Source organism: Syngnathus acus, chromosome 10 (assembly GCF_901709675.1).
Source record: "Syngnathus acus chromosome 10, fSynAcu1.2, whole genome shotgun sequence".
Taxonomy (NCBI): domain Eukaryota; kingdom Metazoa; phylum Chordata; class Actinopteri; order Syngnathiformes; family Syngnathidae; genus Syngnathus; species Syngnathus acus.
Window position 1 is genome coordinate 12057236 of NC_051095.1, and position 242383 is coordinate 12299618.

At 41.2% G+C, this 242383-nt stretch overlaps 8 protein-coding genes and 1 long non-coding RNA gene across 24 annotated transcripts; 5 read left to right on the top strand and 4 right to left on the bottom strand.

The window, feature by feature from the left end:
• The first annotated feature begins 7702 nt into the window (after positions 1-7702).
• On the top strand, positions 7703-138022 carry unc5a (unc-5 netrin receptor A). Of its 4 annotated transcripts, none has more exons than XM_037262044.1 (16): positions 7703-8298; positions 71328-71537; positions 92246-92389; positions 95050-95153; positions 96615-96795; positions 100398-100565; positions 108267-108431; positions 113740-113970; positions 115901-116200; positions 118776-118863; positions 120093-120261; positions 122337-122570; positions 131626-131775; positions 133998-134162; positions 134248-134426; positions 137217-138022. In XM_037262044.1, the coding sequence occupies exons 1-16, from the start codon at positions 8208-8210 to the stop codon at positions 137380-137382; spliced, it is 2745 nt and encodes a 914-aa protein (XP_037117939.1). In that variant the 5' UTR covers positions 7703-8207; the 3' UTR covers positions 137383-138022. The 4 variants fall into 4 exon arrangements, with proteins under 4 accessions (XP_037117939.1, XP_037117940.1, XP_037117941.1 ...); XM_037262045.1 differs by having other exon boundaries at positions 113740-113928; XM_037262046.1 differs by lacking the exon at positions 100398-100565 and having other exon boundaries at positions 7704-8298.
• Positions 138023-141725: 3703 nt separating this feature from the next.
• Positions 141726-172584, bottom strand: pdlim7 (PDZ and LIM domain 7). 2 transcript variants are annotated; one of them, XM_037262049.1, is made up of 11 exons: positions 172426-172584; positions 168319-168417; positions 160828-160979; positions 158244-158271; positions 157271-157461; positions 144507-144559; positions 143988-144231; positions 143448-143628; positions 143196-143316; positions 142513-142628; positions 141726-142353 (listed from the first exon to the last, which is right to left on the bottom strand). In XM_037262049.1, the coding sequence occupies exons 2-11, from the start codon at positions 168412-168414 to the stop codon at positions 142267-142269; spliced, it is 1269 nt and encodes a 422-aa protein (XP_037117944.1). In that variant the 5' UTR covers positions 168415-168417; positions 172426-172584; the 3' UTR covers positions 141726-142266. The 2 variants fall into 2 exon arrangements, with proteins under 2 accessions (XP_037117944.1, XP_037117943.1); XM_037262048.1 differs by lacking the exon at positions 172426-172584 and adding an exon at positions 169458-169633 and having other exon boundaries at positions 141730-142353.
• A 572-nt stretch (positions 172585-173156) lies between these two features.
• Positions 173157-177071, top strand: cltb (clathrin, light chain B). Of its 4 annotated transcripts, none has more exons than XM_037262496.1 (6): positions 173157-173556; positions 174081-174127; positions 174557-174677; positions 174769-174880; positions 175946-175999; positions 176282-177071. In XM_037262496.1, exons 1-6 carry the CDS (start codon positions 173391-173393, stop codon positions 176451-176453), a joined length of 672 nt encoding a protein of 223 aa, XP_037118391.1. In that variant the 5' UTR covers positions 173157-173390; the 3' UTR covers positions 176454-177071. The 4 variants fall into 4 exon arrangements, with proteins under 4 accessions (XP_037118391.1, XP_037118392.1, XP_037118393.1 ...); XM_037262497.1 differs by having other exon boundaries at positions 173158-173556; positions 174560-174677; XM_037262498.1 differs by lacking the exon at positions 175946-175999 and having other exon boundaries at positions 173160-173556.
• A 111-nt stretch (positions 177072-177182) lies between these two features.
• higd2a (HIG1 hypoxia inducible domain family, member 2A) lies at positions 177183-179338 on the bottom strand. The gene is made up of 2 exons (XM_037262501.1): positions 179098-179338; positions 177183-177563 (listed from the first exon to the last, which is right to left on the bottom strand). The coding sequence occupies exons 1-2, from the start codon at positions 179288-179290 to the stop codon at positions 177397-177399; spliced, it is 360 nt and encodes a 119-aa protein (XP_037118396.1). The 5' UTR covers positions 179291-179338; the 3' UTR covers positions 177183-177396.
• Positions 179339-181018: 1680 nt separating this feature from the next.
• Positions 181019-207741, bottom strand: ankhd1 (ankyrin repeat and KH domain containing 1). 6 transcript variants are annotated; one of them, XM_037262495.1, is made up of 39 exons: positions 207427-207741; positions 204597-204750; positions 196673-196829; positions 195571-195718; positions 195250-195397; positions 194911-195144; positions 194737-194831; positions 194280-194441; positions 193822-193903; positions 193349-193540; positions 193126-193235; positions 192934-193021; positions 192585-192712; positions 192357-192500; positions 192173-192275; positions 191475-191737; positions 191052-191321; positions 190412-190889; positions 190109-190248; positions 189903-190014; positions 189540-189685; positions 189314-189456; positions 188776-188989; positions 188451-188626; positions 187844-188006; positions 187665-187760; positions 187443-187559; positions 187182-187353; positions 186693-186889; positions 186260-186606; positions 185947-186099; positions 185716-185865; positions 183762-185298; positions 183418-183601; positions 183097-183222; positions 182731-182982; positions 182365-182549; positions 181679-181846; positions 181019-181614 (listed from the first exon to the last, which is right to left on the bottom strand). In XM_037262495.1, exons 1-39 carry the CDS (start codon positions 207568-207570, stop codon positions 181555-181557), a joined length of 7938 nt encoding a protein of 2645 aa, XP_037118390.1. In that variant the 5' UTR covers positions 207571-207741; the 3' UTR covers positions 181019-181554. The 6 variants fall into 6 exon arrangements, with proteins under 6 accessions (XP_037118390.1, XP_037118389.1, XP_037118388.1 ...); XM_037262494.1 differs by having other exon boundaries at positions 194280-194435; positions 196673-196796; positions 207292-207741; XM_037262493.1 differs by having other exon boundaries at positions 196673-196796; positions 207292-207741.
• Positions 197498-199350, top strand: LOC119129335. The gene is made up of 3 exons (XR_005099169.1): positions 197498-197574; positions 197863-197868; positions 199269-199350. It is a non-coding gene; the product is annotated as an uncharacterized LOC119129335 (long non-coding RNA).
• A 3721-nt stretch (positions 207742-211462) lies between the features above and the next one.
• Positions 211463-217339, top strand: LOC119128825 (heterogeneous nuclear ribonucleoprotein H-like). Its single transcript, XM_037261627.1, is given in 13 exon segments — positions 211463-211692; positions 212851-212946; positions 213029-213184; positions 213429-213572; positions 214832-214941; positions 214943-214971; positions 215521-215635; positions 215638-215737; positions 215843-215958; positions 216060-216195; positions 216284-216393; positions 216462-216534; positions 216637-217339. Coding segments are annotated over 12 exon segments (1278 nt in total). The 5' UTR covers positions 211463-211692; positions 212851-212864; the 3' UTR covers positions 216744-217339.
• rufy1 (RUN and FYVE domain containing 1) lies at positions 216764-222712 on the bottom strand. 3 transcript variants are annotated; one of them, XM_037261626.1, is made up of 17 exons: positions 222345-222711; positions 221745-221924; positions 221565-221682; positions 220964-221065; positions 220766-220889; positions 220633-220694; positions 220315-220450; positions 220036-220137; positions 219835-219951; positions 219486-219653; positions 219326-219423; positions 219150-219269; positions 218518-218647; positions 218324-218418; positions 218200-218248; positions 218054-218131; positions 216764-217299 (listed from the first exon to the last, which is right to left on the bottom strand). In XM_037261626.1, exons 1-17 carry the CDS (start codon positions 222652-222654, stop codon positions 217243-217245), a joined length of 2046 nt encoding a protein of 681 aa, XP_037117521.1. In that variant the 5' UTR covers positions 222655-222711; the 3' UTR covers positions 216764-217242. The 3 variants fall into 3 exon arrangements, with proteins under 3 accessions (XP_037117521.1, XP_037117519.1, XP_037117518.1); XM_037261624.1 differs by lacking the exon at positions 216764-217299 and adding an exon at positions 217329-217972 and having other exon boundaries at positions 218324-218409; positions 222345-222712; XM_037261623.1 differs by lacking the exon at positions 216764-217299 and adding an exon at positions 217329-217972 and having other exon boundaries at positions 222345-222710.
• A 2625-nt stretch (positions 222713-225337) lies between these two features.
• On the top strand, positions 225338-229374 carry hbegfa (heparin-binding EGF-like growth factor a). 2 transcript variants are annotated; one of them, XM_037262183.1, is made up of 6 exons: positions 225339-225581; positions 226141-226383; positions 226457-226655; positions 227169-227324; positions 227454-227537; positions 228249-229374. In XM_037262183.1, the coding sequence occupies exons 1-5, from the start codon at positions 225539-225541 to the stop codon at positions 227524-227526; spliced, it is 714 nt and encodes a 237-aa protein (XP_037118078.1). In that variant the 5' UTR covers positions 225339-225538; the 3' UTR covers positions 227527-227537; positions 228249-229374. The 2 variants fall into 2 exon arrangements, with proteins under 2 accessions (XP_037118079.1, XP_037118078.1); XM_037262184.1 differs by lacking the exon at positions 227454-227537 and having other exon boundaries at positions 225338-225581.
• Positions 229375-242383: the final 13009 nt, after the last annotated feature.

The window sequence follows — 242383 nt, forward strand, 5'->3', positions numbered from 1 at the left end:
GCAAGTTTCATTTGTGCTTGTTACATGACACTTTAACCCACAAAACAGTGTAAGAGTGGCTCGCATTTAATCAGAAGATCATTACATTGGTTTAGAGTCGATTGTATTTTAAATAAATTCTATTTGTAATATAATAATGAATCATAGCATTTCACTAATGCTTTATAAGAATGTTGCATTAAATTTACTTCCAATTCAATAAGCATGTAGAAATTGGCAAACATCTTCAGGCCTTCATTCCATACAAATCCAATCTCCCAATTAATATTTAGGGTCAAAATAACTAATCCAACCTTGGGTAAAAGTAACTCAATCTTCTGGAAATTCAGGAATTAGGAAACCAACCCAGCGTTGTTTTTTTTTAGTGCATGAATGATGGGCAAAAGAGGTCCTCTAATGTAGCCTACATATCCCTGTTCGGTACGGCACTCTGCACTTTAATATATCACTTGAAAGAATGCTAATTTGCACAAAGGAGAATTTGCACTTGATTTTTTTTAAAATCATTTCCTACAACTTGTGATCCACAGGTTTGGTGAGGGTGGCATAACAAATGAGGAACGTGCAATATTTGTGCTTTGTTTAAGTTGGGTATTCTTTGAAATGTGTGCAATTCAGGCAAGATTTTAAGCATTGGGTGTTGGTGAGTGCGTGTTTTACACAGTGTTCAGGGTAACCGTGTCTGGGCAAAAGATAACCTATGGGCCAGATGTTAAGAGATTTTCGACCTGAACCAAGTGGTTGAATGTGTGGGGGTGCTCACTGGGGATTTCACAAAATTTGAGTATTGGTGTTGACTTGGAGCAGGAAGTACTGAGGCAACCTTCTGCAATGAGAAACATGAATTGATTTGATTTTGTTTTATGACTTAAGTGCCAACAACCTTGGCTTATGAATGAAATGTTCAGAGCAGATGATTGACAGTGAATGTCTCCTTGGCCAAATGTGATGTGTATTGCACAATTGAACTAAACATTTGGATTACTTTAAATGAAATGGAATTACAGTGCTTTTGTCTATTTACCTTGCTACATGCAATTGTTACATGCTGAGAGGAACATTAATGACTCATGTTGGCTTCGTTCTAGAGAGCCATGAACAAGTAGTATTTTGGTTACGCTACCGTTAGAAAGGTAAGGCCATAATGGACACTAAATTCATGAGAGATTGAAAAAATACTACTAAGAAATAAAAATGGACTGAAAATCAGCTAATGAAAATCTGATTTTTTTTTTTCCATAATCGAGGCTGTGGCTTAGATCAAGCAGTCTGGGTAGCACATTTGACTTCCGAATGCCTATTTTGCAATTTCTTCGTTTTCATGCACAAACTGAAGATAACCCGGTGTCAGCCACAGAACATTAAGAAGCTTCCTCGGGTTATCCTAGTGTGCCCCACTGTTTTTTTTTCTTTGTTCGCACAGCAACGGAATAACAGCTTACTCTTGCGTTCAAGAAAAAAAAAAAACCCAAAATGCATATTGACAAGCCACAAAGCTTCTGGGACAATGTTCTTTGATGTTGAGACAGAACGGGAACTTTTGGCAGGTCACATCAGCTTTGCTTTTCCATGTTCCAAATGAAGCATTCAAGTACCAACTGTGACACATTTGCTATATCTGTCCCTTAAATCTGTATGGGATGGAATGGAGTCATTCGAGAAATCCTGGCGAAAAGAAGCTTGTGCCATAAACCTTGGTCTCAGTCCCAGGCCATTAGCCACCAACATGAAGTTTGTCTAGTACAAAAAAATCAAAAGGTACATTTTATCCCAATAAACTTTGCTCATTGTGTATTATTTCTATTGAAAATAGATGATATATATATATATATATAGTATATATATATATATATATATATATATATATACGTATATGAATAAGTTTTCATCAGACAGCCACAGAGTCAGCCTTAGCAACAACAACAACAAAAATGCATTGATATACTTTGTAAGAAATTAACCAAAAATAACATTTTAGTGAGCATTCTCCCACAGATGGTTTTCCGGTAGCCAGGAAGGGGAAGTTTAGCGGTTTTCTCCCGATGTAAGTCTCAGCGCAGTAATCACAAAGAGTGGCACAAAAGCAGGGAGTCATAAAACATTCAACATCATTCAAATTCTCCGCTCCCAATCTGACATTCAAAACTACAAGACAATGTCGGTCCAGGAAACATATTGAAGGAAGTCTCTTTTTTTTTTTCCATTCGGCGAGAATAACGACATCTTGAGGGAATACAGCTAGTGGGGAAAAAATATTTTGGCTACACTCTATTTTTCACCATCATCCTGTTGGAGAGTCATATAAAATAAGACTGTGACCCTATTACTCTTTTGTCAAATAAACATGGGCGAATTCTTGGAATTTCAATTCCGAATGCTTGATGGATGGTATCACTTATCCGTCATTTTAACCTGCCAATTTTGTTGACTTATCATTACATCCCTGATGAACTTCTTTGTTGTTTTGGCATTCTGTTTGGGATCATTACCCTACTCCATCATGAAGTTTTGTTGCATCTTTCTTTAAATTGGCAGCCAAAGGTTTTTTGGAAGACCAAGCTAAGCTATTCCCTCCATTGATTTTCACAGATGAGTTTGTATGTTTGAATTGGAATTTCTTTCTGAAAACTTCCATCACTTTGTTAAATATCCATCTCATCGCTCTCTTTTCTGTACTTTTTTGACCCCCAAATTCTTTGTCTTCTGGTTTAGCCTTTGCAAAGAGAGATTGTGATACAGTCGCTCCTGCCCTCTGGAGGGCAGATGACACCAACCGTTGTTTTCGGGCCTTCTCAGAAGCGCTCACACTTTAATCAGCTGCTGCTGTTGGTCTTGATCTTTTCCTTTGACACCAGTTGTTTTTCTTGGAACACTTTGTCATTCACATGTACCAATATTTTTGCAGGCATGACAAATGCTGGGTTAATTATACCAAACGCATTGGGTTGAGGATTAGACCCAGCATATTGGGTCATGGTAAAGAGGTAAAAATTACACATATTGATGATGTAAAGCCACCAAGGAATCAGGTTATCAGTGTAGCTGTGGTAATGCTCATTTTAAAACCAACATTTTCCAACCAAGAAGGTGTAAATAGCATTGCTCTGTCTGGGGAAAGCAAGTCACTTGCATGATATGATTTGTTTTTTCAGTGTGAAAGGTGTTCATCTCACTCCTGTCGTACTTTGTACTTCTGGAGGATGATGTTTATGGTTTCATTCAACCATTTAGACCTTTAATGTCTCGAATTTTTATAACATGTCATTGAAGACAAATCTCAATTCAGGATTACGTTAGAGTGGTAAAATCAAGACACATCACATCCTTGGACAAAAAATGAAGTGTCTGCTTTTGATTTATAGAAATGCAATCAAGTGGCCAATTTCCCATGATATTGTGCTTGTACTATTTTACATTTTCATCAAACCACATTCTGCGGCCTTATCTGCAAAATTGAGAAATCATAATGGCAGGGAGATTGGAGGTTCAGCTTCATCAGCAGTCTATGCCGCTGAAGTGAGAGACCTTCATTGGGCTCTTTCATCTGCCTTCCCCCACCATCATTTTCTACTTCTGTTTCTTTACCTCTCCACCACACAATCTCATTTTTGCGTTGGCATCCCTCAAAAGTGTGGGGAGGTGACACAGAGGCTAAATGATCTCCCATTGTGTGAAGCAATTATGAAACACATCCATATTTACATTCCACCGGTGAAGTGAGCACCAGCCCTTCTTGGCACACGCCCCGCCTGTTTGCTGTGTGTTCATGAGGATGCCATAATACAAAATCTCCCCTACGTGCTCCTTTTGGCTTGAGGTGTAGTGAGTGTGAAGGCTATATGATCCACTTCATTTCTCATTAAAGCATCCAGTGATCCATATAAACGGGGGCACTGTCATCGCGTCTTCGCCCCGTTTTCTTCAAAGTGGCACTGACAGCGCCATTGCTCGGAAACAGTCGCAAGTATAAGTTAGCCAGAGAAAGATTGAAGGACCCATGAGGGTCACTACGACGTTAATGTAACACTCGACCTCGAAGAGGATTGTAATTGTTTATCTTCTAATTAATCTTCCAATGGCCATATCAACAATATCTAATTACACCGATGCACTATTGATCCTCATGCAGTCATTGGGTATGGTAATTATGAACAAAATGCTGTTGCGTGCAAATCTGAACCTCAATTTCACTCTCACTGGACTGCATCCTCATAAGTGGTTTGCAATGTAATATGCAATCCGCTGATGGCTTATTAAGATCTTTACAGTCATTTAATCTGAGACTGTGGTCAATTATAACTCTCTGGAGAAGCATTGCTGTTTAATTTGATATAAACAAAACAATAGGCTGTGAAGCTGTGGTCACGATGGAAGCTGATACACCAAGTCTGCTCGACTGCACCCTCCTCAAGGGACAGCTGTGTCTTTTTTTTGTACAAACAATAAATAATATTAATTTCATGGCAGACACCTTCATTGGATCAATACTCATCGACTGCATCGCTTGTCTCTGTTAGTGCGTCGTGAGAGTAATTATGTAGTTTATGGAGGGAGTCGGGAACACAAACACATTAGTAACATACAAATGAGACTCATGTTTTCTTAATATCTATTAGTCAAGACGTCTCTTTGGGGGCACAGCGGCTCTAAATAATTCAACATATTACAAGGAAAAAGGTGCCTCTGTCTCGGCATATTGTGATCGCTCGCATGCTTTTCAACTCTCGAGATATTGTAACTCCGGCCAGTGACGGCAAGAAAATTAATTACAACGGTGCAAATCGATGAACCACTGAAGGTGTCAACTCCCCAAAGAGCTGTGATTGTTCATAGCCGCCTGATGGATGAGGAAGAAGGCCAGCGTTTTGAACCCAAGGAGCCATGCACACAAACGGACGCTGACCACATCACAATGAGAAATCACACTTTAATCGTGGAGCTAAAATTCTACCATGGCGCAATGTTACCTCACAGTTTGGGGAATAATTTGTACAAATAGCTCTGAGGTGGAATATTTCAGACTTCTTTTTATTCTGCATCTGAAACGAAGCCACTGTGGGTTGAACAAGTACTCAAACTCAAATCAACATTGCAATGTAGCAAATGGAAATGGAAAACAACTGAGACCACCATGTTTTTTTTTTCAATTTCTTATTCGTTTTAAGGGATTAAAAAGTGCAATGTTTTACAAATCATTGTTTCATGAAAGATAAAAAAAATTGAAACGACAAAGCCACAGATTTGTTAGCATTATTGTTTAAATCTAATTTGGGACTAACTGAGGTACTGGGTTACTTTTTTACGCCACGCTTCTTTGGTAGGATTTTGTGACGTTTGTTGTCGTGAACGCTTAAATCACAGGTGCCTAGGGGCCAGATTCGACCCATCTTATCATTTTTTGTGACCGCAAAAGCAAATGATGTGTCAACTCAATGTTTCTCGTTAAAATATCAAAACGGTAAATTGTCTTCCTTTAAAAAACAGTGAGATATTGCAACAAAGTTTTGTTACAATCCCACCTTCAAAATTAATTAGAAAATTATTCAACTTTCATACTGTACTCTGTCCCGTGTCTGTGATATGAGGGGTCATCCATTTCTATTTAAGTCATTAATTGCCCCACAAGTGAAACCATAACTACGATGAGGCCCGCAACAAAAATGAGTTTGACACCCCTGGTTAAATAAATGGCCAAATGGTCCCTTTAAAGGAAAAATATCACAGATTATTTTTTTAAATTGTTCATGCCTGCTACTTTCCTTGAAAGAGAGAGAGAGGGGTAAAAGCCCATGACTGAAGGTGACAATCCAGCAGCTTGCACGAACTAATAAGCCACAGAGCGAATTAGCAGAATGAGAGAAACCATGAAGAGCAGCCTCATAAGTATCTAAGGCTGAGCCATTCTCTTATTTTTCTGCACAATCGGACGGGGAGCTCCACAGCTGAAGGCTTGTGCTTTTACACTGTCAGTCTGCCACTGACTTCGACCCTTAGAAAGGAATGCTAGATGGAGAGAAGGCTTAATGAGTTTGTATAATAGCTGCGCTCTAGCTTAGGAATCATTCATCTACATGAGGGCCATAATTAGCCGGTAAGTCCAGTTCTGTGCTTCCACTTATTATTCTGCTGACTTGTATGCAGGCAGTGGAGGAAAAACATAAACAAAAAGACAAAAACCCTTCTGAAGCATATTAATAATCAGCTCTGCGACGCTGTCGAAAGCACGCCCGAACAGTCCGATAATCACTCGACCGACACCCTCGGAAAATAAGAAAAGCTATCTGGAGCATAAGTCATAGCCTGGTGTGAGTATGCTGACAGGTGTAGACTCTCGCGGGAGCGCTAATCCTCATGCTTCTTCATCTGTTTGTCCGACAGCAGTGGGAAGCGGCAGACACATCCGCTCTCGAGACAAAAAAAACTAAGAAAAAAAAAAGCCATGCTCAAGTGAGATGTGTGTATATGTAGTATGTAAAGCACTAATATGCTTATTTTCATTGACGAAAACAAATCGTATCCATCAAACATTCACGAGCCACAACATGAGGATACACCTACAATGAGAGTGCTTGTGTCGGAAATTCTGCCCTTAGAAATGTAACATTGATTGACACTGTTGGACAGATCTAAATTGCACACTCAAAATTGCGTTTGCTGGGCACCTGTGAATGTTGAACAAATTAGGTCATTTTTACCCAAGGTTGGGTTCATCATTTTTGACCCAGTAGATTAGGTAGAAGATTAGATTTAAATAGCGTCATTTATGACAGTTTTGTTGTGTACTGGAGTTGAAGTAAATTTCATGTAACACTCTTAGTATTACCACAGCTATTTTGATAACCTGGTAACTCACTCCCTAGTAGCTTTGACTCATCAGTTTGGGTATTTTTTTTTGCCTGTAGTGCAAAGAAAATCTTGGCTGGGTCAAGTTCTCAACCCATTGTGCTGACGATAGCCCAGCATTGTCTCTGTCCCTTTTGGACGCAGCTCTGGGATACTGCATCGATATTGTATTTCACCCAAATTGTGTTACTTTCGATCCAGCAGTTTTAAGAGCGTGTGTCTTTGTTTTTGTTTGTTGTGGATGTAGTAGAACAGAATAAATAACACATCCCATGTAGGTATCTCAAAATATGACTGATATGACAAAAGGTTTGGGGAGGGTGCGAATATTTCCTCATTTCTGGGGTTCAAAAACAAAACAAAGTGGACTCGTGATTTTTTTTCAAACAATATTATGTCACACCATAATGTGTAATGTTGCTCATTGCAGCCTGAACATCCTGGACGGGGGATTCCTCCATCCTTGTCAAGGTTTTTCCCTTTTCCCACCGATGATTTTTTTGTGTGATATTGCCGATCTTTGAAGGCCTTTAAAACGCTTTTGTATCTCACGCCTATACAAATAAATGTGACGTATCGGTACAAATTTTGCATGGGTTGAAATATGAGGGTACTGTGGGGCTGCAAACTGATTGAAATCTGAATGATCAAGCGTCCCCCCAACACACACTTTAGTGCGGTTGTGTATGCATATGCACTCTTATGGGATGCTTAATAAACTGTCGCAGTAGTAAAAGAACAAAGTAAAATATTATTTGGAATTGACGACATTATCCTTAAACGTTGACTCCTCACTTTATCCCCTCCGATTGATTGGGCGTGTTTAGGTCGCTCCGTGGCCACGTTCGCAGTTATCCGCTCCTGGTTTTGCCGCTCCTCTCTCAGCCTTGACGGTCTTACTACCTTCTCTGTCTCTCAGCACTCCAGCATTGCTGCGCAAGCAGATGTTGTCTCGCCGAGGCCAATTATTACCATTTCTCGCATTTTGGCCGCATCGCTCACTTTCTCGCTCGACCACTGTCAAGTGGGGAGAAAAGTGCGTCCCTTCCCCTCTCAGCAAGTGCGGGGGGAGCGGCTTTTTTTTTTTTTTTTCTCGGAGTGAAGGAGATGACAGCGTCAGTTTTGGGACAAAACAAGGCAGATTTCTGCGGGTGCAGGAAGACATCATTTCATGTACCACACCTGAGATTCGTTGTTGCGAGCAACCGGAGACGCGCGAGGATGGGCGCACAGGACATGTGCTGAGGGACACACTTCAGCGTCGTCGTAAAAGTGCTTCTCATCACACCCTCCGGACGTTATCTCAGCTTTTGTCTCTTGTCTTGTGAAACTTGATTAAAAAAAAAAAAAAAAAAAGCACGAATATGCCCTTTCTTGTGGGCCGCTTTGTCCGTTGTGGACTCAGCGCAAAGCTTCTTGTGCTTTGGCTCAGCTTCACCGGCGTCACCTGCAGCGGTAAGTTCCTCTCTCTGTGTTTTTTTTTTTTTCTTCTTCTTTTCTACGTTTGCTAAAGTGCATGCCGGTGTCAACTTCATTATGTCTTTGCGTGTGGAAGCGGCGGCGCGTAACGGATCATGAGGGTCGTTTTATTGTTTCATCGTCACCCTCAAGGTTATAAGATGCTCTCACGTGGTGACGCGGTTCAAACTTGATCCACGACTCACGCACGCAAAGGCAATGTTCAAATGTGATTAATTCCAATCACGTTTCATGCTTAATTCCAATTACATTGCACGTTTCATTTCCTTTCACAAATTGGAGCTGAACTGTGTCAAAACTGCCCAATGAAGCTTTGACCAGATGGCTCTTGTATGTATAATGAATGACAATGCACAGTGACACGGTGCTCCTTTACTGTCACATAAACAATCTTTACCCCAGTAAATGTGCAGTAGCAGCTGGGTAATAAGGGGAGACATTCTGAGCCTGTTTCCCTCTATCCAGTGGCTGCAGCACGGATGTCCCACAAAGCATGCACGACTCCATCCTGCTGCATTTGCAGCACGTTGACAGCTTTACGGAGTTGGAAGAACATCGACTTGCGCTGATGAATTGCGTTTTATGGGCTTGCCTCTTAGCCAAGCGCTGCCAGTCGCATGCAAATATGCTTTCATGTACAAAACTGTTCGGTTGCTCTAACCTGACTGGGCGTCTTTGTGGTCATTAAAACACGACGAACTTAAATTTGACTGAAAACTCAAAGCAAACTTGTTTATTTTTTTTTTTTTAATTCCTTTGAAAATGCCTTTTTCACCAATGCACACTTTTCCTGAAAACCGAGCAGGGGTGTTATATCAAATGTGCTCACAATGCAGAAGGCCACAAAATTAAAAATGACAAAAGAATAGAGGCATTCAATTTTTCTATTGTTTTTATTTGTATTTTACTTCCTCGTTGACAGCTAAGAATGTGTCTGTGATCTACATTTGCCTTGAGATTCACTACTTCAGTGGTTTTTACAAACAATACATTGGGATCCTTTTTTGTAAGTGTATTCAAACATCTTGAGTTGACAAAGGACTCATTATTATGCCTATCTGTTCACCATGGCAATATATTATAATAAGTCTCATTCAGTTTTCTGTGGCCTGTGACAATACAATTCTACTCACGACTTGTTTTTACAATTCAATCAAAAGCCGCTGGCGTGTGTCCCAAAAACAAGGAGATTTCACTTGTTCCCAACTCTTAACCTTGCTTTGGGCCGAAGACAAAGATGTTCAAGTTGTGTGATTGCCTTGCTTTGGGGCACAGAGATGATGAATTAGGCTGGCGTTTCCTCTTGCATCAATTAGTGTTTGATTAGGAATATAGTGGGGCTAAATAAACAGGCATGTCCCAGGGACCACGTCTACCAATCTCAGGAGCAGTTTGGATGCATTTGATTCAAATATGGGTGGCATGATCCTGTTTGCTCACTGTGATTCCTCGTTGGCTCATTTTCACGTGATTCTTCTTTTTTTTTTTTTCTCTCTCCCCCACTGTGAGCTTTTGCCACAGTCCAAAGACTTGAAGCTTAAGGTCAGGTTGAGTCTCTAAAATCCCACAGGAGTGACATGATACTCTTTGTTTGCGCTGTGATCGACTCACAAGCCTGTTCAGGATGTTTCTTTTTCCTTCCCCTCGACGCATGCAAGTGTTTCATGTGGAGGAAAACGGGGAGTTTAACGTCAGATATAGTGCCCGTCACCTGGATCAGATTTCTAGGCTCACTATCCTGAGCATCTGTCAATCTCTGTCACATATTAGGTCAATGCGAGCGTGCTTACTCCCAACAGGCTTCTTTTATAGCACAGGGCGTGAGCCAGAAATGGATCGCAGGTAATATGGTAGCCAATTCTTCCTACATCAGGACAGGGACGGCGGTCTCCACTAAGATCAGTCAAACGATCCTCTGAGAGACAAGGCTGCTGACTCGGCGCTTGCCCGTATCAAAAGCAGACTTGTCTTTTTTCTTTTGCCGAGAAAAATAAGTCAGTCACTAATAAAGGTAGGCCTGTCAGTCTAGATTTTAGCTAGCCCAGCACTTTTACTTTGGCACTGTTGTGAGGAAGGGGTATACTTTGAGCTTCAGGAACAAAGTATTGCGCTGCTTTACTTGTGTGTGAACAGCATTTGATGCCTTCAGTATGCAAAGTGTATGTGTTTTAAAGTTTCTCCATGCATGATTGCCTGCATGCATGTTCCGTACTTTCATGGAGTGGCCAACCATAATCCATGATGCTCTTGGATCTCAGATTTGGTCAAATAGACTTTATAATTGCTCAGCGTAATTCCAGTTTGACTTTCAAAGAAAAAAATCAGATTGAACTGAATGACACAGTGCAACCTCAGTTCATGATCGGTCACCGATCGGTAACCCCCCCCCCCCCCCCACGAAATCTTGCAAGTCGCTTTTTTGAACTTTCCTCATGCCTGTCCATTCACATAAAAATAGCCCAGAAATCCAAGTTGAGAGAAAAAGATGGGATTTTTCGTTTTTTTTTTTTTTTTTTTTTTTTTTTTTTTTCTCCTCCTATTGCACCCCATGAGAGTGTTGCCAAGTAATTGTTGTCTGGAAGGAGCAAGGGAATTGGATGCAATTTCCACAGGGTGTACTTTTTGTGATGATGCAAGTGTGTGGCGATCCAGTGACACCAGGCAGACATCTATTGCATAATTCTGTCTCCACTCATGAAAGATAAAATTAACACAATTTATTGGGAGGAAATGCTTCTGGTCAGTGTGTGTGTGTGTGTGTGTGTGTGTGTGTGTGTGTGTGTGTGTGTGTGTGTGTGTGTGCGCGCGTGTGCGCGTGTGCACCGTAAGTTTCGGACTATAAGTCGCTCCGGAGTACAAGTCGCATCAGCCATAAAATGCCCACAAAAGTGAAATAAAACACATATAAGTCGCTCCGGAGTATAAGTCGCATTTTGGGGGCAATTTATTCGACAAAATCCAACACCAAGAACAGTCATGAACGAGCAACAACAGGCTAAACGATAAGTATGCTAACGTGACATAAACACAAACGAAGAGCTGAGAACGGCCCTGACATAACATTCAGAGTTATTCAAAAAACTATTACATAAATAACACGTTAATAAAACCATCTGTGTCACTCCAATTCATTAAATCCATCGATCGTCCTTTGTCAACAATGCGTGCGCGCCGCTGACGGCGCTTGCACTTCAAAATATTCCACAGGCCCATATAACGATATATAAATTATATATCAAATAACTATTATATAAGCAATAATGTTATCAAACCATCTGTGTCACTCCAAATCATTAAATCCATCGATCGTCCTTTGTCAACAATGGGTGCGTGCAGCTGACGGCGCTTGCACTTCAAAATATTCCGCAGGCCCATATAACGATATATAAATTAGATATCAAATAACTATTACATAAGCAATAGTATTATCAAACCATCTGTGCACTCTCAATCATTAAATCCATCGATCAAATTCCTCATCCTTTGTCAACAACGCCGCGCGTGCGCCCTGACGTCAGCCTCGTCGTTATTCACAGATCTAGTATATAACTAGATTGTAGCGTTAACAAAGTACAAGGAAAGACGTGGGTTTGGTAAACGGCTCTTTATTTAACAAAACAAACTTCCAGGCGTGTGGTGGCATGGACTTCCAGCCACGGAGGTGGAAGAGAGATCCATAGAATAGGACCGGGCGTGCGTAAAAGCCATGACCGAGCCCCATCCACCGTCCCCGGACAGCCACCCGGCCGAGCGCCGGCCCTCGATTTCCATCCACGGAGGTGAAAGAGAGCTCCCGAGAGTAGGACCGGGCGTGCGTAAAAGCCATGTCCGAGCCCCATCCACCGTCCCTGGACAGCCACCCGCCCGAGCGCCGGCCCCAGACTTCCATCCACGGAGGTGAAAGAGAGCTCCATAGAATAGGACCGGCCGTGCGTAAAAGCCGTAATAGTTTTTCAAACCTTCTGTGTCACTCCAAATCCTTAAATCCTTCGAACTCTTCGTCCGCCGTGTCACTTAGAAAGAAAGCCGCTAATGATGCCGGTAGTACGTGGGGTCCTTCGTCATCTTCGTCATCCCGTGATCAATCTTTGTCCTTTATGTAAACAACCGCCACGTCGCGCTGCTGACGTCACTTGAAATTCTAATTACAGTATTCCCTTGCTTCATCGCGGTTCGTTTATCGCGGTTTCACTTTTTTTTGGGGGGGGGGAAATTTTTGAAAAAAACACATAAGTCGCTCCTTATTATAAGTCGCCCCCCCCACCCAAACTATGAAAAAAAACGCGACTTATAGTCCGAAAATTACGGTATATATATGTATATATATATATATATATACGTACTTTGTGTGTGTGTGTGTGTGTGTGTGTGTGTACATATATATTCATTTGTCCTTCTGCATAGTTTGGTTTTCGAAGGTCTTTCTACAGCTTTCTACAGCTCTCTCTTGGCAGTGCTATCCTCATTATCCTTCTCCAAATATATTTACTATCTGTTGTCGTAGCATTTTCAAACCATCTAAGTTAAAGATAAAATAATTTACTCACCAATGTACTGAACAGTATTCATTAATTTATTGCCCTCCAGTCATTGGAAATGAATTCAAATGAGACATGCATCCAAAAGAGTGATGCACTGAGGCGGGGATTATTTCTCTTTAACTGCCAGATTTGACTAAATAAATTGGTATGTACATGTGCAGAATATTTCAGCGTTCGAAAATTACACTTTGGAAGTGTTGTGTTAAAATGTTCCCCTTTCTCAGGAGTACACATTTTCTTTAATTGCATTTTCATGCTGTTTACAGAATTAGACATTAGAAACCAATATTTTAGTGAAAGGAGTATGGGGTTGAAGATGATCAAATTGGTTGTGTTTATATATTCAACTTCATGTTAATTTAGTTTGTGGCTAACGCTGATGTAAATGTTTCCGCTTCCTGACAGTGAAACGTGCAAAAATGTAAGTTATTGTGTGTGGATTTGCTGTGATGAATGAGTGCTAAGATGATAGTCCACCACAAATGAATAGGCGGTAAACAGCGCGTGTCAGCACAGGTCAGCTTGAAACAATAGAGAAACACGCTCCATTTGGTGACAAATACCCAGGTACCTTATCTTTCAGCGAGCACTGTCTCTTTGCTTATCATTGCCAAATAGCAGTTTTAAGGAGGTCATAAAGGACATGGAGGACAAATCTTGCAGAGGGCTGGTGTTGTTTTCTGCCTTCTATGCAGATGCCTTGCCCACATGCTTCATTTGTCAAACTCTCCCCTTTTGTTTCAGTTACCACATTGGTGTGATCCAAAGCCATGTGAGAAAGCTTAGGTACTGACTTTTGATTTGTTCTCCTCCTAAAAATTCAGCGCATCATTACATGTGTGTGTGCGTGTTTCTGGCTGGTATAGCAGTGACCCCTAACCTCTGATGTGAGATGAATCGAACCTCTGCAAGTTAATGAAATAGAGGGCCATGTTGACATTTTAGGAGGTCTCATTGTGTGTGCTCCTGTTAAAGTGTACTTGATAACATCATTCAGGAAGGGTGGCAAACAAAAGTAGCTCATCTCCTTGGTGAAAATAGCCCTCAATGGAAAATGTTGTCAATTAGGACTGAACAATTCATACAATTCAAATCAGAATTGCAGTTAAGTAGAATACAATTTTCAAATTGCAAAGGCTGCAATTATAAAAAGCAAGCACTCAACCACAACAAGCACTCTGCTTCATTTCAGTTGATTGGTCGGCTTTGTTGTATATTTTATTAATTTATATAATCTCTAGATTGGTGGTGTCACTCACACACAACCCATTTTTATATAAATCAAGAAAAATAATGGAAATTCACTGTTAAAAAATGGCCTTTGAAAATGTGTATCAAATTTTAAACATCCACAGTTCTAAAACCAGTCAATTCAGTATTTCTATTTTGGGGGGGGAAAAAACCTGACTATAAAACAATTAAATACAAAGCAGTGAGTCCGAGGTCAGTGCCGTCATAAACCAAGGACTGCTATTTATTTGTTTCTTCTTTGTCCTGACCCCTAAATGGACAATCACTGGTATAGCTAAGGTCATTGCTTAATAAGTGAAGTCTACATATTTACATGACATTGTTTTATGAAACATGAAAATGTGAAGTGGTGAAACCACAAATTTGTTTGCATTATTGTTTTATGATTTTGACTTTAGTAGAATTTTGGGCAGTTGAAACAATTGACTTAATTGAAATACTTAGACTGAAAAAGTTATGATAATTTTTTGCTGTAATATATTAATTCATTTACTGTTTGTGGAAAAAGTATGTGAGAAGAGAGCGTACCTTGAGAAAAAGGTCACATTAAATTTGAAATAGTAATATCAAGGGGGGGGGGAAAAATCACAATTAATTATTTTTCAGAATTGTTCATAAATTGTGATGGCTATAAACGATCATTTTGTCATGTTATAGTTTTCACAATGACTAGGTCTCGCAACTTTAACTCAAAATTTTTGGACTCGTGTTATAAAACACTTTGCTGCTGATCTTGGTAATACAGATTAAACTCATCTATACGTTAAGAACTACAAGGTTCTATTTTTATATTCAGAGATTAAATAAAGAAAGATCCCCGTTCAATTGTGTCTCCAAAGATATTTCCCAATATCGCAAACGTGGTCCTTCGGTTGAACGTAAGTTCATATTTGCTGACAGAGGCCACTTTGCACAACATTCACTGTTTGTATTGTTTAGCCTTTGTTGGATTCCTGACAAACCATTTCCACCTAACTGTGTTGTATAGAATGAATGGTTATAGAACAGAATGGTTGTGCGTTTGTGGTTGCACAGCATGCAGTGGACAGGAGTGGTGGGTTAGATGTTCCAAATGCTGGGACTCTCCAAGTGATCAATAGTCTTCTACAAATGCTTAATTGGCCATCAGTCACTGTCTGCAGAAGTGCTTAGGAACCCAAAGGTGTCTCGGTGCAGCTCATCATAACAACGTGTCTGCTCCTTTGGGTTCTCTTCTGGCCTTTACTTCGGGCCACGCGGCGGACAGGGGAAAGCAAATCTGAATGCAATATGGAGCGCCATAGATTAATAGTTCTTTAGTGAGGCCACCAGGGAGCGATATGAAAGCCTCTTCCACTTCATCATCCAGTGTAGGGAATGTTCTGAAGGTCAATTGATTCCAACTGGCAGTTATCAGTGTTGTCGTTGTTTTTATTTTGATGCATCCGAGATGGTTTTTGTTGAGCTATTAACTCTCTGCTAGTGTATATCATACACATAAGATGAATCTCTTTGGAAGATATTAGACATCATTTTAACAAAGCAAGTTAATGTATCGAGAAAATGGCAGAGACAGCAATTATGCTGCTACCTCAACCTTGACGAAAAACACCTTCTTCCAATTGTATAGCTCATTGATATGATGCCCCTTAATTAGCAGGACAAAAGGTAAAAAAAACAAAAAAACAATCACATATCAGTCTGCTGAGACAGTTGCATCTTGCTGGGCCTCGATCAGGAAGGGTATCTGAGGGAGATCTGGTGCTGCCTGACCCTGAATTTGTCATATTGAAGTGATTTTGTTGACAAGACAGAGGAGGCGCAATGACCTTTTCTAATTATGTCGATGTGTCCAGGCACAGATGCCTTAGGGAAGCCAATTCAACTGAGTCAACAGAGCACTGACTTGAAGAGCACATTATAGCCTATGCAGCAGGTTTTGCTATGCAGGGGTAGAAACAGTTGGTTAAAGACCATATAAAGTGACAAAAAATATGCCTTGTAAATTTGACACACCACAGATAAGAGTCTTAACAAGCCTACCAAATTCAAATGAATACCAAATTGCATAAGGCTCCAAAATCATAACAAATTGGAGCAGGACTATGTGACCTTCAGCTGTCAATCAAGTGCATTCCCGCTCTAGGTCGCTCCTGCTGAGCAATGAGCTCGCTCTCACTGGCCCTAGAGACAATTGAGACAATTTCCCCCTCCTTTACGTTGGTGGAATCGTGGCCAACCGAGGTGACCACAGCAGTGTGTTGCACAGATTCCCCTTGAAGATCTTTATTTTTTTCACCTTCGCCGTGCTTCGTGACATCATCCTCTGCAGGAAACTGGACGTTCTGCTGCCTCGCGTGGACGTGGCAAAGAAACTATAGCCAAAATAACACCCAGAAACACTTCGGGAGGGCTTGTAGGCAAGCTTTAGTGGCAACTGCAAGCTGTCATGGCAGAAATGGACCAAGGAAGTGGGACTTGGCTGAATAGCCCCGGATGGAATGAAGGCACCCAGTACTGACTTAAGTCCGTTACTGGGCCCAGTTTCAGCCACGGCCAAAATTCTTAGACAACTGAGATGGTGAAAAAGAGTTAAATGTTATAGCTCAGCAAATCGGTACTTAATTGTAGATATGTACCAATAACGGCAATTTGTGATATTACAATATTAAAACTGCCACAATATCATCGGCTTTAAAAGCAGCACATCTCTGTCAACAAAACAAAACAAAATATTACTATTTGCCTGGTTCAGCTGAACACAGCATTGTGAACTACTATTTTGTTTTCAATATTGAGTTGTTTTTTTACAATATCATTTTTATATCGTATCGTGATATTTTCTGTCTTGTATTGCCAACTTACCCAGAATATAGTGATCAATATTGTTCTGAGGGTCATATGGTGATATTTTATCATGACATTTGGATGTTGCATCCCTAATAAATTGTCATTCTTTGCACATTTTCAACTCATCTTCAAACATATGTCCTGTTCAGATTTGTCTTCCATGAAACAAACATTTTATCATTTATCCTAGATGTGTGAGGAAGCAGCGTCTCTGATCACCGAAGGTCTTCTGATACCATTTTCCCCAAACATACTGTATCCCTTTCCAGTTTTCAGTTGTGAAACTAGCTTTTAACATTACAGATTAAAAGTTTGGCTGCATATTTTTTTGCCAAGGCCATCAGGAACATTGGGCTTAGAAATAAAAATGTTGAATGCATTGCAATGAATGATGGCAACATCCTGTTGCTGTTGGGAGTGGACCCATCTAGCTATCTGCAAAGTGCCTTGCACTTGATTGAGGCCCCCTGCTTTTAAATCCACACTGGCAATGCATTTATGTTGAATCAAAGTGTAGAATTTGCATCCATCCATTATCCAAAGCGCTTCATTCTCATGAGGGTCGCGGGTGTGCTTCCTTGCATGCTTAAAATTCACCGCATCTGTACATTAGCCTTGCTTTTGATAATTACCTGCTGATGTTTGAGCATTCATTTCAGGTAGAATGAAGAATTGAGAAATGGACTCTTACAATGTGAGCCAATCAATTATAGGGCCTAATTATATCATTTCTGTAGCTACATGAAAGTAGTGTACCTCTATGTAGATTTGTGTGTGCGCGTGTGTGTGTGTGCGCGCACGTGTGCGTGTGTGTGTGTGCGCGCACGTGTGCGTGTGTGTGTGTGCGCGCACGTGTGCGTGTGTGTGTGTGTGTGTGTGTGTGTGTGTGTGTGTGTGTGTGCGTGTGTGTGTGTGTGTGTGTACTTGTGGGTCGATGTACTTACAGCGTATGTATATATTAGGGCTGAATGCTATATCATTATTTTGATATTCAGATATGAGCATTCAAGATAATTTCACAAAGGTTCAGGCCCTTGCAAACATGTTTACAACCCTCGATTCATGTCAGCCAGCCAATGACAAACACGAGGGAGGGAATGAAGCAGCAACGAGGGAGAATACGGAAGGTAAGGCCGGAACAGTATCTGCATATGTGACAAATATCGTGACAATAAGCAGTCCGGAAGATAGATGAATGAATTAAGTCATCCTCCATTGTTAGGAAGTATTTTAGATTTAAAAATGAGGTTCTAAACTGGAGTGAGTTGTTTTGGTCATGCTTCCTCACAAATATTGCGACAAAGCAGGATAGTTCCATCAAGTGAAACAATCTGACGCTGATGTTTTTAATACAATAAGAAACATTGCAAATTGTGAGAGGTCTTTTCTGAAGACAGACATGATTACCAAGCTAGTATTCCATAGAAAACAATACCCCTATCTGTATAGATTTTCTAGAAATGATATTGGCCTTGGGCATATGACAACTCTCCTTAGGTATCCATGTGTTAATGCCTTTCTTGAGTGAACGCACTTCTTGGTTTGGGTCTGCTGGGGGCAGTCAGTTTTTAAAGTGAGATCAGCATGACATGCAATACTAATGAGGCAAAAAAGACACACTGGTGCTTTTAACAAAAAGACAGCATGATGTCACCAGCACCACTGTCGTGGTTATTGATATTTTTTTCCTAATTGGACACCTTCCTAGAGTCCTGCCTTGAGGGAGCTTTCTACTCAGCAGTTTTGTCGTTTTTTTTATGCTCAAATAATTAAGAGGTCTGATTTTGTTCACTGTTAGTTTTTGAAATGCACCAAAGACAGCAAATGTCTCGTAAACAACAATCTAACAGAAAACAATCTAATTGTTCTGTGTGGGAGTCATTTAATGAATGTGTGTTGGTGTCCACTTTCAAGCAGTGATTTAATGTACTTCGGCCTCCCACTGAGCTCAGGTCATACGATATTGTTATCGGCTCCTCTAATGATTTCATTCATCCTTTTATACTGCACTGGTCCGGCACATTTAAACTCAATTCTGAGCATCCCGTCACTCATGGATGATACAATAGAGGATTTTTCACTTCCATTTTTCCACATGAATGTTAAATGGGTGTCATTTACATAGAGCTTTTCTAGTTTCATGGTGCTCAGTACTTGTTACACCAATGCCTCTCCCGAAATTCAGAGAAGGTAAGGAGTGATTGAGGAATGAGTGATCACAAACTATTTGTATTGTTAGACAAACAAATAAAAAGTCCACCTTAAGGAGGATTTTGTTTAAGTGTATATACGGTATATGAATTCTCTATTACCCATACTGCCCTTGCTTTGTTCATGTAACCTGCCCTTGCAGACTGCTCTTGGCTACTCTATCAGACAATTCATGTTTCTTTTTTTTTTTTTAAATGGCATCTGCCCTTTTCCAGAACAAGTTCAGTGGGCTGTAGGGATCTCAAATTAATCCCAAAATCTCGGTCGTAAATGTCGTCAAAGGTTGATTTTCATGAATACTGAGCAGCATATTCAATTGTGTTTAGCCTAAGGAGTTAACAGTGAAGTGTGGAGTCAACAGTTTGTAGTCGAATAATCTTAACTATATTATCAAGAAAAGGCTTACTGGATGCTGCTAATATTACTACAAGAGACAGTAGTTTCCATTGTGTCGCTTAAGCTTTGTGAGATTTTGCTCTGCTTGTAAAAATGATGATGCAATCTTATTTCTGACTGACAGATCTGACTTCCAAAGGTTGACTCTCCTCAAAAACTGTAATCGACAATGAAATATTTATGTATTAGGACCTTTGTTTCTTTGAATATTTCTGAGAGACTCAGGGAAACTGTTTCCTGTAACATTATTCCTTCTCCTCTTTCCATTTTGCCTTTCAAATGACGAATTTCAGTAAACAAAGCTAAAGAAGCAAATACAAGGAGACTGGGAACATTTTAAGTGATGCTATCCTTAATTTACCTCCACAGTCTGACCGCTATTTTTTTTGTTGTTTTGATTTGCAGCACATCCTCACATAAATGCGCATCAACTCCCACACTAACTAGTAAGTCGATCAGCTTGATGTCTCATAAACTAAGCCCCACGCTGCCACAAACAACACTAAACTGCAGCTGATACCTCTAATATACGTATTGCCTGTGTCTTTTGTCTTTGACCTGCTGGTCTAGACTAGAGAAAAGGAGATCCATATCCAAGGTTGTTCTGGAGAAACATTTATAGCCTTGTCCCTCCCACCACCACTTGTTTAGAATAATTTTTTGGTTGAAAAGTTGGGCGGATTTGTCATCACAAACCTAATTTCGTGGTCTGCCACATATGCTGCTTATGGCTTTGCTTTGACATTTCCACTAAAGGGATGATTACATAACTCATCAGGCTAAGGCTGATTGCTGTTGTAAATGTCATTGTTGAAAGTGCCTTTGTTATACTTTTCCATCACATTTCTGTCATTTCCTACACTGGGAAATCCATCACTTTTTGATCAGAATTCAGACAAGTGATCGTTTTCAGATCATTGGCATATTTTATCTCAGTACACTTAGCTGTGGAAGTCTCCCAGTCCCTGTCCAGTTTGCAAGAAAGGATTTGTCCCACTCGTGTTCATAGGCAGAAGATTAAATTCAGTCCCATGTAGATATAAAAGACTCTTTAACTTGGATAACGATTCTAATATCTACAAAAGGTGCTTTTAGCTCAGCACCCTTCAGCTCTTTTATCAGGCTTGTCTTACCTTTCACATTCCATTTACATTAATCAGTCGATTCCCTCAGCCCTCCACACTCATTAAAGGCGAGCGGGATGCGGAAACGTGATTTTTTTTTGTAGTCTTCTCCATTACGGCCATCAGTGTTCATTTGATAATCTTGACTTGAAAAAGTTCTCTCAAACACACTTCCAGCAATGAGCGCAATGGTGTGTCATAACGTTCTGTATTCAGTGGAACCTCAATTTAACGGAGTAGTTGAAGAAAGGGGTCACCCGATAGAACCAATTGTCCTTTACATCAAACTACTTTTTTGTGACCCTAAAAATGGCCCGTACACAACACAATTATTATGAACATAAACAAAATCCTTAAAACTGGTTGGAAAATTGGAAAGTATCTCCTTGAACTTGTTGGTGCTTGGGGGTGGGGGGGTTAATGGCACGCATCTGGTCAGAATGTTAACGGTTCTTTTATACACCTCCCTTTTGAAAAAAAAATACATAAAACAACCGGGTATTGTACCAAAAATAGCATTGCCATGTCAACTCAGAGGTGAAAGCCACATTCACTCAAACAGGCACTCAGGAACAGGCAACTTGCAATCAGCTCCAAACCTCCCAACCGGCAGGGGGCAGAGAAAAATTAAACTGTCAGACAAAAACAGTCCAACTCTTGAGCCCTGGAACTACCTATATACTTCCTGTAGCCTGCATGGCATGGACAGCAATTAACAAAGGAGAAATGTTTGGTAGCACTGGAACAAACAACAAAACATCACTCAGCTCACGGTCAAGACGCAACTAACTGGTATGAAAATGGACATTTGTATTGATTGTTGAGTAACTATCGATTTGAATGGTCAAATTAAGTTGAAATGTGAAGTTTGATTACTTGTTTCAAAGTTTAAGTATGTCAATTTAGACAAATATTTATTTTGAATTATAGGAATAGACAAGTGTTTGTTTTGAATTATAAGGACAGACAAATGTTTATTTTGAATTACAATAACAGACAAATGTTTAGTTTGAATTACAATGAGACAAATGTTTAGTTTATGTAATACTTTCTTTATTTTCTTTACTTGTTTAAAGGCTATCAACGTGAAGTACAATCTGCATTACAACCTTAATTGCAGACATCAACTCATCTTCCCTTTGCATTCTTCAGACCAGGCTTTTTTCAAGTTTAAGCAAGAACTGGGGTAAATATTGACATAGCTTGACAAGCATGTACATGACGAGTACCTGAGTTAAAACAGCCTTAGATATGAATAAGTAGGTACGACTTTGAGCTGCGTGCTTACGGTTATGTGAAGCTAAGTCCATGCTTCCTGTTATCGTTGATGGGACAGTCGCCACCACCAACCTGGCCACCACTTTTTAGCCTGCCATTGGTCTAGTGTCATTCTGTTTTATCTATGACGGGAGCAGTGTGAGCTGGAAACATCAGTGCCATTTTTCGGCATTGTGGCGAATTGCATCTAATTCTGGAACTGGTGCTGTCCAAATGGGGGTTTTGAGTCAGTCCGTCCGTTAAATCCCCAAAGTTCCCCTGTACATCTCTAGCTGGGTGCCATTTTGTGTTAAGCTATTGTTAATGCATGGAGCCTCCACAGCCTGATGGTTCTAAAGCAAACAGCTGCCCCCCAAGTCCCATAAGCATGAGGCAGCCAAGCAAAGCTATTAAGTGCCTATAGAGTGGTCTATGGTATTGTCTGCACACTGTCTTCTTATCATTCCACAAATGAACCACAAGTTGATTTACTCTGTTTTGGCCAATGTTAAAAATAGCCCCAGGAGAAAGAAAACAACATGCCATTAAATGTATTTCAGTACCGAGATAAAAAAAATGGTGCACACCATTTGGCATCTGGAAATGAGGTAGTTATAAACCTTACAGTTGTGGCCAATTTGCAGTGGTGAAACTCACTTGTTTCGAATAACGTCTTTAAAAAGTAATGAGAAACAGCACGAGTCATTCATTGGGAAGATATAATTTGACATGTCTGCACATTTCATTTGGGATGGGTGATACATTCTTGCTCTGATTTCTTGTACCCCCTCTCAAACATATGATGCCCAACTACAAATTATTTGAATGGCCTGAAGGTGTTTGATTTATGCTGAGTCTGAGTTATCAGCCCCAAACAGGCCATGTAGTGCCTTCGTTATCATTCCTCCCAGCCGCCTGCTGAATTTCTAGATGTTTTTGAGCTTGGGCCATAAATGTCAGGACAGTCGTCACAAGCGTAATGCAAAGACAAAAAGTGCCTCTTGCGGCAAAATCAGAGACGCGTTTCTGTGCTAATTTTCCCCATTGTGTTGTCCTGCAGCATGTTTGACAAGCAGGGCTGTCAGCTTTGTGCGGTGGCACAACCGGGCTTGTGGCTCATGATGCCCACCTGACGCCACCCCCTCACAGAGTTAGTTTCCTGTCCGCAGATAGCAAGAACAAAGGTGGACTCAGCTTGGGCCATGTGTATTCTGGCTGTGTGTGTGTGACACTCTGATGACTTCAGGGCACTTTCTTTACCAGAAGAGTCGTTGCCTGTCACTAAACATCACTGTCTCCCTCTCCACTAATGGCATCTCCAGATTGTGCTATAAGGAACAAACGCTGGTTGTGAGAGCTACTGAAAAGAAAAGGGTGACCCCCATGAAGGCCGCAGGCTTTAGTTTGTGACAGTGGCCGCAGATCTATAGAAGTGTCATGACAAATACAAACCAAAGAAAAATTATACTAGGGCCCCGTGCTTAAAGCCAGCCCCTGCTGTAATAAGGAGGAATTAAACGGTTCAAATGCTCACGCACTGTTTGTAGAATTACACACATGAGCTGTAGTTGCATTTGGCTGACCAGTTAGACACAGAATATTTTTTTTCTTTTATAGAATTTTCACCAATTGTTTTTAATTAAAACATTTTGTGATGTGGTCCTCACTTATGATGAGCATTGTGAACAACCAAAACAAAAGGTTTGGCATCATTGCAGTTCATTGGACAAAATCTCAATCGAAAGTCGAGCCCCAAGCTACCAGGAGCAAAATGATTGACAGCTGTGCACCATCCCAGATGTCACTCTGTTCCGAAACTAGTCAAACTTGCACTTCTTTGACAGTACCACTCTCTTCTCCCAACATTGAATCATAAAACAAAATGTGCGTCTGGTGTTACTCCTCTTTGAGGAAGACCAACTCACTGAACCTTTGGCCCTATTTTGTGTACTAATTGTGTGTTCGACATCGTCTTGGAGCGTGCCAGGCGCTTGACTGTGCCATCTTTTTGCGAAGCGTTGCGCTGCAAAAGTTGGCAGCAGCGATGTCACACTAAATCTTTGTTTCCATAACACTCCGAGTCAAAACACGAGCAGAAAAACATGAGCACTCTCAGGGTCATGAAATGCTGGAGTGCTCTGAGCCCTAGCATGAAAATATTTCTGACAGTTTAAAGGAGACGTATCATGGAAAATCCACTTTTTTTGTTTTGTATTCATTTTTATTGTGTACTTGGAGTCTCCAGGATTGTAGAGAAGTGTAATCTATCCCTCCAGGTGCTGCAGAGATACTTTTATGATCTGTTTGGGGGCTATTTTTTTTACTCTTTTCAGTTTTCTCTGTTTTCTATTACATATTTTTATTTATTACATCACATCCGTTGGGGCGGAACTACCAAACAAGGTAATGAGCGTGACCAAACAGTTTCGCAAATCCGCCATCTTTATTAATCAGAGAGACTTTTGTAGTCCAAACAACTCAAGGATGCCAAAGTGGAGATCAAAATGTTCTGTTGTTGGAAGCATTAATCCACACAAGTCATTCCACCGTCCTCCAGCATCAGAACCTCAAAGAAGTGTCTGGTCAAATTTCATTTCAAGCAGTGTTCCCACATCTGTGGTCAAAGTCCTGCTTGGTCAAAGACGAGTGTTTCAGAAATCTTGTGTCTGTATAGAGAAGGATTCGCCGAAAGACTTTGTTTCGTTGATGGTTCAGTTCCTCGGCTGAAAAACTACAAATATGTCAACCGGAAAGGGAGGCGCACCTCTTGTGGCCTGGATGGCGTGGGGTGTAAAGTAGCTCATTTGCATTTAAAGAGACCGCACCAAAACGGCTTGCTCTGAGCCGCATCTCAGAGCAAGTACAAAAGAGGGACCTGTGATGCTATCAAAACGAGGAATTCAGACAAAAGCATCGCTGTTTCACTTTATATAGACCACAACTGAATGAGTAAAATGTAAAACAGAAGAATGTCACTTGCACCCCCCCCCCCCCCCTCCCACCATCACCTCACTACCAGATGCCTCATTATTATTCTAAAGGCTATCTTGAATTTTCTACACTTTCCAACGTTGTGTAGTTTTGCAATCAAGGAATAGCATAGTTAGACTGAATGTTCTGAACTTCTACTTTCGTACCAGTGTTGAGCAATTCGGCTACAGTAGAGATTTTTGTGTAGCTCAGCTTGTGCCAAATGCCAAACATGAGACCCAGCAGCATCTTTTCTGGTTCCAGCCAAGTCAATTTTTTAAGTCATTAATCACCATTAGGTTTCACACTCACCACAAAATTCTTAATGATTAATTAACCAGATAATTGATCATTCTGCCCATCCATGTAGAAAGTAGTGGTCAAGCTGAGGTGTGAGGAGCAAGGTAAAGGTCTATACTAAATATAGTAGTATAGAGGTATATCACAGCTGATGCTTCCAAAAAGGTGATAAGAGATAATGAAAAAGAAACCATTGACCTTTGGGAGGCTTGTTGTATCCATTTCCTTGACTTTAGGAAATCATTGGGCGTTCCCACACTGTGGATGGGGCTCTGCTATCTCGCTATCTTTAATTTAGAAATGCAGGAAGACTGCACACGTGTGAGATGGTTATCCTAGCTCACTGTCTAGCGTGTCTTTTCATGCATGTTCGCAGTCTCCCATGGGTCCATATCACGGTGTGTGCGTTCCAGTACTTGAGGCTACTTTTCTTTCTTATTGGTCTACTGACCACCGATCATCTCTTAAGATTTTTAGTTTTGATGGATTTATCTCACTGAGACAAGGCACTTAAGGGCTAACTCAAAGATTCAGACTTGAAAATGTGTGGGGGGTTTTGTAATGTATGGGATTTATTTTGTCAGGGACTGTTTTCTTGCCAGCAAGGCTTGAATGCAAGTCCCTTGCAGTTGCAGTAATTCTGCCAGAAGATCAAAGCAAAGATGGTCGATCGTGGTACGAAAACTCAAATGGCTACAAAATCATTGAGGGTTAATTTGGGGGGAGGGTCACGCCTCATTCTCCATGCGAGTGAAGAGTTAGCTTGAACTGACTAAATATTATTGGGAAAACATTTTTCACTCTTTACCAATCAAGCCTGTGTACATTGGCGTACATTCACATTGGCGTTTCTTTGTTCTAAATGAAAACAGCACTTCATTAGCTTCAGGTAGCACTGTTATTGTGGTGTATTGCTCAAGAGGATTCCTTTTAACGCTTTACATTTTCATTCCAAACTGCAGAGGGGAAAAGGCAAACGGCATAATTTCTCTGAGAGGAAGTGACCATGATCAATAGCATTTTCATTGTGGTATAATCACGGTGGGTGCAGCACTCTACATTAATGTTTCCTCAATCTTTCCCACCTGTGTCACTCCTCTTTCACTTCACAGATGAGTTTGTACATCTTGGACCTTCCCGTTCCACATCCACCCCCACCGCCCTGCCCTCCTATTGCAACAATCCCAGTATACAGCTGTCTGATTTGTCATTATAGATTTCAGGCAGTGTCACTGCTTTGCGGGATGCAATGTTACTGAGAGTGGACTTTATTGAATTATTCCTCTCGCTCTCGTCCAACTTTGAAAGGAGAAGTTAAGCAGCTTACCTGTGCATACAAATATTTGTGGTGTTCCTGCTCCAAAAGGAAAGCCAAATGGCTTTGTCACACTATTTACTGTTTAAACTATAATTGTCATGGACTTTCATCTGTTGTCACGACTTGAGTGCATGCCTGAACGTAGGAATGAAGGCAGCCTTAACACACCTGAATGTACGTTTGGCTGGTGACTAGTTCAGTATGTCCCCTGCCGACTGCCCAAAGTCAGCTGGGCTGGGCTCCAGCAAGCCCGTCGCCCTCGTGAGAAGAAGTGGGTATGGATGGATGGATAAACGGATGGACGGACAAACGAATGGAAGGATTTTGAGCTTTTGCTTTGCCACATATTGTGTTGCTATGGCTTGTGAGAACAGGAAAAATGTATCTTCTGTCCAACTGGGCACAAGGGGTCTATTTTTAAAATTGTGATTGATTTTGGCCCAAAATGTGCAAAACTCTGCAGAAAAATAAAGATACTATGCTGGTACCAAATATAATCCGCTTGCTCAGAAACAGTCTATCTTTAGAGACTGCATTTGCAGCTACAGCCTGCGTCGTGCTGTCTTCTTAGCCTTTTTGATATGGATAGACCAGGGTCCAATGTTAAGCTTTTTTTTTTTTTTTATGTCCTGTGGGTCCACTATGACCCAAGTTGTGGTGCCCCTGCCACAAATGTCACTAGCCTTGATTTTATTACAATACCTAATAAAATGCATAATTATATGTAGTATATGGAGACCTATCAGTGGCCACTATGCACTCAAGTATGACTATCATTTCCACTCCCTATTATTTAAATATTGTTTAAAAACACTTTTTGACAAAATTCATAATTACATAGACATACAACTAACTACCTGTTAACAATTCAAATACATACACGCATGAAAAAATACATTTTCGTCCAACTGCATGATTCTCCTTTTTTTCTGATTAACCATCCATCCATTTTCTACACTGCTTATTCTCCCATTGTCCCTTTTTCATTGAAATCTTCAGTTATGATCAGCTAAAAGGTCTATTTTGGGAATTTATATCACCACCTATTTACTTGGCATGTCATTAACTCTCTGCAAATGTGTTTTTAGTAATAATATTTTGAGTACCATACACAGTTTGACACATTCTTTTTTTTCCTCGTGGGATTCCCAGTCATCACTGAAGTTATTTTGCTAACATCATCATCCCTTTAGTATTCATCAGTTCCACCTGGCATTTTAAAATGAGGTCACAGGGAGGGCAGCATGGCATCACGGGAAATTCCGGTCAGCGCCCTTGATAGGAGTGGACGTAGATGTGACCACAGTGTCGAAATCCAATAAAGCTGCGGCTATACGGAGGTGACAGGACAGCTAGCTAATGTGACACAAAACAAAATAAATCAGGCTCACTCCCACCGGGTGCCTGGCTTCTCATTATGCCCCTGGCAATTGCAAAACAAATGTCCTGCAGGTGCAAACAATACACCTGGTTGTCATATAGACAGTTGCATTATTATCAATTTATCAATTGTGTTATGTGTCAGCCTAATTGGACGCCGTTTGGTTTGTGTGTTATGCATAGCTCAAAACATTTCCCTTCTCTAGATGGGTCACGGTCAGTTAGCCGCCGTTTTTATAAATAGTTAAACATCCAAGTTGGTTCTCTTGACTTGGACTTGTCCACTCCAATAGGTCATCCTTTGTTGCCACAAGCTTCACCATAAAAGTATTTTTGCGATTCAAAAGCGTTGTGTGTAGGGGCGTCACAAGTTTTTAAATTATTATTCTGTTGATTAATCAGATACAATTTAGTTTGCCTTAAAGTGTATTTAAAATACAACTTTCCCTGATTAGTTTATTAACCCATTATATTTGTTTATTTGGTGTTATGAGTCCCTACTCGTGAAGGACAGTATTTGCCCTCATGGACAGAATATATTCAAAAGCATTCCTTATACTTTAATTGACATCATTTGACGCATTGTGAAATTGTATTTCTGTGCCTGCCTTTTGTGTTGTGTTGCCGACATCATGCTTTATTGCCACATACTATATGTACATGCTCTAGCAATAAAATGTTTCCAACTCGCCAACTGTTCACAAGGACAGGCAGTGGGTTGCAAAACAAAATAGACAATCGAATAAGGCTTAGGCTGACAACAACCTTCAAGCTCGAGGATCAAAAATGTGCAAATGCCAAAAGCATTAAAATGATCTCCTCCCACTCCTGCGCTCCATTTCTGAGTCTTTCGGGCAGACTGGTGTTTTCCTGACATGGTGGTGACAAGTGACTGATAAGACCCAATCAAGAAGTGAAGGCAGGTGTCTGGATCAAGTCTCGGCTGTAGCCGTCTCGGTATAAATGTCACACAGAGGTTTTGAAAAAACAAAATGGCACCAGCAGTTTTTCCAAAGCTTTACATTTTCAACAAGAACCACCACTGTCCTTCCCTCTTGAAAGAACTCCAGGACTCCAGTACCAATTCTGAGACTTTCCTCTGTGGCTGGACTTGAACCAATCACTGTCAAGTCCCCAAGACGGGTCCTTACAGAAATTAATTGGTGAGGGTGGTCTTTTTTTTTTTTTTTGTTTTTTTTTTTTTTTTTTTAAATGATACCTCTTTGTAAATGTGAACATGCATCTGTAACACCCAATCAGCTGCCACTGGCAAATCTTAATCCCACTTTTGACGTGTTAAATTGCACTTTCACATATTTACAATATGAGCTGACAAAAGCAGCACTGAATGTTGAATGATGGCAACTGGTTCTCTGCCGTGCATGCCTGCAAACAGTATTTGGAAGATAACTCACAAGTTATTATTTTTTTGGGCCTCAACAACACTATTGTTCCTCCATATCTACTATCCTCCTACTGACTGGTTAAAAGCACTTTCATTCCTTTCCTGTCACATGACAGTCACGCTGAATGGTAGCAATTTTGACACAGTAGAGGAGTTTTCCAAACGTTGCTTCAGAACATGACTTCTATCAAGCTTCGGGGTCTCTGAGAACTACTAGGGATGAACAATTATTATAATGCAAGTTTTTTCCCCTGTCTCATTATGTGATTGTATTGTGATTTTTTTTTCAAGGTCTTCTTCCCATGTATTTTTAAACAAATAAGCAATAAATGAATCTGTATTGAAAATTTGGAAAGAAACTGAGATTCTTTTTTATTGTGCTACATATACACAGATTTATGCTTTGTCTTCAATTGAAGCCTGTTTTTCTTATTAATGCCTAATGCTTTCCTTTTATTGCCCTTATCAGTTATTTATTCTACCTTTATATGATGGTGACTTTTATGTCCCCGCAATTGGAGGTAAATTACAATTAAGGGCATAACCACATCTACAAAGATCCCGTGTGTGACTCATTTCTCGACCGAATGCAGGGTATTTTTTTTTTCTTTTCTCTAAGATATTATCTCTATGTCTGCGACTGTTTTCTCTTTTGACCTTATTTGAATTTTGAGATAAGCATCCCTTCAGCAAAACCTGACCAAATTAGCCTTATCTGGTGTGTTTTAAGGGAATTATTTGTCACAGGGGCTCACAGAGGAATACACTTTGAAAGAAAATAGAGGTGCTCTGCTGCAGGTTGATTAGACTGCATTTGTTTATTCTCGTTCAGGTCCCAAATTTGAACACCCTTCAGTCTGAGGTTTTCATATTTAGTCAAATTTAGGAACACCAGCAAGCCCTTTTTCAATACGTTGATTGGTTGCAATGTCAGTACAGCTCTGTTGGTAAAGAGTAAAAGCAACACATTTTGTTTAAGTTGCACACCTTAATCTCAAGGGAATTGTTTACGTATGTAAACATATGAAAGTGGATTGAAATGGTAATTATTGTTGATTCCACTAATAGTACATTATCACATCCAGGTTTCAGTTACATAACTGTTGACGTGTTGGCTTGTCTTAAAAAAACAAAAAACATTTTTTCAAATAATTTACTTGCTGCTAATTGATCTAGGAATTGTGATTTGTGTGAAATTGATCCTTTCAATGCAACAGAGACACAATTAAGCTGACAACTCATCTGCAACCTGATGAGTTGCTGTTGATTCCACAGGTTTGTGGCCAAAAGAACAACAATTTAGTATCAGCTGTGGGAAGTAAGATGTACATTGTTGCCGACCCTCCGCTATGATGACTCATCTGGGCTAAATTGTTTGAATCTCCAATTCTAATAAAAATATGTGATGTAATATTAAGGAACTGGTTCTGTGCTCCCAGGGTCTTTTTGCAATTTATTTCTGTAATAAATAGAAATTGGCAGCAGGCAACTATTTAAACCTCTTGTCATTTTTACACAATACTACAAAATGTCAAGCCAGTTAATGTAATATGTAGTTACAGCACGATTCTGAGATGTGTTTGACCTGGACCACCAATTTAAAATATAATGAAAAAATACAATACATTGCTAGTTAGTGACCATTAATATTTTAAAGCTACCATTAAAAGTGCAGTAGAGTGCATTGCATCGGTCATGTTCACACGGTAAATACCAGTGATTACACGTTGTTGATGTCCGCATTCCAAATGGTATTTGCATTCCTGAATGTTTTGAGCTAATTCTGATCTCTTTTTTTTTTTCCCCCTCTGATAAATCAAATATCAATAATAGTTAAAAGAATAAAAATATTAAGAAGTATATGTAATGTAGTAACTATTAATATTTCATGAATTAAGCGCAACATGCATTTTGTTTCCCTGGTCAATACTGATTGTTTACAGAACAAGTAGCAAGCTCCTCTCCTTCAACCCTTTCAAGAATATCATCCCTTTGAGTTTCCATGCTTAAAGGCACAGATTCCTGTTGAATGTCTGTGCCTTGTGGGTCAGTCACCACAGAAGATATTTTCAAAATCAGCATAAAAAAATACATGTCAGGACAAATGAAGCCATCTATGATTAAAATTTGCTGTTGGCCAGTGTTATTAATAGATTTACCTAGGTTAGGTACATTCATGGTGCCAAAATTGGCACTAAGCCTGAAAAGCACGGGACAAGACCTCACCTCATATCTCGCGCTCTTTTAGTTATCTACCGCCGTGGTGCGCTATGAGCAGATAAAACAATTCTAAAGGGGAAACCATCCTGTCCGTAATCATATTTGTTTTCATGGCGCACTAAGAAAGATTGATGTCTTATCTGTGGCTGTTGATTTCAATTCTCCACGCTTTGATGCAGATAAACAATGGTTCTGCTCTCTCAGGAGCATTTTAATTGTCTCTGTGTGTACATGCTGATGTGCAGCCGCTTGTGCCTATTAAGCACGTTTTTGACAACGGAGACAGACGAAAGCCTTTGCCGAGCACCCTCCTTGACTACTTTCGTAGCTGTTAAATGTCAGACGTATGCTCCCTTACATCTTTGGGACTTGCAATTGAAAAAGTGGAACTCAAGCAGAGATCAAAACGCTGCTGTTGCTCCTGTCTGGCTAGAAGACATGTTCTCGCTTTTCATGTGTGTCATGCGTGTATGAGTGGTTGATTTCAACTCATGTCAAAATTCCACGGTGTACTATTTTTAACGATTTAAAAAAAAAAAAGAAGTAAGTATTGCATGCGTCTGAGTGCATATCATTTTGGTAGAAATGTAAAATGCATCTACAGCCTGTGCTGTGACGAAACGATCTCATAAATGAGTTTGTCAGTAAACAACAGCAGAGCATAACATATCTGTTTACCAAGGAAGGAAGGGCTCATTATTTGTACACAGGCCTGTTGTTCATCTATTGCACTCTTTTAATGATTTAGTCTTCCATGTTGTTTTGGCCACTCTGCTAAATATTGTATACAATTTTTCATGGTCGTCACAACTCCAAGGTCCAATACACTGCATTCTGTGTAAAGCTAGTTTTTAGAGTTTCAAAACAAATTTCCCTGTAACAAGTAAAGAAAATAAAAATAACCATTCCTGTGTCAATCTCACCATTCTATTTAAGTAACACAAATCATCCTGAACTTTTATAACCATCAATGATTAAAGCCATACTGATTTATGGCAAGAGTACTAGGTAACCATACTTGGTCTAAAAAAAAAACAACTGGTATCCGTGCTTCGTTTGTGTAATGTAAAGTCATCGTGAGTCTATCACGATGCATATTCATCCCTGCGGAATAAAATACATCCCAGTCCTAAATGAGAAGTGAGAGATTGCTTCCCCACACCTCACTGTGACAAACTGACACTTTTGCTCATCTCCCAAAAAGGCAAAGTTAGTCGGTCGACGAGCGAATGTTAGCATTTTACCTTAAGCCCAGTTGCCCTAACAGGGAAACAGAGCCACTGAAGCATCATCACATTCTGACAGGAACAAACGTTCTCTTGTGCATTACTTTTAGACGATATGTATGGAAATAATTGGGGCGGCTTGCAACCGAGGTTGCCCCTGGCATTAATAACATTTACGAGAGGGATTTAAGATGAGCTCCTGAGCGGCTTGAGATGTTTTTTTGTCAGTCAGCCCACGTTTGGAATAAATCTATCACTTGTATGCTTTCTGCAGCCACCTTGACAGCAGAATGCAGGCATTGCACAAGCGACTGTTGGCTGTAGTGGTCCCATTGTCTTGACCTGTAAAATCAGTTTGGTCCCATCTGAATGAACAGGTCAGTGAATGTATTGATTCGGTTCTTGTAATTGTCAGATTGTATAATACATTTTTTTTTTACATTTATTATTTATCACCTGTCAAAAATGTAGCACTTTGATTTGACCTCATTAGCATTCATTGGGTGTTGGTGATGAATTGAGCCGCTTTCCTTAGCACGTTAGGTAGGCTATATGCCAGTTAATAGGAGGGCGTTTTTCCAGGTGAAATCATTCCCGTCTGTCTTACTTTGATTCATGAATGGTGCTCTCAAGCTCTTATGAGCAGCAAATTTCAATCAGCCGAAGGATCAGAAACACAGCCCCCTCATCCGGCCACTGCTTTTCATGGTAATGGGAATGATCAAGAAGTTGCCTTCTTCACAGAGACACTTTTTCAACTGTGGAAGAATTATTTTGTCTAATTCTTGCTCACTAAGGATGGAGATTTATCTGTATTTATTTTAATGAAATGGTAGAGTTGGTCTCGAATTGTTCTGACCTAATGAACTGAACTAATCCACGCCAATATTGTGCTGAGTCAAATAATGCTGCACAGCGGAGTTTCTCGATGTCTGCGTCCCAATGTTGTTGGGAGGAAATCAACAGTGCCTCTGCTGGATGCAGTCAGGTACTGCTCTCCATTTAAACAAAAATAATTTCCCTAGTGAATCATGGGTCACAATTAAAGCATAAAGCAACAAGTGATAGCTTTATCGTACACCTAGCATGTAAACCGAAAAACAACATTGTCATTAGCTACAATTCTATTACAGGGTTGGACAATGAAATTCGTGGAAAAACATAGAAAAGTATTGATGTATTAACACTGGCAGGGGTTAAGTTTTCACTTGAATCTCATGCACAAGCCAAATCTCTTTATGAACTCCCTGCATGATAGAATCAACAACTGAATTACATATATGTTTGTAATGACAGATTTCCTCATTGTAGGTCTAATAAAGGTCATCTTATCTTATCTCAATAACATGATAGCCACGAGGTTTGATCCACAGCTAGCAATGACTGCTACTTGGGCTTTGTTTGTATAATCGCTGTAACCCCCGACCATTCTAAATCACTTATTTGCCTCTGTTTGCACAAACATTGTGCCGGTGATGGTTCCGTCCCACAGAGATCTAGCAGAAATCATGGTGGTCTTTGGGCTTCCTCTATGCTGCTCAAAATCCTGTGTGGCATAAATCTATTATTAGCAGTTATGCTTCTTGGATTTGGTTTACATTTGCCCTCAAGCAAGCAACCACTTAGGCCTAGTAATTTCAGTCATTAGTTCTATTCTTTTTAATAGGCTAAGTGAGAGAAAATGTGGCTTTTACATATTGGCAGGATGTAATAATTTGAAACTATATGTTCATTCAAGATGGTAAATATGCATGTATTTTACCAGCATATGATGGTGATACAAGTTCCTATGTTGATTTGTATCCATTTAGTTTAACAGATTGCTGAAGTCAGAGACAGTTCACCAAAGTAGCAAATACAACTTTTTTCAAGGATAAATATATGTCTGAGACATTTTTTGAAATTCGTAAAATAGGACAGAGACACTGTACTGTGCTTAGGTTGTGCATAATGTAAATGTTGCATGTATCAAATACATCGAAATAATGAATCCCGTTTCTCTGTATAGCCTAGGAGCCATACTATCCCTCATTGTCGTGTTAGTCCATGAGCCATATTGTTCTTCATTATTGTGTTTGTCAGTTAACATTATGCATGAGCTTTACGGGTCCATTTTAAATGTTTTTATTTTGGTATTCCTGTAGGTCTGCACAGAAGAAGAAAGGTCACACATTTGAGAAACGTAATTCTTTTTTCTTTGCACCCAGCAAAAACAGTCTTCAAAAACAACTCAAATTAAAAGTATAAACCAAGTCTTTGCGGTATCAGAAGCATCATAATAGAAATGTAATTATTGGGTCAGGCAATGTAAATGAACAAACCTGCTCTAAAAACTAATTAAAACAAACTGAATTTTAAAAAAAAATCAAGACTAAATGAAAACAAAGTACAATGAAAGCTCAAACTCTTAGAACCCTGGTGTGTAGACATCAACTTTGCTAATGTGTAAAGCGTAATGATGTGTAAAACTCTGATTTATGCTCATGCATTGCATTCCTATCGGAGCTGTAAGTATTTCGAATTTGAAATTCCTTCAAAGTCAGCAGGTAAATGCTGTCATGGTTCTGTGGAATCGAGGGACAGACCCCTGAATTCTCTAGAGCACAAGAAATAACGAGGTTTTCAAAAGGTCAAATTTGGTTGCACTGCTCCAGGTTATCAAGCAGCTTTTCTAATAGTGCACGCACTTCATTTAATAAATCGAGTATGTCCCAAAGGCCATTGAGAATCTGTTTATTTAATCTGTCTGTTAAATAAGGTAATCTGTATAACTCACGAGTTGAATATAAGATTATCTTATTCCTGACAGAGGTCACAGATGTTTTTCAATGTATGAAATAACATGAAAATATGATACAAGTGTGTCTAGTATTAACACGGATGATGGAAAAGCAACATATTTTTGGAATACATAAAAACATGAGAGAAGGCAGTCAGTCCTGTTTGTCATGAAGGTTGGAATACACGTAATTCACTGAATTGAAACTCCCACTATTTGGACTGATTTGGTTAGAAAACCTTCCACCTATCTGTCTAACAAATGTACATTCTGAATTGGTTTATAGATTTGTGATTTGCCAGGCAGCCGTCATCTAAAATATCAAGAGCAGACATAACCAACAGGTAGCCACCAAGGACCACATGAATAGCCTGTACGCCAGTTCTAAAAATTGCTCACCAGAAAGGGGATGTTTTCATTTTGTAGAAATGTAGAAGTTGTTATTTTTCATAAATGAATATGAACATTTATAATAATTAAATGGTCAAAAAGGATTTGAGCTAATTTGTTTCAGTTAAACCCTTCACGTTAATCAGTACCCAAGAAGTTGCAGTAGAAATAGACGGGCACACATGCATTATTACGTCATGTATTAGTGCCTAATATGATTTATTTTGTTTATCACATTTAATATGTCTCTTTGAGCTTCTTACTGTCAGAGTAAATACTTGGAACAGTGTACCAGGCTGGTGGAGTCACCTAACAGTAACAAAAAACAAAACTGCAAAATACATTAATCAACCTGCATTTGGCCATAGACTTTACTTGCCAGCAAAGTGCAATCAAGAAAGTGGTGTAATTATCTTGATGGTGGCTTAACGCTTGCATGGGAAGGTGGTGTCTAGAAATGTCTTTACTTATTGAATCTGAAAAAAGGCCTCTTGGCAAAAAAAACACTGCATAAAACCTAGTTTCCATTAGCTGAATAAAATGATGCTGCTTACATCGTCAAGTGTACAGTGTACCCTCAAAACTTGAATAATTGTTCTCTTTATTCAAAGATGTACTTGAATCCCTTTCTGGTGGAAAAACAGGGCAAGTGTATTTGTGTAAATTCTTACATCGGTGTATCAGTGATGAGGGTTATATATAAAGATTATTTCAATAGTCAATTTATCTATTGATTATTTTTGCTCCGCAAATTTGTACTGTTTATTTAAAATCAAAGATGCAAGCAATCTTTTCTAGATTAAATTATTGTGCTTATTCTGTATCTACCCTCTTTTTTTCTTAAACGATAACAGTAATATGTACAATATGAATTAAGGGTTAGGTTCAGTGACAGTTGAATTGTTTTCTGAAACATCATAGCTATAAATTTTAATGTATGGTAAAAACCATATTGTGCAAACATCAGCATCAAAACCATCTCTGGTTAAAATTTGGTGCTGACCAGTTTTAGTTTTTGATTAATCAACAAATCAAATTAAAATAAAAACATGTTTTAATTATTTTATTCAGAAACATCTTAGGCTTTCCAATTCACAATAAAGAGAATGTAGAAACTAATTAATCATTCACTTAGTGGTTTGGGCTATGTGTCAGAAAATATGAAACAATGTTCATCAAAAGAAAAACAGATGTTTACAAATACCTTTGATTAAACGCAATGATAATCAGTGTTCTCACGTGGAAGGCTGCAGAATCTGATAATAGTATAATATTTCCTGTTGTTACACAAGGGCTCTAGACAATTAATCGATTATCAAAATAGTTACAGATTAATTTGATAATCGATTAGTTGACCATTAATTGTTACAGCTCTGGATGATGTCCTGAAAAAAAATGTTGTTGATGTCAATTGAATTTATGAAAGGACTTGCAAACGAAACTGGATCCTATCACGGGTAAGGTTCAAAGGTTTAATTGATGGCCAGTATCCCGCCTTTCACCAAAGGTCAGCTTGGTTAGGCTCCTGTTAGTTTGAGGATAAGCAGTATAGAAAAGTAATGTCAACACTCAACGCCGTGCAGTCAGTTGGAATGTAAGTAAGAATGTACAATTTGACATTGATTCTTTTTTTATTTGATTTGATTTGATTTTGTTAGCCTCGGTAAAGGTTTGAACTCTCCCCTACTACCATTCTAGCTCATTTTTGCTCTAAGGAGAAGAGTAATTATTCTATACTTTCACATCAGGATTACTTCCAGCCTCCTTGCTAAGCTGATGTGGATCAGAAACACAAGCCCAAAGGCAGCCTGCCCTGACTATTGTAATGTGCTGCTGCATATTCCGGTCCGCTTTAATACCCCAGGGTTGTGTCTTATTACTGTGATGTTGATAGCTGAACATTGGAGCTGTAGATAGAGCGGGTGCTTTTTTGATGTCCAAACATCTCTGAAATGTCTACATTTAGAAGTGGAGGAAACCTTTTTTTTCTTATTTAAGGTGCTGTATTTGTGGCACAGAGCACCCAAGGTGGAATTCAAGGAGGGCCAAGCCACAGAGCTAAGTACACACATTATCAGCCTATGAGAATGCTGAGCCAGCACGACATTTTCAAAATAAATATTACTTGCTGGGCAAAAAAAAAAAAAAATGCATTCCTCAGACATTTGTCACACCGAATGTTTTTGTAGTGACATTTATGTCAAAAGATCGTTCAGCATCAACATGCTGACACGTCTTGTCCTTTTTCTGGAATAGCATACCTTTACAGTATTGTAGTAGGGGATTTTGATTTCCAATTTAATGCCAAAGAGTACTTTTCTCAGTTATACTCTGCTCTGATATTTGCGCACTTTGTGCATTTCGGAAGCTGTCATCCTGTATTTCGTAGATTCACTTCCCGTTGGTGTTCAGAGGCTCGATTTACTCAACTGCAGAGGGGTCAGACATTTATATGCATGTGTTGTGATGTTCTGTGTCATAAAGGAAATGACAAGTACTGCCTAAAATATGAGCTACTATTTGACTGATTTCTTTTTTTTGGGGGGGGGGGGGTAGCTAGACAGGAGCACCGTATGGTAGAAATTTTAGGTGGAACAACATTTGGATATAGACAAAATAAATACAGGTGTAAATTTGTGTGAAATCCGATTAACTGATCCTCGTTTCAAACTTAGAAGAATCTTGAACATTTGTTTGGACTTGACAGTGACTTATTTTCCATAATGATGTGAGAATGGAATAAAGGAAATGGAATAACATTTATTAAAGCCACACTGTAAAGATGAAACGCATGTCTGATTTTGGTGAAACAAACGATGCCTTTTATACTACTGCACCGCCTTTGTTGTCGGGAGACAGGTGCTTGTCGTTCCTCATGGATGTGCATAGCCAAAGTGGAAGCCAGCTGAGGGCTTCCATCAAATATCAAGCTCCTCTGGTGTTAAGTGTGCTCATCAGCTATCGCCAACTGTGTGTGTTAGCTGAGGGCTGAGCAGGTGGCTTACTGAGGATCCCTTTTCGCTTTTTCCCAGAAAACAGCTGCCTACTGCGGCCAGAAACAACGCGGTGAGAGAGGTGAAAGTCAATCAAAACAGTGAAGTCTGAGGGCCTAGAAGCTAATTGCTGCGGTTTAAGTGCACTAAACTTTAGGACTTTGTATAGACTCTTTGTAGGTTTATCACAAAGAGCAAAGTGTCTGACTCTGCACATTAGCTTCTAATACATTACAATAGGAAGAGTGGCTTGAACGTTTGAGCTATTTTGATGAGGAGAAAAGGCTATTTAGTAGTTTAAAAAAAGGTAAAAGTTCTCACTTGCATTTAAGTGTGCCATTACCTACTGTGTGTCATTAAGTGGACTGTCAACAAGTGACCTCGGCCACCATCCAGCTACTCAGCGGTCCAATCTGAATTGGAAGCATGCCAGCCTATTTTGCTCCCTGTTCAATCGCAACCAAGCACAGTAATGTGGGCTGATCCCAATGCAAGGTTTTGCTGCTGACAGGTTATGCTAATGTCCATCTGGTCACGGATTTCTTCAGATGTGTCTTTCAGCAGCAGTCAGAATATATCAGAGCCCTTCGGGACTTGGGTAAAAGCCTGCTCACCTTGCCAATTTAGATGTGAAACTCGAAAGTAATTTAAAGCTAATGCTTAAATGATGTAATATTTGTTCTTTGGCTGACTTAGCAGTGGTATCTAGGAACTACTGTATGATTTAAGACCATTTATTACAGCAGTGTCTTGAACAAAAATGTGGAGTAGAACCTTAAGAGTTGAACTAAGTGCATTCGAGGACCCTGATATGATTGGATTTATTTTTTAGGGGGGACAAAATTGACAAAAGCATTTTTTCCCCACAGGAAATAACAGAGATTGAATTAATCTCATACAAGTTCATAAAGTTTCACAAAAATAAAATTGTGGCCAGCCTTGAAACGGTGAATCTTGTCACTCTAGGCCACCAAAAGTGGAGTTTATGCTTTGAAGGCTTAACAGAGCTCTCTTGAGGTACATTCTAATAGCCAAAGTCTCCGACAATATGTCTGATGTCTCGCATTGCAGCCTGATGACATTTTTTTGTGACTATGGAGTTAAAAATGTGTGTATCAAATGAAAAGTGGATTGACATTTTGTTCAGGCAAGTGTCTCCTCTAAACCAATTTGGTAACATTGAATACAAATATTCTTCACTCATATAAAGGAAGCAAAATGAAGTCGCAACAGCAGTTTTTGTGTGATTTGTTGTTAGAAAAAGATGTAAGATCTCTAGGGGCTTAATTTCTGTTTATACTGCCAAGGATGAGAAGGAAAGCAGAGCATCTGTGTAAACAAACCTACTCAATTAAACAATGTTAGCTGTAAATTCAAGGTAGCAGCAACAAACAACACACCCACTTCAACATGCGAGCTTCAGTATACTATAGTGTTTAGAAGAAATCAAGGGCCTGCAAAACTTGAAAACGTATAGAAACAACAACAAAAGATTTCATTTATGGCTGAGCTATGCACAATGATGATGATGAAAACAGACATTTGCTTTGTTAGACTGGATCTCTTTCTATTTGTATGCTGCTGTTGTCCATGAGGGCAACCATAAAGCTTACAGCCACCCACCCACCTTGCCTATGCTATAGCTTTAAAAGATCTAGCATTGATCTGTCGCAACGCATGATCAAGATGATTCCTCAATCGTTTTTTCTTGCTACAGCAGCCGTATGCTTGGTGCTGCTTGGTACCACCTGTCATGGTGCTAACCAGGTAGGGTTGAGGGGAGACTGGCAGCAATAAATATCTCTGCTTGCTTCCATGCTTCATTGCAACCAAATTCTTATCCCTCTCCAAACCGTTGCGTCCTGCAATGCGAGCTCAATCAATAGCGCAGGCAAGTTGGCTGTCACTCAAAGGACAATATCATTTTCGTTACATTAGTGCGTGTCAACTCCTTGGTGGGTTATCAGTATTATATTGACAAATCATATCTGAAACAACATTACTAAATGTCAAATCATGGAGGCTTTCTGTTCGTAAACACTTTCCTGTTGTCAACGTGATGAGCTCCCTCATCAACTCGTGTGCCATTTGAGCCACACAATCTCATTTTGTTAATGTTCAATGACATGGGCCAGCATCTGGAATCTTATTGCCGCAGATGTGTGTTTCACAGGACAATGTGTGGTACTCAGCGGCAGAAATTAACAGGAGATTTCTGGCCTGCTAATTGTGCGCATGGCTCATCGGCTAGAGGTTTAATTGAGCATCGCCATTAAGACAAGCGTGAGGCTGCGGTTAGTTCTTTTTGCTTAAATTCTATCGTTAGCAGTCCTGACCCTTTTGTTGGTGCCACAAATGACCATGTATTCAGGTCACTGTTAGATATGCTGTTTTTTCCCTTTAGTTGAGTAAGTGCCTTCAGATGCTGCTAATCAAGTTGTTTTCCTCCCTTCTTGAATGTGTTATGAGTGATGCAGAAATTATAGATGGAGGGGTTGAAAGTGCTGTCCTACGCACATCATGTTCTCACTGAGAAATGATCCTCTCAGTAGCAACCACACAACTGTTCATGGACCATTACACCATCCTGGAAATCACAATAACACATGAACGCGGGGGGGGGGGGGGGGGGGATGTTAGGAGCTCAGTTAATGTGCAACCAAAACAAAGAAATGCTATAGTGGTTTTTCTCTTGGTCGCGCTTGAGCAAACATGCAATACGCCATACTGCCGTGTGTCTGTCGTCCCATCCAGACGCATTTTGTGTCCTTGGAAGAAGTTGCGCTTGCACCACACATACAGTAATGCTGTATTGATTGGTGCTTAAATTGGTTTGATAACAGCTTTGTCAAATCAGCTCTTTTAACAATCAGATTAGAGCTTTTAGAAGAATCGATTCTAGAGCGGGTGGCTTCAAATCTACCAGATGATTTTAAAGAGAGGGGCACAACGCTGACGGAGACTAGCGTCATATATACATAAAGTATCTAAGGCAGATTTGACTGTTAGCAATTCCGGCTCGAAAAAATGTCCAAATTCATAGCTTGCTGCAATGTCTTTGAGACATGGTGGATTAGTGTGGGTTGCCAGTGCCGGTAGTGAGTCAAGTATTTCATCCTCCTAAAACCTGGATCCAACATGCATGTTTCTTTCACCATTCTAGTACTGAGCCTTTTGCCAAGGAATGGCCAAGCTAATCGATTCTTTAACAGTAAAAAAAAAAGGTTGCCGTTTATGTGGAATCAATTGATTAATCGTATCTTGAAGCAGTTGAAGCAAAATGAAATGCACTACCTGGCCCCAAGTAGCAGAGACACTGTTGATTTAGTATACCGCCAGCATGATGACATCACTTTACCGAAACTCTTGATACTGTATACAAAGGGAGCAATGCAGCCAAAAGAAACACAACACATTGTGGAAAAAATGATTTTAGAAATGCTTTAGAAGACCTTAATCATAGGTATAGTGAATAAAGACATAGTTTCTAAATCTAGATTTAAAAGCTTTTAGATTTGGCCTGACATGACATCACTTGGTGCAAATTGAAATTGAACAAAGGCACTGTTGACCGATTCATATTGTTCTGAACTGACTTCTTTGCAAGAGTCGCCAAAGCCGGCATCTGTAACGTCTCTCTTATGGGGGCATACTGATTCAAACATGTCAGGTTGGCTATCTTTTTAGCCATAATATAATTTCCTAATTATTATAATTATCTTTATTTGCATTCCCATTGCTTGCCTGCCACTATTATTCCTTGCCTTATGTTTGTCATTAGCATTGTTGAATTGGCTAATATCAGACTACTAAAAGTGCATAACTCAAAAATTCAAACTTACTACAGTTTCAACTAAGACAGTATATTTCATTTGTCCATTTGTTATAATAGCATCTGTGCATTCCGTATATATACAGTATTTTTTATCCCACCTCTCCAACCACGCCTGCCCCACTACTACTCCACCACTCCACGTGATAGTGCTTCTCATAGCTGAATTAGAATGAACTTCATCCACTTTCAAAGGCGCACAGATCAACAATTGACAGATTATTAAAGTCAAGTACACTCTGCTCAGATTACTGCCATTTATTCTTAAAATGTGAGGTAGGTAATATTCTGTTATGCATCCATTACGTCCGTGCGCCACAGTCGTGTGCATCTAAGATAAATTGGAGTTTGCCTTGGTGAGTCACCACATCAGTTAGAGAAATGGAGCCACAGATTGGAGGTGTTCACTGATAATTGCTTGAATTCTCCCAATGTTGAACGGTGTGCTCTCTAGAGCTTTCAGTCTGGTTGCCAAGTCAGCGAGAGTCGACGATGAGACAGTGCTAGCGTCTCTCCTGGGCTTCTTAATTGGCTTTGTTATTGCCTACGAGCGCAGGGCGAAGGCAGCGAGCGAGAATCTCGGCTTTTGTATAGAACATACACGGCTTTCCACTCTGACCCAACATCTCCCAGGGGCAGAGCGCAGCTGCTCTCTCTAGCGAAGGTGACCTGAGTTCGAATCCCATCTTTGTGCCGCTCTCGGTGGATCTCACCCCCACCCCGAGCAGAGAAACCCACCGCCTATCATTTCACCCGCTTGTGGTCCACTTTCCCTCCCCTCTGAGATAATTTTCGACACAATCATAGAGTTGTCTCCTCCGTTCCCATTTTTCTGCACCCATTCGTTTAGCTCCACAGGAATGTACTGATTCTTTACAATCTGCAGGTTTTCGACATTTCCATGCGGTGTCACTTTAGTGCGTCAGCTTGCAGTTACAGTCTTTGCTTACGTCCCACACTTAGACAGCGCAATTCTCAAAAATGTCTTGTCTAAAGACAGTGGGGGACACAATTGACACCCCACAAAATTGCCTTTTATTTTGGGTCCCACGTCCGAAGCGTTCAGTGTGTTTGTCATGTGACCACTCATCAGGACAAACACACAGAAAAGCTTTCAGTAAGTGTGTGTGAGCTGTTGGCATTCTGTTTGTGAAAACACTCAAAGCCTCATCTTGGGTTTAATTGTTTGATTGCTTTTTTTTGACCAAACACAATATTATTAAAGAAAGCAACAATGAATGTCATTATTCAGTGTAGCTAGTTAGTGTGTGTGTGCTCTTTTTCTCTGTTTATTCTGTTTTATTTCTTTTCTGACACACCTTGTACATGTGCTTCTGGAAATCTTCCTAAAATACAATATCATGCATACTACTTGACTATGCAGCACGAGTGTATTCATAACCAGAAAACTGCTTTTGAGCTGTCATATCAAAGGCTGTTTTAGCGATCTGCTTTGAAATTAACGCAACAAATTAATGTTCTAAGAACAGAGAGGATGTCGCAAACAACATAATTTCAGCATGTACTTCTTGTTTCTCAAAGTATGTTTTAGTGATGTAGATTATTTATTCATTTTCCACTCTCTTTAATAATAATCTATTACAATTCTGCACGATTAGACTGACAATCGTACACATTTGCAACAAAAACATTTGAACATATTTGTATAAGATCCATTGTTATAATTATAGTTTGGCCTTTGGCCGATAACCAGATCTATCAGTGTTTGACACGCACGTCATTTTGGACCCCATTTCTGCCCAATTGTAGGCCAGTGCTGGTCAAGTGCAGACAGAAGTGAGTCAGACTATATTGAGTCAAAGGCTTGCTATTTGTCCTTTTATTTTGTCCATCGATTTTGTTGAAATTTTAAATATTTTAGAAAATGTTCACAAAGTATTATTTCAAGTTTGTTTTTATGCTTTCAAATGTGATTCATGCATGTGGAAAGTATGGTCTAAGGTCCACTGAAGTAATATGTACTATGAACTTCCCCAAATGACCATTGCACTGCCAAACCTCCCATTTGCAAATTGTTAGTCATTCATTCATTCATTGTGTGAGTCTTATTGAATGAATAAATGGTGTTGTGGAATAGCTTTGCAGCTGCTGTTTAGGTCCCTTGTTGAATCAAAGAAAGCTTCAGGAGCCACAGTCCCTTTTTTTAGTACACATCTCAACAATCCTCTCCTCCATCCACTGATCAAACCAGCCACAGAGGTGAAAGCAGCCATCTTAAAAGCACTCAGTCAAGCTGGAAATGTTGTCACATTTCCAACTGGAGTCATTCATTACAGATGCAGCCTAAATCTTCATTAATGAGCTATAAAATGACAAGTGATCAAATATCTGCAACCTAAGGAGAGATGAGCCAAGGTAGGCTGGATCAGCATGGAATTTAGGACACGGGGGGGGGGGGAGCGCGACCGTCCTGGACAAAAAGACGACTAAGCCTTCTTGTATTAATCGTGGTCCTCACATTAGCACGTCCTTGTTCACTTGAAGCTGCTCCATTAGATGTTCTAGCCACATCAGGAATAATGGGTCTTGGCTGCCACAGAAAGCCTTTTAATTTCTGCATTATTGACCTAAGGGCTGATTGAATGCAGTTCTCCTGTCCTTAGAAAAGCCTTTGTGCCTTGTCTTGTATGATTGCAGCCGACATTTCGAGTCAGACAGACGAAAAATCAATATCCACGTCGCCAAAAAACCAAAGTGCTTTATTTGCAGCTTGAAGAAACCGCTTGATTCTGTTTTTGTAAATGCCCATTGAACTGCATATTACAATCTAATGTGTTGTTAACTGTACAAGCTTTCCACATGATTACAATCAAATCAAGGCTTAGCCGAGCTTTAATCTAACCACATTTTGTTGATCCCATAGATATAGCTGCAGTCCGTGAAATATCATTTGAACTTATTTAGATGTAAATCAATGACAGTGGCTTCCTTCCAGATCAAGCAATCACATCAAAATGAAATTAATTTTAAGTTTTAGGCAAAAACACTACAGGCATAAATCAATAAAAGTTGCTTTGCAGATGGTCTACTCAAGCAGCGCTACCCTCAATATGAGTAATTGCGTCCCTTTTAAAACAATTTGTGCTCGGCCAATGGGCATTGCAGTCATCCTCAGAATCTCTTGCACATATTCATGCACAAAGTAAGGGAGCATGTTAACCCCCAGCTGTGTTCTGCGTGTTTCTTCAGAGATACCCAAGCAGGAGTCCACACCATCTTACTAATTTGACCGATGCTGGTTGTTTGCATGTATTGAACTGACACAAGGCACATTTTAATTTGGCAAACATCTTACTATGATTCCAAATTTTCTCAGTTATGACAGATTGGGCGATATCAATATGTAAATATGTCACACAGCTTGTAAACGTATTGGCTGACGGCAGGTACGAGTGCTCTAGCCTGCACTAATAATGTCTTTAGGGGAGCTTAGTATGCAGACTGATTGCATTCTCTTGCAGTGAAGGACATTAGCCAACCTTTGCCACCCTCCCCCGAAACCCTTCATGTCCCACTTTTCATCATTAAAATTGTCAGGCTTTTGTTTTTCCACATAGATGGGGTTGTTTTCTTTCAATGATATTCAATATTTCGTCCCACTCAAGGCACAAAGCCACAAATCCTCAAGGCACCACCATAACCCCCTTTAATCTTTTGTGGGTGTATCCAGTTTTTTGCCACCCTGTATCTTGCTCTCTGTCTCTGCCTGTCAGTGCTCTGCATATTTTGGCAGTAATTTGTCCTCTGGAATGGGACTTCAGAAGCTGTGCTTGAAAAGTAAAATAATAATGTGACATCCATTTTGTGGCTCAATACTTTTGTACTTCAATGAAAGTCTAGATAAAAATAAAGATCAAAGTTGTTTTTTTTAATGATGCGTGGTAGTGTTGTGTAGTCAAAGAGGAGCAGAAGAACTCATCTTGTGAACTCTTAAACAACTAACTGGTCCTCCCTGACACTACACGGTCATTGTTCTTAATACGCGACAGTGTGCACTGTGCAGGAAGGTCGTTTGCCCAAACTTTGTTGCAAAAACAAACAAACAACAATTGGTTGTGGCTCACTGGGAGTGTAAATTGTTTTATGATGTAAATTAGATGCTAATGAATCAGTACTCATTACTCACATAGTTACAGTATTTAAATAAGTAAAAAAAATATTTTTCCTCACTGCGAGTGTGAGTTTCTGGCATCAATTTCTTTTTTAAACCGTGAATAACATGCATACCATGTCTTCTTTAATATTTGGTGCAGAGAAACCTTTGTAAAAATAAAAAACTCAAAATACAATTCATAATTTGACTTGTGTGTTTGGGTACAGATTTGAAAAGTTGTGGTTTGCAAACAATCAGATGCACTGGAAATGCATCACATTCATCAAAACAGTTAAAAAAAAGATACATTTTGCTCTCTTTTTTTTGTACAAACTGAACAATTATGTGTCATTCAGTTGTATGACTGCTAATTCTGAAAACTGCTTTACGCCTCTGCTCCATAGGTTCTGGCACCTGTGAAATGGTTTTCTATCACCTGCTAAAAAATATTAACAGTGTATTAATGCTCTAATCTTTTTGCAATCGAGATGTTAATGAGGCTAAATAGGGATTTAACAAAAAATGATTTTGAATTGGAAAATCCGTTTTTATTTAAAAGATGTGTGCGCATCATTTGAACTGAATCGTATCGTTTTACTTCAAAATTCATCGATATACGTATGCACTGAATCTTTTTATTGGAGAGATATAGCTTTGAAGGAAATTAAGCAAGTTGATAAATTCATTCATATGTAAGTAAAATGACAATGACCATCTCAATGCATCAGACCCGCTTGAACACTGCCATACCGAATCAAATTTTAATCCCATTGAATCGAACCAAATCCAATCGTTACACTTGAAAACAACCACCCTTTCATTGTGATGCACCACATGGATTGAGATTGTTTGGAATCATCTTTTGTTGAAGAAGTAAACAGCCCTATTATTAAATATATATATATACATAAATATCTAAATATATATATATATATAAATATATAAATATATATATATAAATATCTAAATATATATATATATATATATATATATATATATATATATATATATATATATATGTATATATATACAATTGTAATGTATTAAAACTTTGTACAGTTAATGCTTGGTGATTGATCCCAAAAGTCACCTTTTCTGTTTTCATCTGGAAAAAGGTTCTTAAATAATTTTAACGAACTGGAGGTGAACCGTTGTCCTGGAAGAAAATGATTTTCCCTAACAAGGTCTTACTGCAGTTTGTATAAAAACTGGTGACAGATATTTTTAACAGTTCACGCTGACACTTGCAGAAGTGGAAATGTCAAGCGCTTATTGAGTCAATTAAACATCTCATCCGGAGCCTTTCAATAGGACTGCGGCTGCTCACCTCTGATTCACTGAATGTTCTCAATCATGTTCCATTCATCAAAGTAGTGACGCATCTACTTCAGTAGAAGCCAGCGCTATACGTTCCATGACAAGGGCAAGAGAAGTGCGGCCGAGCATGTCGAGGGCCAGTTGCCGGTTCTGTTTAGTGCATTGAAATTGTAGCGGAAATTCCACCTGGTCAGCTCTGAGTGATAACTTTCAGTTGGATCTGTACACTGATGGCTTGGTAGAGCTGTTGCAGAGCAGCGTGGGTGACTAATACACCATGCTTGTTCTCATTGCAGGCGATTACTTATCTATTGATCGGAGCCTGCGTTGTTCAGATGGATGCATTTGGAGTGTGACAAGTGCTTTAACAACCCTTGAACTTAATGATCCTTAACATTCGAGGTCCATGTTAAATAATGTCCCATCTCTCAGGCAGCGGGATTCCCCTTCCTGTCGACCCTAGCAGCGGAAGAGGGGTCCAACTTGATTGGTTGTCTCCACAGCAGAAGACCTATGGCCACAATTATATGTAACCACTTCTGACTGCTGCAGGTGACATGTTATAAATACTATTAAGGGCTGCCGAGATCCTTTGAATACATCCTGGCCCTTCTCTTCCTGCTTGACAGTGAAAGAGCAATGAATTCCCAGAGATAGCAGCACACTGCTCCTACTGCTTTTTTACTTAAGCTGCTCAGGGGATTCACTTGCACACTCTGTGTGTACACACACCCACACATCACACCCCGTAACACAGTGCCAGCCTTTTTATTGTTCATGCCAGGCAGGGGATAAACCACAGCCGAATGTTGCAGCCGGCTCCTCCATGTGAAAATCCGGCATACCTCGAGACGACGGTTTGCCCCTCTCTCTCTCTCTCTCTCTCTCTCTCTCTCTCTCTCTCTCTCTCTCTCTCTCTCTCTCTCTCTCTCTCTCTCTCTCTCTCTCTCTCTCTCTCTCTCTCTCTCTCTCTCTCTCTCTCTCTCTCTCTCTCTCTCTCTCTCTCTCTCTCTCTCTCTCTCTCTCTCTCTCTCTCTCTCTCTCTCTCTCTCTCTCTCAGTAAGCCTTTGAACAGTCCAACCACATACTCCTCTGACTTATTTTTTTTGGGTGTAACTAACAACAGATGCTTCTCTTCACTTGTAGCCTCTGGCCAGCTAAGTCAGTCAATTTCCATATGTCACTAGCAGGAGAAGCCTGAAGCCTGATATCTTTTTTTTACTTCAATCTGTAAGCCAGTTTGAGATGTCGCGACTATTGTAGAGATCTTCTTGCTGATGCTCATCAATCATACATTGAACACAGACTTGCTGCTGTTCATGTTAAAACCTTGAAAATGTAATCATGCTAATTGCCGTGCATGAGTTCAATGTCCTGAGAATAATTTTCTATTAGAACATGGAAATTTGGTGTATGCGTACATAAAGTATACAAAAGTTCCATGTATAAAAAGCAGTCTATATAAACATTCTATAAAAATACATTTGATTTCAAAATGTGACAAAATGCAATTATGACATTGTTTAAAGAAATTCATTATTTTTGGGTCACAACTTCAAATAGTTCCAAGGTTTTCTAATAACGTCAGTAAAATGTGGCCAAATAAATAATGGCACACCTTTCACCCTTATTAGTCCCGCTGACTCTGCCTTTTCAGCTGTCCTGTCCCATGTACATGAGCCACCACTTACCACATCCTCCTCTAATGCAGAACTAGACTAGTCATCAATGGAATACATCCACAGTGAGCAGTATTCTCTGAATTAGCCAAAATATTTTTTCTATCACGATTCATCAAAATTCAGAAGAGCGTGCTCAGTGACACATTTTTAGAAATAGGCAGTAATTTGTCACTTGGGTCAGTAGCCCTTCTAGAAACCCAAGCGTTTGTATATAAGCAATTAAAAACAAAATGACCCATAATTTCTTCCTCTCAAAGGGAACAAGCTATTTTCAATTCTGAGAAACACACCAGCTTGCTTGGAATTTTCCAAACGTTTTGTTTTCAGCCTTGGAGATCACTGTTCTCCTTGAAGTAGTACACCCCATTTTTCTTAATTGCATCATGATTGGCAATCCATTCCACTCAGTCGTCATAATTCTTGATGATTAACTAATCAATTGTCATGTCTATCTCTCGTTCTCATTTCATCTTCCCTTCGTTTTGATGTTGATGACGCCCTGAAAATATTCATTCATCAAGATTTTCATATGCGGAGCAAAGACACTTAAAATAAAAAACATTTGTCATTATTTCACCATCACATCCACATGGTATAATTACAAGATCCCACCACTTATTTATAAACTGAGAGTTGTCAGAAATGTTTGGCAAATGGAACACTGTAACACCCCCCCGCCCTACACACACACACACACACACACACACACACACACACACACACACACACACACACACACACACACACACACACACACACTTCGACAGCCCATTTAGCCTTGGAGTAATACTGCTGTGATATCAAATTGCATTGCATGCACTGTTATTATAGGACTAATGTTGGTTTACTGAGAGTGTTTTTTCTTTAAATTTGTGAAAAGCTATTTCTGCCACTTTGAAGAGCGTTAACACAATGCTGTGAACTGAGTTTATCCTATCTTTCATTTCGGGCCACTAACACCAGACTTATTAATTTTTGTCGCGTTCTTAGAAGAGATGCAAAGAGAATATTTTTTAATCAAACATCAAAGAGGCTCATTTCCACAGTGCAACACGTTGAATCCACAGCAGGATTTCTGTGTTGCTTCTGTTACATCGTTCTTGTCTCATTTTTTTATTTTTGGAAAGCTTCTTTCAAACGCTACGCCATACAATTTGGTTCACTCGAGGGTGCTTTCCATTTGCACTTTACAAGAGCAAACTCCCTCTGCGAGTGACTAGTCCCCTAATAGGCAAAAGCTTGGAGGTATATGGACACTGCGCCATGTCTATGAAAGAATACAGTGATAACTGAATCTCCTGCTGAACAAGTCCATTTGCCTTCTGCGCTCTCATTTGCCGTGATGATTTCCTGCTGAAAATCAATGATTCTCTCACTTTCTCAAAACCACCTCCTTGGAGTTGGTTGTATTGGTTCTGCCTCTGGCAGTGATTTCAATCAAGAGGTGTTTTAAGGCTGTTTTTTCCCAATTGGGGGGTACATGAGATTAAATTGGGGGAGAGGGGGCTGCATTTTTCATCAGGTAGTGAAATGGATAAAAATTGACTCATGTTGGAAAGTAGCCACTCGGGTGCATTCTTGCCGCTATTGGTTGATCAGATGTAATCACGGGTAGCGTTTGACCTTTACTTTAACGTGGGTTCAAATTACTGCAGTGTTGAGAACCCAAGTAGTGTAATACTGAGCTGATCCGTGCACATACAGCCAGCAACTCTTGTTGACCTTCACCAAATGCAGCCATGCATTTGCAGTGCTTGCACATTCTAGTGTTGGGAGATGAATGAGGGTTGGGAGGAGAAACAACAACTTTCAGGCAACACTGCAGCAAAAAGCTGATTTAGAACTGCTTACTAGCACATTGATCTCCAAGTCCCAAACCAAAAAGTACTTTAAATTGGAATTAACCACTACGCCATCAGTAACTTAAATTGAATTTGAAAAAAACACCATCACGGGGATGGTCAAAGGATGAAGAACAGCTGGTTGGGTAGCAGCTTCACTGAGTAGCTCCTTGAATAATTAAACACACACCACACACGTACACACACACACACAAGAAAAATAACAAGTACACAAAAAAATCATATGGCAAAAAAATATATAAAATATCCCTACCCACTCCTCCCCAAAAAAATGCTGAAATAAAATCTGCCAATATGCAAATCTACGGGTGCTGAATGCAGGGGTACACTGTAGTTTTATGTTGTAATATCACAGTTCACCATTAGATAGCAGACATGACTAGACCTAATGACTTTTTTTTGTGGATTTGGAATGTTATATGGCAGATTGTCAACCGGTGGTCCGCAGCCCTCTAGTGGTCCGTGGCAGTATTGCAGGTGGTCCGCAAAATTGGAACTGAAAATATATATTTTTTTAAATAAAATGAATTTATTATTTAGAATTGTTTTATTTTCCAGCTAATTTTGTGAATCATTTACCCATCCAAATTATGTCAAATGTAGCCGAGATTCCCAAAATAGATATACAGATAATGCAAATAAATAGCCTTTATAGGTCTATCCTTCTTTGATGCAAACTAAAATAATATTCCGCCAAAGCAGTGGTCCCCGAGTTGCTTCTTGGTTGAAATGACATTTACATTGACCAGCCCTGGGTAAGAGGTCTGTGTTCCACAGAAAAAAAAAGTGAATTGCTACGGTTTTGCAAATGGTGAACCATAAATGAATATTATTTGGCCCATGTGCCACCCCTTTATGTTTTAGTGATGAGGATTTGTATGGGTCCTAATATTTACTGTTCTGTGTCAAAATGGTTTCTGTGGAAAAAAGGTCATTAAAACAACAAAGCGATGCTTTTGCATAGCTCGCAAGGGCAGTATGTAAAGTACCCCGCCGTACTGAATAAAGCTGTTCAGTGTTATCGGCTATGCCCATATTTATTCAAATATGAGTCCCTCAGGATTCAGGACTAATCTTTAGCATATCCTGCATGTCTGCTCGTGAAAGTTTGACGTGTCTTTATAGTTTGTTACATTGCCTCTTCGCTGAGTTGACAGCAGCCATGAAATACAGCTTGCAAGGATGCATTTGGACAAGGATTAGCAACTGTTGAACTTGCTAAGAGCCAGACTTGGTTTTGATGATAAATGGGGTGCATTTATAGGGTGACTTGCTGTTATGTTCTCTAAGGCTGGATTTGGTCACTTTTGATGTATTTCCAAGTGACTCATCTGTTTACATTTATAGAACAAAGCAAAATCTGAGTTAAGCCATGTCGTGTAAATCCAGACCGCGTGGTTTAACATTACTGACTTATTCATACACTGTTCGACACAATGTTTATTATGAGCATGACAATAGAATAATTCATTACTAGACTGCTGTAAATTCTGATTGTGGAAACTTTACTGATTAATGGTGTTTTGAGGCAAGGAGGGTGAGAGACAGAGCTTTTCTTAGCTGACTAGAGAGGCTCATTTGATTTAGCCGCAAGACGTAATCTCTGGAAAGTTAAACTACAAACGTGTAGATCTCTGCTGTGGCTTTGAAACAGGAATTCATAACAAGGTCAAATGACCATCGCTAATATTTTTAAGAAGCTTCATACTGACAACCGGCGTACTATGTAGTATTATGGTTGAGTTGCTTTCTTTTTCCACAGGTCTTCAGGATCAAGCAAACAAAATTCTAATTGCTCGACGTCCTCTACCACCTGATCCAGGCTGACCCTCTATTGGCAAATTTGAGCTGCCCATGACTCCACTTTTAGCAATTAGGCCATTCTGTCTTTTACAGAAGATCTAATCACATAGTCTTTGGCTGTCCTGTTGCAGCCCTTTCTTTATTAATGGACGGCTTGCTGCTCCCAGCCAGGTGGAAGTGGAGCAGTAATAAATGTGGTTCAATATATCATCCAAAGCACATTACAGGAAAGCTAGGGGTGATTATTCATGCCAGCAGGGGCAGGAACAGACCTTTGTGGGGTTCATGGGCTCAAACTTTGAAAAGGGCGTCTCCCTCATCTTTCTCAACAGAATGAAAAAAATCTCTGCGTCTCTGATGCTGCTGCTCCCATTTACATAAGAAATCTTGCTAATAAGCCCCAGTACTATGACAAATGTTTTTTAATACAAATGTGGGTAATTTTGCCAATGAATTTTATAATCGTTGTCGATTGCCCCACTCATCCATCACCACTAATCATTGGTGAACATGAAATCAACAGAGTTTATGCCACATTAAGATCCTCTGCTTCAGCCTCTCTGAAAACTTGAATCCAAGTATCTCCAACAGGTGTATTCAATGCATCATTCTTTCATTTTCCCCATCATAATCCGCATTCTTCCGTTGGCACTGGGGCAGGAAGTTGATCATTTTCCCAAAAATGATGGGCTTGTGTGCAGCAGGAAAGAAGGTTAGGTTTACGGCAATCAGAGCGCATGCCCGCGCGACAGATGAGTCGCAACAGCTGGCCCTTGTGCTTGTTGGGGAGGCTCAGCCCGGCCTAGTCGCGGCGCATCAGCAGATCCATACGTTAGCTGACTGGCAGAGAATTGAAATGTGATCTCTGTGCAGGCGTCACAGCACAGGTGATGAAAATGTTTACCCTGCTATTGAATCTCACATGAAGGGGCAGCAAACGGGCGTTTGACTGACAACTACCCAACCAGGGACAAGTTGTCATGACTAGTTGGGCATTTTGACTCTTGAAACTATGCAGACAAAAGTGAGCGCCCTATTAGGCTGCGATCGATGGAGACACTGTTTATTGAATCCCAACTAGTCTGTAGCATGCCAGAAGAGAAATAACACATCTTTTAAAGCCAAACAGAAATCTTCTCTGGCACAACTGCTTCAGGCAGCAAATGCTCAGGATGACATTGAATTGCTTCATGAGTTCAATAGATTCTGAGAGTCCTGTTCTGTCGTCCTTCAATTGTAAATTGGATAAAATGGGTTTAGCATGTATAAAGTGTGTCAGAAGATTTCAGGAATGATGTCAGAAAAGATAGATTTCATACCCATACTGCAACTTTTGGGCCCTCTGTCTATCGGGTCCCTTTTTAACGTAGTATGTACTAGTAATATAATGCAGGTCCTTGAACAATTAATGACAGAACTATTAAGGATTCATTAATTAGGTGTTTTTTTTTACCCCCTAGTAGAACAGCCTAGGTTGAGTATGCTTTAAAAACCAGGTTGTGGTTTTAGTGCATCTACATACAGCAGGGGTCACCAACCTGGTTCCCACCAGGTATCCCATAAGGACCACATGAGTACGGTAGCCCGTGGGCCTGTTCTATGAATAGATAACCGGCGTTTGAACATTGTGATTTCCCAGGATTGTTGTGTGACCATTTGAAAAGAGAAATTATAATCATTGTCTTGATACAAATGCAAATTCTTAATTATACTTAACATCCAATAATATTATGAAAGATAATTAGAGGAAATGTGATATGATATTTCAGAATTGTGTAGCTGTTAGCCTGTCGCAGTATGGGATGAGGAGCTCTCAGCTTCAGAAAGGTGACCGCTGAAATACAATTTACAATACGATTTGTTCCTCGGATTTGACCTTGTATGCTTTGTGCAAAAGACTGTTCTTATTTGATTTAATGGAAATTTAAACATTTTGGTTCTGAACAAGATTTGAATAGGGTATACTGTATGTTAACTACAATATGTTAGTCTCCTTGTCTTGTCCTGGAATGACCAACTTCTCCTTGGTTTCTGACCTTTCTTTTTAATAACAACTAATATCCTAATATACGTATGTTTCTTTTATGCTAACGGTTATGAACTCTTCACAGTGAATCTTTCGGTTTGACTGTTTGATTACGATCCTTGATGATAACCTAATAACAGTCTCCACTTGCACTGCTTTTTGTGCTGTACGACGTGCCACTTAGCTTCGGAATCGGATTGTGTGTCAGACAGGATCAGAGTGCTTTTTCGAAATGTGGATTCATTATAGAACTAAGACAGCGACACATTAAATAGTTCAAATTGTACATTTTAAACAGATCTTAGTTAAGTCAATCTTCACAATCTCAAGGGCAATAAAGATATCATAATACCAATGTGCACAACAGAGGCTTTTTGTCACTAAAGGTTTTTGTTAAAATGGAAAATGAAAACTGTCCTTGAGCCACCTCCATTCATATCTTTGATAGGAATATTGATTAATCATGTCTCGAAGCGACAGTAAAAACAGAGTGCATTACTTGGCTCCAAACCACAGTCTAAGTGCGATGTCCCCCAGATTATGATCTAACAGTGAAGCAAATTTACATTATACTGCCCTCACACAGTTTCTTTACCTCTCCGTCATTGTTTAAAAAAAAAAAAAAAAAGACAGTACAAGGGCGGGGAGAGCAGTGGCCCATTTGCATGACAGACTGTGAGATGCCTGGAAATTGTTTTCAATTGTAGCGAAAGAAAAACATCCTTTATCTTTCCATACTGTAGATTTACTACGTTATTTTCTACACTTGATGACAATTATCACAAATGGAAATACCTCACCAAAGTTCACATTTCAGCAATCTGTACACAAGCAATCTGAAAACTCAAGTATTCATTCAAGTGCTTTCAAAGGAAACATTTTGCCTGGTAGTTTTACGTTCCAAAAAGCCCAGCTTGACGTTTGTCGCCATTCCTTTCTTTACCGCACAACAGAATTGCTTTTATGCACTTGAGACGGCAAGTGACTGCCGTTCCCTTTTTTCTAACTACAGATTTGACAGCCCTCATGCAGTCTCTCCATTGGACTCAGAGCTAGCCTCTATTGCCGGTCTCAAGTTATTTATTTCTTGTCACCTAATGCTTTGTGGTTATTCAAGCGGGTGGGTATGCTGCGGAAGCCATTTCTACCGAGTAATGTGGAGCGTGGCCATCACAGCTCTAAATGGTTTGGAAAAGCAGCAAAGGAAAAGGAACCCCATACTAACTATTGTTGCTTTTCTTTGTGGAGAATTCAAGAGTCTAGCAAGCTCATGTACGCTACAGTAACAAAACAATCATGCTGACTTTCTTGTTTGTCTTTTATAGTTGCAATTGGCGTGGTGACATATTGAATGGGCTGAGTCACAAAGAGAGGATTTCAAGGACAACTTGAGGAGTTTGTGTATTGTGAAAAAGGCCATAACCCTTTTGCTAAAGTGAGAGAAAAGCTATACAAGCTTACCATTGTGCTGCTAAATTCAATTTCTCTCAGCATCAGTTCTGGACACTCCAGCTTGGTCTTTTGTTGCAACTCAATGTGAGATAGTGAGAAGACGGCAGATGAAATAAATGCACAATGCCTTTTGAGGATGTTGAGAAATCAGTATTTATTGGTTGTGTTGGCAGTCACAACTCAATTCAATTGGTTTTGTACGTTCACTTATGGGAATGCACACACGCTGAACAAACATTACCATCAATTCAAAATGATGTCCCTATCTGAGAGTTTGAGATAAATAACCTAAGAGCTGTTCCAACTTTTAACATGTTTTGGGCCTCCACAAGCCCTATAGGGTGGTGACTGGTAAAAGCTATATCCTATACATCACCACTCCTAATGCATTGTAATAGCACTGAGGAGCCATTTCTCCATTCTGCAGGTGTAACGCGTCCAGGAGCAGGCTAGTGTGTTAGATTCGATATCATTTTCTAGAGGAAGACTACTTGATTGAATCCATAATCTTTCACAGTGATTTGTGGAAATATCTAAGGACCATCAAGAGTGCTTCAAACAATATTGTATCAATATTGAATACAATGTAGCACCATTTATTAGGATGATTCCGATATCTGGTAGCATAGTATCATATACATACGTGTGTGTGTGTGTATCCCATGTAAAAGTATTTGGTAAGTATTTTTAGTATTTTTTAAAGTAAGTATTGCTTTTTGAGTCCCTTAAACCTTAGTGCGATAAACAAATGTAACGGTTTTACAACACGTTGTCCATTGTTTAACTTAACAGAAAAAAAATCGTCAGTTTTCGTACATTTTTTTTAACTTTTTTTGGTGGAAAGATGGAACGCTGCAATGTAGTAATTATCCTTGTGTTATGTGTTTAAAAACAAAAACAAATGTCTGATTCTCAAAAAGCTAATATCAGCCTGGCCCTATAAATCAGTAATAATTTTGTGTGTAACTAGGACACAGAATGTTTGTTTTCTTATTACTTTCTGTAATTAATCAAATATCTAGATTTACGCCTTGTCATAGAATTTTAAATTTAAAGGTTCCATGCTTAACTGTTGGAAATCACTAATATAAATATTATTACAGGTACAACAGAAGATGTATTGCTGAATTGCAGTGCAGTAGGAAATAATGTCCATTCATCCATTTTGTTCTTCTGCTTACCTGATTCAGGGTCACAAGTGAGTTTGAGTTCATTCTGGCAGAATTTTGACAACTGGCAGAGCACACCTATGTCATCCGTACGTTGTGAGCTCATGCAATCTCCAAAGTTTGGTGTCATATTAGAAGTTATTTTTCCATATTCAATGCCTCTATTTAAAGAGCCTTCAGTCAGTCCGCCAAAGAGTTGTAGTGATGCTGTAATGGCAGGTTTGAGGTTTTCCGTTATGTCGGCATCAGCAGACAGTGCCTAAAGCAACTTGAAGCCTCAAACATTACATCTGATCTGCTGGGTTAAAAAAGAACAAGTGCTGTGCTCAAGTGCATCATCCTCTGTCATCTTCTGCTTCTTTTTGTACATCAGTCTAGTCACGTTGCTGCAAAAGACAAATTAGCGTGTCAGTGAGAAAAGCAGAAGCTGGGATTTTTTTAACATGTTCCCTTTCATTTTCACTTTACTGATGTGTGCTCTGTGTGAGAGCAACTCCTGATTAAAGACAAAGTGAAGATGTTGGTTTTTAGTTTCTGATTAGTAGTAAATTAGTTTAGTTTGCCCGTCCCTTCGGCCCCACTCTTTGTAACTCGGTATTTTGGAGTGAGTCTAATCATTTTCATTCTTACTATTTGCCCAAATGTTATGAGCATTTACAGGAGAACATGTCAAGGTGAAAAAAGTTAAATTGTTGATATTGCTATGGCTTGCTTTTCTTCTATATACCGTATTTTACGGACTATAAGTCAGTTATTTTCATAGTTTGGCCGGGGGTGCGACTTATACTCAGGAGCGACTTATGTGTGAAATTATTAACACATTATTATATCATTTCACATGTTATTCTCACACTAAACCGCAAGAGGGCGCTCTAGGCCTGTGGAATAATTGGAACTGCAACTGACGATGAGTCTGACGTAAGCCACGTAGAAGAGGAAGCGCCGTATCTTCTAGTTAGCGGAGTTGTTTAAAAGTGACACAGAGGATGAAGTTTACATTGGATTTAGTGATTTGGAGTGACACGGATGGTTTGGTAAACTTGTTAGCATGTCATCTATGCTATAGTTATCTGAATAACTCTTAATATGTTACGTCAGGCACGTTCTCAGTTCGTTGTTTATGTGTCATGTAACGTGAGCCTACCGTACAATTATTCGGCCTGTTGTTGCTTCTATTCTATTTTTATTTTAAATTGCCTTTCAAGATGACCTGTCTGTTCTTAGTGTTAGATTTTATAAAATAAATTTCCTCCAAATGCAACTTATATAGCACGTCTTTTTCTTCTTTATTATGCACTTTATGGCTGGTGCGACTTGTACTCCGGAGCGACTTGTAGTCCGGAAAATGCGGTATGCAGAAATAGTGTGTATCAGGACTGATGCTAACTCTAAAACAGTAACAGTATGTTTGCTTGCATGCTATCTCCAGTATTTTCTCAAAATAAACCCAATGTGTGCACAATGCTTTGCAAATATCTACAGTATTTTTTTAACATTCATGCTGCAATACAAAGAGCTCGTGGGCGTTGCACATTTCCTCTTGAGTATTTCTAAAGCGGTGTTTCATTGCAGTACGTATATAAAATCCATAATTTGGAATGTGTAAAAAGTAAATGGTCTGATTTAATGTTAATATTTTCTCCTTCATTGTTGTATTTCAATATGTTCAATGTTTTTGTAGCTTTTGTATCTTGACTACACTTTATTGTTCAACCATGCTGAAAGTTAACAAGTAATCAATTCTCTATCAAAGGTGATATTCTCGGAACAGTGTACTGTCCTAAATTTGGCCTCAATTGATAAACACAATGACAACGAAGTCCTCGCAATTGACCTAAGTAACAATCAATTAAATACTCGATGATAACACCCATTACTATACAGCTTACAGACAGCTTTTAAAACTGTGAGAGAACACTAGCTGCATTTGACCTGTTATTTTGAATTTGACTGGTGTGAAGTGTTTTCACACGCTTGAGGCTTATTTTTATTCACCTAATGTTTGTCTTTTTGTGTCTGGATGAAACATTTTGCACACTCATGTAATTGAACTTTCCAAGCAATTAGGAAGAGGGGCTAAGTTTTATTCAAAAGTTACGTATTTGTGTGTACGTTTGGCTCTTTCCCTCTGTCAGTACTTTTAGTTGTAGTGAAACAAAAGGGAATAAATTCTAACCTGTTCACTTTGAAATGATGTTTTTCTCTTCTGAACACTATACCCTATGATACCCTATGTGCGGAAACGTTTCAGATATGCTTTAGTTTGCTGTTATATCAGATAACCAGCCTTGTCTTTCATTCATAGGCAGGTAGACACACGTATTGATAATTCTTTGTTGTGGTTCTCGTTCTGGTCCAAAGCCTCGCAATCATAATGCTAAACGCGCTTCTTTGATATTGGCGCTGCGGCATATCTGCATCTTCTGTTCTTGTGGCTCTTGTTATTTTCCTCCTGCTTAGATTATAGTTGGAATGCGATATAAAAGGACTGCATGTAACATTGAGACATTGGATCTGACTTCATATTAGCCCCTGCGTTTTGCATGAATTATGTAACAGGGGAGAGCATTAACTAAGCAAGGTACTATTTGTCAGGTTTGCTGGGTAGATTGTTTTCGGTTTGATTAAAAATATGCAGTAGGTACTAGATGATTGAGTTTCTCTCTATTCTGGCCTTGAAAACCTTCAAACCACGGTACCCAGAGGAAGAATCACATTGATTATGAGCGCCATCATCCGTTTTTAACTACATGGCTGAAGATTAGCTAATAACGTTCTCATCATCCTTTGCTGCTTTATGTTCATCAGCGCTTGTCAGGCTGCTAACGAAGATTGTTTATGCACTAATCTGTTCACCTGGATTCCGCATTAACATTTGACCTGAGCATGTTATTTCGGTGCGCTATCTGGATAATAACTTTGGACCTATGAACCTATTCATTTGCTCCTGTAATTAGGGGTTACTAAGTAAATCTTGATGTGGACCCTGCATTTATTTTTATTTTTTGCTCTACTCATTTGAATGGTATCTGTTGTCTGCGAAGCTTGTTTCGAATTAATGTAGAGCTTCTCAGAACACTCAAAGATGCTGAAGACAACCGAAATGTTAAAAAAAAAGTTGATTTTCTGTAACTTAACACGACTTTTAAGGAGCAGCAATAAAATTGTGCGTGTTGTGAGTCACCCTTTAGGTTGATCTAGCGTATTGTTCTTATGTCGGCACTCAGCTTAAGTCAAGACATTATTTTAAATTGACAACATAAACAGATACGAAGCTTGTGTCTTAGTTTACAGTGTACTGTGTGTGTGTTTGCTGAGCAGGTGTTATTTTGTAACACAGCTTCTGCCATTATTTAACCAGGTGACACTTGCTATGGATCATCTCTTTGCGTTACATTCGGATGCACCGTGCGACACCGAGGAAGCCCCCCACGATCCATCACTCTGATTGTGACTAATCTTCCAATTTGGTCCGACCCGGGTCTTTATTGAGCGAAGGCTAACTGATGAGATGAGCTGGAGCAAGTAGTCACAGGGACATGCTACTCGGAAAGTGTCGCTGGGTTCCCCATGTTTACATCGGTTTGTGTCAAATGTCTGACAGAAGCATTTTGTCACCAAATGTGTGTACTCTCTGACCTTGTGAATGTTGGTCATTTCGCTAAATTAAACCTCATTTTGGCAGAGCCTTTGAATCAATATACTGTGGTGGCGGGGGGGTAAATATTCTAAAATTTTAATACAGTGATCCCTCGCCACTTTGCGCTTCACTTTTCGCGAATGCGCTACTTTATAAGTGACGGGAGAACAGCGTTTAAATACACACTGATAGCGCGGGGCGTGCCTCTGAGCAATGTGCGTCACTGCGAACGTGACTGAGTTCAAGAGCAGGAGGTGGCATTAAATTGCAATATTGTGGGGGACGGGGGCACAATTTAAAATCTTTCAACCCTAATGGCAATTTTCTGAACTCCCACTGTAATACCCGTGTTGTACTCTTACGAATAATATGTAGAAGGGTTGTGCTGTAATGATAGTGTGCATGGAGCTGACAGTTTTTTCTTTCAGCTGCAAAGTAATTGAGACTACATCAACAGACAGTACTTTTCTCTATTTTGCGTTTTTGTTTTTCCCCCGCAAGACACGATTAACATTAACGATCAACAATGACAATCGACTCAGTTCTTGAGCATCAATTAAATCATTATGCCCACCCAAGTACTTAAAGCATGCTTTAGCCAGCCCTTTGACTTTATTTCGATTTGTAATGTTTACAAGCCAAATTGCAAAGCACTCATTTGAAGTCCAAAGCTCCTGCCGTTTCTGGCAGTCTACCTCACATGCTGCAAAGGAAATAGTTCCACAGTTGTGAAATACAATATGCAAAACCTCTCATTTTAGCTGTAGGCATATCCGGTAATTAAAGGATTAACTTGATAACATAATAGTTTCTTGGCTTTGCCTTCCTTTTTCCTCCCATTATTTTTTACAATGTCAACGATTTAAGAATGCCTCATTCCCCCGCCTGTCTGTTTCTTCTGTAATCAACTTGCTTCGAGTTTAACCTCATTTCCGACTGAGCGCAAGGAGTCTTCAAATCCAAAGGCTGGTGCGTGCCTGGGATGGCAAAGACTACGACTCTGTCTGTCCCTCCTAACAGCCTTACTTCTTCTAAGGATTGTATCCGCTTATGTCAGGAAATGTTAAAATCTCTGTGGCTGAAATGCATCAAGCTCAAGCAGGTGACTCCTTTAAGCTTTGCATTTATATTTGGAGTCAAGCCATGAGGAATCCTCCTCCTAAAAATGTGTCTTGCAGAATGGGCTTCGTTGGACTACATGTAGAAATGCCATCCTTACATTTTATTTTATCAAAGACAAAGAACATTTTAAGCCTGGAACTCTGGGCATTTCTGTCACAATAGCGATTATGTATTGCTGAACATAGTCAACAGACTTGACTTATAGGCTCCCCTGTGCTCTTGTCACTTTTATAGGTATCCTTTTCCGCCATTGTGCATGTTCAGCTAGGTCAGGGGTGGGCAAACTTTTTGACTTGCGGGCCGAATTGGGTTTTAAATTTTGACCGGGGGGCCGAACCAGGAGCAGATGGATGTAGTGTTTGTGTGAAGTAATATAAATCGCATAGAAGGTTTTTACTTTTAGTAGATACTAAAGCATGGATATTAAAAAAAAGCTTTTTGAAAACAAATGCATTTATTAACAGCATTAAAAAAATATTTCACCAAAAAACTACTATCAGTGATTCTTATTAAATACGACACTGTTATGATGAATAACATTTTCCATCACTTCAGCGCCTGCAGGTCAGATTTATGAAATATGTTTATCTAATGAGGCGAAATCACATCCAACGGCAAACATTCTGACCAAATACATCATCTTGAAGAATCAGTGAAAGAATACATCTAAATAAAGTAATAAAGAAATCAATAGTATTGTTGGTTTCCCTTTTTGGCTAGTGCATCATAGTCTGGAGTAAAATTTGTTGTGGTAATTTTTAGGATAGAGCCGAAGTGTCGGTCCGTTAACCTAGATCTGTGACGGGCTTTGTTGACGTTCATGTGGCTGAACGTCTTCTCACACACGTAGGTCGAGCCAAATTGTCCACTCTTTTTTAACATTCGGCACTCACTGTCCACCTTTCTTTTCTTCGGGCCACTCATTTTAATGGAAGGATTCCAGGGGAAGGTTTGTGGGTGGCATTAGCGTAAAACTGTATCTGAAAACTCAGCGCGCGAATTACGAGAATATTGACGTCACAGCCTACACTCGAAATTCGGCACTGATAGATGAAATTACTACGTACTACTGAGTACGCACGCACACGCACTTGTGAGTGTGCACCGAGCTTTCTGACACGGCTCCCGGGAGTAAATGCGCGGGCGGGCGCTTCCCCATCTACTGGGGAAACATAGTAATTGCAGGGAAAATGACCCCCAAAAAAATTAATACAATTTATTCAAGTTTGGATTAAACGGCCCCATGGGCCGGATGTGGCCTGCGGGCCGTAGTTTGCACACCCCTGAGCTAGGTTCTGGCATGTAGTGCTTCCTTTTGAGATGGTCGAGATGGATTATGTGGCCATGTTGAAATTTCACCCTGTATGGGAAAAACTGTAGTGTGTGTTGAAGTCGCACTATATGAACCACTTGTCGTGCTTGTGACTAAATTGTTTTACAAGATCAAAGCTCCTGTTACATTTTCACAGCTGATCAAGTGAAATAGTACTTGTGAGAAGGACCCAGATGTTATTATAATAACTCACAAACCCATTAGTGAAATTGGCATTTTTTTCTCAGAATGACGAGAAAAGTCTTACGTGAGCACGAGAAAAACATTCTCATCTAAACATTTGGTTTGTTCCAGAGAACCTAATGGACTTCATTAAGCTTTTGAAGCATGTTGTTTATTTCATTTAAATTTGCATTACACAAGTAAATCACCAATGTCATAAAGTCAAAGCTAACGAGCGACGTGCTCTCAGCGTATGAAGTTGTTGGCTCATTTTCCGCTCGTCGTTATTCCACTGAAGTCCTCTAACTGTCCTCGCGTCAAAAGAACACCAAAATTACGAGAAGGCGTTTCCGCCGCCGGTGGACTTGGAAGGGTAATGCTATAAAGACACCACTAAGACCAAAGCAGCATGCGTCCCAAATGTGGTGCCTTGATCTGTGCGGAAAACGGGCCCAGACACACTATAGCGACCCTTCCTAATATGATTTGGACAGTCCACACTGTTCAGAGGGAGGGAAAAGAAGGGATTGAATTTCCGAATGACTGAATTTCCACACGGAACATCTCGCGTTAACATGTTCTTTCATTTTGCTCAGGCACAGTGAGAAGAAAAGGTACAAGTTTTACTGATCTAATCGTAACTCTATTTCAACAGTGAGGTAATCCTCACTGCTGACCAAATTCATCCAATGGAATCCAAGCTGGCAAATATTGAATTTGTCCTTTGCTCTGCATGACGAGTTGGAGTAGACCAACTCTGAGTCCATCTTGGAAAGGCATCATTTCCACCCCCCACACACCCACACACCCAGCCACACTCACACTAATTGAACTCACTGCACTTTAATAAGGACCAAGGAATGAGAATGCAAGCGAATGCATTGTAATTGGAATATTTATAGCAGGGTTTATTCTGAGCCACAGCCTGTGAATAAACCTTGGTTTAAGTACACTGATGGCAATAGGACTGCGGAAACATGTTTAACTGTGCTCGGCCAAATGTCTTCTCTTCTATTATATGCCACTTTGAACTGTGCTTCTAGATTACATTCCATTTGCAGTATGCTTGCTTTTTTTTCCATACAAATCTGTGTTTTAGTATTTCAATAGAAACAATATAGATACTGGAACGGAGCTAGGGGACTTTTGGCCTGACTTCTGAAACAGTACCCGGTAGCTTTTGCACAATTTGGACGGACAAACAAACAACACGTTGAGAAAAAATACGCCGCCAAGAGGATGCAACGACCGGGGATAGTCTCATCTTTGGCACCGCATGGATGTCACTCATATCAGTGGAAATTTCATTCAGTCAAAGGACTCGCAAAAGTAATGACGCTTCTTAGAGGAGTAAGACAGTTGTCGCATCGGAAAGAATCAATCCCTCTCGTGTTAGTGTGCTTGCTGTTATGTACTGTACACAAATATAGACTCCCAGCTGTTCTCTCTCTTTCTCTCTCCCACACATGCACGCACACGCATTTAAACAATCAAATGCAAAAGCTGCCTTCTAAACAGGCGCCTCAAAATGCCATCTCTTGTACATCAGCACAAACCTGAAAGGGTCTTGCAGGTTTCAAGAAAAATGAGTATTTTAAGACGACGTCAAGTGGGGCAGTCGGGGGCCTGCGACACCACGCTGAGATGTTCCTTCACATCGATGACAGCATGTATTAAATAAACATCAACGAGCTCCAATAAGCAGCAGTGAGTGCTCCTGTTCAAAAGCTACGACGCTTATTAATCGTGTCGCTATTGTGCACTTTATTTACAAAACTAACAGCTCAGTTCTTTTCCGTTGGACACACTATTTGACACGGCCCGAAACGCTATTTAATCACCGAAAACGCCGCCCCGCAAGGTGATTTATGCGAGAAGCTTTTGAAGGCAATTCTCAAAGTTGATGATGTGACCCAGGCCTCTGGAGCACATCTGTCATGGAAATACTGTCATCGTGCTTCGGCGTCTGCAGCGCATCATTAGTATCCGGAATTAATGTATGCGCACAGATGTACAGGCCCGCATCAATGTAAATGCTTAGCAGCCAATTTTCTCTTCATTTGAATGGAGGGAAATTGCAATAATGAGTTCCAATCATTTATATTCTGCTCCCCCGCCCAGTCCCGTTCTTCTGTCCTTCCAGTTGCCACCTTTATATCACGTCTGAGGTCTCCATCTCCTTCCACTGGTCACACCAACGTGATGTGATTTGGTTGCTGTGCTACATGTTTATTTAATGTTTTGCAAAGGCGCGTTATCTCACTGTGTGCCTGCCGGTGATTGATTATTTCCACGCTGAGCATAACGGCACAAACGTGTACATCTTTTAGCTTTTCTGTTCAAGCCTATGTCCTTATGTACATACATAATTCTTCATCTCCCACTGTCTGATAGGAGAGCAGTTTGGTTCAGTCATCTGAATCTATGTTTCCTCATTCCAAGTTGTTTGCACAAAATCGTTTTTTCCCCTCAGCTCTCGTGATGCATGTTTCCTATCGCGGAATGTTTATTTGGATTTGTGACATGTGAAGGTAAATATTTGTCATCCGTCAACTGTGAACTCTATTATATCTGGCTTTTTTTTTAACATCCCATTTTTGTTTCTCTTCCTGCGTTTGATCACTTGCATTGTTTACTCTGTCAACTGCTTATTTATACTATTTTTAACTTAACATAAGCAACATTCTTGTTCCCCTCATTCTCAATATTCAGGGCGATTGCTCAGTAAATATATGAAGCCATTGCAGAGCCAATTCATCTAACCACGAACGGTTACAGAAGCTTTGTATTTCATGACAGCCTAACATGAAATGGTTGATTATTCTGGATAGTAACTGGAATTGCATTATTTCCAGATGAGATTATAAGGTTGTCATAAAACATGTTATGGCTGCCGGTCATCACATGATCACGCTCTCCTTGCTCAGTGATGCCTTCCTTTAGGCACATGACACCATATTAATATATGTAAATAAAAATCCATAAACCCTGCTGCAATGACTCTAACGTGCTCGAGTAGAGGTTGCACAATTGTTTATTAGTTAAGAAATCTATGCCGTAAATATATTTCCATATTTCACAAGGTGTGACTATGCATTAACAATTAAATTATTTATAGTTGCCAGCAGAATGAGAATGGCAGGTTATTAAAAACACAAGCAGCACACCCACGACTCTGCATGTCTTACTTGATTTATTTGTGTTTGTTTGTAAAATGTTTCAGAATAATCACGGACAATTGGCTGGGTAAAGAGTCAAAATAGACTATGTTTTTTTAAGGCTGCTACAAATACAGATTATTGGCATTCAAGGAAGCCGATAACCGATATCTGAGGCCAAAATTATAATTAAATCAAATAAAAGTTCATGTTTTGTTCTAAGAATATTGATCAAATGGTGGATTTTGGTATATATACTTAAAAAATAGAAGGGTGCTTTTTTCTGTCATTTTTTTTCATGCTGCTTTACATTAAGAAATTTTGTGCTCCAGTTCGAGAGTAAAAGTAGTGATAAAACATGATGATTTGTGGATCTGTGTTGGCAAATAATTGAGAATATAACAAACCCAGTTCAACATGACTTTGGATTTTTTTTTAGATTTTTCCTTTAGAGTGCAACGTCCTTGAGGATTTTTTTTTCATCATCTCTTGTGCATGTCGTCAGTGCCTCACTGGGGAGTTGACATGGTCAGCTGGACCGAGGAGATGTTGTGGCCCATGTGCAGAGGGAAAATCTGCCACGGACAGGATGGCTCGGAACATTGGCAGCTGGTGCACCCTTGTTGGGATTGTGTGTGGGCTGTTTTGTGTATTTTAGGTCAGTCAAATTGTCTCTTGAGGGAAGAGCAGCTGCAGACAAATATCAAATCTGTATGTTGCATTTGTTTTTTATTGGTTAGCATTCAATGTTTCTATTAAAAAATGGGTAATGTAAAGGTGTACAAAATTGGATGGTGTCATTTAGCACCCTTTGCTATGCTTGGCTAATATAATATTGATTTAAATTGTGGTTTCAGCCAATCACACTCAGCGGAAACTGATGCAGTGCTGCTGGATGTCTATTTGATTTCTGCATTGACCTGCAAGGACTCTGTTAAGTGGCTGATACTCCCTCTGTGTTGAGTGTGTGTGTATGTGTGTGTGTGTGCGTGTGCGTGTGCGCGTGCGCGCGTGCACCTGTTTGTGTGTGCACATTGACTTTGAAGTACACTGTGTCATGACAATAATCTAAGCCAATTTACTACACATCAGCCCTTCATTATGGGTTTGATATAAAACAGCGCGTGACCAGAATGTCCTCCCATAAAATGACAATTTCCTTTTCAAAAGATATTACGTGTTTGACCTCATTAACCCAAAGTGTGGGTAGTTAAATGCAAGACTAACCCCCAACACACGAGTGGGCTCACACGAAAACACCAAGTGGGGGAGCATCCAAGTGCAGTTAAGTGCTCAATGTGACCCTCGAATGAAAAGCCGGCGATGAGTTCACGCTGTCACATGTTCATCAGCCCTTCATCATGTCAGTGTGTCAGAGTTTAGAGCTTACTGAGAAGCAGAGATGCTGTTGATTGAGAATAATGAGCTGCATCCTTGAAAACTTTTGCTATGGCAACTCTGAGTGGCATAATTCATCTTGACAGACATCACTAGGACTGCAAAGGGAATTCATAGCAGTCTTAATACTTATAGAACAGTTCAATTCAGAAAAAAAGACATGTACCACTCAAAATTAAGTCCAAAATGGAACAAGTCAGATAATGGTCATACGTCATCTGAGTAGTGTCTTCATCGGCAGTTTGGTAAGACATGATGGCTGCAGACTTTACGACATCTGTTGGTACTGTGACTTTCAGAAGTGCACCCCTGATCAGCGTCTCCCAAGCTATACTGTCGAACGGAACAGTACTGGTGGCTTATGAGCATTTTCATTTAAATGATGGCTTTTCTTTAAAGTAATTGTCTCACCAAAACATCCCTCACCACTTTGACACATCCAGTTGATGCAAATACTGTACTTCATACTGAGCTGTCATGTTAATTTTCCTCCCCCAATCCTAAAATGGGCTCAGAAAATAGGAAAAAGGCAATGTGTCAGCAAGTGATGCATGTCCTTCATCGGACACAGCACATTTAGTTTTCATTAAGAGTTAAACGTGTACACGCAACATTAATGGAGTTCAGCGGCAATGGTGTGCGTCACTGTATCTCAGCCTGATAGATTAGCGAGTCAGCACATGAGGGTGCTTCCGAAAGGAGAGGTATTAATGTGTTGTGGGGGAGGAACTGATGGAAAATGTCTTCATCCAAGGATTGGTGTTTACGATACTATCTAATATCTGTGACATGAACATCAGTGGGCCGCACGTAGGAGGCCGGGAGGGGAGGAAGAATTGAGCGAAAGGTCATCACAAGCGCTGCCGTTTCATTAGGAGAGATGAGGCTTTCTCCTGCTGCATGGGGAGTGATGGAGAAGGTTGTTAATGCCTCCTCTGTCAGCCATATTGGATTCAAGGCAGTAAATTAATATCTATTCTTAAAAGGGTTTTATTTGGCGATTTACTGGCCTCCCTTGAGTGTCTGTGGCATAAAGTGGTTATTTCCTTCTTTTCACGCCTGTGTCCTGTCCCTCCCGCTTCAACTTCAAAATCTCGGGAGGGAGTCGGCGTTTGTGCTGTGCCGCAGGCTTCCGACTTGCATTCAGCGTTTCTCTTCAGCGTTTGTCGGCAAGTACAGAACTCAGCTGTCAATTGTACTGTCGTGCTCCTAAAGGACAGCTTCTGCATGTATGGACACTGCCGATGTCGTTCTCCTCCTTCACAGCAGGCCTCAAGGTGCCATATAGTGTATCAGGGAAAAAAAATGTATCGTGTGTTTCCCATGAGGTTCTATGTACCCTGGCTGAGCTTGCTTGCTTATTTATTTATTTATTAAATTTTATTTTAATAGGTTCATGGGAAGAGTTAGGGTCCTCGTTGAAGTCTGTGAAGTGGCCTAGTCGCTGACAGGATTTATGGCCAACAGTCCATCAACAGTGATTTTTAATGTCTCACGATTAAGAGCTGAGGTGAAAACATGGACTGATCCCACCAAGAGCACACAAGGCTAAGCTCTGTCATTGCCAACTGTGCTCCACGTCACACACTCTCTCACCATCACTGTCCATCTGTCATTAGCCTTTTAAATTGGACAGGGTGTGACAAGATATATACGTAATTCTCATATCATATCTATTGCAATGCATTGTCAGATATCAATTTTATGGCAGCTCAACGTTTAAGTAATTTATCTTTACTATTAATACGATGCGGATGTCGGTCGTCTCCTTTGAAACCTGACTGTGTTGGACCCCTGCTCAGCTCTATTTTTGAGTTCCGGCGATATTCAATACCGTATCCGCTGCCACAACACACACATTTGACCCATTAGTAGCACAACCTGACCACACTCGCTCAAAGATCCGCAGTGCCACCAAAATAAAAATAAAAAAAGACCACTTGCACCTAATATAATGATATGAAGCTGTTGAAATTTTTGGGGGGAAATTTTGCTAATTTGGTTTTATTGTGTGTGAAAGAAAGTTTTCCCATCTTTAGTCAAAAATGAAGTAACCGCAAACATGACAAAAAATAGAAGCGCTAGCCATTCTAGAATTTGATGGTCAGGCCCCCTTACTCATGGAGGTTTTCCAGAGCCCTGTAGCAAATCTTCCCAGTAGAATGGAAGCAGTTACATCTGCGAAGTGGGTAATCAATTCCATATTTTGTGGGGCCAATATTTTGTCTGCTTTTTTTGTTTCCTTCTCGAATGAAGTGATCACAATTGGTGGCTCTCTCTCGAGTTCAGGGATAAAGAATATTATAGTTGGCATTCTTTTAAAACCTTCTTGTTTTTCCTCTAAGGTTCTGAGCATGCTGCCACAGCAACACAACCTGCATCTGACCTGTTACCTCACTTCTTGGTGGAACCAGAGGACGAGTTCATCGTGAAGAACAAACCAGTGATGCTCACCTGCCGCTCCACGCCGGCGACGCAGATCTACTTCAAGTGCAACGGCGAGTGGGTTCACCAAGATGACCACTTGATTGTGCGGACGGTGGATCCAGCTACAGGTACATGCACGACATTTTATAGTCATTCTAAAAGTAACTCCCATCTGAAACAAATCAACGTATTTTTTGTTACATTTTTATGGATGTGGTACCTTGTACAGCTCTTTTGATTAGAATACAAGGCGAGGGAGGGAGGTGAAGGAAAGTTTGCAATTTGCTCTTGATTAATGCGTTCCATCAGTCCCTCAGCTTGTCCACTGGCCTATTCAGCTTGTCGGGATCGTAATAAGCACATTGGTCTCGGACTCAGAAATTGCCATGATCACCTTGGAGACCTGTTTGTTTTTTTATCCGTTATGCTGCAGTCCCCCGCCTCTGCCATCAGTGCCGTAAACATGCACGACGCTGATGTGTGATTATGCGGGGATCTGCCAATGCAAGCCACCCATTCGCAGCCTGACATGTGACAGGAACATGATAATGACAGGTTTTCAAATGTGAGCACATGCAAATGTCCACAATAACTAAGCAAATGATTCACATAAATCTGTGCACAGATACGTACGTGTACATCTAGGAACCTTTATTGGTCTTGTATTACAGTTCAAACATTTAGCTGGTATTTAGGACTACATAGGTTTCATCTTACAATATGAGACAAAATGTTAGGGCATAACAGAATTAATTCTGCCTTACTTCAGCAGTCTGACTCAAATGAGTAAAACTGTTTTACCGCACTGAGCCTTTGATTTGTTTGTGCTGACTTCTCCCCTCCTGTGCCAGAATATTTTCATGCTCCCCAATGAAATCAAATTCAGGATTTCTTTTTTTTAAATTCTCTGCCGTGTGAATGACTTTGAGTTATGATTTCAGCTTTAGTTCTCTGCAGTATTGGAGCTTATTTGTCTTGTCGCCAAACTGCACAGCAGAAATTGCGTCAGAAAAATAAGACATTTCCATCTACTAGTACAGGCCACTGCTGTATCACGACACTGTTTAAAAGAAAGGAAGAGGAATAGAATAACATATTCAGTGGTCACCACCCCTTCAGATGTTATAAAATTATAATTTTCCTTTTTCATTCATACTGTACCAAAATATTCTTTTGTGAATTTATTTATTTGGTCACTGAGCACAAAAATTTTGTTTTCCAACAAATTAATGTTGCTAAAATGAAAATGCATTAGGCAAATGTCAAGCTAATTTTAGATCCGATTCAATATGCATCTCAATATGATGTGATAGAATTTTACATGATGCGATATGGTACAGTAAAATAGAGTATGGCTTTACTGGTCTTTAGTTTATTTTGAACACATCCATATACTCAACAAAGTCGAAATGTGCACGTATCAAGTTATTTAAAAAAGAATCCCTAACTTTCTTCATTCGCCGGCACCGCTATGCTCCCTAGCGTCTGGGAGGAGTATCAATACTCAGAACTAGAATATCGATACAGTATTGTTTGTTTTTTTTCATTGTTTTTTTAATATTGGTACATATATAGTGGTCTGGTGTGTATAATAACTAAACTGCAGAGTTTGAGTGAGGTGGGTTTTTGGTGCCTGGAGCAACCATATTTGTACAAGTGCTTTTGTATCGATAGATCTTCCTGAACAACATTTCTCAAGAATCCAAGCACCCACAAAAACAATCCAATGGTTTTTTTTTCCCCACAATTGGTTGTCATTTCAGAGTAAGTCATGTGTGGAGTTTTCAGACGGATGACATTGAATTACTGAGCCGACTGATTAATTATTAATTGATCGTCTTACGATATGAGAGAATGGAATGATTAAGTAATTGCTAAATTAAATCAGGTTTGATTGATTATGAGCACAAATAACTTGGTTTTGGGATGAAGGGAGTTGATAATTTGTTTGATATGAAGCAGTTACATGAGCGCGACTCATTTGGCTTCATTTCATCAGGACGCCGTTTCAGTTGCCAAGCCTCGCTGTCGTCACAATGTGCATATACGACAGCTACATCGTTTGCATCTCTTGCAAAGTCGTGTCATAAACCACATTGTTTCTGTAAAAAAAGTGGTACGTATATGAAACCATTAACTCTCCTTTTTTGTGTTTTCAACCTTTATAAATGAGGCCCTTAGCAGCACCCAATTCTTCTTTGGGGCATGTGAATGATTTGGTAGAGTTGATTGCATTCAAACATCACAGCAACAACTAATTGATGCACATCTATTAGAATGCTCTGCACTATTTAAGGACTTGGTATGTAAAAAGTGACAAGCCATGAATAAGGAGCCTCTGTGGCCTGGGTAAACAGTAATCTTGACCAAATATGTGCTCTTCCTTTGTCTCTTGTATATGCACAAGAATTACACTGAAGGCCTTTAATTGGTCTGGACCCTGTAATGAATGGCTCACTGAATATGGCTGCTTTTCTTCTCAATGGACCAATGGCTTGAGTACCATAGTGTCACTCGGTCAACAGGTTCAAATATTCAACGCCAGTGTTTGAATCCAAGTATAGACGCTACTGCCCTAATTCTCCCTTTGTCGATATTCAATACCTGGGAGGGAGGCTCTTAAGTGAATATTAAGTACTCTATTGGCTTTTCCCCTGTTGTGACCTTGCAGAGTTAGCTGCTCAACTTTGATAAGAAGATCATGAATCGTATTGTCGCGGTGTTGCCATAAACTACACTTTGAAGGGAACATCATATTACCAAAGCAGCGTTACTCTGCCAGCCATTAATGACAACGGACCAATTCATCATAAAGTTATGAGCCCTTATAGTCAGCATTTATTTTTCTTTGAAATAAATCTGTCTTGCCTGGTCTTCACACTCTGTGAAGTTCCATCTCGCAGCAGCGGCCGTCACTCTGTGCTCCCACGATCTTTGATGTATGTATGTCTCATGTGGGGTTGTGTAGATGTGAAGGACACGTGACTGTCTAAAGGTATGACTGCTCCAAAGCACCCACATCGATCTAGCAAACACCTAGGATGTTTAATGTCAGTGCCGCCCCGAGGAGTTTACGGATGGGTCTCTCTAGTTCCCCTTCAAGCCAGAAGATGAGACGAGCTCACATCAGTATGTGTGTGTTGTGTGTTCGTGTGTGTGTGTGTGTGTGTTATTTACCGATCCACCCTAAAGGGGATATTGAAAGGTTACGATTGGGGAGCATAGTTATATAGATATGGAAAAATCCCCGCGCCCATGTTCAGTACAGACTTGCCAGGCTGTCCTCACACCCCGGTCATCACGCTAAACTCCAAACTTAGATTTGTTGCTAGGCAACAAGACTTCTGTCACAGCGGAAGCTGGCCGATATCACGTCGGGCCATGATGAGGGAGACTTGATGAGTTGGATGTAGACCCGAGTTTATTGACAATTTACACGGTAGAAAAGAGTGCACCATCACCTTCTGAAAATAGCCCGAGAGGAACTTTGTGATTAGTTCCACCTGAATTAATTGTGTTCCCTGCCCACACTCTGCACAGAACTGGAGAACGAAATAGGAACAAAGAAAAACATGTTCAGTAAATTCCTTAGCTTTTGCAGCTTGGTGTATCAGCCTTTGTTTCATTGGTTGGTTGCCGTGTGGTCACATGGGAGTCAAAACAATGCTAGAGGTGGTAGCCTATGTTCGATATGAAAATCTTTCTTTTCACTATTTGATGGATGAGTGGCCCAGCAATGATCAATCATAGAGTTTGGTTTTGCAATAGAGCTAGAAGTATAATACCCAAAACTATTAATATTATATTTTGATGTATGGTAAGCTGCCCCACAGTCACAGTGGACCGAGGTTTGCCACGGTAAATTCTCATGCTGAACCAACAAATAGTGAAGAAATATTACTGCTGCTAGCCCAAGTGAGTCTGATTGGGTGGCGAAGAATTTGCAAGCCCTGGGGCATTACTTTAATACAGGTGCATGTTAAACATAAATTAGAACATGTTCCAGTGAATTGAAATTGACATTTTGAATGTCACAGCTATAAACTGGCTGTAATAACGCAGCATGCTGTGACAATAACATGTGCTACATATTAGAAAATAACGTTGACACACAATGTTGTGAATGGTTGCCAGATGCCTAGCATAACATTGTGGGCGGTTTTCTTGGTAAGATTTTTTTAGGTGTGTACGATAATATCTTTATGGTTTGAAACCAGATTTAGCAGTTAACTCAATATGAATATAGTGAAAGCTGACTACAAAGATCAAGCTTTTGCATCACATCTAAAACAAGGACTCACCGTTTTAAATTCAGAGACTTGCCATTGATCTGGGTGCAGAAGATACCGAAGACAGTGAGTGCAGTAAAATGGCTACGGTGTCTGAGATGAAGATAAATCGCAGCCCCAGATAGGAGCAGAATAGGGTTTCATTTGAAAGGTACTTGTGGTAGTCTTTAATAGGGTTACATTTGTCATTGATTCAAATAGGGTAATGTAGGATACAATGAGATATTCCAGGCAAGGTTAATGCAGAGTGATTCCTCTCTTTCTTATAATCTTCTCAATTAAGTGAATTAAATCATTCAGTCTAATAACGCATACTCAATTAAATGTATTGTGTTAGATTTATTCATGTACAGTATGTTAGACTTGTTGACGTCAGTGCTCAACATTTGATGACGTTTCCTCAACCGAGTGTAGGGAGGATGAAAGGAATGATGGAAAGGTTGAGAGGGTACATGCCATGGCGGAGTTCTGTGTGGATACTTTCTCATATATAACTTCTTGATGCCTTTAAGACTGCGATCTTCAGGCTGAATACTTAATCCCTATTCTGGTCGCCGGCATGCGGTGCAGCCCATCTTGCCACAATTCCCGCAGGACGCGATTAATCAACAACCAATTCAACTCAAATGACATTCCCTATTCTGTATATCAATCCATCAATATTCCTGTGAAGAAAACTGACAAATAGATTGATATGTTTGTTGAATGAATAATGGAATCCACAAATTGTAATTCTTTCGGTTTTGTTTTTGTGTAAATCTAACCCGACGTGTCAGTGAGACTGATGATTCCGTCATCCTCACACAGCAGAGCGGCGAGATGATGATGATGATACCCAAAAGGCAGGTGTTTCAGCGATGTAACAGTGTGGCCCAACACTGCGGAGGCAATATTCAACTAACCCCCATCTCCGTTGGCTCCCCGCGGAATCAAATGTCAGTGTATCTGCCGGTTTAAATTAATACCTGAATCACCTGTGACGTGGAGATGGGTTTGTTTCAAACACAGGCTCAGGTGGTAGCCAATGTGACATGTGGATAACTATCTGTGGCAGACATAACCTCTGCCCTCATCAGGTGACTTTGTTTACTGAAACGGATCCAATCCCGCAACCAGAGACGGAGCGCACCAGCTGTGGAATGTCCATTTCCAGTAATACCTTTCAAACTTTGACTCAACCAGTCTGTATTGCACGAATTCTGTATGATAGGGTCAACCCCTCGCAGGTAAGGGATGACTTGAGTTTGACATTGCATCCATGTTGCTAATGTGAACAAAGGTCAGGACAGTCATTCTCAGTGGTTACAAGCGCCTTGCAAATGCTTCCAAATGCATAGGTACAGTATTTTACAGTGACTATATTTTGTGGTCGTACTTGTGAATACACAACGTTCTCTCCCAAATGTTGTCCTGACTTCTAAGTTGTGATCGCCCGTATCAGGAGCAACTGGGGGTTCTGTAACAATGTGTTTGAGACAGACACCGCCACATTTCTTCACATGCAGAGGGACGGTTGACTTAAGGAGCTCCTTCGAACATGAAAGAGATGTCACAATTTGTCCTTCCTCTCCTGGTATCAATGTCTGTTATTGATCCATCCTCGAGTCTATCAGTTCCTATTACCTGCCCTCAGTAACTTATCTCAATTGTTGTGGCTGTGACGGTTTCCAAAGCCTCGGCTGGCTCTGTGCCTTTCTCAGGTTGTCCTTTATGGAAGAGGAGGACCGGGGGATGTCTGGTGAGTCCTAATAAAGATATATCTCATCTGAACAAATCAATAGTGACAGTGTGTTTGCCGAGATTAGGGAATTCTCCCACTCTATGATTTCTCATCAGACACATGATGAGGAGAAGGGAGATAGGCATTTGAGCAGGGGATGTGTCTATGGGCCAGACTGATTTGATTGTGTTTGCATTTCATCTGCCAGCATTGATGGAAATGATTTTGATCCTTGTGCAGTATTGTCAACCCTGCAGAAAAGCCTCTCAGGTGGAAAATTCATGCATTTCATATTCCTATTTCAATAAACCTCCGCCACTGCTTTATAAAGGCCCAGGCCGTTGAGGTGTTCTTTGTTGATTGAACTGGTTGTCAACAAGCCATAGCAGATGCAGAAAATCATAAAGTGGCACGGGTTAGCTGTGTGCCTTATGAAAGAAGAATTTTGGGGACCAAAATGTTCATAACATGCTGTGTAACGTATTCACTTTTGAATTACTTTGCACCTCTGTAAGCATGCCCTATAACCTTAGGGTTTATTGGAACCAGCCCTCATCAATCCTTCTTAAGCTAAATACCACCGATGACGTGGTCAGTAAATCTTTTAAAGCCATCCATCACTTTCTCATTAAAACTAATAATGTTTTCATGGCACCACAGAGGTAACCCTTACGTATACAAGAGGGCCAGGATTAATCTATATAAAAGATGTCTTTTGTGATTGACTCGATCCTGAACTGTAACGTGATGACATATTTAATTTATCATCCAAAGGGAAGATAATCTTGGCTTATCCCAAACAATCGCTGACCTTTCTTTTAATATCTGCCAGCTCCCACCCACCTTTGTTTCTCACACCCACACGGATGCTGCTATTGAATTTCCAGAAGATTCCTTTTGTAAGATCACTGTTTCTCGTTTGAAGCCTACTAGGTCGGAACCACCCTAATGGTTGTGGGGGCACACAGCAGTGATTAAACATGATCTTTAATAGCAGGTTGAGTAGAAGGCGTGCTGCAATTTAACCAAAATCTGATAATGAACTGGAGGAAATAAGGCAATCACAGTGAAGGGGGCAATATAGTCCTAAATGAACAAAATGGCCTTTTACCACCTGCTAAGCATCGATCAGTAGCAGAGAGACTAATTGATAATGCATTATTCGTCGCTGCCTCATAATGAGACTTGTATTTCATCCTGTCCTTGACTGTGGGATGGCACAGGAAGGTATTTGGCGATGAATCGCTCAAAACAGATGGTTAGGTGAATTGTTCTCATCACACATCTGCCAATGTGTTCCATTAGGCTTCTCAGACAGGTCAGCTCAGTGTGTACGTGTGTGTCCGCATGTGTGTATGTGCAAGCGAACGGAGAGTCACTTAGCGTGTGAGTGCGTTAGAACTCTTGATTTTGATTGATAGATTCGCATAACAAACTGGTCCCTTGGAAATTTAGCAGGAAAAAATCCAAACACCTCAGTGCCATGTGTGCTTTTCATTTGGGAATATTTTCCTTGACAACATGGCAAAACATCATAAGACCACTCATCCAAAAAATGCTGGACATGCTCTGCTAAAATTGTTTTTCCACTTAGACAGTTTGCAAACTTTGAAGAAATATATGGTCCCAAAATCAAAGGAGAATTCAGAAATGCGGAAATGGAGTAAGACAAATGGGGTTAACAATTAAAGAAATGTTCTCCATGAAAACGTAGCCAGTGAAGTGTGATGCACAAAATCTACATTACATTTAGATCTAACTCCAAGCAGGCCCTCTTCAAAGTTTGTACAGCGCAACAGCCAAAGTAGTCAACAATTTGCCCGGGTCGGCGCACAATATTGTAAAGATTCCAAATATATATATTTTTTGTATTTTATCCTGAGGCGTATTTTTCCAAGTAATGTAGAACCTGTACAACAATTCCACTTGATATCTATTTTTGTTGTGATTTCATTGTGTCTGGGTCATCTCTTTTTGAAGTTATTCTCTGGATGCAGGCATAATGAACTGAACATTAGCTGCGATTAGTGGAACAAAGTGAAAGAGTGATAATTCCACTTTGCCAAATAACAACAAAGGCATTCCATTCTTCCACGCGTGGAGTCTTTGTCCTCCCACCAAAAGTAAGCTAGTGTCAGTCCCTCGCTTCTATTTCTCTCGAGCAATTTCACATTTTTTAGCTGGTATTACCTGTAATTTTATGTACTCTTCAGCAGACATGCATTCATAGTTTCTGTGAAAAACATCAGTGTGCAATAAATGAATTGCAGCTCCTGTTCACGTACTTACAATTTTAAAAGTTACCAGCCTCAAACAGAGTAAAAGTCATGTCGATATTTGAACTTTTCTTTCTCGAAGCCTCTGAAGCTTTAATGCAAAGGAGCTTCAGCAACCTTAAAAGAAATGCTCCATGACCTACCCCAATTGTCTGGAAGAAGTAGTGGTTTGTGTGCAGAACATGTACTGTATTATCCAGTCCAACTGCACTACACTGTACTTGTGCTGAGAAAATAGGGGCCAAAGTTGACGATGTGCTCTGAATTGACAACACTATCGCTGCGTCAAGAGGATGGACAAAGCTAAAAAAAAAAGATGATAAACTTCCTGCCCGTCTTGCTATGATTATTTTGTGCAATTAAGCTACATTTTCTCCTTTTTATATTCTAACCTTATTGCAACTTCGTCTTTCAAGCTCCATCCACATGGCAACGAAATGAAAGCTGTGACTGTTAGGCTGACAGGCGCGCACCGCGTGGGGCTTTGTGATGTCAATCAGCACCTGTTCTGTTCAAATTGGTTTAGTAATAGTGGAGCTGGGGCGGGGGGATCGGAAGGAGGGGTGCGCCAGCTGACAGCTAAATAGTCCGTGGAGATTTTTGATAGGCAGAGGAACTGAGTTGGCTGACACTTAATGCTTTGTGTGTTTGGCCCCAAGGAGACTTTTAAAGCATTTGTATTTTACACACTCCTGGAACAAACATCAACTTGCCGGTCGCCTCCTTTTAAACTAGAAGCTGCAGGGTGTCCTGGGTATGGGACATGGTGCAGAAGGGAAAAGTCTATTTGATGCAGCAAGCGGAAGAAAAAAAGCTTCAGTGTCCTTGTGGAGTGCTCTATGAAACACAAAAAGGAGCTCAGACATTTTACTCCAGAAGTGTGCGTGAAACAATGCTTTCATCATGGTAAAAATTGAGAAGATCCACTGTCGAGTTGCTGCTATAAATACACAATTCAGATGCACTGTATTTGTATCTCATGTCGTATATAAAATCCAAGTGTTGCTATGTTACAGGTCAAATCGAAATACAATCTAGCTACTGCTAGTATGTGTAGCTACCTACTGCCTCAGTCTTCTGTAAAGGAAGTCAAAGCAAAATACTAGGCAACATAGGCACGTGTTTCGGGGACTCTCTCCATCAGAGCGCATGTTCAATGAGGCATGCTGACAGCAAAACGAACAGCAGCGTACTGGTCTGGGACCCATCAGGAAGCATTACCGAGGTTTTTATGCAATCTGCTTCAATAATTAACCACTTCACATCATCTCAGACCATGGATTTGTTTCTGTAAATTATTTTGCCTTCTGTACCTTTGGTAAAACCTCAATAAGCTGTCTTGGGAGATGTGACTATACAAACAGTTTTTATATTTTGGAACTTATGCAGCACATGATCCTCTTTCACTCCTTGTGTCTCTCATGAGAATGTGTCATGTGTAATGTCAAAAGTGGTACAATCATCTCTGTTCTGACTGCCTTGCACAATATGGTGACAGTATAAGTAGTAAATAACAGAAAATGAGCCCCAGTAACTTGGATTTTAGGGCAGCAATTAATCGTTTTATCCATCCATTCATCCATTTTCAATACTGCTTAGTAATGGTGCAAAACAGACAAAATGATTATGGTTCAGTTCCTGGTTTGGTCTGTAACATGTCAGAAAAGAGCTACAAATGTTGAGCATTGTTTTCCAAAGTAAAAGCAAATGATTACCAATGTCTTTTTTTTTTTAAACACAAAGGTAACACTGGTCAACAGATTCTTAAAAACCTTTTTAATCATGGATGCTAGTCAACTTTTCTAAGTTTATTCTTCACTGATTACACATTGTTTTTCTCTAGCACGTCAGGTTTTTATTAAAAAAAAAAATAATAATAGCATGCTGTTGACCAGTGTAATCACTTTGCTTTTATGTAAGGACCACAGCAATTGGTTATTTATTCTTGAAAGGCTCAAGTTACTCAAACAAATCGTGAGTCTAAATGATTTATCGATTCTCAAAATAGTCGATTAGGGGTAGATTCATCTCTCAATCATTGCACTTCTACTTGCTTCCATGGTAAATTGTCATCTTCCTCTGCTCTGATAATTGTGACAGTTCGACTTGTTTAAAAGGATTGTTTCAATATTATTCATAACAAATATATATTTATAACAAATCAAAGTTCGACAAATGCCCTGGAACGGATTGTACATTGAATAGCGTCAAATGCGCCATTTTAGGTTGTGCCATATTGGTTCCAAGGTCACCTCAAGTTCAAGCAGACTCCTGACCAATTTCAAAGGTCCACTCTCCTCTTTCACTGCCTCACCTCAAGTTTCTGCGTCAGCTTATTTATAAAACACACATCCCCTCCGTCTTGCATCTACTTGATAAATAATTTACACAGTTGCATTTGAACAAAGAAATTAATAATTAAAGGGCCCAATGTGTGTTCGGTCTACAGCACTTCATCCCCTTATGTCATTATGGTAGATTCAGGCGCAAAGCATGTTGACTCGGGCATATGAACACTGGGGCATTAGGTGCTATAAATGGACCATGCGTTGTTGTTTTTTTCCTCAAGTATCTTCTTTGTACCCAGTTCTGCTGCAGAGAATCTTTCTCAGTTGGTAAAATGCTTACTTTCGTTTTGCGAGGCAAATAACGTGTCACAAGCTAACGAGCTATTGTCATATCCATCCGTCCGTCCGTCCATCCATCCATCCATCCATCCATCCATCCATCCATCCATCCATCCATCCATCCATCCATCCATCCATCTGAACTGCTTAGCCTCATCTTTAACACGAAAAAGATGGGGCGTAGAGAGACTATATGAAAATATCAAGTGTGCTTTTCAACTCGGTCATAGCCTCTTGGCTAAAATTTTAAACGGAATACACGAATCAAATAATGTTGTTGATACTTGTTGTCACTTCAAAGGTGACGGCTGCTGAGTAGTTGACTGTGCAACCCTTCAATAATTGCCTTTTTTAATGTTTGCAAAGTCAGAAGGACGGGAGCAATTGGCACCTGGTCTATTCAGTGTTTTTGTTTTTAATTTTGAATGAAAATAGTGTTAATGACACTTTGGATTTTCGCCCGAGTATTTTGTTTCCCCAAATGATGCCAGGTGTTTGAAAGGACGTGAATTTGACAGTGTCACTAGCTTCTGCTTAATTACAATGCACAGTATAAGGAGATTTCCAGGCGTCTTTTAGACATTGACTGGGCGATGAAAAAAAGTATTGTCTATTTGCATCATACACAAAGCATGTATATTAGACATCACCGTTGCTTTTAGCATTAGCGTTTGTAATCTATAGACTGCTTGAACATTTTCATTGTCTGTATATTTCTTCTATTCACCAACCTGCAATACCGACTTCTAGAACAGCAATGGTCTAAGTGTTCAGTGTATGCAGTCAAGTCGTGGCATAGTCGTGTGGTGAGCAAAGCTTTCACATCCGCTTACAGTGTGTTAGAACATTTTCTAATGACTGTGCGACACTCAGATACTATGTTGTCCTGTGTCAGAATCACTTAATTTTGAGTATCTGCCTATAAATAAGTAATGCATTAAGAATGCCTCAAAATTGTCTCTTTTTTACTTTTTTACTGTGCAACACTCAGATACTATGTTGTCCTGGGTCAGACTCACTTAATTTTGAGTATCTGCCTATAAATAATGCATTCAGAATTAAAGAGTGCCTCAAAATTGTCGTTTGTTTGTTTGTTTGTTTGTTTGTTTGTTTGTTTGTTTGTTTGTTTGTTTGTGTTAAATAATAGTCTCCTAATATGATGTCTCTTTACAATGCACACAAATTAAGTTTAAATATTCTTTGTTGAAAGAACTACAATCCATGAAAAACATTGCAAATGCCACTTTGTGCTGTAGTTAAAAAAGATGGTCAATAAATCAATTTCACATATGTAGCCCATGTTCAAGTAAAACTAAGGTAAAACAAAATCCCATTTGCGAAGTATTGCAGAAGCTAATCTGGCATTGAAGTAAACAACAGAAATTCAAAAGAAAGTTATTGAAAACCCTCTGTACCTTATCAAATACAAACTGTATTGAGGTGTAACGTGGACAGTGAAATTGCGAGAGCAAATATTTTTGTGTGGAAGGAAGCATCTCTCTCCTTTTTATTGAGTCATGGTTTATATTGTTCCTCACCTTATTTAGCGTGTTCCTGAAAAAGCCTCCACCTTTGCGCACCGCCAATCCAAAGGCCCAAGAGAATCCAACCAACAGTGAGTAGGAAGGGGAAAAAAACTAATGCAATTTGTATGGCGCAGAGCACTCTGCTGCCAGATGGGAGCCTGCTTGACTTACCTCAAGCCTTCCTTATTTACTTCAGAGCCCGGTGCCATGTCAGACAAGGGGGAGAAAAACATGTTGGACAGAGCAAATTATCACAGCTTTCATGTGGCCAACATTCTTTCAGATATCCTACTCAGCCAAATGAAATAGAAGCGGAGGCAAAGTGCTCAGGGCCCTCACCTCGAACGTGTTTTCATTTGAGGTAGGACAAGGTGTGTTTAGGAGATAAAGGAGCGAGTCCCAGTCACTGGCAACGTGAAGACTGTTGCCGGGCTTTCTGGTGTTGCCAGTCATCAGTCGGTTATTGGATGAGAGTAATGACAATGAAGACTTGCAGCACTCATGGTATGGGTGTGTTATTCCGAAAATGTCAGATGAACTTATTAGGGAAGGACAGTAATAATTGAAAAATCAATTTGCATTTAACAAGCAAGGCAAGCCTTTTGAGTTGTCACAGTAACTTGAAGTCTCATACACATTTTTTTATTCTAACTTGAGCTGACATGTCTTTAGGTGACTGGCTAAGAAATTTGGTGGTGATTCTGGACTGCTTAATCATTCATATACAACTTGGAGCTTATGCGCTCCCACATCAAATCATTCCAACAGGCAATCATACTTTGTAGACTGATCTACCTTTTCCATTGGACATCGCAATTTGCCTGGACAGCAGCTGTAATGTAAACAGTAAGGAGCCTCTCCATCTACCATGTGGTTCTTAACACTTACAAAGACAGCAATGTACAATGTTGCATTTTTCATCCAGGCGTTGATGTTGCTTGGCCCCTAAATATAGTAACTTAGATGTGAGCATTCTGTGACAAAAAAAAAAAGCTGCTCTTGAGGTTTAAGCAGCAATTCATTAGCACTTATTCATTAGCAAACCTGAGAACACTTGTACTATTCCACTAGTTTTTCAGTCATTGTATTCTGCATTGTTGTTAAATCCTGTGTTAAATGCAGTTGAACAAATACTGTATGGAAGCGGAAGTTGAGCTTAACTGCTTGCAATGGTGTTCATTCAGACTCGCCTATTTTCAGCTTCCGGGACTTTGACAATAGGGTTTTAACTGCATGATCCACTCTCATCAAGCTGAATCTCCTTGGAGTGGCATTGGACTGAACTCAAAAAGACTGATTGGACCACTACCTGCTCTCCTGTTTGTCAGCTATGAATAATCTGTAATGACATCGGCAGGAGCCTCGCAACATGCATTCATTGTGGGAAACGGACAGCTCAATCAAAAGACGCTCTTGAAAAGCTGGTTGTAACCGGAGGCACTGCCTTGACCCAGAATACTGTCCCACTGACTTGAGTCACAACCTCACCAACACCCCTGAATGGGCGTGCCTTTTCGGCTCGCGACCTTGCTGCCTCTGCTCAGCTCCTCTTGCAGTTTAATCAAAGCAATGCGTCACTCAGAAGGCCACATCATACTGTACTTTTTAAAGAGCAGACACTTGTGTATGGCACTACCTGCCAACTCATCATCATGCCGCTTTAGGAAGTAACTCAACTTTTCAGACCTAATAAGATTGCAGTAATAGCCTTGGCTGTGTGAAGTGGCATGGACTTTAATCATGAAGAGGTTTTGGAGTGTTGTATACTATTGTGTACATTGGGTCCCTGGGTTTACAATCATCTGGACATACATTTGACATTTGTAGCATAAGAATGATTGTTGCAGTTGCACTTGATGTTTTTCATGTCATCACCAGACGTATTTTTCATCCAAGTATTTACTGGATTTTTTTTATTTAACTTCTGTTAGTGATGAACGTTGCAGTTTCTGACTAACGAACAAATCTATGTATGTTGCAGCTGTAGGAACAGAACACTATCATACACCAAGAACTCTTTGTGATTACATATCATGGTTATTGAAAACTAACAAGATCTGAACTAAAATTGAAAAAATTATAATTTTCATCAACAAAATTGAATAAGAACCAAATTACTTTTAAAAAACAAAAACTTACTGATCTGTATATTATGTTTATAAAAGTAACTAAAACTAACTCTGATTTGACATATGTGTCGAAATGTGTTTTGTTTTCATCTTTGTCAATTAATATCTAACATGAGTTTAAATATATTTATTTTGGTATTGCTCTGTCTGTACAGAAGAAGCAACAGTCATTTGAGAATTTTGCTTATTACACTACTTTTTTCTAATCTTGCACTCAACAAATACCCCATATTGAAAAACTAAAAGTCATGTTAAAACGAATAAAAACTGAAACACCATCCCCAATAAAACAACTAGCAAACCTTGCAACAAACTAAACTTGCTGGAAAAGAAAAGAAAACTGAATTTAAAGTGCAAACGAAATGAAAACTATAATGAAAAATCCGAAACTACTTTAACCCTTGGCCAAACTGAAAATAGATTTCACTTTTCAAAAAAAGCCCAAGATTGCTAAAATTTTGTTGAAATTCCAAACTAAATCGTTCTCAGAATAGTGAACTGTAATGTATTTTTGTCCAATACAAGTACATCTTTGTTACAAACACTTTCTCATACATGACAGCGCAAACGAGGCGATTTCAGTCCATATTTCTCGGGAACAAACAAATGTTTTTATTAGCACATAAAATTTATAAAGATGGTGATCCGCAAAAACGTTTTCTCAAGGACTTTTAGCATTTATTTTTCTTTTCCGTTGTTCTTTTATTGTATACCCTGAGGTTCAAGACAAAGTACCTCCATTTTTTTTTTTTGGGAATCTCCTAACTGGTTCTATCTGGCTTTTGGTCTGGGTTTATTTCATGTTAGACAGGTCGTAATTAGTCTGAAGAGGGCTTTTTTTGTTGCGCTCTTGAAAAGAAGCGGCGAGCGCCCAGTGCTTGGGTTGATATTGATGCCACCCTATACAAAGAGGAAGCACAGTAGGAAATGAAACACTTGGAAACATGCTTTTCATTGGTGGCTAGGATCCCTTAAAAGCTTCATCTGTCATGTCCCCTCTCAGCCATTGTGTACGCTTTCTCTTGAAATGGTGCATTGGCCTGATGTAAAGTCACCCAACCCTAATCCCCTTATATCTTCTGATGAATCCCAGGCAGCCACACACAGCAGGCATGGCACCTAATTGAATTTCCTTGTGTTCACGATGAACACACACCCAGGACCTGTAAGTTCCAGTCCGTGCCTTTGATAAGCAAATGACCCCTATGGAATTGAGGTCAGCGCCTGCGAAAACAAGAGTGTGGGAAGGAAAGCTAAAATTCTGCACTCGGCCACGCTCACAATCGACTCGCCGAAGATTGAGTCCGGTGAGGCTTTGTTGAGCCCTTCTTGACTTAAGGTGAGATTACCTGCAGACAAATATTTCTCGTGTGGTGTTTCCATGTGCACGTTTTCCGTTGATGCGTGAGCTGCCAAATATGCCAGTGGCTCAAAAGCAAAGTTGGATTGTACTCTTTTGGCTGAAGACAGTGCAACATGTAAGGTCAGTGAATTGGAAAACCTCCTTCACTTCCTTTTTATTCCTCCTTCTTAATTTGCTGAAACTCTGCTGACTCTTGAGCCTTCAAGTCTGCCGCCAGGATGGAGGTTTTTGATAGCTTCTTTTAGGTTATTGATTACAAGACATTTTTTTCTATCTCAAAGTGCCCACAGCCTCATTCTCTGAGTGCCTCTCCTGAGTATTCATTGTTGCCTGGTTACGAAATCTATTTTCTTGCTCTTCCATATTTCCTCCTTGCAAACTTACAAATCAAGGAAGGCCGGAAAACTGACCGTGACAACACACTCAACGGACAGAAATGGCAACATCCCCGCTTCGCGTACGCCTCCAGTCGCAGCGGGCTCGCAGATGACGGGTTTCTCCTCCAGCGCTGACAGCGCTGATATCCTAAGGCCCTTCCTGTTTTTGACTTTGATTGCCTGTTGAAAGAGAAGTGACATTGATGAATGTGCCGGTGTTCCCAAAGTTGAACGAGAAGTTGAACTCCCAAATGAGTGCCCTGTGAGCGGAGCAGGTGGAGGAAGCGGAAAAAAAACAGCACTGAGGAGATTTACCACTGCCAGTGCTGAATTTATGGATATGTGATGTGTTTGGATAATACATGCTGTCAAATGGATGAAAATATTCAAATCAACATTTTACTTTGGAGTTGAACTCTGAAGTGCATAACGTGACGACTTTTTGTGCTCTGATGTCCGATCCATATAATATTTGGCCTCTTTGTTGGTTATCAAATTTGGACAAAAATTTGCAGAGGGTTGTGGCCTGAGCCAGCAAAAACCCTATATAGTTTTGGTACGAAATCCCCAAAAATATTAGCTGTGTCCTAAGGCTGAGTTTGTGAAACATGATGTAACTTCAACATCACGTGTCCAAATGTTCTTCCAATCCAGCCTTCAAATCTGGCCTTGGGAGCCTTCATTGCAACGCAATAGTGCAATGTAGCATGCTAGTAATGTAACAGCCATGGCTTAGATCGGCTTGTTTCTCATTCACTTATATACAAAGCACGTCACATGCTCACTCATGTTATTGAGGGACATGGTTTTGGTCATTGGCTCGAGGGGGGGATAAGATGAGGATACATTTAAATCTTGCAAATTGCCCCTCAATAACAGATGGTGCGTTTGACTTCATTTCATTGGGAAAACTAGTACATGAAACCTATTGAGCAAATGTAGGCCAAGCTTTTTGCTATTTGTCAACATGAAAATGGTGGTGAACTCCACTTGTGAAATCTTTGATCCGTGTTTTATATTGTTGCTTTATTGGCCTATTTTCTTTTATTTTGTCAGTGGTCTATGGTATTGTGCCCATTTTAAAGTTACTTTGTGGACATTTTGCATATAAAAAGAGATATCTGGTTTTAAGAAGTTTTGGCCTGTTTTTAACTTGAGGCCTTTTTGCACCATTTTGCTCTTTCACATATGTAACGAATGGCATCAGTTTAATAAGACCAGGCCTTAATGCTCCAGATAGGACTATCAAGCACGAGGATTTTTATGCTGCAAGCAGAAAAATCAACAAGCAATGTCACCGTTAGAATCGTTTATGGTCTGAATCTGCATCAAGATAGAATCGTTCATGTCCGTTTGTCGATGCATCAATGATCTGATTCCTTTCAACGCCCTTACCTTGAAGTATCTAGACGTGTCGGGATGCCCATTCAAGGTTTCGTTTTTAGGAATCTGCTTGCTGAAATGCTGGATGGATCTAATTTTTCTTGGGAGGGGGGCATGTCTTTTTACAAAAACATGTTTGCAATGATCACTTATGCAGAGATTTGGCATCTTCTGCTAAATCACTCGGAATTTTTTTAAATAATTCTCAGCATAAGATTCTCTGAGGTTTCAATTCATAGCTAATTTATGAATTCAGCTCCGGGCAGAGATCATGGAAAATGTCACATTTTTAATTCTCACTTTACAGGAATGCCTAGTGAATGCTTTGTAATTGGAGGACATGCAAATTACTGCTTATGTGTTCCATTTTAATAACAAGTTGGCGGTAGCTGATTATACAATGCATTTGAAAAAAGTATATTGGGGTTATTATTCAAATTACAAGATATTGAGCTAGTGTCAGTATTAATCGCTATGAACGTGCATTGCTGTTTTCCTCACCAATATTGTGATTATTCTGTGCTATGACTTAATTGGGGAGAAATTGGATGGATTGGCTCACAGCAGTGTTTCTTTAAGGTGTCAGACAGTAAGCATGAGGTAATTATGGAGACGGGAAGAGATAAGGAAACAGAACGCAATTACATTGGCAAGCAGAGCTTCAAATTGCTCCTTTTAGAATTTCTCACCTCAGGTTGCTATTGTTCATGCATTGCATCTCCTTTCTGATCTTTTATTCTTTTCACCCTCTGGCTGAAAGACAAGGAGAAGTTTGCATTAATCAGATACATTTTTCCAGCCTTGCTAGGCACTGAATGTGTGCTGTTAGTGAGCATCGGATATACTGTATGTCTTTTGATATATGGCAAAAGATATGCATATACAGTATAAACTGCCCTGCGCTCAGTCTGACTCGGAGCCATTGCATTTTTTTAATGCTGCACTATATTTCATCTATGCAGCTTTACTGCATCATCTGAATTTGTATTTTACTTTACATGCAGCTTTGATGGGAAAGCTATAGTCGAGATTGATTGTAGCAGTTTTTGTTTTTGCCATGGAGTGTTATTTAGCAGTGTTGCATACCAGATATTTGTTTTTCGTAATTTGAGTGGCATGAATGTTTTTTTTTTTTCTTGTTTTTCAAAAGCATTGAAAAATGACTTGGGCAATTATGCTATGTCGCCGATGATATGTAAAATATGTGGAATAACTTTGTTTGTTTCTCAGTTTTGTTTGTTTGTTTGTTTGTTTGTTTGTTTGTTTGTTTGTTTGTTTGTTTGTTTGTTTGTTTGTTTGTTTGTTTGTTTGTTTGTTTGTAAAGGCTTAAATAAGTATTTGACTGTTAACATTTGAATGTTTCATAATACTTTGTTCTCATGTATTTATTTAACCAAAAAAATAGACAAAAAGCATAATTTTATTCATCCCGGTCTTGAGAGATTATATCGGCCTATTAAATCGTTTGAGCAATTAATATGAATTAGCAGCACAATTAATATGAATTAGCAACACTATTATTTTAATAGCACAAAATTTAGACCTTTCCAGTTATAGCTAACAAAACAAATTCCAGGTTGTTTAATTTTTCAATTGGTGGGTGGACAGGTACTCCAGAGACCCAACTATTTGTACAAGCAATTAAATGTGTTTTTACGTTGTCGTTGTTTTAATCGTTTCTTGCACTTTAATGAACATTTAGCATGTTAAAAGCTTACTTAAATGTGTCTGTAAGGGTAATAAAAGTTTTGTTTGTAGCTTACTGCTATTTCCAAAACCCTCAGCGTTCTGTAATTAATTATGTTTGACCTGTATTTTATAGTTTGTCCAGACCTACAGTATGTGTATGACACGAGCAGTTTTATATTTCCTATGTACTGTACCAATATATATTGAGTTTGCATTTAATTTGATATTTTAAGAGGTATAATTGCTGATTTGAGGGGAGGGCGGTTTGCTCTGCTTCATTTCTTCGCTCCAGGTAATGTCCATTTTGTTACCTAGGTATGTTTTAACTTTAATTGGCTGTCAGTCAGCCACATAGAGGCAGGCAAAAGTACTGAGCTCAAATTACCAGTATTAATTGCTAAGAAACTTCCTGAAATGTACACATCTGGTTGTATGAAGGTTTCTTTAACGTGGATGCCTGTCAGAAGATAAATCCTGTCATCAAGGCCAATGCATTGCTTCCATTTGTTTGCGGAACACAACAAAATTTCTCGAACCCACGCAAGTGCTTGACATAATTGCTATATAGATTTGATGGTCTGATAGCTGCCACTTAGACAAGATCCCACCAACTTGTGTCTGGAGCTGAAAACGATCACTGCAGACAGCTCAAGTGTGTGCGAAATGCAGGAGTGTCACTAAGTGCTTTTATGCAAATGGCAATTGAAGAGCAACACTCCATTGAGACTTAAATATCCAGCCGGTGTATATGCACTGCTTCACCGGTCTGGCAGATGTGTCCTCTGAGGCTGCCCGGAATGCTTTGTGTTCATATGAAAGGTTGAAAACCTCTCTGGAAAAGACCCCAGAGAGGAGAGATCAGATGGAGTGAACGGGAAACTAAAGGGAAAATGGGGATATCTCTTCATCAAATGGCGAAAAAGTAGGACACGAGGGCGCCGCTCAAGATGAAGAAAATAGGTCCTGATTGGATTATCAATACAAGGTTAAAGGAAAATGAAAGCTTGTCTCTCCAATATGGACTCAGCACTCTTGACAAGATGGAATTCTATTACAGAGAAGATTTGTTTCAATATTGTTTGGTGTCCACCGTGATTGTCTTCTAGCAATGAAGTTAAAAGCTAGATTTAATTACCAGCATTGTAACTTTAGTGAAGCTGGATAGGCAGTTATTTATCTGCTTTTTTTCCCTCCTGCATCTCTGTGTTCCATCCCAACTATTGCGGTTTTATCCGCCTTTCAAATAGCACCAGTGATGCCTACAGGCTCTTCTCATTTTCCTCAGTTAACAAGCACTCTGTTTATATCAAATTTTTGCTGCTGCTTTTTTTTTCTGCACTGATTTCCAAATAACATGACTAAAATTGTGCAAAATGCATACAGCGTACTATAAGTTACCTGCTTAAGATTTCATTCTGGCTCGTCTGTTCACCATGTTTTTGTTTTATGCTTTGCAGCTCTGCCTGTCATGGAAGTGACAATAGAAATCACCAGACAGCAGGTGGAGAAGATCTTCGGCCTCGATGAGTACTGGTGTCAGTGTGTCGCCTGGAGCACCACAGGAACCCAGAAAAGCCAAAAAGCATACATCAGGATTGCTTGTGAGTGCACTCAAAAGTTATTACAGCAAAAGTCCAACACAATCTGTTCCGTGGTGTGGGTTGACTTCATAGTTGGTTCAGTTTCAATACACAACCCCATAGGAAAATAATCATCTATTCCATAAGTCAGCGGTGTTAAACAATTTTTTTCTGCAGGCTGCATCGCAGTCATAGGTTCCTTTGGAGGGCCATTATGACTGTCAACGCCTTATATAATATACAGTATAGGCTACAAAACAAACTGATGAATAACTAGTTTTGAAATCAGAAACTAGTAAAAATTGTTCAAATATTTTAAAAAGTTGAATGCTAATAAAAATTGCTCGCAAAGACAATTTGTAATTTTATTATTGACACATGAAGTTGATGCATAGTTCGTCTTCACGGGCCACATAAAATAATATGGAGGGCCTATCTGACCCCCGGAGCTTGAGTTTGACACTCATGCCATAAGTGAATTCATTTGTTTAAAAAAAAAAACGTTAGCCACTGCATAATCAAAATAGAATAAAAATAATCACCCTTTGAAGAAGTACAAGAGAAGTGGCAAGCGCATGTTTGTTAAAATAATAGTGATTGACACAGACAGTATTGATGGTTGTGAAATAAAATCCACATTTTTAGCTGAGTAAAAATGTGTTTGTTGACAAGCTTCTCTGGGCATCAAATGCTGATCATTAAGCATTATGATTTCAGCTGCAGGCTCTTCATGTTAGCCTCTACTTGGCAAACTTGTAATTGCTATTCAACCATTTTTGTCGCGTACTCATCAGGACCCTTCTGTGGAAGCATCCACAAATCAAAGGAACTCAGTTGAAATCCGGCAAGGCAGCATTTGCTGTTCTTTTGCGTGATAGTGTGTGGTCCCTGTTTGATTCTTGAGACCGATTTGATCAGCAATCTTTGGCTGGACTCCAACTTGTGTAACTTTTGGGGCGTTTGACTTTGGAGGTTCCAATGTACCATGAGATTATGCATGAAAATCTGCAGAAGAGGACACTGCATATAACTTAATGGGATGGAATAAGAGCATAATAATCCACATTGTGTTATTAGTGACCTTTATTTCCTCATGCTTCTCCTTGCAGTGATTCTTCCACCTTGCAGGGAGAGGCGTTTGAAAAAGTGGCACACTAAATTTGCGCATTCATGACCATATTTTTCACGAGACAGACTGTATCAGCGATGATCCAGATGAAAGTAGCTGAGTAAAAACAGATTCCAAATTTATTGCAATGTACCAACCATAAATCTGTCTGGGGAACAGAGGCGCATCCTCTGCTACAGCCTCAAAGCTTGTTCGAGGAAGCCCTTTTCCGTTTGACTATTTTAAAGCACTCTGTCTGTTAATTGCCACATAAATATGCATTGTTCTAGACTCAACCCCCCAAGAGGACCTTGAGAAAGCATGCTTCTTCATCAAACCTTGTTCGAGGTTTCAGGCAATCATTCGGGCTGGATGATTTTGAAAAATAATGTAATTGGGATTCCCTCTCCACCTCAATATTGCGATTGGGATTGAGTATATTATTTATTACAAGGTCGCCTTCTCCTATACCTTATTAACAAATACAAACAATACATAAATTATTGTATTCCAATAAGTAATTTATTATTTATTCTATCAGATGTTTTCGTCTTAGGCTATGCTGTTTTAGTCTTAGGCTAAACATAAGGCAAATGAACCATAAAATATGACTTTTCACATATATATATATATATATATATATATATATAGAGGCCCTAAATTACACTGCTCTCACAGTGTGATATCTATTTAATTCAATGGATTTTCCAGCCCTAATTTTTACGTAAGGCGATGAATGACGCGTTCTCATAAACTCAGTGTTCATATCGTTTATGTCTCCTATGGGTGCTTATATCTCGCGTCTTGTGTACGGGCTTCATTTCATTTGCGAAAACACTCCATCTTAACGCTCCTCTGAGGACAGGCTCTCCCATTAGTTAAAAGGAATTCACCAGCAGCTCGCAGCCGCGCCCTCTGCCCCTCGCGACACGGCAACACATCGATTCACTCTGAGTGCAAACATGGGGCGGACGCATCAAATTAGTGCCAAGCTGCTAGCTATCAGTGCCCTGTCTGGCTCATCGGATGCAACCATCCCAACCACCCATAAAAGAATGAGCGGTGCCAGCCATACCTGTGTAACGCTCAGCGTGACTCCTGGGCAAATACTGCATATAGCAAGGCTGAGTGCAAGAGTGAAAGTATTCAACGAGATGAAATGTGAAGCCTCATGCAGTCAGCCAAGCTTGCAGGAGCTCTTGTCCAGGTGCCTCGGGGCTTTGTTTTCGTGTGGCTGCTCCAAGCCCTCTTACAGATGGAGGCTGCGGGCAGGCGGCTGCCGGAGAGAGTGGGTGGCGCGCGAGGGAGGAAGGAAAGAGTGAGCGGTAATGCAATTGCTTTTGCTTGATGTCGGGCCCCTCTGGCAGCAAGACAAGCATCTCTGAAGCAGCCAGGCAGGCTGTAATAAGCAACATGGTTGGTGCCACCAATCCCTGCGTGGCTTCGGGGGCCAACTGGAGTGCGACGCGCCCGTGAACATTTTCGAGATTTAGCTTGGCGGAGCTTTCATTTACACTCCACATGCAGTTACAAATAGCCTAATTGGTTGCCTTTCTTTGTGTTCTCTCATCAGACTTGAGAAAGAACTTTGAAGAGGAGCCTCAGGCGAAAGAGGTGGCATTGGACCAGGAGGTGTCACTGCTCTGCCATCCCCCCGAGGGAGTGCCACAACCCGAGGTGAAAATATATGGACGGTATTTATAGGCCCGCGCCTCGCATCCATTTAGTCTTTCGTCACCAAGAGGACAAAGGGCAAATGGAGGCTCAGTGTTCATCTCCCTGGCATCTCTCCGGCTTTCACCGGGGAACAGACATCCCATATGGATAAATTACACCCCTAATTACCCCCTTTTATTGATTTATTATCCCTCCCACATCTCCAAGTCGCCATATATCACATGGGCTCGTCATATCACCCAGGATAAGCTGGGAGGCCTCAACCTGCATTTGGCGTCTCAAAAGACCCATCTATTATAAATGGCTCAGTTCGCCTCACTTTTTATCGGTCTCTTTGCTATCTTTCGTATATGGTCTGGTCCAGTTTATCACGTGGTCAAGCTAACAGTAGTGACACATTCTAAACTATTATCACACTGTTCTAAACAAAAACAAAAATCAAACAATATTCTCTACATGTGTTTCCTTGGGGGGGGTGTAAGAATGAAATCATTGTGCTTAAAAATGTAACATTTGAAATGTTCAACTGTTTCACATATACATGCTTGGCTGGTCCATTTGTATCAGTTATCCTGCAGTCCCAGCAATTGGCGTGTTATCAAACATACTACATATGTCGTCATTATTTACAATTTTTACTCATTTTCAGCCTGTTTCAGCCATTTGGCCCCAGATTTTTTTAAATATCCAGAACAATAAGTTTTGAGGTCATAACGAGTTAGTAGTGCTCAGCGATTTCCAAAACAATTATGGACATTTGGCAAATCTATACATGGTGAACTGAACTGCAGTTTGGTGACTTTCCTCACGTTCAACAAAGGGAATGTCCAAAATTGATTCCCGAACCATACAGCTTGGTGGACACGCAGCTTTGTAGACAGTGGATGCCCTAATGACACAAACAACATAGGTTGTGCGAGCCATTCAGACAGCCCAGGGACCGCAAACAGCCGAGTCAATCACAGTTGGACAGTGTGGGGACAGCTTGCAGAGAAATAGGAAGGGAAGTGCCAGCCCGGTGCTTGACAAAAAAGAGCATCAGAGCAGAAGTTACCACGGGAGAAAATAAGGGGCCTGCAGAAGAAAAAGAAAGGCCAATTATGTGCATCACATGGGGCAATAATACCAACAACAATGCCGCAGCGCCCGCAAGAAGGCAAAAGGTCAAGTGAGACCAAGAAAACAAAAAACAAGGAAACCAGAGAGTGCAAAAACAAAATGAAAAAGGCATTCAGTGTTTTTACATTGCCGCGCTGATCTCCAGCTGTTACAAAATGAGAACACAAACTACTTTTATCAGTCAGGTGTATGAATAGATTAATTTTATCCAAATTACTTTTTGGACCACAGCAGGACAAAAGTACCTTGCTGTGCCTCCCATTTACGGCTCTGTGGCTGTTAGTGTGCATAGCTGCTGCTACGACATCTGTTGCGCTTTGGACCAATCAAACTCTCTTTTAGGTGGAGTGGCAGAGGAACGAGGATGTCATCGACCCACAGAGCGACCCCAATTTTTTCATCACGGCCGACCATAATCTCGTCATCAAGAAGGCCCGGCTGGCCGACACGGGCAACTACACGTGTGTGGCCAAGAACATCGTCGCTCGCCGCAAAAGCAACTCTGCCACGGTCTTAATCTATGGTAGGTGAACGCTTCTTTTAAAACAACAGACTGCATTTGTGTACTGGGCCAGATAATACTGTACAATTATTGAGTGCACTGGTAGAAAACCTACAGCCTTCATAAAAAAATGTTGCAGCGTTTTGTCTGAATGATCCGATAATAACAATATGCAGTCATATGTGCATGCGATACTGTTAATGCTTTACTACTACGTACTTTCAAGTATACTGTGTGGTCTGAAGGGTTGCAAACCGCAGTAAATTTTAAACATTGAAAATTTTCCGTGGTAATTAAATCTACCATTGTGTATAAATTGCCCGTCTTTTTATTAATGCAAAGGTTTCTGCACTTCCACAATAGACTTTTCAGTAGATTGGGAGGCATCACTACTAATTGATGGTATGTATGCATTATGTGAACTAACTGCTTATCTTAGCTCTTCTGGATCTTTTGTTTATAGATAAGGCAGTAGTGTCCACATGACCTTTTAGTGGGGTTCATATAGTGATGGGATCAAGTAAATGGCAAATTCCTAATATTTATGCCAGCCATGCTGTGAACGCAGAGCGCTTTTGCAAAGCTTGCAGGCCCAAAATGGTTGAAGAAATTAAATTAAATTTTAAGTATGTCATGTCTGTTTAGCTGACTGACCTTGTTGTTAAAAAACAGTAAAGTTCCGTTTTTTCTGCACAGTGCTGTCTGAAAATATATGGAATTTTCTTGCATTACAGTTTAGTTTGAACTGTGACTCATTATAGTGAATCATTTTTGCATATAGAATAAACAGGTTTCTTCTTTGCATTGTACATGATGTGCTGCAAATAAAGTAGTTTAGTGGGGAATAGATCAATTTTCTTGGAGCCTTTGATCTGCTATAAAATGCTTCAAATGATTATCTCCGGCTTCCACAATATTTGACTGCTGCCATGAGTTTATTTTTGTAAATATGTTTTGGGGGGAAAAAAAGCAGCTACCTTGTTAGTAGTCACATCCCCAGTGAAATAAAGGTGTTGGTGGGAATTTACTCGGCAAAATTGAATATGTTATGCGGTTCTCATACTCGAGTTGTTGAGAATGGAATATCAATTACCATTCACCATTGTGGCTCTGATGCCTTTTTATGCCAGCAATCTCAGTAGATTGAAGGTTGTTGATATAAAATGGAGGGAAAAAATGTGGGAAGCAGAAAAGGTGTGGGGTATATAGAACCCAGTGAGCTTAGATGGGATAAAAATGTTGGAGTTGAGATTTTGTACAAACACTCGTGAGGATAAGCGCTTAAAATAATGGATGGATAGTTTATTATGTGCATGACACAGTTTGTGTCCAAATGTATATAGAATGCAAAAAACGTGGAAACGTGTACAAAATACACAACATGACTTTTTGACTTAAGCCCCCAAAACAAAGCCTCAATCTTGGACATGTACTGTAGCTGTATTGTGTATCTGTGTATGCTCAAGTGTACTGTCAGTCAAAGCGCTGAAGAAATGCTCAGCACTCAGCTAAATGAAACTTTGCGTATCCACTGTTTACATATGAAAAGTGTGGTAAAGGTGTACCTGGAGATCCATTTCCAAACAATAATTCTCACTTAATGAGCTGCAAAATTGTGAACTGATTGTTTTGTTGCTTGCACATTTCTTCCCACTATTCAGCGTACTTGAAAAGATGACAAATTAATCACTGGTCGTGTATTGAATAGAGGCTAAATCGGAACAAAAGCGCTCTTGTTTATTTCCGCTGCTCACCTACTGTGCTTTAGAAGAATAAACTGTACGTCCGCCATGCTAGTTGATCTAGCTAGCTGCAGTGGGTCATAATAACGGCTACTTTTCAAAGGGTTCAACAGGGGGCCAGAAATGCATTATCACAGCCTGGCTGGTGAGGCTGCTTTCTGTGCTAAGAGGTAATCAGGGCTTGTGTTGCCTGGCAATTTACCTCGCTGTGGCGGGCAATCAATCGCATAGAGAGGGCAAGGAAATGATTCAGTCACGACAAGCCCGGGCAAAAGTAAGAGGGGAAATTGGGGGCGGGGTGGGTGGCCAGAGAGGGGAAAAACTGCCCTGTTCAAGTCAATAAATCAGGAATCACAGTATCATGTAAGATGAGACAAGCACGGTTAGATGCAAGGAGGTGCAGATTTGAATCTCGTCAAGATGCTTTGATGTAATTACGTGCTGTCAGCGCCGGAGTACCGGCGACTGGTGCACCGGCGGCTTCAGAACATGGCCGCTCACTGGTTCATCAGGATGAGCTGTAATAACTTGAGCTTGATTGTGCTGCGCTTTGCAGTTGCAATTGGGGGTAAAAAATTATGGGGCTGCACTCTATAATTCACACAACATAATGCGTGACGTGAAATGGTGCAATCAGAGATTGGATGTGTGATGGGCACAATCCTAATGACTTTCAGTGCCATGACGTATGCTGGGTCCGTTTGCGAGTTGCCAGTTTCCTGGTTTTTTTAGGCGTCTGCTAAAGAGCCCGCAGTTACTTTGAAAATGTAACTGATGAGTTGATTTCAAAAGTGACTTACTTTCCTCATTAGTTGATTTTTAAAAGTGACTTACTTTACTGACTCCTTGATTTTAAAACTATGTTTGATTATAAGTAAATAATAGTTACATTCAGCATTGGAAGTAATGTATTTTTTAACAATTATCAAGAAATTTTGTTCCTACAATTTAAAATAAAGGCAGCCTTTTTTTATTTTTAAAAATGAGTTTTTCTGGGTTTCACTTAACATAAATGGGATACTTGTGAAAAACAAATGAATTACACGTAAAAAGAGAAATAAAGTGAAAAGACAAATCAAATGTTTCAGATAAATATTAACAATAAAATATCAAATAAAGGGAACCTTTTTTCAGTTTTTTTTTTCCATTTGACTTATTGTTTTGGGAACTAATTTTACAGACAGCACAATAACCTTTAATATTTTTAACTTGAACTGACTGGCAAAAAAATAGTGACTGTATTTCCAGCTTCAAACCTTGACTCTCGCGCCTTCTTCCACTGTTTCTGTGGTATGGTATTGACATGTGAGTTGTCCACATGCGGAAAATGTGACATGGTGCATCCCGGATGCGACAGACGGGAATTGGGAGTTGCAGGCTCCCACAATGCCTCAGTCTGTTTAAGATATAAATACTAGAGTTGCCCTTTTTTACATGTTTCATGAGTGCAGTTGTTTGTTGAGTGCCTTTTAGTGAGTAATTGGGTCTGTTTAAATACTCACAGTAAGGTGGTAACTGTAGTCTGATTGTATGACTGGGATAAGTATCGAGTTATATTAGTTTTTAAAAACCTTGCGTATGTTGGAACATTATATCGTTTCTCGTATCCTTTTGGTTAAACAGGTTTGGGTATGGTCACCTTAATGTTGCCGTTGTGTCTGCGCTTCAGGCGGCCATAATTGCTGCTCAAATGCAGAAAGCAGCCCCCCACTCTCAAGCTTGCAGCAGTATTTAGGATTATTCTCGGAACGCAACACGTCTTCTCCTTAGTGCATGTCGGGTAATCCTGGCTGCTCTGTCCCCTCATTCCATCCTCCCTTCCAACCTTCTCCCAACCCCTAACCCCACCAACCCATCCCCTTCCTTGCGCCGGTCTGACAGTCAACGGCGGCTGGTCCACGTGGACCACCTGGTCGTCCTGCAGTGCAGTGTGCGGGCGAGGCTGGCAGAAGAGGACTCGGAGCTGTACCAACCCCACGCCACTGAATGGAGGCACGTCCTGTGAGGGGCAGAACGTCCAGAAAAGTGCCTGTGTGGCCACCTGTCCAGGTAACTCCCAGGCAACCCCCCTGCTTGTCCTGTGGCACTTGGCTTTCCGTGGCTTTCTTTTTGCATTTCTTTGCATCCAGAAGTCATCTGCTCGTCTTTACTTTGGCCTGCAGCCCTTGCCTCGGATGTTTCCGTTTCTGTTGTATTCCGCAATTAAACCTACGTTGTCATTTTCCATACCTATTAGTCCTCACAGCCTTGAAAGTGATTTATCACCCCACTTTGTTCACATATCTCATTATCTTTTATGAAGACCCTGCTCTTATTTCATAGACCTCTCTGATTTAGGAGACATAGTTCCAGCAAGTCTTGCTGCTGTGTCAGACCAGCTACTACATTTGTTATTGTTTGCAGCTAAAGCTGTGTAGTAAATATGGGCAGTAAAAGGGTGAATTATGGCAGCCTGTGTGCTATGTTTACGTCGTAAGTCGGGGGCGTTTCATTTCACTGCCGAGTCTCTCGTGAGAGAATCCAAGAGGCAGGGAGTGCCTTGCCTTGATACTGAGCTACGTATATCGATCCTTTGTAGCCTGAGGTGCAGCCCGCTGCATTTGCAGTCCTGCATTAGCCCCGTGACGAAGGGCCAGATATAGCATGACAGCAAGAGCGCTGCATATGAAAAGGAGGTTAAAGGTGAAGGAAGCGAGATGGAAGTGCATACGAGAACAAAACACTGAGTGAACGTGTAGAGTAAGATGTCTGATTAGGTACAAATCAGCAATGGCTGTTGTGCTGCCTGTGGATCAAACAGCAGACTGCAGGAGAAATCCTTCATGCTTAAAAAGCACTGAGGGAAATCCTACACCTCTGTTGGCAGCAGCCTCTCCCATGCTAAAACAGAGGTTATTTTCCACCGCGAATCCAGGTATTATGTTACGCATCGCTCATGTAAAGACATCACCAGATGTCAAGCTTGAGTGGAAGTAACCTAAGCCAGCATGTGGATGGAGGCAAACTCTGCTCGTTCACGTTGCTATCTGGATGGATCTGGTCCTATTAGCTCTCAAGCAAAATGTAATTAAATTAAATTCAATTGAATGGGTTGTACGGGGATGCTTGACATTCCCCTCTAGCAAAAGCACAAATTCTGACCTCTATGAACATGAAGAGATTAATGTCAGTCCTGCTATTGTTAGACCAAACCCTGCTCTCGTCTTGCTCCATCAGGAAAACGTGTGTAATTTCAGCTTTACAGAGTTGCAGCAGAAAATGCATTCTACTCCATGAATGTAGTTTATGGAGAAAAACACTTTTTTAGTTGTCAGTGGAATCTCAGAAGTCAAACAAGCCATTTTGGGGCTCTAGTTGACTTTCTAATACTTTATTTTGAAATAATTTTGGCAAGGGTGCAGTTTTAAGCTTTGCCTTCTTGGCTTGAATCACACAAAAACAAACAACAAATACATTCAAAAGAAAAATCAAAACATTCGAGTTAAACCTTTAAAAGCTCACTGAATCGAGTGAGCCGTTTTATGTTTGACCTTTGGAGCTTCCACCGTATTGGGAGAAAACAACAAGGTTCGCTGTCACGTCCCTGTCAATCCTGTGGTCTTGCAACAGCAGGTGACCTAGGTGTCCTCCCCACTTCCCATGTTACCTGTCTCAGAAGCTCAGACAAGTCCAGCTGTCAGCACCCGACGCAGGTTCCCCTCAAGGCCAAAGTCCAACACGGCAGAGCCGTGGACATGATGAATTTGTTCTTTTCAATCACAAGTGGCACGGCTGCTCGGCTGCGTACTCACGAACGTGCCTCCAGAGTCGGCCGGGATGAAGTGACTACTCCGTCGTTTGTCAGCAAGCTCACGCACAGCCTGGCGGCAAGGAAACCAAATACATCTGAATCCTCACTTTTGATTCATCAAACACGACCAAGGCAAATATGTGAATCGCCTGCCTCAAAGGAGGCATTTCAGAGTCACGTTCAACGACATGGACAGCATGCAAACATCCTTGTATATACTTGGAGAAGGACTTTTTACCATTCTTATAGCTTTCACCTTAAAGTCCTCACACAGGAGTGCAGTTTTACAAGAAAGGTCAACATTTTCCAACACATGCACATTGTCATTAATTTCTACTTAAATGCTCTCTTTTCTCTTGCGCCACTTGAGCGGCATATTCGGGGCCTTCGATTTTGGGTTGGGCTTTTATGCTGTTGTGACTTATTGTCAAGCAGAACGCTATAGCATAAATATTGCTGCTTGTTCTGGCCAATGGGTGGTTACAACTTGCATCTGCAACTAATATATATATTAGTTGTGGTCAGCACGTCCGCCTCGCAGTGCGGTTGGTTGTGGAGTTTGCATGTTCTCCCCGTGCCTGCATAGGTTTCGTCTGGGTACTCTGGTTTCCTCCCACATCACATTCCAAAAACATACATGATTGATTGAACTGGAATTGTCTGTAGGTGTGATTGTGAGTGTGAATGTTTGTCTGTCTCTGTGTGCCCTTCGATTGGCCGGTGACCAGTTCGGGGTGTACCACGCCTACCGCCTGAAGACTGCTGGGACAAGCTCCAGCACGCCCGCGACCTTTGTGAAACTAAGCGGGCCGAATGAGGATGAATATATATTTGTGTTCATTAGGAGGAATGGTGGCGTCTTAGGGATGACATCTTCTACAACAGCTTGTTCTGTGACTCTTCCTTGCGAAAGCACGATAACACTTCTCTCCTTGTGAAGCTCGAAAGGTCCAAGTCCCCAAAGTGTTAGAGAGTAGGCGGAGGGGAGGCCAGTCTGTCAGATCAGATGGGCTCCATGCTGGGAGGGGCCCACTGTGCTCACGGAGGAGGAGCACAGAGCACAATTGGATCAACACTTGAGGCTAACCAGACAAGAGTTTACCTCCATCTTTGTTTTTTCATCTTTCCACCAAACCTACAATAGAAATGTGCAGTAAATGACATTCTCACTGACTCCATTCTCGTGCTATTTTTCTCGTCGGGGCCAACAATCGGGACAAAATGTCACATCCGGGCAAGTATGCCGTACCAGAGGCAACTGTAAATATTTGGAGCCAAGTTATACAAACATGGTGAGGGACACCTGACCCATACAAATGAATCAAGCTGTGAGAGAGGAACGCAAACAACATGAAAAGATTGCTAACTTGGGTGAATTATTCAAATATTGTACAGATCCCTCAGGCTTGCCAGCGGAGTCATGAGAATTCCACTAGATGGAAAATAAACAGACTCGGAGCTAGTGTATTTGTGCGTTTGTTTGCAAGCGCGTGCACGTCCGCACGTGCATCTCGGCACCCATATGCTTGCTTTTTCGGCACTGCAGGCGAGTGTCTAGTTCTTCTTAGCAAGTAAGCTTGATCTGGGGATTTCATTTATGTCCAGAGAAAAAATACAAGATGTTGCTAATAGCACAGAAAACGTATTAGTTTGCATCGAAAGGAGCGCGGCCATCTGGTGACAGACTCGGAGCGACGCTGTTTCAATCATTCGGTGCCATTTGCCTTGGCTCCCTCTCGTCATCTCACATTCAGTCACCCGTTTTGGCTCATTCCGCTGAATTAGTTAACATAAGGCAGACATGTCTGCTTTATTCAGTTATCCATTAAAACTTGCATTCATCCAGCAATAGGAAGAGTAGCTTTGAAATGTGCAAAGGTTTTCGAAAATACAGCCCACCTCCATGTGGGATCGGAGGGGGGGGGGGGGGGGGGTGTTATTGTGCGCATGTGTGGTGACAGAACTGAGGGATTACCCTCTGCTCTCATGTTCCCCTCAAGGACACGGCAAACCGCAGGTGTTGGATGAACTCGGACGATGACCGTCAGCGGCCGTTGTCATTATGAGGAGCAAAAGCCTCAAACAGACCCTGCTTTGACCTGTAAAGAATGACGGGGGTCTTTCTTTTCCTTTCCCCCTTGACAACATGTTCAAATTGAGGCGTGCCACTGGGCTATTGTATTGCTGTCCCTCTTCGGTCGCCAGCCTGACCTCAAACCTGTGGTGCAGCGTGATTGAAAATCAGTTGCACAGCCTTTCACTCTTGTGCTAACAATCTCTTCCTGGGGGTTTTATAGGGAAACCTCTGTGTGGATAATCCAATTTATGAGTTACTCTGTGGAAGTAATAAGAACAGGCCAGGTTTTGATTTCAAAGTTACATTTTTAAAGGGGAAATGAACTTTTCTAGTGTTTATTGATCATATCTCTTTAATTAGTAACGTCTTAAACACAAATTGTTGGAGCCAATTTAGTTTCCTTAGCTTAAATTCTTATTTTTGTTTAAGATTCGCTGGCCTTGGGCCATGGACTTGAATCTTGAATCAGCTTAGTGGCCTAGTGGTAGAGTGTCCTCCCTGAGACTGGAAGGTTGTGGGTTCAAACCCCGGCCGGGTCACACCAAAGACTATAAAAATGGGACCCATTGCCTCCCTGCTTGGCACTCAGCATTAAGGGTTGGAATTGGGGGGTTAGATCACCAACTGATTCCCGAGCGTGGCACCGCTGCTGCTCACTGCTCCCCTCTCCCCCAGGGGATGGATTAAAATCACACGGGGATGGGTTGAATGCAGAGGACAAATTTCACCACACCCAGATGTGTGTGTGACGATCATTGGGACTTTAACTTTGAATTTGACAAAGCCTTTGGTCACCTGATCAGGGAAATAGGCTGCTCCCACTTGGTAGTTAGTCTCAGTTAGACAAAGAAGAAAGATAGTAGTGACATCGTTTTTTTTACCGCTAAAAGGCCGTTTTAAGCTACTTCTAGTCTGCTCCAAGCTTGTAATTTTTGGAACTTGGAATTTAGAAAACAAACTTTAGTTTACTTCTTGCAACCCTTTATGTTGAAACCTTAGTTGGATTACAAACAATTTGGATTTGTACCTGTGTGCCACCTGTTTGCCTGCCTGCCATTCCCCCTACCCCCTTTCCTTGCTTGGGTTACCACCTTTGCCTGCCTGCCATTGCCTCGCTCCTTCGGCCTGCATGCCTGCTTGCCTGCTTGCCTCCATTTTGGACATTCTACCTACACCTTCAAAAGGGTATGAGCAACAGCTGTACACAGTGTTTTAAGATAAGCGTGTGACAAGAACTCTACAACATCTAACCTTTGAAATTTAAACTAAACTGACACTCACACAAATAGTGGCTTGCTTTTGGTCCTTGAGTAAAATACAGATGTTAGACATGATCAAGCTAAATACTACACCTATTTGAACTTTATTGCTCATTCTATTGCTACCTAAAACAGCAGGACCTACAGTAGGTAGGCACATAAGCTCTTCCCCCAAATGAATTAGTGTGGAATTGTAAATGTAAACTCCAACCTTGTTTGGTTCTTGCAGTTTCTGGATGTTTCTTGTTAATGCCGTCGTCCTTTTATTTCATTTTTCTTTATTATTTTACTTGTTATATGATGTTTATAGGAATGGTTGTAACTCGCATAGTTTGGTATTTCAGTGTGCCATGCGCATACACTGACCCACCAAGCAATTTAAATCCCAATAAATACACTCTTTAAAAAATGAATTTACTTGGCAGGGTTAGGCCGAGTGCATATTTTGTATAATATTTTATGACTTCTGCTTGGTAATCCTACTAAAAAAAACATCTATTGATGTTCTGAGTGTCATGCTATTTTCATTCTCATGAGTGTCATGCTATTTCCACTCCAGTTTCTTTGTTTGAAAATATCATTAGCATGTCCAATATTGTGGTTTTGTTCTGGAAAAAAAGAGAAATTCATTGGCTCATCAGGTCAAATTGTGATTCCATCATTTTATTTCTCAGTGGCATGGATAAACTGAGGGGCGACACTGCGCATTCATTAGGATCTAATTTGCTATTCAATCATTTTCAATCCCAGCTCGGATAATCAGCCCACTGGCCCACGGATGGGTCCACTCAATGCCAAACAAGGACAATTATCTGATTGGTTCCGCTCTCTCTGCCAAACAGATCTGACTGCATAGAGACCCGAGCTGCGTCAGCATCCTGTCGCACACACACTGTGGACACACAGACCAATTTATTGCGTTGAAAAGGCTTAATTCACACACCTGTGACTCTTCTTTTAGCCACTTTGCAATCTGTGCCAAACCCAAATAACATTATCAGTCAGGGTAGTTATGCTATATTAGTTCCATCCCACCCCGAGTAGCACTCTTGCTTCATAAACCAAGGCCTTTGACCCAATCTAGGTCAGCCTCGTACTCTGGGGTTCAAGCCCCCTGCACTCTTTATTGCCAAGATTAATGAGTGCTACCGTTTCCTTACCCCGGGGTCAGTCTGGAAGAGGGTTGTTGCTGTCATAGAGGTGTGTGTGTGTGTTGTGGTAGTAATTTCGCCAGGTCCTCTCCACCGATACAAGCGGGACATGGAAGAACAAGACGGTGGTGTTGCTCCCCCCACGAGAGCTCATTACGTCTCTTTTTCCTATTAGCCCTGTGGTAACCTTCCCCAGGCTGGGTGCTGTGTCACTCTCAATATCACTCCAAGCCACCAGCACCACACCTTAGTTCCAAAATGGCTGCTCTCTCTACTTTGTGGTAAAACGGATGTACTGTATCGCACAGCAGTGTACTCTTTTTGTACTAAATATTTGGATGTACTCTGTGTTGAAATGTACTGTATTTAGCAGTATGTTCACAGTAATACCATTGCTTCAGGTTCTACAGTGGCGCCTTGAGAAGAGTGTAATTTGTGACCATTTCAAATCATTTTTGTCCCATTGAAATGATAGCTGGTAGTAATATTTTCCAGCCCAGCGGATTTTTTTTTTAATACACTGTGCAGTATTGAATGGAAAGAATTAAATAGTGTGTGCAAACACCTTGGCCTCTGTTTCGAATAATTCACGTTTTTGCCAAACTGCTACTTGTTGGTAAAATTCACTAAAATTAGACACAGGTTGGGCCACTGATCATTGTACTGTTAATGTTTTTGGCAGTCCAAACATGCATGTCAAGTCATCAGCTGCATACAAAGCTTTATTTTTACTTTTTAACCCAGTCTCTGGGCTCCCGTCAGAAATTAATGAAGCACACTATTCAATTAAACTGCTAACACTATATATTTCTTGTCAGGAATCCGAGAAAATTACAATTTTGACATCTTAAGTTTTCTAGAAACTATTTTTATTCCGATGCTGTTGAATTAGGGCGGATGTGATTCTTACAGTGGTGGTGTCACACATGTGCTGTACATTGAATAGCTATGAGGAAGACATTCCCCTCAAAGTGTTGTACAGATTTGGTTAAACAAGTCACCGAGCAGTAAGGTTTCGCTTGGTTACATCTGATTTCCATGCGCTAAATAAACAGAAAGAGAAAAAGGTAATGGAAAAACAGTCTTCGGCTTCCCTCTACATCTGCTTGGATTTGAGCATTTGCAAGTGGATTTGCATGTCTTTGTACATTCCCAACAGGTTTACATTTTAGAGTCTAGATTTGCACAGGATGGCAACAAAGTTTTCTGCCAGTTGTTCAGGTCGTGCATGCAAATGAACCCGCTACTTTTGCATAAGTGCTACAATGTATATGGTAAATATGTAGAGAGAGAGCGAGAGAGAGAGAGAGAGAGCGAGAGAGCAAGATTGCATTGAATTTGTTCAGCATGTTTTTCAATCAATAGCCTTTTTTAAAAAGCCTTTTTTAAAAATATGTTTTGATTCAGAAGTGAAATTAAATGCATGTCAGTTTCTTCTCACCTCTCTGTGTTTACCTTTTCTTGAATTCACAGTCGATGGAGGTTGGAGCGAATGGAGCAAGTGGTCGCCGTGCGGCGCCGACTGCGCGATGTGGAGGAGCAGGGAGTGCACCCAGCCATCACCTGGCATCGGGGGCAAGAACTGCCAGGGGCTCGACCTCCAGTCTCTTAACTGCACCAGCGAGCAGTGCCCACAGAGTGAGTGTACACCCACCCACATACTTCAACCTGCACTCTCATTCCGCCACTTGGTGAGTTACTGGGAAATGATAGAATGTAACACAATTGGTAGGCTAAAGACGTTTGCCAAGGCTACTAAGTGCTAAATGAACTTTGGCCACAACATTGTCAGAATTTTCATGGCCAAAGCTTTGGCTAAAAACTAAAGTCAGGTTTGAAGCATGCGGAGGCTAAAAGCCCACTCTCTTTTAATATATGCTCATAATTACCTAAAACATTCATGGAAATATGCTCACTTGAAAGTCAAGTCACTAGTAAACATGTAGTAATTTATTTAATTAGATACACTCATACAGTTTAATGTGATACAACAAATCAAATTCCTCCTTTACAGGAGGTAATGTTTTGTTCAACATTGTTATGAAGGTTTTAAAGTGCACCCAAATGCGAGGTGTTGCTAATGTTTATATATTTGTGATCAAAGCTTTCCATCGATCTGTGCAATCACAATGCAATGGCAGGTAAACTAGGAATGAGATGTGAGATACCTCAATGCATGTGGCACATGCGTTGAAGAGGCCAACTGCTAACCGAAGTAATTAACACTGGCGCAGTGCTCTCCTCTGCAATGATAAGTTTTCACCCACACTGATGTGATGCCTTCCGACCTAAAAATAGAGCTGAAAATTAAATCATCTCTCTTCAATCAAACACTACCTCGCAAAAGAGTTGCTGCTCTTGGATCCTTCCATGCGTATGTAATTATTTTGTACATATTTGGGATTTACATAAATGTTGTCATATTGGAAGACATGTTTAAGAAGTAAAAAGAAAGACCAAATAACTTGAAATATTTCGGGCGCAAACTCAGTGCTGAGTAAATTGCTGTACTTGCCTGCATGATAAGCATTATTCGCAACCTATTTTCTTTAATAGACGTAGCTCAGTTTAAAGGACCTACTATTTGTGCAAAAGCATTTTTATACACACAGAAGTTTCATAAGCTTTCATAAGCTTCGCATTGTGCGCTCCTTTCATTGGCTTTTTGACCTATTTGACGACTCCAGCAGATCCCTGTCGAAGTACAGGTGGATATACTTTATCAATCCTGTGAGAGAAATTAAAGAAATGGCATGTCTCTCAATATCAGTGTACCGACTTGCCAAAATCTACACTGCGCATTTTGGCCGTTATTTCATTTCATATATTTCAATCGTAAAACTGTCCGGAAGGCTATAGTGCAGTTTCCCATCCAGTCAGGCGTCTCAAGGCGCAGAGAGAAATGGTTATAAATTGTCTTTGTTGTTGCTTGGTAAACACTGTCTTTTAATGGGGATTTAATTGACACGGGCCAGCGAATGAGTGCTCTGAATAATTTATCTCCTGCTGATTGGCACCTTCGGATACATGGAAGGCGTTTGTAGGTGGCCACACACTTGCGGACGTGTGCCGCATATGCATAAGCCGCCTGTTTGTGAGTCTTTGCGCATGCATGTGCACGTCTTAACCATGGCCAAGTCTGGCGCAGTGAACCAGAAAGCATCAGTCAGCCCATCATCAAAGGTCAGCTGCTCTTCCCAGGAGAGGCAAAGACGGCCAGTCATTGTTCCTAACACATGCGTGCGGAGTCTTTCCACTGGCCTCTGAAGAAGGCCAATCTGTTCCCAGCATGTGTTGCCATAGACAATAGGAGTATGAAGTGTGATAATCAGCAAAATAGCAAGATGGTTTTGGTTAGTCAGCAATTCCCATACTCGAACCGTGTCTGCGCTATTAGCTGAGCTGGAGAACTTGCCCCTGAAACAAAAGGCATCCTTCTGGTTTTGTGTACGGCAACAATATAACTGCAGACCCAACAAAGGCTCTCCTATGCCAAAGGACCTTGCCTACTTCACTAATCTAGGATAGAAAAGGCATATGTTACATGTTATAGACAATGTGCTTTAATCACTTGTGTGGCATCTTTCAAAAGCAGATTGACCTCACCGAAGCAGCATACTTTTCATAAACCAAGGGCAAGAAGAACCTTTTAGCACACTCTGCATGATGAAAACATCAGCGCTTGGCGAAATCGCAGACAGGTGGTGAAGGGCACACAAAGGATAGTGGGAGAAGTGCAGAAGATTAGGAAGCCGTTGAAAAAAAATCAGCTGCATGATTGTGATGACAGTAACAAACTTGATTTGCCGCAGGATCTTGTTTTGGTCGCTAACATCAAACTCAGAATATCCCTTTGCTTTGAGGGTTGATTTGCTGGAGCAACTGATGTTTTTGTCATAATTTTGTTTGTCACTGTGGGGTCAGAGGTGGCATGAAAAATGGATGACCATTTTTTTAGGTCTATACTTCACCAGGGCCTCGCTGAGAGATAAGATGACTGTATTGTGACGAAAGTAATGGTCACATTCACTTTGAGACTTTTACTAGCCACATATCCCTGACCCGAAGAACTCCAGTGTGATTCATCTTCAGGCGGGTGACTGGGAATGGCCATGGGATGAAATATATTCCCAGGGCTCATGATAAATACCCTGGGAAGAGGTGCAGCGGGCTGCAAAGTTTTTTATGTAGCAGGCCTTACAGGTGCGACTGCCAATGCCACAAGAGTCCAAAACTTCAACTTTGTGGCCACTGACTAGATGAATCATGCGCCTATCTCAAAAAGGAATCTCTAAGCAGCCTGTCTGAGTCACTGAATTTAAAGTACAATGATTGGCCTGAGGTCTTTTGACACTCCTCGTGGATGGGCATCCATCATAAAGTGAGGTCAGGCACACTGAATCAAAAGTTCTATAGCAGCAATTAGATGAAGTAGCAATGAACGATGGAGTGACATGGACTGTAAAATGGGTAAAAGGAAGATTGGGGCGGGGTATGTGTTTGTGTGAGCATCAAGCCCATTCAATTATATATCCTGATTAATTATGTCAATTAAAGTGTGATAAATGCCTCGTCTGTTATTGACCGGCATCAGCGAAATCAATGCCCGAGGCCGAGCAGCTGAGAGCGGATGCCGGTCGGGAATGTAAGTGAGCATCGGGATCATTTGGCGGTGACGCCTGGCACGACAGATAAAACTTTGCTCTGTGATGCTCCGATAAGGGCCCGGAATACTGACGGAATGTGAAAAGAGGACCAGGGAGCCTCACCTGATTGACATACTTTGTTTGGCTTTGAGAACGGTACGTGCGGGACATGCTGGATCTATATGTCGCACATTTACTCTGTGCCTTTGGTTTGCCCTTAAAAAGTAAACAGCCAAGCAGCCAGTTCAAGGATGTGTTTTTCCAATTAGTCGTTAGCTGACAAGCCTTGTATTGTGTCCGCCCGTTTCTCAGTGGTCTGCTGCATCACAAGCCCAAATACCCCGTAGGGCATTGCCCCTTGCCTGGCCTTTGACTCACCCAGACTATTGAATTTGGAGGGTTTGACGAGAGGTCTCGTCTATTTGCTCTTTTTGGACACCTCGCTGTAGGAGGTGAGAGGTTTATCTACCTTTGTTTCGCTTAAAGCGCATTGCTTATTTCCTGAAGGATTATGGAGGCGGGGTGTAATACTGTTGCGACCAGAGATAAGGTATGGGGACAGGATAAGCTAACATGGCATCCATGTTTGTGTTTGTCATTCTAAGCTTTGTATCTTCAAATTAGCCTTATCACTCCAAAATGCTATATCGCCTATTGTTTGTGTATGTTTTGAAACGTGAAGGATTTGTTCGGATTGTCTGTCTGAATATGAGCATGTACATAATAGTGCTTCAATATCAGCGTTTAGCATCTTCCTCATCAATCTTCCTCCTATGATGAATGGATACTGATGAAACATTTATCTTTCCCTCGGTTTGTCTTGATTAGCCGCAAGCTCATGTAATTTATTTGCAAATGGCTCATGATGCTATTTAAAATCAGCACAATTCATACAATCAATTAATCAATTAGATTCAGTTGAACAAAAATCAACTTGGAACATGCACAAAACATTATTCATCATCCAAATTGTCTGCACTTGGATCATTTGAATAAAAATGATTGGCATCTTCACAGTCGAGAGTAAATGTTTTCAAGGGCAGTTCTGTTGGTGACATGCTATTATAAAACATCTTCAGTTTTAGCCACAAACTGGAGATGCGAGAGAGCAGGAAGAATTTCATTATGTCACAAATGTCAAAATTACCACAGAGAGGATATATATAGTACACGATGTGTACTATACAGGAGATTGGTACAAGTCCCCTAACGTCCAGACTTTCATGTCTCAGATTTACACACACCAATTAAAATGTGTCAAATTTGTGTTTCCAGCATGCAGCTTCTAGTTCCTGAGAAACAGTAGGCAAGTACAGTAGTGGAAAAAAAACCACTGTGTCCTTAAAATGTGTCATAATATTTAATGATGATCTCGTTTGTTCTTACCCCAATTCTTTCAGATCTTTTGGAAAGTAAGTCACGCTATTTATTGTTACATGCCATCTTGTTTTGTTGCCCTTTTATTCTTCTAGTTTTCTTATCTGCTCTGGTTTGAGTTGTCCTCCTTCCTCTGTCCTTGTCCTTTAGCTGTCAACTCGACACACACACCAACTAGCCGTGCTTTAACCTTTGCCGATGTTCTCTGTACTTGAAAAGATTCGGCCTCGGCTGAATGTGTCCCCTTTTTGACTGTGTTCACGTGACTGTAGTACGCCCCCGTGGATCCCTGGGACAATGGCCTCCACAAAGGCCCAGGGAACATCTTCTTCCCCCGCCATGAAAATCCTCCAGCTGTCGAAAGACAACCATAGCAAATCCCATTCAAATATATGAATGTTTGTCTGGGTGCAGTTATCATTCCCACACTGTATGCAGTTACCATGCTTTTGAGAGACAAGTATATTTGATAAGAAAGACTTGAATCACATAGACAAATCCACTTGCTCTCTTTCAGTGGTTTTGTGTTCCGGGAGAAAAAGACAAAGGGAGAAGGAAAACATGTATGAATATTCATCCAGGGTAGAAACGGGGGGGAAGAAGAAAGGGAGAACCCATATTCTTTTGAATTGGCAACAAATTCAAATAGAAGCCGATCCATTTATATCAGGATAGTGGTGTAATATTTGCTAATGGATTCTCTTAACTCTGTGTGAAACCTTCGAGGATGTCAAGCAGCGTTTAAGTACCAAATGTCATAACTGATTTTATTCCATTAAAAAATATAGATGTTTACACAGCAAGTAATAAAAATCCTTGCAGGAGCCCACAGGTACTTCCTTGCTACACCTCAGGGAGCCTTTTTTTGCTTGTAAATATTTCCCGTGCTTTTATTTATTTTCTTTTTTTTCTTTTTCTTGTAGCTGTGAGCGGAGCGGAGGACGTGGCTCTCTATGTGGGCATGGTGGCGGTCGCTCTGTGTCTGACCCTGCTTCTCATAATTGTGGTCCTGGTGTACCGGCGCAGGAAGGCAGGCCTGGATGCCGACGTGGCCGACTCGTCCATTCTCACTACTGGCTTCCAGCCGATGGGCATCAAGCCCAGCAAGCCAGGTGTGTGGGCACCGCGGCCTCGCAGGCCCCTCACCCACAGCAGTAGGACACCATTCTTTGTTTTACTCTCCTCTCTGCGTCCATCGGTCTGTCTGCAACGCTGTGGCAATGCCGCATTCATCGATATGTATCGTTAGCCCACGTTTCCGCCAAGGGATATTATTCAGTTCTGGGTTGTGAATAATAGAACAGCGACTTTATGGACTAATGGGGAGTGAGGGCTCGTCTGTAAAGCCGATAATGTATTGAATCTAAGTACTTTTTTCGTGGCCTAAAAACACCCAGTGTAGAATTAATGTATTGTAAATTAATCCCAAAAGGCTCGATCCAGCCTTGGATATTGGCGTGTATCTGGTCACGTATATGAGCCACAATGTTAGCACTTCCACAAGTTTTAAAACGTTAACCTTTGATACTTGTTTTTGATTCCCTGGTGTACAAACCAGTGATGCAGAACGGATCTTGACACACTGTTGACTGGTTGACAGAAAATTTAGTCACTAGAAACAAGAAGAATGGAAATAACACAAAACATGCCCTTTTATAAAGGTCTGTGGATAAAGACTTTGCTGCCTTTCTCTTGATGAATTCAAAATAGGGATTGCGGCATGCATGTTTTCCCGCTTGTTCCTTTTTAGCTTTCCAAATGAGCAGATGATGACTCATTGTTGTCTTAGTGAATTTGTGAACCCGCCAAAGGAATGTCTTCGGAGAGCTCGCAGAATTAGTTAGAGCCATCATTTAACCTGTGCAACATAAATAAATATCTTGCTTTGAGGCTCCATCATTGCACAATCACGATGAAGTGCTTCAATCCGATACGTATTTCTAGATCTACTTTCAAGTGGCCCCCATCTAATATCACGTATTGACTGAACACTTCAAACAACCAGCATGCACGCACACCCAAAATGCAGGTAAACAATAACATGGTCATAATTTGGCCATTGTTCTCTCTATTTTGGTTCACTGTAGGTTCGATTTGCCACCGTACATCATTGATATTCCAAGGACATCCAGTTTGCAATCATGCGTGCACTTCTGTGACTTACCTCGTGTATACAGTATGATAAACACCTGCTTTGAATCTGAGGATATCTGATTCCATGCAGCTATTTATTGATTACGCTGATTATTGTGAGTGGGGGGGGGTGGCGGTGTCATTTGAAACATGTAATATTGATGCAGCCTCAAGGCAAAGAATTCAGTTTGTCCATGAATAATTGATTGGATGATGTCACTTTTTATTTCACTCATGCAGCTATCGCCATCCTATCCTCACACCCTTAAAATAGATTAGGATTTACCTTGCCAACTGGTAAAGCCACAAACTGACCAACGGTATTGCTTGTTGGAAACGTGGCTTTAGTACTCTGTGTCTTCCCCAGGTGTGTGCGTGGGCGTGCGTGTGTGGGCTTGCGTGCGTGCGCGTGCGCGCGCGCGCGTGTGTGTGTGTGCGCGCGTGCGTGTGCGTGCGTGCGTGCGCGCGTGTGTGTGCGCGCGTATGTGCGCGTGTGCGTGTGCGCCTGCGCGCGTGCGTGTGCGTGTTTATCAGATTGCCTGACACTGCTTGCGTCTACGTTTTCTCACTGCTTGTGTGTGCCCGTTGTTCACAAGTAGTTGAAATATGACTGTCTGATTTGGATGGAGATGCAGTAGTGGGGAGCTGTGTTTGTGATTCACTAGTAAGAAAAAAAAAGATATAACAAGCTGTATGAGAGTTGTTTGATATTAATTCTGTGGTTGTTAAAGAGACAGAGAGGGGAACGGGAGGGCTGTCAACTGGGTGCCGTGTTTGTGCATTGTCGACAATGTGTGAGTGTCTTTGTCGGTGCCATGTGTCTTTCCTGTTTTTCTGTCACTTTTCTTGGTGTTGTGACAGCATTGGAGTGTGTGAGGTCTGTCTGCGTGAGCAATCAGCTCCCCCCTCGCCACTCATTGTCTCTCCCTTCATGTTTTATCATCCAAACAGAGAATTCTCATTTGCTCACCATCCAGCCCGATCTAACCACCACCACCACCAGTTACCAGGGCACCCTGCGGGCCCGACACGACGCCACCGGCAAGTTTTCCATGACCAACGGGCCTCTGCTGGACCCGCTTCCCAAGGGTTCGCACACACTCCACAATGGAAAGCTCAATTCGGACCCCTCCGACTTTGTGAGCAGGCTGTCCACTCAGAGCTATTTTAAAACGCTGTCCCGCGACATGGCCAACACTTCCTACGGGACCTTCAACTTCTTAGGCGGCAGGCTGACCATACCCAACACTGGTGAGTTTTATTTTTCTCTGGCTGTATCATGCTTCAGATCATAGATCATAAGTGAGATGCACCTAATCTTGGGGATGTACTTTAATAAGTATATGTCAAAGGTCAGTATTGTAGCTCATGACCAAAACTTTACTAAAACGGACTAGCAGGCGATGATGAGATAATTTCACCCCAAATATTTTTGAACAAATGTGCTGTGCAGCCTCCGTGATGACTCCTTAATTGTACTCATCACAACACTAGCATTTAATCAGGCATTCAGAACATTCAATTAGCATCGCCCATCACATTAAGGTTTTTGAAAATGACTATGAATCAATCAAGGGAGTGTAGACAAATGTCTGCTGACTAATACATTGAAAAAGTGTAGTAACTGACATCCATTTGGTGGGGCTTGTGGTTGCACAATTGCAACACTCATGTGGTCTGAGTCCTCTCGCCACCTGGTAACCATGGTGACTTCAATGCACATTAGCAGATGACGTGTCGCCACAGCAACCCCTTTTTCTTCTTGTCTACCCGGAAAATTTCCATCTCACCATTTTCATATCCTTATTGAAGTACATTTTTGCTTTTTGCATTTTTCCCTTTGTAACAGGGCCTTATTCTTGGGCTTGATTCAAGTCTAAAGGAGAATGCTATGAAGTGTTTGTCTATTTTGCAAATGACTATTGACCAGTCCAGGGTGTGTCTCGCCTAATGTCAGCTGGTATAATTTTTCTCTCACAGTTGTACTTTTCTAGCCTCTTTTCTCATTTGCTGCAAAAAACCAAAGGGAGCCAAGAGAGACAACTAAATGGAGCTAATCTTTCCGTATGTGCGTTGCTCACTAGAAAACTACAGTTGCTTCGGTTCAAATGTAGCAAATGTAAGTGCGGTTATGCACACTGTGGCCACGTCGTTTATGATCCTGCCGCCCTCATACTGGTCTTTTCAGATTTCCGTCTTTGTCCTCTCTCAGCTTCAAGCAATGCAACAAAAAGGAATGAAACTGTACCTCCTGTATGCAAAGTGCCAGAGTGAAGGGAGTTGTGGTGTGTTTTGAATGGAAATCATTGCTTGGCCATTTTTTACTGTATGATTATTACTATTCTATTTTTCTATGGACATTTTTGTGTATTTTTTGTTCATCGTGTACTATGCTTTCATACAGCTCTATATAATTAAAAGTTGAGCTGAGGTGGATAATTGTTTATTTATCTGGTGTTGAAGTTTAAAGGCTGCTGCACTTATTCCTTTTGATATTCCGGCATTTCTTTATCAATCCCAATTGCAACCCTTAAAGGTTTAAGACCACTTTGCAGGCCATGATAGAGTCTGGAGTGAAATTCCACATTAACAGTTGAATGAATACGTTGTACCAAATGATGAAATGTACTCAGAGAGATTCCAACAATAAAACCGAGAACAAATTATTCCAGTTAGGGTTTTCTGTCATGATGACGCTCGGTGAATTACGTGCTGGTGTCTAAGGGTGCACTAAACACAGGCTAGATCCACCAAAAAGTTGTCTGAAAATATAATAATATAATGAAAAATATCCACTTTGCTTTCTTTTTATTATTATTATTATTATCATTATTATATTATTACTATTTTTTTCTACTTTGTGAAAGCTAGGGCTATTTGAATCACTTTTGGTATTTAGCATCAACTTTCATTTTAGCATGGATGATTCCATCACTCCACATTTCTATTGCTTGTAAATAAACTTCTGCCCTTATAGTCCCTTGTATGAAATAACCCGCTCTTCGCTATGAGGATCTTTACTCATTGGTTTAACAGGTGACAAATCTTTAAGCCTCTGTGGACGATTGTGCTCAGAGTGCTCTTGTTTTCACTCGATGTTTTATGCATGGGTTAACTTAGAGCTACGTGAGCTACACAATGCATCATCTATCTCCTTGGGACACAAAAATACAATTTGTACTCGCATGCATTGCGTTGGCGCACAGGCATATGATTTTTTTTTTTTTGCCTGGAGCTCATTTAGTTGAGGCGCATGGGAGATAGAGTTTATAGATCCTAACAGGGGCTGTGAGTTTTTCAAGCAGACTCACCTGATTCAACAGATAAGACTTTTTGCAACCCTCACACTTGTCAGACTTTTTGTACAACGCCTTAAGTAGAATTCCAAGTGTGTAATTGAGGCTTCGCAATGCCACAATGCTCAAACGACCTCACCGGCTCTTTCCTTTTCCTCTAAGGTGCATTTCTGCTCTCATGGGGGAGTGAGGATTTTCCCAGAGTTTTATGTTCCTTGGTCTCAATTATCTACTTTGAGGCAGGCATAGCGCATTAAAACTGCAATGCAGCGCACGCTTTTGTCTCTGCTAATTGTCAACCACATGAGACGCGCGTCACCTCGGTTGCCGGTGCAGAGATTTGCATCTACTGTACTCTGCCGGCTCAGGCTGCTCGTGACCTTCACGGTAGATTTGTTTTGCTGTTTGCGAAGCCATACAGTTTTGTCAAGCCCCAGCTGTCTTTGTGCGATGACAAAAGCGCTGTTCAGTCTGAACTAATGAGCCTGCTTCTTCTCTCCGCCACTCTCTCTACCTTTTATTTGCATTAGGAATCAGTCTGCTGATTCCTCCTGAGGCCATCCCCAGAGGCAAGATCTATGAGATTTACCTCACCGTTCAGAAAAAGGAGGATTTAAGGTGGGTCTCTTAACCACTGCCTGTTTGTTTTCATGTGCTACTGTTCTATTAAGCAAGTCTTTAGAGTCCTTGCCAGTGCTGTATAAGAGGGATGTCAAAAAACGAATTGTTGGTTAACGCTGCTACTCATCTGTCCTATGGCATATAGTCACGAGGGCATGTAGATTACATGCTGAATATAAACCGAGTAGGGCTTTGAGGTCTGCAGACTCAGTTCTCCGTAGAGGCCAGAGTTCAAAGCAAACATTGTGAAGCAGCATTTAGCTGTTATGCCGCGCGCAAACAGAACAAGCTGGCGACACAAGTCAAGCCAACGTGTGAATGTGAAAGTTAAACACTATCCTCTTTTCTCATACACCAGTATGGTCTTTCAAAGCATTTTGTAAAAGTATGTTCTCCAAAGTTTGCACGTTTTTGTGAGCTACTTTTGTTTCTATAGCGTTTAACTGTCTTTAACTCTTTTTTTTTTTTCTGAAAATGCTTTTAGGTGTTTCCTAAAAGAAAGACATTAATGCATAATAAATTTAATTTTTACAGCAGTGGTTCTTAACCTGGGTACGATCGAACCCTAGGGGTTCGGTGAGTCGGTCTCAGGGGTTTGGCAGAGCCTCCACTGCGGAGGTCCGAACACACCTGATTTATTGTGTAAATTCGTGATGACGCAAAGGCAACAGCAGAAGTCACACTGATTTGCAGTTGTGTAATTTGTTGTGAGTTCAGCCATTATGTCGGTTTTGTTCTTCGAACAAGGTGATGTTCATGTACGGCTCATTTTGTGCACCGGTAAAAAACATCTATGTCTTGAATTTGAAAGAAAAAAAAAGAAAAAAATTTAACTAAAGAGTGGTTCGGTGAATGCGCATATGAAACTGATGGAGTTCGGTACCTCCAACATGGTTAAGAACCACTGGTTTACAGAATTATTAAATACTTGGCAAGAGAAACCTTGAAAAAAACAATAGCCTGTTAAATAGCAATCGTGAGGTGAAAAAAATACAATTGAATTATTTTTCCAAATCGTTCAACCCTAGTCACGGGCTTTGCTTGTGCGACATTGTCTGGTATTCCTCTCAACCTGTGATGCGGGCCTTCATTATGCAGCCAGCTCATTTGCAGAGGTGACAGTGTCACATGCTTCCTTGAAGAGAACCCAATATTCACACTAATAACTCCAGTAAAAGCTCTTCACTATGCTTCATGCCACCCTTTCTGCTGACGGATGGCTGTAGGTTACCCCTGGCTGGCTGCCAGACCCTGCTCAGCCCGGTTGTGAGCTGCGGGCCTCCGGGGGTGGTCCTGAGCCGGCCCGTCATCCTGAGCATGGACCAGTGCTCTGACGCATGCCTCGATAACTGGGCCGTCCGCCTCAAGAAGCAGACCTACGAGAGCGCTTGGGAGGTGAGATGGCACAACAGCGCCAACCGTTGATCCTTCGAAGAACTACACGGCGCTCTTTAATCTGCTGTGGCGGCGTTGGCTGTCCAATCAGGACTAACACTTGACCGCAAGAAAGTTTTCTTGTTGTACCAGAACAAAAGCCTGTAAGCGCTGCTTCTTTCCAGTCCAGTAGTTGCCTAGCAACGTGATTCTCAGAAATGACTTACTCCAAAGTACTTTTCGAGCTTCTTGGCCATTTATGCTTGTAATTACAGTTGGAGGTAGAGTTCCCTCTTGTTTCTGGCCATGAAATTGGAAATTAGAGGATGTACTTTTAAAAATCGACAAACATGCTTTGTCTTCTGGTTCAAGGCAACACATGGAAAGACTGCCCGTGGGCTTTAGGACATTAGCAGGTCGTCTCTCGCGTTCAATATTGCGCATAAATAATTCACCCTCACTGCGTGTGGTGGCAGTGGGCTGTCTACGGAATGGATTGGTCTATCCGAGGCAGGAGTTTGACCTGCTCTTTTCATCATCAATCCGACCAAATTTAGCCCAACCGCATGACCACCATCTGAGAACGTGGAAGGAGAAAGGAGAATGTCGTGTCAGCGTTTTGAAGGAGACATAGAGGAGATGAATCCAGGAGCAGGCGGAAGGGAAATGAATTGCTCCTAGAGTGAGCACTCAGTGGCGTAATTGAGCCGTCCCACACCTCCAGGAAATATTAAGATGATGAAAAAGTGAGACTCTGTTGTGGTTGCATAGCAAATGAACTGTGTCAATACAGATTCCTTTGATGTAGATGGTGTGCGGTCCCATAGATCAGATCGTTTGGCAGCCATAATGCTCGCCTCTGCCTGATGTGGCCAATGGGAAGCGACAGTCAACTGGCATGATGGAGTTCCCACAGAAAACATTGTCACCTCGAGTCCAATTTGTCCCCATCAAATTAGCATAGAAAGCAATGTTGTCTCATAAAGCTAGTACTGATCTCTGGTAGTTTTTTTTTTTTTTTTTTTTTTTTTTTAAAGTTTCCCATCATTATTACTGATGATGCTCTTGTGCCACAGCTGCCGCTCTGACGTTTTAAAATCTGTCCTCTTTCTCATTGGAAAATAAGTAGCAGTTAATTCTTGTACAGATGGGGTTTTTTTTTCTATATTGTTCGCCTGTTATGTTGTCCGTGAAATTGAAAAGTGTTTTTTATCTCACTTAAACTCCAAACTGAGAAGAGGTCCCAAATTGTCAGTAATCCAATATTTACCAAACCTCCTCTTGCTAGATCCATCTATTCTTACAAGGAATCCATTACACTCTAATACACGTAAAACATGCTGCATTGTTTTCCCGATAACCTGCTAACCTATTCCTCCTATTCCATGGTAGCTTTAATTCATCAGTAGGGGAAGCTTTTACTCGGGATGGCTGAGTACTGATACCAGGTATTGATATTGGGCCTCATTTTAAGATATAAAGTATGCGTTGAGGCTGCCGATATCAGACACGGATACTTGAGACAAACAAATGAGTCATTCCTCCTCTGCAGTAGTTGGCACTATACTGTTTAACACATTAGATGATCTGTGACAAATAGAGGTCATTCACATTTTTTTGCCATTGTATTTGTGTTGAAATTTTAGATGAAGGACGAGAGGTATCGGTACTCGGTATGGATGAGTACTCAAAGAGTGAACACTTGTCCAGTATCATCTGGAAAAAAAAAGTGGTGTCGAACATCACTAGTTTTTAACCATCTTGGATCAAAATCCTAACCCAACTTGCTCGGTCAACTCCCCAACCCAGCAAATAGCCCAACGTTGGGTTGATCAGTGCTTTAGTACTAAGTCAATGGTGTTCTAAAACGTACTATGATTCTGTGTAAAAGCTCCGCAAGAGGCATTTGAGGAAACCCAATGCAGAACAAACTATTGTGTGTCGACTTTTGTATTAATATCAACCCAAAGACTTTAAGTTCAGGTCTTTCTATATAACCATCCTCCCTGCCCCCTAACAAAATGCCCGCCAGTTATGTAAAGTGGCTGCTTATCCTTTCATTCCCAACTTACTTTTGTACTCCTGGCCTCCTACAGGACGTCCTGCTGATGGGTGAAGAGCTGGCGTCTGATCCTTATTACTGCCAGCTGGAAGCCGAGACGTGCCAGCTATTTTCCGAGCAGCTGGGCACCTTCGCCCTGGTGGGAGAGTCTCTGCACATGGGTGCCGCCAAGCGCTTGAGGCTGGTGCTCTTCTCCGACGCCTACTGCTCCACGCTGGAGTACAACATCAGGGTCTACTGCATGGACGACACGCAGGACGTCTTCAAGGTACATTGTGATGTCACTTGTTTGGTGTTTTTTTTTTTTTCAACGTAAGAGCAGATGATGGAATTTTTTCAGACTTTGTTTTCATTACATTCTGTAAGGTGAAGGGAGGTTTGAAGGTTTTCAAAGCGATACAGTCACCCAGTGACGTATATAGATGGAATTGTGGAATTATTATTGAAACACAAGTGTACCTAATGGTGTGGCCGGTTTGTGTGTATGTAAGGAAAAAAAATCAAATCAGTCATGCGAGAATCAATAGAAAGTGTTGCTGTCCTTATTAATGGAACCAGATTGATTTTCGGTTCATAGCACACAGAGAATCATAAACTATTGCCCGTCGGGATACATTGTGATTGTCTATGACCGTGCACTTCTAGTTATGATAGCCTTTTCTTTTAGCTTGCTTGGACTGACTGCATTAGACATAGCCAGGGGGAATGGAGCAACACGATTAAAGAATAAAGTGTTGCCAGTGTGTGAATTGTGGATGCGGACCAATGCCAAGTCCTGCTTGATGACAGCATACAGTCATCGGTGGCGTGCACACTTGGTGCCACTCAGCTGCCGCAGGCCATGGCGTTTCCCCTCGCTTTGTTCACTGCCGTATTTCCCCTCTCTCTTCTGCCCTCCACGTGGGCATGGTATAATCAAGTGCTAATGCCTTCCTCCCTCCCCAGGGGCTGCCTCTGAGTAGTCGGTTAAGATTTCATTTGCATGGTTAATTAGTAAATTAAAAGGAGAGCCTGTCCCGGTGTTCTCCCAGCAAGCCCCATGCTCGCTCTCACGCCGACCCACTCCTCTTCATCTGACACCACCCACAGTCACAAGTACCATTTCCCACTCAAGTCCTCTTCTGCCGGCTGTAATGGTCAACCTCGTTGTCCAGCAAAATCTATGGGCATCAGTGGGGCATAAACGAGAGAGAAGGGGAGGGAGGGCTCCCTGTGCTAAAGCTGATGAAAGTCTTCAAAATAAAAGTATACCACCTGTTGCTCTGCCTCTTGCATGAGCCAAAAATAGGTAATGACAAACCAACGGCACTCTTTAAACGTGGCCACTGGCTGCTGCTCTGTTCCACTGTAAAATGCATGTTAATGGACAGCCCCGATTACTGAAAAGTTGGGATGATGTGGAATATATTAATAAAAAATGGCATTCAAGTCATTTGCTAGTCCTTTTCATTTGAACACTGCAAAAAAATCTACACACTTAAACCTCTACCGTAGAGTGCTAGTTTTTATTTCATTACAATTTCAGCCAAAAAATATCATGCAAAAATCATCTAAAAACAATATATAAAAACATATAATCTCAAAAAAAACATTGAGATGCACAGGTCATGTTATAGTCTTGTTTCCATTCTGACTCAGTGTAAAATTGTAAAACATACATCAAGTGCACACACACACTATGAGGGTAGAAGACTCACATATTTTACGCAGTTAGTTTTCAAATAATTGTTGACTTGTTTTATTGAGCAACCAGCACATAATCTATCATTCATTTTCCCCTCATGATCCATGTGTGTCCATTTATTATATATTGCCCAGAAAAAGAAAGAAAACATGATCCATGCTCAATTCCCTGGAAGGTGCTTGACGTTCATGAGTTGACAATGAGGCCGTCACATGGTGAGAATGTTGTCCTATGAGGCCGAGAGTATGACACATATATTGAAATCTGGTCTCATCAGACCACAGCACAATAGTTGTACTTTGTTCAGGTCAGAGAAATGATGCCATTTCCAAATGCAGTTGATGTTGTCTCCCCATTTCACACGATGGGATTCAAACCACGTACCAAACATTTATGAATGCTGTAACAAAATATGTTTGCTGACATTTTCTAAAGCATTTCTGTGCTCGACTAGTTTGCCGGCTGCAGTGCCGCCACCTGAAATATTGAAGGTCACGGACATTCGAGATATTTTTCGTAGTGTAGTCAAAAGTGAATGGATTGTTATCATGCTCCATTTTCGTTTAGGACAAAGCAACTTTTTGGTGAGTCTGTGTTGCCGCAGGCGCTGCCCCTCACAGAGCTTGTTTTGACTTTGCAGACTACTGTATCAAAGCAGCAGTAATGATAAACGTCTTCTTACACATTCAGCTCACCACTCTGCCTACAGTCTGACTGTGTGGGAAAAGTGAAGCTGCGCGGAAACTTTTCCCATCTTTTGGTCTCACCGTCCGCACATCTCTCGCTCGCCATCTCCTCTGCTCTCACTCGCCGGGAAAAGGACATGGGAGCTTGTTGACTAGGGCACTTGTGCTGCCATACTCTGCAGCTCCCCCGACGCCTTTGAGTGCATTAGCCTGCCGTCTCGCACACAACCTGGCCCTGTGGTAAGCCACAGCATCTCCAGGGTTCTGTACTTTTTAGTGAGTGATTTAGAATGTGGCCCACACTGTTGAGTAATCTCGACTTCACACCGCTTTTGATGCTATTATGGAAGGAGCAGTTCATTTAGCAAGTACATTAACCACTTTGAGTGGAGATTAAAACTTCCCTGGAGAGTTCAGCCTAATCACTAATCACTGTCTTTAAAATGCACCATTTATGATTACACTTCCACCACGGCTGCTGTTAATTGTTGCGTATATCGGCGCTAGACAAGCAGGGATTCGGTAGGAGCGGCAGGGCAGCCGTTGTGCCGAGGGGGTGTAACGTGCCATCAAAACGGGAGTAAAATTGCAGCCTTTGCCATCTGCTGAAGCTGCGCACCTTGTTTTCCAGACAGGGATGTAACTTCCCAGCCACTAAACAGCGCATACTTGCGATGGCGGATGAGAGCATGTGAGTCTGCTCTGCCTTTCCTGCTGCCTACTCTGTGACAGGAAGAGCTATAGAATGACAAGAGAAGCTGACATTTCTTCTCATCACTGACTGGTCTGACAAGCCTGAATCGATGAAACACATGAGCATCCAAACATACCCTACACACAGGCTCCGTGCTATCTCGTATCTCCCAATTACAGCATATTAAAAGCGATGTTTGATCGTAAGTGTATGTGGACTCGGGGGGACGCGGTGACATTTGCGACTGATGCGCGACGTATGTTAGCGGAGCTCTGCTCAGGCCAATTGAGTTAATATTTAATGTGCATCCCACTCTTGATGGGGCTGGCCAAGGCTGGCACGACAGCGTGAGTGGCGTTTGGGCCCTGCCCTCAGAGCACACTCGGCAGATCCCCGCTCGCCCGGTGGGAGAGCATCACTGATGTCGTGCCAGCCCACCACGCGTTGAACACCTGCAGTGCACCTCCTACCTGTGCGCTACAGAGCTAGACCTCTGACTAGCTGCTAATTAGACTGCCACCTGTTTTTTTTTATATATTTAGCTCTGATATTTAGAGCTTGACAGCTATTGTTTTGACGGAAATAACATGAAAACAGTTTGCCCAGGAAATTAGCAGTTCAATGATTTGAACCTGATGGACTTGGATTGGGGTCAAGTTGGGTGGTGGCCGGGGGATTTTCAGTCATGACTTTTTTATTTTATTTCTAAAAAAAAATTTATCCGAGTTTGAAAGCGGGTTTGTTTTTAGTTTTTGTTTTTTCAGAAAACAAGGTTTGTTTTGATCAGTTTTACTTTCCTTTTTTATTTTTGTATTTCTGGTGTGATTTCAAATACGTGATAGTACTGTGACATCGTAGCATAAACATTATTTTCGAACAAAATTCAAAATAACCATCTGCAACTTAAATACAGGTACTGTATAACAGTCCACAGACTGAGTGTAAAGTAATTGCAGTGCAGAATACCGCTTTGAACGTTAGATACATCACACCTTAACGTCTAAACTAAAGTTTGAATGGTCTCACTTTCTATATCCCGTATTTGCTAAGTTAAGTTGACAACTTGGTGGATTTGTGGTTTGAATTCCTGTTAAGTGACAAAAGCACGGAAGCCATGCAGGTCGCAAGCACGGCTGTTGCCGTAGAGCGATACCATGTGTTGCTGCCGCGAGATGATGTCACTTCTTGGCGACATTCAGTAAAAGACCACAACTCCCAGATGACAGTTTTAAATTATTTGTCAAAGACGAAAACTATTTTCGAGTAGTCTTTTTTTTTTTAGTTTGCTATTGTAAAATGTATTTTCACCTAGTTTTGATTATTTTATTTTTTTTATGAAGCATTTTTTATTTTAGTTTAGTTTTCGTTAAAGTTCTACGCGTAGGCTCTATGCGTAGCAGTTAATTGGACAGCTGCCATGTAGTGTTGTACAGCTAAATTGATCCTCAAGAGGAATATTTGCAAACACATTGCGTAATCTGACCTCAGCAAAGAAGAGTTGGAGAAACATAAAAATGAATTAAGTCTTGAAAACACGGTGCTAGTGTTCCCTGATGTGTGTTCACATTAAACCATACCGTTAAGCTTTATTTTTTAGAATTTTGCTTACTTGCAGTGTACTGTGCATTTCTTTTTTTTTTTTCCCAACATCATATTTATGCATCCAACTACACAGAACGGTGTGGTGTGTTATTACCTTCCATTTGATTATGTTTGTAGTAATTATTGCCATAATACGTGAACAGTATCCACACTGGCCTACCAAAATCATTCAAGCTCACAATGGCAAAGAGAGCATTAGCCACTCACCAGTGTATCTTCCAGATGATTTGAATGGATGATTTGAATGGATGAAAATTGTGCTGTGTCTTTTGGTATCCTCATTGTAGCTACTGAAGTGATGCATGCTGATAAATGGCCACCAGGCTAGCATCTTTCAGTACCGTAAAAGCTCAGCAGTGGATTCCATTGATTTGATTTAATTATAATCATTATTGAATGAAAAACTTTTCTTTTTTTTTTTAATTCTTGCTGGCAATATTGCTCAGAAGATAAATGTAGTGTTTTTAGAATAAGCACAGCTCTTAATCTGAATGTGTTCTCACGTAGTATTTGCGGGAACTTTCTTTTGTATTAGTGCCCAGAATTTACACTTTTATCAATATTCATGTAATGAGTTTAATGTGCTCAGTTCATTGTCTCGTTGTCTTTAGATCGTAAAAATTTAGTGTGCAATGGTTGTTGAACAGATGTCCTCAACCGGCTCTTCTGTACACAGTTTGACCTCCAGCAACGTTTTTCAATTTAGCAATAATTCACTCGCTATCTTGGGCATTAATACGTGCCCCCCCCCCCCCCCCCGTGTTAGAGACGTGCAATTTCTTCAATAGAAATCTATTGGCAAGAAGGTAAAATAAGAACAGCTGAGATATTGTTTTCACGTAATCTTTTAGCGTTCACGCATGCTGTGATTTATCAGGCCGAACGCATGACTCTTTGTGAGCGGAACATTTATAAGCGAGCAGACAAGTCCCTTGTATTTGCAGTTATTAGTCAGAGTTGACTGTGGCGTGCTCGGCCAGCCACTGGAGCTCAGAGTGATGAGAGGAAAAGCCTGTCACATCCCGCTGACAAACGCACAGATTTATGGGGCCCACATCAGGCTTTTTTTTGTAGCAACAAATGCATTTGCTATGAAAACTATGAAAATGGATCACCGCGAGGAGTCGGAGAGAGGGGAGGGGCCAGCATTTAAAGTTGAAAGCGTGACTATTTGTCCCCCCCATCTCTGATGTGTAAGCTTTGCAAACCAACTGATCAAACGCTGCTTCTAATCCGTCTGAGTTTGTTAGGTTAATCACTTTATTACGCGCAACAATACAGACAACATTTAAAAATGCTTGCTGTGAGTAGAGTGCCATATTTTAATCCCGAGCTTTCAACCGTTCTCATATATATCGCTTTGATTTGTTTAGAGTTGGCCTTTCCGCATGTGTGCCGCGAGAGCGAGTTTGCCGCAGCCGCTAACCTCTTTCTGTCAGCACCAGCCTGAAGAGATTAGCTGTATGAGTGTCTCTTGTTCCCCAATGGAGGCAGGCCCCAGTCCATCTCAGTCCCGGCTCTGGTCCGAGCCAAGAGGATGAGGGGGAGACTGAGCGTTAGATGAAGGAAAGGGGGGGAGGGGGGTTGAAGTCATAGAAAACTGTGGCCATGATTGCAGTAATCCCGTTATCTCTCCTGCTAAAGCTGGCCACTCCAGTGACCCGGAGACACAAATGTTAAGCCGCCTGTGTCTCTCTTCTCTTTTCACTCCATCTCCCTCCTTAGCCAACCTCATTGAATGTCAGATGGTGGTCCGGCCTCCGTCGGATTCCAAAATTGGCAGTTCTCGCACATAGTCCGACCCTATCTCCGATTCCGTTAGAACAAAAGGCGGGTTCTCCTGCAGTATATGAACTGGCTGTCCATCTCACGCATCTTAATGTTGTCAAAGTTGTACGGGGTCAGGCGACTTAACCGTGCCCGCCCGGCTTATCTTTGGCGTATTCGAGCTCTATTTGGCTCTGCCTTTGTGATTAATGCATGATTTGATAATCTAATTAAAAACCTTGCATTGTTTTCTTCCCCTGTAGAATGAGCTAATAATACGGTCAAATTTAGCTTCTCATTTATTCGCTCGCTCACACTGTCATTTGTTAACAGGATAATGGGGCGTAAAGAGGGCCATTATTCTCTCAGTCCAGAGCATATGCACACAACATACTAGCCCAGCAGGGTTGTTTTAAACCAAGGACACAGTCACGCATGTAAAGGACGGACGGGGTTGTCCTTCAAAGGGATCACGGTTCAGGGTGCCGTGTTACGGGCCTTGTTTGATCCTAATCCTGCCGCATCAGTCGCGCACCTGACACACACGCTTAGACAGGTGAGTTAGTATGCATCCTGTGAGCAAGATAACGCCGTCATTGGCATTCCACGCCCTCCTTTTGTTGTTAACAGGCCGATAGATCTCCTACTGTAGGTCAGAGACCTGATCAAAGTCCGCCAGCCGCGATTTGCAATGCTAATTTGGCGCAACAAATAATAGTGCTTAAGAATTAGACTCCTGGTGAAGCCCTCATAATGCGCCTTTTGTCTGTGTAAGACCCATAATAGCAGAGGGCTTTCAATTCTTAGGGGGATATCTGTGCCCCTGCTATTACGCCATTAGACGTCTTAGTCATCGTTTGACACCCTCTGTCTGCAACTGTCCGAGTTCATAAAGGCGCACCTACATATTTTGGTGTTGTGTGAGAAGAATATCCTGGTAGAGATCCTTGTAGGGAATACAATCCGTGCTAACAAGGCGATTGAGTACAAGGCAAACAGTGAAATTAGAAATGCACAAAGCAAACAAGAAAATTCCCCACTCAGGCCGAGCTGAAAAGCGCTTATTCAGAGAGAACACGCATGCAATCACAAAGGCAGGTAGACATTCAGAAAATATAATTAACAGCTTCCTTATTATGATTGCAACGAGGGCAGTTCATCCTGGGGAAAGAGGGCAGCAAATTGAATCAGTGTTCTTCGGAGAGAAATTATTCTCATTCCCCACTTTAATGAAGTCGTTCCCGTCATCGTGGCAGTAGACGACTAAAGGTGGTAAGTACAAGGGCTAAGCGATTTTGAAAAATCATCTAATTGCATTTTTTTTTTCATATGCTCTTATTGTTTTTCAAGGTCCTCTTCCCACTGCTTTCTTTATCAAACACAAGCAATAAGGTAATTCGTATGATAATTCACAGTATCAGATGGTACATGAATGTTTTGGCCTTATAGGTTAGTAGTTATATGCTAAAATAAAGGGAAATGAATTCATATCAAAGACAGTTTTTCTCTACTTCAATTTGAGTGTGACTCGTTCACGACTACTACACAAAGATAAAATGTACTCTTCTGAAAAGCCATGACATTGTCCAATATATTGTCAGTCGAGGGGCAAAAAAAACCTGACTGATACCTTATCGTGTAATTGCGGTTAAAAATAACCTAACGCTGCTTAGATAGCGGATGTCACGATGTCAGAGCTTTCAGACATCACCGGGGGTGACTCAAAATTAGGTAGAGGTGACCACCTCTGAAGTTAAAATTCAATTCTCGTGATACAGCAGTCTCAACATGCTAATCGGATACAAGAGAGACACAAATAAAATATGCCGCTGCACTGTCCAAGTGTAAGATTCTGCTCACTTTTCATAATAGAATCCAATGAAAAAGTATTGGATGCAAAGGTTCTGGCTTTGATGAATGAGTCGTAAAAGTCGCAAATTTCATCACCCCGTTGCAGATAATCACTTGGATGGCCTCCCCCCCAAAAAAAGAAATCCCACCGAGATTAAAAGCATGTCTTTACAAATCTCTCTCTGCACACAAACAAAAATTAAATGAAGATGATTTGCCAGAGAAAACAATGAGCAATTGACTAACGGCTTGTACGCTTCCTTCATCACAACCCAGGTATCTCACAATACTGCATGACTGCGGTGTGAGCATGCTAATGCCGGAAAACATCCCCCACACACATAGCGTATGCACACACTGAGGTGTGGGGGGGAGATCAACCTTGTGGTGACATTAAAGCTTTGTGGAGACAAGTGGGTGTTGCCTGCTGTGGCTACCTGCGGAGCTGCGATCTTCCCGTGTTAGGATGTGCTGCGGGCCTTCTTCCCGCTTTGCTTGGGCATGTCTCTGTGGGAACAAAGAGCAGAGACACATCTACGGTGCAGGGTGTCTACTAACTACGTGTGCTTTAGTCAAAAGGTACTCTGTGATCCAAAATCTATTGACACACTTCCTCGCTTGTTTTCATAGCCCTCTCGCTGTTTCGTGGTGGATAGGGATCACATTGGGTTACTTTTACCCGAGGTTGGGTTCAGCATACATACGAATCTGTCTGAAGGCACTGAGCTCTACTTAAATGTAAATGCAGCTTAGTGAAGAGCAAGAAGAGGCTGAGAAGGTCCCCTACGAAGCTGCAGTAATAGTTGTTCCTCCAGTGCAGAGAGACGTTACCATGGACTACGAAAGAATACATCAAAAGCTTCCTGACTAAGTCAAAATGCTTTTAATTCATGTGGAGGGGGGAAACGTTTTATTTGAATGATATGGTCTGGATCGCAGTCACATCATGGTGGGGTCCGGGACATATCCCCCGTCATGAACGTGGATTGTTCTTCCTCTGTGTTAATGAAAATGTTCCCTCTCATCTTTGTCCCATCAGGAGGTGATGCAGATGGAGCGGCAGCTCGGGGGTCGGCTGATTGACGAGCCTCACATCCTGCTCTTCAAAGACAGCTACCACAACCTGCGCCTGTCCATCCATGACATGCCTCAGGCCCACTGGAGGAGCAAGCTGCTCGCCGGCTACCAGGTGCGTATCATGGCGAGCCAGTGGGGACGAGACGAGGCAGGGGGTGGGGTGGGATGGATTTGCTCAGAATCCCAGCACGAGCAAGGACATGTAATACAAATCTATCCATTGGTTCTTCCAAGGTCAACTCATAAATATTATGTTTTTCCTGTGTCTGTAGAGAAATGAAAGAGAAACAACAAAAGCTCATCAGAGCCCTTTTGTGATTGTTAATGAGGGCTCACGGTCAACTTGTTTGTCTGGACTTATACATGAATAAAACAAACATAGTATAAAGCAACATCCGTGGAATGCATGTAATTGTTTTAATGGTCTCTTTGGAGGCTCAAACTTGAGCTCCTGCTGGATTCAATGCCTTGTACTGAGATATTGTTCGAAAAATGTTGAATTAAATCACCTCTAAATGGTTATTCTTATGAGCGGCGCACAAGATTCATGGTTAGCACAAATTCAGCCGAGACAGGCTCCAGCGCACTCGTGACCTTAAAGAGACTAGACACAGTACTTTAAAGAAAATAAAAAAATAAATAAAAAATAACCCAATTTAGATTCATTCAACCCAACTTCCTGGATTGTTTTGCACAAAAAAAACTAAATTGGGTCAGACACAGACAAATATGTGATTGTCCACAGACTCGTCATTATACATACATTACATTATAGCTCAGTCAGTGCAGTAACCCAGAGGCGCAAGTCGATCGATCATCTCACAACCTGGAAGCTGCGAGCCGTCCACATGCGCTGGCCACACTGTGGCCCGGTGAGGGTAGTTCAAAGAGGACTGGAAAATGGTCTGGCTGCAAGTTGAAGCTGCACAAGGTCCCTGTAGAGAAAAGGCCAGGTTGTGCCAAGCAAGCACAGCGGTAACATTGTACCCTGCACAAAATCTTCCTCAGGACTGAGCCTGCTTATTTGGAAGTGCTTCCCTCACAGCAGTGCGGTGGGGGGAAAAAGGTCTTTAGTCCCCCCTGGGGCCCCAACAGGACTTTTGTGTTTTTCACCTGTCTTGCTGCAACATCTGTCCGCTTGGGTAACAGTGCCCCTCGTTGGTCACTTGCATTTACTGCGGCCCCTCTCAAACACAGTTCTTGACAGTTGTTAAAGGGAGGGTGAAGGAATGAGTTAGTATGCCCTGCTTTTTCCCCCCCTCTTTCTTTCTCTTCATTCCCCGTGATCTCCGGGGATATGCGGATGAGGCATGAATACTGAGCAACAGAGAGAAAGATGTCGGAATCATCAGCTTTGAATACATTCCAGGAAGCGCATCCTTTTTTTTTTCGACAATAGCAAGGACTTACTTTGCATGCATACACTAGAGGGGAGTCTTGGGAGACACCTCTTGATCGAACGATTAATTATTGTCCCGGGTATGAGGTTTTGTGCCAAATTGAAAATTAATGTTTAAGAGAGGCATTTAGATGAATCTCCTATAGGTTACATTGTATGAGCCCATTTAAGGTCTTCCTGGTAAAAACTGCATTCACACCGTTTTTATAAAGTGTGTCTTAATTAAGACGCATAATGACTCAATGCAGTTGGTGGCCGAGTGCTTGACTCTGTTAATCTAATAACAACACTACTGATTAATTGACTCCTCAAATGCAACCAGTGGGGCACAAATTTGCATGTCATAGAATAATTCATAGTGGTTAGACTTCTATTTGAAGGTGCTGGATGGAAGTTTGTTCCCTCTGGTTTGTGCTTTGCAGACTTTTGCTTTACCTTGAGAAGCTGTGCAAGCAAAATGTAGCCACATCTCCGTGTCTCCTTTGTGATCTCCGTACTGCGGATGGGTGCAAAACCTTGAGGCCATTTCTTTTCCACTCGAAATACACTCTGTAGGAAGTGATGCTTTTTGGGAGGCGTGGTTCACTATATTGCTGCCTGATCCTTGCCGTATTCCCAATTAAAACAAAAATGACTAAAAAACAAATGGTATCGTTTGTTTAACAGCATGGTATCGCAGTACTTTTGTAATACTTGCGAAATTCACAACCCGTTGAATTTCAAATGAACACTAGAACAACATCCCTAGAAAATCACAATGTGCAGAATGCACTCCTGCTTTTCTTTGGAATAAATACGATTCAATACAGTACATCTTTATTTACTGTATATAGTGCTTTCAAAATGTTGCGGTATCCTATCAGAACTGGAAAAGTCGACACACCCCTAGTAAATACTCGCTTTCCATGAGTCTGAATCATTGTTGCTTGCTACAGGAGATCCCATTCTACCACATCTGGAACGGTTCCCAACGGTACCTGCACTGCACCTTCACTCTGGAGCGCCTCAGCCTCAGCACCTGCGAGCTCACCTGCCAGCTGTGCGTGTGGCAGGTGGAGGGAGAAGGGCAGAGCTTCAGCCTTGACTTTAACATCGCCAAGGTAACATTGAACCGCTTATCCTCGCCCGTTTTGGATGCCTTTTGAAGTTGGACAGTTTTTCACGAGGCCTCGTCGTCACAAACAGGACACCCGAGCCGTGGACTCCGAGTTCCTGTTAATGGACACTAACGCCACCGCCCTCGCAGGGCCCAGCGCCTTTCAGATCCCATACCTCATAAGGCAAAAGATCTGCAGCAGCCTGGACGCCCCGTGTCCCAACGGAGCCGACTGGAGAATGCTGGCACAAAGACTCAAGCTCGAGAGGTAAAGAGCGAGCCAGAACAAATTGTTAGCTGATCAATCATCAGGACTGCGCATTGGAACAAGCAGTCTAGCAAATAATGCCGTGCAGCCCCTATTATACTCGGTGAGTGGAGCAAACATCGCAGTCATCGCGCCCTCTACACTAACTAAATACAATAAGTAACTGAAAGTGAACCCAAACACACGGAAGTAAAGAATACAATTACAAATTAGACAAAACAATTAACATCGCACTTCATTTATTTTGAAATCTCAAACGCCACTGCTGGTCAGTAACTTGGCAATCAATACAAACTAACGGCAAGTAAAGTAGAATAACCCTAACTGCTCGCTTATTTTATCGTAACTTCTATTTAGCAAACTCTTCTCCTTGTGTGACAGGTTAGATAAACACGCAACACATTTCATGTCGCATTCCACAACTGGTCACGATCACGGAGTGCTTGGCTCAGGCCTACTCTGCAAATAGGACAATTTACAGATTTACGATTGTCGACCCCAACCGTTTTCCAAGCCAATCGGGAAGAAACTCACTCTTAACAAGCTTAGAGACATCAATGTTACCACATTCCATTTTTCAAAATTCATGGAGCTCTATAGCCAACCTTATCGTAATGGGTTGTACTGTAATAATTTGTGCCATGAATTTTTCGGAAAATGCAATCAAACAGAAGGTTTTTCCGTATGTGTGCCTTGCATCGTGGTACAGGTTTGGTTTTCTTGTGACCACCATTGCATGCTACTTTTCAAGATTGAGGAGACCACCTCGGAAATAAGCTCCACTTACTACAGTTGAACAGCACTGCAAAATAGCAACACATAGGGAATGATTCCAAACACAGCCCAAGCTACTCGATAACTTGATTTGAGCAGTTTAAACATTAAAGACTTGTTTTCTTCAGGTAAACTCTCAAATGTATACAGCTTTTCTCTGTCAGTTTGGCATTCCCTTTTAGTAGGAATGGAAAGGTAACGCGCAAAGAATCCATCAGCAGCAAATCTTGAAACTAGTGGCTCGGAGCCTCTTTGTTTTTTTTAAAGTGACACAACTGGCGTATTTCAAAATAGTTGCAGCCATTGATCCATTTTACACAAATTTAATTTCTACCTGGCTCATGAAGCCGAATAAGTAAAGTTAATTTGTCTGATCAACTTTATTTGCCCCGATTAATCACCCGGCGAATTGATGCAGTACAGGTTTAATTAGCAATGCTGTGCTCAGCAGAATCAATTCTCAATTAGGCCTGAAGATCGCACAACAATAACTTCTCGCTTTGTTTGATGCATCCTCAACGACACGTGTTACTGAGGAATAAAATACAGCAGATTATTTGCTTCTTTGCCATTCTCTCACTGTATATTTCATTTATTTACTACCACATTTCTGATCATTATCTCTGGTAGTATCCATTAAAACTGAGCATTATTATTTTTGTAAAGGAAGAAATTCTGGTCCTGTGTTAGATATCATTTTGCAGCTGCTGTAGGCTATATGTCATGTGTTTGTTTGATATTATTATGTTACCATTGGCGATTAAAATGAATCAACGTAACAAAAGGTTTGAAAAAGTAGCTTAATTGCCCTTCAAAATTCATCACTGTGCTCTCTATTCTACACTACAGCAAACGCTGCAAAGTAATACACCGGCTGTGACCCTTGTCAAGGTGAAAAGTATTTGGTGGTGTGTTCAAGTCCCAGCGCAGTGCCTCAGAGGTGCTCAAGCGTTTCTACTGCGTTGTGTGTTCTCCTCCAGAGTTAAGGTTGTATCGACGCAAGGCGAACACAAAATGAGCATTAAATCTAATCAGTGTGTGCAAGTACATTGGCAAGCGGGCAACACTCAACATCAAATATACAGCCGACCGGGACGGCCGCTTTGTTGTCATTGATTGGGCTTGATGGCCAAAGGTTGTGCACCTAAAATGGGGAAAAGTCACTTCCGACTGTGTGAACTGCGAGAAGTCCGTGGAGGCTTTCCTAAGTGGGATTTAGGACCTGCTTCAACATCAAATAGAGACGAATGAGGCTTTTGCTTTTAAGCCTCTGTTGGGCTTCAAATGAAAATTGCTTTTTAGTGGTGTTTTATGGCCGTTGCGAGAGCCTGATCTAACTTGTCTGTAAACAATGTGCTGCACGCCAAGACTGAAAGTTGGTGGAATACATGACAAAAGTCAAGTATGGAAAAGCTCCGGTGTGTCAAGGGGCAGTCATGAATTGAATTCATGAACCCTCATTTGACTTTTTAGTCAATTGTATTTGGCCAAACTTTTAGGAGACTTTTTTTTGTCCCCCTTGCACAAAGGCATGATTGGGTGTGGCAAAACGTCAGTTCTGACCTCAACCCAAACACCTTTAAAATGAGCCAAAACAAACCCAAAGATATGCACATACATCTTGTATTGTCATATCATGCACACATATCTATTTCATAAAACAAATAGACTTAGAATATTACACTTTATAAAACCATAGAGTAAAAATAATAATTTGTGAAACATGATTGAATGTAATATATTTTTAATATGTTACCAATTTATTTTCTTTTTTATCAATCAAAAGCTATTGTGTATATCAGTCAAAAAAATTGTGATTCATATTTTTATTTGCTCTATGATAGCATCACTTACTGCATCACTTTTTTTTACCTAATAACTTGTCAATTAGTTTAGGGGAATCGTGTATGCACAACATCCACTGAACAAACATAACATGTGTCCAGAATATAAATAACATTTTGGAATCTGAAACTAATTCATTGCAACTGTTTTTTTGTAATCGCTGTTGTGCAGACACATGAGCTTCTTTGCGTCCAAAGCGAGCCCAACCTCGGCCATCCTGGACCTGTGGGAGGCGCAACATTTCCACAGCGGCAACATCAACCAGCTGGCCGCCGTCATGGCGGACATCGGCAAGCAGGAAGCCATGATCTTCCTGGTGTCGGACGGCGAGTGCTAACAGGCTGAACTCAGAAGACAAGCGGAGTGGAAGAGTACAATAGACCATCGGAGCTGTCTGATTTTCGTCAATCAATGTAGGAGGATGCAGTTTTAACTCGTTACACTGAGAGAATCACATTCAAGCGGCACAGTTGAAAACGCCGCTGCAAAGATGATATGCCCCACCCCCTCCCGCGCCCAACTTTACTCATACATAATTCCAGGCCTTCTGCAGCACTTAATGTAATCCGATCAATAACGGCCAGTCATTTAATTCCATTGAAAACTAACATCTGGAAAGTCCTTTGAGCTGTCATTCAATATCCTTGATATCTATTTTAAGGTCCATGTACTCGTACATTCTTTGTCCTCCAACTGAGTCCACTAGTAAAACAACTTACATTTTTCCCTGCTACTGTTATTTCTGCACACGAGGAGGACAGTTTTGGCATAGTAGTGAAGTGACATTTGAGTACGTCTATGAAAACGCTAGATGTTAACTAGTTGAATTTTATAATGTACTAGTGCGTGACGATAATAGTAGAACGTTTCCGTAACGCGTATGACATTTCTGTTACTAGTTAGGTGAAGCAGCCCGGTTCCAAATGTACCATTTGGATGGTACTAGTTGCGGACCATTGCACTAGTTGACAGCCGCACACTACAAAGTCAAAGTCAAAGTCTGCTTTATTGTCAATTTCTTCACATGCCAAGACACACAAAGAAATCGAAATTACGTTCCCACTACTCGAGTTATTATGAAATTGTACCAGTTAACGTCTACCAGTTCACTAGTTGTGGAAAAAGACATTACTAGTGAGTTTGTTTATTTGATAAAATTTATTCTTAATCAATCTTTTAGAGGCTTATGTTGCTAGCTGCAGCGTGCCAGCAGTGAGTTTACTCAAGAGTCACAGTTTAATTTTAAGGACAAAAAGCACCACTTTTTTTCTCATATTTTTTCAGTGACAATTTTGTTGTTGCAAATTATCCCTAAAAGAGATTTTTTTTTAACATTTTCACGTAGCAATTATTTACATTTTAAATGTTCTTAAAAATGTATTAAGGGTTTTTCAAGTGCCACTTTCTCCAAATTTTGGATGCCATCGTTGTCATTTGCGTTTTTCTTTTGATTGAAGGGGATAAAATGGGAAATTTTGGGAAAGAAATCTAGAGCTAGTAAGGACAAAAACCTGAAGCGGATATCAAGGTTATCAGCTATTTAAAGCAAGCACTTTCTGCAATTAGGATGGAAGGTTCATCTGAGGACCACAACCCCCCCCCCCCCCACCACCACCACCACACACACACACACACACACACTTTGTTTCAATGTTCCATGTGTGTTTTGTTCAGGGAGGACTCGTTCATTTCTTCACTTTAGCTCACACGCCATTGCTAATGAAGACCCCGCGGGGCCTGGAAACACTTGGGAAGCAACACGTCGTCACTACCCTAAGTGACGTGTCCTCTAATTGTTGTAATGGCGGGGCACACGTGATGTTTGTCGACCAAATAACGTCCAGTGGCTTGCGTCCACTTAAGGGCCCGTTTTTTTTTTTTGGGCTGTTTCTGAAGCCACATTTGTTGCTGTTTTTTTGAGTAGCACATTCGCGCAACTGCCGTGTACTCAAAGAGAACATCCGCAGGTTTGATTCCCAGTTCAGCCATAGTGTATGTGTGCGCGCGAGCGAGTATGGTCCTCCTCAGGGTAGCATGTGATGTCTATAAAGTTGTCAGGAGAGGCCCCCCGCCCTCCCTCCCTCATTAAAGACACACTCAGTCAAACAGCTGGCGTATGCTCCGAAGCCCCTTGACACACCGGAGCTTCTTTTTTACGATTGTCACGATTTTTGGAATGTACTTTTATGTTTCTGCGGACTTTGCAAAGAGGACGCTTTGTTTTAAATGGGGCATCTTAACACTATTCTGACAAAGCTACAGCAGCAGCTCCTTCTACCGACGACAGTACTGGCCACACTGCATAGAAAACAAAATATTTCCAAAGTGACGCAACCAGAATATTGCTGGAATACTTTTAAAGAAAAAGTATTATGTCCTAATGGGCCGAGAATATTTTTCAGACTGTTACGTAGAGTGATGTTGAAAATGTAATATTATATTGTGAGAAAATTTACATCACTACAAAATTAATAAAAAGTCAAATGTGACTTTTCCCCCATAAAAACATAAAAAAGGGCATTGCTGCCAAAGCGGGGGGGCTTCTCATTTGCACCTAATAAATTTCACATTTTAATGTGATAGCTTTCATGTTAAAACTTGACATTCGTGTTCGGCAAAACAAATCATCCTTATAATAGTTCCAATTCTTGTCACTTGCAGAGTCCGTTTTGTGTCTTGTAAATCAAAGTTACTCACTATCTTAGTTTATAACACTTGAAAAAAATAACAAAATAAAAAACATAAGGCCAAGCGTTTGAAAAGATTTAAGATTTTAAGTTAAGACGCGCATGCCTATATACATATAGGGCTTAGCCACTGACTCAAACTGGAATGAACTGTTTTGGTTTGTTTTGCCAAATGCAAACGTCAAACATGTCACGTTTTAATGACTTCATAATGTTAAAACATGAAATGTAACATGTTATAAGGTGAAACTTATCTCTTCATAAATTGCAACGTACAATGTTTGTATGGCAAACATATCTCCCACATAATGTGAAATTTATCACATTAAAATGTGAAATTTATCACAATATATTTCATGTTTAAAGATGAAAGATTTTTCAAGTGGACATGTGCCCAGTAAAAGTGTAAAATTGTAACTTTTTCATGGAGTTCCCATAAGTGCAATGTTCTCATAACTAGAACTTTTTATATGATTGTGAAGTAATGCATATTTTTTCCCTAATACCTCTTCATTCTTTTCCCACTTGAGCTTTTTTTCCCCTCCAAGGGCCAGCGAGCATTTGGTGCAAAAATGCCCCAACAAATTTGTCCTTTAGTTTCAATCCCTTCTGACACAAAATGTTGAGCCCACCAAATATATCTTGTTAAAAAGGATTACATCCACGTCATGTAATATAATGCTTTTTCTATCGCAGTCGAGTGTTGTCAATTTGCATACAGTTAAGTGCGTGTGTGTGCGCGAGCTAAATTGGTAACCAAAGTTTTCATCCTTTTCATTCCGATGTTTTTTTTTCTGTGCGGCGAGCATTCACATCTGTTTTTTAAGTCGTAATGTTGACTGTGTGTGTTTGTGCTATCACTTTGTAAAGAAATGTAAATTATATTTTAATATGAAGCCAAATGATAATAACAAATTAAAAAAAAGACGATTAAGTTGCGCGGCATTTGTCAAGTCTAAACCGTGACGTGTTTGCCTATTTAACTGTTGTTTGGCGATCTAGCAGTGGAGAATTTCTGCAGTGTTATAAGGCTTTAGAGAGGCTCTTTACGAGAAGCTTCAGTGTTTGTGGTTTGTTTCTCATCACTTCCGTGCGTACGTACGACTGTCGGCATTTAAACACGAGCTACAACGAGTCAATCACCAAGTTGGGGCGGCTGGAGGAAGACGTGGCCTTGTTGGATAAGCCATGCCAGTTGTTCAGGGTGTGTGTGTGTGTGGTAGTTTTGATCGTGTGATAATGTGTGTGCGTGTTGCTCGTGATGTGTGCGTACATCCCACTAATGTAATTCACGGGATGTCGGCATATCCAAAGTTTGCTTACATCACAACTGTACATTTTGTATCACTCATTCCTATTTGAAGTCATGTTGCGCGTGTGCGCGTTACATGCCATGTTGCTCTTGTTTTCTCCAAATAGACTTCTGTACTTGTGAACTGTTTCTGTTCTTGAGTCAATGTTTCTTGCCTTTCTGCATTCAAAAATGCTGTACTTGCTACATATGCCACTGCGCTTATGCAATTGTATAATCCCAATTTTGAGTTGTTTTTAGTTGGGTTTTCATCTTTTGCGTTTTTACTGTCGATGTAAATTGTCGTGGAGATTTTTTTGTGGCAAAGGAAAAAGTTCGGCAAAGGGAGATTTTCTGTACTTTTTGGACAATGATGGATTTGTTGGTAGAATTTTGGAAATTCGTTTCTAAGTGCTTTCAAGTATTTACTTGGCCTTATGTACATATATATAAATATATATATCTCGAACTATGACATTTCAGAAAGGTATGTATAGGAATTGAACCTAAAATCTCTGTAAATAAATTATATATTGTTAATTCAAGGACTAGGTGTTTTACTTGCAATTGGCATATTTGTTGTTAGTTACATTTTAGTGCAGATCTGGATAGACAAAGTTCAGGAAGTAGACAATAACTGATCGCAAAATGAGATCTGATTAATCCCATTGGGTCCCATTAAATGTTACTGAGCACATAGTGTTGCAACATCACAAGAAAGATGTTTATTGAATCAATCCAGCAGTAACCTAAAAAAAAAAAGATTTTCTGAAGCAATATAAAAACATTCAGCAAAAGTCTAAATTTAAACAAAAAGTAACTGCAGGTTGAGAGTAACATTTGCTTTTGTTATAAATTGTACTATCTTTGGGGATATAAAATATAGGTTTTTAAAAACATCGTCATCTATGGAAAAAAAACGAAATCGTTATTTTTTTTGTCTGTAATACAGTTAAAGGGTTAAATAACATTTACAGGTTATTTTCCATACATCTGCACCAATTCTAAAACAAAGTTCCAAAAACATTTCTGTAAATTAAAATGAGTCCAAATGTTCTCCACTGTCATTGAACTGAAGGTAAACAATGTAATGGTGTGGTTGAACGTGTCGACCCGACCCGATCCGTTTGAGTGACACGCTGGCTATTTGGTACGAGAGGCAGTAGCGAAGCTTCTGACATCCGAATGAACATGGGCTTGCCTGTGACTCGAGCCAGAGACGAAGTTTTCGGACGTGGGCAACTCACACAGGGGCAAAGGCGTGGCCTTTGCACAAGGGCTTGTCCTTCTTGGAGTAGAACGTCTTCCCCTCCAGGTTGATCTGGCACAGCTTTGCACAGGCAGGACAAAAAACAAAAACTTGTTTAGAGCAAGCGAAAAGGAAAATTGTTCAGCCCTTGTACCTCATTGAATTGAATGTGTTACAACATGGGAAATCACAGAGGAAAATTAGCAGCGAGAGGAGAAGACGTGAGAAAGGGACACTCACAGCACAGACGAAGCACGTATCGTGCCAGCTGTAGCCCAGCGCCTCCAGGAAGCGATCCCCGGCGTCGATCTTAAAGTCGCAGCCGTGACATTTGGTACCAAACATTTTCTCGTAATCTGAGAAAACAGAGATCTTAAAAACCGTGTTCTCTGAAGGGGACATATTGAAGAAAAATGTGACTTTTAATGTCTACTAGGGCTCCTGGTGGTGAGAGATTAAATCTGGCCAAGCACCTGGTTGACCGGCATCCAGAGTTATACCAGCCGTTTTATATGCACTACATTAAATTTCCTCCAAAATAGAGTTGAATTTGTTTTGTTTCAAATTTGTAGAATTTGACGGGGCGAGTAAAATGAGCAAAATCTTCAACAGCCCGAGCTTACAATATGATTGACCTAAAATGGCTTTAGGCTAATGTAAAAATTGCACTTGCAGCTTTCTTTTGTCTAACCCATTCGACTCAAATAGTGAAGATTTTTATTTTCAGCGTGGCCCTTCACATTGTGGTTTAATAAAGGTAATGTCATGTATTATCTCTCTACTTGGGATGATAAATCCGAATGGAGTGTGCATTTGCCAGTGTGGTCACGTTTCCAGACATCCTACGAACAAATGAAACGCTCATGGCAAGCCTTCCCATAGCGTCTGTCGACTTTGTTGCTTTAATGAGTGTGAGTTGTCACCTCTCTCGCAGTAAGGCTCTCCCTCCTCCATGTAAAAGGCTTGATTCCTGATAGGAGTCTTGCAGGCTGCACACTTAAAACACTGTACGTGGTAGGTCATCTTCAGGGCATGCATGATTTCCTGATGAAACGAGAAAAGCTTGTAAATGTTTTATTTTCACCTCGGCTACAGCATGCATTTACATCCATTAAGTCCTGTTTAAAACAGCAGACGAGCTCGGATGTTTACTCTCGTCAGAGTCATCCTCTTACCCCAGTGATCTTCTTTTTGCACTTTGCACAGTTGGGTGCGTAGCGGTTATCGTGGCACTTGGTACAGAAGACGGCACCTCTCTCCTCAAAGAAGCCCCCCTCCTCCAGGACAACCTTGCACTGTGAACACGTGAACTCCTCGGGGTGCCACGAGCGTCCCAGCGCAACTAGGTAGCGACCCCTGAAGAACACAGCATGGCGCAGCAGTCACTTCAACTGGGTGGATATTTCACAAGTGCATTTTACAGCATTTGATTGCACACAAATAAATGTATAGCCAATGAGAGAGAATACACGCGTTAGTGAGCCTTTAACAATTCTATCACAAATCTAAAAAAAAAATAATAATTTGCCAGGCCTGATGTGTGTGAAAAATGTGTTAGTTTTCAAGGCAAACAGCGTTCAATGAAGTAAAAACCTTTGTGTGTTTTCATTCATTCACGTAAAATTTATGAAAGGAACATGAAAAATCGATGTACCTCTCACCTTTTGGAACATTTACCCCGAGTTCAGATATTTATGGTTTGCTCACATTCTCACCTGATGATTTTGTTGCAGGCGCCGCACACCGGGGTCCTCTCGCTGTTTTGGGGCGCCTGCTGCGCCGCCTGCAGGATGGAGCTGCGGTTCTCCATTGGCGTGGGCTGAACTGGCTGCTGGTGGTGCGTCACCACCGTGCTCGTTTTGTCCGGACGAAAACGATCGGCGAAATTAGGGTCGGTGACCCACGGAGGTCGCGAGGAAGGAGCAGAGACGCCCGCGGCCGCTGATGCCGTCTTGGATCCTGCGTTTGGGGAAAACAAGCAATCGGTGTCATTTGTTTAGGGCAAAGAACTACAATACGCTGTGACTTTGGATAGTTCCTCCAAATTTGAAGTCGGGGGGGGGGGGGGGGGGGGTATATAAGCTCGCTCTCCAGATGTCTGTTGACAGACAGACAGAGAGGGAGAGCCTTGAATGCTGTTGTTGATCGTTTATAGATTGACATTTAATAAAAATGTATTAGCACATCCTACATGTTGCTTTAATGCATCGGCAAGAGCAGGAGGACAAACTCACCATCTGGTTTATTGGCTGTCTGGGGCTTGGCAGGTGATGGAGTTGGCTCAACGCTGTAGAGAGAAAATGACTAATTAGAGGAAGAAAGTACACAGCTCGCAATAACACAACATGTCATGTTTGTGTTGATAGCAGCAGGCACAGTTGCCTCATATTACCTTTCGAGTGTATGATCTAAATGTTAAATATGAACAATCCGATGGCTCCGCAGTGCGGGAACTTGACTGAAAAGCAAAACGAGTGCTGTGGGCAGCAAGTATGTACATCCAAGCTAAAAATGGACAAAAATAATGCAGTCTACCATCTAGTGTTAAGCAAGTGTTTTATTTCCTTTGTGTAATTTTGTAAACTTTGTCATCAGATCCTGGGATCAATCAAACTGATAGTTTATTGTGAGTCATGTGCTGTATTTACTGTAGAGTTCAAGTACATATACGATTACGTTCACATTCACATTTGTCTTATTTTACAATGTGTTTCCACTGCATCGCCACGGTGCATACATTTGCTAACCCTTTTGTCAAATCAATTTAAAATTAACACAGTTTTTAATCTGACGAATGTGATTTGGAGGGAAGTTGAGTTTTATTTGGATCACTTTTACAAATGGAAGTAAACCAATGAGTTGATGTTTTACTCTCCCTCTGGCAAATACATGAAGGGACTCAGAAGCCAAATCAAAGTTGACATTACACATTACACGGTATGTAGGGTAAAGCATAACACCAATACCTTTCAAACACCTCAAATGCTTTCCGTAACTCAAAGTTCACAAACGAGAAACTCATCAGACATGTTTGGTGCTGTTTTGTCAGATTTAGAATTCAGATGAATTTGGCTTCCAGCCCGCGTGTGCAGAGCTGAGGAAATGAGGACTTGTTTCTGCATCTAAAAGTTTTTTTACCCACAGCGAGCCCCACTATATTCAGAAAATGTTCAAACTAAATCTCACAAAACAAGTTGTAAGTGCTCTGGAGATGCGTCATACTTGCGGAAAATTGTAAAACATCGCCTTAAGCAACGATCGTGTTTACAACATCAACAGTGCCATCCACAATCAGCCGCTGTGAGATGATGAAATCGCAGCTCATTTGCAAAGAAAAGAATCTGGCAAATGATTACCATGCATCAACTTTGCTCTTCAACCTCGATCGCCATCGGCATGGTGTCTCAGTGTGCCCGACAATTAATTGTATCCAAAACAACACGGAATAAAAATGAATCCCTCTGCTATTGCAAGCACATGACTAGCAGGTCTGTTGTCGGAATGGAAAGTAAATGGAACACAGCGAAGACGATGGAGTGGAACTCGGGGTCAAATAAAAGAAAGCATCTAAAATGGGTTTGACTGGCTGACCCAGAATCAGCTCCCCTCCGCTCTCACTGAACCTAACGAAAGTCTGATTCTTCCATCAGCAGACGAGCAGCGGCGGCTCCTCTGAGATGTGTTGTTGTTGTTTGCCTGCTCCTCACGCTACTGAAGCGTACAGGTGCATCCTCAACCATGTTTATTCCCAGCTGGATTGGCCTGGAGCGTGTTTTCTTGACATTTTCACCGCTTTCAACATAGGGACCAAGGGGGCTGCAGCTGCAGAGTAACAAGCCATGGACACCTTGACATTTGCAGTTCATTTTTTACACCTGTGATTTTCTTATTGAGCTCAGTTGTTCTTATTTTGGGGCCCGTCCCCAAAGGGAATTGTGACTCCAGCGCAGACATGTTTGAATATACAGGAGAGAACAGAAAGGCTTTCCATTTTCTTTTTCCACAGAGAAAGACTGCGCGTGTCATCTTCCTGGCAAAAAGTGAAGTCGGTTGACAAACAAACGTGACAACACTTTCCGAAATAGACCGCATGTTTAATGGCTGCTTCACTCATTCTGCATATTTCTATTCATACAAATACATTTTCGAAGTGGAATTGAGAAAATTGGACCAATTTTGTTCAATTTCAACAGCATCGTTCTTTGTTATCAATGTTGAATAATGCAAATCTCGTCTGCAGAAGGATCGAGTCAGGAGGTCCATGCCCTGCTGATGTTTGACGAAGGTAAAGTTGCCGCTACACTATCAAATAAACAGATTTGACTCTTTAACTCATGATGGCTCACAAATATGCTCCTTATAATTTGGTGCGGTTTACGTATAAAAATGTAGCTGTTCAAAGATATTGTGCCTTATAATTTGGTGTACTTTACAGTCCCAAAATATAGTATTTTATTTAGCTGGTTAGCGAATACTTTCAACTGAACAAATTAAACGGATTTAAATAGATTTGGAGCATTACCAGCTTTTATATTCCACTTCTTTATTTATGTCTCGAAAGTTAATGTTAGACCACAAGTTGCGGTTTCTTACCAAGACGTTGTTCAATGACGCATGTTCTTGCATGTTTGTTTGAGTTTTCATGAGTAATTGCACAACTATTTTCTCAATGAGGCAATAAAAGTGTAAAGTGTGAACAGACGCCCTATCAAGTCAAGCCTGGACAAGGTGAGCTCACCGTGAGGCTGCGCTCAACGCCAACAAATGAGATGCAAAGATGTCAGTTTGCATAAAGAAAGATGGAAACTTGAAAGAAAGGCAAAGCAAGAAATAAGAGAACTGCAAGATGATGTTTTTGTTAGATGTTTTGTATTTCTTATGACAGCAAAGGGGGGGGAAGGAGTCAGATACAGCTTTGTGGTTTTGTTCTTAATGTTTAGAGACACATACAAGATGAGATGATCAGAAATGAAAACTCAGTGAGAAGTAACGAGAGTGAATGCGGGAGAATCAAACAGGTACGCTACTTCCCACTCAAAGACCCCCCCGCTCCACAAGTTCCTCCCAGCTAGCTCAGTCAGATTGACTGATCTTCACACTTGGCTCAGTTTGCAACGCTCCACTTAAAACTTTATGCTGGCTAAGTTATGTCTAGTTATGGACCCCCCCGTCACTCACCAAAAACCACCCTGTCTGTGTCTTAAAGTTATCTGCCACCGATGGTTGGCTATCTTTGTCGTCTTCGTCGTCTTGAAGGTGCAGCTATGTCTAGCAAGCTCGGCATGCCGTGTCGTTCAGGATTTGATATTTAGGGCGCGAGCCGACCTGTCGTGGTGACAATCTCTCAGACGGGTATAGCGGGGGCTCTGAATCTCAGAGAGGAACTTTTCCCTGGCCGCAAGGAAGAGAGGAACAAATGGACAGAAGCAGATATCTTATATGAGAAGAACCAAGAGACAAGATGGGTGAAATGCACAAACACACTAGATGGGCTGCAGTCTCATGCACAATCAATTACAAATTGATGCTGTTGGTCCAACAAAAAGGTCAAACTAAAAGCCTGCACACATGCAGAAAGGTGCTTACTAAACTAGTCTACAATCAAAGAAACGCTCAACCACTATGAACCACACCCAGGCTTTACCTGGCCCTCTTCATGGTTTCATCATCCGGGTCCTGCACTGCGAGATCCAAGAAACACACACACACACACTTTAGTAAAAGTGACACACACCTACTATAAAAAAAAATGGATGAGTCAATAGTAAATAAGATGGTGGTGTTCTTGGAAATTACTAGGTTCCTCATGTCAAGTGTTTGATATGATAGCTTGCATTGTGCTTAGGACTTGGGCCACTTAGATTGGGGTTTGCTATGTTTATAAAGAACCCAAATCAAGAGAATGTCACTCAGTGAGGTACAGAAGTGCACCAAATTTGAATGGCCTCTCTTAATTGTCTCATGCAGGAGTGTATCTGTCCAAACAGTTGCTGTTTATATTACAATGACTACTGTGACAAAAATCATTAAAAGAACAAAGGTAGTGCTGTGCACACTTTCAGTATCAATGCAACAATTAGTTAGACAATTTGCATGGAATGCGTTCAAAGTTAACCGGTCAGAAAGGCTTAATTCTTCCTATGGTGCCAGTCAAAGACAAAGCTTAGCCAACAGAACAAAATGTAGACAACTTAGTGCAAGTCTGAAAAGAACTCAGAGTGCACTCTACATCGATGAGAAACAAGAAGTCTACTTTACTTGTTTTATTACAAGCTTAGGTTCAAGAGAATGCAGGGTGTCCTTACACTCTCTAAAGGCAAATTGATGTACTGTGGGATGAAATGATCTTTCAAGGTTGGCCAGATCCTTAGGAATGTGAAAAAAAAATCTATTTTGGATTAGCTTTTAAAGAGACTTTTTTTTATGCTGTAAAAAAATAAAATCTTCCTTTGCAAAAACAGACAAGATCACAATAGTGTGTCTACAAATAGCGACAGACAGTGGAAGTTTAGATAAAAATGAATTTCAAAACATTTTCAAAGTTTCAAGCATTATACCAATTATTGGAATACTTGAGTATTTCAGTACTAGACTATTTGACAGTAATATGGGGGACAATCCTAGAGTGACAATATCAAAACGCAGTGTGCGTAGCTGTTATTTGGCTCCTGTTTTCCAGGCATGGAATCAAATCTATTGTTCCTTTTTAGTTTGCTCTCACTGAGTGCCAACACAATCTAATCACAATGTACTCAGTTAAACGCTCAAACGAGTAGTCCATCACTATTCAATGTAGACATGCCAGGCCTGCTCCCGGACTTACTGAAGTCAGTGCCAGTGAGCTGGGCCAGGATGCGGAAGGAGCGTGACTGGGTGGTACCAGTGCGAGGCTGCCAATCCTCGGTGTCCTGGATCAACCTCTTTTTGCTGCGGTCGTTGGGGATAAAACAGGGCACGTTCTCCATCCTGAGGTCGTGCCTAACGTAAGCATAACCGGCGGCACACAGCGGGCATCGTTAAACAAACCCCCCAAAACTACGAACCGCCTATTCACAAATACCACAAAATCAGGTCATCTTGAACCAAGGTCATCCAGCACCGATCATGCGTCAACTCATGGGAATGTTAGGAATGTGGGCCAAAAGGCTTTTAATTCAAACATATCTGACCCGACTAACTGCCTTAAATATAAATCTAGCCTGGTTTAAAGCCACACTTACACTAACAAAACAATTGGCATGCACAGGCCCCTTACTTGGATGACTGGCACATATCAAAGAAGTTAGGTTCAACCCTACAGAACAAACCAAAACAAAAGAAATTGATTAACAGTGAGTGGACAGATGGCAATTATGATAGCAGAATATGGTGTTGAGAAACAATTCTCACAGTCTCCGAGAGCACATTGGGACTTTAAAACAGTGTTTCCCAACCAGTGTGCCGCGGCACACTGGTGTGCCGTGAGAGATGTTCAGCTGTGCCGTGGGAAATTGTCCAACATTAAATAACGAGTGCATTGTAAACAGGATCGCCAAACCACAGGTCAGTTAGCGCAAGGCCTGGTCAGCCACTTGCTAATCGTGCATGCGTGGCAAATCGGAGAATCTTGAGATTTCATGTTGTGGCATCGGCACATACTCAACGGATCTGTGAGTGAACGAGTCAGTGAGTGAGTGATTTGCATTTCCAGTTCATCGCGTGAACGGATCAGTGAGGGAACGAATCCTGACTTTCCCGTTCGCGAACGAGTTAATGGGTGAACTGCCTTCCCGTGCATCAACGGATCAGTCAGTGTTGCGTCTCCTGGCGTGTAAGCCAGAATGTAGATTTACGATTTGCCAAGGAAAGAAAGAACCACTCACTGAAACACCCCTTCTTTTATGCACGTTTTCTCCAAGCTAACGGCTAACTTTATTGCATGAAGGGATGCGCCGTTATGCAACAACGGGGAGATTATGCTTCTCTTTGGGTAATCTTGATTTTATAACACTTGTAGTAGTTTTTAAATAACGTGTATGCATATATACGCCTAAATATAGTTATCCAATATATCTAGTGCAATTTCACATTAGATTGCTGGTTTGAAATTTACTTTTAATATTATTATTATTTTCAAATAAACATTTATGTTAAAACTTGTCTGGTGTTTTATTCCTTGTTTTTTTATTCGCCAATTAAAACATAAAAATCAGACATTTGGTTAACTGCTTTGTATGACAATATGTGTAGGTACACCTCATGGACACTTCAATAGGTACACTACACGAGGTTAAAAAAAAAGAATAAATAATTAAAGGGTTAATTGCACAATAACAGCACATTTGTGCACATTCTCTCACCTGGGATCGAACCAAGGTCTTACCGAGCAAGAGCCCATGTCATTGTCCAGTCAGCTACTTCGACCTGGAAGCTTGCGGTCGTCTACACTGTTTTGTACTAGTGATGTGCATTCCAGTTAAGTGAAAATCTTTAGAATCGGTTCACTCAAAATATTTGTTCAAAAGAATCGAAATGAATTGATCTGTGACGTCACTTGGACACTCCATTAGGTACACCGCCATTTTCAAGTGTACCTAATAACAGGCCACTTTATTAGGGAAATATCATGGTCAAAGGTCACAGGTGTCAAGCTCTAGTCCTCGGTGCCGCGTTCCAATATGTTTTCAAAGTGACCCTCGTTAAGCGCACCTGCGTGAAAAGTTTTTGGTCACTTTCACGTTCCGCAGGAGCTAAAACTTTTCACGCAGGTGCACTTAACGAGGGAATCACACGGACACTCCATTAGGTACACCGCCATTTTCAAGTGTACCTAATAACAGGCCACTTTATTAGGGAAATATCATGGTCAAAGGTCACAGGTGTCAAGCTTTAGTCCTCGGGGCCGCGTACCAACATGTTTTCCAAGTGACCCTCGTTAAGCGCACCTGCGTGAAAAGTTTTTGGTCACTTTCACGTTCCGCAGGAGCTAAAACTTTTCACGCAGGTGCACTTAACGAGGGAATCACACGGACACTCCATTAGGTACACCGCCATTTTCAAGTGTACCTAATAACAGTGGTAATCAAGCGGTCAAAGGTCTTGGAAAACATGTTGGAATGCAGCCCCCGAGGACTAGAGCTTGACACCTGTGACCTTTGACCATGATATTTCCCTAATAAAGTGGCCTGTTATTAGGTACACTTGAAAATGGCGGTGTACCTAATGGAGTGTCCGTGTGATTCCCTCGTTAAGTGCACCTGCGTGAAAAGTTTTAGCTCCTGCGGAACGTGAAAGTGACCAAAAACTTTTCACGCAGGTGCGCTTAACGAGGGTCACTTGGAAAACATGTTGGAACGCGGCCCTGAGGACTAGAGCTTGACACCTGTGACCTCTGACTATGATATTGCCCTAATAAAGTGGCCTGTTATTAGGTACACTTGAAAATGGCGGTGTACCTAATGGAGTGTCCGTGTGATTCCCTTGTTAAGTGCACCTGCGTGAAAAGTTTTAGCTCCTGCGGAACGTGAAAGTGACCAAAAACTTTTCACGCAGGTGCGCTTAACGAGGGTCACTTGGAAAACTTGTTGGAACGCGGCCCCGAGGACTAGAGCTTGACACCTGTGACCTTTGACCATGATATTTCCCTAATAAAGTGGCCTGTTATTAGGTACACTTGAAAATGGCGGTGTACCTAATGGAGTGTCCGTGTGATTCCCTCGTTAAGTGCACCTGCGTGAAAAGTTTTAGCTCCTGCGGAACGTGAAAGTGACCAAAAACTTTTCACGCAGGTGCGCTTAACGAGGGTCACTTTGAAAACATATTGGAACGCGGCCCCGAGGACTAGAGCTTGACACCTGTGACCTTTGACCATGATATTTCCCTAATAAAGTGGCCTGTTATTAGGTACACTTGAAAATGGCGGTGTACCTAATGGAGTGTCCGTGTGATTCCCTCGTTAAGTGCACCTGCGTGAAAAGTTTTAGCTCCTGCGGAACGTGAAAGTGACCAAAAACTTTTCACGCAGGTGCGCTTAACGAGGGTCACTTTGAAAACATATTGGAACGCGGCCCCGAGGACTAGAGCTTGACACCTGTGACCTTTGACCATGATATTTCCCTAATAAAGTGGCCTGTTATTAGGTACACTTGAAAATGGCGGTGTACCTAATGGAGTGTCCGTGTGATTCCCTCGTTAAGTGCACCTGCGTGAAAAGTTTTAGCTCCTGCGGAACGTGAAAGTGACCAAAAACTTTTCACGCAGATGCGCTTAACGAGGGTCACTTTGAAAACATATTGGAACGCGGCCCCGAGGACTAGAGCTTGACACCTGTGACCTTTGACCATGATATTTCCCTAATAAAGTGGCCTGGAATAATAAACTGGAATGCACATCACTCGTACAAAACAGTGTAGACGACCGCAGTCTTCCAGGTCGAAATAGCTGACTGGGTAATGACATGGGCTCTTGCGTGGTAAGACCTTGGTTCGATCCCAGGTGAGGGAATGTGCACAAATGTGCTGTTATTGTGCAATTACCCCTTTAATTATTTATTCTTTTTTTTTTAACCTCGTGTAGTGTACCTATTGAAGTGTCCATGAGGTGTACCTACACATATTGTCATACAAAGCAGTTAACCAAATGTCTGATTTTTATGTTTTAATTGGCGAATAAAAAAACAAGGAATAAAACACCAGACAAGTTTTAACATAAATGTTTATTTGAAAATAATAATAATATTAAAAGTAAATTTCAAACCAGCAATCTAATGTGAAATTGCACTAGATATATTGGATAACAATATTTAGGCGTATATATGCATACACGTTATTTAAAAACTACTACAAGTGTTATAAAATCAAGATTACCCAAAGAGAAGCATAATCTCCCCGTTGTTGCATAACGGCGCATCCCTTCATGCAATAAAGTTAGCCGTTAGCTTGGAGAAAACGTGCATAAAAGAAGGGGTGTTTCAGTGAGTGGTTCTTTCTTTCCTTGGCAAATCGTAAATCTACATTCTGGCTTACACGCCAGGAGACGCAACACTGACTGATCCGTTGATGCACGGGAAGGCAGTTCACCCATTAACTCGTTCGCGAACGGGAAAGTCAGGATTCGTTCCCTCACTGATCCGTTCACGCGATGAACTGGAAATGCAAATCACTCACTCACTGACTCGTTCACTCACAGATCCGTTCAGTTAGTGAACGGGAAATGCAATTCACAACTCGTTCTTGAACGGGATGTTACGTCATTTTCTTCTTCGTTACGGCGAGGTGGCACCAGCTTCGATGCGCATTACCGACCCCTACCGGTTGAAGTCATATGAACTGAAAAAAGAACGAAACACATTCGGAATAATAACACCATCAACCATAACCCAACAAATACAAAATGAAAACATCAATGTCGGCATAACGTGTGTTGGCTGGTATAGCAGCAATGCTGTCTGTCACTCACTCGTGAATCTTCGCGAACGACTAATCAGCAGCGAGCGATAGATGAAGGAGGGATTTACTACTCAGTGACGTAATTTCCCGTTCACGAACGAGACGAGTCAGTGACGCAACTTCCTGTTCAGTGTGTGCGTGTGTGGGGGGGACGATTCGTTGAACGATCCGTTTGAACGACTCTTTTGAATGAACTGATTCTAAAGATTCAATTCACTTAATAGAACTGGAATGCACATCACTAGTTGCTGTGTGCTTTTACTAACAGTGACACTATGACGGCTGTGGTGCGTTTTCGGTCCGATGGAAATCAGAGTAGTTCAACGGGAGAACCTGGATTGTTCATTTTTCACCAACGTAAAATACACAGTCAAGTCGAGACACCTCGACCGTGATAGCCACTCAGCCGCTGTCAGAACAGCAGAGCGTCTTTAAAAGTGACTTTGTTCTTAATGTTGCAATATTATATAGAGCTAGTCTAAAACAGTAAACAAAGCCATATTGATTCTTTTGGATTTTGATCACAATCACTTTCAATAGTTTATTCCTTTACACTGTCTAAAACCTTTTTTCAAAAACTGTCACTTTCATTTACAAAAGAAATACAATTTAAAGATTATTTAGTATTTATTTTTATTCAATTATTCGACTCTCCATACATATATAGGAATAGAACTTTATGTCTTTTGTTGTAATATAACTGATTTTAATATAGAAGCTGGTGTAACAATTAACAGATTTTTGTTGGTGGTGTGCCTCGAGATTTTTTCCAATGAAAAGGTGTGCCGTGAATGAAAAAAGGTTGGGAAACACTGCTTTAAAAACCAGCTGTACATATGTACGTTAATCGGGAAGAGCACCTCACTTTTAGTTTCAGTTTTTATACTTTGGGTGCCTTGGCTCACTAGAGGTTGGGAAACGCTGCGATGATGAATCAGCGGGAAAAAACACCGGGATGTATGTATATATTCTTGTTGAAGACTGAAAATCTATAATAACTCAGTCAGCAATAGCATTAGGGACACCTACACAATTGTAATGATCTTTAGTAAAATTACTTCTGCCATTTCAAAGGATTATAGAGATTAGAAGATTAGTTTGGTAGCTACACTGTTGAAGAAACATTATTTTATCAATATGCTCATTGTTGTAGTTGCCCTGAAAAATTTGTATTACAAATATTTAAAAGCAAAAATAAACCAAAAAAATCTGCAATAAAATCTGTGTTACAAAAGCATTTACGAGCATGGGAATTAGAAGCATAATGTAAAAAATAATGGTGAGTAAAGTTATAATTTTATAAAATAATGCTGTAATTTAATAAAGGGACATGAAGGGAATCTAGTTGGGTACAGACTGCTGCATTTATGTCAGTGTGAGAATATTTGACACACTTGATAATTCTCATAATATGCTATTAAATATTTTTCTTATTATACATTGCATACATTACAACATTATTCTCAGAACATTATGACTATTACTAATTTAGTCTCATAAGAATGTGATATTTTTTCGGTTTTGGTATTGCACAATACTGAGCACAATCTTAATATTTCATCAAACAGCAAAAATTGCCACATTAATAAACATATTTTTTAAAGTAATACCTCTTAGACAGCAGCAAAACTCAGCATTTTTATATTTGAAATGGCAGAAGTTTTGTATTGGAGGTCATGCACACCTAATATTGTGGCCAATGTGTATATGTCATGATTTTAAACAAGGAAGAGAGAAAGAAGAAAATGCACTAACTTTTCAAGAATCTCCAGCTGCACAGTCAAGGGAAATGAGGAAAAAACAAAAAGAGAAAAGAAATTGTCATCAGAGTGGCATTTTGAGGGAGTGGGGTAAAGAGAGTTTGTGCATACCATCATCAGAAAGCAGCAAACATGCAAAGAGTTAAGCAGAGGCATGCTTTTATTGTCAGTGGGCTCTGTGAGAGAAAGACGGCATTGTGCGGCTGTCAGGCCTACCTATTGTTACACTGAGCCTTAATGATTTGGCACAAAAACAGTCGTCATTCCGATCCACTCAGCCACGTAGGCAAATGCTTTTCCAGAGTTATGTAAATGGCTTTGGCGCTGGCTCAAACACAGGATTTCTGCAGTGTCGCAGTCACTCTCATGTTGTCATCTTGTGCTGTGATTCTGTCTGGAACAGCAATTGAGTGCTCTATACACAAAGTGAACATGTTTGAATAACAGGACGGTTCGACATTAGGCAGAACCGGTGACGTCTTCATCAAAACTAGTCACGTTGTTATCGTTATGCGCCAATGCCGCAGGAATGCAATTCCGCCACACTTCAACTATGAGGAGCAATCCAGTGAGACAGACTACTTAAATAATCCAGCACCAAAGTTCTAAAGTGGTGTATGGCTGCTAACACGGAGCGTCACGGCACATCTGCCACTGGTGGCTGAAGTCGCATTACTGTGACCCAAATTATTCCAACTAGTTAGGGGTCACCAAGGACACGCTATGATGATTTATAGCCCTGTTCCACGTGATTAAAAATTAAAGGGACATTGTGTAGAATTTTGTAATTTGTCTATGTTCATTTTAAACCCCCACTATAAATTTCAATAATGTGCAAATCAAATTGTATGTTCTATGACATAAATGTACATGTTTTTTGTATAATTGTAGGTCTAGTAATTGCACTTTAAACTTAGGCCGTTCATTCTATTACTTCACAACTAGATGGGGAAAAACTCTACACACTGTCCCTTTAAGGGTGGCCATGAAAACTGATTCACCGATTGCTGAGAAGCATTGTGATTGTGTGGAACTGACTGATGATTCATTTCATCTTGAAGCAGTTCAGGCAAAATGAGAGCGCTACTTAGCTGCAGCAACTACAGTTGATAGTGGTGTAAAGAAAATCACCGTCCATACAGCCCTGGATGAACTTCTCTTGGCAGCATTATTCTACTTAATACAAAACTAACATTGAAAAGGGAGTTCAGAACACACAAAGGAGATTCACCCATATCATCATTGATTGATGAGATTCATCCATCTCATCATTGATTGATTGATTGATTGATTGATTGATTGATTGATTGATTGATTGATTGAGTTTGTCCACAGTATCAAAAAAGTATAGTTAAATGTCCATTCTATTTAAAGACATGACTGGATCCAGTGCCTCTCTATTATTTTGACTTGGCTGCGGTTGGATGACATAATTTCAGTTGTACCAAAGTTATTTAGTACATATCCATAAGTTTATGACTTTAAAAAAAATGTAAAGAAAGTATTTAAAAAGCCTGACAGAATGGAAACTTTTGATAATGTCACACTTGAGTTGAGATCTATGTGAAGAGAGGATACTTAAAATTCAAAGACACATCAGAGGCCCATAAAAGTGGTTTATGTTACATTTCTTTACCGATTCCTGGACATAAGTTCCATGTAAAGCCAGGACAGGCAAACCCTAACTGAGATAAAAGTTGCCTTAGATCAAAGTCTGCAGCAATTGGGTGTGAGGTTAGAGGGGAAAAATAAGTACTTGATGTGGTCATTTTGACGAGAACTGCAAGATGGTTAGTTGTTTACTGCACCTACCCGTTCTGTGGTTGCAGCACACCGGCGCGGCCCTGAGAGCGAGGCGTATTAAGTTTAGGTGAGTAGGCCACGGGCTTTATGACAGGTCCTGCGCTAGCGCCCCCTGCTGAGAAAGGCCTCGCCATCTTGTTAATGGTGGTGCTCGGGGCAAAGGAGTACGTTGGCAGTACGCTAGCCTTGGCGCGTGGGTCCTACGTAGTGGTAAGAGAGGAAGACAATGCAGCACAGCACACAACATGCAGTTAGACGTTTGAGGCACACAAAAATGTCATTTCTTTGACTGAACTTTAATCGAAGCCTCATAGCTTCTCCACACAAATGACTAACTTACACAAAGCCTGCAGCCGTTTTCCTGCACAACGAACACGTGCTCAAGAGCCATGCAATTTATTTGTGTAGTACAAATGATAAAATGAAAGTGTTCAACATGAGAAATTGTCACACATAAAATAGATTTTGCAATTACTGTTCTACACGAACTGAAAAGGATAGCCGCTAAAATGCAGCATTGACTTTGTGGTATCACGTCCCAGCTGCTGCTCTAATAACAGAGCACAGCACAAGGTAGTTCACGACACCACTGTGCTTTTCAAACTGCAATCAGGAAGCCAAGTGGCTCTTAAGAGACGTGAGAGCAAAACTAAATGTGTCACAGTCACTTTTAGTCTGGTATCAGGGAGGCATGTAAGGCATTGCGCAACAAATAAAAGACAGAAAATTCCAAAGCATCAATCATGCCGCTCCGTCCGGCGAAGTGATTCAGTCGCGCGCTGATGCTTTGCTAATCTGCAGCCTCTGGACGCTGTCAGAACCTGACAGGTGACTCGGGCGAATCACATTAGTTTAAAGCCAAAGTGACACCAGGTCAAATGTGAGCACCAATTACAGAAAGTCTCAATCAAGGCCGTTTAGTATGTAACAAACTGCTTCCGCACATGTGGTGAGTAGAAACGACGGACAAATAAAGGCTTACCTTCTGCTCGCTGTCGACTTTAACATTTCTGTGGAGAAACCATGGGAACATAAATTAGGTCCAACCTCCGTGCCGTGCGCCAACATAAAACACATCAATTGTGTTCATTGTGAAAAGAAATACAAAGAAATTATGACACAAAGTTTTAAAATTAAATATATATCGATAAAGTCAAAATGATTAATGGTATGAAGATAATAACACATCCTATAGTGACTAAATAGACCAACAGATAGAATCAAGGGTGCAGTGATTAATCGATAACTAATCAATAGTCAAATCTTGATAATCAATTCAATGTTTAAAGACCTGGTTTAACTACTTAAAACTGTTGAAATTCCCAGAATTTCAGCCTTTCAAAAGTAGATATTTTTGATTCCTGTAGTCCTCCATTAAATCCATTAAACAACTTTTTCACTTCTGATACAATGCCAATATTGCATCCTAGCGTACACTCCAATACCAAGGTCGATATCTGCAGGAGTGATACGTAGACATTTTTATTTATTTTCTACGATGAAATGTTAAACATTGCTGTCAGCATCATCACCCACTCAACTCAAATGCGCCACAAGTTTTAACTTTAACCCCAGGCTGCATATTTCTGCCTTGCCTTCACCGAGTGGCGTGCCAAAGTTCATCTAAACGTCTTATCTCATACCAAAGCACCACTGACACAAAGCTATAAAAGGTTACAATGTGAATCACCTTGCATGTTGCAACATTGTGAGGGGCTGCAAATGCAAACAATGGCTTCTTCCTGTAGGAAGGAGGGATGAATAACCGCTTATGTTAGGCCTGTTCCAAGCCCTGATTAGAAGGTGCTAAAGACTGGATGACAGCAGATACAGTGAGCAGCCAGCAGAGCATAGCCACATGTCGACATATCAACGTGACGTTCACAATGCTGGAGCACCCCGGCTGTCCTAGAACTGAACCAAAATTTGATGAGCCACGCGTTATTTGTGGAAAAAATGTGTCATCACTGTCTTGAGATTTTTATTCAACACAGGTGAGGAAAATATGTGGAGATGATTTGTGTTTTTTAGGGGGGAATGACTTTGCTTGGGTTGAGTTTGACCCATGAGACTGAAAAAAAGGAGTTTGAGCTCCATGAGATCATTTGACCTCATTTCACGAATCAATTAATGGCTTAGCTCATGGAAAACTTGGATGTTTTTAAAATGAGACCACCACTGTTACAAGTATATAATTTTCACAATCATACTGCGTTTACTGTTACACATAGATACTATACAAACTAACAGCACCGTGATTTTATTTGGATCCATTCATGAAAAGATGTTAACGGAATAAATATTTATTATTCAAATAAAAATTGGGGATTGACCCAAAACCACAAAAAAGGTCATCAGTGACATTAAACAAAGAAAATAGAGGCTACCGTCACTCATCGGGTGGCCTCCTCTCCAAGCACAAAAGATCGGATGTATTTGTGAGCAAACACAACTGGCAACTATTTCTCTCTGGGAAGTGTTTGCCTGTCTTCCTCTTTAATAATGACAATAGTGGAGGGCAACATGTTGATTTAAAAGCCAGTGTTGTTGAATTCTTTTGGTCCTCCATAAACTTCCATTACCCTAAAACCTTTTAGGCAGGAGTTATTCTGACCCTCAGATGGATTTGTTCAATTTTTGCTGTTGATCCTTTGGGGGAATAGATTCTATGTTTGAATTGTATGCACGAGAATGGAAGACTGAAACTATTTGAAGTTCTGGCTCCGCTATCTAGAAAATCAAAGGGAATCATAGTGAAAGATTTGTCAGTACATATCAGCCCCAGTGTGTTGGCAGACAAACCCAAAGAGAGATTGGGAGGAGGAGGTGAGGGGTAGGGGCAGAGCAACAGCTGTGATCACAGCTTCTGAACTTTTAGGGGATCACAAAATCTAAATGAGTCTCCTGACAGTACGCCAGCTCATGTTTATGACTTGACAAGTCAATACTTTCTCATTTTATCCAGACCTCAAAACACTCTGTTTTCCTTTGGGCGGTCTTGTGTTTTTCCCTTTTTAATGAAGCAGCCTGTGAATCTTTTTTGCTTAGCACTCTGAAGACATAATCTTTCAGTCAGTAATTCTTGGCAGAATCTAGATGGGCAATTCTTAAGTGCTGCTCGTATGAAGGTCAACTACTTTTCATTAAAACAACTGAAAACAAAAACATTTTCTGGCTCGGGCTCTTCAACAAAGTGCATTAATCTATATACTGTGTACTTTTACGAATCAGGACTCAGTGGGACAACTGCCACTGCATGCACTTGGCGATGACTTGCGAACTATATTGTTAAATGAATACCTCTCTATTAATTGCAATTCCAACCAAACACTTATACTTTGTAAAACAAAATTTTTGGTGTACCCTTGACTTGTATCACACTATCATCTGTGGGTTTAATGCTGCAATTGGTGAGTTTATCTTACATACTACTACACATTTTAAGGGCATAGTGATATCCAGAAGAGTATAAAGTGGATATGAATGTGTAGTAGTGAGGTGCGATGTACTTGATGTAGAAAGAGTCAAATTAATTCCTTGTTGCATCTCTTTGCAAACTGACTTGCCTGTTGAGAGTGAGAGTGAGTGAATTGGATGCTGCTCTGATCTTGTTTTGGGCCTCCACATGGGTCAAGTCCTCGGCATTGAGGTCATCAATAGAGACGACCGCGTCTCCGACCCCGACACCAGCCTGAGCTGCCTTCCCGCCTGGGGTCAGCTGGAAGAGAGAATACAGGACAGAAAAGGTTTTGAGCAATGTCAACATCACTTATTTAACTCAACTAACTAACTAGCTAACTAACTAACTAACTAACTAACTAAGGGACTGCGCACTATACATTCACTTCACTCCAATAGTAAGCGGCATTGTGTGGCTTTAGATTTGAAGTCCATGACTCAGTGGAATCCATTAATATTGTACAAAGTGTATATTTTACAGAAAAATAAAAAAAACACGACAAAAGCCCTGCTGTTTTGCTTGTGACATCCCCCCACAGTCCTGTCTTGAATACTCCTGTATTCACAGACACATTTCTGGAAGAAAATAAGCCTGCTGCTTGAAAAAAAAATCTACATCCAGATCCAAGCATCTCAATGAGTGTTTTGATTTTCATCTGAAAATAGCATACACAACCCCTAAATTACAAACCATTATCTCATTTCTTTATGACAGGCTCAATGTGGGGGGATGCCAAAAACAAAAAATATGAATCCAAAAGTCATGTTGGGCTGACAGTGATTTCCTGTTTGTTAATGACACCTAATAAGCAACTCAGGGAGCGTGTATGTACAGTCAGACAAGGCAGGAGAGATATTTCTTTCACTCAGCACAATGAGGGGAAAACCGTGATGTCATCAGTCATCCCATGATTCAGCGCAGATGTGACAACCGATGATGAAAGCAGCCCTTGAAAGCCTCAGACAGCCACCACATGCCTCATGTGATGGCATAATTTACTGGAATAGCCATGTCGTTATTTCCATGCAGACAGGTAAGTCTCTGACCAGTTTCACTGACAAAACGGTGACATCATCCTCTCGGGGCAGACGTTTTGTCAACGAGGTCTCATTACAAACAGGAAGAAAAGACACAATCTATAATCCCGGCCTGCCTGCCGTCTCCACTGAAACGGCGGCTACAAAGGGGAGAGACGTCAAATCAGGTTTAGTAAGGCCCCTGTCAGCTTGGCCGTGTGGCTTAATGAAACACGATCCCTGTGTCAAATGCACTGATAAGTGAAGTACAAAGTGGCATCAGATAAGAGAGCCTGCACCAGGATTTAAGGCAAAACCCCATTAGGATTACTCGCTGGTGTCACGGATCCCTGCAGATGTTGGCTCGTCGGGAGCTCAGAGGACTCAGCAGTTCAATCAATAGTTTTCTGCCATGTTCAGCTAAGCTATCACGCTCGCTGCTTTGATTCTGCACATTAAACATAAACACTTGTGCGAGCAAGGAGGTAATGCCGTCAGTAAACCCATGACAGCTCCACAGTGCGCCCCGCAAAGACTGCCTGACTTAAATCAAAGCATGATAAGGCTAAAAATAAGAAGGAATGCTTTCCTCTGAGGCAATTCTTCTTTTACAATTAAGTTAAAACATCACTTTAATTGCCTTTGATTGGCCTCGTCTGGAAGTCATGAGCTAGACTAAAAAAAGAAACTGCTTGTCGAGTTTTTAATCAAACATTTATGAATCGTCTATGGTAAAAAATAACAATGACTGACAGTTGTGACATATTCTGAAAGGAGGCACCGTCTTTTGAAGCACTGAGGTTCCCTGCTGACAGACACAGTCTGGCCTCCCCGTTTACTGCCACAATAGCTCGTAAAAGTAATTTGATGTAAATTAAATCATTAGCAACATATTCTGTAAGCCCTGGTCGGAACTGTTACAGATGCAAACCTCTTGACTGAGCCCATAAAAACTCCCCGCATCAAAACCACATTACTGCAATTTTCCCTCACCAGCCCGTGCATTCCTGAGCACCTATTAGACTACAATGTGCTGGTACCACCTGCATAATGTCATGAGAGCAAGTACAGGTACTTTTTGTATTATTTTGCCTTAACAGCTTAATTTGTACTAACAGGGCATGTTGCCTTTATTATTGTGGTTACAGCAGTCTGGAACTGCACTGCACTATGCTGAGAAGTGCTTGCAAAAGTCACATTTGTGCTACAGTGCCCTCCATGTGATCTCATTGCATCACCTAAAATTGTGCCCAATGTGTGTATAATGTGCCTAAATTAAGTAGCAACTGGCCCAAAAAGCATAAAAGTCTGAAGTGGATATTTGGGATATTACAGGTAAAAAATACTAAATAGTTGTACATTTCAAAAGATTCATGTTTATCATCTTATTTTGCATATTGGTCATTTTCATTAACAGTAAGGACATTGTCAGTGACACAGAAGGATCAATTATTTATTTCATTTGTTTATTTGACAGGGGGAGTATACATCAATGAACATTTCTGTAGATGCATCAGAATTAGCCAAGGGGCTAGTTTTCATCTGTAGTCCCTGAGGCAAGGTGTGTAAAGTGTCTTGCTCAAGGACACAATAACACGTGGCACGGACAGAGGTGGGTTCCAATTGCCAACCCTCTGGTTTCTGAATGACCTGCTTTACTGCCTGAGCTACAGCTGCCACACATTTGTATCAAAACCAAAAATCTAAAAAAATTTAAAAAATGAAATTTGGGAACCATGACGGTAAATTCACAAAATGTGCCAAAATTAATACTTCATAATATTTTTATTCTGAGAAAAAAAACTATTATTTGATAACTGCCATGAATTCAAATACTCACCAGTAAAGGAACTGATTTTCAAGACTAAATTCAGTGTAGCATATCTTTACTGATTATTCATCAAATAATAATGGCCCAGTTATTTTATCATTTTATTTGTGCTCAAATTATATAATAATAAAAGCTGATATTTTAAATATTAACAAATATGTTAAAATTTCAAGGCAAATAATGTCACTAACTAAAAAGTTGCTGGACTAGAGTTTGGTCGGTTGGTGAGCTAATAAAATATTGACGCTGTAAAGTCAGCAAAGGTTGTTTTCATGGATGGCGGCATCGGTGATGGACACAGACACCTGTGCTGCTGGCTCAGGTTTAGAATGCAGCTGCTCCCCCACTTGAGATGGCAGCACCTAAAGTTGCTGTCCTCAGGTCTTTGGTTGGTTGGGGAGGGCGGAAACACTATCTCCCCAGCAGTTTGTAAATATGGCGACGGACAGTGGAAACCATGTTTCAGAATGTAACTTGCACTGTGATAGTGGCTCACGAGAAGCGAGGAGCTTCAACAACGATGCAAGCGTGTCGCATGCATGGCAGATCCATCGTGTTGAAATTAGCGGAGCGACATGTGCAAAACCAATGCCATAACTCTCAAATAGCGGTTCGTGTCAAATAAATGATGTTATTATTGTAAGGCTTTTATTCAATGATCATTTTTGCCTTTCAGAGCAAGGTGTTTTGCAAGGAGATCAAGTTTCAAGGCCTCGGGAGCCTTTCCAGGCGCAAGGTCTAAAATACGCGATTCAAGTGCTTCTGTTGACTGATGCTGAAAACTATCCTTTGGCTTGTTCTTTCCACACTGAACTTTTATTTGCAACTGTAGGTATATTGGCCGGGTAACTTGGCCCCTGCTCATTTTTATTATTTCCATAGCTATTTGCGGGCCGAGAGGCTGTCTGTCCTGACATAATTCACACAGCGCAGCTGATACAAATCCATAAATAGTCCTCTGAGATAGGAGTAACCAAACCTTTAAGTACAAGACCGCATTGCGCAGTGGAAACACCTCGCACTAACTCACCTTAAAACACCACTGCACCCCTCACAATGCAATCAAATTCACAGTCAACTTTGCTAAAGGAGACGCGCCCCTAGGTAGGTAGTGAAATATTCATTCAGCCCTCCAACGGGCTGCTTTTGCACAAGTGTACGAGAGAGGCTTTAAGGCTACTGATCCAAAAACAGATGCTTGACATGTCAGACACCGAAGCAAAGCGAAAGAATCCAGACACATCCAGCTGCGCAAGTGAGACATTCGACGTGTCCTTACTTGCTTATTGGCATGACATCATCTGTAATTTTCTCCAGACATGTGATTTCCGATGACGGGACATGTGTTCACTGATAAACCCCCCCCAAAAAAAGCAGATGGTGCGCAGGAGGACGCAAATCATCTTATCAAAATGTTTATACAGCTACACTGGTTTAATATCTAGGGCAGAAACTCCCGAGGCGTTGCCCCCAACTGTGACTTGACTTGGACAGAAACTGCAATTTTCATATTATGCTTCTTTATTGGATAGTTTTCTGGTTAGCAATAAAGTGGAGGATATGCTGTATGTAAGTAACTTCACCAAATGTCCATTTTCTCAAGGTCAAATCAAATTGAGAGGTAACTCGACATATGCTGTTTAAGAAAAGCGCTCCAGAAACCAATCAGATTATGGTCATCAGTTCAGACATTGACCAGACATCAGATGGTTTATCTCAACAGTTTGCTCCACAAATTCATCTGGAAAGGGTTCCACAAAAACTGGATGGAAAATGATCACATTCATCAGCAGCCACAATGGTATTGAAGTTTATAATGATTACATGTCTGAATTCTTGTGAACATAGTTGCTTTGCTCAATTGTTTCGCAAAAACCTTTAGTGACTACACATTACCAAGAGAAAACATTAGCTACCTCCCAAAATCTCTATACAAAAATGTCAGCTTGAGACAATGATAGCTTTTTTTGCCATTGAGAATCACTACGCTGCCCTAGAATAGAGAAAGCCCTCTTGTGTTCATTTTCTAACAATTTATGCCATCCTCGTGAACCAGCACAAAGGCTACTAACAACAAGCTGATGGCCAAACACAAACATGACCCTCAACTAATGTTTTTTTTCACTTTATCAGTTAGCGACTGAGTGCTACTGCTTTCCTTATACCAATTGCTTTGGCCACAGGACCACATTCTAAAGTGGCAAATTCACTTCCAGGGTCTGTAAACGAATGGTGTGTGATGGTGATTTGAACAGCTCTAGGAGAAAACTGTTAAATGGGTCAAAATAACCTTTAAATGACATCATGGTGAGTTCAGTGTGTACCCTGCCTCCCGCCTTGAGTCAGCTGGGTTAGACTTGAGTTTCCCTGTAACCCTCAACAGGATTAGGCGATATATTAAATGATAAATGGAATGATCTCATTTTGGCTTGGACACTCACAGGAAATCGACATTGCTTATTTGAGGAGTTTACGGGGAAATAGTTGTGAAATGATATTGAAATATTGTAGAAGCTACTATAAGACATAATAAGTCAATCTTTACTGGAAACTGCTTCCACTCATATTTAAATAATGAGGCCAAGAACAAAAAAGTGCTGAGAGGAACTCAAAGGGTGTAGTGAGAAGACGACTAGGGTGTAAAGGAAATATTTTTAAGAAGGGAGAGGAAGGTTTTTTTTTAGCTTTTCCTCTCCTTTGTTTTTTCTTTTAGTGTTAGAGTAGGAAGCACAAGCGCGTTGTGTTGCTTTGTATTGTTTAAGGTGAAGAGTCAACTTGGTCCCAAGCTGTTAAAGTGCAATGGAACCTCCATTAATAAGAACAAAATTAAAGGTCACGCAACCAAGTATTTTTCTTTTTCCTGACAAAGATTAATGTGCACCATATTCTTCTCTTATTGTGTGACACGGAGCTAATATTTATGGTCTAATAATGCAGTTTTGTTTTTATTTTTCTTTCCAATTCTATTGTCAAAGAAAGTTACGAGAATTGACCAATGAAGAATGATGAACTAATGAGTTGTTATTAATTTAATATATGCCTTGAAAAGATGGCTGGACTTAAACAATTCACATTTGTTGTTTAAATCATTCAATCTAGTAATTTTACATTTTGGAAAGCTGTCAACAGTCAATCATTAATCAGTCAAACGTGTAGAAATGAGGAAAATATGAACTGCTATTGTGCAGAATATTTGTTAATATATGGTCAAAATGAGTGTGGGAGACGTATTGGATACAAAAAAGGAGGCAGGGATTGTCTACTGGCAGCGCGACGGGGTGGATGCAAGAAAAATGTAAGGAATGCTGAGAAAGCATAGTGTCCCGGGCTCACAAACAAGAGGGGGAAGGAAAGCAAGGCGGCACACAAACCTCCAAGTTTACTCTAAAATGTATAGAGTAGCACGGAATTATCAAAACAAGGGCCCATCACACAAGCAAACTAGGCATATAAGTTAACTGTGCAGTCACAAATTGCCATCTCACCTTTACTGCAACAACAACATTTCAACCCATTGATCTGTCAGGAGCTGACACTTTCAATCATTTTCAGCATTTTGCAGAACCTTTGGTCCAGTCACTCTGCGTCTGCTTCATTGTTTTCTCTTTCTGAACTCCCTGTCTGGCTTCAAATACTCATCTCAGCAGCCAGCACAAATGTTGACACCACCCACTTGAATTCATCCAACTTGAATTCAGTGCCAGAAGAAGACTTGGTAAAGCCGTTACCATCCTTCGTCCACGTCGAATGATTCACCGTCCACTTGAGGAGAGCAAACAGTGCCAGGCAGGAAATGAGAGAAACCGTGTCACCACTTTATAACTCCTGAGCCAGAGGCCCTGGAAAACTACTGGCTAACAAAGATAACAACTACTGACTACTCACACTTTTTAGAACATCTACAAGCCTGCAGGCAGATTGCTCGCGCCTTTCTGCACTGAAATTACTTTAAGCGTCCCTACATCTTTGTTTGAAATCATCTTTCTCATTGGTTTAGCAAGAAGCGAATCAATCTTGTCATGAGTCCGGGGGAAAGATGGTGTTTCTGATAGTGATGCCAACCAGCAAGCGGAGCAGATTGGAAACGTGTCCCGACAAGACTGATGACGTTCCACCTCAATGGCATCCCACTTACAAAATAGTGTGACTCATGCAAAGAGCATTGTGTGTGTCCCTTCACAAGCACTCGGCTTTCTGGCAACCACTCAGAAATTGGGAGCGCAAGCAAGCCCTTGTGCACTTATAAGGCCTGGAAAGTGGCTGCTGTGCTCTTCGATAGTACAGTATTTGCAAGACGGTCACTCAAGAGGAGCTTGCAAACAAATGACAGCATGTTCTTGTGACTACTGAAAACTAACAATTGTCATCCTCCAATCAAAATAACATCTGCTGCATGCCAAATATTAACACTTTATATAAGAGGCGAGTAAATAGAAAAATGGGAAGTGCTTCTTTTGTCAACAAAGGAGCTGGCATACTGCCACAGTGCTAATGTTATAACAAGAACAGTGTCAACAAACAGTTGAAATGATTGATTTGGGTCGGGTCGACACAGATAACGCTCTTGAGAGTACACGCTAATAAACGTTCAGCAGTTACGCCTCTACATACAGTATAGTATATGGTAGATAGAGAGTTAAGACTTTAGCACATGACTGTAGACGATAATATGTTTTTTAGCACACGACGGGCCAGACATTACGAAGAATCTCATTGAAATAAGAATTTGAATACTTCCAAAAATTCTTACCCTTGACACAGTGAGGGGCATGCTGAAGTCTTTCCCACCCTGCAGCCTGAAGCCCCACGGCGCTGGGCCGCTGAGGGTTACAGAGTACACGTTCATAGCCTTTAGGAAAGACAAAGAAGCAAATATACATATTAAGGCCTCCGAGGTTTTGTGTTCTTTGGTGCTGTGCATTTTATTTCATAGCATGTTTGAACTAAAGATGGGCATTTCCTCGGTTGGCTACGGGACCAAGTGAAAGTCGGATAGGTTGTTATTTTTCTATATCATTTTAAAAAGAATAAAACTCGTAACTCCTGTTCCATACCATATGTGCATTGAGCTGATTAATATCACATAGAGAGGTTTCCATAGCATCGACTTTCGTTCAATCGACAACTAATCGATTACCAAAATAATTGACAAGTATTTTGATGATTAAATTGTCATTTAGAGCCACTATTCAACCTAAATTGTCTAAAACCTCTGCCTCTCAACGGTAATGATAATGATTTATCTAATCCTTCAGGAAAACAGAGTGACATCTTTTGTGTTCAATCAAAGTGAAATATTTATGTTCTTGGCAGAAATGCTGATGATATTGTAGAATTTGGCAACATGACCTCAGTTGTTTACATAGCATACCATATACAATATTAGAACAGCCCCTGCGCAGACAGACCATTAGCTGGCTGTCCCTTTTGCCAGGACCTAAGGTGAACATTCTCATATTGAGCGTGATATTACAAATTGCCACCAGACACACCATCATCATAAATCTTCTGCATAAAAAGAACAACGGTGACATTCAACAATAAGCTCCAATTTCAATATAACGTGGAGTGGAGGGCAAACACATTTCATTGAAAGATAACCCGCGTAATAATCGTGAAACACTGGCCCGCTTGCAAAGTGAAAACTCCTTTTGACATTTAGAGATGGTTCACATAATCTGCCTGGCTGTTATTAGACAAGAACAGCTGTGTCAAAACTAGTCCTGGACATTGGCTGACATACTACTAAATAACTAACGCAATTTGGAGAGCGCAACTTGAGACGCAGGGCTACGTCACTTGGCGCCGGCTTACAGCTGCGCGACTAACCTCACCTCTGTACCTGCTCTTTGTCGCATTAAGTCACCCGGACGGCACTACTGGACCTACCTTGTCCTCACGGGCCGGCCCGTAGCCCGAAACTGGGAGAAAGCTATAAAGAATCGCAAAAGCTCAGGCAAGCGAGCAGAGCCTCACTCTTGCTGGCAAAGCCTACCCCCTAAACTTTGTAGCTGCAACTCACTCGGCAGAGGCTATATAAGGAATGTAAAACTACACCAAACTATTTCAGCCCAACACCCACATGAGTCACAGGGAGGGGAAGGGGGGTAGAATGAACTGCCACTAAATTCTAACAAATGACTGCTAGGTTTAACAAAGTGGATTTTTTTTTTTTTTTCAAAAGGTCTGTGTGCTGTGGAGAAGCCAAAGAGCCACAAGCGAAGAGAGGGCAAGGGAATATAACATTCCTTCTGGACGACGACATAAGGCACACTGCAACCAAACCGGCAATTATGACATGACATCGAGCCTTTAAAGCAACAGATGGACTCACTTGGAGAGGAATCATAAACTAAATCCAAAGGGGAATTGTGAATATATATGAGAAGTCTTTTTGCTTAGAGCTGCAGTTACCAACCACAAAAATTAGGTTCACTGCGAGAGGCGTTATTTGGCTTTAATGGTGGCTAATTCCAATACAGTAATTTCTCAAATAGTGGCCTGCACTATCCATGTGGGTAAATAAACGTACTCCTTGTTTCCCTTGGAGAAAAAAACCAACATCCTCCAGGTGCATGCATTTATCTTTCGTATGTCTCATGCAACACATGCATACTGCTAGCAAAACAGACTTTGTAAAGCTAAAGTTCTCAGTGCATAACATTTGGAAGCAAAATATGCTAGTGATTTATCCATTTTCTATATACCAGCTTCCATGTTTACCATTATTATTTTATATTTTTCGAAATCTAATCATACCAAAGACCAAAAATAAAGCTACAATGTATCAGGAGTTATAGAGTTAGTTTGGTATTCCTGATACCAAAAAACAAAAGAAAAAAAGAAAAAAAGAAAAAAACATCCACATCAACTGTATGAATGACTTCCAACCCTGGTATTTTATTTTTAACAAAGAGAATACTTGCTGTAACAAATCACGAGTCACAATATAAAGTTTGAGTTGAGGGCTGTCGTCATTGAAATTTTGCAAACATGTAATCCAATTTTCGCATCAGCCTTTACTTTGTGACGGGCTGTTGCCAGCTGGCCTAAATCATGTCTTCTGTGGAATTAACATTTGTAATTTAATGGAAGTTTTATTCCTCCATTCAAACGGAGTCAAGTAAGCTAAATTTCAGGTTTTACTATGATACTAATGTATCGATAACCTTGTCTGTTTTTGGTCTTTCTTTTAATCCATGAATGTTTATTTTGATCAAATGTTGATTATGTAAATCAAAGTATCACCACATGAAATGATGTTGATTATATGTTGATTATGCAACGAAGGTATCGCCACCTCAAGTGATTAGAGACTCAAGAACTTTTAAGATCCCAAAGAAGACAGCAATTGGGGTCGGAGAAAAAAGTTAAACAAAAGAACCTCGTTAGCTGACTAAAAGAAATAAAATAAATATTATTATGACTTTTTATTGTATTTTTATAATTTTAATCTCAAAATACAATACAATACAGTCAAACCTCGGTTTTCGAACGTCCCGGTTCTCGAACAAATCGGAATTTGAGCTTCGGTTGTCGAACAAAGAAAGCAAGTGGGAGCAGTATAGCCATCCTAAAACACAAAGACGCTCTTACAGCAATGTGACAGTGAGCGCCCGGCGCGCTGCGGTTGCGCGATCGGACCAAATTAAGCTCCCTGCGCACTGAAATTTTGGAAAGTATATCAGGACTTTAAAAATATTTTCTAAATTACAGCGACGGCTCTGTCACAATAATGCGACTAGCGCGGTGCAGTTGTGCGGTCGGCGGCGCGCTACGGTTGCGCGTTCGGCGGTGCGCTGCAGTTGCGCGATCGGACAGAATTAAGCTCCCTGCGCACTTAGGGCCACTTAAATTTTGGACTTTAAAAATATTTTCTAAATTTCAGCGACGGCTCTGTCACAATAATGCGACCAGCGCGGTGCAGTTGCGTGGTCGGCGATGCGCTACGGTTGCGCCTTCGGCGGTGCGCTGTAGTTGCGCGATCGGACAAAAATGCGCAAATGAAAAAATGCTTTAAAAAAGGCGGATTTTTTTTGTCTTGGAACGGATTGATTTTTTTTTTCCATTATTTGTAATGGGAAAAATAGATTCGGAATTCGACCGATTCGCTTCTCGAACCGCCTTCTGGAACGGATTGTGGTCGAAAACCGAGGCTTGACTAGTATTTATGAAATAAGGATTAGGTTCAGAATAAGGTGGATGTTTCTTTTTAACTCAGCTAATTTATAAGGCATGTTAAAATCCTTAATATGCCAAAAAAAAAGAAATACCTTAAAAACCTGATGTGTCAAAAAAAGTCGATTTTTTTTTAATCGACGTCAAAAAGCTCAAAATAAATTTAGAGATACACAAAGCCATCTCTGATTCAAAAATGCTATTAACCAGTGTCTGTTTCTCAATAACATACAGGTTAATTAACGTAAAATTCCAATTTTAACTTTTTACCTCTTAAGTATACTTTTCTCGTCCCAATACACAACATTATCATTAAAGTTTTCTGTTTTAGTGTTTGTAACCCATGTTAATAAGCGTTTACTCACCGCAACTACACAAACTTTGACTTTTACTGGGAGGGCAATTACGACATCTCAAGGTTTAGTACCACTGGAGTTGCTTTCCAAGTGAATGATCGCCAAATTGCAAAGATAATAATATCTTGATCAAGTAAAGTACTGCAACACACACGCTTGTGACAAAGTTGTCACTGACTAAGGTGGTATTTCGTAAGGTAAGTGGCTGCACAAAAAGTTGTCGAGCAAGACAACTAAGACCAAAACTACATGCAGAGGACAGTCGGTTCAAAGCCCTACGACAGAAAACAAAAATAAGTCCTAGTTTGTCTTGACTCCCTTACCTCGAATTCCTCTGTGTGTTTACCAGCAGCAGACGACAAGATAGCGCCCGTGAAAAGCTGCCCGACAGCGTCAGACTTCCTCTAGGCGGATGCGAGGAAGCCGCCGTGGAAGTCTCATTGGCTGCCGTCTTTACAGTACGCTAAGACGTCAGAGGTCACATGGCCCGCTGCCTGGACTTGCGCTCCGGGTGGGACCAACGGAACGGACGTCTGTGGGTGGTTGGATGGATGGATGGGAAGAGACCGGTCAAATCCACTTGTTGTGGTCCTTTCACATCACGGAGTAGATCAAATTTATAGTAAAGTTTGTTATAAAAATACAAACCAATATGTCATTTTTATTGATATTGTCATTAAAACTTCAACCAGATGCGAAAACACACAATCGAATTTTTGTTGTTTTTCCAAGAGTATTGAGTGTCCATAAAAGGGCAATATATGTCCTAAAGCAGTCGTAGCAGTAGTAGTAATTATAGTAGTAGTAGTAGTAGTAGTAGCAGCAGCAGTATACAGTAGTAGTAGTAGTAGTAGTTGTTGTAGCTGTAGTTGTAGTTGTAGTAGTAGTAGTAGTAGTAGTACTAGTAGTAGTAGTAGCAGCCGCAGCAGCAGCAGTAGTAGTAGCAGTAGTGGCAAATGACAAATTAAAGCACAAAAATCGGCTGCAATACAAACGGTGGCCAGCAGATGGGACTACATATCAGGATATGGTAGCCTATGTGACTGGACGGTTCCATCGTCGATTATTGAATCAAGTGGCGAAAACATGAATCATCATCAGTGAGGGCATAAAGTTGCTGGTTGCTTCATCGTATGTCGATTTGACTTTCAGCGCTGTCTCTGCTATTACAAGTTAAACATCCATCAGTCGCTCGGTTGCTGGGCTGCTGCTGATTAAACAAAGGTTTGTTTGCCTTGATAACACACATTAAGCTTAGTTAAACTTCAAGGCAACATTTTAGTTAAAGATGGCTGACAACGGAGTACATCTGACAGAAGAGGACCCGGCCGCCGCGTTTTTAGCCCAGCAGGAGAGTGAGATCGCGGGTATAGAGAACGACGACGAAGGTTTTGGGGTGCTGGACGAGGTGGAAAGCCAAGAAGAGCCCCCGGTGCCACCGACGAGCAACTACGGCAAGTTTCCAAAAGCTCAGCTAACAGCTAGGAGCTAACGAAAGCTAACATAGCCCTGCTGGCTCACTGAGCTAACATGAAAGCTCCACTTTGATAGAATATTAAACTGCTCGCCGAAATGGCGAGCAATCGTAGCAGTCATGTTTACTACTGTAACGTTAACAAGCTACGGTGATCATCTAGACATTTTTAATACTTTAGCCGGTTAGCCTAATAGCATCAATGCTAGTTTAATAGCTCCATTAAACAAGCGATACCGTCTACTCAAGTCGTGTAAGCTTCATATCGTTCACACACCCCCCCCCCCCCTTTTTTTTTTTAATCGTATACAATCTAAAGAATTTTAGTTGAGTACGTCAACTCAACCCGGAAGTCTTCAACAGACCTAACAGGTGCTGCAGCATTTTTTTGCATGACTTGTCACTATAACAAGAGAGACTGGGCCAGTGCAGCAATTACGTAACACCGAACACTCTTCAAAAAGTGTCATTTTAATGTTTGATTTTGTTTTGTCATGATGTTAGACCCTTTTGAAGAGGAACCCGCGACAGTGAACGGAGATCTGTTTCAGGTGAGTTAAGCAAGAAGAATGACGGCGTACGTGTTTATGAGTCGAAGTAAAGGGACTGTCTTTAATCTAAAAAGCTTCTAAAGTTGGATTTAGTTGGGGTGGAGTTGCCCTTGAATGACATCAATTATTATTAATTATTCACAATCACCATGTAGCGTAGTTGTTTCACCAGCTATCGGTAAGCTAAACTGTCAAATAAACAAGACGTGTCTTTTGGGGTGTTCTAGTGATGGATGCATTTGGTTATCTTTGAATTCAAATTCAATAAGATTGCTAGCACTCTTGGAATTGTTGTCTTGGAAATTTTCCCAAACGGGCCCCAATTCTACGCAGGGTTCAAAAACAGGTGCTTATTTATTTATTTTTAAAACCAGAGCAAATTTCTATCATGTGACCGCTCTCATAACCGACACATTTCCTGTCATTTGAAAGGAGTCAAACGGTCCCACGGACAACTACGCAGCCATCGCACAGGTGGATATTCAGCGGCAAGAGCCAGAAAGTCTACGCAAGTGGCGGGAGGAACAGAAAGCCCGCCTCGAAGCTTTAGGTGAGTCTGCCGCTCACTGATCACGTTATGCTACACACTTGAGTCAGTATGTAGCAAATTGGGGTTTCTTTGGTTGTGGTGCGCCTGAAAGACTCAGCATCCAAGGAGGCAGAAGCAGAGTGGAGAGAGAAGGCCAAGAAAGAGCTGGAAGACTGGCACGTGCACCAAAGCGAGCAGATGGAGAAGAACAAGACCAACAACAGGTTGGTAGTATCCGGCATGTCCGTCCACCTGTTGGCATGCCGACGACACCGGATGTAGGCATCAATAATAAAATGTCTTTTGCATAATTAAGTTAAAATATGTCACCTCACTCTGTGGCCAAGACACTCTCACAGCAACTATTAGCACTGCTCAGTTATAATAATGAAAAGAGAATTAACTCAGCATAAAATGTAAAGGAGCTGTCATGGAAATTTACCAGAACACGTGAGCGCTGACTCTCCAGTCGTGAGGTTGCTTTGCATTTTAAACAATTGGCTGTTGTGATCACTACGACATGGCAAGTTCTTCCCACGCTGCTATTCTAAAGAAGCTTCTCCATCCAGCCTCTCCGCTTCCATTCATGAAAGAAAATCACACAAAAAATACGACTGGTGTTTTGTTTTTAAATTGTAATATGGAAAATACAGCCATAACTCCAGCAAAGGTTTGGCAGGTCCCACAATGAAGAACAATACAATCCAATTCAAATTGACATTGCAAGGTTGTTGAATGCAATTTTAAATTGCAAAGGCTGCAACTTGGAGGGAAAAAAAAACGTTTATTTCGGTCAGTAGGCTTATTTTCTTCTACTTCTATGTATTTATAGTGTCTAGATAGGTTTAGTACTTAAGAAGTGCAGTTCTTGAAACATGAAAAGTAGACGTGATGGAGCCATGTTTGCAAAATCATTCACCCCTGTTTAAAATATACACTGCAATATGAGTTAGACACACTGCAGTCCTTCTGTCAAAAGGTTAGTAACATAACTGCTTGTTTTTGTTATTATAGTACATGCATATCATTATCAATTTTGACCCCCACCACCACCACACACTTGTGACGTGAACATGTCTTTCTTTCACACGTTCCTACACTCTGCCCAAGTCTGACACAGAATTGCTTGTGTTTTCCCCACTTGTCTGTTCACTACTTCGTTGTCATTTGCTTGACCGTCCCTCTTTTAGTAGTAGTTGAGTTTTAACATGTTTATCTGTTGTGTGACTGACACTCTTCTCCCTGTCTCCTTCTCTTTCCTGCTTACTTGGCCTTGCCTGTCTACTAAGGATTGCCGACAAGGCTTTCTACAAACAGCCCAACTCTGATCTAATAGGCTTTGTGTAGGTTTAGAATTCTTATGCCTTTCAATGTTGGATGCCTCCTCCACCTCCAGCACCTCTTGAGTCCCTCTCACACGGAGCACCCCCCCTCCAAACACACACACACCCTGCCCCCCAATTTTAGAATTGTACCAGTCATCTATAACACAAATGTCGAGCTAATGACCGCAGTTTCTGAAAGAAATCAAAATCTTCGGTTGCGAGGTTTGGGTTTTACATGTTCGGCATGACGTGAGCTGCATGTTAAAAGTTACGTGTTAACACGGAGCCTCCCGCCCACAGAGCATCGGAGGAGGCTTTCCTGGCCGAGAGCGAGGGCGATGGCCCCGCATCAGCATGGGAGCGCGTGGCCCACCTGTGCGACTTCAACCCAAAGACCAACAAGCAGGCAAAGGACGTGTCTCGGATGCGCTCAGTACTCATCTCGCTCAAACAGAGCCCTCTTGTCCGCTAGGAGGCTCTATCGCTCGCACGACTTTTGCCTTTTCACTTGTCACACCACAAAATGTTTGTAAACCTGTTTTTGCAGAAAACTCCCACGACACAGGATAGAACCTTACCACCTTTCTTGATGCCTACAAGTTTGAACTCTCACACTTGTGGGAACATGAACCGTTCAATTGTTAATTTGTTTTATCAGGACATTGTTACAGTCGGTTAGCCATTTAAGTTAAGCTTTTTAAGTTATGATAATTTTTTGACATTTTTAACGCATGCCTCTGCCAACATTTTGAGTGTGCATATGCACACATGTAGATTGTAACCACATATGCCTCTGAGTAATGTAGAATCACCAACTTTGGAATGATTGTTTGAAGCCAATACGGTTTAGATGTCATCTTTTACACTGAAAAGCATTTCAAAGCAGCAGCAAAAATAATCCCCAACCAAGAAACGTTACTGCATCCAAATTGAGAATTTGAAGGCTTGAGTTGCTTTCTCATTTCACCCACATTTTATATGCTGCGATCAACTGTCACTTAAACATTCTTTCACATGTTGCCTATTTGGATATGATGAAACCCAAGGAAAGAGAATGTTTAGAATTGGTCAATAAAAAAAATGAATCACTTGTAGTTGCGTCTTTCCATTTTGTCACCGCTTTGTCGCATGTAGAGTAAATGACCTTCCTACTGTATGGCCGTATAGAAATACATTTAAAATTTATCTTACATGAGACATATTTCCAAAGTTACCTGTTGGATCATTTTAATAACATCAAAGCATGAGTAATGTAGCACAGTTTGTAAGCCTAATTTGAAATGCCCAAAAATCTTTCCAAAATACTGATTGACACCTGGATATTATATATACACATCGCATTTTGAGCTTCCTTCAAACAGTCTTATTTTTCCTCTGTGGACAGAATATTGTGCATTTGCGGTGCCGCCTCTTCCTCACTCCTTGGGTTTGAGTGCAGCGGCAACAACACCGACGACAATGGCAACGACGGTGAAGCCTTGGGCAAAGATGCGGCCCCGCATCAACAACTGCGACTGCCTGGTTTTGCCCTGGTGGAACGCTCGCAGGCCATACATCAGCGCTCCCGCTGTCGCCAAACAACCTGGGCGACGCACAGAAAAGTGGCATTGGCTCAGCATGTATTAATTACTTCCGTAGGTATCAGTGAACAGGACATTAGAATGATGCAGCATGTCTTACTGATTTTGTACACAAGTCTCGTGCCGGTGTTACATGTCAAGTTGCTCCCATGTTATCTTGCTCCCCGTCTCGAGTTACGACTCTTATTGTAAGGCGAGTTGCGCAGTTTTGTGTTTCGCGACTGCAGATTCGTCACAGCGACTTGGAACTTCCCTGATTCCAAAACTGTTCAAATTCTCAATAAAAACGCTGAACGAAACGTCTCGTTTGCATTTCCGACTGGGCGCAAAAAATACCAAACACTAAAAAAAATAATAATAATAGAAAAGTCATCAACGGGATTTGAACCCGTGACGCAAAGAAATAAAAATAGTTTACTAGTTAGAACCTTAACCGCTGTGCTAATGAGACACACAGCGATAGCAATAGGTAATGTTCAATATTGCCAACAACACTAAATTACCCGGCGAGGGTATGCGTTGAGGGGCGGACAATGTTACCATTGCCTGCTGGGAGCTCAGCATCTGCTGTCATGCGATGTTTGGATGCTTTAAGGTAAGCAAGTTCTAACAGAGATGAGTGCGCATGGAGGTTTTTTTTTTTTTTTTTTTAAACACATAAGTGCTTAAAAAAACGCCTACAGCGTCATTACCGATGCTAGGGTTAGGGTTAGAGCTAGGGTTAGGGTTAGAGGTGGTCGTCGTTATGTTTCATTATCATCTTTAATGTCTGCAGGCGCAAAGCATTGGTAATGACGCTGTAGGGCGACGTTGTAAATCTATATCTTTTATGCCGTTTTGACCTTTATGTTAACATGCACATTACATTTGAGGTCATTATTTATTCCTGAATACTATAAATAGTTTGAGATTGAAAGTGACAACCAAATTGGCTAAAATGGTATGGAGCCACTTTTTCTCTTTTTTTAAGCACTTATATGTGTGTTAAAAAAAAGAAAACCTCCATGCGCACTCATCTCTGTTAGAACTTGCTTACCTTAAAGCATCCAAACATCGCATGACAGCTGAGGCTGAGCACCCATCAGGCAATGGTAACATTAGGACAGTTTTTGGTAGAACGATCATCAGATATATTTTCTGACAAATATCAGACCATCTGCCTCAAACAGCGATATAAACCCAAATTTGTATCTAATTCAAGCATACTATGACTAACGCAGTAGTTTCCTCAGAATGGCAGTTTATAAAAGTATAGAAACACTTCCGACAAAAATATTAAACATGAAAAATAAGTTCCGCCCTGAGAAAACGTTCCATCATGCCATGCCAGTGTGACCCCTGGTGGCTAAAATGAGCAACAGAGTCGTCGCATACATTAACTGCGGTAGTAGCTTTCAATTTAACAGAAAAACGAGTAATTTGATCGACTTTGGAAGAGCGAGGTTCTACGTCTAGATCGTTGCGCTTGACGCCGAGTATGATTAACCAAAAAGACAAATGATTTCGATGATACATGGCAGAGCTTGTGTAACTCACCTATTGGGACGAACGGGTTGTCCTTGGTTTTCCTCAAGAACCTTTCCTTAAAAGGTTCATCTTTGACCCTCGGCAAAGGGTTGAAACCCTCTATGATGGGAGGCTGCGAGAAGTCAAACGGGATGTTCCCTCTTCCCGACGCCGAAGTTGTTGGCGCTTGGTCGGCTGTAACTGGAGTTGCGGACGCCGCCATGTTTGCTTATTTTGGAAGCGGAAGTTTGCAAGTTAAACAACCACCTTTCCGCTCTGACTTCCGCATCGCGCTTCACAATAATAGTCTCGAATGCGGGCGACACGTCAAACAAGATGAACATTTTACGACTGAGGAAAAAATGTGCACGGGATGACAATTGCGTGCTACTATGACGATTAGATAAGTATACCAGTTAAGGTGTAGAACTTCACTAGTTGTCTGACTAGTGAGGATAAAGTGCGTGCTAGTCACATGGGAGTGGTAGGCGGATTGATCCAAATACTGATATCGACGCTGAAGGAATAGGGGCAAAAGACACAAAACCCGCCTAGCCACAATACCAGATACGCTCACATCTCTTTGGATAAAGTATACAAGCAGACAAGTATATTCATGGAATCAACCAATAAAGCAGACATAACTAGACATTCTTTGATATAAGATAATAACAGAGGTTGCTACAACTTCATGATTCAATATGTATTTCTGTGCACTGCAACATAAATGTCTTTTGATATGTTGCTTAAATAGCTTAATGACCCTTAAGGAACTGTGTAATGCATGCCTGATGTTTGTTCTCTACATCATGGACACGGCCAGAGTCGTCTTGACCGTTCAGTACTTGATTATATCTTGTGTTTTGACTAAACGTCATATGTCGCCTAATGCGGGACGCCAGCTTTTCGATAAGTGAAAGAATGAGGTACGACAGCATATGTGCAAGGATGGAGAAGAATGTTTACAGGAAGGTCACTCGGAGATAAAAAACCAGCTGGTGCCAGAAGGAGACAGCCAAGGACTCGGCCAAAGATGATCACCAAGGCCGAAAGACACACACACCGAATCTTCCATAACCAGCACCCACTCCCATGGAATCAAACTCTACTGCGAACTCGCCCCACCCCAACGACTCATCACCCATCAAACGCGCCCCACACCAACTGAATATAAGCTGACCAAAGAACCTTGAACGTTGCCTTTTCTGAATGGAGACTTTCCGCTCTTGAAGGGCCCAGCGCTGTATTGTACTTTCCTGAAAACAGAGCTTTCTTAACAAGAATTATGATTGAACTCAACCAACCTGTGTAAGTCTAATTTCTGCTTCAGTGTCTTTGCATTTTCCTAAATCTGAAGAAATTAAACGAGCACGCAGTGAGGGAATTGGATAACAGGTGATTGGCAATGGCTTTTGCCGTGAGGCGCAGATAGCGCTCCCTAAATTGTGGACCAAAATCCAACAACGCTATTGAAACGATACAGTATGTGGACCTTGTATGCACGACAGCCATTTCACTCGCAAAAACCCGTACCCGAAAACTTTTGTTTAGCAAAGGGTGACTTGTTTTTCCATGTAAATCGGCGCACTCAGAGAGAATTAAAGAAAAAACAATAAAGTGCAATTATTTTCCCCCCCGTTTAACATTTGTAGTTTCCGAGTGTAAAACGTTAAGAAAAGACAGTTAGAAAAATAAATCGAGACATGACAATGTAGTATGGTTAAAAAGTGATATAATTAGCGCTTGCCATGAAACTTTGTCCTTTAGTAATAAAAAAAGAGAAAAATCACTTGAATGTTATAAAAATTGAGACGTAGCATTCCGAATTTTTTGTGCCAACACTTATTTTTAACTATTCTCAATTCCACCTTGTCTTATGCTCCAGTTCTGTTTCACTGTAAACACGCTGGTTGGGTGGACTCAAAACAGACAGCATTCAAAAGACAAAAACTTTTCAACCTTTTTATTGAATATTAAGGTAAATATTTCACATTAATACAGGCTACATAAAGTAGAGCCACTATACGACATGAAATTTACTCTCATTTTAACCCTTTTTAGTATGTAAACAATTATACATGTATTTACCACTCTAAAAGGTTCTGATTTCTCTTTAGGTAATCATCAACTAGGTTTGGACCGAGTTTAAATAGCTATTTCATGTCCAGCCTCTTGCAGCCAAAAAACGGTGAATGCGGGTTTAAGTCAAAATCGCTATACTATGCAGAACAATTTCTGTTGAACAGGCCATCGAACATTGTTTGAACCATTAGAATACTCAACTTCTCGCCTCCTTCCTCCTTTCAAATAGGCACGTCAAGAATGGGCTTGGGAGTACTGCCAATTCTTCATCCTCTGCTCTGCAACTCTCTAGTCGTGTTAATATGTTTGTTCTTCGTCATTATCGGTCAGAATCATCCATTGGTAAGCCGTGTTTTTCTGTTGGGTTTTTTTTGTCTTTTTTTTTTTTTTTATTGCGGAGGACGTCTAGTTGACGTGATTCAGGTGCACGTTGCCCACATGGGGCGCCCAGGTGCCGGGCCACATCTGAAGTTGGGAGACAATAAATCAGTCGTACGTCTAACGTGACAAGACAAGATGGGGACCTTACCTGCTGTTGTGGGTCAGTGTTGTCTGCGTTGTTTGGGACCACTTTGATAATGGGGCTCCACGCAGGGTCGCCAGCATGCAAACCATTGTACATGGGTCCCCCAGGCCCCTCCGCCATTGGTGGATGAGGGGGCAACATGGTCCCTCCATACATTGACATGGGCATTCCCTGATGCAGAACACAGAATTTATATGTACCCTGGATTTTGTTTTCACGGAAGGGCTTAATTCAAGATTTAGGAATGTATTATGTTCTTACACAGATGACTTAACCTGAATTTGTAAGTAAAGGACAGCAAACGACACAAAAATAGTGTCAATGCCCGGTCTGTTTTGGTCCACACCGTGCCCATAAATCACATCATAAACAAGTCAAGCAATACAAAAGGTCATCTATAGGATCTAATGTCAGTTTTAAAGCAAGACTGTGCCATGATCTGTTGTCTAATATCTGCCAATTCATAGCCAGTTGATTTATCAATTGGGTGCTAGTTAAGGGGTTCTGTAAGTTTAAATTTAACTGAAGCACGTGGAGGGGTAAATCTATATGAGACAAAAACATTGCAGATTTTGGGTGGGTCTGGACCATATCTTCCAGGATTAACGGTTTACTGCGCGTCGTTTGTCGCTTCAAAATGCCAATACAGACGTTAAACCGTGGATCCCATAGTCATTTCTTTGCGTTACCTTTGGGAAGTCCATGTAGGTGTTGGGCATGTGCTGAGGCTGGTGGAAGTTATTAGCGGGATTGGCGATGCCCGTGTCATCCTGCTCCATGGGCTGGTGCTGAGAGAAAGCCGACTGCTCCGCTTGCATCTGAGGATGCATCATGTGGCTACTCATCAGGGGCTGGGACCAACCAGACATGCCCTCTGTAACAACAGGTTACCGCTTCAGCAAGAGGACAGAAAAAAAACCTTGGTGTTGACTTTTCCAAAAGTGGACTAGTTTAAATAAGAAAGGTTGATGAAGTGAAGATAGTAATAGTTTTTCTCATTTATAAATGGCATTTACACTTTTCAACAGTCGAGTAATTAAAAGGATTGGTCGAACCTGAAGCACTGCCAACACCAAATGACCAAATGCCTCCCTGTCCAACAGAGGCCGTGTAGCTGGTGGTGAGGAGAGGGGGGTTCACCGAGCCCGTCTGTCTGATTCTTGCCAGCCTTTCTGTGCCGATGGGGGGAGGAACTTTCCGATCTTGCTGCGAGGAGGTGCCTTGCTTCTGCTGGGGTGGCGGCGCCACGGCCGAGGTGGAGAGGCTGGAAGTTGACACTGTGGGTGGAGGCGGAACAGGAGAATCGCCTATTGGAGGATGAGGCCAAATTGAGACATTGAAAGTGGACTTCAGCAGAAAACTGTCTGACTGAAGTCTTTTAAGTGTTAAGTGTGACAGAAAAGCCATTTTGTGGCTCCTACCAGATGTGGATGCACTCCAAGGGTGAGGGGAAAAGTGCTGCCTGCTGAATGAGGGTGTGCCGACTCCCGTGTGGCCATGCAGATACACCGGACTCCCAGAGATACTGGTGGCATAACTGGTCAATGCTGTGGGTGCAGACAGTATACATTTGGAGTTTTCATACACATCTTGGTTGACAATTCATTTGAAGTGCATAACTGAGGTCCTCCAAAATTTAAAAACATGCATAGTGGCTTATTCAGACAAACGGCTGTTGTGGATGGCTGTCACACTTGCTTAAATAAAATGAAATTGGATACATTCAGTCAACTAGTCCATACCGATGGGGCTGTTGACCATCCTCTGAGAGGCAGAGCGGTAACCTGGAGCTTTGGAATTGTCTGGAGGAGGCGGAGGAATCATGCTCTCCATCTGGCCCACATTCACGTAGGCCGGCGGGGCGGAGTACGAAGGTTCTGGAGGCGAGCGAGCAGGAAGATGGCCCCACACCTGATTGTTTCCCACCTGCACGATGAAAATTGAACAAATGACTAAGTGCTGTACTGACATAAATATCACATTTCTAGGACAGAGTTGATGCAAAATCTTATTAGTTACAAAAATGGCCTCAGAACCTCAAAATGGTTAATCTCACTATCCCACAGTCTCAGTCAATTTGTTGTACCTGGTTATTATTCTCAAAGATGCTGCTGAAATTGAAGAGGCCTGCAGGACCAAAGTTGGGTGGCATTTGCTTGCCAGCGTTCGCCACATGCTGAATCTGGGAACCATTCATCATGCCAAGATTGGCTGAGACCTGAAGAGAGCCTTGGGCCTGACTTTGAGCCTGCAGAGGCAAACTTGTAGGCTGGGAGGTCTGGTTTTGTGTCTGTTTTACAGGTTCTTGCTGCGGATTGAAGGGCACGAACACAGACTGCGACTGCTGCTGCGTCTGCACCTGCTGCTGCTCGGGAAGAGAATAGTAAGGCCCAGATGGCTGCATACGGTGGGAGACTCTTGGCGCGGGGGCTGAGAAGTGTGGCAATGTGTTGTTAGGGTGCGCAACGTTGTGCGAGAGGACAGGAGGAGGAACTGCGGTGAGGTGGGGGTTTGGCTGGGAGTTCAGGAGTGCCGGGGGAGGGTCTGTGGCTGAAATGGAGGACGGTGGGGTAGGCAACTGCTGCCGAGGTTCTGCTTTGGGAGGCAAAGCCACAGAGGTTGCAGCGAAGCTCGCCGAAGAAACGCCGTCGCTGGTGGGAACGGGCTGACTCTCAGCATGTTGAGGGGGTTTCTCTTTTCCGGGCGTCACAACAGCATTGGGCTCCGTTTTAAATTGCTGGAGGGGAGGCTGTGAGATATTTCCCACCGGCTGCTGGGAAGCATTAACTGGAGCCGTGGAGGAACTGTGCTGTGCCAAAGACCCTGCACCTCGTACCGCGCTGCCGCTGCTGGTCGCAGGGGTGGCGACGGACGCGGAGGTGACGGCGGCAGACCTGGGATCAGGGGCGAAGAGTTGTTTTCTGGCTGAGGAGGAGGTCGGGATGCTTGGCTGAGGGTTGTATGGCGTAGGATTGTGGGCAGGGGTCATCGCCGACGCTGGCGATGAGCTGGGAGCACTCGTGGTGGTGGTGTTGGTGGTCGTGGTCACTGCAGAGCTGGCGGTGTTGCCATGCTCACTGTTGGTCGAGTTAGGTCTGGCCGAGCCGGCTGCGCCTCCTCCGTTGTGTTTGGGGGAGCTATTAGCGCTGCCGGGGCTCACGGGTCGCACAGGGAAGGGTCCCCAGGTGCTGGCGGTGGGAGGGAACGTACCGCCAAACTGCGCCATGGGCAGCCGAGGGTGTCTGATCTGGTGCATGGTCTGAGCTGCCAGTAGGGCCAGCTGGGGATGAGCGTAGGCAAGTGGCAGCGATACGGGGAAAGGCTGTCTGACATTTGATGACAGCCCTTTCCCCATCTTTCCTCCTGCCTGAGAAGAGGATGATGAAGAGGATGAAGAGGGTTGGAACGATACGCCTGTGGCGGTAACCAGTGAGCTGAGGGACTTTGGTCCCGAATTTGAACCACTGCCCCCCCCTGTGCTGTTGCCAAAGGACGACGAGGAGGATTTGGAGCCCGGTACTCTAATGTGATTGCGAGGAATCAGATCCTCAAGTTCTTTGGCTGGGTCTTGGATTAGCGCATTGATCAACTGGACTGCATATCGTGTAGACTCCGTGCCCCCTCTGCAACAACAAAGTACACCTAATTACGCCGACGAGCAAATGCGAATACACAGCAGAAATCTGGTTCAAACTGCAAGAAATAAATTAGAAGAAATGACTCAGCATGGCCCTAGTTACCATTCTATCTATCTTTCTAGCTAGTCACTGTTCAGTTCACAAGCGAGTACCAAAACTACTTGGGCCACATGATTTGGGGGGAAAAAAATCTGTCATTTTTATCCTTAAATGTTGCTATTTGATACGCAATAAACAATGTCAGATTGATTATACATAAATGTTTTGGTCCTTTAAGTTAGGTTTACAGTAAAGTCAAATGAACCTTGATTCATGATGGAAGGCAGGCAGACTGATGAGAAAATTGCATTCAACTACATTGTAGTGTCTGAATTCTTTCAATTGTTCTGATGCAATACCTACCTTATGGTGATCATCCTTTCGCCGTTTTTGTCCTTCTGTTTGTCTACGTCGATGTGGGCTCCTGTCACATCTTGAATGGCCGTGATGTTGCAACCCCCGCGGCCCATGATACGTGACACAACAGAAGCTGGCACAGAAAGCTTTTTTGATCTGCAAAAGAAGCAAATAGCCAGATTGAGCAAAGTATAATTAATCAAATGTATTATTGGTTTAAAACACGCACACACTTACCGCCTGACAACCTCTTTCCAACCATCTTCTCTCTTCTGGCCCCTCTTGGGGCTTGTAAGGCTAAGCTTACTGTTGGGTGAGGTAACTGGAAGAGCCATGGTCTTGTACGGGGAGGGCAGCGAGTTTGTGCTGGAGTCGTGCATGTCTGGAGCTCTGTGGAGAAATAAGCAGTTAAAACTACCATTCTGATGAATGTAAATATGTCTCTATTAGAATAGAAAAAGTAAAAATCAAAACACAGCTATCGTTACTCCGCTCCACAGCCCCGCCCCCCAACATATGGCATCCATACATCCAAAAACACTTGACTCACTTTTGTGTTGGTTTTGAGATAGACACAGTGACCTTGTCCATCTTGGCTTCTACTGAAGGCTGAGGACAGTGTCTTTTTTCTGGGCCAACCAGAATGGTCTGGGCTTGGGCGACCCCTGACGATGGGGCAGAGGAGGATGAGGAGGATGATGAGGAGGACGTAGATGAGGTGAGGTCAGGGAGGTAGTTAAGCTCCTGACTCTTTCCACCACTGCTGCTGCTTTCGCTGGCGCAGTCGGTGCTGTCCAGAGGGTCTGAGTCGCTGTTGCCACCCGTCACGCCTCCGCTTCCACCTCGGGGCTCCCCGTGGATTTTGTTCTTGTCAGCCTTGTGCTGCGCTAGTGCAACCTATCAGAACAAGAAATGGTGTAAAATGGAAATAAAAAAGCAAGTATATCGGTTGTATTAAGCACAAACTACTAAGAGCTACTCACCTGCGGATCCTGTAATATTATAGGTTCATTTGGCGAGTCCTTAGTCTTGTTCTTTTTGTTCTTGCGGTTGGTACTCGGGGTTGTAGCTACGCTTGCTCTCTTCTTCCCAAAAGCTGTGGAGAAAGTGGCTGAGGTGGCAGATATCCCAATGGTGGTGGTGGTCGTTGCACTGGGTGGTTCAATGGGAACCTCTGATTCTGAGAACGTACATAGTAAATGAGAGAAATTAGTATATTGCCCACATACAGTACTTATATGTTCTTGTCATCACTTATTTTAATGATCCGGCGATGCAGTGGATGCCCACTTATGTGCAACACTTCCCAAAATGTCTCAACGGAGCTTCAAATAGTGAAGGGCTAGGCCTTGGCAGTTTTAATTTAAGGGTCATGAGTATTAACACTGGTGAAATACAACTCGTCACACTGTTGCACTTGGTATTACGCGCCCAAGATTGAGGCAGAAAATGACTAATGTCAGTAAAATCACCTTCAGCAGAATCTTCCTTCAGATCCTGCATATCCGATGAATCCTCCTTGATTTTTTGCCCCTCCTCCTCCTCCTCCATCTTCCTCTTCTGTTCCTCCTTCTTCTTCTTGCGCTTCTCTTTGCGCTTCTCTCGCTTGGCAGCCAGAGCCTGCTTCTTGCTCTCCTCTCGAGACTGAAGAACACACAGCCGTTTAAATGACACATTGGCTTGTTTATTTGGAAGCTGTCAACTCCCAGAGCGCAGCAACTGGCGGGCATTACCTTCTCCAGATCTAGCTCTTTGAGGAGAATGCTTGCGTTTTTGTTGGCCTCAGCTGCCTGCTGGTCTTTGGCTTTGACAATAGTCTCCATGCACTGGTGGCACTTCTTCAAAAGCTCCTAGATAGAGAGGTGGGGATAAAGTTATAAGTTGGCTTGAATTGTATTTTGGTCTGGCAAAAACCCATGTAATGATCTGCTGTCACAAATGAATTAAATGCCTACCTTGTCAGCGATGGTGGCTATATATCTCATGCACTCAATATCTGAGGGAAATTGGTTGACTTCCTTGACAAGGTATTGCACCACTTTTACATGACCCTAGAATATAACATAATTTCATAAAGACCCAAACTCAATTACAAAAGCCATAGATATAATCCTAACTAGTGACCGTACTGCACCTTGCGATAAGCAGCCATGAGAGGGGTAATTTTGCGGTTGTCGGCTGCATCCACATCAGCACTTGCATGCACTAAGAGCTGGACCACGTCAAAATGGCCACCATTTGCTGCCAGCCAGAGCGGTGTGTTTCCTTTCTTGTTCCGTACATCAATATGAGCACCCCTGCAAAATTGCGGAGCATTACGAATTACAGAATAGTACTTTCAAACTGCTTCAAAAGCTAATTTTATAAGACATGAGAAAAAGCATGAACTTCATACTTCATTTCGAATATCAAACACTGTTTGAGGGAGAACTGTTAATTCTGAAAGCTCTATAATGCTGAACACGAGCAACAAAAGCTACAGAGCTGTTCACCATCCGCCATTTTTTTAAATAATGAATATTTGCTAAATGTTCCTAGCAGAATATTTTACTTACAATTTACAAACCCACGCTATCTGCCGATCTAAATTTCAAGTTATCCCAACACTGAATAGGCTTGACACAATGAGTCAGTACTGTTAAATTGTGCAAAATGATACTTCTGATATTCCTAAATGGCTGACAAACACTGAACGCCACCCAACAAAATGATCTTCGCACACAAAAATTCAAAGTACTCGCCTATTGATGAGCAGCTCACAAAACTTGTAGTGACCCTTGTCAGCAGCGATGGTGAGAGCAGTGTCCCTGGATGACGGAACGGGTGGAGCATTTACATCAGCACCTTTATCCAACAGCACGCGGCCCACCTCAGCATAGCCTCCTGAGGCAGCTTCCATCAGAGGAGTGAGCCCAGTCTGCAAAAGTGAGACATCCAATAGTTATTGGAACAAGCACAATCTCACTTAATCTATGATAAACACATGGATGTGGCTCTACTTAAAGTAATCAAAGAATATTAAGAAATACTGAGAACCTTTCATGACGAAGAAATAAGATTTGTCACCTTTGCGCGATGTTCAACATTGGCCTTGCGATCCAGCAACAGACTAACAACCTCAGCGCGCCCCTGGAAGCAGGCTAGGGTCAAAGCTGTGTTTCTGTTGGTCTCAATTTGGGCATTGATGTCTGAGCCCATATCCAGCAACAACTTGACTGCCGGTACATGACCATTCATTGCTGCCAGCATCAGAGGAGAGATTCCTAGTTTGCTGCCAGTCCTGGTGGGAAAGTTATTAAACACACTGTTATGCACCCATTATGAGGTCCAATGTGATATATTAACATTTATTCCAAACAATAAAATACTTGAAATATGCAGCACTTATTTAATATATGTAACTGTATCATTGTCACCCATTAACTAGACATTAATCACAAGTCTATATTTATCTATGGTGTGAACAACTGTGTGTTTATGAGAAAAGCTAACGGGCTTTTGATTTGCTTATTTTACTATCTCGTTACTCGGCGTAGAAATTGTATATCAGTATCAAATACATGACTCATTGGTCATTAACATCTCATGGAGTAGTTGCCCTCACCTGGAGTTGATTTCAGCTCCAGCATTGAGGAGTATCTTGATGATGTTAACATAACCACCAGAGGCCGCAAGGCTCAAAGGCGTGTAGTCAGAAACATTGCGGTGCTCCTTATTTGCGCCTCGTAGCAACAGCAATTCAACAACCTGATTAAACAATGATGAATATGGAAAGAAGTTTTAAGACTGCCAGTACAATAAAGTGTGATCAAAATACACGATTACTGTACCTCCTGTCGTCCCCCCGAGCAGGCCAAAGAGAGAGGTGTGTCTTTGGTTCTCTCAGACTGCGCCTCAATGTCACCACCTTTGTCGAGTAAAACTTCCACAACTCCAACATGGCCAGCAGTAGCAGCCAGGATGAGAGGAGTAAAACCTAGGCAGAACAGTTTACTGCTTATTGTTTTTGTTTTACTTAAAGAAACCTTTGATCATTCTAAATAAGCAGCTCAGGTTCAACCTCTTCAATCTTAAATCCGCACAGAACCAGGTAAACATATCTTGGTCCTGGGGCCAGGGGGCTAATTTCATTTTCTTTCAATGAGAAACATTGTTTTGCAATTGCACATTTGTGAAACAAAGTTACGCTGTACCTTTTTTGTCACGGTGTTCAATGTTGGCTCCTCGTGCAATGAGGACAGATACCAGTTCCTCGTGTCCTCCGGCGCAGGCCAATGTCAGCGCAGTGTCATGGTTACTCTCCGTCTGTGGAGAAGACAATTTCCATCATTCATTATTTGAACATTCTCATTTACATTTGTTATGTCTCAGTACATTGGCAAATGTCAAAGTGCCTTACGTGGGCATCAATGTCAACAGAGGGGTAGAGGGGTAGCACAGATGGTGGCGAGGAGATGTTGGCAGACGTCTGTGTGGATGGTTGGGACAAGGGAGTGGGTGAGGTGTTCGTGTTCAGCATGGGCACACGGCTGCTCACAGCTGAAATACCAAAATGGAGAAAGTTAGGAGAAGCATAAAATTGTGAGGTAACATTGGCTTTGAGCCATGCCTACACGTCCTTGCTTAATTTCGTATACTATCGGCTCTGAGTGGGACAACTTGTCAAAGTTGATCACAGAAACTTAGAGCATCATGCACTGACCTGCAATTAAATCATCCAGCGTATCTGTGAGCATCTGTGCCGGTGTAGCAACCATGAGTCCATCTGGGGCCTGCTGAGGTATCATTCCAGGAGCTAACCCAGTCAACTGTTGGCCTTGTCCCGACTGCTGTTGGCCCAACATCTGCTGTCCTACCAGAACCCTTTGGAGGTCGGGACTGGTACTTCCCGGGTATTCTGCAGAGTTGTAATCTGGCAGAGGCTGGACAGGAACGAAGGCAGTTGGGAGAGGTGGAGGTGGTGGCTGAGGATGGGGTTGGGCCTGTGGTGAAAGGGGCAGAGGGGGCTGTTGTGGGGGCTGTGACGCATCTCTGTAAAGGATGGTGCCCACTTGGGGAAGTTTGGTGTAATCTTCTTCTCGATCTGCCTCATCTTCTGAGCCTTCTTCCTCCTCCTCTTCTTCTTCTTCCTCCTCCTCCTCCTCCTCCTCTTCTTCCTCTTCCTCCTCCTCTTCCTCCTCCTCCTCCTCCTCCTCCTCTTCTTCCTCGTCATCATCATCATCTTCCTCATCATCTTCCTCATCCTGACAAGGATACGAAAAAAAGATGCTTTATGTAGCCACAGACATCCAACAGCAATAATGAAAGGTACTAATTCAAAAGTATTAAGAATGAAAACTAACATCTTCCTCATCCTCCCCAGGGAGCTCGTCTTGCTCCCCGTCCTTGTTAGCCTCTTCATCCGTGTCAGAGCTGGAGCGTATAAGGGCAGCTGGCGTGAGAGGAAGGGACCCAGGAACAGACGAAGTACCTCCAGGACCTGGGCCTGGCCCTTGACTTAGTCCGGCCTCCTTCGCTTCCATGTATTCTTTGGTGAACTGTTGTTGTGTTTTTAGCTGCAACTGGCGTTCCACCTTCTGCAGCTCCTTTAAGATTTTCTTTTTCTTCTGAACCTGAAAAGATGACAAATATCTTTGTTTGATCAACTTAACCTGCAATGCCAAATTGCATGTGTAGGCAAAATTAAGTTGAGAGGGAAGTCTAATAACTAGTACTAAAATACTTGACAGAGGAAGACCTGGACTCGATAGTGGACAACGGGTTACCTGCTCTTCTCGGCTCTTCTTCAGCTCCTCAATTTTGTCTTTGGTGAGTGGCTCCCCTTGGATGAGTTCTAGCGACTGAAGCTGGGCTTTTTCAATAGCGCTAATGCGTTGGCCTAGCTCATTCAACTTTCCCTCAGTTTCTTCCACAATGCACTCCAGAGGCTGGCACAGGTGGAAAGGCGGCAGAGGCTCTGGTTCCGGTCCCCGGCCAACTGAGCTGGGAATGCCAGGCTGAAGTGCTGCCTGTCTCTGCTTGGACGCACCTGGATTGAAATAGAAAAGTTGTGATTTTGGATTGATTAGCACTAATCAGACATTAAAGGTGTAGCTGTGAAGTTCCCTCGCCTCTGGATTTACGCTAGCTCATCTAATCATATCCTCCATTTATTAATTAAAACACTTGATTTCTAGGACTGGAAGTCAAATTCTATACTGTACAAAGTACATGATAATTTACCGTGTCACAGTATTAAGAGAGTAAAACAGAGACTATCTATCTATCTATCCAGTTTTTCCTTCTTTAATTACTTAATTTCACTCAATGATTGAATAAAATTTTTGTTGGCGTATAGATATTTTCATGGATGGAATACATTTGACTTGTTAAAACAACAACAGGCGTAGTCTTGATTAACTGAGCCTTCGCCTACGGCTTTTCGGTTGGCTTTTTTGTAAGGTTTAGAGTCACACATGTATACCTTTGTTCGAGACAGGTGGGGGTGTTGCGATGTTTGATGGCGCTCTGTCAGGCTCCTGAGGGGGAACTACCATAGCAAGTGCTTGGAATGGGACGCGAGGAACCTGTGAGCATTTTTATCATTGTACAGTAAAACTGATGAAAAATTATTCAGACTACATGCACAACATTGTTGGTCTATTTACCTGAGAAGCATCTTGCGAGGGGGGAGTAAGCTGGGAGAGATCAGGGGCTGGTACAGAAAGGATGTTGTTGGGATAGTCCAACAGGTAGGACACGACATTGGTGTGGCCACCCTTAGCAGCTTCAATCAACATGGTCGAGCCATCCTATGAATAGAGAAAGATAGACTGTTAATACTTGACAGAATTATATTTAATATGCTTCCTCTGATGTATGAAAATGCACAATACTTTGAGTCTGTGTGTTGGGTCCGCCCCATGTGCCAGCAGCAATTCCACCACAGCCAGATGTCCTCCAGCACAGGCTAGAGACACCACTGTGTGATCATTATTGGCGGTAGCTCTGTTTACATTAGCACCTGGACATCAGATGGAAGAAAAAAGAAAAAAACATTCAAATGTAAGAAGAGTTGCATTGTCAATCTGCATCATTAGAAATGTACAGTCTCAAAATAAGTCTACAATTCCGATCATAAAGCATAATTTTTTTTGTATCCTCTTGAAATAGACATTTTTATACTACAAAAATAATAATAAAAAAAATCTTTATACACTTTTTTTTCCAATATTTTTAACACACCTTTGCTGATAAGAAACTGTACTGTGCAGAGATGCCCTGCTCTTGCAGCCTTCATCAAGGGCGTCCGGCCCCCTTCAGACTCATGTTCCTGGGAAGAAAAGAAACAGATTTTTTTTTTTTTTTTGTAATTCTTTCCAAATGTACTATACGAGTTCTAGAAATCTGAGGGGGAAAACGTAGGTAATAACATACCAGGTTGGCTCCCGCCTGCAACAGCACGTCCGCGACATCCGTGTGACCATTTTCACACGCGTATGTCAGCGCCGTATCACCAGTCGCCGTGGTGGCATGAACATTAGCCCCTGAATAACAAAAGCAGACAAGATCGCAATCAAAATTGCACAGTTCTTAACACATCCAAGCATAATCTGGCATTGAAAGTGCTCTGTTGATGGCCTCGCTGCTTTCCGCACACCTGCTGCCAGAAGATATTTGACCAACTCAAGATGGCCCTCTTGTGCCGCTTCCATGAGAGGAGTAGAGCAGCCTAACTCAATGTCGGCCCCTGCTTTGATAAGGAAGTCGGCTACTTCCAAGAAGCCTCCGCAACAAGCTAGAGTGAGAGCCGTCTCCTGAGTCTCTTCTGTCTGGGCATTGATGTTAGCACCTGAACAAAAATCAATCACAATCAGCAGATGCCCAATTTTTTAGAAACACTTATAAAGTACCATATAGTCCAGGAAAATCAAACCGACAAAAATGTCTGGCTGGATATGAATGCGTTTATCCACAGAGCTGAAAAACATTGCAATGATACAGCTGGATGATGGATACTACAAAAATATCAATTAATGAGATACAGTTAGGGCTCAAATCAAATCATGCTGAAACAATGTCAAATACACTCCACCACAATTTTGCGTTTTTTAACAAGCAAAGCTTTGTTACCTTGTGCAAGGAGAAGTGCTACCATCTCTTCATGGCCTTCTCTTGCTGCTTCCATTAAGGGGGTGTAGCCCTCATCATTAACCTGGACACGAATCACCATCATAAGATGTTAGCAAAACATTTTGAATACTCATTTATCCAACTAGTCTTCAAAGACTTTTAAAAACATTGCATCCAAGTAAAAAGGTCTGACGAATCTTTGTCATGCTCAAATTCTACGTTACTAAAATGATAATTTATTGAACTGGGGGGGCAAATCCAGCCACATGAGACCAGCCTCACTGGTCACACTGGGTAAGGGACTTCTCCCTTCAAGGATAATATTACAGCTGCTGAGTCCCACCTCAGGTGAATTGGTGTTTTACAATCATGATTTACATAAACAGTAAACAATGTACACATTTTATGTCGGCCATACATGACTGCATTTTAAGCTTTTCGGGATGTCTTCTACACACCTCCTCCAAGTTGGCTCCCCTCTCTATGAGCAAGGCTGCCAGCTCCACATGTCCTCCACAAGCTGCAAGGGTAAGGGGCGACTCAAAAGAATCCGCTGGCATGTTCACTTGCGCACCGCTGTCTAACAGCAGCCGTGCCACCTCCACATGGCCATCCTGGGACAGCGAGACACACAAAGAATGTGGAGATAAGCACCTGAACACTGTCTCTTTTTTGGATGACTGAGAGCGTGAGAAGAGAAACTAAAGAAAACGAAAAAGTGACTTAATAACTACCCATTTTGATTAGTTTAAATGTGTGTGTGTGTGTGTGTTGGGGGGGGGGTTGTAGAATCAATTATTACAACCATTACTTGACTGATACGCACACACCTGCCACCAGCTTCAACAAGCTCTTTAACATGGTATGCTGTTTTCAACAGCCAAAGTAAATAAAGGTTTTATGTCAGATGCTCACCATGCACGCCTCCATCAGTGCTGTGTGCATCTCATCAGTCTTATGTTCCTGGTCTGCTCCTGCCTCCAACAGAAAACGCACCATATCCAAGTGACCTGCACGGTGTGGAAATACTTGTTAGTGGCTGGTAAATAGGGTAAAGTTACAATCGTTTTTGCTCCAACTGATTTCAACCTTTGTAGCAGGCAAGTGTGAGAGCGCTCTCTTTGAACTCGTTTGAGTGGGTGTTAATGCCGGCGCCATACTCTAGGAGCACCCGAGCCACCTCCACATGGCCAGCACTGGCTGCCTCCATTAGAGGTGTGTGTCCGTTTTCATTGTGGTCCTCAATGTTAGCACCCTCTTTGAGTAGCACCTTCACTACATCCACAAAGCCGCCAGCACATGCGTATGTCAGAGCTGTGTTCCCTGGAGGTACAAAAAACAGCGGGGTGATTAAAAATAAATAAATAAATAAATAAATGGCGAGATCACAGAAAACCAAAATTGTTAAGGTTTCAAGTGAGGTTGCACCTGTGGAGGACTGTGCATTTACATCTGCCCCGTGAACCAGAAGCAGCTTGACGATGTCCACGTAGCCTCCACTAGCCGCAGCCATGAGTGGCGTAATATCCCCTTTTATACCCCGGTCTTCAACATTGGCATGCATAGCCAACAAGACCTGATTGAGAAAATAGATTAATAAATCATTAGAACAGATGTCACTGATACCATGAAACGGTCAACAATCAACACGGTCATGACAAAAAGCAAGGTTATTATTTCAGAACAATTCTATACACGCTGTGTATGTATGTATGCCATCTTTCATCCCATTGCATCCCATTCACATACCTGCGCAAGTTCATAATAGCCAGCCGAGCAGGCTAGACATAGCAGGCTCTCTCCTTCCTCTGTGTGTTCGTTAACACTTCGCCCCTCATCCAGCAGTTTGCGCACAGCGTTGACATCACCATCCGAGCAGGCCTCCGCTAAACTACGGCTGAAAATTACCAGACCGCTACAATTACTGCCACTGTGACAGGTGAACATACATACGCCTCACAATTACGCTACCAGAGGTCAGCATATGGTCACTTACAAGTACATTTAAAATGAAATCAATTGTAACACTTCGGCATCAAAGGACGTATTCGTCCACATGACAACACATGTCGATTAAGCACAACAAGCTTTGAGCCCCTAACCATAACATGGTACACTATAAGCAAATCGGGCCCTTCAAATAGGGCAAACAAATATGATGACAGGTCTTCTTTGGTAGGCACGCCTCAGTAAACTTCAACTGGGAGTAGACTTGTGCATAATTATATACTGTACATTGTAATACAATATAAAAATGTCTACTGTACAAAATCTGTTGCTCAAATTATTTTAGATTTCATTCACTGATATTGACAAAATTGCTTATTTTCATTCCCTTCACTTCCCATTATTATGCTTACGTTATAAACAACAACCTGAGGGCAACCCGTGATGAAAACAAGTTTGGCAACTCATAATTTATGTTTGTGCATTTTCTGCACTGTCAATTTGAAATAGTCATTTTTGAATAGATATCAAAATTATTAAAACTTCGTTGTTTTTTTTAAATCCGATTTGTTGATTGCATAAGCAAAATACGTGACAGATTAATCAATTATTAAAATAACTGATTGCTGTCCTAATGCGGTAGGACATTCTTAAAAGGGACGACAGATACGTTTTATCATTTGCATACCAAGGAGCGACTACTGATCAATTTTCCCAAAAGATTGTTTTCGTTGACTTGAATTCTAAGCAGTCAACATGCGAAAGAATTTAAATATGCATGTGTGCGTGTGGCCAAGAACACGGTAAACACCAGTATACACACAATTAAAGAAATATAATCAAGTAGATTGGGCTTATAAACCCTTGAAACAAGAACCTGTGACAATATGGTTAGGACACATACTTGTCGGCTTGGCCAGCGTTGAGTGTGTTTTCGGCCCTCATGCGTGTGAGAGCAGCTGCAGCCTCGTCCAGGGCACAACTCACAGATGACGTCAGTCGCCGCAGCACCTCGGGATCTGCAAAAGCTTTACCATCGGCAGTGGAAAGTTTACCGATTCCTGGCAAACACCAAAAGGCAGAGGTGCAGAGGGCAAGGCAAATCACAGGAGAGCACAACCAAACCAGATCCGATGAGGGCGCAAGTCCAGTCCAGCCACACCAATCCAAGGTTAGTAGTCGCACACAGAAAGAGGAAATGAAAGCACACACACACGCACACACGAACACAAACGAACACACGCACGCACAGAGACACACACACACACGCACACAAACATTTGTTAATGTGGCTCGACTTTTTTCCCCATCAATTTCAATACACTATGATTCTCAAAGATGGTTTTATCACTAATTGATCTACAAAACATCCCATGGACAAAACGATGGTAATGTCCAGTGATAAACAAATGTCAGAAAATAATTTGAGCAAGATTGAGAACAAGAATTTAAGGAACAGTCCTTGTCCTGTGTGAATTATAAATGGGTAACAGGCAGCGAATGCATGAGAAAAAGAAACTGGATACAGTGGTCAGCATGAGGTGTGTGGTGGGGTGGGAGAGTAGTACAACTAGAAGAAAAACTAGTCATGTGCACTGCATCTGTGTTTTGTCATGGCAAGAGAAGAGAACCAAAGAAGTGAGTGTGGGGAAAGAGCAAGCATGTGGAAAACAACTTTTGTTAATGACCTACATTTAGTCTGCGAAGTGTGCAGACATTTCCAATTAGCAAAAACACCTTTGTCCAGTACTTATTCAATTCTGTGTAGTGGTCACATTTCAATAACGCATGTAAAACTAAAAAATAGTCTAGAGCAGACATGGGCTAACTACGGCCCGCGGGCCACATCCGGCCCACGGGGCCGTTTAATCCGGCCCGCCAAACCTAAATAAATTGTATTATTAATTTTTTTTGTGGTCATTTTCCCTGCAATTACTATGTTTCCCCAGTAGATTGGGAAGCGCCCACCCGCGCATTTACTCCCGGGAGCCGTGTCAGAAAGCTCGGTGCACACTCACAAGTGCGTGTTTTTGGCTCGACCTACGTGTGTGAGAAGACGTTCAGCCACATGAACGTCAACAAAGCCCGTCACAGATCTAGGTTAACGGACCGACACCTCGGCTCTATCCTAAGAATTACCACAACAAATTTTACTCCAGACTATGATGCACTAGCAAAAAAGGGAAACCAACAATACTATTGATTTCTTTATTACCGTATTTTCCGCCCTAAAAGGCGCACCTAAAAACCTAAAATTTTCTCAAAAGCCGACAGTGCGCCTTATAGGCCAGTGCGCCTTATATATGGATCATCTGATGAATTTGTTGATCCATACTGGTTGTACACAGTGCTCTGCCAAAATGTTTCAGTACGTTTTAGTACGACTAGTAAATTACAAGGTCGCATCGCTTCCCAGCATTACGGCAACTGTAGTCAGGGGGCGTCACCGAATAGCTGTTGTACCCGCGAGGCTATTTCATGTCAAAATAGGCTGCTCTGTTAATGTTTCGAGTAAATCTACTGATCGATATGGAAGGGAAACATAGGTAAGTAGTACCAATGCGTTAGATCGAACTTTAGTCAGTTCCGATCATTTTATAGGAGATCGTTTGAGAAACGCGATTGTTTACACTTTGCTGAGGCTCATGGGAGATTGCGAGCTGAGGCTCGTGAGACTTTGCGGATGGCTAATGCTATTGCGATAGCTGCTATACGTACCAGGCTATTTCATGTCAAAATAGGCTGCTCTGTTAATGTTTCGAGTAAATCTACGGATCGATATGGAAGGGAAACATAGGTAAGTAGTACCAATGCGTTAGATCGAACTTTAGTCAGTTCCGATCATTTTATAGGAGATCGTTTGAGAAACGCGATTGTTTACAGAGGGCTCGTTGGTTATTGGCTAGTGGATGCATACCGCAACCCTAGTCAACCTCAGTTTGATGCAGTATAGCTTCTATTTTATGCGCCTTATAATCCGGTGCGCCTTATATATGGACAAAGTTTTAAAATGGGCCGTTCATTGAAGGTGCGCCTTATAACCCGGTGCGCCTTTTAGGGCGGAAAATACGGTACTTTATTTAGATGTATTCTTTCACTGATTCTTCAAGATGATGTATTTGGTCAGAATGTTTGCCGTTGGATGTGATTTCGCCTCATTAGATAAACATATTTCATAAATCTGACCTGCAGGCGCTGAAGTGATGGAAAATGTTATTCATCATAACAGTGTCTTATTTAATAAGAATCACTGATAGTAGTTTTTCGGTGAAATATTTTTTTAATGCTGTTAATAAATGAATTTGTTTTCAAAAAGCTTTTTTTAATACCATGCTTTAGTATCTACTAAAAGTAAAAACCTTTTATGCAATGACCTTTACATGTCATTTATATTACTTCACACAAACACTACATCCATCTGCTCCTGGTTCGGCCCCCCGGCCAAAATTTAGAACCCAATTCGGCCCGCAAGTCAAAAAGTTTGCCCAGCCCTGGTCTAGAGAGAAACAAAAGGGTTGTTTTGAGGACAAGCTCAAGTGATCAGTTGCCATTGTGGGCCTTGTTTTCCCAACTGAGTGTCTGACTTAGTGTCTCTCACAGGCAAGGATTTCACAACGATAGTCAGTGCAGACAAAACAAGGTTGCGGAAGTTTATCCTTTATAGTTTTCTATATGACATTATGTAACCGTAAATCAAAAACCAAACTAACGCACTATATTTTCGACAAGACCGCCACTGGTCCACCCAAATCCAAGCAGCGTGCCAGTCAACGGATGCCATGTGAATCAGGTCCAAACTCGAATGATAAATGACACACAGGATGATCTAAAAACTGGGGAAGCTCAGAAGACGACCCACTGCGGGCAATTAAGAAGGCTTTCACCAGAGTCATATACCCATGTGGGTCGGCTGAGTCGGGTTGGAGTCGGGTTGGTGGAACGGAGTCGAAAAGCAATATGGCGAAACAATTTTGAAAAAAATAATCTAATTCCGGTAACCTCCGCCCCCAATATTGCGATTTATGTGTGCTTATTTTTTCCAAAGTCCTCCTCTCATGTATCTTGGACAAAACAATGGATTTACCATCCATAAATGTTGGACATCGTTAACTGGAACTCATGGGAATCAGCAAAATTAAAGATTAACTGGGAATTTAAATACAGTTTATACGTAATCCAAAAAAGACAGGAACTTTCTATCTGCTTTGCAATTATTGCGAGATTAATGTAAAAGGAAGGGGTGTTGAAGTAATCTGCTACCCAAATTTACTGGACTACTTGGGTTTACATGGAGCCTTGTATTCTGGGAGGACCCTTAGAGTGATGTTGGGTGAGGTATAAATCTAAAACATTGTGGATAGCCCTTGAGGACTGGAGTTTGTAAACACTGGTATAGAGCTTCATTTCTATAAAGTACACAGTGAAACCTTGTTTTCATGAACATCCAGTTCACAAACAATTTGGTTTACAAACACAATCTTTGAAGACACATTGCGTTGGTTCACAAGTCTTGGCATGGATGTAAAAAGGTTTAGCTTTTGCTTGCACCACTTAAACATCAGCTTTGTGCAATACACTTGAATATTGTTTTATTTTTTTGGCTTCTGGATGGCTTCAGAGAAAATGAAAACTGCCACTAAGTGTGTTGACAGTGGTGCTCTGAGGACAAATATTTGATTGGCATATGTCAATCAATGCCATTTTTAGCTGATCACAAATAATCACCGGCAACTCGTACTCTTTGGAGTCTGAAGGCAGCTAGAAACCAACTCGTGTGCAGTGTAACATCACCTTTTCCTTTCATTAACACTCCAGACGTGACTGACAAACCAGTAACTGGATCATAATATAGTTTAGTGCATTTTCTGCGGTCAGTTTGAATAACATTGTGTTTTTCTATAATAAAGGGATGGAAACTAGGATAACGCTTTATTTCTTCAATTCAAAAATAATTGTTACTGAGCAGCTATAAAAAACAAAACAAAAGCACCACTAATTCATGTGATTGGCATCTGTATCAGATGTCATTCATAGATTATCCATATTGAAGTATAAAATCCTTATCGGAGCACCCCTACTACCTGATTTACTGTTGGAACAAAAGGGAAAATAATGGTGAAATGTGAAAATTGTGTTTTTGAATTACGTGCACAGTTTATGTATAAAACACCATGGTAATAATAGTAACAGATCAAATTTGTATAGTGCTCTCCTCAATACTCAGACGCTTAACATACACTAAGAGATGGGAAGAAAAAACAAAACCTGGATCTTCTATGGGCCTACCACAGCCCTCACACATCAGAAGGTGTAATTAGCAAGAAGGCAGCACCTGTCCCAGCCAGCGAGTGTTAAGTACACTAAGGGGTGGTCAAAGTTTGTCCAGATTCGAACTTTGGCCATAGCACGAGAGCTTTCCTGTCTGTAATATCGCCTACACTTTCTTGCATTTTCCAATACCGTGTTTCACTCTGCGATCTTGTTTACGCTCACCATGGATACTCCTGTCCTAAAATGGCCACCACATCCCACAATGCAACACACTGACCAATGTATAGTAATCCTTCGCTACATCGCGGTTCGATTATCGCAACTTCAGTACATCGCAGATTTTTGCCCCCAAACATCCATCCATTTTCTATACTGCTTGTCCCCACGGGGGTCGCGGGCTTGCTGGAGCCTATCCCAGCTGTCATCGGGCAGTAGGCGGGGGACACCCTGAACCGGTTGCCAGCCAATCGCAGGGCACACAGAGACGAACAACCATCCGCACACGCACTCACACCAAGGGGCAATTCGGAGCGCTCAATCGGCCTACCAAGCATGTTTTTGGGGATGTGGGAGGAAACCGGAGTGCCCGGAGAAAACCCACGCGGACACGGGGAGAACATGCAAACTCCACACAGGGAGGGCCTGAGGTGGAATTGAACCCGCACTCTCCTTACTGTGAGGCGGACGTGCTAGCCAGTGCCCCACCGAGCCGCCTTCCCCCCAAACAAATTCATAAATTCAAAATAAACCTTCTAAATTGAGGAATTATGGCACGAGCGTTGCCCACACGCCAGCAGAAGGCAGGGAGTGTCCACACAATTGCAGTATGTACACTTGTACCTTTTTATAAAAAGTTGTTATAATAATAAGCGTTCTAAAAACATATTTACAGTATTGTACCTTGTTATAAAAAAGTTGTTGTAAAAATAAAAGAAAAAATTAAAAATAATAAGAGTTCTAAAAACATATTTACAATATGTATACTTTAGCTACAGCTGCATATGTCACACACGCGCACACGTATCATATTTTTACACGTATTAATACAGTATTTACATGTTTGAAACTATTATTTAATGTTCTAATGATAACATATGCACTTATATGGTTTACACTTATTGATACACAAAAAATGCATGTATGTTAAAAAAAGGGTGAAACTACTTCGTGGATTTTCACATGTGGTCTTGGAACCAATTATCCGCAATAAACGAGGGATTACTGTATACAGTACTGTGCTGTAAACAAGAATAAGACGTTGCACAGCGATTTGCTTTGGTGTAGTTATTTCTTCGTAATATAGTATATTTTGTTTATTTCTAGATTGTACTGAATTCATTTTAACCACATACCAATGAGAAAATGGGTAAATATGATGTTTATTTATAGATTGTACTGAACTCATTTTAACCACACACCGCGAAGAAAAAAAGTTTTAAAAAACTGTTCTGGGATTGAAATCGATTAATTGCGTTTCCATTCATCCCAATGGGAACCTCTGAAAAGAGGAACCGATAGACCAAGGCTCTACTGTAACTGCAATGTTGTGTGTGTGTGTGTGTGTGTGTGTGTGTGTGTGTGTGTGTGTACACACTTAAAATAGTCACAAACTAGGCAGTATTGACACCGTTAAGAAAGTTGCTAAATATACATTAGGCAATGAAGGGCTACCGCTAACTGCATGTTATATAATAACTCACTTGTTTTTAATTATCTATTATTGTATGTCTTCAACATTACACATATATTAGCGTCTAACTTTGCGATGGTTAATGAGGGCTGCAGCCTCAATTGCACTGAAAGTTGGGAGAGCATTTTACGAGACTTTGTTCTGAAATTTAATATTAGGTTATTTACACACTTTAAATTGTACTGCGAGTAGTTTGTCATTTCTTTGTACTATTTGACATTCTTCGCAGTTCTGGCATCACATCTTTTACAACCTTCAATGTGTTACATTATAAAGTAATTTAATGAACTTTAATTATTGCCTAAAGTCCCCAAAAATAAATTTGACCTAACGGGGGAAAAAAAAAAAAAATTGCGGTAAACAGAGGATGTTGAAGCTTTTTTTAAAGCCAATAGCTGTTTGTGGAAACAAGTTTGCCTTCAGCTCATTCCATAGCAAATCTGCAAAATAAAAACCGCTCTTTGTTTGTTTATCCCCATCTGTTAAAATGTCACTGACAATTTGCTGCCTTGTATGATGCACAATTGGTAGAATGTTCAACATTGCTTCTAAAATCCAGTTAAAATCAGAACGTGCACTAATCCTCCAACCAAGTGGTTAACTATATTAACAACCACATAATGAGTGGACACATCTTCAGTCTATACGAATTTACAATCACTTGTCTAGTTTTTTTGGTGACGAATTGTGTGCTTCTGAGATTTTCTTTATGTGTATGGTTTGGACAGTTGCGGTGAGACGCAATTCATACACTGATGATCTAAATGATATCCTCACCACTTTATTGTGTCGTGGAGGCACGGTGACGGCATAGCCACACGTACCAACAAAAAAATTTAAAAAAATAAAAATCCCCTACCAGTGTTACCCAAAAGATTTCTTGGGCAATTTTAGCCGCTTTACCCACTCCCTTAGGCAAGATTTACACTGCTTGGTCTAAGTGACACAAGTGCATTTTTTATTTATTCTGCTCTTTGGTGGCACAAGTCAAATGTCTGTCGCAACAGCAGTGAGAGTGAGAAAGACACAGAGAAAGAGAGTGAGAAAGCGGGAGTGAGAGCAAAAGAGAGTTAAGAGAGAATGAAAGAGAAAAGCAAATAATCCAACATCATGAGATTAAAATCAGGCTTCTTACAGCTAAATTATACTACGGTCTATTTGAATCACAGATTGGCTATAGCCTGTTTATGTGAGCGTGACGTCAACAAATTACAATGCCTGCATAATGCCTACATAAGAAAGATTTTTGCTGCAGTGGACGTTCCCCATTTTGATATAAACGTTATTCATTGATTCATTTTAGGCTCACTTAACTGTGAGGTAACATTTAATATGTTAAAACGTGTATTATTTCTATTTTTAAATACTGTAGTGTACAACCTCACCCGTACTAACTAGTCTCAGAGAAATAGGCCTAGGATAAGATTAGCCAGTATTTGTCCACACGGGTCCTCTACATGCGTTGGAGGCTCAAGTGCATTGCAGGGTTAATCTGCCTCATAATGTTCATAAGCCTGAATGAGGTCAGGGCACCCAGGCCCATTGGCTTACTCTATATACTGTACTTTCTTACACCTCAATTACAACCTCTGAAACAGCATAGAAACTGTGTTAATATGATACTTGCAAAACCAGCAGGTGCTCTTTTTTTCAATTTTGCCCTGAGGTATTCCGCAAACAAAGTCTGCTTGTTTGGATAAAAAATTAGATGGGGGGGAGAAAAAGGAAGCCACAGTAATAGAAATAAAGGGGGGGGGGGGGGAAATCAAGAGATATGTGGTGCACATTGTCATTCAGCTACTGGGGTGGTGGTCAACTGCAAATTAACATGTGCAAATTTAGGTAAATGAGGGTAATGCAATCGTACCTGCAGCTTCTAGTAGCGCTTCAAGTCGGGCCTGTGTCTCTGGATCAACAGTCCTCAAATCGACTCCGTCTGTTGCGCTAGACAAAAGTAACTCAGATGCCGTCTTCATGATAGGGTTATCGAGATCTTCCTGGTCCAAAATGAACGACTCCACCTGGCAAACAGAGAAGACCAGAGGAAGGTCAATTAGCTTTCCAAAATCGACAAGTTGGCATCCTTCAGGAAGCTTTTGAAATGCAATGACAGTGCGGTAATAGCGCACGGGTGGCCCATTTACAGAGACAAAATGTAAGTAATGTTACATTACACAACTTGACTACCTTAAAAAAAAAAAAAGAGCGGGCCCTGCTGCCCTTGTTTGTTTACTGCAGTGAAGTGTCAAAGTGGGCACAAGGATAGGAGAGAGGCAGCAGCACTACAGCCAAGAAACACAACACTTGAACACGTGAAGAGATTCAGCTGAGAACAATTCAGTGCCACAACACCCCATTCCATGGCCGTGTGGGCTCATGCGGGTTGAGTCTTCTAACACGCAAAGAATTAAATTAATATTCAAACCAAATAAGCCACCCCTAGTATATGTCATTTGTCATGTCTCAATTTGTGTTGTAAATCACAGAACGTGAAACGCTAACTTTGTGATCTGGTCTACTATTTTTAAAGAGGCTGATTTATTGCTTCTAATGACACTATTGAATGACAACCTTGCTTTCAAAGTAAAATGTTAGCTGTTCAAAGAGCTAATCACATTTCCTGGTTTCTTTCAGGCTAACAATTATTACAGTTTAGTTGTATTTACATATGAAACAATTCACCATCTCGATTATACCAATAGGGGACATTGTTTCGAGTTTCATCTATAGGGGCATCCTATCAGCCTCAAGGCAATTTTGATGTCCATCTACAGTGTATCAATTTGAAAGAATCAAAGGAACGGCTGGGTTGCATACTTGTTTCCCTTCTACTTAACTTTTACAAAAAATGATTTATCCAACAAGGGAAACAGACCATGTGCGACAAGCATAAGTTGCAAACGCAAGTAAATGCTGACAAGGCATTTAATGAAAGCAATTTGCGAGAGCAAACGTTAGTGTTCGGCAACGTGGAGGAATTCGGCCACGGGACCAAAGAGCGCTACGACTCACAGGGGATGTTGTTCTATGAAGGCTTTTATAATCAACAATGGACATCAGTCTTCCCCACTATTGAACTCAGTTCCCAGAGTGTTGGTACCCATAGAGCTGGAAGGGCCTGGAATGGCATCTGTTTAATCCCGGGGCTCAGATTTTAGCCACTGCCCACAGCAGTGAAATCTCGACTGCAGTGAAACACCACAACAAACGCTCCCTTTCAGACTTGTGTAGTAGTTTGGTTAAGCAAAGGGAAATAATTGTGATCCTTTATATCCCTCAAAAGATCAATAGTTATATCAATATGGGAGTCATACATGACAAATCTTAATAATGCAACCGAACAGGTGATGAACAGATGGGTTAGCGTAATATTGGTATCAGATGATAATCGTCTAGCTGTCACGGCTATTCTGCACTTTTGTATTATAGTTGTTGTTGTTGTTTTTTTTAACAAAGTAGTGATTACTAACCGTGTATTCCAGGCAATGAAAGGCATTTTAAATGCAACGAAGATGACAGTCATAATATTACAACGAAAACTGTATTGGAGTGAAAACTGATAGGTTTCAAATCAAATATTTACCATCTAACTGTCTAACAAGGTCCATTCCTGTGTCAGTAACTGGCACATCATGTGACAATGTGAATAAGTGTTAAGAACGGCGACATATATAATTATTAATCTTAAGTATAATGGACTGTACCATGCAATAGGTAAATGGTAAAATACAATGTGACTATTGTCAAATGTTTACATTAGCCATTAAAATCTAATTTGTGATCCTGATTATGTTTAGATGATATTGATAAGACCAGTGAGGTGTTCACGAACGAGGGGGAAACACAATCACACCTGTCCCGCTGTGACCACCACATGGGAAGTTGGAAGAGCGATCGACGTAGTCTAGAAGATCACAATTATGTTAACCAAAACCGAGCTGACAAAATATCGGTATCGATATTACAACGACGAGTCGAGAGATAACTGCTTATTTGACAACACCAGCTATCGAAAATTCGAACTGTTTCGCAATTAAAACATTATGCGCATAACAGTCCCCTCGCAAAGTGAGCCGTGGAAAGACGGGGCTTGGTTTACGTGATAAGCACGGTCATCGCAATACAACTACTAATCAAATGTCACAGTTCGTCGGTTGGTTCACAGGCACCTTCTATTTGCGGTGGCTGGAAAGCCAAATGAAAACCAAACTTAAGAGACGACAGCATCGAACGAGGCCGCCGTTGCTTCCACCCTAACTAGGCCGCGGTTCAAGCCTTAGCAGCATCAATAAAACATTTGCGGCGGTAAGCGCGAACTAATGTCGGCACATTACCAACATTAGCCGTTTATAACACTCCCTAGGCAACTCATGGGAAAAATATGTCCGCTTTGCTCAAATGTTGCCGTTTAATTGACGTGGTTTCCAGCGGCCTGGGAGTAGGTGGCTAGCACCTGCGCGCTAACGTTAGCTAACCAGTTCGCGCAGGAGGAGGAATGTAGCCTTGCCGTTCTGCCAAGGCTTAGCTAACTACTTTAGCTTAGCTTCGTTTAGCTTAGCTACCTCTGAAACCTCGTCTTCGTCGCTGCCGGATCCCGGACCCGATGAGAGGACGGCCGCGGCCGCTAGTTTGAAATCCAGTCTTTCTGCGGAAGGCCCGCCAGGCTCCCCGTACAAGCGTACTTTCTTCCCACTTACGCCAATCCCAATGCCCCCTAGCCCGACTCCTCCTGGTGTCGCTCCTACCCCCATCCCTGCCACTGGGGAGCGAGGAGTCACCGAGTCAATCTCGTCCTCGAAGCCGTCCGTCAGCATTGCCGTCCCGGCTACTGCATCCTGCATACTTATTTTCACGATACTTGAGTTAACGAGCTAGTTGTCGACTTAACTGGCCGTCCAGGCTCTTTGTTTTCGGCTATTTGCGTTGTTTTACTTCAGGGAATCCAGAAACTCTCCCGAAGCTACGGTTGAGGAGGTTCTCTTTACCCCAGCCATTAACTTTCTAACAACCTAACCCGATACGCACCGTTTCTGAGAAAGGCCGCCTTTGGTGAGAATCCTCGCAATCCCATTGGTCCGAGAGGAACCACATCTGCTTTTGATTCGCTACAACCTACGCTTGTCAAACTAGAAACCATAACGTCAAGTTAGGTTTACCAATATCACGAGGCTGAATAACGAACGTCAAGAAATGACATGGAAGGCCAACTTAACTGGTAGCTAGCTTTACCAGTTCATGTAAACTCTCGTCGGAACGTCACATACATGTTTTAAAGACAACAGTTGGACCTGTCTAAATTGTTATTATTCAGCTTGCTGATTGTGAATGTCATCCTAAATAAACAGTACAAATGGCCATACGTGCAACTTTAATGTTTTTGTGGAGATACATTCAAATTACTGGAGTACAGAATTGTACTTAAAGAAACAAAACGGAAGTCGTACAATCACTGTTCAATGTGCATTCAACTTTTTAAGATTACAATATACAATAGCTACATTTGAGTAGTCACACATGGAAACATTTTAAACACCACTGTTTCTTAGAAATAATTAATTTGAAATATCATTTTTTTTCCAGTGACCCGTGTCATACGAAACTATACGAAAGAGAAAATATCTGGGCAGACAATTGGAGCCAATGTTCAACATGTTAGCGTTAATCCGTATCTGCCTTTTTTTCACCAATCCGACAGTCAATTAACGATCAATTTAAAACACGGGGTATTTTTTTAACTCTGAATTGGCAGTCTGCAGTGGCAATTCCACCATTGTCCCAATTATAAGTTTATGTAAATAAGATGCTTAGAGAGTATTATTAGTGTTTTGCTACTTAAATGTATATGTTTACTGGCTTACGCAATGTCTGCTTGGCTGACGGGTTTTCTTCCCTCTTTTGAATTCTATCCATGTCCATTCTCTCATATGACCATTATGATGCAAGTTTTATTAGTAGACTGTATGTACTGTATTATATTTGGATAAATGTTTGGATTGTATCAATGCTAAGAGTGCATTGTTACCAACATCTCTTTTTGAATTTACTTAGTTTGGGCTGTATGGTGACTTTTCTGCATTACAGCATGTACAAATTTACCTGTTTTCCTTGTCTGAGAAAAATGGAATGTTGTTAATATTCAGCATATTAATAAGGTTTATTTTTCCTGTTAAATGCAGTGCAGGCAACATACCGTTTTTATTTACTCGTGTGTATTATACAAATTGCTGAAGTCATTGCCTAATTTATTGTACTTGTGTGTACCTATATCTTTAATATGAAAAAGATATTTCCTCTGGATGGTTATATCTTGTTGTATTTTGTCTTTAATCGTATCTTCTTATTGTGTATAGTTTAAAAAAAAGAATATTTAGCCAACTTCATAGTGTCTCCTGCACAGTTCACAGTTGAACCTTTATTATTTTGCACTCCAATTTATTTTAAACAAAGACCAAAATTCATTAAGTTGTTTTATTTTGCATTATTGTTATCTTTTTACAAATAAATCTTAAATCACAGTCAATTGTTTGTGTTTTATTTTGAATACAAATTGCCTATTGTAAATTCACTGTTCTGCCTTTCATCAGAAATAAACAAGTTTTTTCTTCAAAATTATCTGTATTGGGTTTGATAGAATTGTTCTGCTTCAAATGTATCGTGGTATTGGTGATTTGGTATTAGTATTGGTGATTACTCAAGAGTTGAGTAATCATACTAGCATTAATGTAAAAATGGTACTGAACCTCTTTAATTAAAAGCATTTAAACAAAGTTGTGTAGTTTCTATTTTGAACATTTTGACGCCATCTTTTTCCTTTTTACCGCAAATGAAAATCACCTCCAAATATCTGATATGGTTTCCTTCTGATGATCAGTATCGACCGTGAAAAAAACATGATTGGTCTATCACCAGTTTAATATACAATCAACCTTTCTTTTTAAGCTTACAATATACATTGACCAAAATCACATTATTATGTGGGAAATCATAATAAACTGTCATTTTATTTTATTTCAAAAGATGTTATTAGGCAAAGTTATAGAATGGTGATCAGAACCTTTGAAAAAATATTTCATTAAAAATGTTTTGGTGACAGTTGGTCTGCATGGAGCTATCTTCTAAATCAGTCGTTCTCGAACCTTTTACACAAAACCACTTACAAAAATACTGATTGCTACAAAAGCCATCATGATGACCAATATTAAAGTGCAGTTCCATAGTAGGTCTAATAGCACTATTTATGTGGCCAGCACAAGTCTAGCATTAAGCACAGTCTAACTTTGCGCAATGATGGGGTTTTCCTTCTTTTGGTATTGTCATCGATGGCGTTTGTAGAAACGAGTGTTTGCGCTGTAGTGGGAGTGAACTCAGCTGACTTGATTCCCGACCAATCGCTTTCACAGAACCTTGCACGCATGTTTTACGAATGTGGCATGAAACAGGCGTACCAGGTTATGTCCATGCAGCCACAAACATCCATCCGATCACTTTCTATATCATACCCCATTTGCTGTGTTCTGAAAGGTGAGCAAACACTTGGAACGTGTCCCAACTGACTTTGCACAAATGGACAGCTCACCAGGCTATCACAGGGTAGACAACTAACAATACTCCCATTCACTGTCAGTGATGGGAATGGAGCCCATGCTGTCTGCAAAGATGTCAGAGACAAGTAAACCACTGTAATATAATTAGTCTTCAAACACAAATACTTATATACATTTTAATCCAAAATATTTTAATTGTTCTTCAAGAATAAAAATGGGGGTTGCGACTGAGAGACAATGGATAGAGAAATAACTATTTACAAGGAGTGCCGCAAAGCATGCTGGCAGGTGTGTGGCCTCACCTCGACTAGAATTAATTGCAACAATAGACCGATATCCAATGCACAATATATATTTTATAGATCTGTGTAACTAAAGAGTTGTGAACTAAAATGTAAACAAAGGAAATGGAGAAACCGTATAGAACCGGTGTTTCTTATGTTGCTAAGCCTTAAAGCTTACCTTCAATGAAGTGTACAGAATAAACAGACTGTGTATCTGGCCAGAGTCTAGATAGGTAGATAAATAGAGAGATATGCAAACAACACAAAGCAAAACAAGAATACTGAATTTCTTATCACATGAAATATCAATACAAGTCTATTTAGATAGACTCCACCTTGACCAAATGGGGAGAAATGACCGTTGAGGCAAGAGAATAGGTTTCTTTATCTTCATTTTATTATTATTATTGTTTTTAATGAGGGCAGGTTTATTCTCAGCCTGCCAAACAATTTAATTTCTCTTGCTAAACATTTTATCCATAGTTGCAAATACCTCAAGATGAGGTCAAGTTGGAAGAATGATGTCAAAATATACAAAAAAATCCTTGCATTACATGACAAGCAAAAATACCCACAGACTATTTTCATTAATGGACCTACTTGCTCTTTTGCGATGAGATCCTGACAATGTTTTTTTTATTATATATTATATGATATAATTGTCTTTATGTATTATTTTTATTTTTGCTGTTGTATCAACCGTACACTTTTCTGTGACAATGATGTATGCCTGAATTGTTTGTATTTGGAATTTTTTTAGTTTAAAAAAAAAAGCTCAGCGCGCCATCCTGTGCTTGGTTTACGTCATCCCTTTGGGCGTGGACGCACGTTCGGGCGCCTTTCAGGGTTGCCAAATTAGTTTTAAAGACGCAATAAAGGTTTTGATCATATTTTGTCCGATATAGATATTGTTTCGTATTTTCTAACAGTTAAAGCAATCAAAGGATTTTCAATGATTTTATAGGACTAATGCTAATTAACATCAATTGAGTCTCAAGCGTGCTTTCGTGCTTCTTGAAGGAGGTTAGTTCAAACCCCTGGCAACCTTGCCTTCGGTTACTTTCGGCTACATCGCGCTCTCACGGAGGCCTTCGCATTCCCTTTCCGCAGCGTGTTCTCTCTGTGATTACTAAAGGTAAGTAATGCTCTCGCTATTTTTTTAAAATACTTTCTCCAGGGCATACTTTAGATCCTGTGGTATGATTATAGCTACTAGCAGGGTTTTCAAACGCATTTACCCATTTAGTTAGCAACTGCTAACCTGGAAGCTAACGCGTTAGGCTATAATGGCGCAGGCTGCGAGGGCCGCTTTTGTTCTTCAACCAGGGTGCGGTATTGGAAATATATGGAGAAAACCGGTCATTAACTATTCATGTGGTATCATCAGTCTGTGAGAGCAATAGTTGTAATTTGCCATATTTAATATTGTAGAAATTGGCCATTTGCAATGAACGCACCCAAGTATTCCATTCCGTGAAGTAGCGCCAGTCATTCGGTGAAGCGTAACAACTTTGTATTACGGCTGTATACGGATTTCTCTTGTGTGTGTATTATCCTTCTAAACGCAAAAGTCAATTGTTACAATCCAGTCCAAAACATTAGTCGTACTCAAAGATTCCGCGAACCACGTCTGTGCTTATTTCAATTAAACGCATGACTTTGCTAGTGTCCGAATGTGCACACTATTCCCTTATAACGTGCTCTATTAAGTAGTTACGCAATTTTGTAGGGGTGTCCGAATGTCCGTGGAGCATATATGTAGGACGCACAAAATTACCCTCATGCACTTGGAAAAGTAGTGACCATCGATATTTACTCAAAAGTTGAATGTAGACCACAATGCATTGCGAGCAGGTAAACAACATGGCGCAAGTGGGACTATCAAAGCGGCATAGTTACATCCCACCGGTATAATTCATTCATTTTATTCAAGAGAAAATATCTACAACAAAGGAATTAATATTTTAAAAATGTATATATTTTTCATGAACAATAAATAGGTGAAGATCTTAATGCGCCGCTTCATCATGACACGTATGATGGTCACCTAATAGACGACGAGAAGAAAACTACTGAGCCGTCAGTTCGAATTGATAAACACGACTACCTTCTAGTGCCATATCTAGTGTGGGACTGTGTAGTGAACGAGTGGCTAGGGCCAGGGGGAGGGGGGCATATTCGGACACAGCCGTGGTCTGCCCTTTTGCGATGTCTCATATATGACCCCTATTAAAAATTCAATGTTCACTGTGAAGTTTCATATGTGAGACTGATGACAATGTTTTGTTGAAAGGCTTGTGACCAGATATGGCTGATGAAGGGTACGTTGTACGAATCAGGGGTCTCCCTTGGTCCTGTTCGGTGGATGAAGTGCAACGATTTTTCTCAGGTGGGCCTCTTTGATTACTTTAAGTGGTGGTGGGGGATGAAATAAACGGTCGGTTCCAATGTATCTTACGTTTCAATTTTAGATTGTAAAATTCTTGGCAATGGCGGCGGCATCCACTTCACTTCCACAAGGGAGGGTCGTCCCAGTGGAGAGGCATTTGTCGAGCTGGAAGCAGAAGAAGACCTCAAGCACGCCTTGAAGAAGGACAGAGAAACTATGGGGCACAGATATGTAGAGGGTGAGCGTAATTACAGAGAAACTACTCTTACTCATTGCCAGAATGCATTCCATGCACTCTTGTAAATATTCAATATAGAAAGAGAATTAAAAACAAAAAATGTTTTTTACCCCTCTCACATCCTTTGAATACATTGAAATGTATTTAAAACTATTAAAAACCTCTAGTTGCATTGTGGATTACCTTTTCATGTAACCTTTAATGGGGATCGCAGTCCAATGTAAATTGTCTTTTGTTCTAACAGTGTTTAAATCAAACAATGTGGAGATGGATTGGGTCATGAAGCACACTGGTCCAAACTGTCCAGAGACAGCCGGCGATGGGCTTGTACGATTACGAGGTCTCCCCTTTGGCTGCAGCAAAGAGGAGATAGTCCAGTTTTTCTCAGGTAAGAAGTTTTCTTCATCTGCGACTGTGATTTGATTTGACCTCCAGTCATCTTTTATTGTTTCCATTCTCTCGTAGACACTGAACAATTCATGTCCGTTTTACGATTCCAAACCCCTCTGACACTGAGGAACAGTTATAATAATCTTGTTTGTTATTCCAGTATTGAGATGCATCTCTTACAGTGATAGACATTCAAAAGAAGCTCGGGATAATTTACAGCTTTGCTTTGTTCAAGGGCAGGAATGTGCTTTGCAAATGAGATGTGTCTGTATTTATTATTTTTTCCGTATCCCCTTTTCATTACTCACCATTTTGTTTGCTGCCATTATCACCTAACAGCTCTTGTTTGTCAGTTCTAAAGCTTCATCAATGACGTGATCGATTTGCAATTGCTAAATAAAATCGGCCATTTTCATCATCGATTGATCGTTTTGCGTATTTTTACTTCCCTCATTTCAGATTCGCAAATGTGAATACTTTCTGGATTCTTTGCACTTCTGTGACAATAGATTGAATATTTTTAGCTTCTGGACAAGAAACATGTAAGCGTTGGCATTTTTTCCAATGTTTCTTAACAAACGGCTAATTGATGAATCGAGAAAATAATCCACATATTAATTTATGATGAAAATAATGGACAGTTGCAGCCCTAGTCAAAGCAGTGTAGTCCAAAAAGAGCAAAGTCAACACTTGCTCTGTCCTGCTTTACCGTACATGCATCATTGACGAGTCAAGCTATACAAAAAGTCATCTGCTGTGTTGGGCCAGTTTTAAGTTAGTCTTGTTACTTTGACCTTATTAATCGAAGCGTACCGGCACCCCCCCCCCCCCCCCCCCCCCCTAAGTATGTGCGGAACATACTGCAAAAGTTTCTTTCATCCATTTGGCTGGAAAAAAATTCAATGGACGTGGCAATGTAAGCAACACTCAATGTTAAATTGAATGTCAACTGCCAGATTGTCTCTTCATCTACAGACCTGATACTAGCCGAATGTGCCCCTGTCCATCCCTCTACCCATTCGTCTATCATTTCTTACGCTTGTAATCTGTTCCAAATTGACAGTGGCCGGTTAACAACTTAACCGGTATGTGTGACGATGTTAGAGTGTTCCATAAGTTTTTTTTTTTCTTTCTCTCTCTCTCTCTCTGTCTCTCTCTCTCTGTCTCTCTCTATCTCTCTCTAGAGACATTTCTTTGTGTGATTGGGCATGTGATTTAATATGTTCCCCGCTGGGGTTATCTGTCCTTGGGTTGAAGGGTTGGAAATCGTGCCAAATGGGATAACTTTGCCGGTGGACATCCAGGGGAGGAGTACGGGGGAGGCCTTCGTGCAGTTTGCTTCACAAGATATAGCTGAAAAGGCTCTAAAAGAAACACAAGGAAAGAATAGGGCACAGGTGGGGATGGTTGGTTGGTTGGCTGGAAACATTGCTGCTTTTCTTATGGTGTGCACCCTCAACATCAACTCACTTGACACGTTGACTTTGTTCCACAAACATATTAACAACCTACATGACAGAATGCAACACATTGTTCCTTGGAAACATGTTTGTAAAAGTAAAATTGACAAATTCTGGCAACAAATAGTATGTCAGTAGTCGACTGATGTGTAGCGGTTTGTATTGGTAAGGATAATCCCCGGATGCCAACTTTGCAAGGACACGGAGCTCACCTTCACAGGTAACGCTGCCCCACTAATAACAGGACAATGGCTGCCACGGCAACAACACGGGGCTTCTGATTTGAGTTCTATGTAATCCAGGTAACCATAAGAAAAGTCCAATTTGGCAAGCTTCTTTGTTTGCAGTTAAACTCCATTTCAATTAACATGGCTAAGCAACATACCGTCTTACTGTGATGGGCTACACCAAGACAGAATCTGCTTAAGCAAACCCCGCCGCTAAACCTTTCCCCGTTCCCTCACTGTGCCATCCTATGCACACTAGGTACATTGAGATCTTCAAGAGTAGCCGCGCCGAGGTGCGAACTCATTATGAACCCCAGCGGAAGCCCATGAGCATGCAGAGACCGGGGCCGTACGATCGGCCTTCTGGTACACGGCGGCTACAACAATGATGAACCGGGGCAGCTCCTACGACCGCATGCGCCGCGGAGGCTACGGAGGAGGTGTGTCGAGCGGACGAAGAAGTGAAATCCGATTTGGTGATCAATTGTTGCGACATTCTCTCCATTTATTGCCAGCATGGCACACGTGGTAATGCGATGGGAAATAATTCCTCCTAAATTGTCTTCATGTTGATGGCCCAGGTGTTTCGGACAGCCGATACAACGACGGCGGTGGCTCGTCCTTCCAGAGCACAACGGGCCACTGCGTCCATATGAGGGGGCTTCCTTACAGAGCCACAGAATCGGACATCTACATTGTAAGGCCGAGTTGACCCAAATTACATTCGGCAAACGCTTTGGCACTATTTTTGGAGACCGTAAGGTATTAAAGCCCCCTGCTGTGGCTTGTTTGTGGCAGTTCTTCTCCCCATTGAATCCGGTGCGCGTTCACATTGAGGTCGGCCCCGACGGCAGGGTGACCGGGGAGGCTGATGTTGAGTTTGCAACACACGAGGACGCTGTGGCTGCCATGTCCAAAGACAAAGCCAACATGCGTGAGTTGGCAGAATGGCACTGGCGAGCTCAAAAGTCGCAAAGCGTAGGAAACTTCCTTGATGGGAGTGGTCTTTTTGTGTCCCTCAGAGCACCGCTATGTGGAGCTGTTCTTAAACTCAACAGCAGGTGGCAGTAACGGCACATACAGCAGCCAGATGATGGGCGGTAAGTATGGCTTGCAGCAGTCCACTTCTTTTGTTGCAAGCACAAACAGAATGTCTTTTTTCACCCGTTGTTTTTCCTCACGGGAGTCAATCATCTATAGTGCGGCCAGTTGAGCTCCGGCTATTCAGGTGGCTACAGCAGCCAAGGGAACATGGGTGGCTACAGTGATTATAGTGAGTGCCTTAGCATTTGTCCTCAACCCCAAAGACCTTTTTTAGTGTAGATTACCATGGAACGCTGGGGTCCTATATTGTATATTTTCTCTCTCTTGTTAGGTAACCAGGGCGGAATCGGAAGCAGTTACTATGGTGGTGGTGGTGGTGGAGGGGGCGGCAGTAGCAGAAGTTCCATGAATGGACTCAGTGGGGGTTGGGGCATGTAGGCTTTTTTTTTTTTTCTTTCCTTTTTTACCGTTGTTGTACCATTTAGTTTTTTGTACGCGTGTGTGTTACCTCGCCATTTTGCTGCAATCAAATGTCTCACCCATAAAATAAAGGTTAAGGTGCGGTTGTGAACGTATTGCATTTGTGGGCTTTGTAAAGAATTTTTTACACTGCATGGTCCAGAGAATAGAAAAGTCTAGCATTGTCTGCTATCACAGTTGTGACCTGTACGTTCCTCTGTCTTAAGGGGGCTCCATTTTCAATACTGGGTTTGGTCTGTTATTTCTTCAGACACTCTTGTATTGCTGACGTTCTACCACATTTTGTAAGAGTGCACGAACAAACGTAATGTTTTAGACCTTGTTTAAGCTTTCTCAACAACACTTTTGTTTAATTTACAGTGCTAAAATGTAAATCAAAATTCAAATGGACAATTGCAGCATACTTGAGGTGACTAATTGCGAGGCACTTTTCTTGACGCGAACCATCGGGAGCAAGTCAATCTGGAATCAGTTGACATGACCTGTCTTCTGCCTGTAATGCTATTTGTATTTTCTGTAAGCAAAGTGAATAACTAGTTGGACTGTCATGAAAACATTGCAAATTTTATTCATTCTTTATCAAGTTAAAAATGTGTCGTTCTCCAGATTATAGAAAACAGCTCGTGTACACAATCCACCACAAAGTTAATACATTCTAAAATATATTTCATTTTCATCTTTCTATACACTATTTGCAAAGATGCAAGAGGACCGACGTAAACTTAGCTACTGCAGTGCATTGCAATGTGAAAAATAAAAAGAATTCTGGAAGAAAAAAAAAAAAAAAAAACTTTGTGGAACCTCAGCATACCTACATATTAGAAAAGCTGACAATAAGAGTTCATTCAGTCCTGGCCAACTTGACAGTTAACCCCCGCCCCCCAGAAAAGTATAATTACAGTAATGCATACCATGCATACATGGATGTTCCTGAATTTCAGGTGCAAGTTCAGATCTACCCCAAATTGGACATTCATGAACAAACGTGGTGAAACCCGTGTCTGTGCGGTGTGAGAGCCAAATGGTGGCGGAGCAGTGTTGTGTCAAGAAGATTTGGATGAATTCCTCTGCAGCAACAAGGAGTGACACATGTCACAAACCCGCACGGGACGAGGATACGAAGGTAAGGCCAGCTCGTTACTGGAACAAGTGCTGCAGTAAATATCGCCGCAATTCCTGCAGTGGTGCTAACAAACCAAACGGCGGTGTGAGACAGCAACATTGGAACGCTTGTCTTCGATCTGAATGAATAGAAAAGGCGAAATTACCTTTCTTCGTGAGATGGAGAACTCTTTTTGGCATTGCTTGCATTGCGTGGCCTCGTCATCTTTTAACCAGGCATGGCCCTGCAAGGGGCAAACGGTATTTAACAGTGTTTCAAATATATAATTAAGAATAATATTTCCCATTTTACCTTCAGGGCTTTGTTAACTTCCTTAAAATCCTCCATCTTGAGTTTAGACCTTGATGGAAAAAAACATGACATGAGGTGTCACTGGCAACTAAAACAAAATTGGTTAACTTGATTGTGCACTGACTGGCTGAGATGCAGCCCCATCTCTTGCAAAGCCTGCTCTTGTTGCTCACACATCTGCTGCAGCTGCCGTTTCTCCTCTTTCAGATCCTGCAGCTCCTTTCAATAATTAAGTAGACCATTCATCTACCAGAAATGAACAGTTTCATCGAAATAATGTGAGCTCTACTCCTTCAAATGAATCCCGGAATTACTGACAGCGTGCAGGCCTTGGAGTTGTTGCAGTTGCGTGCGAAGCTCAGCACTGTTGTCCTGCTCCCTCTGGAGGCTTTTCTGAAGGCCTTGTCGCTGTTCCCGTTCAACCACAAGGTCCTTCTCCAAGCCCACCCTGACCACACAGAAGACAAAGAAAGTTAAATGTCCAAATTGTCCACTTTGAAACATTGTGAATTCATACAAGGCCTGACAAAATGGACACAGATGAAAGTTTAATATCATTTAGTTTTTCTCTTCTTGAGGCACAAACTTACAGTTGTGCCCCTATTGTATCGTAAATGCACAAAGGTTTTTACGGTCAACAGAAACAAATGAAATAGATAAAACGGCATGGCTCAGTGACACAGTAGGTCGTCTCCCAATCAGAAAGTTGTGGGTTTGATCCGCAACTGCTTTTGCATTCAACAAATTGCTCTTTGTATGTAACAAACTAAAACTAATATAAAACTAAAAAAAAACATAGCATTTTCCAAAAAAACAAAAAACTAGCGAAGCTTCTTCGACAACTAATTAACACTAAATGAATTTGAAAAACCAAAGTCAAAACAAAATAACTGTTAGGACAAATCCCAAGGTATTATAACTTCCACACCGCACAATGACAAAGTGTGTACCTGAGCGCGTCCAGGTCACTCAGTTGTTTTTCAAGAGCGCTCACTTTTGCCTCCAGCTCAACCCTCAAGTCTTTATCTGATTGGTCGCTCTTCTCTCGATCCCTTTCGGAATTCTGAAGCCTAAAAAGCATGTTGATTGATTAACATCATCAATGTGATCAACGCTCAAAACGTACCTCAGCTCTAGCTCTGTCATGGCTTTTGCCATGTCGTCCATCTTATGCTCCAGCTGTTCAGCCTCTGCCTGTTTTTTGGCCGCCTCTCGTTCAAAATCCTGCAGAGCCCCAAAGTTGGTTAAAATGCTTCTTGTGTTTCAGTCTAACTACGAGCGCGTACTTGTGCTTTGTTGAACATTTGAAGGTTCAGAGTTTTGACTTGGTCCAGCTGGAGTCGCAAGGCAGCCAGTGAGTCTTGTTTCTCGTGCGAGTCTTTCTCCAGCAGCTTCATGGCCATCTCCATCTCCTGCTTCAGCCCCAACTGCAGCTCCAGCTCTCGCTCCAACTCCTAAACATTGCCAACAGGTCAGATTGCAGACGCCGCAAATTCAATAGAAAACTGACCACCAGATGTTAAGGTGCATGATGTGTATGATGTCCTTAATTGACCCTTCTTTGGGTGAATGGCCTCGACATGTTTATACACTAAATAGCAACTAGTTCTGAGCGATTAACGATGGGTACGTGACCTGGTGAATGCGCTTTTCTTCCTTGTACTGCTTCCACACAACATTATACATTTCATCCAGGCCTTGCCGGGTTTGTCTGTACGTCTCCAGCTCCACCTGGCTATCCTGAAGTACTGCCTGGAAAAGCAAAACAAAAAACACTAGATGCTAGTTTATTCAACCATTTGGAGTCATGTCAAACTGAAGCATTTGCATTCAGACCTCTTCCTTTTTCTGACTGGCCAGCAAGATCAGCTCGTTGTCTTGTCTCAGCTGTTCCTGTTCTTCACGCAGAGCGTTGATTCTGTCTGTCGCAGCCGCCAGCTGAATGAGATGCAGTCGATCGGAAATGGTCATTGTGGATTATTTGTTGTGCATTTTTTATTTACCCAAATATTAAAAAAATAAATAAATGGAAACTGAAGACTCCCTGAAATGCATTTGATTCATTCTGAAATAACAATCAACCCCTTCCCATTGACAACTGATTCAACTTTTGACCTCTTCTACAAGTTTGCTGTTGGTTTTCTCCAGGGAGTCCATTTTGGCCTGAAGATCTGTAACGGTGCCACTGAGGTGACGATTCAATTCTTCAATGTAATGCTTCTGATCCAAGATGGCGGTCATTTTGGCGTTACTGAAAAGGCGTAAATGAGACAGAAACGGTGAGAAGATGAAAAACCTTTTGGAAATGTCATTTTAGACTAGAGGGGCACCAATTTTGTTGACAAAGAGGTAATGATCTTTCACGACACACTTCTATGTGCAGTGGCACAGTGGTCACCAATCACAGACCTTGATTTGTGAGCAGATACTCACTCTTTCGGGGTCTCAGTGCTTGTAGAGTCTTTCAGGTAGAGGGAGAAGTCAATGACTCCCACCTAAATAAGAAAAAAGCACTGTTGTGTGTCCTGCTGTAAACAATACAAAGGGGATAAGGTCGCTCACTCACTTGAGAATCCAGATCTTCTCCTTTAATACAAAGGTTTGCATCGAGTACATTGAGGCCCACAAGCAGCCCCCCCATCACCGCTCCTTCCTCCTCCATCATCAGGGCCCCAGGGTCATAAAACTCACTAGGACACAAATGTGATAATAAGATGGGAAAATGGCAACATATTAGACACGACTGAATGAAACTCTTACTAACCTGAGGAGATCTTTGCAGTCCAACAAAGCTTTTATATAGTCAGCCATTGTCTTTTGCATGAGCGCTAAATGCAGCCACGCCCTTCCTTTCCCCAAACCAGTCCTAAAAGACAAAACAGACCCATTTTAGTCGTAAAACAAATCATTTTCGATACTGCCTGGCCACTTTTGGGTCAAGGGTTACTGGAGCCGATCCCAGGTGACTTTAAAAAGATGATTTTTTTATTTTAATTTCCTACATTCTTTCTTCATTCAAAAACAGGACTTTATTTTTACGCTGACAGACATTGATTATGATCAGTTGCTGTTTTGGCCTGTGAGATGTTAGAGAACATGAAGCCCTAAATTGAAACCCTGCACATTTTCTAGTTTACAATGAATAATTTAAGATTATTTGATGGGACGACAATTCAATTAGCAAAGTCAGCCCCCCCCAAAAATGTGCTGTATGGTTTTGCCTACCACCATCGATCAACTTTTCAACCCTAGTTTGAAACACTAACCCACATCTGAAACCCTAATTTGAAACCCTAACCCTAATTTGAAACCCTCACCCTATTTATAATTATAGTTGCACCAGCAAATAATTTGTCATAGCATACTTGATGCCGGGCATGTCTCTGGCACTTGTGGCTATGTTGGCAGATTCTGGACACAACCGCTCTGTCAGTTCCAGGGGTCCCCAAATGGATTTGTTCTGACTGATGAAGGACTTCTTGGCTGGGGGAAAAAAAACTGACATACAGTTACTGCTATTACAGTTCACGTTTTTGAAGCGTTACCTTTTAGCCCATGTTTGAGGCAGTGCTCCAAGACTAAGAAAAACTGCTGCAAGGGCGGGTACTCGGAGTCCAGCGTCCTGCCCAAACTTAGTGAGGATTGGATTAAAACCTTGATGCTGAGCTTCAACATGCTGAGAAGATTGGCTCTTTCTATTGCCATCGGGTCTTTGGGAGCAAGCACTGATTTTTTTTTTTTTTAACAGAAAGCACAAACATTTTAAAAACATTAATCAGACTTCTGTAGAACATTTTATTATGAGCGTCGCTTTACATTGGAAGCAGTTAAAAGATGTATTTGATATCTTGATAAATGCCTTCTACTTCTTATCTTTCTCATCTTTATACTTGTGAGGACATAACGGCGTACTAGCACAAGGATCTCAAAGATATCGAACAAAAGCTCAAACGGCTTTCCGTGCAGAACACGCCAGTAAGACGTCTGAGAATGTCATTCAAAACAAAGAAAGCCTGCATGACGACGGAGGCATAACATCTAGATTTCCCCTCTGGATGTCATGTGTCTGACATCTGACAGCTAAGGAAAACTCCAAAGAAAAGTGTCGGTCTAAGCCTAGGGTATCGGTATTCTATCCTGCATACCTGGAAGCTTCTTTCCAGTGTAGGTTGAATCAGTTTCGGGCTCTTTTTGTGCCACGGTGTTCTCAGTAGAGTTCCTCCGGACAGAAGCGTAGCTCACCCCGCTACTAAGTGTCTCGGTGGCCTTGCGAGCCAGCGACAAAAGAGGAGCCGACCAGCTGCTCTCCGACGGCGACCTCTCAGTCGGGCCGAGAGCGTTGTTGTCGCAGGCATTGTCGTCAATCTCCGTGTTTGAAAGTTTGGCGACCTCTTGCTCTTGTTGCATATCGCCATCTTCTGCATTTGTGTTTACTTCTCCCAACTCGTCGGCCATGTTTGCCCCCCTCCTTTTTTGCAGAATAATCACGTGACACGTCACACAGTCATTAAAGCAAGTTTAAAACTTCCCTACCGCCATCTATTGACTGGAGTGCAAACTGCAGTGACGGAAATCCATAATTCGTCTGACCTTTCACATGTGAAGCAAATTTATTGTCAAAAGTGACAAAATTACTCACACTCTTGACCTAAAGGCAAATACACTTGCATTAAAAAAACAAAAAGTATTGTACCGATTAACAAAGCAAGGAGGAGAACGTAGAGATCTGTTTTCAAATAGACTAAAATAAAAAAGTCTTCAGAAAAATAAAAATGCAAAATACCGACATGAAAAACAAAAAACAAGTATTTGTACTTTGTTACTTTTCCCACTATGAATAATTGTCAATTTTGCACATGTGAAGCCCTTTGAGACTTGTCTGTGATTAAGGGCTATATAAATAAACTTGACTTGAATTAAAAACCCTATGCCTGTCTTGAAACGTTACTTTGAAACCCTCAACCTTGCATGACACCCTAACACTTTCCTTCAAGCTGTAGAAACTCCAATCCATGCTTGATACTGCTATAACTAGGAATTAATGTCATATGAAACAAGTATATGTACAACTGCTTTTAAGACCACCCTGTATTTGACCAGAATTTGCGGTCCGCTGTTGCACAAAAGGTTGAAATCATGATTTTGCAACAACTGCTGTTTAGTAGATCAAAATTTGTATTACACAGACATGGAGATGCCCGGACTGAAGCCTGTGCGCCTAGTTGTTTATGTTTCTGGTGTGTGTAACTTAAGACACAGCAGTGGTCTTATTTTGCAGCGAGGGTTGTGCCAACAGACATGTCTATTTTGGCCTGAACCCTCCCAGTCTAGTATTCCTGTCACACTCTTAAAATCTACACTACCGTTCAAAGGTTTGGGGTCACAAAATTGTTTGGGTGACCCCAAACTTTTGAATGGTAGTGTAAATATTATTATAATAAAATATTATGAATTAAATATTGTAAATTATATCTTATATTTGTATAAAATTATATATAATCTATGAATATAAGTATACATATATATTATAAGATTTTTTACACAGAAGATTATATATATAATCTATAAATAATTATCTAAATAAATATATACACTACCGTTCAAAAGTTTGGGGTCACCCAAACAATTTTGTGACCCCAAACTTTTGAACGGTAGTGTATACTTTTCCTGCAAGAGAGAGACCGTGAGAGAGCGCGTCCCCCTATTAAAATGTAAGCAAGCATAATATGTTCTCTAATCCAAATATAAAAAAAAAATAGAGCAATTTTGCTTTTTAATATTCAGTAGTTTTTTTTAATTGTATTGTTGTATGTTATTTTTTTAACTGAGTAGAACACTTTTTTCAGCTGCAGTTTTTTTTTTAAGAACTTTAAAGTTGATCTGAAAGTGTCTAAATTGGTCATAAAATGTGATTCATAACAATAGACTTCTTAAACTATTAGCACACAAGCAGTTACAGTGTATGCTTCCATGTTTTTATTGACCCGAATATGTAAATATCTTAGTGCAAACCGTGATACATACAACATAAAGTAGTTTGCAGTTCAAAGTATGTCCTTAGTTTGGCTTCAGTTACCAAACTTCAACCCTGTTGTTCTGTTTTTTTGTGGTCAGCTGTTGCAAAAAAGGTTGAAATCATGGTTTTGCAACAACTGCTGTTTAGTAGATCAAAATTTGTCTTACACAGAAATTGAGATGCCCTGATGGAAGCCTGTGCGCCTAGTTGTTTATGTTTCTGGTGTGTGTAACTTAAGACACAGCGGTGGTCTTATTTTGCAGCGAGGGTTGTGCCTTCCTTCAATGTATTGTCCAGTGAGAGACGTTCTTGTTTATTTTTTAAATTTCTCATATTTGTCAAGAGCGATGTTAGCATGTGCCAGAGATTTCTGCATTTGTGTAGCCAACGCTACAGAAGTTTTCTTCACCACATTAAGCATGCTGTCATGTGGTCTTGCAGGCATCTTTATAGGATGGCCAATTCTTTGGAAAGTTGGAACAGAGTTGAACTTTCTTCATTTATCTTAGTGTGGACTGATGAACCCTGAGACTCTGAGAAATAATTTTGTAAGCTTTTCCAGCTTCTTGCATGTTCCAATTCTTCTGAGAGCTGTTTAGTGTGAAACATGGTTCACATATGGAAATGATTCTTCAGAAGTTTATTTATTTATTTATTTATTTAGTTATTTATTATTTATTTATTTATTTTTGCTTGGTAGCATCTGAAATCAACATTTAACGTTGGCTGATTCTGAACCCTGATTTGCTCTTTGAGAAGGCTTTAGTCGAGCGCTTTGTAGTTCCATTGACTACCACAAGGTGGTGCGCGCGAGCGAAAGGTTTTCGCACGCCCACTCACTGCTGCCTTATTTTCTGTTTCCTCAGTGAACGATCGACTTTTTTTTTTTAAATCGTTTTGTATTGTAAAAACTTAAGTGTTTGTGAGTCGCAAATATCTACATGTGCACATTTTTACTGTGTATTTTTTTATATTTTGTTTACTTATTTTCAATACTCCACTGAATAATGTTTCTAGCATCATTAGTGTATTAAATGCAATAAAAGTGTGTGTGTGTGTGTGTGTGTGTGTGTGCGCGCGCGAGTGTGGGCGCGGCCAAGATCGCTTGCCCCTTAAATACGCCGGAGCCTCTCTTCTGATGCTCTTTCGCTCCGCGTTACGCACAAGCCACCCTCGTGTGAACTACCATCAAGAGGTCAAAACCTGGCGGAATAAACTGACGCAAATCCATCAGGAAAAAAAAAAAAAAAAAAAAAAAAAAAGGATTATTTATTTATTTATTTTCAAATTTGTTTCCCCACTACTTCTACAAGTGTTGCCATCATGAGGATTTGGAGTGTTGTACTTTTACTGCTTCACGCACTGGGTAAGCTTACATGTTGAATAACTTCCATTCTTCTTCTTATTTATAATGCCTCTCTCTAAGTGACAGTATATCGCATTGACGTGGTTATAAAACCCTACAACCCTTATAAAGTGACTTGTAAACCTGCTAACTTTTTTTTTCCGCCAAGCATTTTCTTGATGCCAGGACTATCCAAAAGCTAATAAGGGCGTCTCGCTATTTCAGCGCGTGCTTTTATGTAACTGGATCCATTTATTTTTAACTCATATTCTTGTCTGACATTCACTGTCTGTTCACAACTCTTGAATGTGAAAGCTTGTGAGTGTGGCCTTTCATGAATGTATTGTGTTTTAAGTCAAAACTTCCTCAGGGATAGGTCAATGAATGCCAGTAGGTCTTTGGTGCCTGTAATACACACACGAAAAGCGCAAAGTCCAACCCTCCATTCAAAGCCTTGGGAGCATGTTTCAACTTGTCCATATTGGTCCGCCCACCTTGGCACACTCCTCACTTCACCCCAATGAGAGCAATCCCGGTCTATGCGCTTCCTAACTCTTCCGGTTGTTTTCTTTATGTCCAGTGGCATCCAGATTGGCTTGCGGCGCGGCGGTGGACCGTTATGACAGCAACAGGCAGCGGCACACGACTGTCATTAACTTCCAGGACACTAGCAAAGACAAAAGGCCGGAGGAGGAAAGCAGAGGAGGCGCAACGGTCGCGACACGGGAGGATGAGGATGAGGAGTATGATGATGAATACTATGACGATGGGGATGAATATGAGGACAGCACGTCAGGGGATGATGAAGTGGAAATGCCAAGAGGTGAGGACTTGAGAGTCATCACAAATCATAACACCTCTAGCAGATGTATTGACAATGCGTGTCTTCTATTTAGTTGCAATGTCAAGCAAGCCCCAAAACCCGTCTGCCATCGTGGAGGCAGAAAATACAGAAGGACAGAGAAGACGAGGGAAGGGAAGAAAGAAGGGGAAAGGGAAAGGAAAGAAAAGGAATCCTTGCCTGAAGAAATATAAAGATTATTGCATCCACGGCACCTGTCAGTACCTGAGGGACATTCGACAGCCCTCCTGTGTGTGAGTACCAAATCCACTTTTAGATCCTCTCCTTACTCTAGTGTTATAAGACTTCAGAAGTTTTCACAATTGGAAACTTTCTATTGGAATTAATGAGAATTTTTGGGAATAAATAATAATATACAATAAAAAAAATTGAAGATTGGACATTGTTAGGGAACTTTAAAGTAGCTGGGGAAAATGAATTTTCACATAATGCTGAGTAAAATAACTACATTTCATGCAAGTATACAGTTGACTGTTGCTTTGTTGATTTTTTTGTTGTTGTTGAGTTGCGAGTCAAAATTTGACTGGGCAAGGAGAGTTTCTATTTTGCTTCTTAGATGTTTGCTTATGACAAAACAAAATGTTTATATTTATGTTTGAATATGATACATTTCCAGGAAACTACTCTCAAGTCCCAGTTCATTTTTCAATTAAGCGGGCCAAAAGCTAAACTTTCTAGCACCTAACTGGAAAATGTCCTTTGCTTCATAACCCCAATAATGAAGGAACCTTTCCATCCATGTGCAGGTGCCACCCGAGCTATTCAGGGGAAAGGTGTGAATTGGTGACCCTGCCCGTTGAGAGACCTCAGGAGGGCTACAACCGCACCACGGCTCTGGCCGTAGTGGCCGTGGTGCTCTCGTCCATCTGCCTCACCATCATTGGCCTTCTACTCATGCTCAGGTGCGCCCAACGCCACGTGAACACACGCAGTTCCACATACATGCATACACTCCAGCTGTACAGGGAATCGCAAAGGATGATTTGTGTAACAATTAGGCATAATTAGCCCCGTTTTCTGATTGATTCCAGGTTTCACAAGCGGGGAGCGTATGATGTAGAGAATGAGGAGAAGGTCAAGTTAGGGTTAGCATCCAACCACTGAAGAGACAAAGGGTGAGTACATATAATCTCAATTCAATAGTATGTTTAGGGCATTTAGTGGTCTTCTATTAAAAATCATCCACAGAGGAAGGCTAATTTGACGAAATATGAAAAGTACCTGACGCAAGTATTCAGACAGTTACAATTATATACCGTTTTAATATAGCTGACTTTTGGGTCAGTTACTGCACTTATATTCAATTGACAAAAAGCCTATACTTTTTGGCCTCTGGAATCCAAGAAGGAGCCTGATGGGTTCATTCGGCTAGAGCAGGAACGGGCGATTTAAATGATGGAAGGGGTCACAATTTTTCAAAATAGCAAATAACGAGAAATTGCGTATAATTTACGCCATGTGTTTTGCGGGCCTCTATTTGCCCATCAAGGGTTGGGAAACCTATGGTGCGTGGGCCATACACAATACAGACTGAGAAGGAATTTGGCCTGGCCCATAATTTAAATCTAAAACCAAATGGCGCGTTGGAGGAACTCTACTAAAACGTTCCAAATCATTTAACCAACAAATGCAAGAAGTATGTGTTTGTTGATGCCAAAAAGTTTCACCACCCCGGTCTATATTTTTCCCCAAGATACATAAATAGACGAGATAGCGTAGTGAAGCGCAGGGCTAATATCTCACACTGACACACGTTTCCTTCCACGTTTTTGTATAAATTGCAACGCTTATCTCATTGTTTGCCGTCTTTTCTCCTCCCGTGTTAGGCAAAGAAGCGGCGATACTACCTCAAAATAGAAAAAGAAGTGAACCACAGAAGGAGGTCCTGGTGAAAGTAAAGGAACACAGACGGATGAAGAAGGGAAACAGGGGGCGTCCGCTGCACCCCTAGCTGGATGTTCACGTAAAAAAAAGATAAATGGACAGCTCAGCGTATCCCCGTAGTCCCCAGGAGAAGAAGACAGCCACATCTGAAGATGGAATATCGGAAGGGTCGGGGGATGGACTGGAATGGAAGTGTGGCAAGCACTCGACAAGAAGCAGAAGTGAAAGGAACATTTGCTGCTTCCTGATTGTGTGAAAAGAAGTTTCAGACTGAACTGAATCTGATTCAACATCAACAAAGAAAGAGCTCAATCTGGAATCATTTAAAACAGCAAAAAACAAAGAAAAAAATAGGCAACATTTTATATTTTCCCGCACAAGCGCATTGTTTTTTTTTCTGTACAGTAAACAGTATATTTATACTTTTTAATTTATTTATTTAAGCTAACTGTATTTATGTAAGTTTTAACCTCCTTCAACAGTTTAAAGTGGATGTTACAGTTGTTTTTATATTCCTTATTGGATTTTATTTATTTAAGAAAAAGTAAAATGCTTGCAACTCCTGGACACAAAAAGTGTTACGAAAAATATAACACATTCTGATTTCATTTTGGCACTCAGAGCATGATCAGTAGCACTGTAATGTTTTTTTGTTTAAAAAAAAAAAGTTTTTTACTGCTTAGTGTTTTTTTGTTTGTTTTTTTAACTGTCATTTTCACTGAAAACAATCTTAGCGGCTTCCCGCTCAATATGGGACAGTTGAGGGTTGATTGGTGATAAATTCCCTCAGAGTTGTCTGCGTCTGAGCATTGAGTGCCAAAATGGTGATGAAACTTTCAAAAGGGAGTCCAACATTACATTTGGGGCCTGGCGTCAAAGAACTGTTGAAACAATTTTGATGTCAATCCCATGTTATTATCCACGTCTCACCATCATTTAAAGAGAAATTCTTACAATAACAAGCAATAAAATGTGAATTCAAGTGTTCGACGCTTTCAAAAACTGCAGTTCTGAAGTGATTTAAAAAAAAAAAAGTGATTTAATTAAATAAACGATCCAAATTCTTAACGCCTGTGTGCTGCATCTTCATTTACTCAGGAGTCTACAAACTGGGACAATGATGACATTGTGTTTCAGTCATCAGTTAAGTAAGGTCAAGGTTTTTATTTAGCTCTTGGTTTCACCTCCGGACTCTGCTAACACACATTATTGTAATATTTGAAAATGTTTCGTCGGGCTCATGATGAATTACGCCATGCTGTTCTGTTGGCTCAGGCTTGAGTCTTATTAATAGTAAACACAATATTTTCATTTCCTATCTGAAGCACCTGCATCCTGCAGTCTCCTGAGGCAAGCACACATGTTGAGTTGAAGGTGTATGGAGTTTATGTAGCCTTTAAACTTGACTTTTACAGTCTGGGAACAGTCTGGTCACTTCATCATTCGGCCATTTCATCAAAAAGAACAAACTAAATGATAATTAACCGCCTATTACCTATTTTCTGACCCTATTGACTAAAGCCTGCAGGAAATGATTATGAAACAAATATTTTTAGCTTTAGGTGACAGTTACTTAATTTTCTTTTAACTTAACTCATTCACTGCCAATGGCGACTCTTGACATCCAACATCGGTTTGAACTGGGCTGGTACTGATGAGTTAATGTATCTCAATTTTCAATGAGTAGCCTAAATTTGAAATGCAGATTGCCGACATCATCAAAATCATCATGACTGATCAATGAGACACCTTACAGCCATGTGAACATTTTCAACAGATGTACAATGTGGTGGACACAGCAGTTTACAGCGGCACACTCGCAGAGTTACGCATATGGCCAACCCAACAGATGTCATGTTCAAAGACACGGCACCAGCGAGAACATCTGAGACCTCGGCCGCCCCTGGATGCCACTGGGGTTCACAGAAACCACATGCAGTAAACAGTCGCAGGATGCAACAATGCTGTCATGTATGTGCCGCACGCGGTTTTAATGAGGTTTGAGGACACCCGAAAGACCCAGCTGGGCTCAAAGGCAAGCTGAAAGTGACTCACCCCTTGAAGTCACCTCCTACACGGAAGTTGTTACACAGCTTGTGTATGTGAGTGTGTGTCGGCTTTCTTTGCTGGTGAGGGTTAACCCAACTTTTATATGTAAAAAGCCGCAGTACTTCCTCAGAAAAACGCAGGGAAGATGTATGTTCAAGCCCTTTATTTCCTTACTCATTATTCTGTCACATTTAAAATAAAATGGTGCCTCAACATATTCAAATGCTTTGACAGTGACTCTCCATTTATCACAGGGAATACGTTTCAGAACCAAGATACGTGAAAGTCTGCACTATAGAAGGATCGTATGAATAAAAATGACTTATATCCTTTGAGCACATTTTAATGCTTTAAAAGATACTTTTAAAGTGTTCCTTTGCACTTATTCTGGCTGTTTGCAAAAAATGGCAACCACTTCAACAAAACTTAAGAAAATGAGAAGGAGACTCTCTCTTGCCTAATTGCCCAATAAAGAGGCAAGCGTGCTTGCTTCAAGATGTATTTTTTACCCCTAGTTGAGGTACATAAAGCAAAAGAGTTAAAAATTACATACGGTACCTAAACACCAGTACATTCAACCACACTAAAATGTTCTTTTCCAAAAGTCCACTAGCTTAATGCTAGCGTATAATACAAAACGGCATAGATGAGCGAAACCAAATTAGCATCGCTGTTATAGTAATTATTATCCTTGTGCCCCCAGTCGTCTACACACTATTCTAATGAATACGAATTTGCTAAAATAGCCTACTGTCAATACCTTAACCTTGGATAACAAAGAAATGGATGAGTAACAAAAAAATTGCCTTTTCGTCGTTGCCTTTCATGAAAAAAAGCTAAAAGTGCTCATCGGTTATTTTTTTCAAACATTTAAACTCAAACTAAGACTAATTTGTGACATGAATGCGCATTGGCGTTTGCACATACGTGTATGTGTGACAGGGGATGGTCACTTACAGTAGTCAAGCCACCTAATCCCGTCCCCTCAATGTCAAGTAGCAAAGAAACCGAAATAGTGTCGTGCCGTCATGCTCGCATAGCTGCTATTCCCGGGATGACGGAATGCTGAGAGAAGAACGTTCGCTCTGTTCTGTTTCTTAAGCACAGGGGTATGTAACATTGAACTTGTGATTACATTTACAAGAGGCACTGTAAACTGTCAGCCAAGAAATTCAGTACCCCTGGATTCCAACAATTCAGTTGAACATTTTTGGAATTTTTTTTGCAGTGCAATTTTTGTTTGCATGATTTTCTATGTGAAGAATTGTCCACCTTTGAGGTTCCACTGTAATGTGAAAATATGCTCCGTCTGCGTTGTGAATGAGATACTTAGCATGTTTCTGGTGATGCCATGGCATCACCGCAGTATCACTGACCCATGATCATCCTTGTCTTTCCAAAGAGTTTTTCTCAGCATCTACAGATGGACTGAATAAAAACAGGTGATGACCTTCCTGACTATTCATCCGTGCCTGGGTCAGCACTGAGATTGGCTGGCTAACCCACAAGAGTCTAAAGTAAGCTAAGGCGCCATCAAAAGATCACTCTGCAAAGTATAATTAAGTAGACAGTGGCTGGACTTGATTCGGTCTCAGTGAGGATGGTGAGTTTGTTGTGGAAAGGTGCTTCCTGCCCTGCCGAGAGGCAACAATGGGTGCTTTCCATGGAAGTGCGTACGCCGACAGTTGGAAACGCAATTATTTTCTTACCGCACCTCATCAACAGGAGCTGATGTTGTTAGGTGATTAAATTTTGAATTTACCGTAAAGGGCGTGTGTTTGTTCCCATTCGCAGCTGCTGCTGCTGCCAAAGAGAAGCCACCCAGGACTGATGGATGAAGTGGTGACAACATGGCCGCCGTTATGGCGTGACCAAAAAGGGTACGCGCTCAATGGACGAGCACGTGGACGCTGAGGTTGACAAAGCGACAGAGGAGTGAGAGAGAGATAAGGTCATCAGTCACGTGAGACGGAAAAGATGACTTCCTGTCACTTCCTGTCCACTACCTGCTTTGGTCTTTATTCCTGTGCTGCATACATCTCTAATATCCCCGGCTCCATTTCCTCATCCTGTCTCCTTTTACTTCCTCTTCCTGTGTGCTTCGTCACAAACGGATACATGCGCTAAGTAATGAAAGCACATGCCTAATTTTCTTTGAGGATATTTACAGACTGTCCAACATCCTCCAAGTGTTATAAAAATGTGACTCTTACCAGCTACCGAGTAAAGGACACCTGCATGATCCAGTACAAGAGTGATATCCAAAACTGGGCTTTTTAAATCGACCCACTGCAGCAAACAAATGCATGTTTTACATTTTGGTAACGGTATGTAACACAAACACAAAACGTAGAATTATAGATAGTGGATTTTTGTGACAAACATGATAACATTGCAAATCCCAGAATTTTGAGTAAAGGCCCTATCTTGGTGCCCAGTGCAAATCTAGTGCAAAGTCTAACTGTGGCACATGGGTGGATTTTTATTTCTTTTGGTATCGATTTGTATCGAAATGGGCATTTGTGCCATTGTGGGTGTAAACACAGCTAACTTGATTCTTGGTCAATCAAATCTCCTCTCGTTCCTTTTAAATCCAGGAAAGGCGAGATGCGACGTCTACACGGCAGAAGCATAACATAGCATGGCGTGGCGTGGTCTACCAAATTCCCAGACAAGGTGAACTAGACTTGCCGCATGACAATGAATCTATGCCAGTTTTATGCCCAGAGCTTGTGCGCCTGTCTACCAAAATGGAGCCCTTAATATTTCCAGTAGCGTAATTGAAATCTCTGGCACATATGCACTGTATTATTTCTTCTTAGGTATTGAATGAATGAATGCACTCAAATATGTTAAAAATAATGGTGCAATACAGTATTATAGACGGGCCAATGTAAGTCATCACAGAGGACAGGTGTATCTGTGTCATCTGTAGATCAGTGAAAGAATACGCTATGGTGCAGAATAATTTAGTCAGGGGGCAGCATCAGAATGGAAAATAAAATTGGGCCTAGAATTGAACCTTGCAGTACACCACAAGCAAGGGTACAAGAGGCTGAGCAGCCTGCAGATGTTCACTCTAAAATGTAAGAGCACTTAATGCAGTCCACTGAAGGGCCACCCCTATTTTTTTCCTGTTTATTATGCTATATCATTTCCAATACAATATGAAATAAAATACAACACATAATTCACGAGGCATCACGGTCACTATGATTTCTTTGCAGTATCTCCATATAAGGGTAGATGCTGAGACCATTGTAACTCATCAAATGCAACAAAACCTATCAATGACGTGGTGTTTTTGTGTCATTGGTGAAAGCTATTCAGCTTGCTTCTGCCCTCCATGTCAGCAGGGTCCTGACTGTGCAGGGATGCCAGCAGATTCCCCATTGCTGATGTCACCCTGCTGGACAGAGACTGTTATGTATCACATTATTAAATGCTCACTGAGCTCTATTTAGGCCCACATGAGTCTGACGGTGGCATCGCATTACTTACTGGGCACCAACAGTTGGGTGAGAGAGAGCCATCGCCCAAATACGCACACACACACGCACGCGCGCGCACACACAAAGGCATAACCAAACAGATAGGAAGGAAGGCTGACTGTATGCTTGACTCATCTGTTTTCTCTGCCTTTTACAGCGGGTCCTGCGGCTCTGTAAAATGCCAAAACTCCTCCCACATCCGTCCAGTGTTTGTTTGCAGAAGCAGGTTTTAGAGGATCAAGAGGACGCGTGCTACTCAGTTGAGGTGGCTGCCGCTGGGGCCAATTACAAAGGAGGAGGATGGATGTCAGAGTAGACAGCAGAAGGCTCTGGTTACCAAATGAGTGGGCTGCAGACATTCTTTTTCACTGTCTTTCCTCTGTGGTTGACTGCTGTGCATACCAAGGGGGGGGCACCTCACTTGGCCCCACATTGCTAAATATTTTACACTGTGACTGTTCCAGTTTGATCTTGAAAGTGGTGTTGGGAAAGAGTGGAGAAATTTCAGTCATGCAAAACTCCCTTTATCACCTACCTCAAGTTTTTTTTAAATTATTGTTTTAAAAATGCCCATTTCAACCTATGAAGTTAAATTAAAAAATTGTGATTACATTTTGAAAATACACCAGAATAAAAAGAATTCTCATCCCATTCCTTCAATGACTTCAGCTGCAGAAATAATTCTAGAAATGTATTGTATAGCTAAATATCTTACATGTGAGCCAGTCTCATTCCACTTTTTGTTGTGCAAAGTACAGTATAGTAAGACCAAAAAGGAATTTACAAAGCTATTGCATCAGCCGCATGCAAAATCTCATATTATCAGTGCATTCTGTAATAACGTTGTATAATATTCTCAGAGAGTGTATGATCACATGTGCAATGTCGGTTTTAAAAATTAAAATCCGTCCCTTGAGGCCACACATTTGCCCAGCCTGAGTTGAGATGAAACCTTAGTGCATTACCCGGCACCCTTCACTTTATCATTCCTAACTTGAATACAGCTAGCCCATTAAAAAGCCATTAGTTGTGATATTTCCCTGTCATGGGGGAATCCAGCAGTATTTTTCCAGCAAAACCTGGACATTTTTACACTGTTGGTGGTCTGAGGTAAAAGTTCCGGAGATCACCAATCATCATGATTCATTACCTAAGAGTGAAACGTCGTCCTGACCAAAATGTCGGCCTCACTGGCTGACTTCTTAACCATAAGGCCGTCAATATTTATAGGCCATGACCAGTGTGTCGACACCCCGTCGCTTAAACTACGAAGGAGCTCCAAGACCAGGAACATGTAAATCCCATGAAGAGATGACCTTAGTTCTTTTGAAGTCATCTCTTTTCATTTCCCTTGCTGTCAACAAATTCGCAGATGATGACATCACATGAAGCTGCCCACAACCTCTTGGTGGGGTCTGTGACTTCAGCACCACTTTCTCTTTTTTTGCTTCTCCAGCTCTGTCTTCCCCTAGAAGAGTGTGAGTGGGAGCTGCTAAAAGAGTTGGAATGCCGAGGGAGAGATCAGCAGCTGAAGGAGAGGACGCGCGGGGGATTTTTCCCTCCCCTCCCCTCCCCTCTAGATGAGATCATGGATGATGGCTTCTCAGGGCAAGAGGCAAAGCTCGTGGCAGCTAAGACGCACCCCTGGCTTCCCTTCTGCTGCCTCATATACACAAATACACACTTGTCACAGATGACATCGAGTTTTCATCTCTGCCCATTACGCCACTACGGAAAGCTGCTCAAGTTTTATTCGATACCCTGGATATCCAATTCGAGGTCCATGTACTAGTAAGCGCTTTCTCACAAGACAATTGTGCGCGCTATAGAAGAACGAGCACGGATACCGAGGGCCAAAAAAATCCGATATAAGTCCTTCTCACGAGGTGTTGGTGCTACACTGTGGCAGTTTAACACATTGACAAATCATTGTGTGTTTCACAAATGTCTAAAAATTGCGTTAATAGAAATTCTATGCAGTAAAAGTATGGGTCTTCTATTATGTCTGTCGCTCTGAAAAAGAAGTGGCAAAAGAATACTCATGGTGTTCGCAACTCGTTATTCGGTAATTTTCATACACAGCTAAAAGTTGATATAGTAGTACGATCATTTTACACCGAGTACCGTATAAAAATACTTGGCTTTTCGATTCACCATGATTAACATATTTTATTCCTAAAAAAGAATATTTAAAATGATTGTCAGACACTGTAACATTGAGCACAATTTGAACATTAACACTGCCCTTAATGATATAAAAAATATCTAATAATTCAACTCAATTATGTTGTATATAAAGTTATGTAAATTGTAGGTAAATATTTGAAAACACTTTTGAAAGGTTTTATGAAAATATTTTGTACTTAAAAATGAAACTGTGATTAACGTACTGTTCTTGATTGAAATAGAGTTGAAACCACTCTAACATCTGTGTTTTCAATATTGAAGTCAGTGATTCTTTCAGGCACCACGAGAGTGTGCAACCAGTGTTACTAGTAGCAGACTTTGACAACCACAGCTCTTGTACACTGCTTGTTCTCACTAGTAGGATGATTGAGTCTTACGAGTAATATTTTTTCCACTACTGGATGGCGTTTCTGCACACCGGTACGGCAACTTTAGCATACGCGTATATTAATCGCGAGGCAAATGCGCTCTAGTTGACATCTGCACGCTATTACTTTGAAAACAAAAAACATTTGAGTATTTCTTTGATATCTCCCTAGTGCAGCATTCCGTGTCTTCACCAATACACCATGCAACAGCAGGCAGCTTAGCGCAAGGCAGTCAGGTCAATCCCCATGAGGACACTTCAGCAGAGCCAGCCAAGTGAAAAACCCTCGACCCCATTACCAGCGGAGAGATGGAAATAATTAGCAGCACTCGACTATTAGCATAGTCAGCACTGCCAGTTGATTTCATCTTAATGTTGTCTCATCTCGAGGAGTGATATCAGATTCTTGGTTCCGGTATTGTTGAGTCCCGCTGAGCAGCAACTGTCGAGACGGCAGGATGATGATGCTTATTATTGTGATTACTCAGCCTCTTTTCCTCCCGACGCATGAGTCACGCAGACCGACGCTTTGTGGCTTTGTGCCTCGGTGTGAAAAATATCTCTCCTTCTCCGCGCGTGGATTTCGGGAATGCGACATAGCGCCGAGGCTTTGTTGGGGCACAATGGGGCCCCCCAGATGAATGTTGCACATCCGTGTGGGTGCAGTTGTTGTTTTTATGCGCCCTCGGATCTTGTGAGCTGGATTAGAGGAGTCACTCTTTGATGCCCAACCCATATACTGTACTACTGTCGGAGAGTGCAACAGTTGCTGGGGGAAAATATGTACATATAAGGTGGACCAAGTCTGAAGCCACTAAATTCAGATTCAATGACTAAATCCATTTTGTACATGTCTACTTAACTACAATTCAAGTGACGCTTCTACGATATGGCTATATTTACACAGACAGAACACATGAAACAATGATGCCTAACTTGCACATGAATAACTCCACAAAGCAGTGAAAACACATCAATAAACCATTATATATTTGGAACACGGCTATCAAATGTTACAGACTACCTAGTTGGGCTGGGCTGACTCCTGGTGCGGAGGCCACAGTTTATAAAGGAAAAAGCCTTCTTACCTTCTAAAGGTGGGGCCTCCAGACCGCAGAAGAAGTTCTCCCCCTCTTTGTCCAAAAACCGCTCAACTGGACATCACGTCGGGGTCACCAATTGTTGCGTTTGGTTCAAGATGTCCGTCGTTGAGCAAGAAAAACAAAGATGTGGAATAATAGTTAGTTCTTTATTTGCAAGATCTTGAGTTGTTTCATCTGCTGAAGTGCATTGTGTACTGACTGCTGTAAAACAAACCAAGATCTTGCAAATAAAGAACCAACTATTACTCCACATCTTTGTTTTCCTTGCTCAATGACGGACATCTTGAACAAAATGAAACACTCCTTTCCAATGAGGGCTGTTTGTAGGACACACCTGTAATGTTTAGCATGTTTAGAGTTAGCATCTGCTTGAATGCTCAATATTTGCTGCCTTGCTGTGTTTTGATGTGTGGTAACAGTCACACGAGCAGGAGGATAAGTTGCTAAGCACGTTTTGAAAGGGAACTCTGCTGTTTGCTGGTATGTTTTTTATTATCAGAATATGATCAACAAATGCCAGTTTTTTCCCCATTTTGTTGTTATTTGTGCAGCTTTATTTTACTCTTCACTGTTTCTGTGTACATTGTGGTCTCTACAAAGAGAATAGAGCAATGTCATGTGGTTTCTTGTGACGCATTTTGTTACCCTTGGAAATTCTACCCTAACAACATGAAACAAAACAGGGTTGGGGTGTGGAGGATAAGGGTGGCGGCAAGGACCTTGTTAAAAGCCCCCGACTAACAACTACAGGTGGAAATGTACAGATCTCAGACAAAATGACCACAGCGCCTTCACACACCATGTGGTGTACCACAAGGCACAGTTCTTGGTCCCAACACGTTTGATTTTGACACGTTGAAGACATTTGTCTAACTAATTATTTGGAATTCACACTGCATTTTTTAAATTAGACATAGAATTGAAAGCCTCTGAGGTTGTACATTTCAGAATTCATTTTCTTCAAAGTTACATAAAAAATTATTTTAAATCACCATTACGCATTATGCCTTGCAAGGCCTCGAGATATCTTGCGAGACTCCACCAGTGCAGTCTATATTTTCTCTGGTGTACTTGTGTTGTTTTTGTAACAGATGCTGACAACACGGAAATGGAATCTTATGCAAGATGGGAAATTGGTGCTCACACATTAATGACAACACATCAAAAATAATAATTACAAAAGAATGCTGAACAATAGCCAGCCTTGAAACATGAACTTTTAGTAGCAAAGCAGTGAGCAGCTCAAAGCTTAAGATGTTGGTGGGGAAAAGGAAGGGAAAAAGCCAAGAAGCCACACCACAGATCAGGGAACTTGCCAATAAACAGGAGCACCTGCTTGGCTCCAAGCAGTGCGGAAGGTCTTGAGTGGAGAGCCAGATGCTTCTGCTCCACCAGCAGTGGAGCGTGTCTGAAAACCACCTGTTTTTTGGCCGCCGAGTACATGGTTTTGGAACCTGAATGAAAGACGTGGAAGAACCTAGTGGTGGAAACCAGACAGTGTCTCAACTAATTATGAGTCATTTCAATGCTGAAAGAACCGTGTGTGCCAAAACGAAATGTACTTATTAATCTGTGTAGCTATACACACACAAAATGTACTTGTTAATCGGTGTAGCTATACGCACACACGCATATATGTATGACTGCATGCATGCGGTTCAAGTGAGTACGTCAATCGGTCAAACTATTTGCTAGGCCCAACACAGACTGCAGTCAGTGAATCCCCTTTCTGGAATGCCGTCACTCCTTCCCACCTGTTTTGAGTTTTCTTTTGGTCTTTGTTTGTGGATGTCTCACACGCACTTAGCTGAGGAGCTTCCCCGTCAGGCTGTCATGCTTTGAAGACAGTCGTTTGATTGTTTGAAGCTGCAGGTGCATCTGCAACTCTGGGAGTTCCCTCCCGCTTGCTAATTACAGACTACCAACTGACATGTTTATCGGCCATTGTAAATTCCAAAGCTGCTCAATCACAACCCCTCATGTACAACTCCCAAAAAGTTAGTTGGATTTTAGCCTGAACCTGACCTACTCTGAACTTTCTAAATGCGCATAACTAACCGTTCAATGAACTTTTTGCACAGCTTTTTCTCCCACAAGGGGCTCAATGGCAAAATTCACAACAGGTTTTTTGATCCATGAAAGGACAATCATGTCTATTGTATGTCTTTTTGTGACTCTCCTAGACTCTGCTGATGCCATTCAAAGCTCGGTAGACACCTTCCATTCTGGTGATGGCGTGGTACTGTTATTCTTTTGTTAAGTGTCGTCTTGGTCTCATGAAATTAAAATGCAAACTGCGTGGCCAAGAGGACACAGAATGTCAAATTAAGTTCACCTTAAGTTGACTGCAAAAAGCCGAATATTCTTAACTTGTCGGCAGTTGATTGCATAACATATCCATGTAGCCTGACTTCCAGGACCGGGAGCTAGGAGGAAAAGAAACTGAGCCCCACAGAAGCCCCGAGAAGGAAAGGAAATGAGCTGTAAAACCAAGCCGTCAGTGTGAGCGACCACAACATCCTCCCATTGCTCATTAACGGCCTCCATTGCTCGCCATTTCTCTGACCTGCATCTGTGGCAAATAGGCACTCTGTACCTCCGCCTCCCCCTCATCCAGCAACAAAGCCCGTATATCAAACAGATCCTCAGACCAGCAGGAAACGACATCACCACATCATAGCCTTTTGTGTGAGAGGCTCAATTCACAGTAGACTTACTTCAAACCCTGCTGGGCTCTCACCAATGGATAGTGTAGAGAGAGTGGGCACTGGCAGCGATCCAGGGTTCAAATTCCTGCCACTCCTTTGTGTGTGTGTGGGGGGGATATTTGCTGGATCTTTTTCTGTCCGCAAGACTAACTTTCCTTTAGTAAGCCACTTTTTCTCGTCTTATTTACCTTGCTGTTAAATCTTATATTTGTGGGTTTATTTACTTTGCTTGTAAATATCTTGAAACTCTTTTTTTTTTGTAAATGCTTTTCTAGTCAATGTAGTTCCAATTATGTGAAGCACATTGCGCAAATGCGCTATGTAAATAGAGCTGCCTTGCCTTATCACCTTCACAAATGTGGAAGAGGGTCATCAACATGGTGCCTTTGGGTAGACCCACATGGGTAGCACACCAGTGAAAGGGGCATTGTGAATTTTGACTTTCAAAGAGTGTTTTGTCGAAACTATCATCAAAGTGTTGCATATTGATATTTATTGATATGAGCTCACACTTTAAAGAGGGTTGGTGACCCCTGGTCCAAAAGTATTCCCTGTTCATGACTGTTTTAGCCACACCCACACAGAGGTTGATGTAACCTCACCAATGTGACAGCATGTGTACCACGTATTGGGGTCGAACTGGCTCTAACTGGTCTAACAGTGCAGAGATAGGAAATGCAAGACCTGAGGAAGAAAAAACTAACAGCGATAAAGCTAATAATGTGTGGCAAAGAGGCCTAAAGCTTACCGACATGTGTGAGATTATACCACCGCCATACCACAAAGGAAAAGCGTCTAGTAAAAATCCAAGGGCATTCTGTGGAGTGCCAGCCTGTGCCAACAATCGCTATAGTTACCAAAAGTAATGCCAAGGAGGGAAAACAACATCATAAAAGAAAATTGCTGTTGTGTTTCACAGTCATTATTGGACCGTATGGCAGTGTGGGTGGGAGTAATTGAAGGCAGATGTTGCGCTCTTTGGAGACTGAAAGAAATGTTTTGTGTGCCTTGCAGTTGACAGTGAGGATGAGGTTACAACTTTCCTTGTCCATGTTAGTCAGTCTTCCTCGAGGAGATCCTCACACATTATTTCCAACTGTGCCTTACATCTCCTTATAATACAGTGTGTGACTAGTTTGCTGCGCTGCTATTTTCCCTTTGATAAATGTTTGAGTGAGTGCTATAAACTTTCACAAGACACAAAACATTTGTCAAATATTAGTGATTGATTTAAGGAGCGAGGCAGCAAAGGCGTTGTCTCAGTGAGAACATTATGTGCGGTTGAACCAATTTTGAGACGGATTAAATGACGGTTCAAGCTTTAATTCAGTTATACAGTTCCGCATTAAAAGATTTCGACACAAATAAATGATGATCACTGTGGATATAAAAAGTCTACACACCCCTCTTCCAATGCCAGCAGTTTGTGATCTAGTGTAAAAAAAACTTTAAAGTGGCCTGTACAGCTCAACTGAAAACTAAAATATTTTTGAGAGGGTAAAACCAAACAACTAAGAAAATGTGAATGCACAAGTGCGCACACACTCTTAGAACTGGGAATCATCATCAAATATGGCACAACAAAGACATTAGCACGAACTGGATGTCCCTTCAAAACTGATCGAAAGACAACGACAAGGGAGGCAACATTGAATAAGCCGCAGACACCACAATCTCCTGCCTTCTTACAAAGAAATATCACCAACATATTGCCAAAAACCCGTTTGAAATATTCCCCAAAGCGTGTGGGAAATATGATCTGATAAAACCAAGATTGAACTTGTGGGCCATCATTTCTAAAGAAATGTGTGCCACAAATGTGACACTGCTCATCACCAAAATATTTTCTTTTTGCTTCGTCAGCACCATGTCAAGGCATCCACAGAGCCATTTCCAAATCCGTCCGATTAGCTGATTATCCAAAAGCGAGGATAGAGACAAATCTATGATAAACAAATTGCCTCATGCAACACAACCAGAACTAAGAATTGCAATTGAGATTTCTTATCTCCTTTACATGTGACTTCACCGACACTCGCCCTCAATTTTATGTCCTCTTTGTCATACTTTTCCATTCCCTTATCTCCATGTCATGGTCAGCCTGGTTAAAAAAAAAAAAACTCCTGTCAAGACCATTGTGTCTATTTCGGTCATGGTCAACAACAATACGTT

Coding starts and splice junctions, on each gene's coding strand:
- unc5a (XM_037262044.1), top strand. CDS start 8,208: ATGCCCTTTCTTGTGGGCCGCTTTGTCCGTTGTGGACTCAGCGCAAAG. Junction 120,262..122,336: donor CCTACGAGAGCGCTTGGGAG/GTGAGATGGCAC, acceptor GGCCTCCTACAG/GACGTCCTGCTGATGGGTGA. Junction 131,776..133,997: donor AGCTGCTCGCCGGCTACCAG/GTGCGTATCATG, acceptor TGCTTGCTACAG/GAGATCCCATTCTACCACAT.
- pdlim7 (XM_037262049.1), bottom strand. CDS start 168,414: ATGAACGTGTACTCTGTAACCCTCAGCGGCCCAGCGCCGTGGGGCTTC. Junction 158,272..160,827: donor CTCACTCTCACTCTCAACAG/GCAAGTCAGTTT, acceptor GTTTCTCCACAG/AAATGTTAAAGTCGACAGCG. Junction 144,232..144,506: donor GACAGCCAATAAACCAGATG/GTGAGTTTGTCC, acceptor CCCCAAACGCAG/GATCCAAGACGGCATCAGCG.
- cltb (XM_037262496.1), top strand. CDS start 173,391: ATGGCTGACAACGGAGTACATCTGACAGAAGAGGACCCGGCCGCCGCG. Junction 174,128..174,556: donor TGAACGGAGATCTGTTTCAG/GTGAGTTAAGCA, acceptor CCTGTCATTTGA/AAGGAGTCAAACGGTCCCAC. Junction 174,678..174,768: donor AGCCCGCCTCGAAGCTTTAG/GTGAGTCTGCCG, acceptor TGCGCCTGAAAG/ACTCAGCATCCAAGGAGGCA.
- higd2a (XM_037262501.1), bottom strand. CDS start 179,290: ATGGCGGCGTCCGCAACTCCAGTTACAGCCGACCAAGCGCCAACAACT. Junction 177,564..179,097: donor CAACCCGTTCGTCCCAATAG/GTGAGTTACACA, acceptor TGCGTCGCCCAG/GTTGTTTGGCGACAGCGGGA.
- ankhd1 (XM_037262489.1), bottom strand. CDS start 207,570: ATGCAGGATGCAGTAGCCGGGACGGCAATGCTGACGGACGGCTTCGAG. Junction 196,830..204,596: donor AGCGCTACTAGAAGCTGCAG/GTACGATTGCAT, acceptor GGTGTTTGCCAG/GAATCGGTAAACTTTCCACT. Junction 188,007..188,450: donor TGTGAGCTGCTCATCAATAG/GCGAGTACTTTG, acceptor GCAATTTTGCAG/GGGTGCTCATATTGATGTAC.
- rufy1 (XM_037261623.1), bottom strand. CDS start 222,654: ATGGCCGACGAGTTGGGAGAAGTAAACACAAATGCAGAAGATGGCGAT. Junction 219,270..219,325: donor ATGACAGAGCTAGAGCTGAG/GTACGTTTTGAG, acceptor CATGCTTTTTAG/GCTTCAGAATTCCGAAAGGG. Junction 218,648..219,149: donor AGTGACCTGGACGCGCTCAG/GTACACACTTTG, acceptor CTGTGTGGTCAG/GGTGGGCTTGGAGAAGGACC.
- hbegfa (XM_037262183.1), top strand. CDS start 225,539: ATGAGGATTTGGAGTGTTGTACTTTTACTGCTTCACGCACTGG. Junction 226,384..226,456: donor TGAAGTGGAAATGCCAAGAG/GTGAGGACTTGA, acceptor TCTTCTATTTAG/TTGCAATGTCAAGCAAGCCC. Junction 226,656..227,168: donor ATTCGACAGCCCTCCTGTGT/GTGAGTACCAAA, acceptor ATCCATGTGCAG/GTGCCACCCGAGCTATTCAG.